Genomic DNA, 273,179 nt, shown 5'->3' with positions numbered 1-273,179 from the left:
TTCACGTTAGTAATTCAATTTTAATTTTTTTAAGTTTAATATTTTTATTTTTTATTTCACTTGAGACCATTCACATTTTTGATTTAGTACATCTTTCAGGTACACGAGTATAGGTACATGTTACACATATTACATTTAGTAAACCTTTATACACATACTTATGTATATAACAAAACAAATGTTAGATATTATTTAGGCTTATGTGTGTATAAAATATATGTATGTATAAAATATATTATCACTAAACATATTAAAAGTATAATATGGTATGAATAAAAATATGCATATCAAAACAGAAATAGGATTAAAATATTTTATATTAAGAAATTTTAGGAGCATTTAAAAAATCTTCATTTTGAAGATAAATTTTCACTGCTGGCAACAATTGTTATTACACATGATATATCAGAGCTAGTTTATGTTTCTGTTAGAGCTTTGAATAATTTTACATTTTACATATTAGTGGCAACACTACAGCTGCCTATTGTCATCGGTAAAATTAGAAATGGTTTTAATTTAGCTGCGAGTTTGCTGGCGTGAAGTTATCCGATCTGTGGAGGAATGTCATTGATGTAGTATAGGAATCCCTCCACAAGTTCTTGGAAGGCTCATCAGCTTGAAGCATGTTTCAGGAGGAGTGATCACAGCAAAATAGAGATAGAAATAGACAGAGAACTCTCTTTTTTTAGAATATTTTATACCATCTTCATCGACTAATTCATCCCCTGTTGGCTAATTAAATTTTCTACAAATCTGGGGAGTACGGTGGATGCTGTCAAAGTTCGTAGCTTGATACGACGAATTTGGCTGTGGCGATTGTGTCCTTCTCCAGGTGATCGAGGTAGATTACACCTTGTAAGCCCTCGAAAACAACTACAGGCTTCAGAGCAAGTTCGCCAAATGAAGTTCACTGTTTCGACTGATCGTTGATCTTTGACGTGTGCTAGTGGATTCATATTCCTTTCACGGTTATAAAACGATGCAAAAACTCTTTCGTGATGCGCTTAAACGGCGTAAAAGAGTGCTGTGAAGTTGGGCTCGTTGTGAGCGAACGCGGCACACATTGCCCCGGCAGCTTTTCATACCCAATATACCATGCTGGATATGGCCCACGCAGATTTTTGAGAGGTCTACTGTCTCAACTATCTAGCGAACTGTGACACGTTAAAACTCATTTAACCAACTTCATCATAGAAGGTGCAGAGTTACCGTATACAAGAATATTAGTAAATATCTTTTGCGATAGTGGCGCCATCGAATGTAAAATATTGCCTCAAAACTGTAGGAACAATCACACGTATAATATTTAGTAAAGACGTAAACTAAACATATGACCGTTAAAGCCACCACAGAGTAAAATTTAGGTCTCCAAGCTTTTGAATCCGGCAGTAATTATATGCCAATTTAATCACGAAGCAAAAAATCTGAAAAAACCCCAAACTTTTATGGTCCACAGCGAAATTGGCACTCAAAAATACTTCCATAAATGCAAGGAACACCCAATAATGAAGCTGTAACGCTAATAATACTAATTCATCATTTTTTAAAAGCAACGCCAAACACCTAGCCGGCATTTTTTACGCTTGAGTTATTGAACAAAGTGCAGAAAACGATAAAGAAACACTAAAATAAAAAAGTAAAAATTAAATAAAACAACCACGTGCGCGCACGCGGGAAATTCCCAAAACAAACTAAGCCAAATGCTTTTGTGAGATTTTTCAACTTAACTGTCTCCTTTTTGAGGCATTTCTTCTTTTTTCTGCTTTATATGTCTAGTAAAATATTGTTATATGAAAATTAATTAAAGCAGGTATTTTAGGCAAATTTGCATTTTGATTTTGTGTATTTGTTTTTGTGTTTTTTTTTTGCCTCGCCACAAAAGATACAGAATCAAAAAAACCCAGTGGAATAAAGCAATAAAAAATAAAAATAGATTGCGATCACATAACCTTTAAACCGCAAGCAAATGCGCCGAAAATCTACAAGTCTTGGTTTTTTCGTATTTCGCTTGGACGAAAAGAGGATCGGCGCCCAAGCCACACCGCAACTATTAATCAAACAACGTGAAGTGTCACATTTGTGCGCTAATTGTATGCTAAAACCGCTAAGTAAACAAATTGACTATGCAACGAGTGGGCTAAGTGAGTTAGAGAAAGAGAGCGTGAATGTGAGAGAGACAAAAAAAATAGCGTGAAAGGTGCGAAGTGTTTAATAGGTATGTTTGCGGAATACCTACGAGGAGAAATATTGGTTAAATAGAAAAATAAAAACAAAAAACGGTTTTAATATTATTTATTTTTACATTTAAAAAACTTTTTTTTAACTTTTAATTTAAATTTTCACTTGTTATAATAATTTCATTTGTTTGGTTTTTATTAATTTGTAATTTTTTATTTCTTATTATAATAATAATATTTTGTATTTCATATCTATCTATATCTATATGTAGCTATTGTTTAACTATTTATTGCCTTACTAATTTCGTAAAATTTCCCATTTTTTAATAGAGTTGATAGTGCAAAAATGGCGGACTACGTGATCAGCGTTCAAGTCCGTTTAAGAATTGAACAATTATTAACAGATAAGTGCAGTAAAAGGTCAGGGCAGCGGTCAAATGTGCCATTTATGTTCAATGAACTGTCTTCACTTAATTCTCTTAACGATTAAATTGCATTGTATTTGTTTAAATTTTTAAACTTATACACAAAGTCGTTAAAAAGTTATAGAACACAAACCAAAGAAGGATTTTATCCGCTACAAAACGTCGGTCAAAACCTTTTAAAAAAATCTTCAAATCGCTAAATATTTAAAAATATATGCCGATCAAAGAAACAACTGGCATAAATTACATAAACTGGTATAATTCATATAATATTGTATTAGCGAGTTAAATAAACCTATGGTGCAAATTACATAAACTGGTATAATAAAGTAAAAAATAAAAACTATATGCAAATCGAACAAACAACGGGCATAAATTACTTAAACTGGTATAACTCATATAAACTGGTATATAGGAAAAGATTGAACAGGAACTGGCCTAGTTTGATTTTCAGCGTCATTTTATTATTTCTGAAACTTTTGTAGAAAGCCGATTGGATCATTCAATTTTCTATTCGAATATCAATTGCATACTTCAAGTAAGGTTATACTTGAAGATTTTGTAGATTCTTACGAGAAAAAAATACACAACAATATTACTTTTGGGGAGTTTACAAGAAAATTCACGGCAAAATTTTGAAGAGAAGAAAAGTTTTTTTAAATCACTGATCCTGTAAGCGGTTCTATACGGTTCCTCCTTTGGTATCTCTAGTAAATGTAGGTAATAATTTTTGGATTATAGAGGACGGTTTATCGTAGTTGCAGAGTTAACCTTAAAATATAATACTTGAGGAAATTTTTTTAATAACGTTAGATTTCTTATATGCCACGCATAGATAGATGTTAAGATTATTCCAATTAAAAAATGAGGTTAAGCCAAATAATTTCCACCCAACGACCTATTCCAAGTTCTCTTTATAGATAAATTCTGGTAACTCGAATACCACACGTGCAAAGAACAACAAGCAAACGATTTTTTTATTATTTTACATTTTTTTTGTATAAATATTAACCACTTTTTATTAAATTAAATTTTTTTTCATTATCAAGTCAAAACAATGCCATCCATCATTTCCAAATATGCAAAATACCGAAAACTTTTAATTTTCATTTGATTTAAGAGTTGTTTTGCCTGATACCGCCAGTTTTGTGGAATGTCAATAGGTTTCGGGTTATAATCTGCAACACAATTAATTATTAAACAAGAAAACACTCCAAACGGCTACTGTATTTCGCAAAATTCATAAAGCTGATTTGTTATTATTTTTGTTTTTTATCAGATTCATTATATACCGTACATAAATCAGTATACATATGTATATGCAACGGTTTTTTTTTTAATACGAAATTTGATATATTGGATTAGTTTACGAGGTTTTCAGCTTCAAATTTTTTAAAGTTTTTTGTACCCTGAATAGGGTATATTAGGTTTGCCACGATGCTTGTAACAACTAAAAGGAAACTTCGGAGACCCTATCAAGTATACCGTATATTTAAACGATCAGCATGATGAGCTGAGTCGATTTAGCCATGTCCGTCCGTGCGTCTGAATATACGCGAAATTTTTCACACGTCTTTTCCTCAAAAAGAAGCTGCTCACTGCGCTGCTGTTGGAACCACCGACATCGGACTATAGCATATAGCTGCCATTCAAACTGAACGATCGGAATCAAGTCCATGTATAAAAACTCTTTTATTTGTCAAGGTATCTTGATGTAGTTTGAACAGGTCCAAGGCTACCATTTCCGAACATATTGTTCAGATCGGACCACTATAGCTTATAGCTACAGTCCAAATTGACCTATCAAAATCAGAATAAATATTTTTTTTATACCCTTATGCTATAAAAAATGCGCCTATTAAGGGTATTATAGTTTCGGTGAAGCCGAAGTTAAGGTCTTTCTTGTTTTTAGAATTTTTCAAACTGAAACAAAGGAGATATTATAAAAAAAACATTTTTGATGAAATCTTAATTTTTTAACGTGATTCCATATAAAATTAATTGACCTTAGCAGTTACTACACTTGAGGTGGATGTCTCTTCATGGCTTATAAAGCTTTTGGGGTAAGGTTTTGGAATGACCAATCTTCAGTGAATTCTTTCACAATAACATAGTTAGGATGATCCTATTTAGGTCAAATATGTCAGTTTTGTTCGATAACTTGTTGCCATTTTGAAGGTGATTTCATTATCCCTTCCATACAAACCTTCGTCTATATCGGAAAAAAATTGTGAGGTGCGATTTTCAAAAGCTTCTTTGGAGGAGAATTTTTCACCAGCAAAATCATTCGTCATAGGCAGGAACAGGTCCGGACTATAAGGATGAAATTCCATTCTAAAGGAAGTTTAAAAAATTATTGAACCGGACCCTCTCTAGGTAAGGTGAAATTGTTTTTTCATAGTACTAAATGTTGTTTCAGACTTTCTTAAATAATAGACTGTTCTGTTATTTTGATAATATCAAGACTTACACATTAAAAACGATAATAAAATCTTATATATAATAATTGAAAAGTGATAATGAGAAGATATGTCATAAATATTTCTTTATAAAATATTGAGCGATCTTGAGCTATATTCAATACATTTGCGTTTTGAAGGCAAAGTTTGAGAAATATTGGAATGAGCTTCGAAAAATATGAAAAATCAAAGGAAACAAGTAAGGAAGGTCTAAGTTCGGATGTAACCGAAAATTGTAATGGGAAGTAGGTGTGGTTGTCAACCATTTCCACAATGTGCAATTGTAATAATAGGATAACATCATACACCCAATTTGGTTGATATTGGTTCAGTAGTTCCTGAGGTATAGGATTCCCACTAAAAGTGGCTGCTGCCACGCCCATTGTCTATTTTTTACACCGCCTTGGATTTCTCCTTGGTGATTACTCTTGAACAGCCATGAGTGAAAACCAATTGTATTTGGCGAAACATTTTTAGCTCATCGAACAAATTATCGAGTTAAGCTACTCTTTTTACATATTTTGTGCTTTTAAAACTGATTAATATCGTGGTGACAAGACATTTGGGTCCTTAGAAAGGACCATGACTGAAGCAACGACATGTTCACGTATTTGAAAGAATCTATCAGTTGTTCGGTAGAAAAGTTTTAGAAACGCTGACTAAATGATAAAATAAGACACATGAAATATTTGGATCTTATGAAGAGGTGATTTGAGTTTGAGAGAACTTTTTGTTGAACGAGTTAAAAATTGTTTAAGAAGCCCTGCACTAAATGTAATTAACTGACAAATTAAACTCTTATTGATACCATTAAGATATTCGGGCTCATTGGAAAGATAAATACTGAAAGAAATTTATATTTTGAATAACTTGACGAACTTGTAAAAATTTTAGAAACACTGAATTTAGTAGCCTTAAAACAAAAACAAAAATATTGTATTTTTGAACACACTGACTTATCGAACTGCTCTCGTATTTTAAACCACAACAACACTGTAGTGTTAACAGCAAAGTAAATTAAAAAATATCTTAATAATAATGAAATTAAAAAGAAGTTTCTTAAATGCAACAGTAAAAATTACAACAACAAAAATGCTTCGAATTCTTGTAATTTTGTAGCTTGCATCTTTTATGATTGCAAGACTCCCCATCCAGTAACCGCTCGTCTTCAATTCCTCTACAATTGTATTATTTGCTGCACAAATCTGAAATTTTCACACATCTATATATATTATATTTATATAGATTTTTGTTTTTTAGGTTCCCCATGTGTTGCTTAGCGGTAAGGCGACACAACGGCGTCTGATTTAATTCGCACTGCCAATTTGCGGCTGCTGCCAATCTTGACTGCTCCGTGATTTGCTACCAATTCAATTGTGCAATTGTCAAGATTTGGTAGCAACGTGGAGGTGCTAAAAATAGGTTAAAAGCATTTATGTCATGCCATGCTGAACTGTCGGGCATTCGCCGCGCACGAAGCTAGTTTGGAGTGCTGTGTTTTCGCCGGGAGTATCTGATTATAACTTGTTTTAAGGGCATGGAAACTAAACAAAACTCCTTTTTGTGAAGATTCCATGACGAATATACAAGTGTGTATAGAAGTACATATGTAGTTGTTGGTTTTTGCCTCAGCTTTACGAAAATATTTTTGCCTTTGCATGAATACAAGTATGCTGTGCATAAATTACTTGTCCTACTTAAGTGTGTTAATTTGTATTGTTTTATGTTTTAATGTTTGGTTTTTTCTGTTTTGAATTTTATTCAATTAATTTGTTTACTTATGTGTTTTTGCATATCGAACTGGGTTTTATGGAGTTAAGCACTGACAACTGTTGAGAAGTGGTTATTGTAATTTGATACTTATAAATTGAAGCAATAACCTTTTCGATGGAAATTTACAAAAACTATATTTTTTAGGTGGTTCTCATATGCTCTCATTGGTCCTGCCTGGTTCTCTCTGGTTCTCAGTGGTTCCCCCTGATTCTCATTGGCACTCTCTGGTTCTTACTGGCTCTAAGTAGCTCAGAGATGTCAAATTTAACCTAAAGCTTCTTAAACCCTTAATAATAACATTATTAAAAGTTATTCGTAAACACAAAATCTCAAACTTGAGTTTATAGAGAGTAAGAAGTCAGTATTTATAAAAAAATTGTTAATTTATCAGTTATACCACGAAAAGTTTTTATTGAAGAAATAGAGAAGCCTCATTTTTAGATGCCAAAAAATAACAAGAAAACATGAAACTAAGCACTTCGTTTACGAAAGTGTTGACAATGGTACAAATTGTGAGAAATTTAATGATAAAACCTCTATGCTTAGAAACAAGCACACATGTTTGCCATAAAATATCCATACCATAAAAAATAGAATTTTCTGATTCATGCCAAAACAATATATGAATAAATTATGGCAATTCTACGTATTTTAATAGGCAAAAATATATGCCCTGTAGCAATTTCTTTAATTGTAAACGTACTATGTACAGGTACTTCAATTACTTCGCTGAAATTCCTCGTGGAACTTCGAAATTTTTACTTATTATATTTTAATTAAAAAAATCGTTTTTGGCTTTTGTCCATTAGCCAAGAATTTTTGCCCAAACAGCATTTAAAATTATTAAACAAGGTTTTTCAAAATAAATACTCCAATTCTTCATAAAATATGCCTTAGATTCTGCGTTGTCGCATAAATTAACTGAAAATATTTGCATTTCATTTGCAGAAGAAGCTCTAATTTCTATTCTTTTCATGAAGATACTTAACAGTGAGTTTAGTTTTGGAACACAATCTCTTTATAAACATTTTTTATTTATTTTTTGAACAAAGTGCTAAAGATCTCACAAAAAGATTTCAAAAATTCAATTGATTTGCCGTTATAAATAAAAATATTTATGTTATTTGCAATGTAAATATTACCAGGGTCTAGAAATAGTGGCGAAAATTCCCGTCAACAATTCTATTTACCTCTTAAAATTTCTATATTTATATTTTATATTAAACTAGAATACTCCGGCCACGCTTTGCTGTGGCTAAGGTATAATTAAACTATATTGAGTAAGCAGTTTAATTTAGTAAAATGTTATTATCAAAACTAATTTCAGCATTTTTTTCTGTCTATATAGCTCGATTACCGAGCCAGTTATGATTTAAATAATTATTTTGTGCGACTGGGAAAATACGGGCAATTAATTAATTTTGTCCGTGTACAATAGTGCTGAAATTGGTGTAAGTTTAGGGCATTTCGTATTTGGTTACAGTTAGTATATGAAATCTAAGTTCTATTCTGCAATCTGACTCATAGTATACATATTTTATTATTATTAAATACTTACATTAAAATGAAATAATCACTGGTATTATTAATATTACCGTCAAAGTCGGTACATTTAATAGTGGCGAGTAATTTTCAAAAATTAGTAAATTAGTGCTATAGAATTTAATTAAGTAACCACATTTCTGAACAAACGAAGCTCTTTCAATATAGTCTATGGCTGTGAATGACGATGCAATCGTTACACGCGTTTTTTAAAATATGCTAAATTAAATGTATTTTTTCAATCTTTCTAAGACATTTCCTTAACCTACTACAGAGTATTAGAAAAATATAAAAAAAAAAACTGCCAAATCGGTCTAGCCGTTCTCAAGTTATGGCGTGACAACGCGAAACGGGTTTCATTTTTATATATATAGATATATTTCTCTCATCGGTAGATTCATAAATTCATACGTATCTGATAATATCAGTTCGAAGATAAACCACAGTAATATTATGAGATTAAAGGGGTCGACTTTTGAATGCGAAGGGTTATAAGTTATATGATGATAGGTATAAGTGTTAAAAAGTCAGCAGGATTTTGACAACTGAAGATGGATATATTTTCTGTCTTGAAATATAAATTGGCGAAGCATTTATCTTCTCTTTTTGTTCCGTATAGGGTTATAAAGTCTTTTCATTCAGAGAACTTCTTGTTATGGGCTTCATCGACTCATAGCTTGTACTTCGGTATAGATATTTAATTTTCTGGAATATAATAAAAAAAATTTCCAAAAAGGTTCCTTAAGAATATTTTTGGATTTTTTTGATAAAACGTACCAAACGCAAAGCCTGTAGATGCTCAAAACCACGTCAAACTGGGGTAACATTCTTTCAATTAAACCAGATTTATACCATTAAAAAACATCCATTATTTTGGCACAAAATTTGTTTAATTTATATAACAAATAGTTTTTGCTGTTTTCTTTTTCTCTTCTAATTAATTCACTTAAACTTCCTGGTGATGAATGTACATACATATGTAACAGTTATTGGTGAATAGAGAAGCTAAAACAAAGAATTCTAGTAATACATTTGCGTTTGCGTTTCTTGTTCCTCTACTTCTCCTTCTTTCAATTAAATTTATGCAGAAATGTATGTATATTTTGTATGGCATGAGTCAAAAATCCCTAAGACACATAAATCGCTACATTTAGTTTCTAAATTACTGCTACCTTTTAACACACAAACTGTTGGATTTTGACACACAGACATATACATATTTTTTTGTTTTGCAAAAAAATATTAAATTTTTTCATAGAATTTTTTTTACAAAAATGTTGGTGTCCCAACATGTCACATTAAAGCTTTGGTTTAAGCATTATAACAGTTAGTGATGAGTTTATATAGCTTGTTAAGATAGTTAAATTAAAATGTGTGAATTTTATTGCAATGAGTTCTGTGCAATGAGTTACAATTAATTTATTTCTATGCATGCTTATAAACATAAACATGGTAAAATATGTATACACTCTGTAACAAGCTAAATGTTCAACTGTTGAGGTTTTGTAAAACTCTGATAAGAATAGTGGTACCAATATGGCAACGAATAGAATAATTTACCATTAAAATAATTTCCAATTACTGAAAAGCTCACCAAACAGTTTTTTTACTTACAATTGTAGAATTTTTCGAAGCCTTTTAGATATATATCGATATCTTACTTTTACTACAGGAGAAATTTCAAAATGGTAACCCTTTGAAATTTTTTCCAATCGTAATCTTTCTACTCATTTATAATTTCTTTATTTTCAACTTGTCGTTTACTCATTATTTAAAATATTTTTCTCACACAGCTGACAACCCGTCTACAAAACTATTTCCGCTGTAAGCATTCTCAAACCTTTTCAGTGCATATTTTTTCTATACCTTATAAATTTTTTCTTCTTGTTTTACCCTAACGGCACTTAATTTGGACTTTTTTTCATATCGACAAAACGCAGGGAAATATGTTACACTAAACACCCGGCAAAAATCAATTTTTTCGAATATTTTATTGACATGTTTTACACTGCTCAGCCGCACAAGGCACCAATTCGTATAGCTCGAAAATCTTAAATTTGCTTCGAGATTAATGGTCTTTATGAAAGATCCGTCAAATCCCAGTTTCTAAAATTCCTAAGAAATTTAAATCTTCAGAAAATAATTTAACACAGAAGAAAAAGCAACAATACACGTTTACAGTGTAGAAATCATTCCTCTTTTCACTGGAGAAATTTTGTATTATTTTCCTAAAGTAAGGTTATGATAAAGATAAGAGGGTTTTAACTCCTTAGTAGATTCCAAAAGCTGAACTTCCTTAAAATTATTACTTTAACATTATAAAGATAGCTTTTAAATATTGAAAGACAATAAAATATATAGATATCTTTTTACATAACCTTAATTGAGGAACATATATAGTATTATATAACGCAGTTTAATTTTGAAACGTCAGTATAAAGCAGATGATGTTCCTAAGTAACATAATCAATAAATTTAAATATTTAAATTTTTTTCTTTGCAAAAAATTATTTGAACTGTATTTACTAAAACTAAATATTTATTATGTAAACAAAGAATTTAAATACAAAAGCAAAAATGTCACAATCGCGTCTGGCGCACCGAATTAATGTTTAATTGGCGCCAAAATGCTATTGACTACTGATTAGTTTTTTGTAATCTTGATATTGGTGATGACCGCAAAGCTTAAATAGCGCATTAAATTTGAAAATTGATCAGCGGAAAGATTACAAAAAACAAATTTCAAATAACTCGAAAGAAGGTGTTAAGGGGCTTATGAGAAAAGTGGAAAAAAATACAAATACAAAAATTTAGAATGTGTTCTGTATAGAAGTATATATGTATGTTTATATAAATATTGAGATTGGCAAATATATTGTGTATATAAAGGGTAACTTTTAGAGCTATAAAACTTTATTTCGAGCTAAATAAATAAATTTTCGAATATTTAAACATTTTTAGTTTGCAAATTTTATGGATACATCAAAATGTTTGACCAGAGCATGTTTCGAGTATATAATTATCGCGAAAATCTTGTTCTGCTCCACTAGAGAGTCTCCTCTGGCATGCTTGCCACCCAATTAAAACATTTTAATTAAAAATATACTAAATCGTAGAAAAAGATTTCACAGAACGCAAGTTTTGAAAAAAAATGTTCATGATTCTTGCAGATTGTTACTGTGTAAGCTTTTATTTTTTATATACCTGTCAAACGGCAAACAGAACAAAAATGGCAAAAATTATATAGTATTTTGACAATTGGTTTGACTGCTGACAGCTTACCCTCTAGGAAATTCTCTGCACCTAAAATAACACCCTATACATTTTAATTTAAAAATTAAAATTAATTTTAAAATGTACGAACATGCGACTTTGACTTATATATTGTAATATAAATACATGTATATGCGCGTGTGTGCTAAAGTCAATATATTCTTTATTTTTCGCATTCCTGTCATTCATGAGAGTATTGGTTTAACAGATTTTTATTTATTTATCGATGTTTATCTCATAAGTCAACGAACTGCACGTGGTAGCATTAAATTTTCATCAATTAATTCTTAACTCGCAAATATGCGTGAATAATTGATTTTACACTCTCCCTTTCAGTCGTTTGACATATTCACGATACTAAGTACTATACACTTATTTTTTTATAAATACTTTATACTTATTTATAGATATATACCTACACTTCACTTGTTCACATCGGCATATGATAATACAAATGACATTGAGTCATCGTTTATTTCAACGAAACGTGAAGAATTTTAAAAATGTGTAGTGATTATTGACCGATTAATGCATGATTTGGATTTTGTGCATATATAATTTATATTTACCGATAGCTGGCGGAGATTAGCTAGTAGGTGCTGAGAAACAGAACTTCTGAAAATTGTCCATCGCTCTCTTTCTCTGTGAGCGGCCAATCAGGCCATAAGGAAGTGCGGTAAATAAAAAGGAGACCAATATATTAGTTTCAACAGTTGAGGCAAAATAATCCGAAAGAACTGGGATTTATATTCAAATCTAAATGAACAACCTGCTTTGTTGCTATAGCAACAACAATTTCAAGAAAAATGCTCATATGAGAGGTCAGGCATAATAATTTCAAGATATACTGCTACAATCAGTATACATTTAACAAAATATATGTATCTAACGATATTCATCTTTGAAAACATTGCAATACTGTGCAGTTAAAATATATATATACGCTGCAATTCACTGCACACCTATTCTATTTGCTAACTACTGAACAACACTATTATCTCACGTCATAAAGATTTACACCATTGATTGTATTATTCAATTAAAGCCAACTGCATTGCAAATTAAATGCGTATTAATCGCTCTAATGTCGGCGATTAACAAACTGACTTGATTATAATGGACAAATGCGACCCCGTGTTTGAGTGGGTCGCTCCGACACCGCCATTTATAGGCAGCTTAACGAAGCCGAGGCGCATTTTGCGCGTGTTAATGCGCTCATGTGGAGCGCTGTCGGTAGTGAGTGCCTTGTACGCGCATACACGCCTACACAAGGCGGATGGATGCAACAAACGCCAAAATGCTGTGTAATCGCCTTGTTAAGTTAATTTCTACAAAGATTTCAATTTCAGTGGTTTCTACGCGATATGACGCTTCGTGTTTTGCCAACAACAGTGAACTTATTGGGAATGACCTAAAACCATGATTTGACTCGTTGTATATAATTAAATAGAGATTTCTAACAAAAATAAAATTTTTTCCTTACAAAAAAATTATTTTTGAATATAACCATAAAAAAATCTTTGGCTGCCATATATATAATTACCCGAACTTTTTTTTTTGAAAAGCTGCCTAGGCATAGCCGTATTTATTATGTGGTGAATGCAAATTATATTGTAGAAAGGATTTTGAAGAATCAAGACACTCACTTCTTTTTCTCATATATTTTAGTTTGTCTCATTTTTGCTTTCTATATCTCAATTTAACTTAACGTTATAGAGTCTATCTTGAGAAAAATCATCTCTCAAAGCTCGATTAGAGCCTCATTGAATTCAATTCTAAAGAGGATATTTTACTACTCATAACATGTCGCCACGATATACTTCGATCACTCGAATTTCTGTTCAGAAAATAATATAAAGTTCAATTCACACCTGATCGAATTTAATTACTTCGTCGAAGGCAGTTCATTTAAAATTTAACTTTTTGCAAGCTTTTTATGCTCTTACATTTCGTTCTCTATCATTTTTCGTTTAAAAAAATATATTTTTTCTCTCTTCAACTCTCTATAACACTCTCTGAAATCGAATTTTGCTTTTCGTCACTGCCTACAAGCTCTTCGTGCTGAAACAATTCATTATCTCCCATTGTTTGAAAATATATCTCTCTCCTCCTTAACTTTCTATAACGCTCGATAAGTGCCATTTGAGCTTTTTAACTTGGTTTCTATCATTTTTGCCTGGATATGGATCTTTATCTCTTTTAACTCTCCATAAACGCTCTATGGAAGCTCGTTTATTAGCTGATCGGGTTTGATAATATTTTTGGCTTCAAATTATACAAAGTGGACAATGCAAACCACTGCTCACAGGTATTTGAATTATGGCACAATACTCTCAGAAAGTAAGAGAGGGGGGACATAATTGATTTATAGACCTTTTAATGTTCAATTTACCTTGATCCTGAGTGATGAAAAAGGCTGCTTCTACATTTCTCTTTGCCTTTTCTTCATTTCTTTAATAATTTTTTGTTGTATTTAGTACTTTTTTTTGTTGATCTTCGGCGCTGCTGGAATTTTGTTTACCCAGCTCATCAACAAGATAACGTCACGAATTGTACTAATTAGTTTTTTTACTCACATACTTTTACCCTTCTTTCTTCCATTTTTCCGACTTCTCGTCTACTCCACACTCGCTTAGTCGCTCGAGTGTCTTAACGTGCTCGCTTAGTGCCGTTTCACACAGGGACTCAAAAGAGTCTCATACCAGTTTATTGCGGGCGAGGGGACGACGAGGAAAGACGAAGGGACCGTGCCACTCGTGTTCGGGTGGCACGCTTTGTGTTCTTGTTCGCAACAGCTCGCTGCTACCCTTTTCAGCATTCCTTTTCACTTTCAAATTCTTTGAATGGTTGCAAGAGCGCTCGGTTTCAAATGAATTCGATCGCAAATTTGAGTTCTGTTATCTATTTTTGTATGTAATATGCAAATACGTATGCATAGAATAATAGAAATATTATGACAAATTGTAAATAAGGAGAAAATTAAGATATAGATTATGGAGTAAAGAAATTATGAATTTTTAATACGGAGTAAAGAAATTATGAGTTTTTAATACTTAAAGATTAGGAAATTCCTATTATAAATTTGGCCTTGAAAATATTAGTAGCGGATATTCAATACATTCTTGTGGATTAGGGAATTCCTGTCTTTAGTATTTCTTTGAAACTATTTAGCGGGTAGGTACTTGTATTATGCATATTGTTCTACCATATTCATGGTAATTCATTGCAAGCAAAATGTGTGACCATCATCTCAACATACAAATGAAATACGCAGCACGCAGTGTTGCGCAGTCGAACCGCACAAATATTTACGAAAATTTTGTGAAAAGGAATGCAGAAAAACTAGACTCGAGTTGCTGGACTCTTTTTGGCCGTGTGAATGCCCAGAGCGACACCAAAAGAAAATTTGAAAAACATCAGACTCTTTTGAATCCCAATGTGAAACGTGCAAAATGCGAGTATGTTTATGGGGCTCGCTTTGCCGGCGCGTTATTAAACAAAATGAAATGCTAAAGAACAATAATAACCACAACAACTGAGTAAACGCAATAATCAATAGCAGAGAGTATCAGCATTTGGTTTAAATATGAGCGTCAGGTCGGTATGAAGTTCAGTCGAAAACTCGATCTCAACGTGAACAGATCAACAAGTTGAATTATAAAGTCAAAGTTAGTAGAAAGCTAAAGCAAATTTACACAGCTTATAAAAGTAAATAAAATTGTGTGTTAAAAATAAAAAAAAAACTGTCGAAAAAAATTCTTTGAATTGCAAGAAAATAATAAAAATATTCAGAATTGAGTGCAAAAAAGCATTTACTAGGAAAAAAAATATTTTTACAAAAAACACTGTCAATTATATTCAACAACAAAAAATGTGCTCACTAAAAGTGTGTTTAATCTTCGTCGTGGGTATTATTGCTGTGAGCTGCATAAGCAGTACAAATGCTGCCGTGTTCACACAACCCGCTGCCTTCCATCCTGGTGAGTAACTAAGTTTTATTTCAAACAAAAAATATATATACTATATGTGTGTGTAATAAACATAACAAATTATCATTTTTTTTGCAAAAAAAAAGAAATGAAAATGGACTTAACCACTTTTTTTGATAAGCACTGAAATAAATTTAAAATATTTATAAAATGTAAAGCAAAGTAACATATGTGTTTGCACATATGTAGTTTCTTAAACATTGTTGTGAATTAAGGATATTTACAAAAACTTTTCACTTTTTGAGATTAAGCACTGAATTATAGAAAACATTTCGTGAAAACAAAGCAAAGTGAGCTTAATAGCCTTTGTAAAGAAATTTGTTAACTTTTTGGAAAAGATAATTGTACTGAATTATCCCCTTTTTGAGATAAAGCAACAAAATTAGTTAGATAATGTTATAAAAATTAGCATATAAATCCTATGTATGTGTGTTTAATGCTTTATTGACAAATTTGTAAAAAAATCTTCTTTTACATAAGTGACGCGTAGGCAAGTATATTGCGCGTTAGATAGTAATTCAAAAAGTACAAATAAATATATATAAATATATATAAAAATATTTAAAAACATAAAAAAGTATTTAAAGAAAATATTTAAAAAATAATAATTTAAAAACATAAAAAAAGTATTTAAAGAAAATGTTTAGCTACAAAGGTTAAAATGAAAAAACGTTACAACAATTTTTTTAAAATTAAATATTAAAGTAGTTTTAACTTTTTTAGTTATATTGGCTTTATTAATTTACTATATACATATAAAACAGATCAAGTCAACTGAAAACTAGCATAAGTATACACAAATTGTCATATTCTTTGGCATTCACTACCTTTTTTCCACATCCTAAGCCGTTTTCCTTGACATACTCAACAATTTTATGTACAATTGTTCACATAAAACCAATTTTTTAATTATTCTAAACGCATGCACAAATTTTGCCGGCACAATAAGCTGTACGCGCATCCTTGACTTTCATTTTTTCCATCAATATTTTTACTTCGTTCTTCCAAGCAACATTGTTAACGCATCAGTATAATATTTTTATTTTATTATTATTCGATTTTAAGTTTTGAATACTCAAAAAATTTACCGGTATTTGCTGTTGACTAATCAGCGAAATAAAATTCAATAAAACACAAAATTAAATTATCAACGTGACTGCGACTGCAAATATTCTAAAACTCCTTGCTTGAAATGCAGTTAGAAAAACCCCAAAGCACGACCACATTTCAAATGGAACGGAACTGAAATCGTAAAATTCCCGCCTCAAAGCTGTTTTGTGCACTGATTCATGGCTCTAAGCAATATATGTTTGTATGTTTATGTAAATACTTTTTAGGTAAACCGAAAAATTTGCATTAGACAACAGTGGACGCGTCAGAAATAAAAATAAAATTCATAAGAATAAATAAAAAATAGAAAAACCAGAATAAAATAAAAACAGTTTGAATTTTGCTTTTTTGTTTTGGCAAAAAAAACGCACACACTTGCACACATATCTGCAAATATAATATATCTGCATTATTGCTATAGTAATTGGCGGAGCTGACGTCAAAGCGCTCGGCATACAAGTGATAAACGATAACCGCGTAAACAAGAACCGGTAAAACTACACCGGCGAGCAAAAAACAATACGCAATAACACCAAAAAAGCGGTGCAGAAGAATTCCACTGCCATACATGTAGAATGCGGCTCAGTTTTTACGCGCTTACATATGCAAAATACACACCATTTTTTATTAACTAATTTTCTAAATATTTCGCTTTTTGTTTCTTATTTATTAGTGTTATCGATCTTTTAAGTCGCAGTAGCACCGCTCGCTGTCTGTTTAGAATAAAACAACAAAAGTATGTAACGTTATTTTATTGTTATTGTTGGATTTTTAGCGTCACTGTGTATTTTGTTAATTATATTTTTTTTTTGTTTTTTTGCTAATTTATGCTGCTATTCGGCTGAAATCAAGCATGCCAACTAGTTACAATAAACTAAATAAATAATTTTATGGCGACAGCGCGACGCCTAGAAGCTGAAGGTCGTTTGACAAGGTCTTATTTTTTTTTCTTGTTGCTGGTTTTGTATTTTTTTTGTGCTGGGTTTTACAAATGCCATAACATATTTGGTTTGCTGCTTTTATGGTACAAGAATTGTGGTTGAATTTTTTTTGCGATTTTGAACTAATTTTGTTTTAATTATTAACATTTTTGTTAAAAAGTTTGGTAAAAAAACTTTGTTCGACATTCAAAAATATAATTATTCAGCATTAAAAATAATATTTCAAAAATAATTGTTTATTTGTATAACTTAAAACCATTTTGTATGAGAAAAAAATTATTTTTACAGAAAAGCAAGGACTTCATAAAAATAATTTTTATAAAAAAATTTATAAAAAAAAAATTTATATTAAAAAAATTAATATTTTGATATAATATTTGTTTTTATTTCAATTAGAAACATTTTCCCAAAAACATATAAATGCAAATTGTAAACAGTAAAGTTTTCCAAATTAATACAAAAAAAAAATATTCTCTTTTATTAAACTTTTTATTTATTATTTTTAATTTCAAATATAAATTATTTTTCAAATTTACCTTTTTTGATTATTCAGTAACATTTTTTGGTGCAAATTCAATAATTTTTTGAATGTTTTGTTGTAATAATTTTTTTTTAGTTTTTTCTGTTTACTTTTCTAAAATTAAGTTCTTACAAGTTTTTAATGAATTTGTGATAATTATGCACATGCGTTTCTTCCTATATATTTACATGTATACTTACAAATGATTATGACTGAATTCAAATTTTAACATTTTGCGCATGCGCAAATTATAAAAATAGCACTGAACTCACACGCCATATGTGGCAGACGTCTACAGCGGACGGCTTGTCACGGTTTTTGCATTTCTTGATTTTTTTTCTATTTATTTTATTGATTGTTTTCAATAGCGCTGTCAATATTACTGACGTAGCAATCTATTTCGATACTTCTGCTTAATGAATTCTGTTTCGATATTAATGAAATTGTTGCTTATAATGAGTAATCAGTAGTTTGCTGGTACATATATATACTATTTATGCACATATGATTGAAACATATGTATGTACAATATATAAATTATATATATTTATTTGCTTGTTTGCTTATTCATAGCCTATTTAAGTGGGAGTGCTATACTATTTGATGAATTAAATTCGGAATTAGGGAAAGATATCCTAAAAAATCATTAAAAAAATGTTTGAGATAACACTGTTAAACGATAATTTCGAAACAAGTTTAATTAGTTTTTGTGTTCATTCTATTTTGTCTTTATAGGTTTAAAATTTTTTTTTTAAGTTTTTATGTTTTTAGATATCAAAAAAAAATATTACAACAAATTTTACACCCTAAATAAAATTTTATTTGAAATATATCCATTGAAATAAAATTACAGTTGATCTAATGCAAAACCCTGTTTTTACTATAAAAAAGTTCGTGTCTTAAGTCTTTTTTAATAACAAAACAACATTAATTTGCAAAAGTTCGTGCCTTAAGTCTTCTGTTATATAAAACAAAAAATTACAGATATGATTAATTGAAGAGTATAAATTCAATTTAGTGGTAAATAAAAACGATTTTATCATTTTAACAAAAAACTAGGTAGTTTAGTAAACAAAACACTAAATATCAGGTTGCTGAAGTCATAAATAAAACTATTAAAATTGAAGCAAAAACTACTAAAGAATATTCAGACTATTAAACGCATTTCAATCAAATAAAATGTATGGCTACTGTGCTTTTTTAATGAAAGAATTGGTATATTTTTGACTATTAAGAAATATATCACTACTTTATCACAAAAGTGCGGATATTAAGAAAAAATAATAAAATTTTCACTCCAGCAAGCTGTATAATTCACACTTAACGAAAATTTATTAAAAAAAAACATATGTACATATATTCAACCTTTAAGTGGCAAGCTCGTTGCTTAAGTCTTTTATTTTGTATTACAAATGCGCGCACAAACATGCGCAACCGCAAAGAAGCACTTCCTGCTGCGAACACAAACATGCAAACACAACTGCATAAAATTTTGCATATAAACACACACACAGAAATATTTCAAAGGCACCCAATGCCATAAAGTGCAACAACAACACCTGCTGCTTGGCATGTAAAATTTGCACACAAAAACATTAAGCGTTACACTCGTTTTCAGCTTTTAATTGTTGTTATTGTTGTCATTATTTTTTCATAATACATATAATTACTTCCTCATCTTTGAGCTGCGCCGGCAGCAACAGCAACAAATTTCATTGAGCGAGCATAATAAATCGACATGCAATCAATATGCGTACAAGCACACACTATATATATAATATATTTACATACATTTATATAGCCGATATGCATATTTATCGCATGAGTAATAAAACAATTTATTAACTTCCGCTTTCTCGCTCTCTCTCTGCTCTTTTCAGCGCATCGTGGCAAGTGCTTCGATAAGATCACCCGCCGTGCTATGCTGCCGAACAAGGAGTACAAGCCGAAAGGCATTTGCGCCGTCATGACATGCGACATACACAGGCAGACGATCAATATTGAGACCTGCCCGTACGTGGAGATGCCCGGCTGTGAAGAGTTGCCCAGCGATCCCAATTGGGCATTCCCTAAGTGCTGTGCACAATTTAAGTGTACGGACTTCAAGACCGGCAAGGAGTTCATTGTGTCGGCGTAGAGGCCATTAAGCTGCGCTGAGCGGAATCATAAATAAAATAAAATAATAATGATAAGAATACTCAAGTGCCGCATGCCACGCGTTGAAGGCCGGGAAGGAAGTGTTGGGTGCAGTATGGCTGAACGGAGGGCGGGTGTGAAAAAGATGGCGAGTGTGTGCGTGTGTGGCACGAAAACGTGATTTTATGCTTTTACTTACCATTACTACCTTTAACTACGATTAAAACTACAAAGTACTATTTTTAAATGTGTGAATCGTCTACGAAGTGTGCGTGCCTGCAGCGTGTAATCTCGGTTGAGAAGCTACTACTTTTGCTTTAACTATGTTATTCTATATTTTTTTTGTTATTTAATAATTGTCTCACTCATTACAAAACTTCATTAGTGTGTAAAATTATTTATTGAAAAAAAATTGTAAATACTCGTTTTTCGCCTTTTATTAAAAAAAAATTCGTTAATTTTTGTAATTAATAATTTGAATTTTTGTATATTTTTTTTTTTTAATTTTTGCAATTGTTTTTATTGATTTCTGTAATTAATTTTTTTATTTTTGTAATATATTTTTTCTTAAACTTTGTAATATTTATTTACTTTCTTAATTTTTTTCATAATTTTTTTTAATTACTTTTTTTACTTAATTATTTTAATTAAATATGTTTAAAAAGTTTTAAATAGTATTTTTTATTTAAGAATATTTGGTTTTTTATTTTTCTTATATTTGTATGTATGTTCGCATGTTTGTTAATAATTTTAAGTTAATTATTTAAATTTTGTAAAATAAAACTCTCAACTCATTAATTGTGGGTTAGCGTATGAATTGTAGTATTTATAATATAAGATTTGGAAATTAATTGAAATTAAAAACAAAATATAAAATTTAAATAAAATACAAAACATAATTATCAAATTTTTTTATTTAACGTCAGACTATACAGTTATAAATTGCAGAGCAAAAATGCAACAAAGAATTTCGCCTGATAAAATTTTCAGCGATTTTTTTAAATATTAATGTCCAAAAACAATTTTTTTCGAATTTTGAACTTATAGGTTGCAATAACCCATTCTGATAGCAAATAAAGAAATAAATTGATCTACAATATTATTTGACATTAAATTGTACTAAAAATTCTCAAAGTTGATAAATCTAAAAGCAACTGATTGGCGACTATTCGAAAACATCTTTGGATTTTTTATTAATGAAAAATAACCTTAATATAAGTGAGTGAAAATAAAGGCCCTAGAGTAACCTGTCAGGTAAATGTACATTTTATGTTGGGTCAGTTAACATTAATAACTAACCACTTAAGTATTAAAGCGAAGTCATGCTACATAAAAAAGGTTATGTGAAATAAAAAGTATTAATAAAATCATTAAAAGAATCAACAGTTTTTGAAACCCTTAAAGGTTCATGCAAAACCCTACTGTCTAATTACAAATAATTTCTATGAATTAACGATTTCTTGATAACTTGGCCTTCGTTTGAATAAATCTTGATAATATATTGGATATGAATTATTTGATATAACTGGCAAATAAAAGTGAAATGTTTAACCTTTTTCATCATCTCCTGATATTTACTCTGTAATTCATATGACGTGGCACCTATTCTGAAAACTTCAAAAAAAGCTTTTGTTGCCGAAAACATGTCATTAAGTCTAAGGAAGCCTGCCCGTTCAGTCAGTTTTCACAACTTTATGTTTTGCTCTGATATCTCATAAATAAAAAAATTAATTTATTAAATTAAGCAAGATGCCAGTTCTTTGTAAGACTTCCTCTAAAATTAGAATTCTCATCGATTTTAAAAAGTTCTGGTAGTGGTAGGACTCTCTATCTCTTCCGAAAGCTTCAACCTCTTAATTCTAATTTTGACTTCCAAGTTATAGATCCTTTAACGCAACTTTTCATATTCTATGTCCTATTTGACACTAATGAATATGTATCATAAAAATCATTTTCTTATTGTATAAATATTGTTGTTTTTTATTTCTTCCTAATAAATTTATATAAATTTCTACATTCAACTGACTCTTTGCACAATAGCTTGCCATAAAATTAAAGCAAGTCATCATGATTCCAGATTATTTCATTGCCTAAGGCAAAGTTGATTTCCACGCAAAAATTGCAAATATTCACTTATTCACACAACAACAACAGTTATTAGTAATTCAACTTCATACTCTTTTGGTACAAAGTTCGGTTTGAAGCAATAAATATTCTTTAAAACCAATGACTCCGCGAAAACGCGTATATTTTTGATTGTTTGCTCAAAGGTTATAATTTCAAATGAGTTAAAAGTAAATTGCAGATGAGTCAGCAATATTAATAGAAAGTACTGCTGTGCATGAATCAAGATGATTTCTATATTTTTTGATTAAGTACTTTTTTCTTTTCATTCTTTGAAAATATAATGTAAATTATAGTTATCTAGAATAAAAAATATGAAAAATATGAAATAAGAGATATAATTATATAATAAAAAATCCGTTTTAAAAAAATTAACTTGAGCATTCTAAAACAAAAAATTAAAAATCAATATTTTATGTAAAAAAAAAAATATTTTAGGTAAGTAATTAATATTCTTCTGATAATTTAAAATAAGTAATACTTAAGATAATAAATATTTTTTAAGAATTAAAATATAAATTATTGAATAAATTATCATAAAAAATTACCTGAAACATAACCATAAGAATTGTTTTACTAAAAAAAATTTTTTTTTATAATAAGATTAATTTTAAATTTTAGGAAATATATTTTTATTTTTCGCTATCGCACAAGTATAGCATATAGCTGCCAGAGAAGTTGGCCGATCAGACTTCAGATGGGACAACCATCACATATAGTTATCATATAAACTGATCGTTCAAATTCAAGTCCATGTATCGAAAATTTATTAATTTGACAAGAAATTTGGCACAGATTATTATCTAAATCATCACTACAATCTCCAAACATATTGATAAGAATTTTTTATACCCAATTATGGGTAAAAATAATTTACGGGCGATCTGAGGTCGGGAATATAATAAGTTTAATGTGCATATCTCCTGTACCACTGAAGCTATAATAACAAAAAGTCAGAGAACAAATGATTTTAGCATCTCTATCAACGGTGTGAAAATGGGTGAAATCGGGTGACAACCCCGCCCACTCCCCATATAACGGGACTGTTAAAACCTAATAAAAGCGCGATAAATCAAGCACTAAACACGCCAGAGACATTAAATTTTATCTCTGAGATGGTATAAATTGGCTTTATAGGAACCGCGTTCAAAATTAGTCAGTGGGCGTGGCACAGCCCACTTTTAGGTGAAAACCCATATCTTGGGATCTGCTTAACCGATTTCAACCAAATTCGGTACATAATATTCTTCTTATATTTCTATGTTATAGTACGAAAATGGACGAAATCGGATTACAACCACGCCTATTTCCCATGTAACATCATTTTAAATGTTATCTGATTTTTTCACTTTCCAGTATGCAAATCAAGCAACAGGTACTGAATATGTGGACCCCAGTGATTATAGTTGACTTTTTACCGAAAATATCGGTCAACATAGAACAAGACACATAGAAAACCCATATCTTGGGATCTGCTTAACCGATTTCAACCAAATTCGGTACATAATATTCTTCTTATATTTCTATGTTATAGTACGAAAATGGACGAAATCGGATTACAACCACGCCTATTTCCCATGTAACATCATTTTAAATGTTATCTGATTTTTTCACTTTCCAGTATGCCAATCAAGCAACAGGTACTGAATATGTGGACCCCAGTGATTATAGTTGACTTTTTACCGAAAATATCGGTCAACATAGAACAAGCCGGCAAGATCCACAAAAAAATCTAAAACGAGTATACCGTTTGACATTGCGATAGTATAAAATGTTTGGTTACGTCCGAACTTAGCCCTTCCTTACTTGTTTCAATATTATTTGTTTTATTAATTCTTTCACAAGCAAAATTAAATTACATTTCAGACATTTGCCAAATACTATTGTAATATATTTTTAGGTTATATAGATTCAAATGCCAAAAATTTCAAATGTTAATTTGTTTAAATTCAAAACAAAAAATGTAATGTAATTAAAAATTAATAATTGAAAAAAAATTAATATAATTAAATAAATTTAAAAAAGTTTAAAAATAAATTGAATAGTAGTAAAAAAGGAAAAAAGAAAGTAAACTAGCCTGCTTTACAAAGAAATAATTATTTTATTCTGCAAAACATTTGCCTTTTTCCAACCATTTCTTTTGAACCAAGTTTGCAACTTAAGTCTTCAGTTTTGTTGTTATTAAACACATTTTTGTTTAATATGTGTGCTGCTCAATATACATATACTTGTATACCTCTAAATAATGTATTCATATTTATTATGTATGAATACATCTTCTATATCAAAATTGCATAAATAAATATTTTTTTATACGCTAAAATAATTTTAATGATAACCTTTCGTTAAAAAGATGTTAAAAGCACGCTATATAAAGCATAGAACGCAATTTATCAAGCTATAGCTGGCTTATGCTAATTGCCGCAAATTTTCGCTATGCATTGTCTCATTAGTCTTTCTCTTAACTGTCGAATTAAAGCTGGGCGTGTTTACTTACAGGTTTTTTGCGAAGTGAAAGGTCGTTCATTAGAGAGCTCAGCTAAACTGCTTTACAAATAATTAGTAAAATAAAACAAAAAGTAATTAGGATGATCTTGCTATCTATGGAGACTAAAAATGTATTAATTTTTTTTCGATGAAAACATAAATTTTATAATATATGATTTTATGGTGGTTTTCGGTGGCTAAATTTAATTGGAAAAGTCACTACTTATGTATTGTATATACATATATGTAAATGGTCTCAATAAGTAATTTTTCTAAATACTTTTTAATATTTTAGGAGCCGTTTTAATTGTATTTCCAAATCTGAAAGAGATGAGTTGTTGCATAGTAGGTGTTTCAGTCAGTCATTGAGTCAAAGTTCAAGTTTACATTTTCGATTAGCCGAATATACATAAATGGATAAAATTGTTAATTTCTTGTTTCCTAGACATGAAATAAGAGCCGAGGAAACGACGCAGCCGTCTTTACCATCGAAAAGCTGCAACAGGTGGAAAGGAAACTGAAATCAAACAAATCACTTGGATAAGACGACATACCAGCGGAGGTACTAAAGAGAATAGCCGAAAACCGCCCAAAACTAACACAGCTGGTAAGCTTCTCGAAAGATTGCTGAAACAAGGATAGTATAAGCAATCACAAGGGCAGAGGGCTTATCATCCAGACAATACGGTTTCATACCTGGCAAATCAACACAGGGGGCAATTGAGGAGTGAATAAGAAGCGAACAGAGGATGGAACAAACTCAGACGAATTGTTTTACTCGCTATCCTGGACGTACGGAACGCCTTCAACGGTGATCAATGGAAAAACATGGTTGAAGTATTAGAGGAAAACATTAAAATACCGACACATCTCAGACTAATGGTGAGGAGCTTTATGAAAGCTGATGGCAGGTGATGATCAGAGCACAAATGTGACTTGATGGGCGAGGTCTTAAACTTGCCACCGAAAAAATCGAACTGGTATTGCTAGACAGAGGACAGACTCTAATTACAAAAAAAGTTTTATCAACTACCTGGGTGTAAGATTAAACTCCAGGCTTACCTACTGAGCACAAATCCAAAACGGTGCGGAAAAGGCGTTAAAATAACTTTCCAACTTAGACAGCTGCTTTAAGGGTAGTATCGGCATACTGTACATTTTCAGGTTAAGCTGTATATGTAGTAAGCGAAAGCACACCAATATATCATTTGATCCAAAGAAAATGTGGACGTTGAAGAAACAAGGAACAAATGTCATCACCACAAAAGAGGAAATAAGAACGATATCTTGGAAGGCAAACTCATTGGAAGCACGGCGTCATGGTAGATGGACGGTCAGGCTAATAAGAATCTAAAATGAGTGGTCCAACAAGAAACATGGTGAGATGGATTTTGATACTACACAGATATTATTCGAGCAAGGATGTTTAGGAAATACCTATGTTTATAAAATGGGAAAAGAGCCGTCTCGTATATACAACGATGAAAGCGGACAACATCATAACTGTCATGCTTCAAAACGAGGCAAACTGGAAGAACATTAAAAATTACATTGATATATGGAACGCCAACCAGAAGTTCGACGATTCGATGATTATTATACGGTATTTACAGCAAACTTAATGTAGGCATAAATGTGTTTTATGTCCTCAAAAATCCAAGTCTTCAAAAATTATGGGATAACCTTTTTATGGATAAAATTGGGAATTAAAGTTAAAAATAAAAACTTTATTATTTCAAACATGCCCAATATTTTTATTTTTTAATTTTTAATATTTTTAAAATTTTTTCTAATTGTGTCAATTCTATTTTTAAACATCCAGTATTTTTTATTTAATAAATGAATTTTTCAATTAGTATAATTTTGTTTATTTGATTAATAATAATAATTTTTTTTAATTGTATTTTACATTCTCTTAATTTCTTTAAATTTATAGTTTTTTATTTGTTTGTTTTGTTGTTATTATTTTTCTTTTGTTTTGTAAGCTTCAAAGCTCGCCATATTCCCCGTGTCACACTTTTGAGCGACTATATTGATGAAATGGTATTCCCCACTTTCTAAACACAAACCATACAATGGAAAACCGAACAGAAATTGATATTTTTTCAAGGTGTGGTGTATCAGCAAGATTTCAAAGCAACAACATAACCAAATTGGTATGATTATACAAATCAAAACAAAAATATTTAAAAATTGGACATGCATTAATTGTGAAAAAGCACGCAAGCAAATCCGTCTCTATCGAAGTGTGCTGCAGAAATCAAAACAAAACATGTTGATGAAATCAACACAAAATAAAAGATTGAAATTAAAAAAAAGTTGCAATTTATTTCTGAGTCTTTAACTCAAAACAAAAAATACAGCAATAACAACAACAATCACATAACCACCATAACTAATTTAATTAATAACTAATTTGTCTGAATTAAGCATCGCGCCAACCTGGAGCCGCCAATGCTTGGGAAAAAGGTCACCAGCAGCGAGCGAGTCGAATGCAAAATAAACGAAAGAAATGAAAAGAGGCAAAAAAGCGGTGGCAAAATCCAAATGAACCGGCGCCGCAAATGCAAATTTTGTACAAGACCAAATTGGAAATTACCAGCGACAGCGCCAAAGTTGGATATCGCACAACAAAAACAATAATAATAATAGCATCACAAACAGTCCTCCGTGCAATCAGATGAACAAAACTATAACAATGCCAACAACAACAAAAACATCAATAGCAATAAACTGAAGCAACAGTAACAACAACAATAACAATGCCAACAACAATAGCTACCGACTAACAATAAACTGAAGCAACAAAAGCAAATACAATAACATACTACTAATAAACAGCTAAGGCAACGCTTGCTGAAGCGTTAGAAATATCCTAATTTGGGCACATTCATCTCTTTTTTATGTTTTTGTTTTTTGGTGTGCATTTTGTTTTTTACTTTTCTTTATGTGTTTGACAATTTGACAAGAAATTGTCTGCCTGCTGACGCACTTAAAATGACCAAATTGAGACATATTCATTTCATTTTATTTGGTATTTGAGAAATGTTTTTGTTTATGTACTATATACATACATATGTATGTATCTTTTTTAATATATGTTTTCATTACCTTTTTGTGTTTGTGATCACAGTTTAATTTTTTATATGTTTATACAATTATTATTTGAATAAATTTTTTTTGTTTATTATTATAATTTTGTTATACTTATTATTAAATTGATTTAATTAATTTTTAACTTTATGTTTTAAATTATTATATTGTATGAATCATATAAAATTTTAATTTTGTTAGATTGTATTTTTTATTTAATTTTTTGCATCATTTTATTAACATTTTCTAATTTTTATATTCTTTGTTCTGAAAATAAAAAAATGTAAGTCTTTATTTTATTTTTTATTAACTTTTTATTTCTAGCGAGTTTTTCGCGGTTTTATATATTTTTTTCTGATTTTTTTTATATATTTTATAAATTTTTATTTTGGTCTTAAACAAATTTTATTTTGTTTATTTTTAGTTTTGTATAAAATTATTATAATTTCTTCATTTGTTCATTCATTTTAATTTCTCATATTTTACAGAATTTCGCAGAAATTTTTTTATCCAATTTTTTTTTTTTTTTGTTTTCCAAATGTTTTTCTTTTTTGTTTGTTCCTTATAAAATATTATTATTTTCTAAATATTTTCTATTTCAATATAATTTTTAAGTTTTTGGTTAATGTTTTATTTTATTAACTTTATAAATTTTTATATAATTTTGTTCTAAAAATTCCAGAATATTTTTTACTGTGTGTTAATTTGTTTAATTCCTTAGTTTTTCTATTTGCTTTTTTTATTTTTTTTTTTTATTTTTTTGTTTTGTTGCGAATTTTTCGATTTACTTGCTTACTATTTTTTCTGATTTTTTGTTTTGTTTTTTGGGTATTTCTTGAATTTATTTTTTTTACTTTTATTTTATTTTATTGCCATAATTATCATTATTAATTATTTTTTTTTTTTGCATTTGCACTTTCTTATATCTCTTTAATTTTTACTTCTGGAATTTTCAGATATTATAATTTTTGTTATTTATTTTATTAAATTCAAATGAAGTGTTTCATAACTTAAATTTTTTAATAATTTAATGATTTATTACGTCTATGTATTTTGCTTACTAGTTTTTCTATTTATTTATACTGTAATTTATTATTTGTTTTATTTTATTAATGAGTAATAATGATTTATTACGTCTATGTTTTCTGCTTACTAGTTTTTCTATTTATTTATACTGAAATATATTATTTGTTTTAATTTAATTAATTTTTTTTTGGCTTATTTTTCTAATAATTCCTTAATTTTTTTCTTAATATCATTTTTTATTGCCTTTTTTGTCATATTACGTTTACATTTCTTTACCGACGTTCACCAGCCGCATAGCTCTAGTCTATAACCAGCTTTTAATGAGGCTTAAAACATATGCTAATTTTAGCATTCTCTACATTTTTGCTAGTAGCTCCTGTTTTGGGTTTTTATTAAGTAAAAAAGTAGTTTTCCATTTATTATAATTTTTTTTATTAATACTAAATTTTATTTACGCTGCTACTCGCTGCTTTTGGCATTTTGTTTACCCAAAAATTCTTTAAAGTCATTAGCCAACTGTATAATTCTAGCAACAGCTAGTTTGGCTGGTAAAAAAGTTATTTGAGAAAGAAAATACAAATAAATACCATTTAAATTTACGTCATTTAATGATTAAAAATTCAATTCGGAGAAGATTTGGCAAACAAGTTCGTGAAAGTTGCCGCCGTCTGGGTGACGCCAAAAATCCCAACTGGCGGCGATGCGCAGAAAAATACAAAAACAGAAAATATCAAAAATACAAAATAAATAACAAAAACAACAACAATCCAAAACAAAACCAAAAAATTTTCAACAAAAAATTCAAATTTATTGAAATCAAAAATTAAAGACAGCAAAGGAGAAGAAGCGTCACACAGCCACACAAACATACTAACACATATGCTTATAAAAAGTGGGCAAAAACGTTTGTGGATTGATCGTTGGCTAAAATATGTGTACCAAATTAGTTAGTTTGCGGCTATTGGCCTCTTTCGCCGCGTTCAGGGTCGCCGGCAGCGTTGGGGCAAACCCAGTCCATCTAGCACGCCGCGCAGCAGCACAAAACATTTCAAAACAACACTGCGCTAACAACGGTCCGAGAAGTAACGGCTTACCTGGCGTGGCGTAAAAATTTTAACTTTGATAAATAAATTAAAATTTGACAAAAAATAAATTCGAAAAAAAAAATTGTAAATAGGACAAAAAATATTTTGCTTGCATGCAGTTAGTGTCGCAGATTTTTTGATACGAGTAGTGAGTGTATAAAAAAATATTTTTTTTTTCAAAAATAACAATTATTACTTTATTGGCATTTTTTTCAATTTTATTTTCACGAATACAACATATTTTCTTTAAAAAAAAAAATTTTTTAAAGTTTTTAAAAAATTGTATAGAATTTTTTTTTTAAATTTTTTTAATCTTCTTCCATTTTTTTTTATTTCTTTGCTGTGCATTTGCCTTAATTTAAAGCTGACCTTGTTGTCGCTCAGATTCGCTGGAATGTAGTGCTCTAAATCTAACGTTTCGGGTTCTAAGTTCGCGTAGCCTTTTTATGTTGTTTTTGTGCAATTATTCTATTACGCTTTTTGTATTGTTATATTTTCAATCGCACTCCATTAATTTTGGAGGGAAGTGGAAGTTTCTGTTGTTATTTGCGTCGCATTTCTGCAAGTCGACCTTGACCAAGAGTAACTTAATAGCCGTTGCATTGCCACTGGAGATGTCTATTAATTGCGCTATTATGCGAATCAATAATAAATAATAATTTGTGCAATACTTTGATGGGCTTTGCCTATTGAGTGAGTCTAAATTTGGGTTTTGTTAAAAAAAAATTTAATTTAGCAGCGGGAAGCTGCGACTATTTTTGATCCATAAGTAAATTTTATTATAAAAGAGAAGTAGAGTGCTTTCAATACCATTAGAATAAGGATAACGGCCTTTAGGACTTCAAAAAATATATAATTAACACAAGGGACGGTGCAGTAACGTATAATCTGTTCATATTAAACTTGGTATGTATGTAATATAGTATATATGTCTGAACACGCTTAATATTTTCGTTAATAATTTTATTTCAGAGAAGTGGCGAATGGAAAACATGGTGAAAACATTGCAAACTGCTGATAAATATATAAATTGCAATTGAATTGCAATTGAAAAAACCATAGGCCGATTCTTAATTTGACTAATATTAGAGTAACAAAATTGTTGAGGCGGCAAAATTTTCTAAAAATGCACTAGCGTTTGCTGCAGTTTTGCCTAACACTGTATATATCTAGATGTTCATACGTTTGTGTTGATTAAAACCTATAGGTATATTTTCTATTTTTTTTTGTATAATCAAATATATTTTTAGAATACAAATCAAATTAATGATGCTGTCACCAACAATTTAAAAATTATTATTATATTTTTACTCATACCTATATTCTTTGAATGCATATTTATATGTATGTACTTCGTATATAAACGTTTTAAAAATAAATACAATTTTTTCGTATACAAACCTTTTAAAAATAAATACAATTCTTTAGAATATTACTATAAAAGCGAGTTTTTATGATGAAAATACTGAACATGCGGTTTCAAAGGTTAAAGAAATTGTCAAAAAATAGTTAATTGTAATCTTATTTATAATTTTTACGACTTGTGACTTCGCTTTTCTGTGAGAACTTTTTTCCATGTCTGCTCAGTACTGTTTCTCTATAGCGTTATTTTTATCTGCAGCTCAATATTGAAATCAGCCTGACAAACTAACTGCTAGTTTGAAGTTGCTCACACTTTTTTGCAACGATCAGGCTCTACACTTAGAATATATATATATATATATATTGTATATGTACATACATAGCTGCCATACAAACATGATTGACCAAAATCAAGTCCTTATATGGAAAACTTTTTTTTACAAGATAATATCAGGATATTTTGCATAGATTAATATCCGAAGCAACGTTACAATTTTCAAACATATTGTTCAGATCAGACTACTATAGCATATGGCTGCCATACAATCTGACCGATAAAATCGAAACATTTTATGTTATTAGCAATGCACCTGTGAGAGGTATTATTATTAAGATTTGACTTGAAATATCTGTATGTTATATTTACATACTCCATTAAATTTAGGAGCATCAAAGAACTTTTTAAGCTTTCATTCATTCAATTAAGTATTTATATGTACGTATGTATGTATGCATTTAAAAAATTGTAGACTTGCGTTATAAAATCCAGACTTATTGGGTAGAATTCTAAACAGCCGCAAAGAGAGCAAAATGTTCAAGTCAAAAACAAAAAAAAAAAACAATTATTTGAGACCAATCAATAAATTTAAAAGCAAAACATGTCTATGCAAAGTATGTTATGTATGTATAAAAGTATACATTTTTTTCTGAATATATGAATTTTTGTGCATAAACCAAACACCAGAGGCATATCCGCTGAACAATAGCTGCGAAACACTTCGATTGATTTATAGTCGTTTTTATGACGACACTTGATCATATGTATGTATATCTTTTACTTTTTTTTGATAACTTAAGAGTAGCAAACAACATTTTTACAATTTCGATTTCTCCTGGTGCTGCTAATTTTTTGTGGCTTCAAAAAATGTAACAATTGAATACTTAATTTAGTAATGTACTTGGCTGCATACAAACAAAAATGCGCATGCGCGGTTTGCAAATCTACAACCGTTCATTAATATCCTAGGTGACCGGCTGTAGGTCCATCTGACTTCTGGCACGTCGTCAGTAATGGTCAATAAAACAATTTATGCAAAAGACATCTTATATCTTGAATTGTTGAGGACTCGAATTTGAATTAGTATACGTTGTGCCACCTGTGAACACATGTATTTGATACTACCCGACCACTTGCAGTATTTCCACTTCCAATGAATTAATAGGGCCTGAGAAAAGCTTACGAACGCAGTATGGTTACTTACGTGCGTCTGGTCGCTAGACTATGTATTTAGAACCAAAGAAAAACACATATTTTTGTATAATTTTGATTTTATTATTGAAAGAATATGAGCATGGTTAGTTATCTATGGTAATTACTAATATGTGATATGTGAAAAAAAAAATTAAAAAAAATAACTTAAAAAAAAAATTATAAAAAAATAATAATAATATAGGATAATTTTATAGATTACAGTAGTATTTGAATTAATTGCAAAACATGTTTAGAATATTAAGCAATACTTTGCATACAAATATTCTAAAAAAAAAATATACATATTCTTGTTTTAACCTAATCTAGTTGTTATTATTGTTGTAGCGGCAGAATTTTGTCGAGTTGACAGTCCTTGGCCGGAAAAAATCCGGGTCCGTTCCGGTTACGTAAACCCGACTGTTATAGAAACGGAACCTAACCTAGTATTGACATATGGCTATAATAGTATATAACTATATTTGTATAGTTATTTGTATTTTGTACTCGACAATTTTTATTAAATTTTAGTGAAGACGCTTATTAATCGACGCCAGAAGGATCAAAGGCGGCCTTTACCTTCTTGACGCTGCGCTCTGCGCTACGTGTCAATAATTGTTTGCCGTAGCATACAACTTCTATATTTCCGATGGTAATGCAAAATACGCTGTCTTGCTTCGGTATCGATCTTAGACGGTCATCTTTGCCTACCATTTTAAATATATTTTTCGTTTCCAACACAACAACACCAATCAATCCCACCAAGGTTTCGCATTTTGATGCCAGTACTTCCATTTTAGCCCCATGCAGATCAGTTTTCATCAACAATTGACAAATGGGATCGTGACCTTTCTCATATACTGTGGGCAGAAAATCACCAGGACGTATACCCAGCGCTTCACGCACGTAACATCTCCAAACACGGTGTATTGTCATTGCTTCTAGATATGTCATCGCGGTTTTGGGTAATGTGTTCAAACCTAGTGTTCGATATTGACGTCGTGGTATCGTAGTAGACCTTCTAACTGGATGTCGCCTACGACCATCTATATTTCTTGAAGCACATCCTCCTTCCAACATTGTAATGTGTTCGGGATTGATGTTTATATCATTACGCTGCGGCACCGCTATCAATTCGTTAATCATATCTTGAATAGTGTGATTGTTGCCCATTTCTTATATTTTCTTTAAGCGTTTCTAAATTAAATACTTTTGTGAAATCTAAGACCACTTCGTAATGAAAATCGAAGTATATCAATGCTGACATTACACATGGCATTGCCATATTATAATCAGCAAAACAGTGTATTGTTAAAATTTTATCACACATTGACGCAGCATATACATTGCTCAAGATATTTTTAGGAAAATGTGGCAAAGTTAATAGAAGTGGAAGTAAAACATAATGTCTGTAGACTACATAAAATGAGATAAATATTTTTATTTCTTGATATTCCTTTTTAAATATTCAAATACTTTATGTATCCGCTTTTCTATCCATGAATGCGTTTTTCGAATTGGCCGTTGCAATAAATATTAAAACAACAGTCAGGTTGTCAGGTGGCAAGGATGATGAGTGACACATTTGGTCATCGTAAAGGGGTTATACCATGGTTTCGGATCATATTATCCATGACACGTGCTGATGTTTAGGAGTGCCAAATTTTGTAAATGTTTTTGCTGCTTCTTAAATAGCCTTTTAATAACAGTTCACAATAAGTTTGTTGTGAAATAATAATTTCAAATCGGCTTGCGTAAAATTGTTAAATTTCATTAATTGTGAAGTGAGGATTTCATTTATTGTCCAAATATTTTGGTTTTTTAATTCTTTTCGCTTACAAAATGGATAAATTGTCCCATATAATATTTCATTATTATGCAGTGCTCAAAAAGTTGTAGCAATAATTGTACTTTCTTTTAAAGTGTAGCATAAATTATATATAAAATATATATATTTTTTTATTAATAATTTTTTATATAATTTTAATTTTAATTTTTTATAATTAAAGGAATATGGTACTATTTTGTTGAATCAGCCTTTTTCTTATTCGCATTTGTTTACGTTGCATCATCAAAACAAAAAGTGCGTTGACAGGTGAACAGCTGATAAAAGCACGCCCTGCCTAAACGAATCAAAACAGTTTTTAAGCAATGATAATTTCGGTAAATATGTTTGAAATAATTTGCTTTGCTTATATTTGTTAATAATTAAAAATCTTTCAGCAAATATAACTTATTACAAAAGGAGTAATAGAAATGTTTGTGCTCGCTGAATTGAAGGATACTATACGAATAGCGCCGGATCAATTTCATTTGAAATTGGTTGAAGCGATACGCGACGAAATTAACCGGAAGTTAGCCAACAAGGTGAGCAATGTGCAATATCCAGCTATATTTTACAATACAATTAAACAATCACTCATTCTAACTCTTTAGGTACTGTTAAATCTTGGTCTTTGCATTGCGCTCAAAGATATAGTTTCTTTGAAAGACTCCATTATATTGCCCGGCGATGGCGCTTCACACACCGAAGTGCTGTTTCGCTACATTGTCTTCCGTCCCACCATTGGTAGCATACTCACAGGTAAAATACGTAGCTGCAGTCGAGAAGGTGTACACGTAACATTGGGTTTCTTTGACGACATATTGATACCACCGTCAGCGTTACAACACCCCTCCCGCTTTGAAGAAGCTGAACAAGCTTGGGTGTGGGAATATCCGCTGGAAGATGGTGCAAAACATGACTTGTTTATGGATATCGGTGAACCTATCAAATTTCGTGTGTCACGTGAAATTTTTGAAGAGAGCTCACCCATTGGACCGCCTAAAACAGATGTACAGCAAGCAAGCACCTCAGCATCGGCATCAGCGGCGGTGGCAGCCGCGTCATCGCAACAAAAAGAAGTTAAAACACCTTATAAAATAGTGGTACGTTGCATTGTACGACAAGTATTTGTTGAAATTTCTTTTTAATTATATTATTTAAAGGCTGCCATTAATGAATCTGGTTTAGGCGTGTTGTCGTGGTGGGATCAACAAAATCAGGGCGCGGAAGAGGGTGACGAAAATGAAGATGAGGATAATGCGGAATATGAAAACGACGAAGATGGCGAAGGTGCCTATGAGGAATGAAATAAATTTTTTATATACAAAAAACAAAATGTATTTTCTATATTTGAGCTGTGTTAAGTGAATAAGTGACTTGTGGTTCAGTGTTGTATTATGGTAAGATATTGCTAAAATATTTTTGAAAACGGGGTTTGTTGTATTAAAAAGTGATATCTTATTAAATTGTTCAGATCGGACAACTATAGCATAAAGCTGTCATTCAAACTGATTAACACTTTTCAAGATACAGATTTTTTATGCCATTTTGTGAAGGGTATTATAGCTTCACCGCAGTCGATGTTAACATTTTTACTTGTTTATGCTGCAGTATCCAAATCCGTTCCTACAAATAAAAAACAATATTTCACTACGGTGATTTTTCATTTTGAAATATTTTATTTTCAAATTCGCATTTCATTTGTGGTCTTTGCATGCTTTTACTTAATTTGAAACAATATTTATCATAGCTGCTTACTAAGATTATTTTTTGTTTATTTTTTTATCACTTAATTCAAAAACAGAGTATCTTTTCAATGTTTTGTATACGTATCCAATTTTATTTGCTTTTTTCTTTTAAGTATAAAGCAAAATATATAAATTTTTTTTTGTTGAAGAGCGTTCTAATTTCATATTTTTTCGTCTTTCAACACTTGTACACTGTATACGTCTTAATATCTTCATAATTTAAAATTATTTGAAAAGTTTTTAAATTTGTAATTCACTTAATATTTACTTGCATTTTTTACACAACTAATTTTTTTACGCTACATTGACAATCATGCTGTCTGCACACACTAAAATGTAATCCATAACACATTCATAAATATTTTATAAATAAATTAATTAAAAGTATGATTTCGTTATTAAATTATATTTAGCTTAAAGAGGTTTGCACTATAATGTGTATTGCACAATTTTAGAAAATCAGTAATAACGCCCCATACTTAGTTTTATTTAATAGAGTTTTTTTTCGTAATATTTTATAAATTTTTCCTTTGTTTTTAATAATGTGTGCTCATTCTAGATTTTTAATTTATTATTTATATTACAATTTATTTTTGTTTATGCTAAAAGTTATTTTGTTTAATATCAATTGCCAAATTTAATGTATTTTTATTTTTTAAACTACATACATTATTCATGATTCAGAGAAAATTTTGTCTTTGTTATTAGATTAATGCTTTATTTTTTTATTTTTTCTTTGTTTCGCTTCTTATGACATTTATTTCAAGCTCCACCATATATTCTTAAAAAGCTTGTTATTTTCATTTCTTTTCACGCTTTTTGTTAGTTATTTATTTTTTATCATCTATTACTTTGGTTCGTCTCAAAAACTAGCTTCTTTAGAGTTTTTCTGATTTTTTTTCTTATCTCCTTTTTTGCTCTTGCTCTCTCCTTTTATATATTTATTTAAGAGTTTTTCCTATATTTTTTATATTTTAATCCCATTTTCTTTATTTATAAACATATATATATTTTTTTCAAATTATTTTATTCACTGTATTTGTATGCGCGCCTCCTTTTTCAATTCTGTCCAATTTCTCATCACTTTGGTAGATTTTTATATTTCTTTAGTTTTTGTTGTTGTTGTAGCAGCATAAAAATTCCTGAAATAGTTTTAAGTAATGCTACTGGGTTGTTGTTGCTTGGTCGGATAAATACTTGGTTCCGGTTACATAGATTTTTTAATGGGAACGCACCTTACTTGGGTAGCTTACTTTGTTTTGATATATATTTTAATTAATTTATTTTTTTACTCCTTTTTTATTTACATGCTGCGGTTTGCAATCTCCAGTTTCAATTGTTTCCACTTTTTTGTATGGATATATTTTTTCAATACCCTTTCAATTTTTGTATTTTCATTATCTTCCATATATTCATACGTACTTTTATATATTTTTTTCACTTTATTCTTAAAATTTCCTTTTTTTCTTTTTTCAGCTGTCTCTCTCACTTTGTCCTTTTTCACTTTCTACCTATTTCTTGTTGTCTTAATTTGTATTACATTCTTTGGTATGAGCTTTTCGACCTGTTTCATTTTAATATATCATATTTCCTCATTTCCTTTACATTTTTCCATAATATTTTGGTGCTCTATTTTGATCTGTTTTTTCATAAGTTTTCCATTTTCTAACTAAGAGTTTGATATATTTTATATATTCAACTCCTTTGGTATGTTTTCTTCTACAAGTAACTACGCTTTGTTTGTTGGTAATCTACGGCAAAGTTTTAAAGCTTTTCCATGCATATAAAAATGTAGCTTTTTTCGCTCTTATTTTTAATACAGTTATTTATGCTCGCTCCTTTTATAATTTTTATATATTTATTTTATTTATTTGTTGCATGTTAAACATTTATATTTTAGTTAAACATTTATTTCATATTTTTATCGCTTAAGCTTTCACTTCTCTCGTATTTCGAAGCTTTCAATACCCTGCATTAACATTTCGCTCTGTTCAAGACATTTTACAAGTTTTCTTGGCATCAAATTTATCAAAATGAAGAATTTTGATTTGGCATGCTTCACTACAATGAAATTCGAATGTTTTTAAAAATATATTAATTCAGTTTTTCAAAATTTGTTTTTAATAGAGTGTATTTCGAGCTTTACTTGTTCTGTTTTTTTGTTAAAGAATTTATGCCATTAGAAAATATTTTATTTTCATAGCTAGTACCTACTCATAAAATTTATTTTGTAGTTTTTGCGTTCTTTATTTATATCTATATTTTTTAATTTTAAATTTGCAATTCGTCTGTAGTTGAGTATTTTACAAGTTTTACTTATTGTTTTTGGTAAAGTTTTAAAAGAACAGCGTTAAAGAGTTAAAGCTAAATTGCAAGTGCTTTTTCAAAGCTTTTTTAATGCGTCAAAATTTAAGTCGTTCCTCATTTACACTATTGTTTTAATGGATAAAGAAGTTATAACATCAAAACATCTAAATAAATTATTAAAAAAACGGAATTATATATTTTTTTAATTAAAATATATTTAAAAAAGTAGAACGATAAACAATTTCTTATATATCTGAAAACACATAGTTTGTTTTTTAATAATTGGAAAGCTCTAATAAAAGTGAAAGTTCTTTATCTGCTTTTTCTCATTTCTTTTCAATAAAATATTTTTTTGTTAGCGGTTAAGCAAGCTTTTGTGTAATACTTAGACAATTACCAAATTAAAATATACGGTAATAATATTGTTATAATATTTCGAAGTGAAATAATTAATTTGATTTTATGTTCGAAAGCTCTTTTGAAGGTGAAAGCTCTATAACTGTCTTTCTTTCCCAGTTAATAAAGCTTTCGGGTACTATTTCAATGCGAATTTTTGTTTCAGTACTCGAAAGTTCTTATGCAGAAGGAAGCTCCTTAGCTGTATTTTCCTATTCTTTTTTAAACAAAATATTTTCTAGCTAAGAAAGCTTTCGCATAATATTTCTAAGTGAAATAATATTTTTGATTTAGTGTTTCAAAGCTCTAATGAAGGTGAATACTCTTTAATTGGGTTTTCTTAATTCTTTTCAATAGAATCTTTCCCGGCTAAAAAGGCTTTCGCATAACATTTTAAAGAGAAATAAATGTGTTTTATTTAGCGTTCGTAAGCTCTAACGAAAGTGAATTTTTGTTTTAGTGTTTGAAAGCTTTGCGAATATGGAAGCTTAATGAGTGTTTTTATTTCACTTGAATAAAAGCATATTCGTAATATTTTAAAATTGAAAGCTTCTAGCTATAATTTTCAGTTTGAACATTTCAGTAAAGGTTTTGGCAATTACATATACCTATTAAAAAATGTAGCTGTTATATTTTTTTTGCGTAGAACTTTATGCATTATATTATATTACATACATATGTATGTATGTATTTTTATGAATATCAATTAAGTGGGCGGATTTATTACTTATTGTGGAACTTAAATCATCGCTGAACATAAAATTAACTAACTTAATGTAATGAAAGCTGAAGCTTACATAATAAAACGAAATAAATATTTTATGTACAATAAATTCCATATTATTTCATTAATCATCGCAGTATTCTATTTGTTGTTGGCATTATGTCACTTTAGTATCCCTTTTTAACTGTAACCTGTAAAGTAAATCAGTTTTCTGTTGAACTCCTCGCTCGAGTTATTCCTAACTACTAGGAAATGTGGAGCTCCATAAAATATAAAGCCACTGCGGCTAGTTTTGGCTCATCCACCTTGATCGCTGTCCATTTTCCTATCAATTAAACAACTAAAAACCTATGATGTTGACTTTGAAGATTTCTTTCTTTCATCATTTGATTATTTAACGGTCTTAAATTTAAACCTTTGTGAATTATGCAGTGTCAAGATGTTCTAGGTTAATTTCAGACCGGTAAGACATTTATGTATATGTTCTATAAAACCGTCTGAATAAAAATGTATGAATTCTAACCTAAAACATTAAATCACAGTCCCAAGTGTTTTAAAAAAAATATGTCTTTGAAATATGTAAAATATTTCGAGGCCTTTGCTTTTAACCATGGCTGACAGAATTATAATAAGGAAAAAAAAATGATATGAGGTAGCAGATAGCAAAGCTAATCAATTTATCTAATAATAGTATGTTTTCATCAATATAGAATTAATTTTTAAATTAGTTCTTAATAAAGTTGCGTGATTTGAAGCGATAATTAGTTTTTGTTCAAGACGTAAACTTAATATTAAAAAAAATGATAGCTTTTAACATTTTTGAAAGGTCCACTAGAGCTCATTCGAAAATTTTTTATTTTACTAATGACCTTACAAAATCACTTGAGCTGTAGAAAGTAGATTTAAGTTTAAATTTTTGCTAATTAAACATATAACCTGAAATGTTACAAACACATATGTAACCTCAAAAAAAAAATATATATACATATGTACATATACAAAATACAATTAATAAACAACTACATGTAAAAATTGATATTTTTTGAAATTTCTTTTCGACAGATTTTAACATTTTCGAAGATGTTAAGTGATAAAACAAAGACAAAAAATAATAAGTAAAAATTCAAAATCTTGCCACGAGTTATTAAAAAAAGAATAATGAAATATGAAATTTTCATTAAATTTTTTGTATAACCGGTTAATAATTGCATACTCATATATACTACTTAACATTTTTATAATAAATTATGGCAACAGTGTTCTAAGTTGTTTAAAATTTTTGCTCTAGAAACCTTCATGGCTTTGGTTTAAAGAAATTTTAAATATAATATTATTCTTAAAATTGTTTTTTTTTTTTTAGTTTGAGGAACATTTGCATTGTTTATCAATAATATAAATATACTAGATTAGATTATTTTAAATTGCTCAGTTTACCATATTTCAACTATATTGTTTTTGTAATTTTTGTATGAAAGTTGTAAACTAAGTTTTAGGAAAATTACGCAAGAACAATTGTGTACCCATATATTTACTGTCATTAAAGGTTTGAAGAATATGTTTGCATAGTTGTCTTTATTTTTTTTTTGTTTTAGTAAATTTTTATTTTTAGAAAAAAAAATTTGGAACTTTAGTAAAAATTCAAAAATATAAATAAATAACTAAAAAAACTTTACAAACATATTTTTCAAACAAAAAATAACCATTTCCGTGTACACTTTTGGTGATATTTTTTCAACATTTATCTATCAACAGTGTGTATAGTAAGTATGTATACACTTGTTTCACACATTTTTCAGTTCAGTTTTTTATCAACACAAAATTTATATTAACACGAATTCTAACTTCAGAATCACCTCCCGGTTGCCGCTCCGCTCCGAGCCATAGCCACATGCATTATTAGCTGTGAAAGAGTTGCATCTGTATGTCCAACTGCTCCCAATAAATTGCTCCACGCCTGCGGCTTCTTGCACATGGCAAATGCAATTAACGCTGCAGTTATGTAAACGTATTATTCAATGATTAAGCAACGTGGCAAATGCTCTTTCAAATAATCGAACAGCTCATGTGAGGCTCCCGGACAATTGGTCAACTCGAGTTCTTGCAAATGACGTAGTTGTATTAGACTGGATAGGCCGGAGGAGGTGAGCAGTGGACAGCCGGCTAGCGAGAGTACTTGTAGATTACGCATGGAGCATAAGTGTTGTAGTCCGAAGTCACGCACTTGTGAACACCAGCGTAGAAAGAGTGCGGTTAGTGAGAGCATGGTCGAGATGTAACCGACACCGATGTCGGTAATGTGTACGCATCTGAAACGATGGAAAGAGACAAAAAAAAGCGATTTTTCATAAGTTGTACAATATAGCAAATCATAATTATTAGATTATGTTTAAGATGGAAATGTATAGAGACTAGTTTTATAAGTTTAAGGTGACTTTCTCATGTATCTGGTGTATACGGCGGGTCATATACGAATTAGGCCGCCTCTAAACTACTTCTGGATTCCTAGATAAGTTTTAAAAACGACTAAGCACTTCAAGAATATTCAAAGATGCCCTTGAACAAAGATTTGTATGTTTTTATTAAATAATCAGAGCTCCATAATCATACCGAAGAGACCGAGAAGAGAATAAAAAGCTCAAATTTTTCTTAGAATATCTTAGCATGTTCAGATCTAATGTACGATGAGAAATGCTGAATGATACTGTAGCTTCGGTACAGCCGAAGTTAATGTCTTTTCTTGTATTTTTTTTCATCAGATTTCTAATCTAGCATGGGCATATGTTAAAGTCTGACTCTAGGGGCATCGATAAAATAATATCATTCGATAATATACTAAAATAGACTGCACCTTGTTATGTAGGTTTTAGAGACCAAACCTCGAACAGTATTTGATCCAATTTTAAAAAAATGTAGGTTGATCGAGAAACTCTAAAGATATTATGCGATATTACATAGTATATACCATCGCTATATCTGTAATCCTATTAACCGTATTTTCCGGATTCTCCCTAATCGGGTCCATTTCTTTAAATTGCTGATATAATTTTTGATATTTTACGTATAACGTTTTTAGTTTTTTTTCAAACTTACCTATCCAACGTCAGCTCCTCCAGCTGATTCAGATCACAGGCAATATACTCCAGCGATGCGTCCGTTATGCGCGGACACCAAGACAAATCGAGGGCACGTAACTTCTGCAGATTCTCGGCAATCAATTCGACGCCGTCATCGGTGAGTTTACTGCAACCGGATAAACTTAATACCGTTAAGTGGGGCAAAGAGTGCACTGCAACGAGAGAAGAATGGAAGAGTAAAAAATTACAAGCCGACACTTTTTGAATAGTGGAGAAAATAATAAAATAATATATATGAAGATATGTATATGGAAAAAAGAGATTACACACACACCTATGCAGTCATGGAAATTGTATGGAAAATTTCAAAGCACGAGTGATGAGTCATTGGCAGCATGAATGAATGAGAAATTCGTTGCGCAACAACACGCAGCGAAAGGACGAAAAGTTTGTCACACTCAGAACCCAAAACTGGGTTGCATGGAAGGAAAATTGTGTATGTATATATGTATTTATGTGTATATATGACTGTATTTACATCAGTGCACTCATATTTTATTTCACACAGCAGCAGTTTGTTGCGCTGCGACAGCTGAACCACACCAAAGTAATGTTGCAGCAGTCACGTCAACGCGTTGCAATAGTAACAACAACAAAATGCATTGCAGCTATTTTCGCAGAATAGTGTTGTGAAACGAAAAATACTATATATTATATTTGTATGAATGAATGCAAAATATGCAGATGACATACTTTGTCGTGGCCGCACTGACGAAACAGCCAATGGGCGGCAGCGGCAACAGTAGTAACGGTTGTACTTAGTAGTCAGTGTGATTATTTCGTACATACATACAAACACACGCACATACGTTCAAGCAGTTGAAGGATTGTCTAAAAGACAAACAGTAAGATAATGTCGCATTGCAGTGTTGTTGTTGTGTGGAGGGACTGCCAGCGTGGCAGACGGCTGACCACTCGTGGAGACAAAGCTGATTTGTCTAGCTATATGAAACCGCATGAACGCGCTCGTCTCATATTGCTGTTACCCCAGTAATTTATTCATGGCGCACTCAATTTCTTCTTCAGCTTGATGGCGATACTACTACTATATTATTATATATTAGGAGAATTTATACGAAGGTATAATATTATATGTTATTTTTATTTGGGGCATTTTACCCTTACAGCAGTCCGGCGGTGCGTTTTCTGCAATTTTTTTTGGATTGACATTGGAGATTATCTGTGAAAAGAGTCACTTTATTCACAATTGGCCTTCTAAAGGCCTAGGTGCGTCGTTAGACATCTGTCCTAAATACCTACCTAGCCGAATTAAACTCGGAGTTTTAATTCTCTGAACTGTTTTAAAGTTATACGGCTTGCAGATATGTACTTTCAACTAACTTAAAGAAAGAAATTACTTTTCTAATAGCGGTCATCCCATGACATGCCATGAGAAACCTCAAAGCTTATCTCTGTTATAAAAAAGTTCCTTTTAAAACCCATTCTTCGTTTCGAGATGGTCCAAGCTTTAGAAGAGAATAGAATAGTGATTAAAGTTACACTGCGATCTATGGCGTAACATAGAGTCAGCACCCTTGTATAATACATTCAAGGATCCTGCTAGGCGCTAGTGAAGGGTTATGCTACCTTCTCGGATATGTGAATTCTAGGGCATTATTGGTAAATCTACATATTGGTTGGAGTTGGTTACTTACTTTCGTATGTCTGTTTTCACATGTACTTACGGTGTAAATTGAATTTAGGGTTTTTATCACAAATTTTCTTGAAGATCTACATATACTTCTATCTGTTTCTGATTTAAGAATGGTCTAACATTGTGTTAAAGTGGTTTTGTCTTGTTTTCTTAGAAGGGTGAAGTTTCAAAAATGAAATTAATTAATTATTATCCAAATAACGGCATTACTTAACAATAGTATATAATACAATGTTGTATACTTCTTAAAGGATACAAGAAAGCTACATATATTATGATATATTTTAATGCAGATTTATTTATTGTCATCCTTTGTACTTTTTAACTTTTGTATTTTCACTTGTTTTTTGCCTCATTCTTCTAATTTTTCGTGTCATGATGCAAGACAATGTGTTGTTGAAAAATTATGCACCTGCTACATCAATGGAGTTAAGCTGTGCTGACTCAGTTCAATCAGCTCCAACAGGTTTATTTTAACGCATTTTTTTCAAAATTACACTTTTTAAATTTGCCTGAGGGATATCTCGGTTCCCTATACAGTTGTTATTTAATCTGATCCAACATAGAATTTTGGCAACCCAAAAACTACCAACATTTTTGGTAAAATAAAATTTTTTTACCGCCCGCCATTTTGTCAATTTTAATTTGTTTCGTGGGTCATTTTATGGACAATACCTTCTTGTTGAGAATTTTTAAGCGCCGTCGGAGATCACGTGTAACTCGCGGAGTATGTGTAAATGTAGTCTTAGTTTTGTTTAAATTCCCAAAAATCGCAGTTTTTTAGGCTTTCACTCTAGAAGGGCCACCTAACGGTTTAGAGAGGTCGTTAAAAATTAGGGTATTGAATAAAGTGCTTCTAACACGATCAAAGGTTTGTTATAATCAGCCACAAAGGGAAATGAACTTGAATCTTGGCAAATATATTAAATATTAGAGTTTTCGCTAGATCACAGCAAGTGATATAAAACTAGAGATATCAAAAGTAAAATATACGATATACCTTAAAATGTATTCTATATTTATATTTTTATTATTCGAAAAATTAATTATAATACTTTTAAAATAAGTACGATATGTAATATTTCCTGAGGTAGTTATCAATACTATTATTATATAATATACATACGTATATGCCTTATGTTTTGAGCAGACTGGTGAGTGCTTACACTCACAGCTTTTTTTTTAATAAAATAAACAAAATAATAATAGTACTCAGTTCGTGTACCCCGGTACTCGGTTGCTAAAAGACGTCGGTAAAGTTGGTTACTAACATAAGGGTTATATAGAAAATCTGTAATACTGTTTGGTAAGCCATGGTAGTTGGCAACTCTAGGTTATGAGACTAAATGGTAACTCTGGTGAGTAAAATTTGTTCGTAACTAACGGGTATGTTTGTTTTTAAAGAGAAAGCTTTTATTTGGATACGGACATCGTTATTACCCTCGTCAGATTATTTATTAAAGAATTTCTCTAATATTAAGCATTTATCAAAATATTACGGTTACTGATGGTGTTTTCTATACAAAGTATTGAATATAAGGACCTCATTATCCTTTTTGTTGCTGCCCTTTCATTTTTTTTTATATACCAAAAAAACTTCATTTATTTCCCATTATGGCAATAAAATAATTTGTATTTATATGTTTGTTCTTTTGTTATCCTTGTCAAATGTCCTTATCAAACACACTGTCTACCAATGATTGTTGGCATATTAATATAACGGTATTTGCGTTTGATTTATTTCCCAGAAACTTGTTTGCTTTCGACTTTCGGTGTGCTCTTTATAATTTTCGTGTTCGTTTGTGTGTGTCCCAAATTTATTTTATTTGCAAACTAACATCAAATGATTGAAACTTTGATTGTTTTGGTTTGTTTGGCCATCCATAATGTCATACAAACAGCTATGATGATATTAAGCTGACCAAAAGCATGTTAATTTGTGTAGAATCAAATAAACCCATAAGAGATCTTTATCTCTTGGGTTGAATTTATTTTCGTTTGCTTTATTAAAGTTTTTTTTGATAAGGGTCGGTGTTTCCTAAATTTTTCTTCATTGTATATAATATTATATACATTATTTATACTAGGGTGGCTAAAAAAAAAACAAATATATTTTTTTTAATAAATATATTTTTTTTTTCGCCTGGTACACAGAAAAATAGTAATATTATAATTTAAAAAAAATGTATGTATATAAATATATATAATATGCATTCATGTTTGACGATGAATATCTCTTAACTTAATCGAAGAATTATACGAAAAAATTTTGTAGAGTATTAAATTTCCTACAAAATTATGAGTTTTTTGATTTGTAATGATTTTTTTCATTGAGTTATAAAATTCCTTTGAAAAAAAATTAAATCTTATAAACTTGTAAACGATTAGGTGAACGAAAAAAATTTAAGAGACCTTTATTATAGAGTATTCAATTTCCTACAAAATCTATGAAACGAGATATTTTATTATTTTTATATATTTAGTTAGAAGAGACTTGAATTTCTATCTGGTAATTTAAAACAAAATAGAAGACTACAAGTATAAGGCGGACAGGAAGGTCATATTACATTTAAGAGCTCATACTTGGAGAGACCTTCTTAGAGGAGTCTACGAACCTTTTTTCAGGGTATCAAGCGAATTTTTTTTTTGACCCATCCTGATGTATACTATAATTTTGCGCGATGTTGTACAAAATGCAGGAAAAATCATTATTGGCATACTTTTAAAATCTTCAGGGTTGCATGTATGCATATAGTAGATAAGCTGTAATCCGATTTTGACGGAAACCGCTTAAATGCAAATACAAAATGGACGTGCTTGCTAACAAGATAATACTCACATATACATATAACATTTGTTATGCATATATTAGCAAATATGTATGTGCTTCAAAGTGTGGCTTGTGTTCCTGTACTCTTGTCAACAGCAGACACCAGCGTCCATTGCCGTAAGTTGTCATTGCAAAATATTAATATGTCTATTGCATGCAGAATCGTCCATATTTACTTGATATTATCGCAGTAGCGTAGCTATAATGACATTAATATAATACATGGGTTAGTGTTTATATTTCTGGACTAACAAGAGAATTGTTGGGATTAGTGGTTGAAACCACTTTTATTGGTCGTCCAAATATTCTTTAACAAATGAATGTTCGAAAATCTTTGTCCGGCCGTTTAAAATAATTTTAAATATCTGTACTATCATAAAGAGGAACAATTTGATTGTTTCTGTGAATTGAATATGCTCCGAAATACTAGACGCATTAGAAAATTCGAAAATTTCTAATATAATAAGTTCGATGTTCACATCTCATCGTCTATATGAGTTCCTCTTTCCCCAAGTTGAATGGCAAGTGGAGTGACCTGCTAGTAATATCTAATTTGCTATCGTAAATCATTTATTACTTGGTCTAAAAGTATAGTCATAGGAGCCAAATTTGGGCTCTAACAGGTTTGAAATATTTTTTATCAGAGGTATTTTGAAAAGTTTAGTTATCTTAAGGAAGAATAAGATAATTTTTTTGTTCTTTGAAAATTCGCTTAACATTTGTTTGAATAGTATTCATCACCACAAATAACTTTTATCTAAGGCTAAATAACTTTTCTTTCTAGGTTATAACTAGTGCCCCTAGTGATATATCCGTTTCATTGAATTACTCAATCATATTCTATATTTTTAAATTTTTTTCAAACGTTGAACATATCTTTAAGAAAAACATGTACAGTAGTATAATTCAAAGTATTGCCCATCTGAAGCTTAAACACTCTTCCCAGCTTTCTAGCAATTGATGGGTTCCAACAACATGTACAGTAGTATAATTCAAAGTATTGCCCATCTGAAGCTTAAACACTCTTCCCAGCTTTATAGCAATTGATGGGTTCCATTTCAAAATAACTGCGCCGACTAAGAGGCCAAGAATGAATCAAACCAGATTTTGATACCTTGTTCCGATGTGAACCGTATTCCAGTCAGGGCGTTCTGCATCGACCAGAAAAAATGGTATTCAGAAGGGCCGAAGTTTGAACTATAAGGCGGTTGAGACAAAACTTCAAAGCCGCTGTTTTTCAAATAGTTTTTAAGCGGTCGAGTGTCATGCCCGGTCGGGCTGTCTTGAGTAGCGTTCCTCATTAATGGTTTCACCTGGTTTTAGAAGCTCATAATACATCACTCCCTTCTGATTCCTGCAAATACAGACAATACATTACCTTGGCGTCATGGATCCATTTTTCATCACCATTTATAATCGTATGCAAAAACAACTTCTTCTTGTAGCGTTAAAGCGACATTTCTGACACGCAAAACCGACACATTTGAGTGAAAAAAAATTATTTATTGGTGCTTTCGCTTCAAATGAATGACTGAACAAGACGCATAGGGCTTTTTAACGGATGTATAGAATATCGGAACAATGGAATAATAATCAAGCTACGCCATCTCTTGACAAACCGCACGAGTGTAGTTTAATACCCAATCCTTAGTGCCCAACTCCGAAAATACACGTATCAACCCAAGTATGTGTACTCCGATATTCAGTTTGCATATTACAGTTATTATTAAATTTTTCCGAGGTAGTATGTAACCGCAAAGCGTAATTATATTGCAAATCAAATAATATGTGGTCAATCCGAATTGCCTCTGGCATATACACATTGTATATACCTACATATTCTATACATATATATGTATATTTTATTTGTAGATGTTTTTACAGCGAATCGCCCTCACCCTGACAAAATATAAGTACATTTGAGAGTCGTTTGTCTAAAGAGAATTTTTAAAAGAGGTTATTTCGAAAAAAATTTGCACATTAATATGTAGTTATGTATATAGAAAAAAGTACTGAGGCTAAGTCAGGCAGGACATGAGCTTACCATATAATATATAGAAGAAATGTCAGTAAATTTCCGAAGGTAGTAGAAGTACATATAACAAAATGCGGTTACGGTAGATTTCAGGCTTAGTCTAAGGTTCATACGATAAGGGTATATTTTACAGCGAAGGCAATATTAGGCCTACGCCATCACTCTTCAAAATGTGTAGATTATAGCGTGGAATATATATAGAAGAAGCTTATTTCATGTCTTTCCAATTCTGTCAATTCTGAGTCTACTATATATTTTTTTAGAAATAACCTTTTTTTTTAAATACTATACTTATGATAAACGCTCCGTCGATTACGGCTCATAGCTTGATCGACTTCAAGTGTGTTCCCGCTTTAGAATTTATTACCTTAAGCCAAAACTCATACCTTAAACCGATTTTTTTCAGTTATTATTCAGACTTATATCCCGATTAAGGTGCTCAGCTATTGCATTGACATTTATTCTGCTGTTGTCAAGAAAAAATATAGATGTATGTAAGTCGAATATATCAGATCGGGATTGTTTATCCACTTGCAAGTAAAAATAAAAATAATGTAAATTTACAGAATTTAATATACTTTAAACTGTAGCCGATCACCTGGAGGACCTGCGACCTCAAATTAATATCAAAAATCTTATTTCTTGGATAATTATTTGACAAATATATCTGAAATCATTTGTCGGTGTAATTTATAATTTTCTGTTAATATTTTCAAATATATGTATGTACAGTCGATATCTCTGCAAAAAATCGATTTCTAGAAATTCACAGGCGGATATAACCCCTCAATTTCATTGCAACAGCACTATGACTAGAGTATATTCACGCAAATATTTAATTTAGCAGTTTAATTACTAAATTATCTCAATTTATCATAACATTTAGCAGTTAACTAATTGCCCAATTAGTATGTAATTAGCATTAAAATATGTAAAAATTTTTGGCAACCATGTGAGGTGAATGTAGACGAAGAAAAAAGTCATACCAAAAGAAAAAACATGTCATGTTGTAATTTAAACTCGATTGCAGGGACTAGACCTTCGTTTGGATTCTCATTGAAATTATTTTTAGTACCAAATATGAAATTTTTTGATTCTCCTCTCAGTGTAACTCCACCCTCATAAGTATGCATTGTAATTGCATCAGTTGCGAAATAGTAAACAACCAATACCACAATTGCAGTGACTGCACACACTTTAGTGGGGGGTGGCGCTATAAATATTTGCAATTGTTGGCGATGTCAGCGATAGAGGTAGAGCTGTAGAATCGTGTCTTGCTTGTCAATCTCGCAATCAATTTGTCGCATGGAAATAAGCAATTATAGACTTACATATATGTGCATTCAAGCCAACATTTCGACTGGCAATCAAATCAGCAGCTAGCAGAGAAGTCTATGTATATATATATATATATGTATATACAATTGGAAGAAACAGAAATGCAAAATGCACTATGGAGGTTCTACGTTTTTAATTTCTCGCTAGTGTATATTTTCTGTGAATATACATGCTATTTATATCGAAAGAGTTGCAAAGTTTATGCGATATACTTTATTGTGTTTATTGACAGTAAAAATAAGGTTGCCGACAGGTCTAAAATTCGTTTTATTATATATTATTATAATTAAGTTTTTCCGAGTTATGTTTTGGATGATTTCAGGAAATTTGGCCGCTTGAAAAATATAACTTTTATTAAATATAACTTTTGTTTAATTCAGTTCAGTTTGTATTGCAGCTATATGTTATAGTGATCCGTTTTGAACCATTTCGAATACAAGCGAATCAATCTGGTGGTGAACGAGGACAAGACAAAATATCTTCTGTTATCAAACAAACAGTCAGCGCATTAGCGTTTTGGCTCCTACTTCACTGTTGACAGTCATAACTTTGAAGTTGTAGATAAGTTCGTTTATCTTGAAACCAGCATCAACAATGTCAGCTATGAAATTCAATGCAGAATCACTTTTGCCAACAGGTGCTACTTTGGACTGAGTGCGCGGTACTCTTTATATAATTATTATCACTTCTGGTATAGTCTTTATTTATGATTTAACTTTTTAATAAAGAAAAAATAAAAAGTACAATTTTTCATTCCTGTGACGCAAAGGATCATCTCTTCTAATCTTCTGTTTTACTAATATTTATTAAAAGCTTCTGTTAATTATTCCAAATCTACTTATTTCAAAACATAACTTTATTCCGATATATTTCCAAACAACAGTTAAGAAATTCTCCCACATTTGGCAACCTTACTTCCAAATCAAATATCAATCTAGCATAAGCGAGTAAAGCGAGCGAAAATTTTCAATATATTCCCATATATATTAGTTATATGCAACACAGTTCTACAACATATTTGCACAAAAAATGCATCGCTGAAAGTCGTTATGTAGAGGAAAAGCAAATAAAATCTTATTGCTGAGCACACAATACGAACACTCACCTTTCTTCTATTGCCATTTCCGTGCTATTGCTAAGTTTTCGCTAATTTTATATGAAATCATAAACTCAAAGTTAACGCTTTATTTCCGCTAATGACTTTCATTCAATTACTTAGTCTTTCAGTGCTCATTAAAGTTTTGTAAGCCCTTTCGTAGGTGTTCTTTTGCATTGCATTCGAGCGCTTTAATTTTAATTTGCGCCTACTTGCAAACATATTTTCTAAGCATTAGATGTTTAAAATTCCAGTGGCTTAAGTCGCCATTGTAGGCGGCAGTGAAATACTTAATAATACTCATTTGGCTAGCGCCTAAAAATAGATTGAATTACCAGTTGTATACAACATGGCGTACAGTTAAGCAGCTTATTGAATAATGTATCAAAGTTTATTACATATGTACATACAATTTACAAATATAGAGTGTAAATAAATGAGTTAGAAGCACATTGTACTCTCGAGATTCTACCACAAAGTACTAAAGCATATTTATGTTCGCAGTAACGGACGTTTTGTTTACCCAGCGACAGTAGTTGTTTGCACATAAGGAGAAGCTTGTGTTTTTGCAGTACTGATTATATGTTTGGTTGAGAATTTATATGTGTGTAGGTACTTGTCTGTCGACCAGTGGTTTATTTAGCTATTTTAGCCGTTGCATGTCTTCCCTACATATATGTATGTGTTTGTAATGTTAGATGTGTTCGTAAAACAAAGCCATAAAAATTACATATTACAAGTATGTTGTGGTGGGAAAGAGTGATGACAATATATATTTTTTAGAGATTAATGAATAAAGAGCAGGATATATTATATATATCTTAAGGTTTGATATGCTCTGTTAATAGCAAACAAACCAAGATTCGAGGCGACAACGCATCAAGCAGGTACCTGTTTACTATACTCGATCACCAATCGTCATCCCTTGGTGAGCACATCAATTACACCGAAAAAGCCTATTAATAGTTTTACCCGGTTTTAGAAGCGCATAATATAGCACTCCTTTCTGATTGCTCCAAATACAGAGATTTGGCCGGTTGACCAGGTTTCACATTTGATATTTTAAGTAAAGGGTTGTCGTAAAGGATCCCTTTTTCATTCATTTGACCCCAATTTACTTGTCTTGTATCCGGCTGCTTTTAAACGTTCTGAAATGATTGCTGCCAACAATCTACATCGAGTAACACTTACAGTTCCTTATTTTCAAACTTTTTTGGTCGCCCAGAACGTTCTTCCAAAATCACCACTTTTTAGTGCAAACCGCTTTTAGCATATTTGCTTAGCTACAGTATGTTCACCATAAACTTCCATCAAAATACGATGAATTTCGGCTGAGGTTTACCTCATATTATAGTAAGGAAAGAGACCTTCCCATAAAAACTGTTTTTTAGGCAGGTTGTTTACGCTTGAAATGAATGACATATACTGAAAAAGACGCACAAGGACTGCAGCTTTCCAACACATATTCGTACATTGGAACAATCAAGTCTCGCCATCTCTTGGCGAACCGCACGAATATAGCATATTATAATATAGCAATATCTTTAGACACAAGAAACTTTTTTGTTCACCAAGATCGAGTAACCATATTTTCTTTATTTTCTTGGTGATAATAGATAAATACACTGACATTGGAAATAGGCTGCATTGAATTCGGTAGGGAGTTGCCGGTAAACTCTCAGAGATTTTTAGTTGGTTAAGGACATTGGAACAATGACCTCATTAATGCATGACATATATGAGGGGTTTTTATAATCGATTCGAATTGAAGACAGTGCCTCTATCAAAAAGTCACATTAAATTTCGCGGGTAATCCATTGAAAATATTGGACTTTGAGAGTAATAACACGCTCAAATTTTGTGCGATAGAGGATGATACTATTGACAAATACTTAATGTCTTCTTAGGAGAGATATCGAAGGAAATTAGGTGTATGTTATCATATTAGAAAAAGAATAGGTATCGAAATTATATATTTATATATATATATTTTTTAGAGATATTTAATAACCTAAATATTCTATTTATTTTTATCTGATATTCAATCAAATATTTATTATTCTTCTAAAATGACTAAACGATGTCTTATTGAGGTATAAACGTAATTTTTGCTAAGGAAACGCATATAAAGAGAAAGGTATGACCCAAAAGTAAAGTTCAGTCTCTCTCATCATAAGTCAGAAATATACATTATATATACATGTATATATTATATATTAGTAGTACTTGTGTAATGCGGTTCTGCATGTGGTTGCTTTAGCTCTGCTGTCCTACTTTAAATTTTACAGAAAAATCATTCAACCAACCAAACGACGAACCGTGTAATTAAGAAAGAAAAAAATTAGTAAAAGTAGCAAATGGTACATATCCTATGGCAAATACCGCAGTAATTTTATTCTAAAGTAATGCAGTTGCAATCGTACATTACGCACTAGGTGAGCATAGAAATGTACTGCTGCAGGTAAAACTCAAGTAAGTGCGCATTATTTGTGTGTGAGTGTGGGTGCTGTCGGAATTATCAGCATTGGGCCATAAGCAGTTAGCTTGTGAGGCTTCCATAAGCCACAAGTTGCACAAACGCCTTAAATTACAAAAGGCTTAAAGGTAAGTAGTAAAGTAGGTAAGGTTGTGGTGAGCGAGAAATACGCCGCTATTTATATACATTTATACCTATTTAAATAACTTATATAGCTATCTGGATTTTGTATGCTAATATTTTTAGAATGTTTTTCTAATAAAATAAATATTTTTTAACAAAATTGATTTAATATACATATATAAATTAAATCAGTAATTTTTTATTAGACTTAAATAATTAAACATTGTCACAAATCTGGTTCTATTCAATAAATCTATTGGAATTAATATTTTCTGAAGTAAAGTGAAGTTAAAGCAGCTTCTCTATTCCTCAAATACCATTCTGATTAATTTTTCCTTTGCGGAAATGTTTTTTATACCCTGAACAGGGACAGTTCGTATGTTAGCGAGTGATCTTTTCTAGAGACCAAAAGTATAAATGAATTATTATTTAATTGTTTCTTTCATCTACTAAAACCAATGAAAGTAAAAAACAAAATCAGGAGTTAGAAAGGGCACAATCTGTCTACTCTCAACTGACCTATATTCATATATACATTTTTTTAGTTGATGATTGCTCGAGATTATTTAGATAATTTGTCGTGAACCATCACTTTTCTTTGATCGGTTTAGGGATTCCACTTATAATTATTAGACTTGTTTTTACCCAGCTTTTTTTTTGATTAATAATTTCATGAGATAAAAATATTATTTTTGAAAGCTTTTACAAATATTGCAATTGTATTGATTAGCTGTAGTAATTGATATAATCATGTAATGTAGACATACATATAATGTATACTCATCTGCTACTAAAATCCAAAATGTTTATGTGTTTGAGCTATAGCTGAAAGCTTCCGTTTTCTTTAAAATTATTTGTTATCAGGCCTGTGATAAGTGGCACAACGGTTTCGTTAAGGTTAGGTTATATATAATGAGGTTATATACAACAATTACCTTCGACAAAGTAAGCTGAAGAGTAGATGCGATGCAAATGTTAAGTAATAGACCTGTGTGAATTCTGAACTGCGAACTGTTATTTAACATTTCTAACTTTTTTACTCTGAAAATTTGTGGCTTCGGCTCTAGTTCAATTTACAGATTTTTAACATTCTGTTAAACGATGCTACTTACTGAGCTCATGCATTATGAGCGTGTGACCTGATTTCATAATAAATTCTTTATTTCTATATATTTATTAATTTTAGCATCGCTTTTGTCTATATTTGCCTATCAATCACTTAGTCGTTTCTAATATTTTTCATAGCATTTCATAACGTTGCGATTTGCCTCCGATTATCGGTTGCACTTACTTTATTATACCCACAGATGCTGAAAGCTTGTGATTCATAATTCATAACAACCGCAGCCTTCAGAGGTGGGAGTAATGGGAGCAACCACAAGCAGCAGCAGAAAGAAAAAACAATAAAAACAACAACGTATTTCGTATTTACTATAACAGTGAATAGAATATGACACTCATGCGATTGAGATCACATTAGCGGCATTTGAGAAATAGACATAGACATAGACATAGACATAAGAAATAGAAAAAAAAATTATTAAGACAAAAATTTAACTTATTTGCGCTTATTAATCTGTTGGCTAATTGGCAGCGCAATCATTTTGTTATCAGTCGCGGCAAGGGCTGGACCTTAAACAGCGCTGAGCACTTATGGGAAGGCGAGAATCAAATTGTAAATTTTCATGGATTGCTTATTAGTTGGAATGAGTTTGACTACAAATGTTTTGTGGAAAATATCAATAAGTGAATGTGATCGTTGCTATTTAAGATTAAAATGAATTTCGAAATTTTTTTGTAATATAAGAAAGTTTTCGAAGTGATTAATTTGAGTAAAACAAAGTATAAAAAAGTTATATTTCATAAAATACAATTCAAATTAACAATAAACTTTTGGTGATTATTTCAAGTTAGATTTTTTTCCTATAAAAAAATGTTTTATATGAGTTATGGAAATGGTTTTAAAATTTCAGACTATAATAAAAGTAGTCTGCAAAAAAACTGTGATTTTGGAAATAATTGAAAGTGATTGTTACCTTTTTGTTGCTAAAATATTAAATTTTTTTTGGTTTTGAAATAGGGGTTTTTTGTTTCTTGAAGTGACTTCATTTGATATTTTTTTATATTAATATTGAATGTAATTGCTTTTAATTCTTTATTTTTATTATAGTTTTCCCAAAATCATTGAAATTTAAACTAAAAAATTTAATTTATTCGAAAATTTTAAATATTTTTTTCTTAATAAAAAAACAGTTGACCAAAATTCTGCTTTGCCGTCAACATATTCTGTTACAGTTTCATTTTGTGACCGACACTAACGGGTAAAAGTTGTACAAAGAGGTGATTCCCGGTTTTACTTCAATTTCAAGCGAAGCAATACAAAGAAGTTGTTCAATAACAACAAACAAACAAGCTGCTAACGGCAATTTAACCTCTTTCGTTAAACTTTTCTTATCTGCAATTTACTCGTTTTTGCGATCACAAATCATGGAATTGTGATGATATCAACAGTGACGGCAGCAGCCAGCAGTGAAAAATACACACACAAACAATTTACGCGAGTGGCAACAGCGTAAAATTCTTTAACGCACGCTAATCCGGCGTAAAAATGTAAATACCGAGCGAATTTATTTGCGTTGCAAATTCAACCCAACGGTAAAACAAGTGTAAATTTGATGAGGAAAATCGTTAAACTGAAAGAGAGCTTCAAAGCCCAGCGAAGGCATGTTGTGCTCATAGCAAGAAGCGCCAGTATGTATATACACATACATATATACAATTGTATGGATGTGTGTGTTTTAGTGCGAAATTGTTGAGAAGCACTTGTTTCTTGTGCATTGAAGTGTTAAATTTAATTGAAATTCTCGATGCTTTTGTTTTTGTTGGTGTGCGCTTTGTTTTGCGCACATTTATTGACAATTCGTTTTATATGCGTATTCTAATGCCAGTCTAATTCGTACATGATTCTAAACAATGCTCAGAATTGTGCTCAATTCAAAAAAGTTTGCATTGTCTATATTTGTATGTGTGTAAGTAAATAGGCGCAGTTATGCGGAAAGTGTGTCGATGACGAAAGTTTGCTAGGAATTCAAATTCATTACATTTTATTTGTTATACATATATACATACGTATCGTATATACAAATAGTATTAGTCTACTTTTGCTAATTTTTGGTTTCCTTTGCGCTTGTAACAAATAATTCTTTTTAAAAAGTGGTATTTGTGTCATAAAAATTTTTTTTTTGCTGTTATATTATATATGAAAATTTATATTTGGTAATGTATGTATAGGCATACCTATAGCAAACAACAAAAATGCATCGAAATATTAGTGCAAATAATTAGAGTATGCAATACGAGTAATTGCTGTTAGAATTTGAGTAAATTCGTTGAACAGGCCAAATTTGACGATGGACTAAAAGAAAACTGCAAATGATGACGAAGCAGGGGTTTTGCTGGATTTCACCTTTTCGGGTTTGTGCTAGAAAATATTTTAGTGAGGTTTATTATTTATTTCTAACAAGAATTTTTGTTTTACATTTAATAAGCTGACAAGATATCAATTTCAAATTGAACAACTTCATGTAGAAATTATGAACTTTCCAATCTTTATTTATTATAACTATAAAGAAATGATCCTTGATGATAGTTTTCCAAATCCATTCACTGCTGCTTTGCTGTTAAGCTTTATCATTATGTATATTTTCTATTCTGTATATAATATATAAACCCTGTTAGATTCGCCACTGCTATGCTTTCTAAGTTTAAGCACTCCTCTCTTGTCAATTAATGCATAAGGGAAAGCACCATCACACTTTTTATACTCTCGCAACTTGTTGCTACAGAGTATAATATTTTTTTTCACCTAACGGTTTGTATCACCTAAAACTAATCGAGTTAGATATAGAGTTATATATATATAAGATGAAGAGACGAGTTGAAATATGGGTGACTGTCTGTCCATCCGTGCAAGCTGTAACTTGAGTAAAAAATACACATGTTTCTTGGTACCGTAAGACGGTTGGTATTGCAGATGGGCGTAGATAGGGTCCGCTGCCACGCCCACAAAATGCCATTAATCAAAAACAAATAAATTGCCATAACTAAGCTCCGCAATAAGATACAATACTGGTATTTGGTACACAAGATCACATCAAGGAGGGACATCTGTAGTTCAATTTTTTTTTAAAGAACCTCTACCTACAGTGTGAAAATGGGTGAAATCAGGTGACAAAACTATATTCGAATTAGTCCCTAAGTTTTTGAGATATCGATATAAGAATCTGCTCATTCGGTCGGATCCAAGTCCTTGTATGGAAAAGTGTTTTATTTGAGAAGGCTTCTTAGCGAGATTTGACACAGATTATTAGGCGAAGCAACGCTATAAATCAACAGAGAAATTATTTAGATCGGGTAACTATAATATATAGTCCATCTGGTATCGATAATGACAGAAACTGGTATATGCGTGGCATATTAACCTACCAGACTAACCTAACATAGCCTTTGGCATAAACGATATATGTAGGTTTGCATTATTCACATTCGTTTTGAGTTCAACTCTGATTGGAAGCTTTTTTTTTGTATTTTGTCCCTAGTACTTAATGTTAGAAATTTACAACATATTCATATGGCAGGCATCACATTCCATAGCTTAGAAGCTATCAGTAGGGTATCAAGCGGCTTTTAAAACCAATCCGGTCTAATATGCTTAAGGACTAGACGGCAACAGCGTTCATATAAAACTTGTATACGAATAGATTTATATAAACAGATTTAGATTAGAGGTACATATATATATATATATACATAAGCTTTTAACATATTTCAGCGTCTACGGGTTTTCGCAAATCCGTTTGCTACACATTTAGCCGTAAAGTTAAGAGGATATATAATATACATGTATACTTGTACGTTTTTAGATAACACTGCTAACAGCACTGCAGGGATCTTCTGCAGCCGTTAGACATTGCATATACTCATATAAGTAAGTATGAATGTATGTATTATGTACGCCATTTAATTTTATTTCTTCTTATTGCATAAGCACATGGAGCCCAAGTCTTATTTGCTTATTCATTTAGCAAATATATATTATATTTAAGGATGAGTCGTGTGTCCCTGGTATTTCATGTATTTATACTTTACTTATCCGTCTACTCGTAATTTCTAGGCTTTTGACGCTGACGATGGGTATTATAGGCGCCAATAACCTCGCTTCCTTGGCTGATGTTGTATTTTACTGCTCCTGCTCGCGTTGCTGTGGCTGCTTAACACGTTAGCATTGACGTTGACATTGACAGTTGAATGGAAATTTGTGCGCTTTTATTTGCTATCGACATTGGCAGAATTCATTCATTCATATATACATATCCATATATGTATGCAAGTTAGTGAGTACGTATGTATCCATTCATTTCTCTTGACATGCTGGCGAATCGCCTTGGTGCGCCGTTGATGTCAGCCAGTGACGTCGCTGTGCTTGCTGCTCCTCGAGTTCTGCTAGTGCAAACTCGCATAAAACTTCGCACGTTTATTTGTCTAAGCATCGATGAAGTCGTTTGGTATTCGTTACTTGACTTTATGTCTGCTAGTTTGCTATAAGTTCCCTATAGAGAGTATAAAAATCGAAGGATAGCTACAAAGTAAACTAGTTTTTAGTTCAGGCTGGATGTGCTTGCGACAAACTTTAGCTCTTTTACTTTCATATAAGTCTGTTAAAATTTCGACATAAGAAATCTTGGACAGTCGATCTTTATAAGTTTTTCTTGAGGCGATTTTTTCACCAAAGCTGTTAGGCAGAAACACATAGAAAAACCTTTCAAACTTAAAGTCCTGGCTTGATCATCGTTTGCGCTGGCTTTTATAGGCGAAAAAGTTATATCTCGTCCTCTTCGCGCATTTTGCTGTAGGAACTTGGTGAAACGAACCACGAGTCCACTGAGAATATTTAATTCAATATATAAACGCGTATGATTAATGAACATCAGCTGTTATTATCGTTTCTGTTGCATCTCTCTTTTGTCTATTTATATTTATGTTTACTTTTATTATTATTGTACTCATGTTATCATCTTTGAAACACTAGGCTTTGTTGATTTTTCTCATGTCGCAATTTCACTTAATACAAATGAAATGATCGCTGATGTCAAGAGTATGAGCACGAGTATTCGTAATCAAAATATGCGATGCCGTGGGATAGAAAAACAAAGAGGTCCTTCAGATTGTGCTGATACGACAGTTAGACCCCTAATATTAATATATATTGATTTCCCCTTTATTGGATTTATTAAAATTTACGTTACCCTCAATATGCAATATGACAAAAATGTGCTGAATCATATGATTTCATCTATTATCAGCTGATGGTAGTGTATAAAATATTTTGGAAGTTGGCGAGTTTGTGGTTATTTTTTGTGGAAAAGTAAATAAAACAAAATTTCATAAAGCGTTTACAGAGCAACAATTTTTTTAAAGATGAATTTTGGTAATTACTGAGTTAGAAACTTTCGTAAATAAAAGAAAAATAAAGTACCCAGATTTTCTTTAAATCAAAAATTAAAATCAAAATCAATTCAAACTCTAAAGATCGCAAACAAATACAGACAACTGCTCTTGAGCTCCTGATTTTGATTGTTCTACCTACTATAATACGAGTTGATAGTATTCCATAATAAACACAATTCTCTGTGGTAGGTAGACGATATTCTCTCGTAAGGTACAATTTGGTATGATATTATATTATCAAAGCAGCTGTAATCACGTCAAAATAGATTCGTAATAACGGTGTTAATATTAAGTAATCCGTTTACCAGCGACAGAATTAGTTCAGGTTTTTTGATCGTTAAAAAATTACGCTTAAATAGGGAACTAAGTTGCAGTATCAGTGATGGAAGGTGATTTAAATAGCCGGAGAATAAATATTTTGGGAGCTGTTTGATAAATCGAACACCAATCGAAGCTTTTTTTATTTTCGATTCATAATGAGTAAACGCCAACCATAATATTTCGACAAAATAGTATACAGCACAGTGTCCGATATAAAATATGGTGAAAAGTCAAAGAGAAATGGTTATTCTTGGCTTGGCATTGGCATAGCAGTATATTTGTACATATATTATTTCATATTTTGGATATACATACATAAATATATTACATGTTATTTAATATTTAATTTTTTGAATCGAAATATTGCCGTGGCAAAAATACATTTGTAGATAATAAAAATGTGTGCAATTAAAAATGTTCCTAAATATTTAAAATATAAATTAAATACTGCAAGCGAATATATACTTATATATTTATATATCAAAATTTTTTATTTATTATAATAATAATTCGTAACTGTAAAATATACCGCAATTAATTTATTATTTAATAACAATATCGTTTTATTTCCGAAGGAATTTAATGCTTTGCATTGTTGTACATACATACATACATATGTATTTACTCGATTAGTCTGTTATATATTATATGTGAGCTCAATCGTACTCAAAGCAATATATTTCTCAGAACAAGAGAAATCTACTCTGTGTTAGTATAATATGTATTTATCATCAATAATTGTACAAATAAAACAAAGTAATTCTTTGTTATCGAAATCCTTGTGTAATGAGCTGACTAATGCATATGTAAAGTACATATTTGGAATAATATACGTATTTACCTATGTTCAATAAGTAGAAATTTTAAATTTCTATTTTATAATATGAGAAGACCGATATTGTTAAATATTTTAAATTTTGATTTTTAATTTACACGCGTTTTGTTATTTATTATTTCACGAATGAAATTCAGAAACAAAAGTAGGAGTTGCAAAAGAGCTTTATTGTTGATTATGTTACTTTAAAAACTTGCAGAATTGCTGTTTAGAATAAATAGTCGATATACTAATAATAATTATTATTAAATGTAATATATATGTGCGAAAGATTTGTGGTAGTGTCATAGGGGTCTATGGAAAACTAAAATTATATTCTTCACTATGATTTATACCTTAACCGATTTTCAAAGAAGTTATGCGTAGTTCAGAGTTACCAAATAACTTTGATTCCAGGACCAAAAACATAGGTATATTATCTATATACATAGGTATGTGTCTCACTTGAGGGTATGCGTCAAATAAAAATATAAGCCTTAAGCTTTCAAGATTATTTTTACTTTTTAAAAAAATAAATTTCATAAATATGTTATATGCCCTTGAAGTGGAGAAGAAAAATAGCCGCTACGTCGTCGTCACGGTTTCTAATCTTTATTTAATTGCATGTGCATCCTTGTGTATTTAAAGTATATAGAAAAGATAAATAAATCGACATTGGGCGTCACAAGGGATTTTTAAATCTTTCCTTCTCCGTATGAAACCATGCAGAAGCGCGTTCATAAATTTATCCTTGTAATAAAAATTGTAATACTGCAAAGCATTTCGCAGTGTTTGTTGTTGTCATTAACTTTGGCTTGGTTGGTGAAACAAATTAATAAATACAGTTATACGATCACGTTGCACAGCTACTGAAAGTCAAAGTGAAAGCTCTTCGTAATTCGTAAGAAAGCCTCACCACAGCGTCACTCAGCTGTGTGGCGTTGCATTTCAGCGCTCGAGGCTAAATATGCATTAAGATAAATTAAAATTATGATGCTGAATGCCTTGCTGATAAACCTATGGAGAATCAAATTAATTACGCATTAAAGTGAATGGCAAATAGTTTGGTTTGAAAGATAATTAAAGTGCAATTCGCCGTCATGCAGCAGCGAATCAGGTAAAGAATGCAGTTAAGATCACGAAGTACATATTTTTCTGGCAACGATATGTGCTTCCAATAATTTAATGTTAAAAGGGCTAACTAACGAAAGAACTCAAAACTAATTACCAGAAGTATATACAATAAATGATCGATCGTTAAGAGTCGTAGTAACTCCAAAGTTAGACTTAATAGAAATAGAACAAGCCCATATATCTGGGGTTTCCTTAATAAAAATTCTCCACAATATAGAAAAGAATTGAGTAAAGATATATACCAATCTTATATTTTGTAGGGTCTCCGACATTTTCTTCTTCGTGTTACTCATACCGTGGCAAAATTAAAATACCTATGTTCAGAGTCTAAAAATAAAATTATTCTGCAAGGAGGAGGAGAGAATTATAATGTTTATTCTTACTATAAGCTTACGCTTGGAGGCGCTGTGGTGAAAATTTGATGTTTTTTATGATATAGTATAAATGATTTATATGAAGATAATTGTTTTTGTCATCTTTTAAAACAAAGTGATTAATTTTTTTATTAGTGATTCATATCAAACTGTTCTACTAGAATATTGTTGAGAACATTTAATTACTTAAAGAAAAACCAATTATAACTCAGTGTACTGCTGAACAAGCTGCTTAAAAGCTTGCCAAAAAAGCTCTTTTAACGTTCTAAAGAACTCACTTCCATTTTGCTGACGAATTTGTTGTTGTTATTAATTTCACAATTTCCAAACTGAACATTTTATTGTTGAATAAAAATTAAATATGGAAACATAAAAATCCATAAAAATTAATAAGTATAAATAATAATACAAGAGTTTTTTAAAATATGTGCTCACGCGTGGGCTATAAAAAAGTTGTATGTCGTTATACGCGCGCCGGAGATGTGAAAGCTTATCAAAATGGCTCCTATAAAAGTAAGTGCTCCACATTTCTGCACATTTTTCTGCATTGCGAAATATTTTTTACAGGAATTCTCAAACTTACATGGCTTTTGTTGTTAAAAAGCTTTTTACTTTATTTTCAAGTATTAAGATAGGTATACATACATATATATATGTTATGTTATAGTTGTATACACTTCGCTAAGACAAAAATCTTTCACGGCTTTATTTTAGGGATTACATAAGCTGTAAATATGTTTAAAGGTTCCAAAAAATAAATAATTATAGAAGCTTGAAGATAGATATAAACTAGTACGATGTTGTCTGTGTTCACAGTTCTGGAAAGTGGAGGAGAAGAATAACGGTGCGTGGCTCTCTGCTGGAGCTCACTTAGAAGTACTTAATGCTACAAAGGTTGTAAGTAGGAGCAATGATATTTATGGCCAAGCAGTTTTATAAATTCATATGTTCACTGCAATTATTTAAGGATGAAGTGTAAACAGAGTTGCCACGCTTTGAAATTTTTGTAGCACTGGTGGAATTTAAGAATTAATATTTTGAACAGCTTTTTCGCGTAAAAATCAAAATCCGTTGATATTGCATTAGGAATTTATGTTGAAAGTGCGAAATCCACAATGATACTTCAGCCTATACTTTGCTAGAATAGATATTCCAGTGTCCATTGTTTCCTACAACATTAATAATGTACATATGTATGTGTGTGTTATTTATTCCATCAAGTCCTACCATATTGTCTGCTTTATACAATATATTCTTCATAATAATAACTTAACTGTCCATCATGTACACTTTTCGGAACAAAGGCTGAAAATACAAAACTAAAAAAAAATGGTAATAGCTTACAATTTCTATGAAGCATGCAACATAAGTGCACATGCACCACTGCCAAAACTTTACGTCTAAAGAAGTCCTTACAATGTGTAGCCTTAGCATTTTTTACTCGATTGTCAGTAAACACAATCGACTCTCAACAGCTGTTGCCGCACAGTATATTTTATATGAATGGTATAAATGAGGGTGGTTCGATATGTACATAGTATTACCGACAGATGGTCCCACTATTGCACGAAAAAATTCATTATCTTAGACGATAAGTCAGTATACAGACTCTTTCGGACTCGTAGTCTTGTTTTATCGATGTAGGCGTGTCCGCAAATTTTAGACCGACTTAGATGACTATGGTATTGCCAAATCTTCAGCCTCAGAGTACTGTATACGCTGAATCTTCTACTTCGATGGCGACTGTCAGAAATTGGTTTAACGAGTTCCAATGTGGTCGTGCGTCAGTTTTTGACGAGTCACGCCCATGGGCCCCGAAAACGATCTTGTATTGGCCGATCACCGATGGAAGGTGTGCGAATTAACTGAGACAGTACGCATTTAAAAAGATCGATCTAGGTAACAATTAGACAAAAAGGACAACCGTGAGATCACTTCACAGCAGTTTTCGGCGGGTTTACGTGGAATTCGAAGACATTTTTGCAACGACTGTGATTGGCACGTAACACCATTGATAGACACTAGAGAGCAAGGAACAGTCAAAAAATGGACTTCACCCGATGAACCAGCTTCAAAGAAGGCGAAGATCGTACTATCGGCAGGGAAGTTGATTGCCACAGTTTTCTAAGATTTACGTCGACCATTCGGAGAAGAAAAAAACGGTCTTAAGGTACTAATGCCAAAATATGGGCTCAATTCAACAGCAAAACAGCAAAAACATCCGCATTTAGTGAGGAAAGAAAAAAAATGGTATTATCTCGAAGATAACGCCCCGGTTCATACCTACCATCGCCACAGTCAAATCCAGCGAATTAAGCTACGAACCTTCCACCCAATTTTTTTTGTCTCAACACATTAAAAAGTCACTCTCCAGTCCGAAATTTGTGAGCCGAATAAGAAGGTTATCACCGTTTACTTTGAAAGCCGCTGGATTAAGACTATCGTTATATAAGGAGACTATGTTGATAAATAACCATTCTTTAAAAATTTTCGTTTTTCGTTTCCAAGCAAAGTAGTTATCGCACCGTCCTCGTATTGTCGTATTGTAAGGTTTTATATGTCAGTTTCGCACTCTCCTTTGCACTCCAATGCATTATGCAAAGTTGCCTTGCAAACTTTAATCCAATGCAAACAGCTGCTTGGCTGCTTCGGCATGCCTTAGTTGCGCTCGTTCTTTAAGCACGCTGATATATATGGTACTCGCATGATTTTTTACTACCTTTACTACACTTTCATATTTTCTCGGAAATAAAATTCCATATACGAGCAGTTTTAAGATATCCAATGTGCAAACATACACATAAACACATATCGCGTGGTATGTTGGGCATGTAGTTCAGCTGAGACATGATAAAAAACGTAACGATTTCGCCCATAATTTATTGAAGTGACGTGAGTTTACTGCATTGCATTTGAAATAGTATTAATTCTTACAACGTTACCAGCCATTGATTGAAAAGAAACGAGTACGTAATATGTTTTCTTAAATTGTTGTAATAAAAGATGTAAAGTATTTGCTGATGGGTAGAATTTGTGTTCGCAGGAAGCTTGAAAATGACGCCATTTGCAGGTAATTAATTGATTATTATGCGACTGACATTATTTTAATATAATTAGAGAGAATTTAGCTGAGAAATTCCTCGAACTTTGAAAATTCATTGTCTTCCCATGACAGAAATATATCTAACCCCGAAAGATATCTAACCCTAAAGGTTCAATATTTTATAAACTTTCATATGAAAGATGTTTGCTTCTTGGTCGGCGATTACCAAATTATGAATTCTTTCTTTAGCGATTGATAGACGTAGCACAACACATACTGTGGTATTTCGTAGTCTATAAAGCTATGTCGTCATTTGTTCTCCTAATGCAGACCTTATAGATGTATATCACACCACTCGGAGCCCTGATTTTTGTCCAATCGGAACTGCCAATAGTCGAGTCCAACAATTTTGAAACCACTCTTTCGATCGTCCAAGAGCTAAACATTACAGAGAAAACCGTTTGAGACCATTTAAAATTGCTATTTCGTAACAAATTAGATTCATTTCTGAAGTGGATGGTCACTTGTTATAAAAAGTGTGTTACTTACGACAACGTCAAGTGGAAATAGTCGTGGTCGAATAGCGGTAAGCCGGCGCAGACGGTTCGCAAGCCTCGATTAATGGTGGGAAGCGTTTTGCTATGTGTTTGATGGAATTGGCAACAGTTACAGCGTCTGAAGGAAGAAATCGCTCATATAATCGAATCATTATAACTATGTTAAATAAAACTTCAATTAAATGCAAAAATAATGGATTTTTACTAGCCCTATTATTCTAAAAGTGTTTAAAATTACTTGATTATAAGGGCGACTTACTCCCCCAAACTTGTAGAGTTTTCATTAAATAGATAAAGTAAGAGTTTATAAATAAATTATTCAGTCTTAATGAAAGTTATTATTTCTGCAAGTAACCGAGCAGTTCAGAGGGTTCCTAGGGTTAAGCTGAAAGAAGCTCTCGTGCTCAGTTCTCTTCTTACGGACGATTTTGTTCGTGGAAATAATAGTTTAATCTTGAATCATATACTATCGTTCTTTCTTGCGCTGAGAGTAATGAAAGCAGCTATATAATTATAGAAGATTTAGAACAGCTTGCGTAGCCGATTTTGGAACTTTTATGAAATGAAACCTAAACTTACTTTGCAAACAGTAGTATATACAAAAAGCGGGAGTGCTTCATTTCACTACTAAACAAATTTAATGATAGTTTCAGGATATTCTTGCGAAAAGTATTGCCAAGCGCTTTCGTAAATAATTTCCATTCAATTCTCCGATGTGCTATATAACTAATGGCCTTTTCTCAACTCATCTTAAGTGTTAGCAAATTTACAGTTATTATTACAGGACATTCATTGCACTTGTCTAAACAACTTTGAATTTGAATAAAGGTGTCTAAAACTCTTTTTTAGTATATACGAAATCGTTAAATAATAAGCAGCAATTCCCTTAATGCTTTCAATGTTACATACCTCCACACCTACCTCGCGCCATTTCATATTTAGTGTCATATCAATTTCCAGCAAATATGAAGTCATTCGAGGTGAATTCTCTCTAAACTTACCGCCCCCTCCCAAAGTAACAAATAGGGCTTTGTGACTTTCAATACTTTTATCTATACTTAAATAGGAGACATGCTATGTTTTGAGCATTCAATGGCAGCTGATGGATCATGAGTAATGCCATTGTTGCGGAGGGGTGTCTGCTTCGGTTCAAGTGAGTTAGATCTATTAACTCATTATGTTAATGAGTCTTAACGAGTTCCACGTTTAATCCATAAAAGTGAAGTAAAATGTGCAATGTGGTTGGTGGTTTGCATATTTTTATATATATGTATAATGGGTGACTGTGTTTTTGTAAGTACTTCTACATATATTCATATATATTGTACATACATCTGTACATATATGAGCGGCGTGTTGGGTAATCAAAAATATTTGTGTGCCTAGAAGTTTGTTTGTAAAGGATTTCCTACGTTTCAAATAAGTTTGCTCTATATATGCTGAACAAAGGACAGAGGTTTTTCTTTATTATATATATACATATGTATATATAATATAAAACATATATTTAACAAAAATTCCACCAACTTTTATGTTAGTAAGTCAGATTCATTTTTTCTATGTATGAAAATTTTTTTTTTCGACAGCGACAAACGCTTCGAACCCATAAATTGTTGTTATAAAACTTGCGAGCTGCACAGTTAACCGAAAAAGGAAATTACTAACGATTTATGTGTTCAGAGATAGTATATGCCTGTCTATTGCCATATTTATTCGGTCATTAATATTATCGAACGGCCATTTATGTATTTGACACTTATACTATACAAATTTATATATATATGAGAATATAATTTTGTAAAGGGACATCTTGATAAGTTAGTGACTTTTTAAAACCACTTACTAACTATCACTCTATTAGTTTAGGTCCAAATGTGGGACGAGCAAGTTCAAAAATTATAGAAACTATACTCCTGGTACCCTTTTTATAAGTGAAATAGTTCTCCAAATAAACCCCTGGAAAAGTAGTCTCACAGTTTTCACTTATTAACACTTTTGAACAACGTAAGATCCTCCTTCTATTGCAGTCGTTAGTTCATAATGGTTAGCACCACCTAGCAGAACAATATTCTGTTAATGTAGTTTCATTTTTCATCTCAATATATATTTCAAGTATAAGCCCATTCTGACAGTAAATACAATTTTTCGAAACAATTCGACAGCAGCTCTATCTGGTCTGGCTTAACAGTTGCACCCTCTGGACTTTCATTAATCAAACTTTAGTATTTATCAAAATTGACCCTCTGGACTTTCATTAATCAAACTTTAGTATTTATCAAAATTGATTTAGTGTTTTCGGAGTATTAAGGAATTATTAGTTGGTAGTGTATTTTGCACTTTGTATTAAGTCAGAATCAATATAATTTTTTCTAATTTAATATGACTTTAAATAAAATATCCATTAAAATATGTACATCACATTTAGGAGGTCTAAAAAATGTTCAGTTTATATTATATATATATATTATAATTTTATATTTATTATTATCAATTATTTTAATATATGAGAGTGTCAAACAGAAGAAATGTAAAAAGATTTGCAGATGAAAATATTTTTCAGCCGGGTTGCCGTTCCGTTTGAAATTGGTGTCAAAATTGGCTTCAAATGAAATATTACTTATTTGATGGACTTAAAATATACAAAATTATCAATGGGATCCATATTTATCAACCACGTTTCACAAACGCAATATAGTTTGAACATTGATGAGCAATGAGAAGGATAAGAAAAGATGTGATGGCTGCGGGCGTAAATGTGGGTGTTCATAAAATAAAAAAATTGGTAAAAACAAAGCTTTGTGAAATATCTGACCGAATTTTAGATTATCAAGAAACTTATAGTAGCCCAAGCAAATGTGCTAAATACTAGGAGATATTTAGAAGGATTTCACTTTTATCTTGATTAGAATTTATAATATTTTGTGAAGAAAGTTCTATTTATCGGAGAGATTTCATTAAAATACAATACTATTTGAAGTTTAAGGAAATGTAATTATTTCGAAAAAAATATATCAATACATGGGATTTTGTACTCGGTCTAATAGTCTTCAATTAATAATTTTTAGACAGAAAGAACAAATAAGTTTTTTATTTGAACACAAAATGATGGATTTATCCAACGATTCAATTTATATAGTTATGAGCATATGTATTTATTATAATAGTATGTTAGAATTGTGAAAATAGCTTTGTGCGTAAAGTCATATAGCACGCACATGCTCTTTATTGACAAAACTGCCATATAGCATATAATTTATATGCGGCTAGACTCAGTATGGTCGCTAAATGGTTTATCCCAAAAATGGTGAAAAAATTGAGATTTACAGTTGTTTCACTAACTGATTTGAAGCACACTAGCAATGGGTGGAGATTTCCAGTTACTGAACAATTACATCCATATATATAGGATTATGAAAGCACTTTTTCAAAGTTTCTAAAGGGTTACAATATTTTTAGTTTTGTTGAAAGTTATGTTTTGTAGTAGTTGTAGTTCCATGTGACTCCATTGCTATAATATATCCTTAATATAGGAACTAAAATTTATTACATAGCTTAAGTTTAAGTTAACATCATAATGACACACATTTACTAAATAAATAATAAAAATCGAAAGGAAAATGAACGTACCAAAAATGTCACAAAAACAACAATTACAATAAATAGCATGCAGCTTTCAAAGAGCAGCTGCTGCGTGTACTTTATGTAAGCCGTTAAATTTCAATTAAAATTCAATGAATTTTAAATGTACTAAAGCGAAAAGGAAATACTAAAAGGCACACAAGGCGAGCAACACAACAACAGCCAACTTAAATATATGCACAAGGAAGTGTAATTACACACATATATGTGTATATGTATGTATGCTTGTATATTGTATATAAAGTTTGCTTTTCTAAATAGTTTTTGCGGTAAAAAAAATGCTCAGGCAAACGAAAAACTTAACAACCTTAAGGGATTTCCTTTAACGTTGGTTTTTGAACTTGTAATTTATATAAGCTCTTCCCTTTATTGTGCACTCTCACTGTTTTTTGATTATTTCATTTTTATAGAGACAACTATATACTACTTATAAGTTGGCAAGACAGCTGCTGATTGGCGAGAAAATTAAAAAATTTTATTTAGCATTTCTGTTATTTTAGTGCATAGTGCGGAAAAAAGTGAAATGAAATTGTTTTCACAGGAAACTTTTCGGTTTGAAATTTGAACTAATGGCCATTTCGACAGTTTTATTGTAGCAAGAATTTCATTTGGCTTTGAAGTTTTTCAAACATAATTTTACTATTTTAATTAATCTTACGTCGATTATGTAATGGTTTGACATATTTATATATATGTTCATGTGCATGCAGGCGTCCGTTATTTCCCCAAGTTGATATTTTTTGCAAACCTCTGAAGTTTCATCTGTTGTCTTAAAAAAGGATTAAATGTCTAAAATGATCTTTGTTTTCAATTTAAACCGTGCCTAAATCATTTTACTTTTGTCATATATTTCATATGGGATTTCTTTATCTTCAATAAACTTCTTATCTCCAAAGCAAATAAATCTGAAACTATGAAAAAGTTGTATTCTAATTCAAAACTCCGCTCTACAAAAAAAGTATTAATGACTTTTTGCATGAAAAACATTCTTTTAAAAGTTATATGCAGTTAAAGTTAAGCAACAAATCTACTGAGCTTACATACAATATACCAAAATTTATATCTTCTGTGTTACGCATACGACATGGTGTACTATGTGAATGATGAAAATTATTTCTTTGTATGGAAAACTTTTTTATTTGGGTATGGCTTTTTATTCACGACAATCGTACGATCTCCGAACAAATCTTTCAGATCGGATCACCATAGCATATAGCTGCCATACAAACTGAAAAACAAACAAATTAAGTCATTGTATGAAAAACTGTTTTATTTGAGGAGATATTTTCACGAACATTGGCATTTATCATATATTATTGTTCAAGACTCTAGCCAAGGTGCAACAGAAGTTAACGTTTCTTATTTTAATATTGTTAAATTGAAAACTGATAGTGAAAATTAGTCAGGTAAAAAACATTTTTTGAACTCTATTCTTAATATTGATTTAAGACCAGTTGCTGGGCACTTTTTCATCTAAAATGTTATTTTTTTTGTTGTAAATTATCACCCAAATCTATGATAATTATATTTTCTATTGCTTCGAATTTCGAAATTTTGTATTACTTTTATAAAAGTATTAATTTATGTCGTACAATGTGTAAATTTCGAATAATTCCTCTTGTGCGCATTATATTTAGCAATTTGCATATTGTTTACATGCCTGCCTCTGTGTGTGTGCACATGAAAGCCTTTACATTTTCGTATTTATGTCCAATTTTATATTTTCCTCTTACTTTAGTGTGACAGATATAGATGTCATGTTTCAAAAATTGCTGTCAAATATATTTGTACTTTTTCTATTATATATTTTTTGGCTTTATATGATCATATCTACAATGTAAATGGCAGGGTGATGTACATACCGCATGATTCAAAATGTGCAGATTTCGGTAAAAATAAATCACAAACTCTGACAGCGAATTTTGCATGGGTTAACATGAATGACTTAGCATAAAAGCAACGTCTATATGTTTTTGAAAGTGTCTGATTGAAATTTGTCATGTAATCTTCAGTGGGAAGCTGGATATATAACAATTTATATGATAACTTTTGACATTAAATGTTTAATAAGACATTAAACATTAAAAGTTAGCTGAAACAAATACTATTTTATTTTGTACGCCATTTCTTGAAAATTGGAAAATATCGAAAAATGACGCTACTTATTTGTTGGATTCGCCCATATCGGATCACTATAGCATATAGCTTCCATCCAAATCGAGTTTTGTGAATGGAAGGCTCTTTTATTTGAGAAGATCCCGGTTCCTGTTAATATACATAATCTTCGAATAACATTTTTCTATAACTGTGATTCATTATTCAATTCATAAAGTAAGAGTTTAATTATATTAACTGATTTTCAAATAGTTTCATAGAATGCAATTGTCTTCAACTATTGAAACTCTATCCATGCGTTCATGCTATAATTCTCGTTAGCTCACTCGATGCTCTGCCATTCATTTTAGTCATTCATTCATTTGCTCCTTCAGTCAATCTGTCAGCCAATTGCCGACTAAGTAGTTAGCGCAATTTACACCGGAAACGGATGCAAATTTTACAAAACTCTCGTCTGGCATACGCGGAAGTGTTTACACATGTACACACATGTCACTTTGTTACACATATAGCGCCTAAAAGCGAGCTAACTAACTAGAACTAAATGCGTGGCTGGGAATGTCGCGCTGGCAGTCGAGTACGTGAAGTGCATAACAACCGGAATCGCAGTTACAGTTTCTGATGAATGGGCATACAACACGGTGAGCATAATAAAGAACTTATTTGTTTGTTTGTGGATGCGGGAATGAATATGTGTGCGCAAATATACATGAAACACCAGCATACAAAATAACTGTTGGCAATAATATGTGAGCTAAGGTACTAAAAGAAAAGCATCGTAAAGCCGTTGTTTAATAATGAATCCCAGGTACCATTTTCTCTAGAGTCCGAGGAATTCCAAACAATCTTCAGAAATTTCTACGCTGTATACATCTATGTATATCTAAATCTCAGACAGTTAAAAATTCCTTTGACATAGAGTTGGCAGTATTGAAAAAAGGAAATCCTGTTGTATAGTTGAAGTAAGGGCCAGTATGTACTGCAAATTATTGAAAAAAGCGAACCGATAAAAAATTATTGAAAAATTGGGAAAGTATAGTGCCAGATGTTCGGTTTGTCTATGAAGTGAAAATATTTTTCTGAAGATTTAAATTTTAAGTCTTTCAGAAACCCAGGGCCTATTATTTATACTAAAGACAAATAATAGAAAACTTAAAAAAATGAGAAAAAAACCAAATTAAATCAAACAAATACTATAAATAAATGAAATAATATAATAATAAATAAATTAAAAAATCGGTTAATAAGTTATTGATGGAAGTGAGTTCTAAATTTGAGCTGGCTCATACTAGTATAAGGACTTCGCGCTACTAAATTTTTCAGTTTATTTTTTTAGAATGCTCTAGAATGTACTAGACTTAAACTAATTCCGAACTGAAAATTTACTCTGAAGTGTAAGTATACTTATAAGTAAATGTGTGTTCAAACTGATCAATTAGCTGACACAATTAAGTTGTACATTGACTTACGTTGTTTGGCCTTTAAATATATTAAATTTAGTAAAAGAATTCGTTTTTGATATTGTAAATTTTGAAATTTCTCTTCTAATTTGAAACTTTTCTGATGGTTTAAGAATAATACATATTTTTAAGTTCTCCAAGTTGCACATTGGTAAGCTTTTGATCGGATTATTTCTATATATCTATCTAAATAAATAAATTAGGCTCAAGTTTCCAAAAATTAGATTGAACCTTCACTTGACATTTATTTCACAAATAAGCTTTTCATATTTTCAATATTTATCTAATTATTTGTTCTTATATATTTAAGAAAATTAACCGTCGGGTTGTTGTTAAAAGTTAAAAGTTTTTGCTTGGCAAGCCACAATACAATATCGTAGTTTGATTTGGCCACTGATGATGATATTATCTTTTCAACAAGCTTTCAACTTTGTAAATAATTAGGAATATTTTTCTTCAATTCAGCTGAGTGTAGAACGTTTCCTTATATATTAGGTTAATTAAAAAGTTCGTTCGGTTTTTTATTGATTTTTCAAAAGATGATAACTGAGTCAATCAATCGAAAAACTGGCAAAGATAAACTTTTCGTAACACTAGTACTATGGACAATAACGTCATCTCTTAGATAAAAACCGAACGAACTTTTTACTTTACCTAATATAAAATATTTACTCAAAGGTTTGCCTTTTCAACGTTTTTTTTTTTAATCGAGCTAGGTAGTACTTTGGTTTTAGCAGCAAACTTCAAAAAAGGATAAATTAATTCCCAATAAACAAAGAAAAAGTAATTTTGCCTTATAGTGTTCTCATATATACACTAATAAATGCACCCTATAAATTACTGGTAGCCGCCTTTATGTCGTCACTATTCTATTTTGTGTCATTTATACGCATATTAAGCTTCGTATAGTCATCCACGTCATAATTATCATTTTAGGTGAATCTTCCGTTCCTTTGTGCGCTTTCTGTCCACTTTCAGACAGCACAGCCATGTGTTTCAAGTGCCATCTTTGTTAAGTGCTTATGCACTTGACACTAATCTTAATTATGGTTAATCAAACTATTATGTCAAGGATAGAAAGCGCTAAGTTGCATGCTTTTGTGCATCTTAAATCACTTCGTATGTGTAGCAGAATTTTAACTTTGATGTGCGAAACTAGGTTATGTTGCGGTAAATTTCTGTGTTGTGCAACATAACCTAATTCTTCGTTCTTAAAGATGCACCATAAAAATTAATTGTGTTAAAAAAATTATTTTGAAACCTAATTTATATATTTATTTTTTATAGTGGAGAAATGAAATATATATATTTAAAAGTAAAATATTTGAAAGTACAGTCTTTGACAGTCCTTCAATTTCCTTGAGTACAGCATTTTCTTTAACAGCGGTAAGGCCATAGGGCTTAAGTTTTTCTTGAATAGTCATAAACATGGTAAATAGAAATCTATTTTTACACAAATTACATTATAATTTCTCCCAGGTACCAACAATTTTTTCAATCGCTTTAACATGTACTCCTTAGTAATTCTTGTATTGTAGTTATGTCCTGCTGCCAAATATAATACTTTTAAGAGAGTTTCATAGAAAGTTGGAGTTTATAATCTTAAGGAATGCCGCTTGGCGAAATGGTTTTTTGACTAAATTGTAGAAGTCTAAAGTATATAGAAATGATTGTAAATTTAAAGAAAGGGTAGAAAATATGACAGCAATAGTGAAACAATATTATACGATTTTGACAAATAGAAAAAATACTTTTATTTAAATAAGCCAGATGGCATTATATAAAATAGTATTATATTCCCTTATGCTTTTTCTATAGAAATGGTTCTTATTATGTTCAATGCATCAAACTTTGAAATAATGACTAATCACCTATTCCAAATCTGAATTAAAGATATGCGTCATAGTAATCTAAATTTTCCAAGAGAGTATCCATCGGCATATGACCGTAAACATACTACATTATTATATAAACTTGTAATTGAATTTATATGTTCAAATAATTGCACCATACATATCACACATATTCATCCCTTCCACATTTTTATTGCGCTTTCACAGCTTCAATGCATATAATTTTGATAATATTATATTCTATGTTATTTATAAAACGCTAGTACGACTGTGCCATTATACTCTAGTATATGTAGCGCAACAGCTCAGCACTTAACACAGTCACTATGGCAGTGCTGTAATTACACTGTAGCTCAAATGTTTGTGCCAACTTTAGCAAAAAGCAAAAATAATACACCAAAGTCAACATCATCAACACCAAAATCAACAACAGTAGCACAAATACAAACACACACGCACATTAAATATGCCTGACACACCTAAGCATATGTTTATTTTTGTAAATATGTCAACAAGTGAGAGTCTATGTAAAGAAACTTGTGTAGGTATATATTCATATGTCCAGTGCAAGGACGCTTAGTGATAGTAGAGTTGTGTGGATTTCACTTTGACTGAAAATACATTTATCCCGAAAGTGCGCTAGAATAATGCAGACACTGGCTGAAAGTTATCAGAGAATTGCTTGTACTCATGTGATGCATTATGGATATGCATTTAATCGTTTTAATATAGAGAATTTGTTGTTTTTAAATTTTGTAGAAAATTTTGAATGAAATTTAATTATACACATTTAAATAGTTTATATAAAGCTTGAAACTTTGTAAATTTATTGTATAGGTATATCTATACTGGGTATTTTTCTGTGACTTCTTTTTGTGCTTCATTATTGTATATAAATATTTTATTTTAAAATTTTTTTAGTACAATTTTTTTTTTGTGTGGCTTGTTTTAATATTTGTAAACCATATTCGAAAGGTTTTTTAACCTAGTGGGCAGCCATCTTTTAAGATATATAATATATCTTCAGGTTAGAAATTGCCTGAGGAGAACATGACAAAATTAACACAATTTCATTTGGCATAAGTAAAAGGCAGGGCAAACAGTGTGAATTTATTATTACCGAAACGCAGTAGTGAAATATACCGTCAGAAATTTTTGAAACCCTAGGCTCCCCCTTAGTTCTTAGAAGTTTGAAAAAGTGTTGGCACAACCAGACTTTGAGACATCAAATATTTTATTTGCAACCTTAGTGTAATTGAACCTATTTTGAAAACATAACCTAGCTTGCATAGTTTATTTTACATCCTATCACATTATACTGTTCCTGATTATGATATATCTAATATGAGTTTCATCTATCAACTGAGACATTTGTTCTCAACATACAATAATTGATTCAGGCTAAAAAAACCAACACATAATTTTTTTTTTTAATTTACTCTATTGTAACACTTCTTGAAACACTCTAGTATTTTACTATATTAATAGCTGATTTATTTAATAAACTGAATATTAATTGTTTTTTAAGATGTTCGGCAAAAAATATTTTTTGGTAACTTTTTCTTATGAGTTTTCGCCTAAACTGTCAGTTTTTTGCTTATATTTCGCTGGTAGCAACTTCGGGAAAAATTATGCTTAAATTTGCTTGTTTAGTTTAGTTGGAAACCCATATGGCAATATTTAATTTATTTCTATTTTGAATATTTTTTGTAAATGTTTTTTTTTTCAACAGCCCTTGGTTGATATTAAAGAGATTAATTTTCGTTATTCGTTCATCCTATAAATTTTACTGAATTATTATTTGAAAACAGTTGGCAACCCTTCCAAGTGCACTGCAATTTCCAAGTGCGTGAAGCAATTTGTTACCCTCGATGGATTTCACAATATATTTTTATAATAATAACTTTTACTTACAAAAAAGAAAAAAGAAATTATGGTCACCCTGTATGCAAAATACACAGGACCGTATATGCACCGCACATTCATCAATTTCTGTTTCACCACTTGCATTTATAGGTTAAACGCAGTGTTGCACTTTCGCACACTCATTCACACACACTTTCATTATAAACAGCCTGGTTGCATTCAGTTTTTTGTTTTTTTTCTCATTTTTTTGTGTCAAATAAATCTCTAGCTCGTGGCAAGACCTATATTTTATGCGAAAACTTTCACACCTACGACGACTAACAGTTTAAGCGTCTAATTTATGGTGTGGTGTGCACGAATAAGGTTGAGCGTGTGTGTGAGCATGGCCTTTGGGCACATGTGTGTTAGGCTTTTAGTCAAAACGTGTCGCAACCAACGAAGGCTTGTTCTATATTTAAAATTCTTAGTAAAAGCATATAGTGAAGTTAAGGCAAAGCACGAGTCGCTATATTATATTTGTAAGCGTGTTATATATTATGTATGTAGGAGACTTGTGTTTACGCTTAGTTGTATTGTGTTGCCATAGTTTTCAAAGAATACAATTTTTTTTGTGTTTGTGTGTGTATTTTCTTTTATAACTGTATTTTTAACGAAAAAAATTCTCGTTGCCAAGTAGTGGATATATTTAAGTAGCCAGGAGCTCTGTATTTATTAATAAAATTAACCCTTAGCTACGTGTTAGTGGTCATAACAACGCTACTCAAATATTAAAGTTATAGTTTCAAAAACATGGTAGGTCCTTTTGTACAGAACTATAACAGAACAACCAGAAAATATATAATAGTGATCGAATCATTTGTCTCCGAGTAATCACTTAGGCAAATTATAAAAATTTACTTCGGGGAGAAAGGCGTTTGACCTGATGGCTGATTGAATTGAGCGGCTACTATTTTGAAAGCTGTAAGCGAAAAACCTTTTGATATATCGATTTAAGATTTTGGTATGTTATTTTTAAAGGTATATACTATCAAAATATATAAACACAAATTTTTTTTTTCAAAATTGCGGACTATCTGAGCTTCTTAAAAGTTGAAGTTGCCATGCAATTAAATTAATCGCATTTATTTTTAGATTAAGATGTATCATCTTTCTATATATGTATATATGATAGTGACGGATAAAGAAAATAGTAGTAATAGTAGAATAGTAGACAGTAATACCTTATCCTATTTATACTCCTTCTCTATCCAGGGCACTAATGCAAGATGACAAAGATAGTATGACAATTGGTGTTTTTGTGTCTATATATATGATACATATCATTATAAATATTATCATTCATGAACAGCTGCTTCCATTCAAAGTGACTTTAACTGTCTGCACAGTTGCGCATATTGCCTTCTTGGTTGGCTACGCAAAATCGCATACTTGTTGCAAAATGTACATACCTATGTAAATACAGTTAGAAATGTGTCAATGTGTAGATGCAAGTATGTTTCGTTGGTTATTGTAAACCTGTAATTTTCTACGTCAGTGATGTCATACAATGGCGACAACTACAATTTTTATGAATCAGCGATGCTTCTGTGTATTGTGTAATCTATTTTTTATGCCACGTTTTTCGCAATTTTTTATTTATTTTTGTCTTGCTTCTTGCCAAGCGACACATGTCTAGTTATCGACTGCGTTATTTCCCTTGCCTTTTTTCACTTTTGCTACTTCGTGCGTCTTTTATATTCGCCTTCGCTTGTTTCTTCTTCTTCTTTAATGATGATTTTCGGTTTCCTTTGCTTGTGCATCCTTTATTCTGCAAACGGATGCGCAATCAGTTGTGTGCTCAACTACTTTCGCAGGTGTGTGTGTGTGGTAAATTAACTCGGTAAAGTCCCCACGACTTTCCGCAACGGTATTTTTTACCTTTCCGGCACGCAATCAAAAAATCTCCAAATCCCCACTGCTGAGTGCAAGTGTGTGCATTTTTCATTTTTTTTTTCTCACTGCTCGTAGTTACCGTAGTTTGCGTAGGATATGTTTCTATTATTATTATACGAAAAGAAGAGAAATGGCTTACTGTCTTCTATTTTTGTGTGTGCTTCACTTTTTTGGTATTTTTTGTTGCTGTCGTGTGTTTATTTGCTGAGATACCTGATGTCTTCGAAAGTTTACTGCACATCAATCATTTTGTGTCAAATTTTTATTTGCACACATACACACAAAGGAAAAAAGTTCTTTTACAACTAATAATAGTGGCGAGTTTTGCCATTTATTTTGCTAATTTTTCTAAATACATAAATAGTCCATAAATATTTATCACTTCGGCAGTAATTTGTTTACACAAGCTCCATATATTTTTGGAACTCAATAAAATATGGGATAATCAATCAGTGTTGTCAATTTTGATAACACAAAGGCAAATGTCAGTTTTTGACAATTAGTTTTGACCACATATTTCCTGTCGACCATCTTTATATATGGAGTTTTTATTAGAAGTATATAAATTTATGGAGAGTAAACTATCAAGCAGCTGTCAAAGTAAACATATGACTTTAATATTTATGTTTAGCATAGGTATTTAGGTAAATTGCGAATCAGAGTTCAGAGTTGAGTTTTGAGTTTCGAGTTTAGGAACTTATAAAAAATGAAGAGTTTTGAAAAATGAAGAGTTTTGAAAAATAAAGCACCATATGGCAAGAATAAAGAAGCATAACGATAAATTCATAAAGTAGAAAACTATTTTACAGAAGAATTCACAGCTTGAGCTTACCACATTTCGTGGAACATCGACTGCACATATAAATCTGTAAGACTTCGAATACGTTTCTAATAGTTAAGTATAATCAATATTCAAAATTATAAGTAATTAATTTAAAAAATGAACTATATATTATAGTGTTAAAATTATTTATATATCAAAAAAATTATTAGTTGGTTAGAATTTCATCTAATTTTAATTCATTAAAAAAAATTATATCATAGACCATAACGGTACACTTGAGTGGAAAGCAAGCAAGCGTGCTACACTCTCATCACTCAAAACCACTCAAATTGTTGCAATGTCACTCTTAAACAGCTGTTAAATTGTATGTTCACAAATAATGTTTATATATACATAGTTTCGTGTTTTGTTTTAATTTTTTTTTTTGCTTTGTTGTTGACATTTTTCAATTAAGCAGAGATAAATTTTTCAACAACAACAGCAACGAGTGACAGCTACTCAATAGGACACTGCACTGATTTAATGGCATGGTAGCATAGAATAAGGTTGCCAACTGGCAAACAAATCGTAGTTGTTGATATTTACCGTTTAGAAAACTTCTCTTTATAGCTACGTTGTTTTATTAAAATAATAATGCAGTCATAGACTATTTAATTTGAAAAATATTGATGCGGTAATATTGTACATACATAAATAATGTTAGATGTTTCGCTGAGGTTCCTTAACAATTTGTGGTTTCAGTTTGAAATGTTCCCAGATTCTAGAAATTTGGGATAGAAACCTAAACCTGCTACTTTCCTTAAGGAAGGCTTAGTAAAGAGTTGATTTTTATATATTAACTTATAAACTTTAGAATTAAAAAAAAACTTAATTTAGCACTTAACTTAATTTAAATTGAAAATTGACTTCAACTGAACTTAAAACTTAACTTAACTAAACTTAACTTAAACCTTAAATTAAAACTGAACTTAATTTAATGTAACATAATTTACCTTCAAACTTAACTTAACAATTCGAAACAGCTAAATTTAATTGAAGAATTTTAATTTTATGAATTTTTTTATTTTTACCCTTAAGTCTTTTGCGAGACATTGAAAGTGTTCTATATTTATGAAATTATTATTGTATATATTTAGTAACGCCATGGCAACTTTTTCAACAATATAAATTAAGACTGTGTCTGTCACTTCTAGCTGTGCAATCACTGATGATCTGCTTGAGAGATTGCGCTTCCTCACTTTTCATTGCGCGACATTTCCTTTTGTTTTAAATAGTATATAGCAAGTACATATGTATAACATATACTACTATGCCTTTGTTCTCACGACTGGCAACAAGCTCATTGTTTCAAGGTGTACGACATGTTTGTGTCATTAGCACGTCATTTACCCTTGAACTTACAAGCAGACACAGTTGAGTCGGTTGCTAAAGAGACATTATTATGGTTAGCTGAGTGACAGCAAACCCAATGATTTACTTTATTGACTGCTGAATGATTGAGTTGGGGTTTTGAGAACGAAATATTCGCAAGATGAGCCAGTTAAAGGCTAGATGCTTTTGATTTATTAAGACAATTAGTAAAGAAAGAGCGAGGAAAAAGGAAAGAGTATTCTCTTTAATCACTAGCCTATTTGCTGCAGAAAAATCTGAGATAAGAAAGAAAGTTTGTCTATCTTTGGTTTTGTTTGTGTTTTTATAAATGTACTACAAAAGCACCTACTTCATCCATTGTTACAAAACTTACGATAATGCTAATGATTATTAAGAAAGTAGTATAAATGATTACACAAAAATTCTTAACCTCCTGCATAGCTGTGAAAGCTTATTTGAATAATCTTAATTAGCAATTAGCTTACTTTTCCACCGTTCTACTAATCATTACACATTGTTTTACTCATTTTGGTGATTGCTTTTCACTGTGCGGTAATTTTTTCCCCAGTCTATTTGGCGCTGTCGATTAGCTGAATCGCAAAGGAAACAAAAACTGCCAAAGTAGGACACACGTCTGCGAACATTCTTTTGTTCTCTAACTTTCAATGCACTCGGATAACCCTAATTAAGCCTGAAACAAAGCTGTTGTACAATAGAATGCATGACTACAAAAAAAGTTCATGTCAGGTAAAGTAGTTCAAAGTAATGATTCTATAAAATAGATAGTTTGTTCTTAAAAGGCAACAACAAGAAATTATTTAGGATTGTGGAAAAAGATAGAGGAGTAGAGAAGAGAAAGCGCCAGCATCAGGGGTCATGTGGGGGAAGTAATATATAGCAGATAAATTGCACTGAGTGGGTCCTTTCAACAACTTCGGAGTTCTGTATTTTAAAAATGATTGCTAAAAAATAGTGAATGGCTATAATATTGGTGACCTCGATGTGTTTAAAGGTATTTTTTAGAAAAAAATAAAGACGAAAAATAGGATATAGTCTGAGATTATAATAATGTGAGAACTTTAGAGAAGAAAAACCAGTAATATGAGCTAAGCTAATAGAAATATAATATAAGCTTTATCATTAAAGGATATCGATAGGTATTACCTTTAAAAATACCATACTAAAATTTTAAATCGATATCACAAATGGGTTTTCATTTACAGTATTTTAAAGTGTAGCCGTTCAGTGTTATCAGGTCCAACCGTTTATCTTTGAATGCATTTATCTCGAAACAGCAGTTTTCAAATTTGCTCGAGTGATTACTCGGAGACAAATGATCCGATCACTATCATATGTTTTCTGCATGTTCTGTATATAGTTCTCCACACACTGAACTACCTTTTTGATCTGATTCAAAACTGAATTTTGGCAGGCTAAACTCGACAAAATAATGTAAAATCAAATAAAATTGTTTTAAACGCCCACTATTTTGTAAATTTGTAATTTTTTTGACCGTTGGCCATTCCATAGATAATATCTTCTAAGCTGTTTTAGACTTCATCCACGAAGAAGGCCAGATCACTGCAGCAGTGATGGACCTTTTTATAGTACCGCCGGAGATCGCGTGTAACTCGAAAATATGTAATTTTTTGCTTCAAAAGTTTTACTGTATGTTATAAAAACATGTGTAAATCTTGTGTGTTTTTTTTTTTGCGCGTTAAGCTTACAGGTAAAATATTTACCTTTAAACAAATCTGGCAAAACTATTTCATTAAATAACTTTGTGTACATAGAAAATTAGTTCCAAAATTTTTGGAGTCCAACTGCCTGTTTGGACTTACGATGTAGAGTTAAAAGATATGGACCCGATTCCAGACAGTGAAATCTAATATAAGGTGGACAATACGTTCAATTTAAGAATAATCAATATGCGTTTTGAATAATGGGTAGAGTTACAAATTTTGGAATTATGAAGTTTTTCAAGGACCAATCAAGCAGCAAAAATCTAAATTTTGGGATATTAAAATATAGAATCAGCTTCTTTTGGAGAAAGGGATGTCTGCAAAATTTCCGATCAATATTTCAAAACCTGAAGGAGCAGTTCGCTTATACATACATTAGAAATCTTGTCATGCAGTTTATCTATGTATATACTTTATGGGGTAAAGTAATAGAGAAATATTGCTAATTTACTTCTCCGTATTAAACCATTTTCAGCAACTACTAAATATGCATCTAAAAATTATATTAAGTTTTGCAATAGATCAGGTTACTTATCCTAGTTTAATTGCTGTTCATTTCCAAAGCACACAAATTTTGACTTTCTAATCCCTTAATCATTTTTAAATTTTGCCTCGCACAATGAGCGATTTATTTCTCTTAATTATTGTTGTAATTTTTTTCACCTTAAAAATTCGTATATCATTTTTCGCAGACATTCATTGATTTTCCTCCAGCAATTGTGCTAGACAAACAAATGAAATGCTGACGCTTGTGTGGGTGGAATACTCGTAAGTTCATTGCTATGAGCATTGTTATGCAATTGCTCATCATCTACACCCCCGATCTCCTCACCCTCTCTGCACTCATATTTAAGCTGCTGTGGCTGTTGCTATGATTTGTTTAATTAAAAGCTTTACCAAGGTTGCCACAAACGAATAATTCCCATGCATCCCGTTCCACAGTTGAAGCATATTTTCTATTAATTTATTTCGTTGTGAGTGTTAGTGTGAACTACATCATGCATACAAAGCTCTTGTTAGATAAATATATTAGTAAGCGTTTCTGGCATCTACTCACACACAACCGCTCTCTTGCCCTATCTTTCTCTCTGCCCGTTGCCACGTTTTTTGCCGCACTTCCTTGATGTGTCATGATTAACATTAATTAATTTTGGCATTTCATTTCTGTGTTGTCGTTTTGTTGTTGCTTTGCGTCCAACTTTTATTTATTTTATTTGAGTAGGCATTCCTTTTGTTTGTCTTCCTTCCTTAATGATGATTTTAATTAATGGGGATTTATGCGTGAAAGCCTTAGCGCTTATTTACTCAAATACTTTAAACGAAAAAAGTTGTATTTTTGGATTTTCTCACCGCATATTCATTACAAAGTATGCACAATTGCTTTATTAATTGGATTTTCATTTTAAAACTTTTTAAAAAAATACTTTAAGAGGGTTTAAGACTAAATAAGAGCAAAATGGAGGTTAAAGTCCTCATATCTGATGAACTCAAAAGTAAAATACGGTCTATACCTCCCATAACAAAGCAGTGAAAGCTTATGGAAATTAGCTAAGTTTATTTTGCTACTTTTCTTTACAAATATTTACAAAGTCGGGATGACTAAACGTCACTGAAGAATGCAGTTAAATTTGATAAATTGTATGAAGTATTATGGAAAATTGTGTATAATATTTAAAGTGTCTTAAGCTGAAATACTACTTTCAAATTTGCTTTCAAATAAAGCTACCGCTAGATAGCATTGTCTTATAATTTTGGTCATTATACCCTGAACAGGGTATATTAAGTTTGCCAAGAAGTTTGTAACACACAGAAGGAAACGTCGGAGACCCTATAAAATATATTCATAAATGATCAGCATGATGAGCTGAGTTGATTTAGCCATGTCCGTCTGTCTGTCCGTCTATATATAATAGTCCCTCAGTTTTTACACTATCGACCTAAAATTTTGCACCTATTCTTTCCTCACTAATAAGCTGCTCATTTGTCGAAACGGTATCGGACCACTATATTTTTGCATTTGACGGGGTATCTTCATGAAATTAGGCATGAGTTATTACCTAAGCCTGATATACAAACTGAATGATTGGAATTAAGTTGTTGTAAGGAACCTTTATATTTGCGTGTGTTGTATTATAGCTTCGGTGCAACCGAAGTTAACGTTTTTTTTTGTTTCGGTGAATGGGTCCAAAACGAGATGGTCTCCGAACCCTTTTTTCACAAGAAAATTTTGTTCAGCGTTGAACCTCACTTTCTAAACTTTTTCTGACATCATTTGATATCTGCGTTGGTTTACAACTAAGTAATAGTTATTTTTTTTTTACTAAAAGTAATCGTGTCTCCTATTTCGTCTTCAATGTCGAGGTCATTTCTCAAATCTTCATGAAAGAATTATACCGTTTTTTACATGCCACACTCAAAGAGGGAAAAAGGCCTTGTACGCCATTATCAAGGGAAACGGATACCTATTCTAATTGCTATTATTATTCTAGCTTTAATGAGTCTCTTACTAAGTGAATAAAAAAGTTTAAGGGAATCATTTTCTTATATATTAATAAAGTTTTTTTATATTCATATGAGACTAAAGTCATCGTGAGTTGGCAATAGAGACATTATGTCTACCGGGATTCGATTTGGCTTTAACAATACCAGTCACTTTAATAAATTGTACTTAAATAATTGGTAGCTAGAAATAAGAAATAATTATCATTATTGTACAAGAGAGTATATTCCATCGCAGAAAATTTTTGTTTTAATGTATAATATTATTTTTGTTTTTGAACCAGATATTTTAAATGCAGTCACAAAGAAAAATATGATCCAATATTGATTTTGACTGAACAATATTGAAAAATATTCCATGCAGATGAATTTAGTAAATTGCCAAAAAAGCGTAGCGCTACTTAAAAAATTTGGAAAAAAATGGCAGGATCTATGAAGCTTTTACAAGCTGCAAACGACCAGTTAGAAGAGACAACTTGCTAACTACGATTATACGGGAGGATGCCAGCTTAAAGGGCGGCACTAGTTTTTGGCGCTGTCATCTGCCAATTTGCCATGATTCGATTTTTTTTTTTATTGTTGTATGTTGTCTTTATTGCGCTCGGATATTTTGCCTTTGCGGCTATGTAGTATTCTATTTACGAAAGTATCGAGCATCAGATTTTTGATAGTTGATTAGTGAATGCCAACGCACTCGTGGGTCGGCTGCCAAACGTGACAAATCTCATTGCGGGAACATCTCGCACAAAGTGACAAAAATTGTGCATTTGAGTGTTTTGGCAGGCGGCCAGTTGACATGACAGCGCATATATGTAGTATATATAATATATGTATATATGTATAGTATATGTAGTATGTGTATAAAGTTCATCCGTAGTTATAAAGCATTAGTTGTTTTAATGAAAGTAAAATATTTGTTAAAGTTCTAAGGCATAATTGAAATTGGCTGCCTTGTACGCTCTGATATATTTCTGTGTGCTGGCATAGAGCATGTGCAGATATCTATTTCAATATGAATGAATGAATGTGGAAAGCAAATACAAAGAATATGAAATATTTTCAAGCTTTGTTTGGCGCTCTCAATAAATAATTAAAATATTACTTGCTTTGTGTGGCACGTTCGTGAAAATAGCAAACAGAACCTATTTTATGGTTATGTATTTTTGTATTCACAAATTATAAGAATGAGCAGAAATGAAAATTTAATAAAATATTACAAAATAAGTGAAAACTATTAGGCCTTTAAGAAATAAATTCGAAAATATTAGAGTACACTTCAAAAGCGTCTAATAAAGTTTAACTAAAAGTATTCGGGGAGGCTTTACTTAAAATAAATCTTGCAAAAAGGTTTCCAGGACACATTTAAAAGAGGACAAACAAAAAAGAATAATAGAAACTGTTTTAAAAAGAATTCAAAGTGACATTTGATAATTTGGTCAAATAAATTTGAAAGAGAATTGCCATTGGTTAAAGAAGAGAAAATCTAAAAGAGATAGATATCATAAAATATAAGACAAACTATATTAATACGAGAAATTTCCAGAAAAGCTGCGATAGGGAGTAAACATTTTTTTTTATTATATTGAACGCTGGTTCAAAATCACATGCAAAAAATATTTAAAATTAAGAATTGAAATAAAATAAATTCTACCTTATGTAATATTTATATGAAATAAAAATAAATTTTAATTTGATTTTTAAAAGTTGGGGAAATGTACCAATTTTTTTCCCTTTCCAAATATTGAAAATTTATTTATTTTTTGCAAAAATGGCTTTTTTGCATATTTCGAATTGAATTTTTTGAAAAGAAAAAACCGAAATTTAAATATAAAAGCTAATTAAAGTTAAGGGGCATACCTAGAGTCAAATTTTTAAAAAGTTTAAAAATAACATATTAAAATTTCAAATCGATATCTCAAATAGTTTTCCAGTTAAAAAATTTTCGCAGGCCAAAGCGACTAAAATTAGGGATCAAATTCCAATTTTTTTAAAAACGTTGCTATTTTGTCAATTTTTGATTTTTTTTTTTTGATTCGAAGATCATTTTAGGGAGAATATCTTCTAGTTTAACGATGACTTTTTTATTTTTAGGTTTCATCCAGAGAGAAGGCCGGAATCACTGCAGCAGTAGCTCCTTCATTTTTTTTAGCGCCGTCGGAGATCCCGTACAACTCAAAACATAATAATTTTCTTTGTTTTTTTTTTCAAAAATTTCACTGTGTATTCTTGAAATATGTAAGAATCGGTAGAGTAAGGCTAGGTGTAACCCTTAAATATATACATATATTATTGTTGTTTTTTTTTAGAAATTGATCAAATGCTTAGGAATAAAATATATATGTAAACAGGGTGGCAAAGGCATCAAAACGACAAATGAATTAAAATTTAAATTAATTTTTAACCCCAAATAACGAATTGAAAAGTAAAAATAAATTAAGATTCAAAAATGAAATTTCAATCCTAAATATTTAATTAAAAATTGAAAAAATTTAAGTAATTGTGTTTTAACTTTTCCAAGAAATGTTACCGAATTAGAGCCATAACTACTGGCTTATGGAAAGTATTGGATAAATTTTATCTTATTTTACTACTAGCCTACAAAATTAGAAAAAAGTCGTTGATTACGCTGAAAAATTAAGCGCATAACTGCAGAAATGATAATAACAAAGCAACATAGTTTGAATAAAAATTAATGAGTGAATACATTTTTATGTATTTGTCATTAATTACTTCAAATACCTTATGCCCTTATGTCTTATTGTGCAATGCATTTTGGCATGTTTATTTTATCCACACTCTTCATTTGTCCCGAAATATTTATGCGAGTTAATTATCATGCCAAGGAGTCCATCATATGTAAAGTATATAAATATGTACATATATACATGCATATTTTTATATAAAGCTAAGTGCAGGCAAGCATATATAATTTGCAACTGTAAGAATACAATTTTTTCCAAAAATGATTTTACGCAGTAGAAAAAAAATCGGGGACTCATTCTACTACCACATATGTTACTCATACGCTCCGCGAGCCAAGAACAAAATTTACGCTTTCAAATTGCATTCAACCCCTTTCGTTGTACTAAATTACAAATATATAACAGCATATACACTATATGTGTGAATAATTTGGGAATTTTAAATTCACTTTTGCACGCCTTATTAATTCATGTGACTACTCAATTAATTTTCATATGCGCGGTTAATATTAAATCTGTGGCTTTCACTAAGCTATTGTTTGCTGCCTTCAATATGCGATAAAATGCAATTAGTGCGCCATATTTACGCATGCTGCACGCAGATGATTACATAAAGTATGGACTGTAATATTTTTGCATAAAATTACAGTTCATCTTAAGCACTTGAATACACACATACATACGTTCATATTTGCCTGTATACCTGCAGATAAGCTTTAAAAAAAATTAATTAATTATTTCAGGCACACTCTTTCATTTATTGCTGCCTGTGCACATTGCAGGCATTAATATGCATTTAATCATTTATTCACTTGCGTAATGTAAACATGTGCAATAAAAGCTTACACATACATACACTAGCAGGTTCATTGCAACCATTAAATCTCGTTTTCTCCTTTGACTATGTAATTAATTTAATTGCAAAAGGTTGTAATCTCCATGTTTATAGTTACACATTTGCACATTTTTTTAATGATCACTGAATCGAAATGCTGCGTTTAAAATTTGTCTGTGTATTAATTTGTATTAAACAATTTACGTAAATTACAATGATTTTGAATTTTCATAAGTACAGGAGCAGTTATTAATTAAAAGTCAGCGAAAATAAGGTGTTTTATAATCATATAGAAAACTTTTTTATCTATATATTTTTTTAATTCACAAAGTGGTCCCACCTCGAGATCTTTTGAAAAGAAATATATACTAGTATATATTTCAGGAAATTGGTCAGAACATAGATTTTGTCATGTACAACACTCGAGTGCATTAATCAGAAACTATAAAAAATTACCAAAAAAAGAGTTTCCAAAAAGCTCACTCTCTTTCTTAGATTACTTAGAATGTACACTATTTTATTATAGTATACAGGTGGAAACCATAAATTTTTACAGTTATAGTGTTCCTTTATTTGATCTTTTATGTGCTTAACTTCAAAATTTTAAATCAGTGGCAACTCTACTCAAAGTAACTCTAACAAGAATTTTTCTTAGACCTATATAGTTTCTATACCCTTGCAACATGTTGCTGTAGAGTAGCATAAACCAAACGGCTGTTAGTATCACCGAAAGCTAATTGAGATTGATTTAGGGTTAGATATATAGAATATAGGTTAGATATAGATAAATGATGACGAGACGAGTTAAGTCCGAGTGACTCTCTGTCCGTACAAGCGAAACTCGGTACATATGTTTCTTGGCGCCCAAGAAGGGTTGGTATTGCAGATGGGCGGAATCGGCCATTGCCACGTCCACAAAATGTCTTTAATAGAAAACTAAAACAAATTTTAAAAATTTTTTTCTAATTAGTACACTTTAATGAACCATATAAAATCTGTTGAATAAATTTGTGGCAACTCTTTCCAAAATATTCTGTATCATGAGCGTTATTCAATCTCTACTATAAAATTAACATAATGTTACATTTTTGGACGGACTTTCTTTCTTTCTCTATCCAAAACATTTCAATCAGTCATGTGTTCAGTAATGTGTTCGTACATAGTCTAAGAAATAGAGACGGCAATAAACCATCTTTAAACTCTCCTACTTGGGAAAAAAAATGTATCAAAAACGCAACAAACACCATAAAAGCTCTTTTTCACTTCAACTCTACTCACCTGTCAAGTCTTACGTAACAAAAAGATACAATTATTTATGCCTACTTACACAACTGTAGAGGCAACGCTGTCAACGAACTCTTGTTTTTAATTAACCTAAAAATCTACATTCGCATTTGCGTGAAATGTGAACGCACTCCCACAGCAACAACATATTGATAAACCCATACACACACGTGCACACAAAGCCACAAAGGCCAAGCGCGCTCAAGGCAAGCGTAACAGATAGGCTTTAGGAGTGATTTGAGTTTGAAGCAGATGCCAAGAAAACTTATGTGAGTGTTATATGTTCAAAAAGTGGTTAACAGAGGAGATATCTTTCGGTATGTGTTTATATTTGTACGTGAGTTTGAACATATGTAGATGTGTATATATGTATATATATCTTTACGTATATGTATATATGTAAGCAGCGTTGTAGTGTAAATTTTATGGCTAGTGTACTGCAGGTTGTGTATACGCAGTGTCGTCTCTAAAAGTGAGTGAGTCGTCTCTAAAAGTGAGTGCGTTGACTTGACAGAAAAACCAAATTCATGCAAATTTTTATAAAGATTTTTGTTCTTGTTGTTTTCACGCTGGTGCCACATTTTACTTTAATTTAGCCCCGTTTACATAATGAAACTATGAATGCATATATGGTTCGAGACATAAGCTAAGCCAAAAATAACAAAAAACTATAATAAAAGACAAGTCTTATAAGAGAAGTCAATCTGCGTGACGCCGGCACGTGAGTTTCGCATGACACGCCTGCTCAACGCTGAAAGTCCTTCCGTCTCACTGACTGCCTGACTGACTGGCTGAGTGCCTACTTGCGCTGTCGCATTGGGTTAACGGTGTAGTCACGTATACCGCGGGCGTTAACATTCGCACAAAGTAGCTGCTTGATAATTTCTCGTGAATTTTAAGCCAAATAAAGATTTATCAAAAGTGTTATGATTTTTTGTTTGTTTTTATAATTTTATTTTTCTTCCGTTACACACGTGTGATAAAAAATGATATTTTTTTTGTTTGACAAAACGTTAACAAAGTTATATCTTTGAAGAGACATGAAGTTAAGGTAGATAGGACATCATAAAATTACAATAGCACCATTATTAATTCATATTAATATAAATGTATCTCCAAATTTTCGTGGTAACATTTGGATAAGCGCAATCTTTTCCACAGAAGTTTAATTTGATCCAGCTCTAAAAATTTGAGTGACTTTAAGTAGTTATTCTAGTCCCGAAATTAAAAAACAAAAACCCTAAAATATTTTTCGTGAAGATATCTCGTAAGATAAAAAAGTTTTCCATGTAAAAAATTTTTTGGCTTTTTAGTAAGGATCCCTAATTTCTTCGAAAATATAATATAGGATATTTTCACCGGAGGAAGTTCTTGTTCCCAACGGTGAAGTAACTTAGTTTCAGAGCCTATTCAATTCAAACATACAAACAACTTCAGCAAACAAAACACCAAAAAAATAAATGGACTTTTTTCAAAATTTTAATATAATAATAATTCAAGAATTTCATGCTAAAATATCATTAAATGGCAACACTCAATTTTCTTAAAATTAATATTTATTTCTATGTTGCAACTCCACAGATAGAATTCATATGTGTCCTTAATTTAAAACTATACCAGCTTCTTCCAATAAGCTGCACTTAGCTGTAAAAAGTAATATGTTGAAGAACCAAAATTCGTAAAAATCCAATAAACTTGTGTGTGTACATTATCCTTGAACTGGATTTTCTTGTGCAACCAAATTACTTTTGCAGGTCTATTTAAACCGCTCCACACAACGGTAAACTATTCCAATCAATTGTTCTACAAATACTTAAGCCAGTGTGCGCACAGCCGGCAATTGCAAATGAAAATGAAAACGTTTGAAATTTACAAACACAAAAGTGGGCCAACACAATTTTACTATAATTAATCGCTTTGTCCTGCACTTTAAGCAAGCGGTGAGACGTTACGTGACGTGTATGCAGTGACCTTTCCAATTGCACAGATATGTGCGTGTGCGTTTCTTGTGCAGACATCTGGGTAAATGGAATTATACAAATTGATAATTGAATGAAGATGGTGAACAATAAAGCAAATTTTTAGGCAGAAAGTAGCAATAACATGAAATGATATAAGTTGACATAAAATCGTTCGATTCTTCGCTTTCAACTAAAAATTTGATAGTGTATCCTTAAGAAGTTTAGGGACATATTATATTACTGATTCGTCCTATTTTGCAAATCTTTCATGTAAGCAGTAAAGCGTAGAACTAACTGAGTTATCATTCATTACAAAAGCTCTTGTTGGATTTATTCAAAAAATAAGAAAAACAGTTTACTTCGGTTGCACCTAAGCTATAATACGTTTCACAAATACAAAAGATTCCTTACAAGAATATTGATCGGTCAGTTTGTATGGCAGCTATAAGATATAGTGACTCGAACTGAACCATTTCTTCGGAAATTGCATTACTGCATGGTATATATTTTATAAATAAATCATGGATTTCGAAGTGATAATATTCACTACAGCAATGTATATATTTTTTTAACCATCAGAAAGTAGATCTTTCAGCAAACATAAAGCCTACTGACTTTAAAAAATAGCCGTTATTTGACGTTTGAAAATTTGGGTTTTTTGTTATTTTCTTTTAAATAAATTGAAGAAGTGTGTTTGGGACATACGAAAATAAGTTTATACCACATTTCGTGAAAGAAGTTGTTTTGTAAATTTTAAAACGTGCGGCTGATTTTACTCCATATATACCATACATATTTATATATTTATAAAACTGCTTGAGAGTAAGTTCTAAATATATAATATTATATTTAGCCTCTTCGGTTAAGTTTATAGCACATACATGTCATTTGAAGATGTATAATTTTCGTTGACGAGAAGTAAAATTCAAGTCTATGATAAAATATCAAATTGATTGTACTTAATTCGTTCACGATTTTGTCGAAAATGAAGTTGAACCCTTTCGCTACATTTTATAATACAAAATTTTGCTAACATAAGGGTATTTGGCCGGTTTTGATCCTTGTAAGTTGCAAGAGTATAAAATATAAATTAGCCCCTGCTTACTTGTTTTTTTTCATTTATTTTTTGTACTCATGAAATATAAATGAACATTAGAAAAAAATGAAAAACCGATTAAATCCAGGCCTCTAGACTGAATGACTTTACACTATTCTAAATATAACCCCCTTTGTGGGCATGTCACTTGATTGATTGTACGTACTTTAAATTCTAATTTATTTAAAGTGTGAAGCATATTTTATAAAATTATTATATATTCATATCGATATCATTATTTTCAATGCATACCTATATTTAATATTTTTTTCCGAGAAATAAATGTAAAGTTCCGAAATCTTGTACACTTGACCATCAACAAATTAAAGCTAAATCAACCATGTTTTAAATTCCGAGAAATAAAACCATATTCGAAAGTGTCTTCACGAGAGCTATTTATATTCATAAAACCAAATTTCACGGGAAGAGTAATAACGGCATAAATATAACCAACACAAAATGAATACATGCAAATTAAAACGACGGCTTGTGCGAGTATAATTATGCAATCAACTACTCAACTCCCACACAGTTAAATTGGAATTTGCGCATATATAAAATATAAACAAAAGAAATTATTTTCATACAAACACATTGAATGTCGCTGCCCACACCAACAATAGCGGATCAAAGAGCCGCCACCAAAGACCGCACATTCTTGCGCACACAACCATTAACGCACATATTTTCGTGTCTCTGGATTCGATTATTTGCACTCGCTTGGCAATCCTGTTGGCCGTAATGTCGTCATCAGCAGCAACTGTGGTAGCTGTGGCAACAAACAAAATGCATAAAACAATAACAATCGGCTGCATGTTGTACATGGTTAACCTTGCATACTTTTGTGCTGTAAAACAAATTGCAAAAAGTTAGCGAATGGAAAAGTGCAGCAGTGAAAAATGGTAAGCAGGAAATGTGTGCGGTGGCTTGTATGCAGCGTTGAGGGGAGTGTGTGTAGCTGTATGTGTGAGATCTGCTGCTGACGTGTGCTGCATTGCAGCTGTGTGCCTATATGTATTCTACATATGTACCTATGTATATGCAGTTCGTTAGATGCGGCTGTAGCAGCGGGTGGCAAGCATGCGGTTTGTGCACCATTAGAGGGAGCAAACAGCAGCAGCAGCGAAAGTGGCAAGGCGAAACAAAAACAACAAAATTAAGTGGAATTGCTCTTGTGTGCGCGCGGCGTGTTTGTTTATGCCTCTGACAACTTCATGGCGCAAGGTTAGTCATGTACTCGATTCATAAGTTCTAGCAAGTGCTGCTATCATGCCCTGACATGACTGACTCAGTCGGCGGATTCATGCAAATATGGGCCAAAGTGCATGTGTGTGAGTGCAATTACTGCTGCTAAACATTGGCACAACTTGACTACATTTCTTTTGAGAGCTCGCCTTGAGCTTTTAACTTTCGATACATTTTCTTCAATCGCTTCTTCAATGCAGCCAACATAAACGCGGACGCCTAAAAGGTTGCTTGTCCTTTTTTCAATTAAGATAGTGCATCTTTGATTGCATTTTTAAGAATTGAGGTCGTAAAAGTTTATATTCAGACAACAGGGGTGTATCTATTGGGAGATTCTGCTATAAAATATATAAAACAAGAAAACTTCGGTATAATACCCTTTTAAAAAATTCTCTTTAATAACTTGATTTTGAGATTGCACGATTGTTTTGGAAAAAGACGTGAAAAATTTTGTATAGATACCTCGTCAGATGAAAAAGCTTTCCATACAAACACTTGATTGGGATCGTTCAGTCTGAATGGGATTATGTTATAGTGGTCCGATATCGGCAGTTCTGACAACTGCACAGCTCCTTAGGAAGAAAAGAACGTGTGTGAAATTTCAAATCGATATCTCACTCTCATCGACTTAACCCAGCCGACGATGTGATCCGAGAAAATCGAACAGTGACGATCCTAGCTGTATCTAGATCGCATGTTTTTCTTTAAAAAAAAGCATATAAACATATGAAACTTTCCACGACTTTAATCAGCTAAACTTTCTAGATGTATTGTTTTTGAGAATGACGAGTTGGAGGGTGAGAACTTCACTATAACAATGCAAGAAATTGGAGGCGTTACGTATAATCAAGATTAGGCCAAAGGCAGCCACTTTAGCGTATTTGATTCGGTTCTAGTCTAAGTTTTATCGAAACACTATTAATCGACGTATGTTTATATGAACTGAAAACTATTTCTGAATTTTACACATAAATTTAGAACAAGTTTAGTTCTGAGTTTTTAGGTCTAATGAAAAAACTCTCTTAGATTGGAAATCTGCTAATACAAAGGGGTTCAATATGTGATCATATCCACTTCAGGTCCCTCAGATTAATTAAATCATAGTTGGATTTGTCACTGATTTTATTACTTAGTTTTCCCTAATTACAGAAATTAGATTGTGGTCCAATAGCTTACGAAGAAGCTTGCTTTTAAAGATAGAAAAGGTTATAAACTTTGCAGAGAGCTTGAATCCATAAACTATTAATTGTTGGCGAACTCTAAAAAGCAGCAGAAGGCTAGTTTCATCTATTTTATTGGAGAGAGGAAATCTGAGGCAGAAGTTCGCACAATTTTACTCTTACCAAATCTAGAGACAGATCGACGGTGAGTGATACTTGATCGGAGAAGAGGCATCTACATATTATATTTATTTCCTTCATCTCTATTAGATTTTTGTTACACGGCTCTCGAGAAAATATTGTCTGTACAATCTAAGGGCAAAAGAACTGGGAGAAGATTAAACAAATCGGCTACACTATAGAAGGCTGTAACTCAATAAAATTTTAATATGTTATTTGAAAAAAATGATTTTTAAAAAATTGCACACTATATGTTCTTCTTAATATATTTCTTATGAGTTTAGGATGATCTACCAATATATAAAGCTTTGGTTCGTCTTCACTCATCATTAAGGAAAAGGGTTATGTATTCCAAGTGAGTTTTATCGATCGGCTATCAGCCACACAACTCAACCTTATCCACCCCAAGCTAGCTTACTTTAAAAAAATGTGAGTTTTATGAGAAATGCAGCCAGGACTTCCACTGTGATAACATCAGACTTGATCTACAATAGATCGAAATTGAAACTAAGAATCAACATCTTAAGACGTCTTCTAAACTTCTAAACTGTGATAATTACTATTATTATTATAAAAATAATTTCCCTTGCAATTTAGCCCCTTTCCCCTGTAGTGAGTTTCTAGTTCCACCAGTGAAAAGTTGCAGTGCCATTTTTTGTGGCTTCGTTGCGCAATGAGTGAACAATACTCAATCACGCAAATGCAATTACACATGTAACAACAAAAAAACAAGAACATTTTTTGCACTCACAGCATATTAGCGAGCAGCGCTCATACACATCAGCACGCACTTCCTTCCTTTGAGCAAACTTAATTTAAAACGATATTTTTTCTGTTTTGTACCGAACATTACCTCGATAAGGCAGGAATCTCACTTACATGTGCAACATATTTTTTATACCACCATAAAACACCTTTTATCGTACAACACTCATATTTAATCATATACCGTTCCCACTTTTTTTGCAATTACTTTATTTTCCACTTTGCCCAGGTTCACTCCTTTGCCTTCTAAGCACCAATTCTCTCCATCCTTGTGTGTCCAGACTGTTGGAGCTGCTGCTTCTGCCATTTGCTGCAAAGATTTTCCGTTCACATTCGTGACTTTCGTGGCAGCAACACAAAAGCCTGGTGGGTAATCAAATTGATTACGCCTCTTTGAGTGCGAGTTTAATGCACTTTGCATCCGCATTTGCTACCCATCAGTTGGTGCAACGGACAGCAGCCGGTCGACGGTAACGTGGTGGACCCACGGCACGACCGTTACTTGCCGCCTATAGTGTTAAGTGCTCGCTGGTTAGAACGTCAATACTTTTTTGCATGCGCTCTCTTCCTTTCAGTTAAATTTTGTGCTTTGTTTTAGCGACTCTCATCCATTATTTCTCATGCAGCTCAATAGAAAATTGAATTTAACGCTCAACGGCACACGCGTCCGAGTAGGGAGCCTAATGGAACTAAGGTAAATTGTATGGCGGAAATCTGTTTTTATTTGCATTTGCAGGCGGAGAAGCTGAGTGTTTTCTCCGTGATGGAGAGTTGTGGGGAAAATGATTTTGAATTGTTGCGTAAGAAGATATTCTGAGAAATTTTGCAAACATTAATGCGGCAATATTTCGGCGTGTCTGCAGCAGACCATCAGCTGTGCATAACGTCGAATAACGAAAGGGAATGACATGCGTTAAGGTGCTTTCACACGAAGTTAATTTATTTTATAATGCCTTAAAATAATAAATTTTGCATGGTCTACACACTTAGACCAATAACAGTAAAACTGGTTCAATAATAGTTGAAAACAAAACGTTAACTTCGGTTGTGCGATGTTCGATGTTATAAAACTCTTCACAAATATAAAAGATTTCTTACAAGGACTTGATTTCCAAACATTAGATTGTATGGCAGCTATACGCTATAGTGATCCGATCTAAACAATTTCTTGGGAGATTGCCGCTTGAAGATTTCTTGAAGATATCTCCTTAAATGAAAAATTTTTCCATACAAGCACTTGATTCCGATCCAATGTAAGAGAAAATAGTCTAACTAAAAAAACTCGTTATGGTCAAACCCACGATCTCTTAATAGCCAAGTGAGTGACCATATTTGTCAAAAAAATAAATTATACCTTTACGGCTAGTCTCCTCTCTCATGCTATATTAAAATAAACAATAAAAAAATTGTTTCATCGTTTGAACTTTAGTACGAAATAGGATACAGTTCTACAAGACTCAAGAGGACTCAAGTAACTTTTTGCCGAAAATATCTTTCAATCTGTGGGATATATTATTGAAAATGTTTCTTTTATAGGAATATACCCTTGTTTCAAAAATTAGTTGAATCGGATCTATACTTCACTTAGCCCCTATATACCCTAATACAAAAATTGTCGAATTAAAAAGTTGATTTTACAATTTAAATTAATTTCCAAACTAATCTGGAGCTTCAAGGCAGTTCTCTCTTCAACTTTTCCAACATAAAGTTTTCCACACAAATATTGAACGCCAGAATTGCAAAAATCTGCTGTGAAACGCCAACAACTCTGGCGATTTTCAATAATTCCGCTCAAATTAAAGTTTTAGTCCAAAAAAATAGAAATTGAAAATTGAAATGAATGAAACAACCCTACACCAATATTTATTTATCTGCTTGCCAAATGCTCAAAACTACAACTCACTGGTAATAAAGTGCAACCTCAAAAGACGGTGTGCTTGTGCACGTGCCGTTAAGTGCTCCCCAGTTGCTAGTTACCAATTTACTAGTTGGGCCAATAAGTATCTTTCATATGCATTTTCCATCAAGTGTCTGCGGGAAAAAGCGCAATTCTCGTATTTTGACTTATTCATTACCGATTGCTTGTACGCTGAAATTTCGCTGAGTGTAAGAGCGCAAACGAGTAAACGGGAAATGGGAGGTAAGTGCTGTTTGTGACCACTGAGGCATAGCGTTTGAGAATGTAGTTGCAGTAACTTTTATAAATGTATAATACCTATGCATTTGTATGTAAATGTGTGTGTATGTGTTTGAGTTTTTAGGTGTAGTCGAATGCTTCTATTTCAGGTTATCACCACATCATCAACTCCAGCTTCATGTAATCCCCAAAATACTTTCATATATTTTTTGAATGCTGCAAGTGCTACAGTGAAGCTGCTGCAATGCTTGCAAAACTTTTGAAAAATGTGTTGTTATATTGAGAGTTTATGTTTACGTAAATGTGTGTGTGTATTATTTTAGTTGCTGTTCTTCATTTTGCAAGTCAACTGTTAGGTATTTCAGTGCACTTACTTACTTCAACACAAGAAAGTTGCACATTCCGCTTATATTATATACACAGTTATTAATACCCAGAAATGGACAAATTTCAATAAATCGCATGTTGTTTTTCGAGATTATGTAGCTCACTTACTCTCTCTGAGTGTAATTATTTCTTTCCGAAAATGTTCATTAAATTTTATTTATATTTGCGTATTTCAGTAAATCCTGATTGAAAATATTTCTCTAGTTGGCAAGGGTATCTAAACTTGTACAAAAGTATTACGCTGGGTTTCGCCAAGGTTAAGTTAAAACAAAAAATTGTGAAAACAAATTCATTATATTTTCAATAGATGACTTTAGTTATCCCTATCTCGCGTTGTATAAGTGCGATCGCGTTACGCTGTAAAGCGTTAAAAAGATAAGATTTCATACTAAAACAACTTCTCAGACAGTTTTGCCATTGCTTAGCTCAGTCATGGTTGAGTACGTGTCGAAGAAGGACACCAGCAAAGAGAAAATACGCCATATTTTACAGTTTTTTTCGTTAAAGACGAAAACGCAAGCCAGGCGACTGAAAATGTGGATGTTTATGGTCAAATAATTGAAATCTCGAGTCCGGTCATGTACGCACTGTTTCGATATCCCAGAAGTTACACATGAAAATCGACTGCCCCTTTTTTTTGCCAATAGCGACGAGGCTATCTTTGAGACAAATGACAACATGTTATCTAAAACGTTGCATATTTGACCTAAATCGGATTATCTTTGCGAGAAAAACCTTCAGTGGAAAGCAAAAATAGCCAAATCAAGCTCATATTCGTCAAATACATTGCAAGAAAGAAGAAAACTGAACGTATACTTACAAAAATATTCTCCGAAACATGGCGCCAGAATCAAATAATAGCTCAAAATCGTACTTATAGTTCGATTTTTTTATATCAGAGCTATCAAAGCTTCTAAAAGCATTAAATTTATCTGTTACGAAAACGGAAACCCCTAATTGTTTATTATTTTTGAAAATTAATCGCTAAAATAGTACTCACGGTAGATAGAGTAAACGAACAACAAAATTTTCGATTTTGTGAAACGGGCGAATATAAATACGATTAAGTATTTGTATGAGTGATATACAGTAAAGCGAATATGATTTTTAACTCCTTTCGTAAACAAATCCGTTTTGAAATCACCCACTTTATAATCACACATAAAATATACATAAATACACATATATATATGAAATTCATATAAAATACCATTTAGCTCTGACTCACCAATATTAACGATGCCATGATTGGTTAATTCCCAACATGATTGTAGGCGTAGTATGCTCAGGCTATGACTTTGTTTCGGCGAGAAATAGCCCAAAGCTGCGTCGGTGACATGATAAGCCTGTTTAATACGAAAAAAATTATAAGAAACAAATTATGAAATTCATAACTAAAGCCAAAACACTAAATCTAGATTTGGTTTTTTGGACATTGATGTCTTCTCATACGATTAACCCTATTTTTAAAAAAATTGGGACCCACCTGTAGTGAAAATTCATATAGCGAGGGTAATAGCTGCGCCACCGCACCCACCGCTTCGTCAGCGATGTTAATACAATCCGCTAGTGAGAGTGAGACAATACGCGGGGTTAGACAGGCCCACAGACCAGCCTCGGTAACTTCATTACAACCGGCGAGCTCGAGTTCGAAAAGACTCTGTAAATATATAAATTAAAATTAATTATATATTTATATTATATAATATAATAAATGTTTAACTAAATAAAAAGTAGTCAGACGAGCAGACTAATGTCACCCTAGACATGGACATGTGCAGATCGATACCTTAAAAAACTAAGGGACTTGTTCACAGTTATATAGACAGATCAGTGTTGGCTAAATCGACTCAGCTCACTACACTAATCTTGTATATATAGGATTTCCGACGTTTCTGGGTTTTAATAACTTCGTGGCAAACCTAATAAAAAATTATACGTTCAGGGTATATCATTAACACTTGGTGCAGTAGTATTGGTAGTTTTTATTATAACAATAATTTGCAACTGTAAATTTTCCACGCGACTCAAAAGGCACGTCAACAAAGGTTTTGACGCTCTCACTATATTAATCTAATTGTCTGTATGTATTTCCGGCTGCTCGTTAGTACAACTGTCACCCCATTCGTATCAAAGTACCAAACAGCGTAAGCGCACAAATGTGTGAGTATCTGTCATGGCGTATACGTGATATAAAATATTTAACCAATTATTACTTAAGCGCATGGCAAGTTGAGCAACCAGGCATTAAAGCTGCTTAGCGGCGCTGACGCAGCGACCGCAATTAATAATCCCTAAAATAGTGGTGGGGTTTTGTAATAATTATATGGAGCCCACCTTAGTTTTGATCCTTTTCAAATTTTAAGTCGCCTCTGAAACACTTTTTACTAAGCTTTTTTTAACAAAAATTCATAACATTGCCTGCCAAAAGGCAACGACTTTTAGTAAAAGCTTTTTTTATTGAAATTGGTGGGAAAAAACTAATCACTTCATCTAGCACTATAACTAAAACTCCTCAACAATAAAGCCTCTACAGTTCCCTTCCAGAAGGAACTTACATGATCAGAGATTTGAAGAATAAGCAATGTAAAGATAGCTGGATTCTAAGCAATGGATCCTATAAGGACAGGAATATTTTTCGAAAAGCTCTCTCTAGCTCCTTTATTTTTTTCTCTCTCTCTTTAAATCTTTTTTATCTCTCTCTCTTAATGATCTTCCACTGCAATATGAATTTATTTAATCGGACAGTTGAAGATATATTTCAATCCTAAGCTAAACTCTCTTTTACTTCTTTACCATATCTCTCTCTCTTTCTCTCTCTTCTTATCCTCTCCTCAAAGCTTTTCCTTTGTAGTAAGAATTATCTATGATGAGGTAGGTGTCTGAACAGAATGAGTTCGAAATTGTACTCGCATTATATAACCAGATGAAAATAAATAAGATTTAATTCGAGAAAAAATAAAACTGAGATAAAATGCAACCTAACGCTATTAATTTACAAAATATATAAATGCAGCCTAAATATGGATATAAAAAGAAAAGAACTTTGAAAAAAGACTAAAAAGTAAAATGTGGAGGCCACAGCCACTGCTGCACCACCAAACAGCATCTGGCACAATACTTCAAAAAGTTTTTAAAACTATAGTGTTTGCTCAAAACAATCGAAACAAAATCTTCATAATATCTTCAGAGAGTTTATCGCTGGCTTAACCATAAAAGATATGCCCTAAAAAGACCCGTGAGATAGTATATATAAATAAGAATTCTGGTAGATCTTTTATATAGTCTGCACTACCAATGACCAAAATATGAAGTACTTAAGGATAGACAGGAAAAAAATTAAATATTTTCGGCATTAAACTATAGTATATCCAATATTATAAGTTCAGTTAATTTTCTTAAGATATCTTACATATTGACTGATATATATGGCATACGGCCAACCGGAAGTTTGAAAATCTTATATGAGAGATAGGGGTAGTATTGACCCGATTTTCTCTATTTTTGACAATACAACATACTATTAACATAATCTCACATACCATCACGAATATGTATTCATGCAATAAAGTCAGTCAGATTTTTAAAAATTAACTAAATAACGGCCATTTATCGTATTGTGGAGCTTAGTTATGGCAATTTATTTGTTTTCGACTTATGGCGTTTTGTGGGCGTGGCATTTTTTTTTTTGCCAAGGAACACGTGTACAAAGTTTCATTATGATATCTCAATTTTTACTTAAGTTACAGTTTACATCCTTAACAAAAAATAGAATTTTTATAGAAAATCAAAAATTATATATATTTTTATATGTACACTTGTTACCTAAATTGAAGGTCGAGTAAACTTTTCAACTGCCCATTGCATTATCAGCTGATGTTGCTGCTGCTGTTGCTTTCAACAAAAGTTTTCTCAGCTGTCATTTAAGCGGATTACCTGTGATGTTTTCCCATTAATTTATCTACCACAAACACACCCATATATACTTATAAATATATACATATGCATACATAAATACCTCCACGAGAAGTGCTTAATGGATTTATGATTGTGTGTAAATAAAATGTACATAGGTACTTATATAGTTGAATTTCGGCATCAACGCCAGAATTAAATAAGTTTTTGAATACTAACCACTTTAACTTTGGTGTGTTTCTACAAGGGTAGTTGGATGAAGATCTAAAAAAATTTTGTTGAAACCAACAGCAATTTTAGACAACAGGTTAGGAATAATATTTTACCCGTTTTCAATCACATTTTGAAAAGTCCATCTAGAGGCTAAGAAATTCTAAACTAAAGTTAAGGAACTTTCTATGTTCAGCGCGATGATGTATGCTTTTATTACATTGAAGTTATCACCTACTCGATTAAATGATACCGTTACTTGTTTTATTCGGTTCCGTTAGCCAATCTCATCCCTTTTAATACCCTGAACAGAGTATATTAAGTTTGCCACGGAGTTTGTAACACCCAGAGGGAAACTTCAAAACCTCTATAAAATATTTACATAAATGATCAACGTCTGCCTATTTGTATATACGCGAACTAGTTCCTTAGTTTTTGAGATATCGATTTGAAATTTTGCACACATCCGTTTCTCCCCAAGAAGCTGCTCATTTGTCGGAACCGCCGATATCGAATCCCTATAAGATAGCTACCATACAACCTGATCGATAAAAATCAAGTTCTTGTGTGGAAACTTGTTTAATTTGTGAAGGGTATTATAGCTTCGGTGAAGCCGAAGTTAACGGGTTTTCTCGTTTGACTTAAGATATATATTTCACCGAGAAAATATTTTTTAAGAGGAAAATTTTAGAGAAAGACATTATACTATAGTCCTTCAACCCATGTATTCTCTAAATTAAGCGTGCTAAGAAAGCTTTCTTTTTCAAAAGTTTAATATTTGGAACGTTGAAAAAATGTTGGTCGAAAAAGTGCTCACCACTAATAAAAATGCTACTCTTACAGTTTAATGTCATTGTTCAGAAAGCAAAAAATTATATTAAATATTGTACAAAAATTTCACTAACATCACAATCTATCCCTGTATTGCCTTATCATTAATCGACCTTACCTTTACTTTATTTCCCTTATGTTTTTGCCAACACACTTTACCTCAAACTGTTTCTCCGTCAATGCGAATTGTGACGTTCATATATAATATATCGTTGATTTCTGGTCAATTTCGGTTGCGGATTAAAATAAATGCAAATGTGCACTTCATGACCTTAACGATAAGCCGTAAATTTCATTCTTAAAATGTTTGTGTATGATGCTAAGACAGACGGGAGCTATAAATTACCTAATTTCAAATGATACTTAGATTGAGAGAGAATGAGAGCTATAAATAATACAATTTTAAGCGTTGCTAAGAGAGAGAGAGAGCTATAAATTACCCATCTCAAACAATTCTAATAGAGAGAGAGAGAGCTATAGATTATAACTTTTAAAAGAGAGCTAGACAGATTTTAAGTTATCCAAATAATTTTTAAGATATAACCACGCCTATAGATCAATTTTTGAATTTATCCATGTAAAAGTCCATTCTTAATACTTGTCAATAACTTTAACATATCTGATTGCTACTATTCGTTTCGTATGTTTACCGGTTTACTCTGCATTCCACCCTGTAGTATAGAATACTGAAATAGATAAAATTGAGAGCATGTCAAGTCTGAATGAGATAAAATTAGAAATTTTGGTGGATTGGACTGCAGATTCCCAATGAAATGTATAGATTGACTATGATTAGGATGAAGTTTCCAAGTTTAAAGGTTCTAGCATCAGAACATTTCAAATAAATTAAAACAGAGTCCCAATGGACTTAAACTTCTGAAGTTTCGAAACATTATTTTTACGTTAGCTCCGAAACCCTTTTCATTTTTGTAGCTATCTTCTACAAGTAACACATATACATATACATATTTCAATAGTTATCTTACCTCAAAATCTATATTGCATCTTTTACATAAATGCCTTCTCTTTCTTAGTATTGCATGTATGCAGTCTGCGGTCATCACGAAGTTCAATGTATTGTTTGCATAATGATTTAATGAGCTTATTATCTGTTTACTAATATTTACCCATGCTGCTGTTTTTAATAATAACCTCATGTTAATGGTTTCCAAATTGCAGAAACTTGTAACTTTAATTTGAGCGGAAGAAGAGAGATACTTGTACAAGTATATGTTAAGACTACCGCTACATAATTGCAAAGTAAGCTCTTGGTTTACTGGAAACTGTAGTAAGTTTAGTCAACATTATTGTACAAGATGTTGATTAAGTTTAAATAATATATGAAAATGTAACTCTCTTTAGATTATATTGTAGTATATTGAAAGATTAGAGAATAATATTTGGCTGTGACAAGGTCTAAATATGGCATAAGTATTAGGATGCTAGGTGATCCGAGATTCTTCAATATAATTATAATATATTTTTGTTTTAATTCTTGATTCAATTGACTCAGATTCGTTAAGCAATAGTTTGTGAATCGTCTCAATATTTGATTCAATTGCTAAAATGAGTTCGTGCCCATATTGTCTTATATCTAAGTTAATCTCATAGTTCGAAAGTTATCGGAGCTTAAGTATTTCTATGTACTTTATATGCACCGAGACTAGCTCTGTGGTTTTATCTTGAGCTAACATTTCTAGACATTTTGAATAAACATCGTAAACATTGAAGGCCGTACGGAAAGTAAGTTAATCATCTGCCAACGCCTTCATTTTATTCTTCTTTAATATCTTCTCCTAAATTACGAATATTTCAAAGATCTCGTGCTGATATATCTTCGACTTCTAACAAAAAATATAACGGAACCTTAATATATCCAAATGCAAAGTAGACTCAGTTACATTTCTTGTCATTGATCCTAATGAGCCGATGATTACAATAGTATTCGATCAGCTTGGTGAAATACTTATCCTAGATAGAGGGAAAACATATAGTTGTTCTCTTTACTCTCAAGCTTTCTCTCTCTTTCCCTTTTAAATAATATTAATTTTCGAATATTTAAATGTCTTTTTTCTTTACTTTAAAATATTGTACATAAGTTTCGTATTTTTTTCTACATTCGACCTTGCGCTTCGAGAATACCTGCAATACTTTTTAGAAAAGTAAAAATAAATCGTTTTCAAATTACACAATTCTATAAGTAAGAACGTTCGATATACATATGTATGTACCCATTTCTTTAATTTTATGTGTTTATCTACGATGTATATTTTTGGCACACTTTTGACTTTTTAAAGATCATTAACATTTAATTTTACCACAATTCTAAAGTAATCGGCAGGGAAATACATAAACACTCACCGTCCCGCCACTTGGCCGCTCGTCAGTGTGATTTGGCACTTTATCTGTGCGTTCGCCAATAGAGTCTATATAGAGTGTGTCTATGGCATAGACGCACGCCTCATTAACGGAATAAAATGGATGGCACACAAAGACACATGAAAGTGCTCTGCGGAATTCTACTGTAAATAGACTTGATAATTTTGTGGTTGGTAATGTGTTTTAAATTGATTCGTATAATTTTTTTCAAATTTTTTGTATTTTCACGAAGATATTAAATTTTAATTTTCACAGACACAAGATTCAGAAATCATGTCTGATGACAAATGTTTTGGAAAATAGTAATCCAGTTGTATGTAAGAATTTTAAAAAAGCAGATTTGCCAACAAGGTTATTTTTCAGAATAAATTTAATTTTTTAGAACTTTTATTTAAAACTTTAGTTTTAGTTTGTTAAAATAATAGAGTTGCCACCATAAATTTGTTTTCTTGTTTTTAATTATTGAAAAAATATTTGTTATCAATTTTTTGGTAACACGACTATTCAAAATTATTAAATAAAAAAACACATTTTCAATTCTTCTTTTAAATTACTAAACATATCTTTTAATGATTTTTTTTTTTTTTTTTGATAAAAAGATGTATAATTTAAAATATATCATATAATACATATCAATTCCATATATTAAAACATTTCCTTGGACAACCGTTTTTTACTACTTTTATTAATTTTACTTAAATACAAATTGTTTAAACAGATATAATATTATATTTGCCTGCTCTCAATAATCGTTTTTCTATTTTTTAAATGTGACAGCATTTTTACCAGTTTTTTTGCGACGTCTCCCACTATGCCAATGTGCATCATTCATATTAACCGCAATTCATTTGTGTAGAACAATTTTGCCAAATTATGCGTTAAGCAGGGCAATGCGCTTCACTTTAATTGGTGAAAAAGTGAAACGAGAAATTTTTTTACAAACTCACACACACATATTATGTCTTTTTATTTAGATAGTTATTTGGTGCAAAACGAATTGATCCAAAAAAGTGACCTTCTTGGTACATTATGCATTGGCCAAGCTTACATGGTTTCTTAGTAGTTTTTTATTAGTGCAAAAATTTACGAAAAAAAATTTACATCCGAAATTAGCATAACAATTTCTTGACACATATTCCTTCTTTAGTGAGAGTGGCTTCCTACTAAAAATGTTTACACCTAAATTTGGTCGATTGTAAAATTTCCATCCGAAATTGAATTACTTCTACTAAACTCAGTAGCATAACACACTTACACAAACCCCTGCCAGCGCAACAAAATAAATGCCCAAACCTAATAAAAGTTCACTCACCCTATACAAGTGGGTATCTTATCTTAATATTCAGCAAATTACTCTTGATTTATCAGTGGTATAGAAAAATTTTTAGGCAATAAAGCGTAGCTAATTTTTACCAGCCTGTGTGTTGCACGTGGCGTATACGTTACTTTTAGCACATTCACACACTTTTCGTTGGAAAATCGATTTCTGTCAAGGTTAGCTACAAGTGTTGACGGAAAATAAAGAGAGTGACTATTTAATTTTAGTAATATAATTAGAAAGCCAATGTGATTAACTAATTATCACGCTTATCAAGATTTATAAGTAAAATAATTGATAACTTAATACTGGAAAGTAGAGATAAATTGTTCAGTTTGTATGGCCCCTATAGTGATCCGGTACCGGCCGTTCCGACAAATGAGCAGCTACAAAGTGGGGAAAGGACAAGTGCAAAACTTCAGATAGATTGCTTAAAAACTGAAGGACTAGCTCGCGTATATACAGACAGACAGACGGACATGGCTAAATCAACTCGCTCATCATGCTGACTTTAAGCATTTATACATATATTTTATAGGGTTACCGACGTTTCCTTCTGGGTGTTACAAACTTTGTGGCAAACTTAATATATCCTGTTCAGGGTATAAAAACACAGAGTCTACAACCAGTTTTTATTGCTATAGCGATAAACCAAATTTTATTTGAAAGCAGTGGAAGTCCACTCCAAACTTTGTCCAAATTTTTCTGATTGACATTTGTACAGTTTCTTCTAAAATACTGAAATTCTGTTGTAAACAGACAAATATACGGCACTTTATACCAGATTCTTTTTCATTATACCTAATTAGCTCTCAATAGGTAGTAGGAAATAGTTTTATTATGCCAATCAAACACACTCAACTCGCGCCTCAAAATAAAAACAACAAAAACACGCAAATAATAGGAAAATCCAAAAATAAGTAATAAGACAACATTTCATCGGACAGCGGCTAAGCATGAGGAAGCTGTTGACAGCGCATAGCGTGCTCGTGCAATTCGCTAATTTACACACGGTCTCTTCATTTATTATTTTGTGCCACTGTGTGTACGAACACAAGACTCGGTGGTGAGGGGAAAGCAACGCGCGACATCGAAATTCCATTTCGAAATTGTTATTATATTATTTTCCTCTAGATATGTGTATGTATATATGTGTGTGTGCGTTGCTTTCGCCTTCAATAAAATTGTATTTTTAAACCACTTTTTATGCCACAAATATATTTTTTATGACGACAAATAAATTGCGGCGGCAGGCGAACGAAGACTACAAAGCGCCGAGCGTGAAACAAAAGCGCAGTGAAAAAGTGCCAACCACAAAATACAATGCAGTTTTCAAATGCAATTTCGCTAACAAAATTACAACACACACAAACATACATACATACATATAAGGGTTGGAGGCTTGCACAATTAAATGAAGAACCAAAGTGCGCATTCATGTTGACACATTTCTGCTTGACTCAACACAGATTTTAAATAATTATATATTATAAATTGTTATTGTTATTGTTGTGTGCTGTCAGGTAAATAATTTCATTTCATTTCATTTTCGTTAGAAATTTGCTTATCAGATATGTTTTGTTTTCTATTTTATTTTCATTTATTTTTGTGCTATTTTTAATATAAAGTTTTTTTTTTTCAATGGAAAAATTTTGTTTATGTGCTAATTTTACCACGGCGTAAATATTTTGGTATGCGTTAGTATAATTAAGAAGCATAAATTAAATTAATATAGCTTTAATATATATATATATATGTTTACATAATTTTTAAACTCCAGTAGTAAAGCTCATCTTTGACATTTATTTCTATATGTTAGTGCTGATTTGAAATTTGAGGATTTTGAAAAATGTACCATGCAGATATACATATTTACTTTTCATTATTTTCTATATCAAAATTGAATTTGAATTAACTAGCAAGCAAAAACTAAACTTTTTTATTTGTAATTAAAAATTATGGAATTTTTTTTGAAATATAATTTTTCTTAACGCGTAGCAAACCTAAGAGCTTAAAAATATATTTATATTAATATCAGCGTATTTTCTTTTTCTAGAAAATCGTGAGAAGAGTTTAAGTGCCAGACAGATTAAAAAATATCAAAAAATTTATTTTATTCCGTTTTGTGTTTATTTTGTTGAAATTGTTTGAATTTTTTAAAACTGAGTAATTTTTACAAGGTTGTATGCATATATGCAAAGATGGGAAAATAAATTAGAATAGAGATATAACAGAGATGCTATTAATATTTATTCATAAAGGTAATTTTTAGATGTACTATATTGAAATCTTTTTAGGAAATACTGCTGTCAAATTCACTGTCAAAGTAAATACGTGTGTTCGACATTTATGTCTAATTTAAAGATGGATTGAAAGTAACCTTCAATAATAAACGCTCCATGCAAATGATTTGGGTTCCTGACATCAATGTTAATCATCTAACTTCATCCAATAAGATGGTGCGACAAGATTAATAATGCTTGAAACCATAACTACTTATAGTGAACTTTTGGTGAGAAAATCATCAGGAAAAGTTCATGTCAATTAAACACATATGTCATGTGATTTGAAAATGTTTCGATTTGTCATAAATTCTATGGCAGTACCAACTCAACAATTGGCAACCAACCTTTGGCACGCTATATCAAAATATAGTTAAATTATATAGAACCTTAGTTCAATCAAATTCCATTTGGCTCATATCGAAATATCTCTTTGTAAATTATACTTGTATACAGTGGACACCCAGCATTTTCAGGAGATACTCCATTGGCAATTAAAATATTTATTGATAATATGTAGTTTTTGGTCAGTCCGTGTTAACATTTTTTCTAGTGAACAAGGATCACGATCAAACTTTTATCTTATTAACTTATATTATAGGTCACAATATCAAAAGTCAAGCCAATTTATTTTGACAACTGTATTAAGTACTTGGACAATTTTATTATTAGATTAGACATTCTTTAAAAATTTATTATGAAGAAGAGCTGTAAGTATAATTTAGGCAACCAGAAGATTAGAGAAAAATCTATTATTCTTTATCTGTCTCGTTTTAAATAATATAACAAATTAGACTTTATAAAACAATCTAAAATACGTAGCGCTCAGTTCGTCACACACCAGGAACTTCATAAAATTAGGTAAGTGGCTTAAATTGTCGACTTAAATAAGCTTAGCAAAGTTTCGCGCACATTTCGACTTAATCACGCTCATCTACTATATAAATAAGAATTTAACAAACAGATATGAAGCGCTGACATTGCTCTACGAGCGGTGTAAATACGCTTCTGTCGAGAATAGACAGCGCATACATACATATACATATATATGTACGTTCCTCGCCGTATATGTAGGTATGGTTAGTTATATTGCCCTTGTAGGCGCCGCGGTTCAAAGATCAATAAATGGAACGCGTTACTTGTCATGTAAACACACTCACAACTAAACTGATATATGCGTGTGTTTGAGCTTTTGTCATAGCGCGCTGTCATATTTATGCTGCAGGCAAAGCGCGCAATCAAGCAATTTGTCACACAACTAGTCGGCGTGCTAAATTACACGAACTCACACATGTACGAGTGTATCCTAACACATTGACAGATATGCGCTTAAATGAAGGCCATCTATCTATACACATGTGCATTATAACTTTTGTGCTCGAAAAGCACAAAAGAAACAAAAACAACCGCTATTCTAGCATTTGTTTACAGTGCTTCAAATTTCAAATGCACACATACTCACACATTACAAATACAAGTGTATGTGTCGGAGATGCATGTCAAATATCCCGTCACTCAGATCATTATTCACACAGTTAGTTGATTATTCTATTGTTTGTTGACGCCGGAAGGTTGAAAAGATAACGGCAAGCGAAATGAAAAGCAATGAATTTATAATTCCAGATTTCCGCGTGCATTAATGCTCACAATGATATGAAACTCACAGATTTCGGAAAATTTTGACACAGCTATTACTTACTGATATATAATAATAAAATTACTTAGAAACGTAAATAAATCGCTTTCTAATTGCTCGGAAGACGAAAGGATGTGACATTTGACAATATTTAATTTTACCAACCAAATTTTTCAAATACCAATTAAAATTTAAATGTTATTTCAAACGGATAACTAATAGTAAAAAAACCTAATGTAGAACATCTTCAAACCTCAAGAGATGTGTTGGGATTATTTCGGATCATATAACTATATAAAGGAAATATAATATTCTTGTAGCTTAACATTTGTATTGACAACGCTCTTATTCCTACAGATTCCTCAGTTTAGGAGGTTATATCCAATTGTGAATTTCAAAATATCGAGTTAATTTTTATTTTGAATGCACATACAAGTATATTTAAAAATATTCTCCGAAAATTTGAAGGTGATCTGGCAAATAGTTTCGAAGGCAAGAGCATAATTGTAAATTTTTTTAGTGTAATCGTCTTTCAAAACTTTAAATGCGTTTTTCTCGAAACTCTGTTTTCAGAGTCGGTCGACCGGTCGACAACAAATTTTCACACGATCTTCTTTTTTTTAATAAATAATAAAAAAAATTGTTTTGAACTGAAATATGATAAATAATAATGTAAAACTTAGAATAAAAAAGTAAGCTTAATGAACAACATGAACGCAGATTAACAAAAGGCTACTAACTGGTAATGGGGATTGGAAAAAATAACAATACATGGAGTTGTAAAAAAATACATGTTTATATACATGTAAGGCAATTACTTCCAACTAATTCGGAAGGTACGAGAATCTAAACTAATGCTTGTATCAACCGCTTTCTATACGGGAGGCTATATACCATATAGTTCACCTTAGAAAAACATCCAATCCATCCAGAGTTTTAAAAAAACGGACTTCAAATTTCATATTTAAAAATTTACGATAGCAAAGACAACTTCGAAAATTTCTGATATTTTTAAAACAAAGTTTTGAAATATTAAATTAATAGCTGTATCGTCTACCCACTCAATTATAACGTATTATTTTCAACGCATGTTTCTATGCATATAACTTTCATAATTATGAACTTTGAAAACCATGCCTGACCAAGGTTTATAACTAAACCGCCACAATTAGCTGTACGTGAAAAAAACATCGCGAAAATAATTTGCGTGAAACCATTGCGACACAGTATAACTGCAAAAACAAAAAAAATCAACACTATACAAGTTACGTAACTCTATTTTGCACGCTCCTGGAAATCATGAAACAGCAACAACAAAACTATGCCAACGAACTACTAAACAACTTTCGCAGAACAACTTTTGACGGCGACCGGAAATGCTGGCCTTCGCATGTACAAAAACGAGTATACACAAATATTGCTGCTAAACTCTGTTATTCCCCTGGCGTTTTCTAAGACTGTTTCCGCCACTTTTGTGGTTACACAGCAACATTTTTTTTGGGCTTCTTGGTTACTGTTATTATTATTGCAGTGATTGTGGATAAGAGCCAATACCGGTTTCCGGTCTATGTGAGTTTAAAATTTTGTTTGAATTCTAATGCGTATTATTGTAAAGTGCGGCAATAGCTAAGTGAGTGTAAGGGCAAATATACGAGTACATAAAGCCCAAAAGCATATATTGATCGATCAAAATCACGAAAAAGATCATTTTGTGCGATCAGAAATGTACCTGTGAACGGTGTTATAGCTTCAGTGCAGCCGAAGTTACCGTTTTTTCTTGTTTTTCTCTGTTTATACTCGTAGATTCGTTTCACAACTAAGCTATGTTGTGATAGGTTTTTAACTGACCCTAATGTATGTATATATGGTATATATATGTATAGTCATATGTATATAGACAAAGTGCTTGTTACTCAAATATTTACAAATAGGCTGGTTTCGGACATTCGTCCTTGTTGGCCGTCACACACACACTTAAAATACATATATACATATGTATCTCTATATCTACACCGTGTTTGTAAATGATGTTTTCGTCAACCGCAAGACCTCGCGGCCAAAGCAGCGCATGAACCACCAAGCATATTGACCCATTAAATCATACGCCAACAGGCTATAAAACACATTTCTATACACATACACATCTAAATATATAAGTACACATACATAGGCAGTTATATAATTGGAAAGTACTTTACTATATAGATATATGGATATATAGCCTGCATCCGCACCTATTGGTATACAAGCACTCATTACCGCTCATATGTATGTGCATATACTTATATGTGTGAGTGAGCTTGTTTGCCTTTGGTGAAATATTTCAAGTTGATGTCACATACTTCAACAGACGGCTGTGGCCATACAGGCAAACAATAAGGGAGTAATTATGTACTTAAATGTACTTATGTATGTATGTTTGTAGGCAACTGAGCGCTTATATTGGTAGTTATACTTGTATGTGTTTGTGTAACATAGCTTCGCGTTTGTACACCTTAAGGTCGTAGCACGGCATAAGCGGCTGCTTTCAGGTGAAAATTCACGGAATATCGTGATATTATCCATTCGACTTCTGACGAACTCAGTTTAATTTGCAAATAAATGTAAAATAAACTCAACCACTATTAGGAATATGACGTTTAGACCAGTCGGAAATCACTATACAAGGTATATTGGGGGCAGAGAAAGGTCTGAGCTTTTTGCATTAACCTTTGACATTGCTCATGTATGCTCGAAAACATATTTTCAAGCAATTTGCAAATAAATAAGCAGTGACCACATAGTATTCAGTATAAGGTTTGTTATAATAACGAACCATTATATCGTCACATAAAATAAAAAAAATCCCTATGTTACAAAAAATTCAAAATCGACTTTTTAATTGATTATCATGTACCTTATCATAATACATGTTCCTTTAAAACTTTTAATTCAACAGCTAATAATAACGTTGCTTGAAAATTCAAAACGCCCTTAGTGCAAGCGTAACAAATTTGCGAACCAAGACAGTAACTTACGCCTTCAGAGAAATAATAAACATTATGACATGCCTTGACATAAAACATGCTTTGTTTTGGTTTAAAAGGAATAAGGGAGAAGGAAATTAATAATTTTTCATCGACTGTCCAGTTTTCGCTATAGTGAGCTTGAAATTTTTCAGATGTCTTACTTCCTATCAACCTGGAGAATAGCTTGTCATCGAAATTATCCGCCTCAACAGATTTTTGATATGCTCAAAATTCGTTTACACATATGTACGTGTCTCTTGCTTCATACCTAGGAGTTTTCAGCATCACAAAATATCTGTATTTTAACTGTTCAAGTGGGATTTAACCTGAAACCTAACCTAACCCAATCATTTTGTCTACAATTTGTATCGGATTATATCGAATTCATTTTAATAAAACGAACACTCTCTTATGATTATCCGATTTTCGATAAAAAACATCGATATTCTATGATATTTTTTGTATTTAATTCTGTATATTATTTTAAATCGTTTTTCTACCACTCACCTGCAGATGATCTAGCAACGCCTCCAGCCCACGATCGCTAATCGATGAACAGCGTAAACTCAACGAATGTATATGTTTGGATGCCAACGGGAATGAGTGTACCACATCAAGCGCATCCTCATCCGAAGCTCCGACCAACGCGAGCGCATGAAAGCCACGACGTATTAACGAATTATACAGCTTCACACGATCACAGCTAGGTATTTGACGCAATTCGCGACACTGCAATGTCGGCAAAAGACCCGACCAATAACGCGGACTGCGATAGAGTATGTCGCGCCATTTCATGCACACCTGCGCCAACGTGCGACGTTCGTACGAGGAAAAGTAAAGTAAAAAACGATTTAAAAAACGATCGTCAAGCAACAAAGCCTCAATGCTAGTAATCGGAGGCGGGTATTTGTGTAATATCAACGCAGACTGTGTCACGGCGGCAGCCAGTTGTGAAACGTTTGAAGCGCCGCCCGCCGCACCCGACGGCAAGACACCCGCAACACCCCCACCGACACCACCACTCGCATACGGATGATGTAGATGTGGATTGGGTAGTTGCTTGCGCAACTGCAACGGTGTACCGCCGCTCACCGATTGATTGGCTACCGATTTTTGTGCTGCCACCAAACCCATAGTGTTAAATTGCGGCTGACCGGGTATAGTGATATTCATTTGCTTGGCAATCGAGTTGACTGTGGGCGCAGGCGGTGCACCCAGAGGATGACTCAGCACCGGCGGTGTGCCGCCCAATACATTGGAATTGGAATTCACCAGCGTCGAGCTGGCAATCTGTGACTGTAATGGATGTTGCGACGGTGTTGGCGGTGTTGGCGCTGGCGGCTGTGAATGTTGATGCGGATGTGACGGCTGTTGTTGAGCTTGTGGCGCCGTCTGCTGTTGTTGCTGGAGTAACTGCATATTATTGCCAGAACCGATAAGAATGCTATGTGGTAGCGTGGGACTAGCGGGGGTCGACAAACCGCCTGTGGGTGTATGTGTACCACTATTGCTGCCACTGCCACCTCGTGTTGGTTTGTCGGGTGTGACAGCTGGATTGCTGTTTGTACTGTTATTCGAACTGCTGTTGTTGATATTGTTACTGTTGTTGTTGCTATTACCACCGCCACATAGTGCATTTGTGACGCGTTCCATTACTGAGGTCTTGCCGCTACTGCCACCCGACGAAGTAGCGGATTGTGTTGAGGAGGACGAAGACGAATTGGAGCCGCTGCCATGATGATGCTTCGAACGCAGCCCGAGGCCGTTAATGCGCTTTGAGAGTTCAGCGGACGCACGTTCGACCACTCCCTGCGCCGATATCGAGGACATGGTATTCTGAAATAAATGCACTTTGAGGCGCGCGCTTAACCGACCACGAGGGGAGAAATGTACAATCGAATGGCGGGTCTTAGTACGCAAGTTAAAGTGCACAGTTTTTTGGGGCGAAATGTGCACTTATTTACCTTCACAGAAGAGAACCCTGTTATACTTTAAGCTTTAATCCCACTTGGTCTCCTGGTAATATTTGTTTTCAAGTATCTTCGTCTAGCAGTGCGTTTACGCTTGACCGTTCGTATATATGTACAATAGTTTTAATAGCTTCCAAATGCTTAACCGTAATCCAAATTCATATTCTAGCACATCGCATGCGTGTTCATTGCCGTCGCTCTAATCTTAACAGATTGCATGCAACACGCTTCTTTTGAGCTCTCTTTTCCCACACACTTATTGTGTTATTTTCATGCTTTACACGTTCACTGCACTTTTCTAGCAATTTGTTAAAGTTTCGCTCCACTTTTGTTCGTTGGTTACCGTAACTTTTTGCCGAATTCGTAAAACCCGTTATACAAGTGGCAGGATGTCGCTTCTATTGTGCTTCCACGTGCAGCGTTTTCGCATCCAATTTGCAGTGTCCTTGAAATAAACAAAAAAAAAAAGAAAAGATGAACAAAAAAGTCCATGAAATTTTCTTGCAAACTCTATAGAAAGCACATAAGTTGGAAATAAGGGTGTTAGTATTATATAAAGCTAGAGCAAGTTACTCTATTATGTTTCGAAATAAAAAGTACAGTCGCAGCTTGAAAGTCATTTAAGTGAAAATAGCAAACTGTAGAGAAAGTATATTTTTATTAAGGAAAAAACTTAATATTTATGTTTATCAATAAACATAAATTGAAGGATTAAACATCAACCACGCCAGGAAACGATACTGTCTCGAATCCCACTGATTGTACTCTCACAACTATTAGGTTGCAAGACTAAATTCAAAGACAAAAGTAATTCGGAGTAGATTATGTATATATATATATGCATACCTAGTTGGAATTTAGATCTACCTTAGCTTATCCTTTTGATTCTAATATATTCTGTCTAAATCTGTTATGTCTCAATCTGTCCTACAACGAAGGAAGGTAAAGATATTATGTTCAAATATTTAGCTCACATATTCTCGTCGATTCGAACGGCATTGTTCCGGAACGTTTCTCACTAAATCTCATCCTAAACTCAAGCCCATTGACTTAGAACTCCCAGGACGAGGGTCAGATTCATATATTTGCGCATCAAAAAATATTAACACTACTGACTTGCCCCATAACAACAAAATCAGACTAAAGATGTCAAATATCGATCGAATGTAGAAGTATTAATCGAAGACCTGGAAGAGTTCGAATAGTACGGAAAATCTTACTTCTGCGTTTATGGAACATATACAAGATCTAAGTACTTTTATTCTAACACGAAACTAAGCAAGTATTTATATGTGTTTATGAGCTGCTCTAAATGTATACAGTGGCACTTAAAAAACTGTATTTCAAGACACGTTGTCTTTACAAATTTTTATTAGATTAATAAAATGAAATCTCAACGTGTAGCTAAATATATATGAACCTCAACTTTCCAGTCATTCGCCCCATACAAGCGTGTTGTTATGAGTTGAAAATTAGAAACACAACAACATGAAATAATATTCCTAGCAGGAAAGGCAGATTATTTGAGGAAGGGAAAACCTTGGTGAGATGCAAAGTATAAATTCATATTAATAAATATAGGTAATGAAAGAGAGTCACAGGGAAGAGAAGCAATTTTATTGTGCTGCACCGAAAATAACAGTAACAGCTCAAAAAGTGATTGCGAATTATAAAAACTGTAACACAAAGAAATCAGAAAACTAAATAGAAAGGAGAGAGAAGTGAACAGTAAGTTGTTAGAGGTGAGCGAAAAAATATGTTTATAGCGCAACTTTTATTAAGGCAGCTTACAGTAAAAGCAAATAATATATGTACAAGAAAAATTATTTCAATTGTTCATATTTTCTCCTAGCAAATCTGATTACTTCAACATTTGTGGACAATGACATAGCAAGGCTGCCGCGCTCATAGGTGCAATTGGTTAGTGCTTCCGTTCCATTTATTTTTTACTTTACTTGCCGTGGTTTTTCTTTTTTTTCATTTCCTTGACTTTTATTATTATTTTTTCTTTTCTCTACACACTTACTAAACAGTGCGGCTTACGCCTTTCTTAATTATGCCTCACATTTCTATGCTTATGACTGATAATTAGCGCAACGTTGGCAATTGCTGCTGCAACCAAAGAATGGAAGTAATAAACTTTAACGGAAATTACAGAAAGTGGCAATTACTGATTGTGCCCTGGCTATTTGTTGCCTAAGTTGTAAGCGTAAAGCAGAAAAATCTCCTTCTCTCATAAAAGAGAAAAAAGTGCCCACAAGAATAATTCCGTAAAATTCTGGTGAATAACTGATTGTGGCAGCAATTAGTTTCAGTAAGTAGCAAAGCATTCACATTTTTTTGTAATTACTTACTACGTTTGATAAGATTTGGCTAAATTTTGACCAAGTGCTTAAGTTTCGTAAGAAAAAGAAATTAAATGAGCAAGTGAAATATGCGAATAGTTGTGGTGGGCCATTTCACTAATTGTGCAACCGAGTGCATTGATGAGAATTTATTATTAATAGCAAGAACAATTTACTAGAGGAATTAAGCTCGTAAGAAAGAGAAACTAAAACAATCCTTCAGAACTTTTTTTAAACCGAAGTATGTTTAAAGGTAACAATGAATACCCAAGATTGTAGAAAAGATTTTGAAGACTACTTTAAACAAGAAAGCAACGTTAACATTGGCACCGAAGCTATGACAGCCCTAGGTATACAAAGGTCGGGTTTGGATGATACCTAATGCTATAGTGATCCAACCAATATGTTAGGAGATTGTAGTGTTGACTAGACCGAAATTCGTGAAGATCATAAAATGAAAAAGTTTTCCATACAAGGACTTAATTTTGACCGATCAATCTTTATAGCAGCTGTATGCTGTAATGGTCCGAAATCGGCGGTTCTGGCAAACAGAGTCTCCGGTATTTCTTTTTGGGTGCAATAAACTTTATGAAAAACCTAGTCATTATATAAAAATTTTCTAAAGAAAGACGATCCTTGTGCAACAGACTTAAATTATGCCAAACAGACAATAGCTGTCGGGCTTTGCCAATATTTTTATTCCATAAGGATTTCAGAAAATGATATTCATCTAATCAGGTAGAAATTCAGGTTTTATTGTTGTTGTTATTTAAAAAACAATGCTCAAGAATGCCACTTGGATTTTTTACGCATTTTAGTTGTTTTTGTTAAAAAAATTACAATCCGTGTAGTCCCCGTTTCTCTTAGGAATAAAATCAGTTTGGTCCATATAGGTATTTTGTCAATCCAAGAAATATAATCAATTTAATAAGTGAGACAGACTTTTATAAATTTCAGTCTATACCGATGTGCCAAATTAGATTGAAAAAGTTTTTAAGAAACATACTGCTTAGGTTTTTTTTTAAATTGAGAATACGAAAATGATAATGCTTAGTGAAACTGTTTGGTGATAGCATATGGTGTGCAAAGAAAACGTGGAAGTCATCCGGACAATCAGCTCCAAAGAAGGGGATATCTGCATGGAAAGGTTATGAGCACCATCGTGGTTGCCATATGACTGGACTTCTGTTCAAAAACTAATAAACTTCTATCTTAAAATAGAACTCTCTATACATTTATTTTAGTAATTACGCCTAGTAAAAATTATAAAGCTAAAATTTGAAACAAACGTTCTATTTTATATATATTTTTTTGTTTGGTAGTTATGCTTTGAAAATAATTATATATATAAAGCCTAAATATTAGAGGTTTTACTTTTTCTATGCTTTCTTTGAAATAAAAGTTATATAATTAAAAATAACACCCTTTATATACATATTTGGTGATTGAACTAACAATACTTAACAAAGACAAAATACTGAAGATTTCATTATTATTTCTATTCTATGTAGCAAAAATTAAGCCGAAATGCTGGATATTTCATTAATATATATTTTCGTGTCTAATTAGATATAAAAGTGCTATATATTTTTAAATTTCCCCTCTTATATTATTTATTCTTTTACTATCCCTACCATATCGCTATTTTCTTAACATAGTAAAACGCCTATTTGTCAAACAAAAAAGTCTCGAGTGCATGACGAAACCACTTCATTTAGGCTTCAACACAAATAACAGACATTCATCATTTTAATTGCCCTGGCAAAGCACAAACACTACATCCTCTCTACTGACCAGCCGCAATATTGGCTGACGCATAGCAGTGAAATTTTAAGAGCTACAAAACTAAAAGCAGAAAAAACAACAGCCGACATATTTATAAAAACCAACAGCTGCGCTGAAAAGCCATTTTACTCTACGAAATTACATAGATTGCCATATAAATGTGGCGTTTCCTTTTGACTGCTTTTCATCGACGCCAAGTTAAAAACCGAAAGTCACATACACATTACTATTCACAAGCGCAAATAAACAACCAAATGCGGAAAACTAAATAAATAATAGTGTTTCATAAAGTCGTTACTCCGTGCCATAAGTACAACGTGTGGTATGAGCAACCTCAAAAGCAAAAGCGATGCGCCAACGCAAAACTGTGGTGTATGCGAGTCTGCTGCATAGAGCCACTTAACCAAACTGGTACATTATCATCAGTCAACAATCTCGAGTAAATACGAAACGACAGACGAACAAAACGCTGAAGATAACTGTAGCAAATACTTGTGAGCGGACGCGTTTGCTGTGATGACAAGGGCGGTGGAAAGGTAATTAGGTGGCTGCAAAGGTATGTGACGGCATAAGCATTGAGTTATTAAGTATTTTATTAAGCGATGTAAGAGGAAATGTGTGATAAACCAGATAAAAGATTAAAAAAAGTAAATTAGCAAAAGTTTGAGGAAATTCTATGAGATAATAACTAATAATAATTCTGGAGGTAAACGCTGCTTTTTGGCAATAGCCAAGGTGGCAGATTTACATGCATGCACCATACACACATATATATGCAAAGATGTAATAATTATGTTTGCATAATGGTGTGCTTTAGTTCACACATAATTGAGCTCTGTTGTCCAGGTGAGACCATCGATAGCGATCAACATAAAAGGCGTCAAATATTACGTATTCGACTATCCATTGAAAAACTTATTTCTGGCGCGATGTAAAGACGGCAGAAAGATCAGTTTGAGATCAGTACCGGTGAATTTGGGGCCAGAGAGAGTGTTACATAGAGAGATTATATTAGTCAAGGTATTAGCTGAGCCGGGCGATAATCGGACTTTTCTTCATAAATTGTATTACAAAATAGACTGTTAAAGTTCTTTGAACATTGGTCAGATTTTCCCGTTTTGATAGGTATATTCTCGCTTATAGTTTTTCTGTTTAAATGAGCTGGCCATTGTCACCTCTAAATATTCTGATATATACCGATATGTCAAATACCGTTATATTAAACTGCATTTTATGTGCGCTTTGCCACATTTTCGTAAAATTTTCGAAAACTAATCGCCACTTAACTGTCCTCATCAAATGATAAGCCACAGCAAAGTTTGTGCAACCATCTCTACCGACTCGCCTGCATACCGGCCCGCCTACACTCATATTCAGCACGAGTATTGTGTACTAAATCCTTCTTTCAGCTTGTTTGTTTAACTGCTAAAGTTAATCCATACTGTTACCTTAACTATCGGCTTTCAATGCTGAATTGGCTGAACAAATGGTTGGATTGTGCGAACTGTATTGACAAGTCTCTATGGGATTACGAAGAGCATGAATATTTTTTCTGCATCCAACACTAAAGCACAGCGACAATTGTAACAGAATTTCTTTGTTATTTCACAATTTCTGCTTTATCGTCATCTACATCAACAACTAATTGGGAATGCAACCGAAATCAATAGATGTGTCAGTCGGATTGTGATATTCGGGTGCGTGGAATGTTATAAGATAGTTATCAATAGCTGTTATTGTCGATTAAGACAGCTATTTTTCTAACGAATTGATGTATGGAGATATTTATTATGTTACATATTTTAGAATGCGTTGGTTATTTTGTAAATTAATTCCTAATTATGAAATCTTTACTTCAGAGGAATACCCTTAGTTTTGTACCACAATAGTGAGACCACCCTTCTACTCTGAAAAGTCTCTGGGGAGTTCATGAGACAAAAGTTTTTCCATCACGTCCGTTAGAGAAACATCAAAATAAGCTGATATTTTGTAATGACAAAAAACAAGCTTATTTCCAAAACATTTGCTAATATGACGTCAGCCAGTTAGCTGTTCTTAACACTTTTTTTAAAGAGAAGCGATTATAACTACCATAATTTTCTCTATATGCCACATAATACATAATTTCAATACAATAAAAACTGTGTGTAACTCTTCCACAACTTTCAGAGTTGCATAGCACACAAAATAACGCATTTTTGTCATTAGAAGATTAACTAAATGCAATAATAAGTAACTCTGCTGGCAATCTAAGTAAATTTGATTTTACTTACACTGAGTCAGTATTTAATTTACTCATACCTATGTGGTGTCCCAACAGGTTCGAGGAAAAAAGTTAAACAACTTCTGCAATTCTCTGACAATTGTCCTTCTAATAGAGCAGTGAACAAATGTCTCAAATGCATAAAATACATGGGTATGGAAATATATAAAAAGTTCTTGTATATACCCGCTTTGTGGACCCCTCAGGAGAAAACAATATATGGACACTACAGATTTTTGTCTTGAAAATAAACTAAAACGTATGGAAATTAAAGTAAATGTCATATAAGTAGGTATATATACTCTTCTATGTATTTAATGTATTTATATAACAGACTGTGCACAAAAAAACTCGTCAATCAACTGCCAGGAATGTCTTCATTTTACCATAAGTGGCTACCAGTGATGTTTCAAGTGGATTGTACGCTAAAGGACAAGCAAAGAATACGGTAGACTGCAGGATTTTCTAGTTGTGCGTATAAAAGCGGATTTACTGGTACAGACATACCGCAAGGTACAATACATAGAAAATTCAGAATTTTTCAAGTACTAATGTAAGTAAGGTTTTTGGTACAAGACCGTCCCAGTCACAGTGTTTGATTATATATAAAGTGCGCTATTTCATCGTAGAATCATGTAAAAACTTTGAGATATTTTCTCTTCAAGAATACAACATATTTAGATTGAGAAACTCGTCCAAACAGCTATCATAAGAGGAAGCTTTATGTATATATTTATACCGTTGTGGAAACTGTCCCTTTAAAAATGGTGGTTCCAAAGTTGCCGAACCTTAGTCTAAACTTTATCTTCCATTCATGTTCAAATAATCGCCACTTAACTGTCCTCATCAAATGATAAGCCACAGCAAAGTTTGTGCAACCATCTCTACCGACTCGCCTGCATACCGGCCCGCCTACACTCATATTCAGCACGAGTATTGTGTACTAAATCCTTCTTTCAGCTTGTTTGTTTAACTGCTAAAGTTAATCCATACTGTTACCTTAACTATCGGCTTTCAATGCTGAATTGGCTGAACAAATGGTTGGATTGTGCGAACTGTATTGACAAGTCTCTATGGGATTACGAAGAGCATGAATATTTTTTCTGCATCCAACACTAAAGCACAGCGACAATTGTAACAGAATTTCTTTGTTATTTCACAATTTCTGCTTTATCGTCATCTACATCAACAACTAATTGGGAATGCAACCGAAATCAATAGATGTGTCAGTCGGATTGTGATATTCGGGTGCGTGGAATGTTATAAGATAGTTATCAATAGCTGTTATTGTCGATTAAGACAGCTATTTTTCTAACGAATTGATGTATGGAGATATTTATTATGTTACATATTTTAGAATGCGTTGGTTATTTTGTAAATTAATTCCTAATTATGAAATCTTTACTTCAGAGGAATACCCTTAGTTTTGTACCACAATAGTGAGACCACCCTTCTACTCTGAAAAGTCTCTGGGGAGTTCATGAGACAAAAGTTTTTCCATCACGTCCGTTAGAGAAACATCAAAATAAGCTGATATTTTGTAATGACAAAAAACAAGCTTATTTCCAAAACATTTGCTAATATGACGTCAGCCAGTTAGCTGTTCTTAACACTTTTTTTAAAGAGAAGCGATTATAACTACCATAATTTTCTCTATATGCCACATAATACATAATTTCAATACAATAAAAACTGTGTGTAACTCTTCCACAACTTTCAGAGTTGCATAGCACACAAAATAACGCATTTTTGTCATTAGAAGATTAACTAAATGCAATAATAAGTAACTCTGCTGGCAATCTAAGTAAATTTGATTTTACTTACACTGAGTCAGTATTTAATTTACTCATACCTATGTGGTGTCCCAACAGGTTCGAGGAAAAAAGTTAAACAACTTCTGCAATTCTCTGACAATTGTCCTTCTAATAGAGCAGTGAACAAATGTCTCAAATGCATAAAATACATGGGTATGGAAATATATAAAAAGTTCTTGTATATACCCGCTTTGTGGACCCCTCAGGAGAAAACAATATATGGACACTACAGATTTTTGTCTTGAAAATAAACTAAAACGTATGGAAATTAAAGTAAATGTCATATAAGTAGGTATATATACTCTTCTATGTATTTAATGTATTTATATAACAGACTGTGCACAAAAAAACTCGTCAATCAACTGCCAGGAATGTCTTCATTTTACCATAAGTGGCTACCAGTGATGTTTCAAGTGGATTGTACGCTAAAGGACAAGCAAAGAATACGGTAGACTGCAGGATTTTCTAGTTGTGCGTATAAAAGCGGATTTACTGGTACAGACATACCGCAAGGTACAATACATAGAAAATTCAGAATTTTTCAAGTACTAATGTAAGTAAGGTTTTTGGTACAAGACCGTCCCAGTCACAGTGTTTGATTATATATAAAGTGCGCTATTTCATCGTAGAATCATGTAAAAACTTTGAGATATTTTCTCTTCAAGAATACAACATATTTAGATTGAGAAACTCGTCCAAACAGCTATCATAAGAGGAAGCTTTATGTATATATTTATACCGTTGTGGAAACTGTCCCTTTAAAAATGGTGGTTCCAAAGTTGCCGAACCTTAGTCTAAACTTTATCTTCCATTCATGTTCAAATACTGACAATTTATGTATTCTCCGAATCTTTGTCTATGGGAGAATGGTCTAAGCAGTAAAAGATTTTAGGTTAGTGAGTTTCTCAGGTGATACTGATCATCTGCAAATGACGATATCCTAACTTCCCCACATAAAATAATGAGAATTTGTTAATGAAATCTTTGTGAATGGCGTCAAGTGCCTATAAAATTGTATGCATACTGTATCTTTTCTTACGATGAGTTTCGTATAACGATAGTGTCATGTCTTCTCGGAAAACTTGGTGAAGAGAGCTTCAATCAATTGTCAAGCAATATCGCATTAGCGTTCCATGGGGCGTAAATGGCGTTATTTGAGAGATATACACATAAAATGAAACAGCATTCGGACACTGTCCTTAGCTCTTCTGGTAAATGCGCGGCATCTTCACCTAGGTTCTAAGGGATCATAACAATGTGACCTTTGCTTTCGAAGGAAAAAGTAAGACTCCTTAATCACCATCATTAGGTTGGCACTACAACCGGCCGTCGCGGCTCTGCATTCCGCACGATGTCACCAGTTAGAGATTTCAAGTCAAGTTCTGAGTTTGGAAGTACTTTTTCTTCGTCGGTAACCGAATTGTACATTTTGCAAGCTGAAGTGTTTTCTTCCATTCGGGCAATATGGCCAATCCAGTGCAGGCCATACAGCAAGACGGGTATTTTGAGTGACTTATAGAGCGTTAGTTTGGCTTTCCGAAAGAGCGCCATACTTTTCATTAGCATGGGAACACATGACAGAACCTGTTAACAAGAATAATTCCCCGGCTGATTTCGTGGGTGACGTCGTCGTTAGTATTCATGCTGGATCCTTGATAAACGTAGACTTTCAAGACTCAAGCATTATATTAAAGAAATCAGGAAATCGTATTTCGAAGGAGTTGATGAATGCACAATGCCACCTCCTCGCTACCGTGTTTGAATAGATCGACCGATAGAAATTGGTTAATCCACGATATCGCTTACCACAGACGCCTAAAATTAATTTTATGAAAACTCCATCCTCTGAGCTTTGAATTTCATCAGTTTTAGGTAATTACGAGGATCTTTATTACATTTTTATTCAAGCCATTGCGGTTAATCCGACAAAGGTCTCTCATAAAGTTATTAAGAATTCAGTTATATTAAATTAGTTATAACCTTTAACTAATGATTTGTCGCATGAAAACTCAGAAAATAACGTTATGTTATGTCAAGACTAAACATGTATACATATTTTAATTTAAAATCTGTCTATCACCTCTTGCCTTCGTTTAGGTATCTACCATCTACTTTCGAACACGTCATTCACCATTATTCTAGCCACGTTTTTAAGCAAACAATAAAATCTATTACGAAATAAAGCCTTTTATAGCTTGCTTAACCCATTGCCTACGTACGTCAGTCAGCTACAAACATATATGGTATATATTATTTTGGCAAAGTAAAAGCGATACGCTATAATAAAATTAAGATAAGGAAAGAAAAAGAAAGCAGAAAAGTAAATGAGATTTTATAGCCCCCATATTAACTGCCGGCCAAAGGATATGCACGAGTGTGCGAACAAATACGAAATTTCAAGCCAACTCGCAAAAATCGTGAAGCAGACAAAGATGAAATGTGTGCTAAAGCAGAGTCGAAGATTATAAATTGAAATGAACAGTAACGTCGAAGCAACTAAGAAGCACAAGCGAAAATCGAAAGCCGAAGATTTATGCCATAGTCAACATTTTATTTGTTGTTTTTGTTCGACAAAGCTTACGCACCACATCAAAGGCATAAAGGAATGGATAGAATTCGATTTATAACAGTATATCCAAGTACACATGTACTTCTATTTACGCACACACATATCCAAACAAACACATATGGCATATAACTGACAGGCATTCGTGTGTGCCGTTATGTATATATTTACACATATATATTTGCTAAATGCTGGCGTATTGGTGGCTTGGTTAGTTGTAGCCTTAGGAAAATCGATATTTCAAACAATGAGGCAGAATACCACGACACACAGCGCTTTGGAGCGACTGTTAAAACAATAAAAGCAACGGTATTGATATACATATGTATATAGAATAGTGGCACTGTATGGGCTGCCGTTACTGTGTATTTTCGCGACCAAAGGAAAACAATATCACCTTCTAAAAATAATAAAAAAAATTCAATGTTTGTAATGAATTAGTTATGAGTGAATATATAATTAATATTCTAAATCCAATATTAGATACAATTTTTTTATGTTCACTAATGATAAAGATTTTTGCATTTAAAATATTTTTATTCTGAAAAAAATTTACCAACGCTGAATAAATAAAAGGGCGATGTTCACAAGCTTTACTGATTGCTTTCTTCATTAAAGTAGACGGCGTTTACGTTTTAACGCCGAGTGTCTTCTCCGTATATATCGTGTGTGGTTCGAGTAATTAGACAAATGGTGGTACCTATAATTTTATGTTGCTGGAGAAAAGCTTAACAATTTATTCCGCGAAAAAGGAAAAAGAACATAAAGGATCTATTTAATACGTTTTGCAAGTATTTGAGTACTGAACGCAGGACATGACAAAAAAAAAATTGTTCAAATCGTTTTTGTTCGGTTCAAAAATATAAGAATATACTTGAAGCTTGTATGCCATAGTAAGAATAATTATAATACAATGTTTTATAGCCATTCATATACATAGTATATAAGTACTAAAAAGTATATACAATACACCTAAATACTTATATAGATGCGACTTCAAATAAAATACACGCGTTTCCGATTTTCCCAAAAAAGGACATTTTCGAGTTGTAGAGAGAGTAGACAACACGCGTCTTTGGAATCGCTTTATTACTTTTGTGCTCACATCAAGCAAATGTTTAGAAAACAAACGAGCTATTGTCTACATAAAAAGCAATTTAAGGGCATATTCAGCTACAGAAAGTTGTACGTGTAGTATGCTTGTATGTACATATACAAAATATTAAATTTATATTTGGCTGCTTGTGGAAACCTTAAAATCCACATCCTTCTCTGAATCTGATGCCTTTTTCAACTTTTTTTGCGGGGCAACAACGTATTAATATTATTACTGCGCGATATGATTTGGAAAAGGTAGCAAATGTTTTTAGTTATCGGTACCATAAAACAACTTTGTCAAGTAAGATGCTAGAGTATAAAGTCATACAAGGTTAATAAAAAATTCAAAATAAGAGTCTAAACTTATTATAAAACACTGTCTATGTTAAAGAAATTAGGTTGCACCGAAACTATAATATCCTTCACAAATATAAAAGGTTCCATACAAAAGCTTTTTTTGAAGTTATCTCGTAAACTAAAAAAGTTTTCAAACAATGATATGATTTTAATAGTACAGTATGTATGATAGCTATATGCTATGGTGATCCGGTATGGGCGGGTCTAAAAAATTAGCAGCTTCTTGGGGAAAAAATGATGGGTGCAAAATTTTAGATCGAAATCTCAAAAACTGAGGGACTAGTTCGCGTATACATATAGTAGACGAACAGACAGGTGGACATGTGTAAATCAACTAATTTATATTTATGTATATATTTTATAGGGTCTGCGACACTTCTCTCTTCATGTACAAACTTCATATACCATGTTCAGAATATAAATACAGTCTACTAATACAGCAAGTAGTTAACTTTGTTGGTTTGAGAGTTACTATGTGCCATATGTGGTATATGACGTATGGACTTCACGTTCATACAATGGTTTTGAAAGCTAAAGTTGCTCTAAGTTTTGTTAAACATGCTAAAACTCAATTTTGGGGTTAGTCCTATAAGGCAATATAGCTTTGTGGTATGGAACCCAATTAGCAAATCCGTACTGTCAAGTTAGAATCCGTTCAAAAACAATTTTGGTGTTTTGCCTTAATGCCCTTCCGATAGAATTCTAGGTCAAGTCTTCCTCCATACACTAGTGATTTAAAACATCTAAATCGACCTAAACTCTCTAGTCATAAGAAAATGCTTAGAATAATATTCTTAGTGAAACTCTAGAATGGATCAGTTTGTCGTTTTCAACCGTAACCGGCATAGATCCAGATATATATGAGTATGCATAAGGCTACGTAATATTTCCCAAAATATTTTTATATTGAAGTTGATTAAGTATGGTTGACCACAAACCTTTCAATCAGAACTCGTCGTTTAATTATTTGTTTTTGTTAATAATCTTTGATACATATTTATTTAATGCGAGCGAAGCCACGGAAAAAGTTAGTAGTATATATTTCTGAAAACAGATATTCTTATATTTGTAGAAACTTTCTCATGTTATATTAAGTGGCTTCCTTCTCTGTGTTGTTTACGTATTGTTAATTGATCATTTTAGACGAGACAAATAATTCAAAAGACCCAGTAAAATGATGGTATAACATTGTGACTATTCAATGTTGATCTTTTTCACTTTAAACGTGATATGCCCACATTCTTGTCAATGATTTCCGACTCTAATGAACTGACAATAAGGTCTTACATTTAATTTGAATCCTTATGAAAACTTCCTAATACAAAGCTTATATGAAGTTCGAAGAATGTTTTTTACATCAAATAAGAAGAAATTCACTCATTTCACTGCAGTCTACCACAGGTGAAGTTTTGCACGAAGAACTCGACACTTACTAAGAAATTTAGGTTTCTTCTACGTGTGTACTATTAACGTAAATTTAATTTAGAACCTTAAAACTCAGCTAAACCATTTTAGTACAGGTATTTCCAAAATATTAAATAAAAAAGAAAACAAATAAAACTCGGCCAACGTACGATTTAACTATTTTCCACAAAGTTCAAAATTCTTCCACTCCACTTCGTTTCTCTCATTCGCAAATGACATCACGACCTCTGTAAGTGTGCTTTTACATTGGGATTCAAAAGAGTCTGATGTTTTTCAAATTTTCTTTTGGTGTCGCTCTGGGCATTCACACGGTCAAAAAGAGTCCAGCAACTCGAGTCTAGTTTTTCTGCATTCCTTTTCACAAAATTTTCGTAAATATTTGTGCGGTTCGATTGCGCAACACTGCGTGCTGCGTATTTCATTTGTATGTTGAGATGATGGTCACACATTTTGCTTGCAATGAATTACCATGAATATGGTAGAACAATATGCATAATACAAGTACCTACCCGCTAAATAGTTTCAAAGAAATACTAAAGACAGGAATTCCCTAATCCACAAAAATGTATTGAATATCCACTACTAATATTTTCAAGGCCAAATTTATGATAGGAATTTACTAATCTTTAAGTATTAAAAACTCATAATTTCTTTACTCCATAATCTATTTCTTAATTTTTTCCTTATTTACAATTTGTCATAATATTTCTATTATTCTATGCATACTTATTTGCATATTACATACAAAAATAGATAACAGGACTCAAATTTGCGATCGAATTCATTTGAAACCGAGCGCAACCATTCAAAGAATTTGAAAGTGAAAAGGAATGCTGAAAAGGGTAGCAGCGAGCTGTTACGAACAAGAACACAAAGCGTGCCACCCGAACACGAGTGGCACGGTCCCTTCGTCTTTCCTCGTCGTCCCCTCGCCCACAATAAACTGGTATGAGACTCTTTTGAGTCCCAATGTGAAACGGCACTAAACAAGCGCGGAAAAGAAAAGACACAGGCACATGCAGATGAATGTGTGTGTGAATAAATACACATGTGTGTACTACCATGGGGTTGTTTGGCGAAAATAAAATAAAATGTAAATAAGTATATAAATGATGCCACACGTTGACAGCCATTTCTGTCACTGTTCTCGCTGCGGCGATAAAACAAAATAAGCGAATGTAAATCACGTGATGTGCTTTTTTGTCTTTGCTTACTGTTGTTATTGTGCCTTTGGTTAATTTTTTTATAAGCAAAAAATTTTAAAAATTAATAACGAGCAGCGAAAAATGTTTTATTTGATGTACCTGATTTATATCAGCAAAATAATGATGAGTGGGAGGGTCCAGCTGGCAAAACATCTTCATGAAATTCAGCATGGATGATTATCCAAGGCAACGATGTTATATCCGAGAAAACTGTTCAGATCGGACGAGTATAATATATAGTTGCCTTACAAACTGACGGATCAAAATAAAGATAGAAATATTTTACACCCTTTCAATTTTTTATACCCTTTCAATTTTTCCTTTATACTCATCAACTTTGAATATGCAAAAACCATTTTTTTTTAATTGTTGAGAATAATTTACCTTTTCGTTAAAAAAAACCTGCAAAGTCTTGTTGCATCATGCAAATTTTAGTTCTTTTTTAATTTCTAGAAAATATTTCTAGTAAGTTGGATGTTTTCAAACAAAATAATAAAAAAAATTATTTTACTAACAAAACACTTAGAAAATGTGTTGCAGGGTCAAAATGTTGTTAACGCATAATAAGTAAAAATTAGTTGGCTTTTTAATTCATTAAACTTCAAAATGAAATTTTATATTAAAATTTCGAGAGGATTAGAAAACTAATTCTAATACGAATAGGGATGACCTGATTTTGACAGCTCGTGGCGGTCATGTTTGTTTACGGATTTATGCCAAATTTTGTCAGTGTGTTCAGTAAGATTTGCCATTCTATCATGTCACGTTTCAGTTTGAAAATTGTTCAAGATTATTAAGCAAATTCACATTTTCCATAATGGCTTCATCAAGAAACAAAATTGGCGCCATTGGGAAAAGTCAAATCCTCGTGTGGTTCAGGAAATGCAATTGCATCCCCAAAAGTTGACCATTTGGTGCGAATTGTGGTATGGCGAGTGATCGAAAATTGACGTAAACGGTAGATCATAAATTGTATAAAATTATCTGCATAAAAAAACATAACCCATTTTGACCAAATTTGAGTGTTTTATTTCATTTTAACATTACGTCGTTCTTGTCTGTAAACTCTGTACATAAGTATGTATATTTATTAGTAAGTTTAAAGTGTTAATCATTTTATTAGAAAGATCTTCCAATATGCCACAAAATGTACATATATAAAAATTCCCCATCTCATAAAAAATTAATATTCCTTGTATGTGTCTCTTTAGCGGAAACTAAAAAAAGACGAAAATTAAAAAATAAATATGGACAAAATTTATATACTTATTGAAAATAAAAATAAATTTAAAAAATTTCAATCCAAAAATTTCAACGAATTCATCCCATTCAAAAAAAAAAAATTCTTAAAAAAAAAATTTTTTTAATTAAAGGACAGTATTTTTTTATTATTTTATATATATTTTATGTATGTGCTTAGTCCTTAAAGAAACTTTTTGTCTGTTATTATTGTTTACTATGTGTGTTTTCAACTTTTTTTAATTTCCGCCAAAAAGACACTCTTTGTAAATTTAGAAGTAAATCAGGTGACCTAATCGAAAGTATAACCAAATAAAATAAATCGTTGTTTTTTCGCTGATTCTTTAAATTTTTCTAAAAAAAAAAAATAAACGTGAAATAACAATAAATTTTTAAATGTAACCTTGTGGTTATGAATCTCTAGTTTAAATATTATAATATTTTTATTTACTATGAACATTTATGTATATGCTTCGAAAACGCTTAAATTTTTCACTAATAGCAAATTGTATATAATTTGTATACAACTTAATCATCTTAACAATCTCACAAAAACAACTAAAATTCCGTGATTTACATTAATTCACTGAATTTAAATTAAAGGAAGTCTAAGATATAAATAATATATTTGTCTATGACTTTAAAAGGGCAGTTTTTTCAACATACATACTTGTTTGTAGCGCGTCGTCGTCACACACGTTGCCACTTTTGCTGCTCGCAGACGTAGCCACACGCTAGTAACACAATAGAAATATTTCCGAAAATTTCTTTTCATACACACGCCGACACAATAATTAATATTAATATACGCCTGCTATTTACTGTTATTCACACCGGTCTGAATAAAGCAAAATACATGCAATAAAAATCAATTCTTTAAACAACTGGCAGACGTTGCTGCTGCTAATGCTGACGCTGCTTTGCACAACGTCACACTTCACATTTTCCCCAACCGACTGGCCTTTTCACCCCAAAACACCTTTGCGCTGGGCTTTGTAGCTGACCCACACCACCACTTTCCACCACAATAAACTTGCAACAAATTCGAAATTATTTACGGACGTCCACTTTTTCTAAAGCAAAATGTTGTATTGTAGTTATTTTTAAGCGCTTGCTTTTATGGCAGTTCCAACTGGAAAGCCTGTATACAATTTGACAGCAGCTTTGCCAGCTACGCTAATAATTTCCGTTTTCCGCTTTGTGCCACAACAACAACAATGCAGTTAACAATATGTTATTTGTGACCTGTCAATTATTTGCACATACTGTTCACTGCTTTCACTTTGTGTGTGCCAAAACAATTGCTTATTTACTTATTTATTGGCCACTTTCAGATATTAGCGAATTGACAGTGAATTAACTCCGAATGTCTTGGCGCACGACTTGAAACTGCATTCAAAGTGTTCTTTGTTGGCATGAAAGGCAGATTTTCGAAATACTAATAATCGAGGCAAGTCCAATGGTTGTTCGAAAGAGCAGCAAGGCAAATAGTAGAGGCTACAAACAAATACGCTTGATATGGCACATGCGCAGTGTATATGTTGTTATTTTCAAATTTAACGCGTATGCGTATAAGTGTGCCTCCCGCCCTCTAATTGAGGCACAGGTGTATTTGATTAGGTTGTATACGAGAGCGCAACCCCACGGTTGTTGCGTGTGTGATCGGATGTGTAGAGAAGCTTTGCTTGTGTGTACTTCGAATAAGAGACTCTCTATTCAGAATCTGCGCAGACTTTATGTACGAAAATATTGCAAAAAGGTGAAATGGGTTTATTCGAACACCATTAAATTTGACTGGTATTCGTTGTTCGTACCTTGTATAACTGTCAAATTTCTACATAAAACTTCGTTTGTTAAACCAATAAATTGAAAATATATAAAAAATTAATAAAATTTTTTTTAAACATTTCAAAAGCAAGAATTACTTAATATAAGAAATAAAAAAAAAATAAAATAAAAAATAAAAACAAAAAAAAAATAAAAAAAAATAAAAAAAAATAAAAAAAAAATAAAAATAAAATAAAAATTAAAATAAAAGATTAAATAAAAATAAAATTAAAATAAATACCAAAAAAAAAAACAGAAACAAAAAAAAAAGAAAACACAAATATTAAAAAAAAAAAAAAGTTAAAAAAAAAAAAAATTGTATATAAATATAAAGTACAAACTTTTTGGAATTCAATGAAACACATTCTTTAAAAAGTTTTTTTATTAATTTCATGTAAATATAATTGAAAAAAATATTTTTAAAAATATTTAAAAAAAAATATTAAAATAAATATTAAAAAAAATATTTTAAGCAAAATATAAATATATAAATATAGATAGATTGAAAAAAATATTTAAACAAAAATATTTTAAGCAAAATATAAATATTTAAATATGTAAAAAAGTGGAAACTTTTTGAAATTCAATAAAACACATTCTTTAAAAAGTTTTTTTTTTTATTAATTTTCCATATTTACATATTTCACAATCTGAAGCGAGTACACATTTCTAGTATATGTTTACCTACAACTTGTGCTTCCTAAACTATCTGTAAATAATAAAAAAAATATGCATATAGAAAAGTTTTCGAAGTTAGCAACAACTCTCCCTTAAATAAGTCTGATGCCATAACGAAGGCATTGCCAAATGTATTCAACGCATTGAAATTCTTTACTCACCCACTTCGTAAGCAAAAACTTCGTATATAAGATTATACGAATATATGTACGTATACAAAGTAATGATAGCATCTGACTTCAACGCCCACCGCTTGTCTACTCAACGTCATTCCAAAAGAAAACTGTTTTTGTATATCCTTTTCCCTTCTACTGCGCGCATTTATAAAGCAGCCCAGACTCAATGACGCCTTCGTCTGGCCCATTTATTATTCACTCAAGCGGGCATAAGAGTGCAAACGCACAGACACTTTTACAGCAGCAGTCTGTAAATGCAGAGAGCTATATATCATATAGGTATAAGATACAATTCCATAGATGCATATATGTTTTTAAGTATTTGAATCACGCAAATTTCCATTCGAATATTTCGCCTTGAAATATGCAACAGACAAATGTACCTACGTAATTTTAAGAAATAACGTTGGTCTAGCTGTGTTTTAATTCCTTGTATCACTCCATTGACATCTATTTATTTTACACAATTTGACTTTAGTTGATGCCGCCGCCACTACTAAATTAAACTAACTCTTTCGATTTGATTCTTCTGACTTATTATTTACTTTACCAGTTAGTTATTTGTGTTTAAATGTTTTTGTTTCAATAGGCGTAACATAAAATAGACCGTAAAAATTAATATTTTTTGTTGTTGTAGCTTCATAAAACAACTCTCAAATAGTTTTTGCAATAGAGCTTCCGGCCTTAGGGTGGATATACATCAGGTACTTCCCGTTTTCGTAAAGTCAAATGGCGACCGTTTTGATGAAGATAATCTGTAGGACAACCAAATTTCTTGTTTATAACAAGATGCTTAGTTCGATGAAGCAAATTCTACGCCGCAACATGTTTTTACTGCAAATATAGAAAGATAGATAAGTATTAGCGTATATATATATTCACAATATTAATATATTTCACACAAAACAGTAGCATTTATAAATCACGATTCATTCATAATTCATTAAGTAATTTCGTCATTTTCCGAAGCAAATTATTATTATTTCTACTATAGTTAACCAAAATAAATTTGTATAACAAGCAATAAAAATTATTAAAATTTTAATAACATCGCTCACCACTTCCAATGTAAAATGTCAAAATTCCGAACGGTTGGCACTTGTGTTCGCAAATTGCTTTCCAGTACACCATGAACACTGCCAACTGTCATATGCCCTAGCCGTAGCAGAAATGGTAGTGCATTCGATTTGACAGCACCATGCCTTTGCAACACTCTGTTATCGGTGACGGCATATTCGCGTTTCGTGTGCGGATTTCTATTAAAAATTCACTGCTTTTAATACACCGATTCAAACAAATTTATCACCAACTAAAGCATAATGCATTGTACTATAAGGATTTTATGAAATTTAGTCAGGCAAAGAGAAAAAAAAACGTGAAATTTTGAAGGCGAAAATTCACTCCTAACTAATGCGAACATCGACGAGCGAGGTAAGTTTCACAAATTTTCTTTGTTTTCACCCGAATGCGCGCGTCACAGAACTGAATTTTTATTCGGATTCCACCTCCCTGTTATGTTGCTGAGCGGTGAAAATACACAGCGCTGTTGTTGTATTAGAAAATGTTGCAGCGACATGTGCCTATACAGGGTGAATTTCGTTGCGCAGACGCGGTAAAACATGTTGAAAATTACAGTGCAGTATATAAGTAGGCTCAAAAGGGTAAAAGAACCCCCAAAATTTTTTTTCATTACGTTTTTAGGTAAACAATCGACGCAGTAAAGTACGCCCCTCCTAAAGCATGGCCAATACCAAAGAAATTAAATATGTTACCGAAGTGCCGAGTAGTTTGAAACAATTGGCTCGTCTTGTTGTACGCGGTTTCTATTCTATTGAGGATGCACTCATTATTGATATGCTGGTGCGTAATCCGTGCATGAAGGAAGATGATATTGCGGAGCTGCTACGGTTCGAAAAGAAACAAATGCGTGCACGCATATCGACGCTGCGCAATGACAAATTCATACAGATACGTTTGAAAATGGAGACCGGACCCGATGGCAAGGCACAAAAGGTCAACTACTACTTTATTAATTATAAGACTTTTGTGAATGTTGTTAAATACAAATTGGATTTGATGCGTAAACGTATGGAGACAGAGGAACGTGATGCCACAAGTCGTGCCAGCTTTAAATGTACAAACTGCGATAAGACCTTTACCGATCTTGAAGCCGATCAATTGTTTGATTTCAACACTGGAGAATTCCGTTGCACTTATTGCGGTAGTCCTGTCGAAGAAGACAGCTCGGCGATGCCAAAGAAAGATTCGCGCTTAATGCTGGCACGTTTTAACGAACAATTGCAACCACTTTACGATTTGTTACGTGAAGTCGAAGGCATTAAGCTAGCGCCAGAAATACTCGAACCTGAACCTGTGGATATCGACACAATACGCGGGTATGTTAAGTTACTGCTAAATACAATGTTAAAATATTTTTAACTTATAAAAGTCTGTATTTTTTTGTAGCATTACGAAACCGCAGAATCAACGGCCCGACGGTCAGCAATGGTCTGGAGAGGCAACGCGCAATCAAGGTTTTGCCGTGGAAGAGACGCGTGTCGACGTTAGTATTGGCGGTGAGATACAAGAGGCGGTTACCGAGCGTAAGGCGCGCCCTGTATGGATGACCGAGAGCACGGTTATAACGGAGGAGAATCATGATGCCACCGAGGCCATACTTAACGAAGCGGCACAATCATCTACACAACATATGATAAATGTGGGCGGTGCAACCAGTAATCGCAGTAAAAAAGAGAATGAAGATATTATGTCGGTGCTATTGCAACACGAAAAGCAATCAAATCAAAAGGATGTGCTAACAAAGAGCCTTAAATATGGTTCTTCGAATGCGGACTCCAGTGATTCTAGTGACGACGACAAAGATATCGATAATACTAAGATACGTGAGTATAAAAACTTTTCGAAGTTGCTTTTGTTCTACAATTGTTATAAAAAAACAACACTATCATTTTACTTTAGCAAAAGTTGATTACAACAACTATATCAATTCTGAATCAGAAGATGACGACGATGATGTTCCTACGGTGCTTGTAGCCGGACGACCACATCCTATAGATCAAATCAATGACGAATTCATAGCTCAAATGACTCAGCAAGAGAAGGAAAACTATATACACGTTTATCAGCAGCATTACAGCCATATTTACGACTAAAGCCAATTGTCTATAGGGGCAAGCATGGACTGTAAAGTTGGAATTATGTATATTTTTTACTAGTTAAATCTTATTTCAATTATACTGCAATTTTATTTCATTTGGTGTTGAAGTTCACAACATCGTTTCATATTAGTAAAAGCACACCACTATCTATTAAATAATAATAATAACGAAATGCAATTTTTTTTTAATCATGTCAACTTCAAAGTAAATGTGCAACATAAATGAATATGTTGAATGATAATATAAGCATTAATTTAATCGATAAATTAAAAATTAAGTGAGAATTGACTTAAACATAAACGAAAACTTAGCAATAAATGAGGAAAACTACTTGCAAATATTTTTTGACGCCTTCACTGGGTACTTGAGTTGAATATTCGTAGCAACATGTTGCGAGATGCTCTCGTGTATGTTTATTACACAACTCGCTCTGTAACAACATCGAGCATCTGTCTCGTTGACACTTCAATCATTTCTGACATTTCAGCATTTTTTATGGCTCATTTTCGTTATTGCATTTCATGAAAATACAAATGTAATAATTCCCGGACAAGTGTCAATTACACATTTTATTTAAAAAATGTTAAATTTGTGAGATAAATGCAACGCAGTGTAAGTAAAACGCAAGCGACGTTTCTGCATGCAAGCCACATGTTGGACACTTGTGTAGGCAAGTTAACGTGCTAATCTAAGAACTCTAATAAGAAAGTGTGTGTGGAAATGCGGCGGATGCCATGTGAGAAAATTGTGAAATTCATACAAGTGTGTGTGATTATATGAAATGCAAAGCCTGTCAATTATAGTGTGCAATATCGCTTTTAATTACAGTAGAATGTCACAAGTCAAATTACTTACATTTGTAGTAACACAGATACTACGATAAATTTACCTACACATAACAGTTACTTTATTTAAGTTAATCAGCTGTTAGTGACTAAATAAAACATTAAAAAGATTGGAAATTAATTAACATACTAGATACGGCACGATTTCTTTGGGGCCACGATCTGATAGTATGGACGTATAGAGGAGGTCCTCAGGATTAAAAAATTCATACATATATACTCGCCTCAGACTTATAGTTTTGTTGTATTTAAAACTCAAAAGTTGTAAAAGTAATGGAGCTATTTTACTATGTTTAACACATTTGGTTTTTTTATGCATTAAAAAACGCATAATAATCCTATATCTTGGATATATTTCAATGGGTTAAATTTATGCATTAAAAAACGCATAATAATCCCATATCTTGGATATATTTCAATGGGTTGAATTCAAAAATCATTTTAAATGCGTGAAAGTGCGCATCTCAGCAAATAAACACCACTTCAGTACATTAACTCCTATCGCCCGCATGTATTATTTAGATTTTAAGTAAACATTATTAATTATTGTATACGCAGCAATATTACAATGATAACTGCTTACAGGCATTATACGCTCAATTTGGAAATTTAGTAGTCGGAGCATTGACATTAACTAGGCAACTAACTGAGAACACGTCAAACAACAGGTTAAAAAGACTAAACCTACTAATAGTTATCACTTATATTTTTGTATATTAGAGTGTATTGCGTTATCAACGGTAAGTGAAAAGTAAAATGATGATAATATGTAACAGAAAGATGCAAGTACCACGTAAAAAGATTAATAAAATACTTTAGTGGCACAGATAGTCGGGCAAGATAATTTCAAACACGTCAAGGAAGCTTGCTCACCCAATAAACATTAGTAACAATTAACCATTGGAATTGTACACATTGGAGCGCCAGAACGCAGACGAGCAGCGATGACACCGAAAATTGACAAGGAGCTGCTGCCGATGAAGGCGCATTATTTCTTCTTCAATGCAGGTGAGAATTTTATTTAACTATAGAACTGTAGGAATTTCATTGTTCGATAATCATACAGGCTATAAAGTAACATCTTTACTCACTTTTTTGTACGAATGTATAATATATAACCACTTCAAGTTATAAAGTGTCATATAAAACAATCTACTATTTAATGCCAAATTCTGCACAAATATACATATAGGCATATCTATATAAGCTTTTTATAAGTTAAACTATATTAAGTTTTGAAACATTTTCACTGTGATTACAATTTAAATTCAATTTAATTTAGTTCATTTGGTTGGTTAATACGCACTTCGCTATACTATTTATATTCTATTTTGATACATATTCACATGTTCAGCTGTACATACTCAGAAATCAATTGGGGATTTTAAATTGTCATCGGCATCGTCATAACACACTTATTACACTTTATTTATTGTTGTTGTTTTTTCTTTATGCAGGAACAGCGCCGGTAATGCCATTTATGCCCACACTGGCGCGTCAATTAGGCTTCTCCACAGTGGTCATTGGTACTATGTATACGATTTTGCCTATTGTTGGCATGCTGGCCAAGCCGCTTTTTGGATTCGTCGCAGATCGGTATGTATTATATAACAATTGATTTTGAATATTTTATTGACGGGAAAGGCATGTGTTGTTGTTGTAGTAATTGTTATTTTATAATGTTTATGATGGAACTCGCTACAATGTTACAGTAAAACTACAAATTTCTTGAAGATATATTGTCAAAGAAAAAAATTTTCTATACAAGAGCTTGATTTTGATGTTGTTGTAAAGGCAAAATATTGCCGAGTTGACAGTCCATTCCGGTTACATAGATCCGACTATCGTGGCAACGGTTTGATTTTAATAAGTCAGTTTGCTTGACTTGTTCCGATATCGGGGGTTCCGACAAATGAGCAACTTCTTGGAGAGAAAAAAAACATGTGCAAAATTTTAGAATATTTCAAAAACTGAAGCGCTAGTTAGCGTAAATACGTACAAACTGACGGACATAGCTAAATGTTGTTGTGATTGTTGTTGTAGCGCCAGAAACTATTCCCAAATTAATTTCGAGGAATGGTGCCGAGTTAACAGTCCCTGGCCGGATAAAAATCCGAATCAGTTCCGGTTGCTTAGACCCGACTGTCATGGGAACTGGACATGGCTAAATCGACTCAGCTCGTTACGCTGATCATACATCAAAATAATTTGGAAATTTCTAACCGTATGACAAGAACAACAACGCTATTTGATGACTTGATTCTACAACACAATAATTATTTATAATGCTATTATTTTTCAATGTCTATGGGTTGCAAAACATATTTTTCAGCTACCAACGCCATCGCACACTTTTCCTCATCGGCGAAGTCCTTACCGCTATAGCATTTTTCCTCATACAGTTCACACCAACCATTCCAGAAGCACTGCCCACAATGGAATTCAACTGTCACGGCGGCGCATCTACACTCAAATACTATTCCGAATTTGATAAGTGCATAGAAAACAATCTAGAAAACTATTACGGCGATCGTGTTTTAACCTGCCAGCTACGTTGTCAAGCAGTTCCGGAGAAATTAGATTTCGTTTGTAATAACTGGTTACATAACAACAGTTCAACTAATAGCAACAACAAAAACGTTACATGTCCTGATCGCAACAATCCCCAACTGAATTTCACCACTTTCCTAGACATGAGTAAAATGGAGATGCCAGGTGATCATTTATTCTTTGTCATACCACACGATAGAGGTCAAATGAATGGTGAAAATATAACACTAAATTGTCCATATGATAAACCGTTATTCAATACAAGCTGTCAAGTAGAGTGCAATGATAAATATTTCCATAGTCAATTGACACAAAACACAGCGATCAATAATGCTGATGTGTGGGGTATGCATCAATTTTGGTATTTCTTCATTATGCTCATCGTAAGTTGGATCGGCATGGCGGTGGTGGTAAGCATTGGTGATGCGATTTGCTTTTCAATATTGGGCGATCGTCATCATTTGTATGGCAATCAACGTTTATGCGGTTCCATTGGTTTTGGTGTGTTCTCCATTATTGCCGGTGTGCTGGTGGATCAAATGTCGCACGGTAGCGTAAATAAAGACTATACAATCGTGTTTTGGATGACATTGGTTATAATAGGTTTCGATATGATCGCGTCTACGAAGTTAAAGGTAAGCGTTTCAGTTTATTGCTCAGTGTGGTGAGTATAATTTTGGCATGTTATTTATATTATATTTTGCAAAAAATGTATTGAACTTGAACAAAGTTTATTGAATATATATACTTGTATATATGTTTACATATGATAATAGTGTGACAAGCTGAGTCGATTTAGCCATGTCCGTCTGTCCGTCAATATCGGACTTCTATAGTAAATAACTGTCATACAAACTGAACGATCAAAATCACATTCTTGTATGGAAAACTTTTTTATTTGACGAGATACATTCACGAAATTTGCCATGGATTATTGTACAACGGTTTAATCTCCTTAAATATAGTTCAGATCGGACCACTATATCATATAGCTGCCATACAAACTGATCGATCAAAATCCAGTTTAGGTATGGAAATTTTTTATTTGTGAATGGTATTAAAGCTTCGGTGCAACCGAAGTCAGTGTTTTTTCTTGTGTTATTATATATTAGTTCACTTACACCTTTCAAATACTCTTACAGCACACACAAACACACCTCTCCCCCAACATACTCAAGGATGTCGGCAAAATGTTTCTCTCCATTCGTTGTGTGATCTTCTTCATCTGGTGTATCTCGATTGGCTTGTGCACGGCGCTCGTTTGGAACTTTCTATTCATGTACTTGGATGAGTTGGGGGAAAAACTGGAGGGTTGTCAAAATTCCATGAAAACACTCGAGGGCATAGCCATGGGCATACAATGTTTTGGTGGCGAATTACCCTTCTTTTTTCTCTCCGGTTGGATTTTGCGTAAGATCGGTCATATAAATGCTATGAGTTTAGTACTCTTTGCTTTCGGTGTTCGTTTCATACTCTATTCGGTGTTGGTGAATCCATGGTGGGTATTACCCATTGAAATGTTAAACGGTGTCACATTCGGTATTTTCTACTCCACCATGGCTTCGTATGCGAGTATTGTTGCGCCGCGCGGCACTGAAGCGACTATACAGGTGAGACATGTTACACATGTGTAACAACAAATGAATTAATAAATTAATTTTTCTCTCTCACAGGGCTTAGTCGGCGCCATTTTCGAGGGTGTGGGCGTATCTATGGGCAGCTTTATCGCAGGCTATCTCTTTGAATCTGTCAACGGCAGTGGAACTTTCCTGATTTTTGGAATTTTCGCCTTTATTGCATTTATTGTGCATGTGTTGGTGCAGTGTTATTTGCAGCGAAATGCACAAGGGGCTGCCGATGCTAATGGTAAGGAAACGGTTGTAGTAGACAATGTTACACAAGAAGTGAAACAGTTACCTGAAGAAAATGATAAAATTTGGACTGTAGATGTAACGAACCCAAAGGCTGTTGGCACTAAAATCACAGAGGTTGATTTAAGCTGAATTTAGGAAGAGTTTTAAATGCGGGTATTGAGGGAATTTGGTACTTGAAAAGAAATTGTAGTGTAAAGAAAGTGTAAATAATAATTAAATAGTGGTGAACTTCCTATTTACGCGTTTTTGTTCACCTTAACCGTTTTTGAACCCTTCTGTACACTAAAGTGAGTTATAGCTACATAAAGTGTAGCCTTACGTGAATTTGAGTATTTGTTATAATTCGAAAACAAGGTCAACTGTTTAGCACTAACAAAGTGAAAAACCAGTTGTGTTAAATAATTAGTTTTCAAATAACTGTCATAATAGTTGCATTCCATTAAAAAAATCATCGAATTTCAAAATGCGTTATTTAAAAATTAGTAATCAGACTTTTTTTTTTAAGTTTTTGGTAATTTTATACAAAAAATTTGAATTTTTAATAAATATAGTTTTATGCAAAATATTTTATCTGAATTAAAACTGTAAGCTTTACTAAAAGTAGAAAACGCATAAAAAATTATCGTGCCCCATCGCAATTTCGAAACGCTTTGTTGAATTTGTGGACCACACAAGTAATTCAAAAAACAAAAAAAAATATGTTCCTTACTACTTTGTAGTTTGTAGTTAATTCTTTGAAAGTATGTGTACTCATGGAAGTAGATTGTTTTAAGATATGTGATTTCGAAAGTAATTTGTAGCATAGTCGAAACTATTTTTGTCTGAGGCATGTTAGCTTTTGTTTTGCGAGTTTTTTGATTAAATATTGTGTAACGTTATGTGTGTTGTTGAATATTGTACCATATAATAGACTACATTTTCGAGAACATATTTTTGTTTGCGAAAATCGAAAAAAGTGCGTGTATGTTCGATAAACTATCAACACAGCTGTTTTACAAAACCGTATCGATGATTTATGCCTTACTACAACAAAATAATATAATTTTGTCGATACAATAACACCGAGTCTCGATTTAGAGGCTTATCAATAATATTAAATGACATTTTCAACATTTCCATTGTTTTTAACGATATTATGACAGAATTATGATTAGAAAAAGAAAAGTTTAGAATTTATGGCTTATTTTTCAAATATTAAAATAATAGTTGCGACATTTCCGGTGTTTTTAACGATATTATGACAACAGAAATAATATAACTTTGTCGATACAATAACACCAAGTTTCGATTTAGAGGCCTACTAATCAATATTTGATAATTATATTCTCAACATTGGCGATCTTTTTTTACGAATATCTGTTTAGAAAAATTAGAATAAATTTAAATATTTTAATTGCATTTTCAAAGAACAATATTAGAGGAAAAATGTTAGATCTTACTCTCTAGTGACATTTTAATATTTCCTCTATCACTTTAACCCAATTTCGGAATTGATAATTGCCTACTTTACTGGTACTTACACGCTCTTATCTCCGTTACATTGTTATGCCTTTTTTTCCATGTGTGCGCTACAAATTCAATTTTAGTTAATCGGTTGCTATTGTCAGAACTTAAATTTATATATTTGTGTGATATTATTATCTAAATGTCTTTGTAATGCTATTACACTTTGTTGTGTAAATATTACAATTATTTGTCAACGCCTATCAACTTGTACATACATACTTTCGTATATACTGGAAAATAACGCGACGCATATCTGTGGTAAATGTGTTGCATGCAAATGAGTTGTAATGAAATGTAACAACTACTGACGATGTATGTAAATACACCTTCTTTCGCGTACGTTCTATATAATTTACATTTTATATTTTATATTTAACTTACCTAATTTTCTTATATATATTTTTTATTTATTTACTTTTGTTTTATTTAACGCTCATTTGGACACACTTTCAGGCGCTGTTAAATATTTGACGCCCAACGATGCAATGCATATGCTCAACGATCAAGAATACATTATTGTTGCATAAATAAGTGATTCGATTACATTAGAGATGATAAGCAAACAACTGTTGCAACAGTTTTAGACGCACCTCCTGTGCAAAAGAACGGTTATGCAGTCTAAGGGCATTTTATATGGCCGCGGAATGTGTTGTAACTGCCTGCTCTTGCTTATAAGTTTTATTTTTACCCTGAGCTGTGAACATTTTCAACTTGTTGCGTACTTATTAAGAGTGGCAATGACACGCTGCTAAAGTGAAAGCTGTGTACTAACTCAGTTAATACAACATAGTATTTATATTTTATAAAATAGTATGTAGAATGCTTGGTGCTTTTTTACTATTATTCTATTTTTTTTTTTTTTTTAGCAAAGTATTTCTGTGTTTTAAAGATCAATTGTAGAGGCATTACTTTTTTCTATACTTAGTGTTTACAAATTTTGTTATCATAAAAACTTATAAAATATTGGTTATATTGTATTATCTAAGCAATTAATTCTATGTATATCACAAATGCTGTAAATGCACAAAGCTTTAGATTAGTTTTAACTAGTATTTTTCATGAGTGTTTTATTGAATGTACTGTCAGTTGAAATAGTTTTTGCTATTTACAAAAAAAACTTTGTTTTCAATATATGCATCTGGCTTGAAGCCGCTAAATACATATATATGTTTGTAATATTTAATACTTTCTACCATTAAGTCTCTAAACATAATTATTAATTTCAATTGCTAAATAATTTTGTTCGATACTCTTACTACAACCATTTGTTGCTGCAACACCAAAGCATTTGAGTATTGTGCACAAATTTTTTCACTGGTCACAAAAACTTAAAAAAAGAGAAAATAAAATTATTTTATTTTTTTCAATTTTTTTTAGCATAGTATATAAACATGCATTCTTTATACTTTAAGCATAAATTGTATACGATAAGGCATGGCGCTCAAGAGCATTATTTACTTTTAATTATTTGTATTCATATATATTTAATATAAAATATGTAAATTTTTACCTTTTTAACTAAAATAATATGCAAGTCTTTGTAATATGTATATATTTTTCTAACACAAGGTTACATACAAAAATTCCCAGAAGGTTTTCGTTGACTTCTGTTGTTCGCGGCCTCACTCCGATTTCGTCGCAGCTTGTGTTTGTTGCTGTTTGGCAATTAAGGCCTCTTCTTGTTGTTGTTTCTGCACTTTGCGTTGAAGTTCTTTCTGTTTGCAGGCCTGTACGTTGAGTGCGCGTTTCTGGTTAATAAGAGGAAATTTATTGTCAATTCTTATGCAACATTCTTACTTTTTCTTAGATAAACACTTATCGCAGCACAATTAGAAGTTATAAATTTATAAAACATAATTGTGATTATTAATTACAATGCTGTTACAGTTACCTTCAGTATTTTAGTGCGCTGATAAATTCTTTGCATTTGCTTTTTAATCTTAACCAACTTTTCTCGATAAGTTTTCACATTGTTCATCTGTAATAAAACAAAAGCAGTCAATACTGAGCCGAGACTATTATACCCTTCGTGGTTGCATTTCTTATAGCATAGAATGGAATAAAAAATTCTATATCTTAATTTCGGTGAGTTTATATAGCTGATATATGCTACATTAGTCCGTTCTGAACAATTTCTGCGAAGATTGTACCGTTGCCTTGGGAAATAAATTATGCCAAATTTTGTGAAGATATCTTGTCAAATAAAAAAGTTGTCCATATAAGAACTTGATTTTGATCGTACATTTTAAAAGCAGTTATATGCAATAGTTGTCCGACACCGGCGGTTCCAACAAATTAGCAGCTTCTTAGCGAGAAAAGTACGTGTATGGTCGAAATCTCAAAAACTGAGGGACTAGTTAGCGTATATACGGACTAGGCTATGTGGATTCAGCTTTGGGACGTTTCCTTCTGGGTGTTAAAAATTTCGTGGTAAACTTAACATACCCTGTTCAGGGTATAACAAAAGTGATATGTCCATTTAAACAACATTGAAAGTACAATTTATTGTTTATTTTAATTGCAGCTATTTAATGCTTGACGAAATGCTCTATGATAAGCAACTGTCATAAAAGTTCTATTGTTTTCGCCTACGAATAAATTCCCGCCGATTTGTGTAGATATAAGAGAATAAATTTTCACAAATATTTGTGTGTTCAAAAAGACTGATGAAAAGCAAAATTGTATTTAATAAATTAAATAAACCTCGAACACGAAAAAAAACCATTATGCTCGAATGAAAAATAAAGTGTAAACAGTAGGTCCACAAATAAAAATCAGACTTCAATTCAAATATACTCACCATTTCGTGCAGCTTTGCCGTCTCAGCGTTATCCAATTTGAATTTCTCCGCCGATAAATCTATGTAGATTTTATTCTGTTTACCACTTTAGGAATACATTCATTAAAAATTTACGTTTAAATAATTCAAAACCACAAGTCATGCACCACTTACATGAGTTCCTTTAATTGGCCGCGCGCTTTTGCTAGCGGTGGCTCAAATATTTGCAACAGACCTATGGCCAACTGCTTGGTAGTCAACGAGTCGGGCGGTTCTTCGGTTGTATTTGTTGTTCGCGTGGCATTGTAGTCTTCGTTGTTATTGAGTTTGCCATTGCCATTAGTTGACGACGTGTTGGTGTCACTATTCACTTGCGTTATTGTCACATCTGCAGTGAAGCTGTTGTTTTGCAGCGTTGCGGGCACTTGTTGCAAATCACCTGCGTTGCTCGGTTGCTGTCCTCCCGCCTCCACGACATTTCTAATACTAAATCGAAAATACAGTATTTGCTTGGTAAATAAAAAACACAAGTTGATTGCGTTAATTTATCACTAGGCAGTCGTTACCAAGCAGTCAAAACGTTTTATGACCTAAATATATTTATAACACTTTGTTGTTATTGTCGTGTCACTTGTAACTGCCGACCCGCTTGGAAGCGATTGCAATACCCCTTGATTAGTAATCTTATTTTAAAAACGCTTACCTTTCTAAATTACTACTTTTTAGCATTTTGTGCAGCATTTATACTTATATTATGATGATATTCAGATCTTTTTTATACTAACTAGGCAAAGAAAATTCATCAACAAATAAAAAAATTTAAGAAAAATGATGTGAATAGGAAGCACAAAAACAATAGTGGCCAATTGCCAGACAATAGAAAAATTAAATATGGGTTTTTTGGTTTTCTTTTGAAACGTTTCGGTAAGAAGCACACAATTCATTCACGGAAACGGATATGCGATAATCTGTGAAAATTAATTTAATTCCAACTGTTAATATTAAGGAAGTGATATAAATATTTAATATCGATTACATAACATTAATTTACAGCAATTAAGAGAATTTAAGGAGGACGAAACAAACAGTCCAAGTTTGTAAAGAGAAAAATAATAAGTGCTGTCAGACTAAAACCACATTAAATAGGGGTTCTCTGATTTTCTTTTGAATCGCTTTGGTAGGAAGAGTTCAATTATTCACGGAAATGGATTTGAAAACTTTTATCAAATGTTTAGTAGCAATCATTTTATACAAATCGTTCATAATTATGTTTATAAAATGGTGAAATTGCGAAAAATTAATATATGTACATAAATACAGATTGGTACATTAGGCATTAAATTTACTATTATTATTTTAATGCAAATGGCGGCTAATTGTACACACACATAGAAATAACTTATAACGAATTAATAATTGGCAATATAAAAACTAGTAATTTATTAAAATTCGTTCTGTGGCAGTCGCGTTTATAAGGAGCTGTGTTGATAAGAAATATTATAGCCCAGAAATATATTAATAAATGTATTGTATTAGCAGAGCTCATAAATTATTATACCAATTGTTAGAAAGTGAAAAGAGTCATAGACCAGTTCAATATTCTTTCAGGTGGCGAATTGAATGGTGTAAATTGAGGTTAGGGGTTCCATAAAGGAGAGTCAATATTTTAAATATAAAATGTCGATCGCAAGTAAAAACCAAGAAAAAACCTTAACTTCGGTTGCACCATAACTATAATACTCTTCACAAATACAAAAAATTCCATACAAAAACTTGATTTCAATCGGTCCGTTTGTATGCTATAGGCGTTAGTGGTCTGATCTGTGCAATTTATTCAGAGGTTGTACCGTTGCCTCGCTGAATTTCGGGAAGGTACCTTGTCAAACAAAAACGTTTTCCAAACAAGGACATGATTTTTTTGATCGTTCAGTACGCCTTCTTTCAGTGAACTGCGTTTTTGATTGCAATGTACCCACATAATTATCAATGTGCTACTAAATGATCTACAAGGCAGTTGTAGATAAAATTGTGCTACATCCAATGTTTGAATCTTATTCCTGAAGCAGTCTCATATAGATGCAGGTAATAAAAAATCATATTTTTTTAAATTCATATTTGTTTATTTGGTATGTCATATATATTTTAGCGATGTATGTATGTATGTAAAAAACTAAGCATTAAATAAATGAAGCTAACTAAATACAAATGCTAAAGCGTATAATTTAATGTACATACATGTGCAGTTATATAAATTAAAATAAAACTACAAACATGAAATAACTAAAATAAAACCATTAAGTAAAGAATAATTGTAAATAAAAACATTTACAAAAGGATTTATATGCCAATAATTATATTATAATTTAACTTCGATTTTAAAGACTATCGGTAATTGTTGATTTTGTTTTTTGTCAATTTAAGCAAATAACAAACACTTGCGCTCAATTATAAGTATAACACTCCTTTAAACTAACTAAATCTAAAGCTGTACTTAGGTAAACCCGTTGCTTTAGTGCGTATATTTCAAACATTTGCTACGCTTATCCTTTCTTAAAATCCAATATATCCTCTATTGTGGCTGCACGCGCTCCATCGTTGCCGTCCTTTTCCAATTCTGCACGCACACAGCGGCCACAACACGCCTCAGATGGTTTGTTATCACACTCGCCCACAGCTGGTGGTTTGAAATTCGGTGTCCACGGACCAAGGCTGCCAGTCGCATAGAAGTCCATTGGATACGCATTGTTTTTCGGCGCTGCATTATGTGGTGTAAACTCGACATCACCTAATACAACCGACAGTTCATAGGGATTCAGTAAGGGTTTGGCAAAAGCGGTGCCCCAATCAATGGATAAGCGTGGACATGCAATTTGCACGAATGCATCAATGCTGGCGAAGAGTGCCAACTTTTGTGGAAATATCTCAGATAACAAAATAGTTGTTGTTGCGTAACCTTTAGCAAACAAACGCTTTTCGAGAAATCTATGCACACGACTACTGCCTTGTCTGCCCAATGTGCCAACAATAATGCCAATCTTTTTGGCCGATCGTGCACGTTCAATTTCGCGATAACGTATTGACTGCATAGCACGATGGTCATACTCCTCAGTCGTGAATTTCTTATCGTAAGGGTCATATTTATATGCTTTCAAAGTAGGATTCGCTATCATACACGACTCCAAATGAAATCGACCATCGCCGAGATAGATCAGCATCTTAGCGGTGGCAGGCAATTCAGGCGATGTGCAACCCAATATTTCGCCGGGACTTAACGGTTTCGCTTGTGGCACAATCACATCATAGCCAGCTGCTTTAAGTTCAGTGGAAGCCGCTTGTAGCGTTGTCACAAATTGTATTGTACTCACGAGCGCAATTTGGCCATCAGTCGGTTTGAAATTCAATTTTACGGAATCGATGAAATGTAATGGATCAATTTTAATATCCACAAAGACATATAGCACTTTAATGTCAGTAGTCTGATCGACCGGTATGAGGCAGCTGTGCCCATAATGCACCAATAAATCGGCACCCAGAGCTTTGGCGGTGTAATCGTCCACACAACAAGCGCCATAAGTGACGTCACCCATGATGACGGTGTCGGCATCGGTGAAACGTTCAATTATATCGGCTATAATCATTGAATACATAAGCAGTCCCTCGGGCAGTTGCAATGCCACACGCTTTGCTTTCATATCACGTATGCGCCAGATGGTTTTGTGCAGCTCAAAGTTGTAATTAGATGGCAGACGATCGATGGCCTTCTGTAGCACTGGATCATCGAGCAGTGACTGTGGAATGCGATTGATGCGAGCTTTGGGCTTGAAAACTTTCTTCGGCTTGGCTCGCACCACAACAACTTCATTGTTGGTCGTGGCGTTAGTGGCAGATTCTTTGAGTGTTAAGTCCATGCTGATAGGCTGGATGACATCCAACATTGTGCTGGAATGAAAAAAAAAAAAATTATTTCTGCTTTTTTACATTTTAATTTATTTACATTTAGTAATTTATTTATGTCTAAGCATGCCTAAATAAATAGCCAGGGGTATAATAATTATATATAATATAACAAATCTGCATATATTGATGTTAGTATGTGTATATATTGCTAATTATATGTGAATGCTTAATTCAAGAAAGGCGTTACTACTACGATTATATGCGTACACATTCAATCTATTTCACAAGGTTTTTAATTATGATTTCGAAGTTGTTAAGTTGTTGCGATTCATTTTTGAAAGTTCTTTCGCGCAGACATTCATTATGTGTAAATGCATTTAAACTCGTTTTATTATTACGTGAATTATAAAAGTACGACCATTTAAAGCAATAAGCTGGTGATTCATAACTCGATTAACCCAATTTTAGTACTTTAGTATAGAGTTTAATACAAATCAGAGGGAAACACCGTATTTTTGTAAAAACTAAAGTTTTGTTGCAGTAAGATGTGGGTTGTTGAATTTTAAAATGAAAGTAGTTTCGAAATTTAACAACTAAATCGTTATTATAGCATATTAATCGATATAAGTTTTGCTAAAAATACTAATATTTTTAAAGTAAACAAAGAAATAATTTAAATGCGGAAATCTGAACTACTTGCATACAAATGCGCTCTGTAATTAGTTACAAATAACTAATTACTAAACACATTTCCATCAAAAACAAAAAAAAAATTATTTTTATAAAATTTTTTATATTTTTAGCTAATTAAGAAAATGCAAATCTAACACCCGAATAAGTAGATAGGTATTTAGATATGTAAGCACATATGAACATACCACAAAAAGACAAAAAGCGATGGCCTACGTGAGCAATGGGCACTATGCAACTGCTGCAACAGAAACATCCCAGAATTCCAGACAAGATATAGATAAACATAGAGGACCACAAAAATATTTGTACATGTAGGGCTCATAAGTAAAAGGCGTTGCATTCGGTCCTTCTGATACACAGAAAGCTTTAAGATTACAGGGTGGTACACCGGCAAGTGGTAGCGTGGTAATTTCAAAAAGGTGGGCTCGCCCTAAAGTATTCACATATTTACTAATATATTAAAATACAGTAATAATCGCTTTTTTTATTATTAACGGCACATTTTTTTGCAGTCACATAATAGTACATCTTTTTTCAAGACGGAAGTTTATTAATGAATTTGACTTTTTCACTAACGGTTACTGAATTGAAATGTATACATAACTATTATGCAAACAAATATATACTTATATGAATATATGCATATATATGGCTATTTTTAGTGCGATTGATGTCAAGTAACTTTTCGCACGGCTTACCTTGGTGTTTGGCTTTTGTTGCTGCTTTAGATTAATGTTGTTCCTTTGGCTTGTAGAAAATCCAAGCTTAGTTCTTTTTTGTTTTATTTAATAAGCACACTTTATGTCATTAAACTTTACACTATCTCTTTCGAACTTTTTGCGGCTTTTAATTGCAATACTAGTAAACAATTATTAGAATTTGTATTAATCAAGTAGAGCGCTCAAAATCTCCTATAATAAATATTTGAATATTTATTATTGCAAATCTTTTGCTGATTGCTGCATTTCACAACCGAACCAACTATTCATAAATTATGTTTTATTATTTTATAATTATTGTAACGTCATTTTTAATTCACTCTTTTAAAACTTTCACTCAAAATATATGTCTGGTTTGTTCTGCACCGTCGCAGCAATTGATTTGTGTTCGCTGTTAATTTTTCTTTGCTTGGGCTTGGTATTGCACTTTTGTTGTTTACCTTCACTGTTTCTTTTGTTGTTAGTCTTATTTCGCACGTGTTGTTGTTACTATTGTTGGCTTTTGAAGTTTGTCCACCATTGGCACATGTTCATGAGTCACGTAGGCACCTGAAAGCAGAGCAACTAGTGAAATCAGCTGTTCGCCTTTTATGACGGTCGCGCTAATGAAAAAGTTCACACACGTTAACACTATAGTAAATGCTGTTCAACTCAACAATTGCACAGTTTTTGCGGACTAATTAAGATTAACACGTTTTTTCACTTAATTATCGCGATATTTTGTTAGAATTTACGAACTCACCAAAATTTACAGGAAACACATGAAAAATATCAAACGTCAATGACAAATTGAGCTGTCACATTTATGATAAGAGCGCAGTGTTGGAAAGTTATGTAGAAACAGGACAATAACTAAGCACAGGGTTACACATTGTTTGAGAAATTAATTAATGAAGTATAAATGCTTGAAATAAAAAATTTATATACCGTTAATCAAATTCGATTGAATTATTGCACGCGATATTACCGATTTCGCACAGCAGTTTTTACATACAATGCAATATTTGGTTAAAAACAGGAAATCAAAATATGTGTTTCATGATTTTTTTATTTTTATTTTCGTGCAATTACTTGTATATACAACAACAAAAGCGTAACATCAATTGAACTATAGTCATATATTTTTATATGTGCTACTTTCATTCAAGTTCTGGCGCTGTCAATGTCAGACGGCTCAGCTTCATCCCCTTCTTCTGTAAAATGTTAGAAAAAAGTTAACTCCTCACTTTTCTACATAATTTTAAGAAAAAATAATAATAAATCACCTACGCTTGTTGCCAGGTATACGTCTTAAACGTTCCTGCTCTACAGCAACGAAATACTCCGCCGCTGCCTGTTCACAAGCATCTTTAAATGGCGCAACATTGATGCGTCCGTTGAGCATAGTTAGATCACCTTGGTCCTGTCCTTGATTCGTTTTGACTTTCAGCTTGATTTCACGCGATTTGGCTTCCAAAATTTTCTCTCTGCGATTTTCACGTTCAAACATCTGTAAAGAAATATCTATAGTTACTAAATAATAATCGATAAGTAAAATAACAAGCAATATAAATGTTTTATACGTTACAAAAGTGTAAATCTTAGAAAAGTACAAAAAAAATTACTCATACCCACCGCCGTCAGCAACGGTTTATCATTTTTCGCCGACATCACCATGTTATCGGAAACTTCGATAAGAAAAGTTGCGCCTAGCTTGCTGCCACAGCTGACATATTTACCGTTTTCATTCGTGCGCACGCAATGCAGTGGCTCATCGCACACTTTTACCGTTAAAACTGGTTGATTTTGTTGGTGTAATAAATCCCATGTGTCCAGCACGCCATCCATGCGCGTGATGAAGAATTGAGAAACCCTGAAAAATAATAAGATTTTTAAAATAATTTATTTGTATATTAATCTTTGAAGAGAATTTACTTCGTGTAACTCCAAGCACCATCGGTCAGCATAGCGTCACTATTTTTAGTCCATATTATCGAGCTCTCACGGCAATCTTCGGACCAAATGCGAGCGCACCAATCGCCAACGGTTAGGAAATTCTTTACAAAAGCCGGATTGCGCGTTATGGCATACACCGGGCCCAAGTGGCACATCATCTAAGGAGAAAAAGTGCACTGACAACACTAAACAGAAAAATTATTTTAGTTATAACTCACCCTTATCTGTATCTTCTCCATGGGTGTCTTGCCTTTCCGATTGCACGAGAATAACATACCCATTTCGGTGCCAGCCATAAAACGTGTAGGTATGGTAGTTTCATACTCCAGCACCGAAACGCCAAACGAACGTGCCAGATCTTGCTCGTCGCTACGTATTGGATCCATCAACAGTTTATCCAATGGTTCACTCAATTTGCGCGTATCCCACCACAGTACTTGTCCATCTGAACCGCCGGAGAAGAATTCCGTGCCACTCTTAGAATTATTCCACAACACGGAGTTGACCGGATCACGATGACATATCTCACGTTCGCTTATCATCACCGGATATTTGCCATGTCGCGTATCCCAAGCGGCCACCTGCCCATTATACATGCCACTAACCAAACTTGTCGGATCTTTTTGATTGTATTCCAAACATACACAGGCCACTTTGGGCTCAAGCGTTAGAAACGGTTCATTTGGATTCTCAATTTCCCAAATGTACGAATTACAACGTTGACCCGTTTTATCACCCTGAAATTTCATATCACAATGACTAACCGCCATTTTTATGGCACCATCCGGTGACCAAGATAAATGTGTAACGGGCACTTTTATGGGATTGGGATCACGATAAACGTTCACGGTGCGTGAGCGACACGGTTCGGGCAATGGCGCCGGATCGAGATCCTCAAAATAATTTTCATAAATATTCACTGCATTATTTTGGTGTATATAATGTTCCATCGGGTTGGTAAGATTCATCACTTGCGTTATGTAATTTTCATCTTTCTCAATTTTCCTTTTATAACGCACCGTTTGCTCCGGATCGGACATATTAATGTCTTTGGGCCAACCGCCTTCGTTATGCGTGATACCGACATGCTTGTATGTAGCACGCTCGGTGTTCGCGTCACTCAAGGCCATTTGTCTAGTGAATAGCGTTGCGCGATCCACTGGATTTTTAAGTATGTAGCCCTTAGCGAGCTCTTGCGAGGAGTTTTCCGAAAAGATGACCTCATCTTTATCGCTGAAGCTTACGCTAGAACCGAATGTGCGGCGCTCCTTCTTAAAAGCGTACTCCATTTTATTATTTTTTAGTTATTATTACAAAATAAATAATTTCGACACATCTTCAGCGCAACTGAAGGTATGCAACTAATAAATCTATATTAAAACAATAAAGTGCTGTTGCATGGCAACCACATTATATAGCGCTGTTATTTATTTTGTTCAATGGCAGCACTGTTACTTAACTAATGGCCAAATGCCAGTTGTTCATTTTCCGCAACCGTTATTTTTAGCGCAGTTTATTTGTTCAAATATTTTTCGAGTGAATTTGAAAAATGGCAGATGTTACGCCCAAAAAAATAGCTGAGCTTAAAGCAGAGCTGAAAAACGCGTTAATTACTGGCATTATACTTACAAAAACAACACCCAACACTTTTCTCGTGCGCGATTCGCCTGAATTTCGTGGCGTTATGAGCTTCACTCTGCGCGACTCTAAAAGACACATCATCAATTGTAAAGTTTGGGGCACCAAGGAGATGGTCACTGAATATAACCGTAAATTCAAGATTTATGACATTATCGATGTCATCACACCGAGCGTCGTGCCCACGATGGTGTATGATAAATCCACTTTGTCAGATAATGCGCGTTTTCAACCGCTGCCAACGGTGCCGTTCGCACTAGTGTTAAATGAAGGTCAAGGGCGTTTGGACACGAACAACTACCGCGATATGAATGCCTTTCGAGAGCTGCACAATTTGCGCCGCGTACCACATAAGCCACTCTGCAGCGCGCTCAAATTGCAAGATGTGTGCTGTGGCGTGAAGGAAAGCAGCACAAAGGACCAGTTTGTCGATTTACTGGTTTTGGTAGCGGCACAACGCCCGGTCAAAGAGGTGCGCAGCAAACGCAATGGTGAAATGCTGAACTGTCTTGAGTTGATTGTGATCGACAACAGCTACAGAAACGGCGTTATATTGAGCATTTGGCAGGCGGATTGGATACAACGCGCGGAACAGTATTGGGAGGGTATGGGCACGGCGTTACACTTGATAGAGGTGAAGCTTGCATACTCAGAATTCTACAAAAGCACCACGCTAACTTTCAGTGGACGCACTTTGGCCTATGAGAATCCCATTGGCTCGGAGGTGGATGCCTTAATGAAATTTGCTAGCACTCTAACAACTAAGCCTTGGGATTCGTTGGCGTACACAATGAATAATCAAGTGGATGGTAAGCAGTTGCTTTGCAAGGTTCATAACTTAATAGTTTTAACAATATTTTAGCCGCTGAAATAAAAACTCAGATGACAGTTAAACAGCTGTATGCGCGCGCTGAAGGTGAACTCAAAGATGACAAAGAGCAATTCACCGTCGTTCTCTATGCCATGTTGACACATTTCGATTTTGATGGCATTGGTCAAGTCATCAGTCGCAGATGGTAAGCGGAAATGTTTATAAAAGTCATATCATACCTTCAAATTACACTCATTTCAAGCAGTAAGTCCTGCCATACTTTGCTTACGAGAAATCAAACTGAATGCGATGCACCTAAATGCCAGCTAGAATTATCGCTTAACCACGATGGTGCGCAGTACGAATGCTTCTTCAACATAAATGTGCAGTTTAGCGATCACACTGGTACATTGTTGGAGGCGCGTCTTTCAGGCGCTGTAGCCGAACGCGTGCTTGCTCTAACGCCACAGGAGTATCAAACGCTAAGCGGTCAAGAGAAAGGACAATGCAAATGGAAATTTCTGATGGATTATTTTGAGGTGAAGATGTTGGTGCGTAAAGCGAACGCTGTGCGCCGACAAATGAGCATTATCGTGGTGGATATGAGAGCTATACAGATACCAGAGTTAGCGGAAAAAATATGCGTTTTTTAATAACAAACCAAATGTAGTTTGACATCCATAAATATATGAGATTTTTTTTTATAAAAAATATATTTATTTGCCAATTATTTATCCTTGTCCGCCATACGCTTTAGCACTTTTATGCGCTTATCACCGATTGCTGCTTCCTTTTCATCCGCGCCGGCTGCGCCTGCTGCGCCCTTAATACCGGCGCCCTTAACGCCAGCGCCTGCCACTCCCGCGGCCGCAGTACTGGCCGCATCACCTAAAACACCTACAGTATTCATGTTCTCGGTACCTTGTAGTGCTGCTATCTCTTCGGCAGTAAGTCCCTCTAAGTCCGATTCGCCTTCGACTTTCTCGAAATCGGTGCGCTCCATAACGAATTGACGTTCTTGCCGTTTTTTGTCAATATTGAAAGTACTGTCCTTGAATATTTTCAACATATCCTTGAATTCGGTGTCATTTTCGATAATCTGCAAGAATTGGTCTGGGTCATCGGGATCAAGTTCAGCGATCAAATCTAATTCGGCTTCGCGTTGTTTTGTCTCAGCTTCGAGAAGCGAGGTCTTGCGTTTGAGTTTTACTTCCTCGACACGTCCTTCCAGCAATTTCGACCGGAAAAGTTCGCGCTCGAAGAGCTGGAAGGAAATTTTTTTTATAACATTCCGTTCTAAAAATGGCTTGAGTTGCCATTTTTCAATCATACTCACCGCCATTAGCAATGCTTTGTCCTTAGCAGCACTCTGTCTCAAGGCCGGATCTAGCTCAAACAGTTGAACATCACCATTTTCTAGCGCCACCGCCAAGTATTTACCATCCGGACGAAATTTGACATATTTAATTGGTTGCTTCAATTTCAGCGTAAATATGGGTTTTCTTTGATGCAGTAGTATGTCCCAAAAGTCGACTTCGCCGCGCGCATCACCAGTGACGAAGAGCGAACAGCGCGCGGGACTCCAGGTGCCGCACAACATTTCATTCTTCTTCTTCATTAGTAGTGTCGTGGGTGCACCTTTACACTCCTCCGCCCAGATTTTCACACACCAATCGGCGGCAATCAGAAAATTCTTCACAAAAAACGGATTGCGTTCGATCGTACGTATCGGACCCGAGAAGAGGCGATAGTTGGAGATTAACACCTCCGTCGGCAACATACCTTTACGATTGCCGATAAATATGTAACCCTGATCGCTGGCGATAATATAACGCACCGGTATGGTGTACTCGAATTCCAATACTGTCACGCCATGTGCGCGTTCGTTCTTCTGATCGTCGGTTGGTTCGGGATCGAGTAGAATTTCTTGTATGGGTGTTTCCAAATCGCGACCATCCCAATATTTTACAGAGCCGTCATATGAACCGCTGTAGAACTCAGAATTCGACTTCGAATGCACCCAACACAAGGCGGCGGCCTCCTCACGATGTGCAGCCTCGAGCGGTGAAATCTTTAAAGGCTTACCGCCATTGCGCGCATCCCACAGCGCCACCATGCCAGATTGCAGTCCTGCGGCTATAAAATTATCATCACGTGGACAAAAATGCGCACGTCGCACAGGCTCCGTGGATTCGAGCACCACTTCTGGATTCAAAGCGTTGCCTTGATCCCAGACATAGAACGAGTTAGGATTGCCATCAGTACGCATTGTCTCCGACATAGTTTGTACATTTTCATCTTCGTCTGCTATATCTGCTATCGGCTTCGTAGTGATAACTGCCGTGCGTGACGGTGCCACCCTATTGAAGTTGGTCGGTTGCGATAGGAATTTGCGCCGCTCGCTTGGCATCCAATCAAGCACGGTGATAGGTCGCACGGGTTTTAACGGATCATGAAAGATATTGCATTGCCGCGCCTCAAATGGCATGCGTATGTCCTTGCCCAGCTCTGGTGGCAAGTCGACGAAGAATTCTTGATAAATATTTACTGCGCTATTTTGTGCCGTCACATCCATCGATGTATGTATCAAATGCATCACCTGCACACCCCAGTTGTCCTCTCGCTCGATCTTCTTGCGGTATCGCATTGTCGACTCTTCGTCGTTGATGTTGACTTCGCGCGGCCAGCCGCCCTCGTAATGATACATGCCATGCTCGGCGTAGGTCACATTATCAGTCTCCACCCAACTGTAGGCCATTTGATCGCTCAGCTGTGTGCTGCTATTCATCGGATTGCGTAAGATATATGAGTTACGCATTCGTTGACTCGGCTGTATGCTCAGCATTAGCTGTGTGCGATCGCTTAGCAAGGGTTGACGTCCAAAGCGGCGACGCTCCCGCGCATAAATGTACTGATTGTGATACATTGCTATAGAAGTTCCCTACGATTTCTGGCAACTTCACTTGGTGAAATATAATATATGCAAAAATATATATTTGTGTCAAATAACGGTAGTTTAAAAAATTTGAAATTAGTATTCCAATCAAATTTTTTTAAACAATTTCGTTGAAAAAACTATAACTGATATTTTTCTTTTTGACATTTAATAGAAGATGTGTAGATGTGTCTAAATATGTGTAAATCGCGTGTTAGGAAGAGTTTTAAAATATTTTTAATCAGAAAATAACTATATGTTATCGGAACATTTTCAAACCACTTCACTTTTTCGCGTCATGAATTATATATAAAATTTTCTAAAAAAAATGTTGTTGTCTATTAGTTCATCACTGTACATTTCTAATCTTTTATATCGTCGCTAAAGTGACGTTACAAAAACTCTTTTTAATTCCTTTAATTTTCCCTGTTTTTATATCGTAGGGTATCTCGATCGCATCGTTTACATTTTGTTGTATGAATTTTTAGCTAAAAGTGGCCTCTTCAAATCTATCAACCGTTCTGAAGAGTCATCTCAAAGTTTAATGAAGTAATATATTCTACAGTATCCGACAAAATTATGAATACCTCACCACACTTTTTACTATTCTTTGACTATTTCTTCCAAGAGTTCGACAATTAAAAGGTTGCAGATACTCTTAGTACATACTGTATGCAGGCAAAGAGTAACGGTATAATTTTTACAGCTAGCTTTTGTTTCGCTTGCATAATGAAGAATTTTTGATTCCCACTTAAGTAATTGTCTGGCAATATTTGTGTTTCTGTGTGTAAATAATTTTTATAAATATCAGTAAAAAAAATTGGGAAAGGTAAAAATTCATAATCATAAAAAATCTGCAAAAATCTCGCTGCACAAAAATTGGGCTTACAAGTACAAGATAACTTTATATGCCAGCAATGAGCCCAAACATATACATAAGCCGGGTTGTGAAAGAATATTTCGATTAAAAATCCCTAGAGCCCCTACCATGGCCTACCCAAAGCCCTTAACTAAACCCTATTGAGCATTTACGGCAATATTTGGATGGTAACTCGACCGACTTCTTGTCGTTCCAATAAACGAGAGATTTTTAATAGATTGAATAACTGCTGAGAAAACATACTGCAATCGCTTCTTCAGAACTATACAGCATGCCTCGATGTTTTTTGGCTGTAAATAACGCTAATGGCAATAACACTTAAAATTGATGCTCTCCTTAGAAGGTAACCTTATAATATATAGGTGTACATACTTATGTCGTTGCTGAATATTTCTCTTTTTCAGATGATCGCGTGTTTTGCAACTAATAGTTCGAATAATGCAATACGTTCATAAGCAAAATAGAAAAACAAAGCAATAAATTTCACTTCTCAAAATATATGTATTTTTGGTCTTTAGATTCATAACGTTTACATAGTTTCGTCGGATACTGTATAAGGTCCAGTAAGATTTATTATTGCAGTGAATTGAAGATTATATTCAGCCGATTTAGGTCAAATGTGCACCTTTTCGTTCAATAAAACTCTCCCTGACAGTTAATCCTGCCAAGCCAATTTGCTTCGGATTCGACCACGACCGTTTTCGTTTGACGTTGTCGTGAGAGTGGAAAAAAGATGTATCTTCCTCAGCGGCCCCTGTTTTGGCATAAACTTTCCACTTATTCAAAAAAAATGAGACATATATACATCACAATTAAGGAAAGAAACTCGAACATACAATAAAGAAGAGACTGACTTTCTGGCATTTTAAAACATTTGACCAACTTTCAAGGCCTTTTGGCAGTAAACGATTCGATAGAAAATTGGGTTCAAGGATATCAGTCTACGAGGCAAAGAGAATTAATACGAAAAAATATTTGGGTATCCTTAGTACTTTAAAAAATATCATCAGAGAGGCTAAGTTTTTCCACAAAAACAAAGTTTGTTAACATTTATATATATATTTACTCTTCACTTAAGTTTTTGCTTTATCATATATGCTATATATGTACATATGTATAATAGTATTTTCTGAGTAATGAAATGCCATCAAAATGAAGCGAATTATCGCGAATATATAAAAATGCGTATAAATAAATAATCATAAGGATATTTTTCTTTTAATACAATATTTTGTATGTCTAAAAATAATTTTAAAAAATTATTATTTGCACATCTCTGCTTCAAGTTTAAAAACTTTCTTTTTAGCTCTTTAAAATATCGTGCTTAAATACTATTTAACTAATTGTTTGTTTTCTTATCAACATTTTTTAACATTATTTTTCGGAATAATTTTATTTTTATTTGCGCATTTTTAAAGTGGGCAATAGTTTGTTTTCCATTTTTTTTTTTATAAATATCGATTAGTTTTTCGTACTACAGTTTTTTATATTCAAGCTTAAATTACACAGGTCAATAATAATTTTTTTTCGCATGGGTTTTACTTAATATATTCCGATTATATAAGCAAATATATATGAGAAAGGACGATTACAAATCGAAAATATTTTCTTTTTAATCAATTATAGAGATTTGACCATTTTTAATTTTCGCGCCCATATAATGTCGGTCTTCGCGCGCTGTTCTCGAAAAATCTAGAATCTGAACCAAAAATACCATGTCTGAAGATTTTCGTAATACAAGTCTGAAGATTTTCATAATAAAATAAGAAACTTAAATCTATTAAAAAATAAAGCAGAGTCATTGGCATCCCGATTAAAACATAGAATTTACTGAATTCTGATGTTCGAATATCCCGCCCTTAAAACGACATGATAGATGGACTCTGTTTTTGTCATGAGGTGAGAAAAATTATGGATTATGATGTTTTCCAGAAGTTACTTAGTAGTGAGGAGAAAAAAGCCTGTAACAGTTTGAAGGAATTCCTTGGAAACCATAGCGCATTTCCTTGGAAACCATAGTCCTCAAAATTATTGTGAGTCCTCCACGATCGAATGTAACATAAAATGGCTTTTAAGATGCACATGTTACGTTCTCATTAAGGATAATATGGGAGTTTATTTGGAGTTTATACTAAAAGCATGATGATTTATGTTAGTTCAACTTTATCTAAATCACATTTTTGAGAGCTTTGAAACTAACTTAAAATGTGCAGAAAGTGAAAATTATTATATTATATAATATGTACCTAAAATTCTTGAAATCGCACAATATTTTTTAAACATTTTAAACAAAATATATTTAAAATACTAACATAGCTTTACAATGAAAATGAGAAAATACAAAGACAGTTCTAAGTAAAAGTGAAGATACCTGTCATTTTGTTGTCATATGCTGTGTTGTGTTGGACGAAATTGGCAGTTGTAAGATAGGCGTTTGACACTTGCTCTTTTCTTAAAATCACTTATTTTTCAAGAGATATTTTATTGAAAATTCATAAAAGGCAGAAAGCTGAAAATAACTTTAGAATCAAATGTCAATCACTGTCCTAAATCCTCACTTGATTAAGGAAGACAGTTAGTGTGCATTTAAAAAGTCGTATTATTTCATATATCGATAGAGATAACATAATAAAATTTTTAATCGATATCTCAAATTGTTTTTGAGTTACAGCCTTCTAAAGTGTAGCCACGCTGTTCAATCAGCTTAACCAGTTTATCTTTAAATATGTTTTTCGTAAAAGCATGCCGGATTCACTGCAGCAGTGGAGGATCTGTGTTTCTTCAAAAATTTTATTGGGTCTTCTTAAAATGTGCATTAATGTATATAATATATAAATATATTCTTAAAACTTGCTGACATTTGATAAAGTAGTTATCGCTTTTTTTGATTCTGTCACACTAGATGTGCCCCTTAATCTTTGAGGTATAGGCAGCTAAATTACGTCATAACATAAATATAGCGTTCTTACTTTTAAATGGTAATTGAAAAAATAGTTATAATTGAATTAAAGAAGTTACACCAAAGCATATCATTTCGATTGCAACCCTGGCAACTTAAAAACATATTCGAAGAACAGAAAAAAATGAATTTAAATGTTGTTGTAGGGTAAGAAATAAAAAACATATTAAAGTAAAAATCATCTTTTATTTTGTTACACTTTTTTAATTTAATTTATATTCTTATATTTTATATATTTATATATAAATAATAAATATAATTTTATTTTGTTATTAATTTAGCTGGATTTGATTTAATTTTTTTTTTGTTTAAATTTGAAAAAAAAAACACGACCGTTTTATTTCGATTGCAACAAAAGTATGAAAAAAATGTATGTAGGCTCATTTTTTTATAGTTTTATTCATCATTTTTTTCATATAGTTTTATTTTTTTTTTATATCTTATTTCATATAGTCTTATTTAGTTAATTTAACTTCAGTTTATTCCACTTAAGTTTTTTATTAAATAATTTTATAAATTAGTTAACATTTAGCCTGTTTTTTGTTGTAATGTTTTTAAGCATTTTGTAGTTTTATACCCTGAAAAGGGTATATTAAGTTTGCTACGATGTTTGTAACACCAAAAAGAAAACGTCAGAAATCTGAATTTGGGCAGGTCAGAATATATTATATATAAATGACCATCGTGACGATTTAAGTAGATTGAGCCATGTCCGTCTATCCGTCCGTCTGTATATATACAAACTAGTCGCTCAATTTTTGAGATATTGATATCGGGCCACTATACCATATAGCTTCCATACAAACTGAACGATCGAAAGCAAGTACTTATATGAAAAACTTTCTTCACGAAATTTGGTATGAGTTATTGCTGAAGGCAATGGTGCAATCTCCGTTCATATCGAGTCACTGTAGCATATAGCGGCCATACAAACTAACCGATCAAAGTTTTTGTAATTAATCTTTTGAATTTGCGAAGGGTATTGTAGCTTCTTTGCAACCGAAGTAAACGTTTTTTGTTGTTTCTTAATAATTTTAATTCAATTAATTCTTGTTTAATTTAATTTTTGTTTATTCTATTTTATTATAAATTTTTTAAATTTATTTTTCTTTAACTAATTTAAATTTGTCTTATTCCACTATTTTTTTCTGAATATTTAATTTTTTAGTTTATTTAAATTTTGTCTAATTTAATTTTTTTTTCTTTTTTTTCATTTAAATTAATTTCGTATTTTTTCATTTTTAATTATTTTCTTTAATTGTTTTTTTTACTCTTTATTTAATTCTGATTTACTTTATTTCTTCAAGTTATTTTAATTTATGTTTTATTTATATACATTTCCTGTGTTTTTAAATAAAACGTTTTAAAGTAAAGGAACACAAAATTATTTTCTTTAATTGTTTTTTTTACTCTTTATTTAATTCTGATTTACTTTATTTCTTCAAGTTATTTTAATTTATGTTTTATTTATATACATTTCCTGTGTTTTTAAATAAAACGTTTTAAAGTGAAGGAACACAAAATTTATGTTTAAAATGCATATATTTGTTTTATTCATGTATGTATTAAGTATATATGTAATGAGTACTTTTCCAATAAAAATAAGGAAATTCCTTAAAAACCATCAAACTCAACAGACCTCTCTAAGTAGCAGAATCATTACAATAATATAGTACATATGTAGGTATATCTATAATAATTTCAAGTTATCACTGTACTTTGTTGAAAGTTTCCTTGCCTAATAGCTTTTTTGCATTTAATTTTTAGTTCTGAGGCTAAGCAGTTTTGTCATCAATAAATATATATACACATATATATATATATATATCTATATATATCTATTTCACCCTCCATTACGCATAGTGCACCAGATTTCCAAGCTGCCTCTAAAATCGCTTTATATATACCATCACTTGCGCAACATAACCACATTTTTAACAAGTCATAATTAGTTCAATTTTGCTTTCTTCAGTTAAGGTATTATCTTACAATGCTACATATTTACAATGAGAAATATTTCAGAAATTGTGCTGGTGGTACTGGCTGTGCTACAACCAATTGCCCACCACCAGCTGCATCCTCCAAGCGTTGCTTATAGTCAGGCATTTGATCGGCTATACATGGATGGCCCTCCGATGGCCAGAATAAACACGAACAAATACGACATAGTTTCAACACTTCGGCAAATTGATAGTCGTCATTGACACCGTAAGTGCGTCGCAATTGGTGATAGATCTTTTTCCAGTCCTTAACCTCGTTCATTAGTTTAAAATTATTAAGATCGAGTATTAAATTGATTTGTTGCTGTTTGAAATGAAAGCGACAGAGTTCCCGCCAAATGCGTTGCTCTGAGACCAATGTTGCCATGGTGGGCCAGGCGTTTGCGGAGGCCTAGTTAAAAACCCGAAAGAGTTTAAATTTTTTTCCAATGTTTGATTGACCAACATTGTCTTAAAGGTGCATACTCACTTCGAGATCTTTGTGATCAGCTATGCGCAAGATAATCTCACGTATGCACTCCTCAGGAAGGTCGTGCAGTTTTGGACGTATTTCAGGACCAGGCTGAAATTAATAGAAACAATCTTTAACTGAATTTTCTGTTATAATTAGAAACAATTTCATAAACTTTATACAAATTGAAACAAATACATGTCAACTTAAAGTGTAAATGGTACTATTGCTAAGTTACTAAAGAGATAAAGTATTGATAAAGAGTCTAAGTAGGTGTTAAAACTGTATATGACGTACACTGTGAGGTCTTTATAGAATACTTTTTGTGTAGGCAACTCTGGGTAGGCTCAGTAATTAGTTCAAACCTCTATGATCTCGAAGATTACTAAAATAACATTTTAAGGATTGATCTTCCCTCTACAGATGAGACTCCCAGTTGCGAGCCTGAACGCGGCGCTCTGGCGTGGTGGACTCTTTTTGTACTTAGTATAAAAATGTCTAATCTCAATTTATAAAATTGGTGGACCTATTCTCTGCGTTAACTGAATACCACGCCATAAGTTCAAGCATAAGATATTATTTTTGCGGCCGTCAATGTAAAACGTCAAAGGTAACTTGTTGGTCATTCCATTTTCCAGATACTAAAAAGACACACCCTCAAATAAAATTTTTATTTTACATTTGACATTTCGGGCAGAAATTATATATATTTAACCGCTCTACCGGGTTATAAAGCATATGTCTTAGTAATTTCTATTCTATTTCTTCGTAAAATCATATACAAACTGTTTCCAGATTGGAAATCTAACTTAAAATTATACGGTTCAGAAACTGCTACTTAAACTCTTATGCGATAAAAATTTCGATTTTCTATCTCGCAATTCTTAGAATAAAATGACAACATCGACATTACTAACTATGTATACTCGTGGAAAAGATCTTGAATTACTGATTTTCTACTTTTGAAAAAACCAGGAAGGTTCTGGTACTGTTGTATGATAGTTCAAAAAACCCTGACCTTTAACCATTCCACTTCACAAAGATGGTTCTGTTATCATTTTTCATACCTTTTTTCCTTGCCTAAGTTGTTGAAACCTTTTCCAATCTCTTTAATAGTCATATATTTTATATATATGTATATATAATATATACATAAGTTAGTATATGCAAGTACTCACCTCTTTAATTTCAAGTTGACTAGCGACATTTTGTATGCGTTTTATAGTCTCGATATGCTCCTGCCACAGATTGGTGCTGCCCAGGGGTTTTCCCCAACATTTCTGGCTCTCCTGAAACACGATCTCTTGCAGTTGTATGACCAAACCGCGGAGCACATTCAAATGCTGTTGGCTGTCATTGACTGATAAATCAAGCGTCACAAATAGAGACGTCGCATAAATGGTTCGTTTGTTGTTGCGGAGCATTTACCGGGTTTTATGTTTTTTTATGGATTAAAACGTGGTTGATCCATCACAAATTTAGTGGAAATGGGTTATTTCAATAAATGTCATAACTCTAACGGTATTAAAAGACCTGACAACTAGTTGGCAACAATGGCAGCAGCAACTGTTGAAGTTGCAAAAATTTATTTGGCAAACGGAAATATGCACTTTGCAACTACAATTGCTGCCACTACATCTTACTAGTCATTCAACTCACCATGTGTGGCCACATCTTCAACAATTTGCATCAGCACCCGCTGTGCGCTGCCAGACAAGTTGACGATACCCTTGTGAGATACCAACAATCGCAGCAGCGCACAAATATAATGGAAGCGTTTGTGATTACGTAATGATGTGCGAAAGTCTAGACGTCGCACAACTTCGCCAAGTCCGTTGAAACCGGCTATTTCGCGTGTACAACGTACCGTTATGTGGCAGTGTGGCGGCACGATAACCTCATCGGAATCATCGTCAAAGCCATCGTCCGAATTGGATGAAAGTCTGGAAGGAAAGCAAGTGTAATAAGACATTTAAATTTTGTAGAGAATTTGCATAAAGCTCCAAAATAAAGTTTGGACAAAAATTCCGGATTAGTAGCCACGAGAAAACTCGACAAATACTACATATCGGGGGTACCACGCCATATATTATATTTAAACGGCTATTTTATTGCATATTCTTTTATTTTGCCAGAGCTACAGGCACAAAGATGTTTTTCGTGCAAGGGAGATCGTTTCATAAGGCGACCATTTTCTTTTCGTAAAAAAGGCTTGATTCCACAATTATAAATCCAGTATCAAGGATTATAAATATAATTTATATTATATATAATATTTTCGGAATGCAGTGTACCCATACAACATATAGAGATAGATATATAAATATAATATATATTCCTCCTCTAAAGATTCATAGAATTATAAATTCACCCGCCCTGTGACTTGTTTTCCAAACTTATGAAGTCATTCGATTATCGATTTAAGCAAGGAACGTGCCGTAGATGATTAATCTCCTCATCTTTCTTTTCATTGTCTTTCGAGGGGTATTTACTATTAGACCGTGAAATATGTCCTATGCTAAAGGCTTAACCTCTAATTCCATGAAGGAAATAGAAAAATGCAACTTGAAAAAATTTGATTCGAAAAACTTTTTGTTTCCCATGCGTATGGCATAATAGTATATCGCCAGAGTTTATAGAATATGAATAAATAACATTTTCAAACATAGGACAGAATGAAATTCTTCATAAGTGGACCACTCTGTTTCTTGTTTCTCTTCTATATATATTATATTTAACATTCATTCCAAAGCTATTTGTTCTCCAGAAAATCGTATGGCTTGAGAACCTCTTTCAGATTTGATTATTCTAAATTTATATTTTGATTTGTTGATATTACGAACCTACAAGTATGACTCTCCAACTGGCAGTCTCTTTTCTTATCCACTTTCTGTTTTGGTATAAATATTTAAATGACTCAATTTGCTGATATACACATATATATAAATATATATATAATATAATATATAATATATATTTAACATTCATTCCATATACATTCAATATATACATATATATCCATATTATATGTATAATATATACATATTTGCCCTTGCCTAGGTAGCTCTATGGCACAGGCCTGTTTATATCAATCTACTTATGGTATTTATAGCTACACATAGGTAAGTACTAGTATTGCAATGAGTGTTGCAGCACAAACGCACAACGTTCTCATCCGAACGGCAGATTGAAGACTACTAGCTCCATTACAGAGGTATTTCGAAAGACAAACACATTGAACTAAAAATAAAATGAAGTACTAAAAAAACAAAGACTTATGGGAAATGAGAAAGTAAATTAACGCTTTTTGCCACTTCGGTTGAATGATTTATGTGCAACATTTGTTTCACTGCAATTTGTTGCTACTCGCTTGTCGGCGGTGACAGATACTCGCACTTGTAGTGTGGCAGTAAGACACCTTTAGTATTGCATATTGAGCGATTTTGGTTTAGATAATCAACAATTTATTGGTGTGAGTGTAGAATTTTCCAGCGTATTGTAAGAGATGCATTTAATCTTACATACGAAATACGTGCTCGTGTTAAAAAAAAAAGAAATTTGAGTATTTTTAGATTTAAAAGCCTCCTGATGACCTTCTTTCAAAAGATACTTCGAATATTTGACTATATTTTGGATATTTTAATAGTCCGCGCTATTCTGACTGCAAATTACTTCTTTTTTCAGCACTGTAAAAAATTACACTGTACAACATAGTGAGAGCCATTGTCTAACAGACGACAATTAATTGGCTTTTAATGTCATTTCAATCATATTGTATTCTTGCAACATATTGCTACAGAGTATAATAGTTTTTTTCACCTAACGGTTGTTTGTATCACCTAAAAATAATCGTGATAGATATGGAGTTATATATATATAAATGATTATGATGACGAGACGAGATCCGAGTGACTGTCTGTCTGTCCGTCTGTGCAAGCGATAACTTGGATAAAAATTGAGAAATCTTAATATAACTTGATACACGTGCCACGCTCACAAGATGCCATTAATCGAAAACCTATAAAATGCCATAACTACGCACTTAGTTAAGATATAAACCTGTAATTTGGTACAGGGAATTGCAATAACAAGGAGCACCTGTGGTAAAAAACTTTTGAAAAAATTGGTGTGGCCCCGCCCTCTAATTGATTTAATGTACATATCTCCTAAGCCATTTAAGGTACCCTTACCGAAGCTGTTAAAATGGATGAAATCGGATGATAATCCGCCCTCTGCCCTTATAACGGTTATGCTAAAGACTACTAAAAGCACAATAAATCATTGACTAAATGTGCCAGGGACATTCAATTTTACACCGAGGATGATACACGATGGCTTTATAGAATCCGGAGTCAAAATTGAACAATGGGCATGGCATGCCCACATATCTGTGAAATCACATATCTCCGGACCTACTTGACCAACCGCACCTAACATACTACCCATATAGCACAATTTTAAATTTCATACTATTCTTTCACTTTCCAGTACACAAGTCAAGCACCAATGAATATATTCAGATGAAACTTTGCACAAATAGTGCCTTTGAGGTATACAATCTCGAGTCTAAAAATTGTAAAAATCGGCCTATATTTGTTCAAGCCCCCACATACCGAAGACCCCTGTGCATATGGCTAACTTTTTGCCGAAAATATCGGTCAAACTGTGAGATATAGGTATTATTGAAATTCGGGGAAAATGTTCCTTGTGTCAAAAATGGGTTGAATCGGGTCAATACTTTCCTTAGCCCCCATATACCTAATATAAAGATTTTCAAACTTTCCGTCGACTTTTTACCATATACCATATATCGGCCAATGTGGAAGTCATTTTAATTTAATTGAGAGAGCGTCTTATTCTAATATCAGTGTAGTCCCCATATAACTGATATTCACGATTTTGAAACATCCGGCTAACTTTACTCCATATATGTATATGTTTATATTTACATATTTATAAAATTTCTTGAAAATAAGTTCTCAGATATATTCGAACAATCTCACAAATTAATGCAATCAGCCACTACATTTCTCTGACCTTAATAAATCCTATATAATCATTTCTGACTTTCCCCCTAACTCTAAACCGTTTAGGTTGGTCAAAATATGTGATATTTTACTAAAATTAAGTGCTGATTTTCTTTAAGTTACAAAATTATATTATACCTAATACAAGTATATTGAAATCCAGACCTTTGGTTGACGTTTTTCACATCAACTCAAAGTATTAAATTTAATCTCTATGGTTGAGTTTATATCAAATATTATATATCAAATATATCTCATTTGAGGATCATATTAAAATAATATAGTAATATATAGTAATAAAACTAGGTGGGTCTATGACTTACGTCTTCGATGGACAATGAAGTTGAAACTCTTCGCTACATATTTAAATACAAAGTTTTGCCAACACCTCACGGTATTTAGCCAGCATTGATCCTTGCAAGTTGCAAGAGTATAGAATGTTCAGTTAAGCCCGAACTTAGCCCCTCCTTACTTGTTTTAATTGCAGTGGTGCTTCTAGCATAATTATGAGTATATACAGTGTACATACACAAGTATATATATTTCAGCATACGGTACATATGCATACACATACGTGACAAATTAGCTAACAACTAGGCGCCGAAGCAGTTCAATTCAAACGTGAGCCTAGTTGTAAAATCAGCAAATACCAACAACTACCATTAACTATAACAGTTTAAAGGACATTAGCCAACAATACAACGAATATGAGGAGGAACAGCAGCAGCTATATACATATCTACATACTTGTCTATATATGTGTGTTCAGCAATTTATAGTACTAGAAAAATCTGTATCACTACATGAACTAGTTTTGTGAGAATGTAGTGAAGCGGAATTGCGAAGGAAAGTTCAATAGGTAGTAAAACGCAGAAAAGTAGGTCAAATGATAAGGCAAAGTGGGTCGTATGAGGAACCTACAAAATTCACTATTAATACACACACATCCGAGTGCATATTTGACTGCGATACGAGTATTGGCTGAAGGGCAAAGAAATATTTTTGGTTAAGCAATAAATACACACGTTTATACATAAAAGTAGTAACTTCATACATATAAGTATGTTATGTACATTAAAAGTATATATATTGGGTCTGTAAAAAAAACTGCGCCAAGAATGAAGCAAGCCAATTTTTAATATCTATTTCTGATGTGAACCGTATTACAGTGAGGGCATTCTGCATCGACCGGAACAAATGATAGTCAGTAGGGGCAGATTTAGGCTATAAGGCGGATGAGGCAAAACTTCCCAGCCGCTGTTTTCCAAAAAATTTTAACCGAACTTGCAACATGAGGGCGAGGTAGGCGTTATCATGAAGGAAAATTATTGCCTCCGGTCTAGAAGCGAATTCCTGGCGTTTTGTAGCAATTCCTCGCTTCAATTTGCAGAGTTGTTATCGGTAGCGGTCCCCATTAATGATTTCACTTGGTTTTAGAATCTAATAATACAGCCCGCCCTTGTTATCCTACCAAATACAGAGCATTATCTTCATGGATATCCGGCTTTGCTGTTAATTTGGCTGGTTGGCCAGGTTTCACATATGATTTTTTGCATATAGGCTTGTCGCAATGGATTCATTTTCATCACCAGTCCCAATTCCATGCAAAAGCGACGTCTCTTTATGACGTTCAAGCAACATTTCTAACATGCAAAATCCATCACCAAATGACGACACTACGTCTACCAGTAGGGATGACGTGATTTTGACTGCTCGTGGCGGCCATGTTTATTTACAGATTTGTGTCAAATTTGGTCCGAATGTTTAGTAAGAGTTTAATTGTCCAAGATTATTACGCATATTTACGTTCTGGAAAAAAGTTTCAACTTATATTCTCAGATGAGGCCCATTCCTGGCTTAATGGCTTCGTTAACAAACAAAATTGTCGCTATTGGGGTAAGGCAAATCCCAAAAACTGTGCGTTTCGTGGAATGTGCGAATTTGATGAAAATGACGCAGACGATTTCTATCTCCAACAAGACCGTGCGCCGCCTCATGTTTCACGCATAAACATGGACACATTGCGTTAATTTCGAGAAATGGCCGCCAAAATCATCCGATTTAACGCCTCTAGATTATTTTCTCTGTGGCTATGTTAAATCAAAAGTTTACGCCAACCAACCAGCAACGCTCGAGGAGCTCAAAAACAATATTCAGCACTCTATAGCTGAAATTCCAGCCGAAATGCTGCGCCGGGTCATCGAAAATTGGCGTACACGGGTAGAGCTATGCAAACGGAGCTAATTTCACCGGGATTCTACTTTGTATTAAATCATTTGAAGAGAGAAGTGAACGAAAAGTTATTCTATTAATCTAAGGTTTACTCTATACAATGATGGATAAAAAATTAAGTCCTTTCTAGTTACATAGACATGAATTTTGCGGGAACACTCTGTTTTTTGTTTTTTTGTTTTACAATACAGCAGCCTTTCTGAATGGCTTAAACTATCCTAAGTCGTTTACACTATTTATCTAGCCAACATTTAACACCTAATATGGATATGGTTGTAGCAGAAATATAGAATTTTGTAAGATTCTAAGTTGAAAAAAGACAAATTCTCATTTCGTTATCCGTTCAAGAACTATATTTGCATCAATTTCACGACCAATTATTACCTAAGACTGCAGCAGCCTAGTTAACTTCAGACAAATTGTATTTAGTCGTGTTAGATTTATTTATGTAAATAAGTTCGAATTAATTTATTTAAAAATAATTTTGTTGTAAAGCTTTCGCTATTTTTCCACTCCTTCTGAACTGGTTCAAGTACATGGAAAAATATGTCAGTCATTTTGATAATTGAAAGTGACCTACTTACTCATATACTTATATATATATACATATATGATTTGTACATAATGCACATTTATGGCTCCATATTTAATGTTTTCAAATCTCAAAATTTTCCAATGTACTCATTTAGAAATCGATAATAAATTAGAATTCAAAGCGAACGACGCATTTTCAGTCAATCGAATTCTATTTTCAGCTGCATTTTTACAACAATTGTGTGCTAATGGACGCAATAATACAAAATTACATAGTTATAGCTGTAATAAATATGCAATGTGTTTTTGTAAATAAATAGGCATGTAATGTACATATGTATGTGCTTGTGTCTTCAAGAAGCAACTGAAGTTTTGTCTCGCTTTAATGCTACTTAAAATGTGTTCACCAAACTGTATGTGGCAGCTTGGTATTTTGTTTCAACTCACTGAGTTAAATGAATACAAATTTTCAGATTAAAATATGTTCCATAATTAGACAAACGCTTTAAGGAAACTTTTTTTACTCAAAGAAAAGTAAAAGTAACACAGAAATGATTGAAAATTTGAAAGAAAAATATTTATTTGAAATAAAAAATGTTTAATGGTTTAAAAAATTATATCATTAATTTTTTTTACGCTAGCGAAAATATAATACCTCCATTAGTTTTTTCGTTGGGGGCATAAATAAATAACTATTTTGGTACACCTTATATATGGCTTGATTGCCTTACGCAATATATAATATAATTTATAATATTTATTTAGTAAAAAGGTGATAACTTTGTAGTTTTTATACTCTTGCTTCTTTTAGTATTTCGGGACTAAGAGAATTATATTACCTAATAGAAAAATAATAGAAATAACGGTCAATATGTGAGTTATCTTAATAAAATTGAAGGCGCATGATTTTCTGCATAAAATGGATAAAATCGGGTGAAAGCTTGCCCCAGGCACCATATAACTAATACCAAGGATTTAAAACATCCGGTTGACTTTATCCCGTATAATTTTGATGGCACAATAGCTAAGATCTACTGCCGTAGTGCAGACCTCATTTATTATCTATTATCCTGCATATATTGGTGATGGTACGAAGGTACCTCAATTATCATCATATATCATATTTTTCTGTTAATAATATGTGGTAATGGCAAAAATAGATAAAAGCGGTTCAATACTTGCCCTGAAGCACAAAAATCTTCCTCACCGCCAGACACATTTTTCAGAGGTCCTCATGGAGATCAACTACGGGATCAATGGAATCCAAAATTTTTCAAAATTAATTGCCGATTATTAAAGTACATTAAATTCTGTAAATGTACATATGTTATTTATTTATTTATTAAATGAAATGCATCTGGATTAAAACACGTTTGGAGGTGGATATAAATAACCCCTTAGGAAAGATCTACTCGAGACTATACCAACAAAATTTAAACAGAGGTGCTTTGAGAATTGGGAAAAGTTTTTATCTAAGTTTATTATATTTTAAAGAAATTAAATTATATTATTTTTTAAGTGAACAAAAACAAAAAAACAATAAAAATTATAAACCAATTTAAGTGTTTAGCACACTTTCTGTATGAAAGATTACCTACATTTAGGATTATGTCAATTAAGCGTGATGGTTGAGTAGAAATTACTGTTGTTGTTCAAATAACAAAAATCGAATTAAAAATCAAAAATTTTTGTGAAGTACTTAATTAAGGTAATCTAAATATTTGATAAACTCTACTTTTGCTATAAATTCAAATTTAAGCAAACCGAAATGAACTTGAAAGTTTGTAACTACAACAACAAAAATTTAAAAACGAAAGTTGCAATTGCAATCACACTCGCATTTAAAGGTCATACGGCGCTGAGGAGGCTCGATTTTGCGCAACTCACATATATACAAACACATACACATAAATACATACATATTATATGTATATACAGACACTTACAAAGTGAGAGTGTGCACGAGCACACGAATGACTGACTTTACTCGTTTATTGTTTGTGTTGTTTGCAATGTCCTTTACGAGCCAGCAGCCACTGCGGCTGTAATGCACCCACCCAGAGTTGCCACCCGATAAATTGTTGCATTGTCGCTCTAGTAAATCTGTTCGTCTGTGCGTATGCAAGCATAGTAGCACTCTGCCTTTGCGGATGCTGTGGCTGCTACTGCTGCCATTGTTTTTGTTGTTGTGTGTTGTGCCTCAGTTGGCAATGGGTATGTTTGTACTGTTGCACGAAGGAAAAAGTAGCGATGGCAAATGGGCAGCAACTAACGATTGGCTTTAACCATCAAACATACATGAAGGAAATATATGTGTATGTATGTATTTGTAATATATATGTATATGATGGTATATATTTACAGCTGTGTATCTAAATAACCATTTTGTGGCTTTCGTTCGCATTTCGATTTTATTTCTGTTGCTGTTGTTGCTCCCAGGACGATCACGCAAGAATTCGGTCAAGTTTATCAAACAGTGTCATCGAGTGAGTAAGTCCACGTCATTTTGTAATTACAATAACATAGTTATATGTAGGTGCATATCTACAGCCCTCATTTCTCAATGTCACTGTTGAAGCTGAAGCTCATTCTTCTCTTTTCGCTTGATTAAGTAACTAATCCATAAAGTAAAGTATGTTTTAGGTACTTATAAATGTGATTACTATTTTATAACACATGGCTCAGCTTACATTGTAATTATTGTGTTATTAAACTTCCATTGCCCTTGGTAACGAATGTAGAGCTTTAATTGAGTTGAAGTGACTTATAAAGTTTGGAGGAACTATACGAGTATATTATAAAGAGTATTATACAAAAAACAAGAAAAAACGTTAACTTCGGCTGCTCCGAAATATCGGATAATTCACAGCTTCATTTCTAATAGCTTTAAAGGATATAAAAAGATATAGTATGAAACAGAGTGCGCATTTCGTTTAGCATACCTCCACACTCTTGCTATTCAGCGTTACTGTGAAAATTGCTACTGTACTTAACATTAACTGCGAATATTCTAAATCATGATTTTATATATTCGAATTTTTTTAATCAATTTAGTCAGCCAATGTGAAACTTGGAGTACAGTCATTAAAAAGTGATAGTTTCAGTGCGTACTTCCTTTAGCCGAAAAGTTGATAATTATACAATATTTAAAACGAAAATAACAAGGTTAGTTAAAATTTTTTCAAAATAAAAATGAAAACTTATATTGTGTGAAATTATGGCCATCAATTCATTTATGAAATTTTTGTCCTCGTTAGAGTCATGCCAAAAGGAACCTACTTATCAAATAAAGAAAAGGCCCTTATAACTGCGCATAAAGAAATCGACTTAAGTAATGTGCAGATTGCTTTAAAACTTAAAAGATCTGAGAAAGATCTTGAAAATGAATAATGATCCACAAGAACCCACAACAATATATGGGACCACGATTGACGCGGTATTTTCCAGATATTTAGACGATATGAAGTCTCAAACTTATGTTTCTTATTTCAGTTACCATAAACCTATAGTTTCAATGATAAAAATTTCTGAATAACCTACATGTATTGTAAAATAATACAAATATTTTAAATAATATTAACTTTTCATTTAATCAATAAAAGACAAACATTTGTTTTCTTATCGATCACCCCGCTCAAAAGGTGTAACTTTATTTAATATCAAAGAAAAAAAAACTGCATAAAAAGTAAATAAATAATTATAATTGCATAAGTAGATAAAAAAATGCTATGCAATAGCTTACCGCGGCAGTCCCCGGGTACTACACGTACTTTCTTTAATTTATGATAAAAAGTATCCTGTGTTCGTCCCCCTAAATAGTGTAACTAACTTGATCTCTTTTATATATTGTATATACGGGCTTAGCAACATGGAAGCAGGGTTGCATATAATGTATTAAAAAAATAATTGAATTAACATTTAAATTGATTGAAAAATAAAAAATAAAAATTTTAATCACAAGCATATAATTAATAATAAAAAAATATGTTTTAGCGTTTGTTTTTCTGCATTTGCGTAATTAGATTTATAATTTTTAATCCCAACATCGGGATTAAAAAATTAAAATTTAATTTTTAATTCAAAATTTTTGAATTATAACATTTGCAACGCGAAGTGAAAAATTGTGATTTAGTGCACAAAAAAAATAAGAAGTCCACAATGAAATAAGAAAGTCATAACTGCAAGTAAAATTGTAACTATATGAGAATGGGAAACTAGCATTGGAGGTTAGCCATTCATCGTGCAACTTTTGCGCCACCTTCTTCCACCGCGAAATGATTGCCAACAACCATAAAAGAGAGTGAATCGTTTGAGAAGGGAAAGATTTATTGACTTTATGCAAAATTATATGAAAATATACAGAAGTGTGGTTGTGTGTGTGTTTGTTTGATGGTAACAAATTAAACCACTATCGCTTGAAGGCTGGGCAAACACTCATATTGGATTATTTCGCATGCCTCAATATCTGTCTGTCTGTGGCGGGGGCTTAGCGTTTGCATATGAACCGCACAAAAACAAAAAATAAACTGTAAGACTTTACCACAATTTCCAGCAATGACGGTTGCCATTGCATGTGCATAATACATTGTAACTGTCTTCCGGGCTACGCACAGCTGACGGCGCTACAATCAGCACGAACCTGCTGGTGCAGCTAGTGGCGGTGAGTATTTGTTCAGCTGGCAGGGAATGATTTGTGTTTTATTGTCTTTTTTTTATTTTTTTTACACTTTTTTGTTTTGCAGCACAATCTCTTTGTTGTACAATGCCTGCGCTGTCATTGCTGCAATGCCAGTTTATTTGACGGGGGAGATTTGCACTTAAAACGTTTTATGCAATCAAGTCACTGGTTTTGCATCGCATTGTTGTAGATTTGTGTTTTTCTTCCGCCATGTGCTTTTAGGGGAATCGTAAAATTGCTTTTATGTGTTTTTTAATGATTTGTGATCTAGAGCTTTTGTACTTTCCGGTCTGGGCTAGAATTCTGCTAACTATATTAACGCATCCTAAATCTATTACTATCTAAGCCATATTCGGAAAAATCAGTGCATTTCGCCACACTGTGCTACGATATGAAAGGACAGAATATTGCCACAAATGTAAAATGAAGTGGTGGTTAGTTCAAGTATTGGACTATATTGTATCACGCCTACTTTTCCCAGCACGACATTTTTAATTCAATCAGCTTGTTTTACTTTGCGATAGATAAATTAGTCATTAATGAAAATATCTCAAACATTGATATGTATTAGTATTCTTCAAAAATTAGTCGAACAGGTCCATACTTTTTCCGCTTCGCATACTGAACCTACCATCCAGCTGACTTTATACGTTGGTTAATATGTGAGCTAACTATTTCGTATTAAGTGGCACTTTTTTTGAGTTATTTGGCACCAAAAATTAATAAGATAGGTCCAGATCTTTCCCTAGCCCTTTCTCTAACATAATCCCAATATAATGATTTCCGCCCTTTCGGTTGATTGTAGATATTAGCCAGAGAATGAGATCTTTGAAAATGTCCGGTTAGCAAGTAGTACTAGTTAAGCCTCAGGTTTATGCCCGAAGCTACCTGAAAACGTTTTTCAGTTTTTTATTGAAAGGTGATAGGATCATATTTTCATAAGCTAAAGGTAGCATTTATTGACATAAAAAAGGTTTCATACTTGCTCCCCAGTGTCACAGGTGCTGGGAAAATATAAACGGGATATTCTGTCCTTAACCCTTTATTTTCCATTATTTACCGCAATATGTAATATTTGGTTTTATAGGCAGCTTTTTATGTAGGTATGAATTTTCTGTTAGGATAGAACCCAACCTAGCAAAGACTTTCAGAGCGTTGAAATAGCGTGGAAATTTATTCCAAAAACTCGCGATCTCTGCATAAGACCAACTTCTAAATGTTTACCGTTAAATCAACTTAACAACTTTTCTGACTTAATAGATATATAAAAGGGTAAAAATTCTAAAGAAACTCTCTAGGCTCTCTTTATCTTTAGGCTGTGTACCAGTGTATGTTTTGCATACCGAAAACATTATTGGTCCATAATTTGTTAAGGCTGAAGATTAAACTACACTACATTCAATTTCGAGCGCTACAAATAAATTATTCTAGACTTTTCGAATCTCAAAGGCAATATAAATTTTCAAAGTGCTAATTTGTCTCCACCCGATTAACCATTCCCTGTGACTAGAATCAATGCTTTATGCTGATAAGTCTGCTATAACTTCACCAGTTGGAAACCAATATTCGAAATATACATATTAGGCTATGTCAGAAAAAGTGGTACAAAATCAGAGGGAGTCTGCGTCTTAGTCCCTGTTGCCATAGTTCCGAAAATTTGTTTAAAAACAAAATGTCAAATCATTTCCCAGTCAGTAATGCCGAGGTATCGGTCACTTCAATCATTTTCTGTATTTTATTTAAAATACAATCAAGTACCTCTGAACTAAACACCCATTATTTAAGGCTAAGGAAGAATTATACAATTATATAGCACAAACAATGTATTTTTAGAATGACCATAAAGCAAAAACCATATTATTTCAATATTATTATAGTTCTTAATCCCTTTTTAAAAACTGTTCCCAATATTATTTGCTTTCATGGAGAAAAGTTTCATAACTTCTCTTAAAATCGATTCGCGAATTCCGCATATTTTCATTCACATACTGATAAAAGAAAATAATTAAATGCCAGACAAGTGAACAAAAACGGCTATATATAATGCTGACAGGTGTTAACGGTATAATGTCGACAATTCGAAAACAAAGTGCAACACCAATGCTGGCGTCAAAGCACGTGCGAGTTTAAATAGTAAAATTTAAGTTATTGCTGCTGTTGTTGATTAAATTGTGCAACAAGCGTGACTGGAGTAGTTTTGAAAGTTGCGGATTGTAATGAAAATTGATATCAGCTTTATTTTAAGCTCTGACGAAGTGATGATAGTGAAAGCGTAAAATTTGCAAATTAGCGATTTCAAGCAAAAAGTAAAAGTTTGAAGAGTCTGATATGTTGTTGGTTTAATCCTCGTTATTTACGGAAAACGAGCTAAGCTCACTACTCTAACAACTCGGGAATGGTTTCAGGCAATATCATGTGTAAGGCCAAACCAACGATAATGTTCCGTAGCCCTTTTAAAACAAAATTTGCTTCCGTATCGCAGAATTTTGTGTGTAAAACAAAATTAAGTGTGCGAACGTATTCCGAATGTTGACTGTGGCATACGGCGAAGCTACCTTGGACAAAAGAAACGTTTAACACTGATACAAAATGTTCTCAGAGGGTCGAGTAGATGTAAACGACTAAGAGCGTGCCGGACGCCCGAGTACGTCAATTGCTGAAAAATATGAGTCGGGTAGCCGCGAAGCTTGTGCCAAAATTGCTCAATTACGTCCAAAAACAGCGTTACGTTGACGTTGCTCTGGAGATGTAAAAATGTTTAAAATGGCCGACGTTGTCAGCATAAGTAAGGGATATGAGTACCAAAATAATACAACAAAATAATCGAAAATCGAATACACGTAGCCCGCGAAAATTCAAAAATGTGCATTGGTAGAAAAGAAAGTTTTTTGAGTAAAAGTCGTGTAAATTTATATATGATATATATTTTTCCTATAATTCCCAATGTGGTTCTACTGTCAAGATATTTATGTCGTTCTGTGAAGATGTGATCTTGACTTTCAAGGAGATTTTTAGCAACAAAGGGAAAGTTAGAATAATTAAATTAAAACTAGTATTAAAAAAACAGGTTATTTAAAAATACTCTTTAGGCTGAAATTAAGCATTTAAAATTTGATAGATTTAAGATGAACATAACCTGACCACTCCAAGTTGTAATTATATACATATCTCATAAGCACCGTGAACCAGTTTATATGGGCTTTAGGGTTCATACATTCGCTCTGCATCAATAGACGCCTATCTTAATATGTTTAGTTTATAATAGTAAATTTTACATTCTTAATGTACTTTCATATTTTTTTCAACAAAAGCATCAACAAGCCCTATTAATATTTCCTCAAGTGCGAAAAATGGTGCGCAATTAAGTTGTCATAAAAAAGTATTTTACTCTTGGCGATTTTGATAAGTTTGGATTTTGTTTTTTGCGCAGCTATCAATCAAGGTAAACAAAAAAGATACGAAAAAACAGCTAACAGGAAAGCAGCCGTTGTTATCAAGGTGAAAGGTGTGACTATGACTCATGTGAACTGAGTGTACAAAATAATAAACCATTATTATTTTTACAAAAGCAAAGTTAAAGTGGCTACAATTGAAAAAAGAGTACTCGTACATATTGTATATACCGATGTCTATCAAGAATAATTGTAACAATACTTTTCTGTCACCAATCAACTTGTAAATCATATCAAATATATACATATGCATGTAATTATATTTACGTCACACAAACAAATGCAAACTAATAAGGAAGAGCTAAATCCGGGTGTAACCGAACATTTAAAACTCTTGCAATTTGCAAGTATCAAAATCAGGGAAATACCTTTAGTGCTGGCAAAACTTTATATCAAACAAGTAAGGAAGGGCTAAGTTTGGGTGTTTATACTCTTGAAACTTGCAAGGAGGAAAGCTGGGGACTTACTTTCAGGCGTTGGCAAAACTTTATATCAACACTAAGGGAAGTATTGATCGATTCTACCCATATTTGACATATGGGCATAGTATTATCAGTAAAGATTTTTCCAAATTTCCGATTGACCGATATTTTCGATAAAATGTTCACTGTAGGAACTGGGGTTCACATATTCCGTATCTGGGGGCTTGAACAGTTGTAATCCGATTTTGACAAGTTTTGGTCATAAGATGGCCTACTTTAAGCGCACTATTCGGTCGAAGGTTTATCCCGATAAATTGAATGTCGCTGGCGTATTTATTGATTAATCGCACTTTTAGTAGTTTTTAATAAAACCTTTATATGGAGAGTGGGAGAGGTTCTCATCCGATTTCATCCATTTTTACAATGTTTCTGTTGTATCTTGCTACTCCGATCCCTTGTGCAAATTACAGGAGTACAGTAATTTAGTGCTTAGCTATGGCAATTTATAGGCTTAAGTTTAATGGCGTTTTGTAGGCGTGGCAGCGGTCTGATTACGCCCATTCCAATCCGACCAATGAACACGTATACAAAGTTTCATGACGATATCTCAGATTTTACTCAAATTACAGCTTGCACTGACAGACGTACGGACGGACAGACAGACATCCGGATTTCAATTTGTTCGTCATCCTGATCATTTAGTATATATATATATAAACCTATATCTATCTCGATTAATTCTAAGTGATATAAACAACCGTTAGGTGAAAATAAACTTTTCGTCCCACATTTCGGATACAAAAATTGAATTCCAAGTTTATAATTAAAAATTAAAACAAAAAAAAATTTTTAAATTATATTTTTTCGCTCTTGCACGAGTCTTCAATAATCTAGAGGTCGGAAAACTTACACATTCAAACGATTTATATATTATAAATTGTATACCCTGAACAGGGTATATTAAGTTTACCACGATTTTTTTAACACACATAGGGAAAGGTCGGAGAATCTATAATATATATATATTTATAAATGATCAGCATGGTGAGCTGAGTCGATTTAACCATGCCGCGAGTTATTCTCTCAGTTTGGAAATATCAATCCCATGAAGCTGCACGTTTGTCGTAACCGCCGATATCGGACTATTGTAGCATATAGCTGCGATACATCCGAAGAAATTGTGTAGATCGGATCACTATAGAAAATAGCTCCCATACATTGGAAGGAACCGTGTGTATTTTTAAAGGGTATTATAGCGTCGCTGGGAATAAAAATTTAATTTTTCAATAATTGGAATTTTTGGAAAACTGAAAATCTAGTTTTTAGTTTGAAAAATTACTGTTCCACAAAACAGCTGTTGTAATTGTTGCAAAGAATGGTCCAGCTCAGTTTGACAATTAGTAGAGCACATAAATTTTGTTGGAGCTTTAGAAGACACATTTTTCACCATTCTTGCTCACACAGGTGACGTTTTGTCTGCAATTTACAGCTGTACGTGCTTTATCAACGTTGCCATTAAGCTTTTATTTGATTGCATTGTATTTGTTGTTGTTGTGTGTTGGCACTTCCGTTACACGCAAAATATCTACTATGCTAATGGCACTTCATGCGTTACGTAGCAAAAGTTTATAATTGTCATTGTATAATCTACAATTATACAATGATAATTATCTTCCACACTCTGGCGAAGTTGCTGAAGAGCGGTGAAAAGTCGTGATATACTTTACCGTTATTCTTTGTTTTTTTGTGGACCAGGAGAACAAGAAACTCTGGCGATAAAGTACAATAAAAGGAAAGTAAGGATAAAAGTTAATGATTTGTAATTTATAGAGATTTTTCTGTAATTATTGTATTAATCAAATACAATATTTGTAACACCTACTTGTAGAAGCAAACTTCGGAGACCGTTTAAACTATATATATATGGATAGGCATATGTACATACATATATAAATGATCAGCGCGACTAGTTGAGTCTATTTCTTCATGTCCGCCTGTCTGTCTATCTGATGATCTTTTGTCGAAACCGCCGATATCGGACCTCTAAAGGATATAGCTGTCATACATCTTTTTTATTTGATATCTTCACGATATTTGGCATTATTCAGTATAACCTCTGAAAAAAATACTAAAGCAAATACTTGTATCTGTTATTCAAACTGACAGATCAAAATCAAATTTTCGTTAAGAAACCTTATTTATTTGTGAAGGGTATTATAGCTTCGGTGCAATCGAAGCTAAGTTCTTAGTTAACAATCAAACGCTGAAATTTAACAGGGCTTGCTTCTAAAAAGTCTAACTTCGGTGGATACTAAATTCGTATGCCGATCGCTGTGAAATACTTAAAAATGAGAAAACTTTATTTCTAAGGGAAAATACGCTTTTTTAACTTTGATATGATTTGATGACTGAAGACACAGAACTATCAACTAAGTTTACCAAAGACCTGGGGATGGTTACTGGCTTTATCTCATAAATAGTTTGCCCGATATTTATCTTAAGGCACTTCATTGCTTGCATAAGAAGATTCCCTTAAGAAACATCTCAAAAAAATTGAATGGCACCAAATCGGGTCTCCGTGCTGAAACTAAATTTGTATGATTATAAGTATGTTTAAATCCATTCCTTTGATTTGATATTCATAAAAGGATTAGGAAATAATACCGCCTCTGCCAAACCCCAACCAAACTAACTACTTGAGGATGCATAAAATCGTCAAAAGAACAGATCTTAGGGCTAGAATGATGACCATTCAGTGAGAATTCGAAAATAGACAACAGTTTTGGGTTCAAATGGTTTGGAATGAAAGAATCAGCCATACTGGCAGCTGGATCAGAGCCAATCAATATCAGAACGACCTTAGTTACGAAAGTTCTGACTGATGCAACATCATAAAAAATCTAAGGACGGAAAATCGTTGCTCCGAGTTGACCAATGGGGACAGTATGCCCTAGGGTCATAACCAGGAGATGATAACGAAACGTAGCTTCAATTGTTAAGCTATTTTCCAAAATTGTTGCAGTGGAAAGTACGTCATTTCGTTTAATTATATACATGCATATGCATGTACATATGCTTTGTTGATATCCAGAGAGACCCAGATGACGAAAATAGATCAATAATTATGTTTGGAAATATTTAGTTCGCTGTGAAAACTATAGACATAAGCTAAATAAGTAGACTAAAAATATAGTCCATAAAATAACCTACGGTCAAGAAGAATTTCAAATATTGACATAATTACTGCGGTTTTAGAAAGAGTTGAACACTACCCAAAATTTTGACCTGCCAAAATTCGATCTTTGCTCTTCATAAAAAAACAAGTACGTTGATGTATAGAGAACTCTGTATACATAAAACATGCAGAAAATATATGATAGTGATCGGATTATTTGTCTTTTGCAAATTTGAAAAATGTGGTTTTGAGAAAAACGCGTTTAAAGATAAACTTATTTAACTTAAAAGGCTGTAGCGCAAAAACTTCTTAAGATATCGATTAACAATTTTAATATGGTGTGTTCAAATGTATAACCTATTAAAATACGAAAAAATCGAGTTTTTTAAATTTCTTTCTAAGTGTGCCCCTTAAACAGCTGTCCTTAACCCAATCAAATATCACAAAGTATACTAACACAAAACTGATTTTAAAACATTTCGAATTCTTAATACTGAGACATACATACATTTAAAATAGGAAATAATTAACCATTAAATCTGAAGTACTTAAATAGATTTGGCTTTTGAATTATGGTTTTCCTAAGTCATTAACTTATGTTAACCAAATTTTACCAAAATCGACACGGAATTATAAGTTTGCAGCAAACTATGAAATCGACAGATATATCGAAGAATATATTCTATATATATTTTTACCCGAACCCGTGTACAGCACATTCAATTACCTCGATAAGTTAAGAACCAAAGTACTCACCTCTTTCGCTTGCCGCATTCGAGCACCTTTTTGCACACCCAACCTTCATCGGTTTTGACCCAAGCCTCACCGGGGGAACGCCAGTCGCGTGAATAGAACGGCATTTCTCTGAATATGGTTTTTGCAGCTGCTTTAATTTACCGTTAGTTTGTGTGTATGTGGTGTTGCTGCTATACTCAGTGCAAGCACTTGCTAACCGTTGCAACTGCTGCCGTTGTTATTGTACCAATTCCGCGTTGACCTTTCAATTAACGCACTTAATTGCTTAGTAACTTTTTTAAATCCGTAAGAAAACCACAATTTAATTTCAAGTTTTATGATTGCGCTTATTAATAATGTTCAAATAAAAAATTGTATTGTTTTTGCTTTGTTGTTCTATACGTATTAAAGTTCGTTCGGACGGTTTTACAGTTCCAGACGTACGTTTTCTATATTATTTTGATAATTATTCTGCTTCTTTATGTATGAATGAAAGCAGGAAAATTTTTAATTGCAATCATTGTGCTATTCTCAACTTAAAAATGTATGTTTATGTATCGAAAAGAACTGCATTCGTGTATGGGTATGTATATATGTAGGTACATATGTATATGCACATTCGTCTATTTGTTGTTGCGATATTGCCCAGCCATTAATTGTCCCTCGTTGTCCCTCCTCCTGCCCGCATTCACCTACTTTTACTTACCCACTCACCCATCATTATCATATTAATCATCGTTTACGTAGGCAAATAATTTTAATGCAATTCAATGATTCCCCGGTAATTGCCTTTGATTGCTGGTGGGATGAAGAGGGGTTTTTTTCAACGTGAGCAAAGAAGAACATTACAATTTGTGATTGTTTTTTGCCTAAAAATTTATTTTCACCATGAATTGATATTAGGAATAATGTAATATGGGTACATTTCCGTGGTACATGAAAAATATTTCGACGGATATACGATGGCTAAAAGATTAATCAAAATTTGACTTAAATGATGAAAACGTGGACTAGTAATATCAAAGATCGAAATTTTTAGCTACCAATTAGAACTTCAACAAGGTTTAGGACTGGCTTAAAGCTATTTGGTAAAACCCAAACTGAAAATTCTGTCTCAATATCTGAATTTGTTAGAAGAAGTCTTTCTCAACAATATAATAGTTTCAAGTGGTTCCAAGACATGAATGAGTTCCTAAAAGATTAGTTGTTAATTGAAACTTTGAAATTTTCATGAGACTATCATCGATGTAACGAAGCTCGAAATCGCTAAAGAAAAATCTGAACCGTATGTACTTACATAGAGCTTCGACATTATTCCCAATAGACAGATGGTGATGCCATATTTCATATTTTGAATTTAGCGTTAATTTGTGCTCAACAAGTGATATATTCAAAGTTTCTAAGGGTTTCCTATTACATCTACATAAATTTAAGCCAGCTAAACCAATCTAACTCTTAACACACTTGTATAGTCCGTATGTACATACATATGTATGTATATATATATCCAAAAAATAATTAATAATAGCATTAATAACCGCTATGAAAACAAAGAACGTTTTTGCTTCAACAACTCTCTCAAATAGGCCGTTGCACAGTCTTGCACACGGTTTACATCCTTACAAACATATGTACATGTTACATATTAAATCCATTCACATACGCATAAACATCTGCGCTCGTACGCTGTGGAGCACGAAGTTTATAACACTGTTGGAGAAGGGGAGCAGTGGTGGGTGTATGCATGAGACTGGTGATTATTTACTGACACTTGACTTGCTGTTATTCTGTTTTGTTGTTATTGGCAATTTCGAAATTGTGTGGTAGACAGCTGATTTCTGCTCTTATGCTTTCTGTATGTTTTCTATTTTGTATGCAATTTAATTTATTGTTGCTGTACACCTTTGTGATAGACATTTCATGTTTTTACACATTTTCTGCTTTGCTTTGCACTTTCGCAGCAACAGAGCTAGAGTATGTGATTTGGAGGACCAGGCAGAAAAAATAAATAGACAAATATGCGCAAAAACAGATTTTTATACATACAGACATACACCTGTATAATTACCGAAAAATCAGTAAAAAGTAATAACATTTATATATTATTGTTTTTAATTTCGTTTATTTGTTTTTGGCAGTTACGATTTTCCCTCTTTACAAACTCACTCAAAGAAAATCATACACACACACAAACATTCATTTGTAAATTCTGCGTTTACTACTATTTTGCGCACTTTGCCTTTAGAAAGCTTCTGCCATATGCCTTAAGCAATTGTGTATCGTTCAAAAGGTATAATTATATGGATTAATCACAGAAACGCACAATATTGGATTCATTGTATTATTTAAAAAATATTTGTTCACCGTTTTGAAATTTTGTGTTTTGTTTATAACTTTGTTTTTGGCAGTACAGCAGAGGGCAAGAACAATTGCGCATCAGCAGCAACAAATGCTTTTTTCACTTTTCTACTACACTTTGATACGGTTGAAAGCAATGTACCATAATTTAGTTATTTTATAGAAATTTCGTTTTTCTTGGTCAGCAGTTGAAAATTATATTCTTCACGCGCCGAGTCACAAAAGTGAACTGAGCGCAACGAACAGGAAAAGCCAATGCAGCCATTGCCAGCTCCATTGCGTTCGAATTGTGCGCGGAAGGGGGAGAAATTTGGTATTTGGAAAATTGTACAACAACAACAAGGAAGTGCATTTTTGCGTTGCCAGAAAATACTGAGTTAAAATGTAGTATGGAATATAATGGTTTATAAATTATTCCCAAAAGCGTGCTTATATATTATTAAAAAATGAAAAAAAAGTATTTCAAGAAAACGACAAAAAGTATTAGATATTAAAAATAATTAATATTTAAAGTTTATTAAATAGTTAATTTGTATCACCCTTTTGCTGGAGCTAACCACACTTTTCCACATGAATGTGCCAAAAGCAGCCGTTCAGCCAAAAAAAGAAAATGCGATAAACTTGAGGAAATATTTTTCAACTACTTGGAAGTAATTTCACAAATAATTTATACCAAAACTAAGAACGTAAACATATTCGTAACGCACAGAATACAAATAATATGTCAGACGCTCCTGATGGTAAATTGCCCAATATCAAATTCGATGGTAATGCACCGAAGTTGGATAAAGCGCAATTAGAGTTTATGAAAATCATCGAACAACAGAATTTGGTGCGTGTGGAAAAGTTGCAGCGCATACGTAGAAACAACCTGATTACAGCCGGCATCTTGGGTGCATCCGTGTTGGGTATTTATGCCTACTCAATGCTTTCAGTGCAACAAGAAGACTTCCTGGATGATTTTGAAGAACCGAAAAAAATTTCAAAGCAATAAGAACTAGTTACATAAAGTATATTTAGTTTTAAGACAACACGAGAGAAAGAAAACAGTTTGTATTTTTGGGTAATTTAGCATTAGCTTTGGAGTTCTAAATTTTTGTTGTATACAAGGTGAGCTGATTATTTCTCTAATATACACTTTTCATATAGTTTTATTAATTTTTTTAGTTAAATTTAACCAAAAACATGCCACAAGCAGCAGCACGCGTACTCACTAGCGGCGTACGCCTACCGCCCATGCCAACTATACGCGATCTCGTGAAACTTTACAAATTGCAAGCTATTAAATATATGAGTCAAAATTTCATTATGGATGAACGTTTAACGGATAAAATTGTAAAGGCTGCTGGTCGTATAGATCCACAAGACACGGTGTTAGAAGTCGGTCCGGGTCCGGGTGGCATAACACGTTCGATTTTGCGGCGCACGCCCGGCCGATTGGTGCTTGTGGAGAAGGATGTACGTTTTATGCCAACATTAGAGTTGTTAAAGGAATGTGCACGCCCACTACAAACACAAGTGGACATCTATGAAGGTGACATTTTACGTTTTGACATGGACAAATATATACCAATGTCCGAACATCGCTTACATCTAATTGGCAATTTACCTTTTGCTATTTCTACGCGTCTACTTATAAATTGGCTGCAGGATCTGTCGCTGCGACGTGGTGGTTTTCGTAGTCCGGACACAGCTATGACACTCACCTTTCAGAAAGAAGTGGCTGTGCGTATTTGTGCGCCACTAGGTAATAAACAGCGTTGTCGCTTATCGATTATGTCGCAAATATGGACTACGCCGTATATGAAATTTGTAATACCTGGCAAAGCCTTTGTGCCGAAACCAGACGTCGATGTGGGTGTTGTAAAGTTAATACCATTGAAGCAGCCAAAAACGACGCTGCCATTCGAACTGGTCGAACGTGTGGTACGTCACATATTCAATATGCGGCAGAAGTATTGCCGACGCGGTTATAGTAACCTTTTTCCACCCAAAGATCGTGAAGGTGTCACGGATACACTTTTCGAGTTGGCCGATGTAGATCCAACCGTCAGACCATTCGAATTGTCTGTGGAGGAATGTTTGCGTTTGGCAACAGTGTATTCGGATTTCAAAAACAAACATCCCGAAGTGGCTAGCTATGATTACCGGGCAAGAAAAGTACCCATTAAAGATTATTCGGATTAATGTTATGAAAATGTAGATTATATGAATTACCATTATTTTTTTGTTAGAACATGAAATTTCTGTACTTTCGCTTGTTTTATCAATATACATTTATTAAAAATTGTCTTTTAAATTACTTGGTCATATTTGTATAAATAAAATTAATATTCGGGCTTATGAATAATTGATAATAATTTGTAAACATGTAGTGGACGGCTTCACGAGTTACATAAATTTACCACATGTAAACGAGTAAAATGTAAAATTTGCACTTGAACGGAATATGTTCCAAATATTACTTTTGTCGTTCCTATTAATAATACAATTACTGTCGAACAAAATATAACGACGTTGAATTACATAAGCAATCAAATATTTTCGCATTTAAATGCTTGCATATGTATGTCGTAGGTACTATTTTTTAAAATTGTGTTTATTATCAAAGGCACTTTAGGTGTAAAAATTTGCTTAATTTTGAGATGGTTCAAATCTGCTTTCTTGCTAAAAACAAGACTATGCTGAGTGAACCCAATAGAAACGTTGTGTTAATGGCAGTCGCTTTAGCACCGTTACAACGATGATCCAGGAAGCAGAAGCAGAATGTGACATCATTGAAATAATCGCGTTTCACGTCATGTTCTTTTATCGTGTGGTTAACGTAGTGTGCCAGACGTATGTCCTTTGCGGCTGGCCTACAACCTTCATATTTATCAGCAGGAATATCGGTACGGAAGCTCAATGCACTCAAGCAGTCACGCGTTATTGTCTCTTGTGCTAAAAGACAAAAACAAAATAAAGTATGATTTATTGTTGGCTAAATACATACCTCCACGTTTCTCAATTATTTTAACACATATATCATTGCTTTCAGGACATTGCTCCCCTAGAAACCCTATACCACGCCAGTTAAATTTTTCTCCACATCCGGGAGTGGCCGATGTGCAGCGGTAACACCATATTGCTGAAGCTATTGTAGGAGCAAAACATGTTTACAATTTTTGGAGATCTTGTGTTAAATTATATACAAATTAATTTTGGTAAATGTATACATAGTTTTGGTCCCCCAACTAAGAAGGCCTCAAAAAGGAAATTTTTTTTTTAAATCGTCTTATTATGAGGCGAATTTTATAAATCCGTGAGCGGAAAGTGTATTTTTTTATTATAATAATTTAAAAAAACAAAAAAAACTTTTTTTAAATTCTTTTATATGCATAAAAAAAAATTGTGATACATTAAAATTAATTATTTTATTTGTGTTGGACCGACCAGGGTAATTTTTTTGAAGCGCGGCCGTAGGCCGCCAATACAGAGGAGTTTGACGCGATTGAATTATGAACATTCCGGTGTTGGACCGACCAGGGTTACTTTTTGGAAGCGCGGCTGCCAGTGCGTCTCAAAGGAAATTGTGACTGTTACATTTCTTCTGTATTTTTTTCACAAGAAAATGTTAAACTCGCTGAACTGGTAATTACAGCTAAGTGATCTGAATTCTGAAGAATTTTGCCGCTACAACAAGAATAACTAAGTGACTTGAAAAATATGTGCAAAGGGCGTTAAATATATTTGTAAATATATACCTAAATTATTGAAAAATTCACTTTCCGCTCACGGATTTATAATACTCGCGTCAAAATAAAACGATTAAAAAAATGTTTCAGGCCTCCTTAGTTGGGGGACCTAAACTATACATTTCCTAAATTAAGGCTACATTTTTTATGTACTTTTTGTTTTTGAGAGATGCGTTTTTCTATTATATTAAATGCGCTATGATTAATCTAGCTATTCTTAAAGAACAACTTATATGAGTACGTTTCTGTTTTTCTTTCCTCACTCACCTTCATGTATAGTTAATATTGCTACGACAGCTGAAATTACTATTGCTTTTTTATGCATTTTTCTTAGAACTATAAAATTATGAATTAAACTGTAAAATCCTTCAAAAGTTTTGGTAAACAAATATGTTAAACAATTCGGAAATGATTTGACAACGCCCAGCAGTCACTTGACAACCAAAAGCATGGTATACGGGAGTAGCGAAAGTCTCATTCACAATAGTTTCGCCACCTCTGAGGTGTACGTTCACAATAAAACCAACATGGTGCCATGGTGAGTTAGGGTGGCAAGGGGCTAAAACGGGTTGCGCATAGTAGAAAACGCCTAAATAATTATTTATAAATATTTAAAATTTTGGTTATTAATTGATGTTTAATGCTAACAATATATAATATCATACCATCTTGATATAGGTAAATATGCGGCATATTTCTAAGCATTTTAAATAACTTATTATTGGGCAAACTGAAAATTCAATTTAACTATGAGTGGACGGGAAGAAATAACTATTGTAACAAAATTTGATACTATAAGTAATAATAATTTATAAAATCAAAAAAGCAAAACTTATCATTGCCATACAAGTGATAATAAATTATTTAAACAATAAACCAAAATTTATCATTGTACTTATATGAAGAAATTTTACTAGTGCTCTAATTTAAGTATAGATTTATTCAATCACAAATTTTATTTACGTTTTATATATCAGCAATTGATGGTGGATATATGTACAATAGTTTATTACAACTTTTGACGTACAAAATTACCATATTATTATATAGTTCTAAATTTAGTTTTCAAATATATAGACTCCTAAAATAAATTATTTGTTGAAGTTGCAATATCGGTATAGTATAAAACATTTTATAAGGGTATAAAATACGGTAGATGTATTTCCTTTTTAAAAAGTAATATAAAATTAGCTTCCGCAACACTGTTACGCAATGCTCAATAGCAATACTGGCATTTGAATTTATTAACAACTTTTAGTCAAACGCATTAATACACACCTGCTTATTGATAAAAATTCTTGTGTGAGCAGTTTTATCAGGAGCAATATTAAATATTCATTATTTTACGAAGATTGTATTGCAAATTTATAAACATTGCCCTCAGTTTCGTTGAATAAGCATTTACCGCATCCCGTTATTTGACATGGTTGCTTAATTGCACCTTACATATTTCTGTGGTGAATATTTATTAAGTTACCACAGTTAAAAAAAGGCATAAATATATATCGTAATTATTCTGAAATTTGCCAATAATAGCCGCTTTTTTTAAAAACATATATTAAAATAAATTTATTTTATTTTGAAAACATATTAAAGTTTTACATATAATCAATATTTTTTGGACAACTTTTTCATAAATTAAGAGAAAATAGCCAGATGCAACCATTTTCCGGTTAAAAGTCGGCCATCTTGGCTATCAATAGAAACTCAACCCCTAGGCGGACTTGACGTTTCTCAATGGACCCCTCTCAGCTGTAGCATTGCTTACATCCATCAGCTGATTCTTTCTCTACTCCCCCTTTACGATGCACGTGTGGATTTCGTAGTTAATTTAGTTATCTGGAAAATAGTGTTAATAATTTTTATATGTATATATTAACAAAGAGTGAATTATAGTTGGGCGATGACCGACATGGACTCGCATCAGTTTAGTGACGCTGATGAGGAGGAGGAAATACCATATAAGGTGCTTATGGCGGAAATGTTGCAAACTAATCAATTGGAAACGGAATTAATAATAAAAATTGTTTTAATCAAAATTACACTTCTCTTGTAGAATAACTTGGTAAATAACTTCAAAAATTTGACAGTCAAACATGTCATGTTCAAGGACATCGAAGAGGATAAAATTGAAAATGACGAGTTCAATACTATAATAGATGACGCAAGTCCAGACGAACAAGATGGCAATGAAGATGAGGACTATGATTACAATGAAGATAGTGAGGACGCATATGACTATGAGGAGTCTTACACAGGTTATCAAAAGCACAATGGGCAAACGGCGCAAATTTCATTAAACCACTCAGGCAATACAAATGGTGGCTCTGGTGCACAGTCCAATCGTCTAAACAGCTATCAGCCCAATGAAAAACTCTTACGTCGTTACTCGGCGCGCATTAATGTTGAAAAATATGATCCCAATGCAAATATGAGCGCCCAAGCCGCTAATCGACTGGTCACATTCGATCGGCGTCAAGAGGCGGAACGGGTGCGAGTACGTGATAAGCACGATCGTGCCACAGCCGAGCAAGTAATGGATCCACGCACACGTATGATACTGTTCAAATTATTAAATCGTGGTTTCATACAAGAGATCAATGGCTGCATTTCCACGGGCAAAGAAGCGAATGTTTATCATGGTGTTTCGAAGGACGACGATGAGTATGCCATTAAAATCTATAAAACATCAATTTTGATATTTAAAGATCGTGACAAGTATGTATCAGGTGAATTTCGATTCCGTCACGGTTACTGTCGTCATAATCCACGCAAAATGGTGCGCACCTGGGCAGAAAAAGAGATGCGCAACTATTTGCGTATGCATAATGCCGGTGTGCCTGTGCCGGAGCCATTACTCTTGCGTTCACATGTGCTGGTGATGAGATTCTGTGGCAAAAACGGTTGGCCTTCACCAAAATTGAAAGATGTAGAACTGACTACCTCCAAAGCGCGTGAGCTATATCGTGAATGTGTGGTGCTTATGTGGCGCATCTATAACAAGTGCAAATTGGTGCATGCAGATTTGTCAGAATTCAATATTTTATTACAAGATGGCCAGCTGATAATTATCGATGTCAGTCAGTCGGTAGAACACGATCATCCGCATGCATTTGACTTTTTGCGTAAAGATTGTGCCAACATATCCGATTTCTTCCGCAAGCGTTCAGTCGCGACAATGACTGTAAAAGAGTTGTTTGACTTTATAACAGATCAGTCGATAACAGAAGAAAATATGGAGGTATGTCTGGAGCTTATATCTGAAAAAATTAAAGATCGCGATTTTGAGGCGATCACTGCGCAAGAGAAAATCGATGAAGCAGTTTGGCAGAACACTTACATACCTAAACGCTTAGATGAGGTAAACAAATTTGTTATATTCAAAAAATATATGTATTACACCTTAACTTTCCTAGGTGCGTCACTTTGAGCGCGATGTCGATAAAGCCAAGAAAGGTGTAAAGCAAGATCTTATTTATGGCAAAATTACGGGCTTAAACTCGGAGTTAAATGTACAAGAGAAACCAAATACCCTGCATAAGGTCGAAACTGGGAAAGGCAAATCGCTGAAAAACTCACATGATAACAAAGAAAATACAATAAATGCTACAAAAAACACCGAGGACGCGGCTGACTTAGGCGAAGATGGAGAGAGTGAAGAAGAAGAGTCCGATGCTGAGGGTGAGACTAGCTTTGTCAATTCATCGCGTCCACGCGGCGAATCCCCTGATAGCAAAAAGGCTCGTAAAAAGGCCGTTAAAGAGGCAAAGGCGGAAAAACGTAAAGTGAAGGTTAAAAAGCATGTAAAAAAACGAAAAGAGAAGGTAGCGAACACACGCAAGTAATGTACATTTACATATACATATATATGGTTTAAAACCGCACATTTATATTTAAAGTTAGTAAATTTTTTTTTTTATAAATAAAAAAATATAAAGAGAAATGAAAAAGAAATATTTTGTAGACTTGCATGTAATACCATCATTTATTATAATGAAGGCGGCACAATACTTTAATTTTTTTATAAAGAAACGTTTACTATATTGTAAAAAAAATTGTTAATACAATCTTTTTAAGAAACGTTTACCATAATTTTTTTTATTAAATTTGTTTATAAATACTATTAAAAGAAACTATATACTATAAAAAAAACCATGTAAACGTTTAGTATAAAAAAAAATTTTTTGTTTATATTGCTTTCCTTAGACGTTTAGAATAAAATTTAATTTTGTTCCTTAAAAAAGTTTGGTATGAAAAATACAAGGACATTTTGTATATAATTATTTTTCCTCAAACGCTTGGTATAAAATAATTAAAAAACACATTTTTATACTCTTGCAACATGTTGCTACAGAGTATAATAGTTGTGTTCGCCTAACGGTTGTTTGTATCAGTTTACACCTGACTTTAAGTCGTTCAGGTTGGTAAAAATGTACGATAATTTAATAAAATTAAATGGACATGTTTTCTTAAAAATTATGCTGCTTACCACTGAATATGAATGGAATTGGTCTATACCTTGGTCTAAACCTCATATCCCTAATATAAAGAATTTCGATCTTCTAGTTGACGTTTTCCGCATCAACTCAATATATTACATTTTGGCTCTTCGGTTGAGTTAATATCACATATTACTCATTTAAGGATGATTTTTGTAAAATTTTCGCAGACGGAAAGTAAAATAAGTTATAAAACTAATTGAGTCTATGACATATAATATAAGTAATAAAATATCAAATTTGATTGTAATTCATTCACGATTGCGTCGAATAATGAATGTTGAACTCTTTCGCAACATTTTTTAATACAAAGTTTTGCCAACACCGATAGGTATTTCGCTGGCTTTGAGCCTTGCAAGTTGCAAGAGTATGAAATGTTCGGTTACACCCAAACTTAGCCCTTCCTTACTTATTGTTTATAATTTTTTCCTTAAACATTTGGTATAGTAAAAATATAAAAAACCACATTATTTTTGATTTCTTTAAACGTATAAAACTTAAAAAAAAAATAATTTTCCCTTAAAATTTTGGTGTGAAAAATTATAAAATTTTTTTTTTTTTTAATAAACGTTTGTTATAATAATAAATAAAAAAATCGTTTTTTTCCTTAAACATTTGGTATAAAAAACTAAAATATAAACACTTTTTCAAAATTATTTTGTTTTGCATAAAATATATATATATTTTTATTGAAAAAATATTTTCTGTATATACAAATGGAATATGTTTAAGTATTTTATAACAATAAATATGTTTTTTGTTCGTAAAAAACATTAAATTTTACAGTTTACTCAAATAACCACATAGTAAACATTTTAATAACATATTTAGTTTCAATTTTCTCCTTACAAAAACTATCTTAAATTTACTAAATATTTATCACAGAATAAAATTGCGTACTAGTAATTTTATATACACTAACGTACCGTTTTTTCAAGCAGCAACTTACATACATTGACTTAAAATCCAAACCACAAATTTTCAACTAACCCTAACATTACCGCCTAACACTAGAAATACAAGTATGTATAGGTACACTTAAAAATTAGAGATAATACCATCACTTATGTGCCACAACGTCTGCGCAAACTCAAATACATAAGTACTCTATAGAAGAGCATAAGCATTGTGAGTAGAGAGAAGAGATACCACATCGATAGTTGTTCAATGTCTAAAAACTTCAGTAATACCCTGGGGTCACCAAAATGGCAATACATTTCGTCGCACTCCAATTCTGGACGTTCAAAGCCGAAAACGGTGAGTATTAGCGCCACCACGGCAACGCGTATGTAACTAAATTTCATGAGTAGATTCATAGCGTACGGAATCTGTGCAGCGAAATCGAAACCATACACAGCCAAACCCATCAGCGGAGCAATTGTTAAGGGACCAACAGCACTGCCGTTCTGTAAAAATAAAATCAGGTTAGGTTAGAGTATACAAATTTTTAATAGTTTTGTTGAAAGTAATGTCGGTGTCAGATATTTATACTATCGCAACATGTTGTATATGGTACAAATGTTTTTGTTGTTCATAACAACTAAAATAACTGATGACTGATATAAGCTGTTTAGAAAATTTTCACTATTGTTGTTGTAGCGGCAGAAAATATCCCTAAAGTAATTTGGAGGAATACTACTGAATTGACAGTCCTTGGTCGGATACAAATCCCGGTCCGTTCCGGTTACGTACACCCGATTGTCTTGGGAACGCAAGCATTTCCCTCTATCAATTCATCATACATTGTAAAAATAGATAAACTCAGAAAATAAACACGCACACCTTCATACAAAGGTCTTATTAAAAGTCCGTTATCTGTCTGTTACGCAAAACGTCAGAGGCATTAAATTTAACCGTAAGACATTACACAAATATTCAATTAATTTTGGGTTGTTTTATTGATTTAGTTTATTTCGAAATACTCAAAACTCAGAAACTTTCGTTGTACAACAACTTTGCTAAAGATCATCACATGATCAAATGAATAGTTTATGATTCTATAAAGGACACACGGACAAACATTTATTTATATATATATATGGACAATAGGTGGCAGCACCCATACGGAGGCGAAATCAGCCATCTCTGCATCGACAATATTCTTTACATTACATTGTCTTGACATCTTTATGTTACACTTTTGAAACGCTCGAAATAGGACTACAACCACACCTACATATTTCCCAATTAACCACATTTTAAATTCCATCTGATTTTCCAGAGGGAAACATCGGAGACCCTATAAAGCATATAGAAATATAAATGATCAACGTAACAAGCTGAGTCGGTTTAGTCATGTTCATCTGTCTACCTGTATATACACAAACTGGCCGATCAAGATGAAGCCCTTTCTATACTCTTTTATGTTATAAGAAATGTGAAACTGAAGTGCTTCGATGCATCCGAATTAAATATTTCTTTCCTCTTTTTACTTACCGTTATACTAAATGTCATGCCAATTGCCAAGCCCATGCCTTCTGCAATCAATGAAGTCATCAAACCAATACTGGCAAATAGACCAAAACGCCACAATTGTGTTGGCAAACCACTCATCCAATAAATAATCGTTAGCATTATCATATTCAAAATGATCTAAGCAGTAGAGAAAAAGAAATATTTTTAATTCGAGCAAGGAATATTATTAATAGTTTACCTGTAGCGGCAAGCGTGAGAAGTTCAAAGCCATATAATAAGGTGTTAATTTATACCAACGATTGAAGGTTTCCTTTCGAACAATTTTTATTTCCATCGGATCTATGGTTAATTGGAAAGAAGATATTGATTAATAATTGGATGTTATTAGGAAAAAAAATATATTTGAAATCAATTCTAAATAATAAAATATTTTTACAACTAATTTTTTTTCATAACTAAATAAAAAATTATAAATATAAAAATTTTGGATTAGAAATAAATTTTTTAATTGGAAAATCGGAATTTAATATTTAAATTTTTATCCCAAAATCAGAACTATAAATTGATAAAATTAAATCGTTTGAACATGTTAGTCGACTTTTGCTCTATAATTGAAGATGAAGGATCTGTGCGAGTTCTAATTCAAAATGGTAGATTTTTTAATTGTAATTGGAATTAGAAATTTGAAAATTATTTTTAGTTACGTCTTTCGGTATTTCAAACCCAAAAAAACTGTATCTATGTGTTAACCCAATTATTTATTAAAGCCTTAATTGCCGCCCTCAATATATAATTTAAAACGATTTTCTAAGTCTGGAAATTTCTTTTTGCCAATATATTTTTTTCTTAACTCTAATGATTTAATTTAACGCGTATACATTATACTTTAACATAATCCTCATACTCACAGCTCAGTATCGGCACCATTACTTGTGTATATGCAATAATTATAATTATACCAATGCAGAATTTCAAATGATCAAACATGCGTGAACCCTGATTGCCGAGATTCAGAAAAATCAGTCCTAAATATATACAAAACAAATCAAATTAGCGCTTTCTTTTGCAACAAAACCCCTCAAGCAGCTCGCCACTCACCGAAGCATAGCGCTGTCAGCACGTGATGCAAAAACTGTATGAGTAAGGCGACACGTGCGCGCATTATTCGCACCAGCATCATTTTGAAGAGCACACAAAACTGATGGAGGCTCGAAGTGTCCTCCTGTTCGGTGTCCAGCAACTTCGTAAAGGTCTTCAAATGCTCGTAAAATGCCGTTACACCGCCAATAAGCGTGCCATCTGTGGAGAAATTCGTGCCTGCCGAGAGAAAGTGTTGCCAGCGACTACGCTTCGGTTCTTCAACGAAGAAAGTGCGCACCGATTGCTGGAAATCTTTCGAATGCTGTTGAAAAACTGTCAATGTTGTTGTATTACTTAAACCATTGAGTTGTTGTGGCGCATATATCAGCTTGCCATTGTCGGTTAGCTCGCTGAGTACAGGTATGAGTTTGCCCTCATCCGCATCGCACAACTCAATAACTGCAATATAAAGAAAAAGAAATGAGGAAAATATAACCACATAATTTCGAAAACCAAACTCACTGTAATCCGATGGACTGTAATATTTGGGGCATTCAATATGCACGTGGCGTAAAAACGGTATCACCGCACCCGGCTGACCCTGATAGACGCATTGCCCGCTCGCCAGCACAAAAATACTATCGAAATAATTGAAAATCGTCGCCGATGGCTGGTGTATTGTACAGACGATGGTGCGTCCCTCTTTCGCCAATTGACTTAGTAGACGTATGCATTGTGCCGCTGTCACCTCATCCAGACCGCTGGTCGGTTCATCGAGAAAGAATATGTTTGGGTTCGCCACCAATTCGAGCGCGATTGAGAGCCGTTTGCGTTCGCCGCCGCTCAGTTTTTCCGCGTAGACATTACGCCGATGGTTCAGGTGGAGATTTTCAAGTATCTCTGTAATTATTTCTGCTTTGCGGTTGCAATGCGGCAATTTGAGATTGCAGCTGAGTGTCATTAGCTCTTCGACGGTGAGTAGTGTTTGATGATTGTCCTCTTGTGTAATGTAGCAGGAGCCTTTGCGCTCGATTTTTATGTGGCCCTTGACGTCTGATGTTCTACAGGTAAAATGTGAAAAGAGAAATGACAATTAAAAGGAAATTGGAGTTTTAATGTCATTAGTAATATTTATCACTCTTGCAATAGTAATCAAAACATTGCGATGAATGAAAAATTCTTTCAAAAAAAACACGGTTTTCTCTAAACCTTATGAATCTACTACGATATAACTCGTTTTGACATAGTAGCGGTTTTCGGATTATTACTCTAACTTTTTCCACATGAAGTACTATAAAGCATTAACCTTCAGGATAAAATATACGAAAGCGGTCCGAGTACTTAGCCGTCGATACGATGGATGTCTCGTTTGCCAACTCTGGATAATGGATAATAGGGGAAACCGTAAGACCACATTAAAGCATTGTTTAATCGTAAACTGAAGTAGTCTCTGCGCCGTTTTATGACCGTCGACTAAACATGTATCCTGGTATACTGGTACACACCAGATATCAAGGAACTGTCGAAACAGCAGATTTCACTCAGGAAACATTTTCCAAAAAAGCCGAAAAGATCGTTCTGGAATTCCCAAGGTGCATTCCACATCGACTATATAGAGAAGCTCAAGACGGTCACAGGGTCTATTATACGAAATTTTAGGCCCTTTTGGCGAAGAAAAAAGTACTTTTCCACCACGATAACTCAAAAACTTGCACTTCCACCGACACCAGTGCCAATCGATCGAATTAAGCTACATATGTCCATCTACCATGTTCTTTAAATTTGAAACGCATTTAGAGCCACATTTTTGTAAGTGTACATTGTATTTGGCCTTTGTCATTCTTTCGTTATATTTCCTTTTTATATTCAACTGTATACGTATCCTAACTTGCAAACTACCTGACGTCAATTTACCGTTTAGTTAATCAATAAGTGTCACTAATGTAACCATCTAGAGATGTTCCGGCTTATTTAACAATTTATTTGCTGATTTCAATTTGCGAAATTTGAGACCGAGACTCACATAAACTCATTTTTTTAATGAAGAAAACAAAAAATATGTGTCTAGAACCAGTTGTATTAACAAATCTTTGGTAATTAATAAAAAAAAATTATGCTTGCCTATATAAAAACATACATGAGTATGGATTTCTTTGTATATTGTCCCGCATATGCCATATATAAATATTTATACAGCAACGAGATACGAGTTCGAAAGCCAATCTGTAGCCATCAATCAAATGTAAATTCTAATATCCGCCAAACTAAAAAAATAAAAAATTTATAAATTCAACAAAATTTTGAAGCTTTAGGCAAAAACTTCGATTTCGTTTGATGCTGCTCTGTTTCTCATTAGACATGACTTCGCACATTTTTTTTTGCGCTCCACACTCAATACTTTAAATTGATTTGAGTTTTAAGAAAATGTTTCCATTGTTGCTGCTTTCATCTTCTTTCTTGTTGTTAGTGGTTTGAAATTTTGTTCCTCTTCACAACTATTGATAATCAAACTGTCACATGCAGTTTCCTTCTTGCAATTTTGAAATTCTATGTATGTAAATACATAATAATGTATGTATACGTATAGGCACTTACCGCAGACCAGATAAAGCATTGAGTAAACTACTCTTGCCCGCACCGGAAGGACCCATAATTGCCGACAATTGACCATTGCGGAAGCTGCCGCTGACACCGCGCAATATTTGACGAGTTCCAGTGACTTTAACTAAAAAAACATATTAAATTAATTTGATGTACATACAGTATATTATATATATGCATGCTGTATGTTCGTTATGATAATACGTATACACATAATAAATGTAAATGCTCAATAGGGTTCTTTTTCAATAACAAATACAAATACTCTTATATACCAATCAAATTTGACCCGGACTGACGAAAAATTATATTTTCACGTATTTTAATACAAATCTTTATGCCAATATGACTTGTTATAAGTCTCCCTTGAGATCGCTAGTTTTGAAAACTGTTCAACAATATAGCGAATGGAGTCATATTCATAAACTCACGTCTTGTCAGCAGTAATGTTGCGTTAATTACGTTGTCAAGCATCTCTTTTGCGACCTCAACTTGACGTCGGTTTTGCAAAAGATTCGTATCGTTTGAACGAGTCTAGCATTGGCATGTTTCATACGCAAAACATTAACCAAAATGGTTGAGTCGATCCATAAGAGATATTGAATGCTTTGTGACATTCAATTACTTGTATTCGTGATAAAGTAGACTCCCCAAAACACCTCTGCAACATTTTCAATGATTCCGTAGTCGTAATTCCAATGGAAACACTTAAATTTAAGCAAACTCATTGTTCAATTTATTTTTGGCGGTAAAAATCACCACATAAACTTTTCGCGTCGTAAACTCAACTCGCCAACTCGCCAAAATATGAATATTAAAACCGGAATAACCTTATTGAATGCGAAGATTAACGGAAACTTGATTCATCTGTTAAATAGCGGAACTTCTCTCTTATTTCACATATATAAAGATACATTTAAAAAAAAATATTGCAGTTTTGGCTTTGGTTTGAGGGCTAAAAATATTTATTCAATTTTCGACATGGAAATGGCTTCAATTGTCCGAGTTTCGGTAACTTTTGTGGGTCGTTTTTTATTTCCATATGTCTTTTAAGAACTCCTAACATTAACAGTAGAGGTGTTTGTAACAAAGCATAGAACTTTATAAAAAATAGTCCCAAAGAACATTTGAGGTGTTCTCTTCTTTGAGGTTTCCGTAGCATATTTTTAACGCTATGCAATGGGAAAGCAATGAGCTTATCTAGGTTACAGGCGCCAGGTTTTGGATAAATAAAGTTTGTTGGGTTTTAGAGATATTTAAATGTTTATGTTTGTTAGGAATCTTCGCACGATTTGATGATATCCATTCAACGCGTTTTGTTAAAAAATGTCATATATCGAAAAATCCTGCAAAAAAGAGACCCTATAAAGTATATAGGTATATGAATGATCAGCGTAACGATTTGGGTCGAGTTAGCAGTCTGTTTGTATATATGCCAAAAAAAACAGCCGATATCGAACCACTATAGTATACAGCTACCAAACAAACTGACCAATTAAAATTAAGTCTTTGTTTGGAAAAATTTTTAAGCTGACAAGATATCTTCTCGTGATTTGGCATGGGTAATTGTCCAAGGCAAAGTTACAATCTGCCAAATTATTCAGATCGGACCACTATAGCATATAGCTTCCTTTTTATACCCTTTTATGTTATAAGGTACACTATTACGACTTGGATTAAGCAATAATTCTGATTTTAAAATTATTTTATATAAAATATATAATACGTTACGAGTGGATTAAAAACCACTAGTACACTCCATTATAGTACAAAATCATACCTTACAAACAGTGCATATTGGTAGAACACATGTTCATTCAAATTTGTTATTATTATGAAGATGGAGTGAGCTATGTCTGTGTTTTGTTGTGATTAGAGGCGCTATTTATTTACTTCTAAGAACCATATCAATATCAGATATATTCTTTCAATAGTTGCCGCCCCTCAAAATAAAAGATACTATGAAAAAATAGTCTATAAAAATCTGCCGGTGTTCAAACTTAGTCAGCTTTACTATAGTGTTTACATTTTTTATCTCCATAATATTTGATATTATATACATATACCTATACATATTTTCATGAATTCACATGATTTGGCATTGACATTGCACTTGCACAAGCGCATACTTATACGCCCAAAACACATGCGCATGCTTACTCACATACAAATGCTATCTAAGCTCGATGAGTGATTGAGCAGAACTCTGCGACTTATTAGCTCGTTTGACGGAAGAGCAGCCATTATGTACGAGCACAAGCTAACACATTGTGTCAGTGCATACATAAGTACTTATAAATTTGTATCTATGTACATACTAGTAAAATATGCAGATGTAGTACTTGCATGCAGTTGCTTGTGTTTCCGTTTTTGATGCGACAAGACATACATATACACATATGCATGTATAATGCAGAACAATGCTAGCAAAGCGCTTATCACAAAATTAGCTTTTAATGTAATTAATCATCGGTATAATAGTTGTAAGTCTAAAGTGCCGTATTTTTGTAAAACAATAAATATGTAGTAAAATACATGCATTCCTACATGTAGGAAAATTATTTAACATTAAAAAACGTGTTGCAAAATAATTGACACGGATCACTTTATGGGACTCCCTATATATGTACATATTATATATATAAATATATCATAGGCATGCTTCTGTATTATGCATTCAAAATATAATTGAGATGATATGATTTTAATTTCTTACTACTACTATTATGATTATATTTGTTGTCAGCACAAATCGCATTAAATACTTTTACCTACAAAAGAGAAATAAAGGCAAAAAATCAGTTTCCGTAAATAACCGCAAATACAAGATCAATACCAAACTGACAATTAAATGTAAACAAAATTTTGAAATGAATTATGTTGATAACAGCAATGCAAATATTCGTAAATATGTACGTAAATTTATGCACACCCGCCAAGTAATGTAAATGTAAACAAATTAATAGACTTCTGGTTTGATATTCACTTATGGTGTCTTGTGGTAAATGGTAGATTTGTATTAAAGAATGTAAAAAATCAAAGAGCACAAGAGAGACAATGGATTATAATATTCTTATACTATACGTAACATTTGGTTAAATTTACGGCAATATTTGTTTACAAGAGGCATAAATATAACCTACAAGAAATGCGACACGACCACAATAAAAATGATCAAAGTCATTGTTTTCTTAAACACAATTCTTTGTAACACCTCTACAAGTAGAGCTGAAACGTCAGAGAGCAAAAATAACTCCACTGTCCCTGCTGCTGCTTTCGCAAAAGCCGTGAGCACATTTAATTGCCAATGTGAGCACATAGGGCATAAAAATATTACACCTGCAATCTGCAAATATCCACAACAAATAAATTACTCACCTAAAATTAGAGCTGTAAGACATCACACACATACATACAAACATAAATGGCGCGTGGGTGCCAACAAAACTCACATATCATGCGTTCAATGAACTTCTCAACGCCCTTTTTATTCTTTTTTTTTATCGACAAATGCATTTGCTATGGCTGCGGCAATTTTAGCAAGGAAATAAAAAAAGACATGCAGAAGTAACAGCAGCACCTCCAAAAAGGCGTCAACTGTTGACTCACTGTTGATTGTTGTGACTGCTGCTTATATTACAGATCTATGTATGTGAATGTGTTTATGAACGTGTCAATTGTGTTGCTGTTATCTACACTCACGCCTCTGTTCTGTTCGTACTATTTGAGGTGCATATGACATTTGCACGCACACGAATCGTGTGTGTTTGCACAACAACGTGACTTTTTATTTAATGGTCGCTAAACAACAAACAGAAAAAAAAATTATGCATAAAAAATTTTAGAGAAAGAATACGCTTCGAGCAATTTGAGCCGACAGCCCTCGTTCGTTCACTATAAATTAATTTTTATGTTCAAATCACTTTATTTAATATACAAAGCATACATATGTATGTACATTTGTACATATATCAAAAATTATAAACGAATTGCATTTATGCTTAGGCTTAAGAAATTGAAACATGAAGTGTCCAACGGCGTTAATAATTCTGAGAAAACAGAAGACGTGACAAAAATGTAGTAGGAAGTACCTAAAAGCATACATGCACGTGCTTGTTTGCAGTACAAAGAAGGAATTGGAGCTCATTTAATGAGCAAATTGAACTTAGTTCTGAAATTGAAATTTGAAATTATTATGAGTAAATTGTGTAATGAAAGTAAATTTAAAAACATCAAACGACAGTATTCATCTCGGTCTAGTAATAAATCTGCATTTGTACGAATTTATTATACATATATATGTATATGCATATGTTAGCCCACTATCGGTTAATTCACCAGTTAATTACCCAACAGCGTTACAAGAGATTTCTGTTAAATTGTCTATGAGTTTCTTAAGGCACAATTGACAAATCTAACCGAAACTTTTGTGTACATGTGATCGTTCATCATTTTCTTGAGTTCTATTAGAGTTTCGATAGTCGTGACAAGCTGTGTACGTCATCTAATGCTGTTGGTTGGATTGCACCTCATCCAGCTCATCATCCTACTATGTTCGCTTTTAATTTTTCAATTTTGAAAAATACACCAGAATAATGAAAAATAAATACGAATAATTGAGCACAATTATACATTAAATACCGGTTGTAAGGTATTTTCCATTTCAAAATTGTGGTTTGCTAAAAATTTCCATTGCAAGTTAAATGATATAAATTATCGGTTTCAATATTAAAAAAATATAAAATATAAATAAAAACTCGAATGTGATTATTAACAATGACCCTTTCAATTTGTCATCGAAACAAATTATAGTGTCAACTTTAGAGCCATTGACCACAATTATTAATTTACAATTGGGTCGTTCACTAAGTAATTTCGTTTGATGACAACAACTTTTTATTGAAAATGTTGGTCAATCTGTGAAATACATTATTGAAATCCGGAAAATGTATTTTCCTGATAATATTATGCTTGTATGTCAAAAATGGATTGAGCTGGATCGATACTTCTTTTAGCCCCCATATACTTGATACAGTTTAGGCTTAGTATAAATGAAGTTTTACACGATAAAATAACGTGCCTTCATTATTAAATAATATTTCAAATATAATAAAAGAATTGGATACTGATTTTTCGAGCAAAATCATCCTAAGCGTTGAAGCACATTTTCTCCCTGATGGGTTGGTTAATAGCCAAAATTGCTGCTTTTGGGGCTCTGATCTTATCACATGTGATTGTCGAAAAACAAATGCATCCACAACATGTCACAGTTTGGTGTGGATTTTGGGCTGGAGGCATAATTGAGCCATACTTTTTTGAAAATGAGGCTGGTCAATCAGTTATCATTATTTAACACCATAAGATTTCTTTTTATGAGGTTATTTAAAATCACAGGTGTGTGCTTTAAAGGAGGAGATTCAAGGTTGCATAAATGAAATTCAGCCACATTTATGCAGAATACTCATGGAAAATTCAAACGAACGAGTGCGTATGTATATGGAAAGCCGCCGAGCCCATTCGTCCGACGTGTTATTCCATAAATAACTCTATCCTATTTACTTTATGATTCTAAAACTGTGTTTTCTGCTTAATTCCAATCTTGCGTTAATTTTGGGACACCCTTTATTATGGTGATGGTAAGTGAGGTATCTTAATAAAACTCAGAAATAATCTTCTTCTGTTAATAATATGTCGTAAAGCCAAAAATAGATAAAACCATATCAATACTACCCTTACAACCCATATACATCTGAAAAAGATAAAACCAGATCAATACTACCCTTACAACCCATATACGTAATACGTAACGCAAGTTGCAAGAGTACGAAATGATCGGTTACACCCGAACTTTAGCCCTTCCTTACTTGTTTTTAAATATTCCATCTAAAAGTAATTCTCACATTGCTTATTTGTTGCACATACAACATATATACACATGTAGGTACACTCAATTACATTATCTTAGCAAACCAATTGGGAAATTCATAGAAATTCACTACGTTATTGCATATCAAAGTACCGGGAATTATCCAAAGCAACGACATTTTCATGATCAATTCTTAAAAAAGATTCCTCTCTTTATCGCACATGTACGAAAAATTAAAAATTGATATATTATATGAATTTTAGAATAACAAATGCAAATCAAATTGAAATTAATACTACTAAATTGCAGTTGAATAGTTAAAAAAAAATGAACATGATGCAATCAAGGTCATGTGCTTAATTAGACATTTAATTGATTTCTGACGTTGTCAGGAGTTGATTTGCAATTATTATTATCCATTTAGTTAACACCTTTAATTAAATACTAAAATGTTTTCTAAGCAAACTACAATTTGTTAGCTATTAAGACACCCATAAATAATAAGAAAATTGGTTCCTTATTTATAGCAGTCGGTAAGAATAAGAAAAGAAAAAGCGTTTAAATTAATACAAATCTATTAATAACTAAATTCTGTTTGAACTGAGATTACTGACACGAGCGGACAATTTCATTTTCATATAATATGTTAAAGCGTAGTTTCTTTTTCAATAAAATTGCCATTGATTATTGGCTCCGAATATAATTGTTTCAACACCCGACTCATGCAATCGTAATTTTCTTATTCGCTGTCATGCAGTCTTTTACATAATACAATTATAAAATAGAGTATATAAATACATATGTACATGTATAATTATACCACTTGCTACGGAGTCGATGAAATACCCACTTTGAGTGACCGATTTAAACAAATATGGTTTAAGACACTTACAGTTCTTCTTATTACTCAACACTTTCTCTTGGTATAATTCGTCAAAATCTGAGTACACCAAGCAATCACAAATATTGATCCAACAACTCTAGTCGAAATATTATATAATAGAAAATGTATCAAATGGATTTTCGATTTGTTGAAGGATCAGTCCGGGGTTTGAAGACCTGAAAATGTTAGGCATGGTGACCTGAAAATATGAAATGTAAAATACAAAGCAGACAAAGAAATGAATTTCACTCTCCCGATATTGATGAGAGGTTGGGAAGAACATCCTTGAACGAGGTCGGTTGAAAAAATAATGGTTTGAGCAGAACAGTTAACAAAGAATGCATGAGACCCCGGGTTGCGTATTTTTTATTTCAAAAGTGTTGGATTAAAAAGAAGATTGGGGTAACAAATAAAAAAATTTTGTCAAATTAAAATAATAAATTTAAATAATACAAATTAAACTATGTTAAAATTTATTGAAAATAAGCTTCCTTTTAAAAATAACCAAAATGGTAGAAAACGAAGTACGCTAACGCAAAAACATGTAAATTCTAAAAAAATTTATTTCTAAAATTTTAAATTATAAAGTTGGGATTAATAGTTTTTTAATCCAGTATTTGGGATTAGAAAAGTGAAAATAATTTTTATTTAAGGTTTTTGAAATAACAATATAGAAAAAATTTGATTTTAATGTTAATATAATTGTTTTTTCCAAGTACTATTTGAAACCCTAATGAGAACAATAATGAATGTGGGAGAATAATTCATAATCAATTCAAATTCATAGCGTTGGGCGGTGCTACAGTCTATAGTATGGTAATACCTAATTCTAAAATGCAATAGAGGCGTTGCATTAAATTGGATCGAGAATAAGTACTAACTCCTAATGAGATAGTTTTGAACTATCACGGTGAACGACAAAATTAATTGATGTTCGTGAAAGAAATTGCTGATTCGAAATATCTTACTTATATGATCAAAGTCGAGTTTTACCAGAAGCTCAATATAATATCCTCATACTTAATTAGGAATATTTGGTAGGTAATACATAATATGTGACTTGTATCTACTCAAAAATACTGCATAACAAAATTTTGAAAAAGTATAGTAGGACCAAACTTTCAATGCATTTCTCGGGTACTTTTTACATAGAATTTAGTATAGTGTTAAGCAAATGAGTTAGAATATTGCATTCTGCCCACAATAAAATAAATGATGCACTTACATACAGATGTAGATTTATTTACAAAGTAAGTGTTAAAAAATAGTAGACACTTGCCACTACTGTAATTTATTAATTATTGTAATTTATACGCCATAAAACATTGCCGTTTAGATTATTTTATCACATTATACTAAATAGTTTATATGCATATTCATAATGTTCTCCACGCCTATACCTAAAGCTATTCTGTGGTGGGATGAAAGATGAGTATATATGTATATGGCTATGTATTTATATAAATACGCATGGACTGTACATATATGTACATAGGAAATTGCAATATTTATGCAAGCATTCGTTTTCTTGCAAGTTCTAAGCGGTTAATCACACGAATTATGGATTATAATTATAATTTGGACGGCTGTCAAATGAGAAACAGGAAAAAATTCAATCGTAATAATGACAAATATATTAAATAATTTGCAAAGTTTTTACTTCGAACTACAATGAGCAAAATACTTTGTCGACAGCATGTGTAAGCGTTGAGTGGCTAACGTTTAATTGAATTAGACAGTTTAAGATAAAGAGAATTATAAGCTTACACTAATGTTGTCATGCACGTGCATTTCTCTTAGAAGTAGTTTATATTTAGCATATGTTTAAATCATTTCATAACGTGTGTTCCTTATAATTAATTCCATAATAATTAGTTGCACTAATATCACGACACAACTCTGAGCTGCAAATTTTTTACTTTAGTACGTTAATCTTGTATGTGATATGTATAAGCTAAGTGTGGTCAAATACTAACACATTTAGTGCTAATAATACATTTATGTATATAGAAACTATATCTGCTATATATAACTCCGCATTACATTAACAATCCCTCGGATTTTGAGATAGCGATATGAAATTTTGCGCACAGCCTTTTCTCCTTGCTGCTCTTTTGTCGAAACTGACGATATCGGAATTGTTCAGATCGGACCACTATAACATATAAATGCCCTTCAAGCTGACCGACCAAAATCAAGATAAAGATTTTTTTTATATATTTTTTCAAATAGCACGAGTTGCTAGAACCACCGTCGCCTATAGAGAACTTCTGGTAAAAGGTGATTGTAAAGATTTTTTTATCAAAAGTGTCAATATAAAATTTTGTGATACACTAACACATGTTTCATAAAGTTTTAACAGAACAGTTCGTTTTCTTTTTCCTAACTCCCTGAGCAAATTGTCAAAGTTCGGTTTTTTTTTGAGAGCTCTAAACTAAATTTGTTAAATTGGTTTTGTTATTTTAATATTATTTATATAAAACTTAACAAAAACAATTTATAAACGGTTGTTGTATATATGTATGTATGTAATTGTGTAAGGATGAACACACAGCTAACCCATTTTATATCACTTCTCCACCCACACCTCCTTCGTGCCACAACTGCCAGAAATCATGCGATTGCAGAAAAACACGCCTTTCCTTAACTTAACTAAACATTTTCATTTCTTTCATTAAATAATTTTTTGAGTTTTCCTTTTCATTAATATTGCCTCATTTCACGCTAGACTAAAAGAGTGAAAGCAAATATCAACAAACTGCCAAAACAAGAAAACTGGATTTTCGATGAACTAAAAATAATGGTTACAGTGGGATGTGTTTGTCAGTAATTTTGTTATATGTTAGGATATGAAGAATGATAGAGAAAAATTGGACTGTGAGAACACGAACTGACAACCTTTTATAGTAATTGTAAATAAAGCCTTAAACAAGATGCTCAGCTCGTTATGCAACTACTCAGCAGAGTTGGAGAAATTGATAAAACTTATAGTTGCTGAAGAAAAGATTTCGCCAACTCAAAACTAGTTTTAATTGGAAAAATTTTGGAGTGTGAAGATTTCTATAGGGTTCAAGTTGTATCTGAAAGGCTCTGAGAGTTCTTTTTCATGCTAAAAATATCCATATTCTTTAACGATTCTTACGAAGCGCAGTGTTTCGCTTAAAAATATTATGAAGTAGATTAAAGAATTACTAACTGAGATTATCCACAGATTTGAACTCCGAATTATATTATACAAAACATATTTTTGGCCAAAAAATTTTCGAAATAACTATTTGTATTAGGAAATAATATAATACGTAGTAATTGTTGTCCCGTAAAAGTCCGAATTTACAGATTTCATAAAAATATACCAGATTTTATTAAACGGGACCTCACATTCGAAAAACTGGTAAAAAATAATAAAATTTGAAAGAATAGCATAATCACTCTCTCTCTTTCTCTATCAGAACTTACAAATTCATGCCAAATTTCGTGAAGATATCTTGTCAAATAAAAAAGTTCTTCATACAAGGTCTTGATTTTGATTGATCAGCTTGTATGGTAACTATATGCTATAGTGTTCCGATATCGGTGGTTACAACAAATGAGCTACTTCTTGGGGTGAAAATGATGAGTACAAAATTTCAGATCTATATCTCAAACAATGAGGGACTAGTTCGTGTATATACAGACAAACAGATGGACGTGACTAAATCGACTCAGCTTGTCATGCTCATTATTTACGACGGTAACGGACGGGTCTCCGATATTTCCTTCCAGGTATTACAAACTTCATGCTTTGTGACCCGTAGTTTTAATTCTCAACACAAAAAAAAAATGTATGCTAATAAGGCCACACACAGCGAAACGTGCCTTAACTGATAAATGACTGCTTGAATTACAGCCTAATAAAATGTCGTCTAATTAATTTCATACGTGATTGACATTAGAAAAAAAAATTATAATCCCAAAATAATGTCAAACGAATTATATGTTTTCCCATAGAGCTTAAATGAAGCATAGAGCCTCAAAAATGTATTTTATAACTGACCAATAGTTCTAAGAAAAAAGTATATGTTAACAGAAATTATTATGTGTAATTGTCTTCAGCAAAAATTCTTGTGCAATACTCGTACCACAGTGCAGCACATGATATGCTCGCCATTACCTTACCACCAACATTTTACCATAATTTATTTATTTTTCCTACTTCAATACACAGCTTAAGTAAATAAAAATACTCACTGTAGTGCTTGCGCTCCTTAACGGTGTAGTAAACATCTTGAAATTCGACATCTTTCGATGGCTTCAGACAGGCGGTGTGCTCCATCTTTGCGGCTACGATGTCTCGTCTACACTTAATTTATGTATTTTGCGCAATAACGTTGTTATTGTGGTTGTTGAAATATGATTGGAATGTTATTTTTCTAACGCCGCATTTAATTTTTTTCGCTTTACTCAATTTTCTGTTATCGCTCAATTTACCTTTTCGGTGGAACGTGTTGCGCTTTCCAAATGTTGCATTAAAGTATAAATGTTTTAAGAAGTGTGAAGCATGAGCTGCAAGTAAGTAAAAAAATGCAAAAAACAGTAATTTAAGAGCATTATTATAATTTATCGTCAATGTTAATATGAAGGGTTTTATTGCTGGCGAATACAGAATTGTTTGAATAAATATTGAATGTAAATATTAAGTTATACAAAAGAATTTACAAAAGTACAAAAATATATGTATATGTACATATGTGTAGTATATTATATATATGATATATTACTAATATACAGTCATGGTCCAAAAAACGTTTAGCAGCAGATTGTGCAATACAAATGATTCCAACTGAATGCACTTACCATACTTATAAATATGAGTTTTAATTACATCATTTCGAAACTTTCCAAGCAAATCGGTTATTTAAAACAATTATATGGACTATTACAGAGTCATGCGCAAGCGTATGTTAATTAATATTGGTTCGGAATCAGTACGAATGTCAATACCATTCTCTGTTAGCATTGCATAATAAAGCAGCGTTAAAGGAAAAAACAAAAACTTGTGTATTCTAATTACATATATTATAAGTTTTGAGGTTTTTTTTTCTTTTTACTTTAAAATATATATAATTAAATTTAAAACCCGCTTGTTAAGTCGTTGTTCTAATTAAAAAGTAAATATGTGTATCTATTGGATTAGTTAGTATAGAAATTGTTGCTCAGTAATAAAACACTTTTAATTTTATCCCGAAGAGGGTATACAAAGGTTGCCACCAAATTTTTGTTACTAACATACAACCTGTCTCTCCCAAATGTCAACTCTCCCCATTCATGTGGTACCCCATGTTTAATACGCACGATGCTCTGACATCCGAGTAAAGGCGTTATAACCTTATCACCAACTCGGGGGAAACTCCTTAGCTTTGCAAGCCAGGAGACCGGGAACCCCGGATCCAGGCTCGGATGCAAAAGGCTAATCCCGTATTCACTGTAAACTGACTTCTGCACTTCAATATTGTTTTTAAGATGTTAGAAAAGTTAAAAAGAAGTTAAGGTTCTACTTGTAAGACTTAAAAAAACCAAACCTGTTTTTGTGTGATTTTTTTGTCCATAAAATTTTGGTTTTTTAATATTTATTTCGAAATTTATTTTTATTTCGAAGTATAATAAAAAACAAAACTCTTTCAGCAGGTTTTACCAGTTATTAAATTATAAAATTATTTATTTTTTGGTACTTCAGTTTAAAAATAAAAAATAAATTACGCTAAACGTTTTTTGGAATTAATTTACATGTCATATTCAAGTGATATAACCGACGGTTTCTTGAAGTGGTTACTATCTAAACTATCTCACATACCTTCGATCGATGATCTGCCAGTTCGGTATCATGAACTTGCTTTAAGTTATTCCCTTCCTTACAGCATAGATAAATGCAAAATACAGACACCCTAAATATAATATATGGTAGCTTCAAAGTCAATGTTTCTAACTCGATTTTTTGCACTTAAATAATAGACCCGGGGAAAAGAGCTCAAAAGATATGTTAAATTCAGCGGTAAATAGTAAGTATTTCGCTCACTATTCCATTTCCTACTCTTTTCCCTTTTAGAAACCAATTCCAAAATTAAAACAACTTATAACTACTTAGTAACCATACGTATACTAATGAAAATACTTGCTAAGAAATTTATTATAATAACTCTAAACTAGTACAATTAGCATACAAGTACTAACTGTTTATGTTAAGCAAACCAATTTTTTTTAATATGACATAACATACTGTTTGTGCTACAAGCATCTAGAGACTACATATCATATTTGATTGTATATACATAAATATGTACACAAGTAGAAACAAATTAAAATCTCTGTAGCTTAATGCAGACAAACTTATTACAAATAAATAAATATAAATTAACATATTTACAGCGCATGAATACATGTAGCGTGCGACTTAATAGCCAAACAATCACTTGCTTTCTATCTGCCGACAGCTATCTATATAACATGGTATTACAAATATACATGCAGACTTGTACATATGTCTACATTTGTATATATTTTATTATTATTCTTTGCCTTTCGTAAATAAATCATAATTCTTTATCTGCACAAGTAGTGAAGTCAAGCCGAGTAGCGCCGAAGCAACGTGTGATTCATGTCTAGCTGTCATTACTGACACCTCATTAAATATGCGCATACATAAGTATAAAGTATGTTTATATTTTTCTAGCCGGTTGCTAAAACGGATGCCTGCTTTTTAATTTGCGATATCAACAGTGATCAGCATAGAGAAAGAGAGTCTTAGGTCAGTAATGCCAAACATTTTTGACTTCTTGTTTTTTCGAATATTTTTTGGTATTTTTCCACTCGTTTTTTTTCGGTTTAACGTAAGTTCCTCGACTGCTTTCCGATTAAACAAGTTTTAGTTAAGCCTTTTCGAATAACCAGTCAACATTTTATGGATGAATAATCAATACAACTCAAGTTAGACTTATAATCAGTTTATTAGGAATGCTTTGACATTTTACGGACATGACTTTTATGATTGATGTGCGAATTTAATATTATATATAAATTATATGTAAACATGCTTCCCACAATGATTATGCAGAATATTCGAGTGGTTTGAAGTAAAACATTTAGAATTCCTCGTTCGATTACGCATTTCCATAAATAAAAGCTTTGCTTTTCCACTTTTTCTGCTTCTCATAAAATTTATGGACAATTTCTGTTGTCAATTCTGTCTTTTAATTACCTGTTTTGAACTCACTTATATCCATAATGTTTTTTCTTATATTTTAGTGCCACATTAAGGCCTAGACACTTTATATCAATTAACTTCGTCTCTTTTACTTTCCAATTTTTAATCACCGATTCCTTTTTACCTTTAAAAATTTTAATATATAAACGTTTACTGAAAATATCTTTTAACCATTTCTCAGAAATGTACTTTTAAGCCGCGCCATGCCCTATCAAGCCATGCTATCTTCAGCTGTCCTGTGATTTTACCTACACACATTGTTTTTCAATCTTTTTACGGCGCTTTTTACGGCACTTGTATATCCATTAGCTGCGGTTATTCATAGAACAAAGCACATAGTCACATATACATTATACAAACATACAAATAAATATATGTTCTTATATACATATGTATATACATGAAAATATACGTAAGTAGAACATTTCTGATTGCTCGTTCAGTTCTTTCGCAATTACTTTCGGGACAAACATAAGCCGTTTCCAATTCGTCAAGCCTTGGAGAGTAGATATGAATGACATGAAATTGCATAATCAAATAGCGTGAAATAGGACGAATAACTGGTTTAAATCTTGTAGCCTGGACCAATCGAGTAGAAATTAACTATAAAAACAACTCCTATCAAACAAATAACTGGTATACATCACTTAGACTGGCATAATGAAGTATAATTGAATATTTTAATAATTGCAATACTTTATTTTACTTTTTTGAACAAAATTTTGAGAGAAACTAACCGAGTAAAAACACCAACTAGGTATATTTTTCTATAACAATATTTTAAAACAATTCTCTCGGTTTCGTTACGCGAAAAATCCGAAAATACTTAGGTTTATAAATATATACAACTTATTATATTAAGTGTTGCCACTTTGTTAAATTTTACACTGGTAAGGCTTAAAAAAATGTAAAATACTACAAAAACAAGAAAAACAACTTTTTGTCTTTTATTTTATTTTGTGTTTTTTTTTTATGTTTCTTTACGTATTTTATTCTTTTTATTGTAGTTTGTTTTTCATTTTTATTTTTGTATGTTCAATTTTTGTATTATTTTATTTTATTTTTGTACTTTTATTGTTTTTTGTTTTGTTTCTTTGTTGTTATTTTGCCATTCTGTTTTTTTTTTCTTAACCCATCAATTAAGTACGTATTACACCAAAATTCGCTCAAACCTGTTTTGTGATTGTGACGCTAAAAGAAATATTTCTCTTTCTGCCCAAAATATAAGATGTCATAAACATAAACAATCCAAACAAAAATTAAAAAAAAGTAAAATATTAAAAACAAAGGGAAGTGAATAATTTAGGAAAATCTGAAAGCTGGATTGAAAAAAAATTTATTTTGCTAAAAAAAACTCTAAAGTTGAATCAACATAATCAAAGTTCAAATGTATTTTCTTCTCCGCCAAATGATTCTAGAAGTTTCTTAAATTATTTCGTGAAGTAATTATTTATTGAAATAATTGCGGAAAGACAAAGTTCGCTGAGTATAGTTATATAAATTTTTTTTAGAAAACAGAGGCATATTACATATATTTAACAGTTTATTGGAAGAATTGGATGTAACCAGACTGTGAGTATGTGTAAAAACTAATTAGAAGTTACATACATACATATGTTTCACAGGGTTGGGATTTTTTTAATTTAAAAACTATTGGATTAAAAATTAAATTTTCATTTTTTAATCCGATTAGATTTTAAATTTTTATTCCAGGCGTTTGGGATTATAAATTGAAATTTTAAAATTTTATTTTTTAATATGAATGAAGCACGTAAACGCAAAAAAATGTTAATTTTAAAACCATTTCTTTTTTTATTCATGATTATATGTTGGGTTAGTTTAAGATTGTTAATCCGGTTTGGGGAATTAAAAAATGTTGTTTTTGGATCCGGTATGTGGTATTAAAATTTTATTTTTGTTTTTTAATCCCGTATTTGGGATTAGAAATTAAAATTAAAAATTTAATTCAAATGTTAATTCAATTATTTCTAATGCATTATTTGCAACCCTGTGTATATACTAGTTTATCGTTATACACTTAATATATTTTATTTTATGAGATTATTTTATGTGGGAAAGTACTACTTAGAATTTTAAATTGTTTTCTTACTAGTCAAGTATGTATTGCCGATGAGTTCAAACATGCAAATTAGTAATTATTTATAATTTAAATACCGAAGTAGATACGAGTACTCGATAGTGCAACTACCGTTAAATTTAATTGACACGCGGGAAATTGAGCATAACAGAGTTAACAACTAGCTTTGACTTTAGTTGTAAACAAAAATGTATGTGTGTCGATACATAATTACGTAACATCAGCTACTAATTGCACATTGTTTACTATATACGTATGTATATACATGTATATGTAGGTGTAAGTCATTTAACACCGCTTAAAATCTGACATTACTGTTTACACAGCTGTAATGAAGTTAGAATAATTATTGGGAATTATTGCATCCGCAATTAAAAGCTGTGTAATCAGAATATCTGAGCTTAGAAATTAAAACGTACATGATACAATAAAATGTCTACCGCACACAATGTTTAAAAATCGTGAGTATTGAAAATTGTGTGTAATTTATTAAATATATGACGCTACTTTTTGATGTTCTCCTATATACAATAAGTATATCAATTTTAATATAGGTGTCTAAATGCAGAAATCGTTTATGATGATGTATGCTTTGGCCATACTTTAGTTTAGAACGCCAATCTGTTAACGAGACCTATAATATTATATATGTATATAATATATGTATATATTATATATGTATTTATATAATTTTATATATATATTTATGTATATAATATATATAGTTTTTTGATAAGGTCAAAGAAAACTCTCAGTAAAACCAAAATTAATGTATATATGTTTATGTATATTTATAAATTTTTTTTTTAATTTGAGTTTCTAATAAATGTACTTATATATTTTTTAATTAATTTTAATACTTTTCTGAAGACACTTACTTTCTCAATCAAAACTCCTTTTAATATTCCCGTTTCATTTTCAGGTTTAAAATGTAATTTTTTGCAGCTTCCCACACAATTTCATAGCCGGTTTGAGCTTCAATAATTGTTGTTTAGCACATTATACATATATATATAAGCACAAATTTGTATGCTTTTTATATATTTATTTGTAATTCGAAAAACTGTTTCGTGAGATTTTACCGGGGCATTGCACACCAAAACAAATTTTAATTGTTATTTCTCCAGCAACAAAAATAAATTATACGAATTTTATGCATCAAAGGCTTTGAACTCTAAATCGTTAAAAGCAATTTTTTCGCTAATGCAGATTTAAATTTACGCGCAACTTGTTTTTGAGCAAATTTCTAATGCAAAATTTTATTATAAATCGAATGTCAAGCGAATGAAATTCAAATCTGTTTTCTTTGCATTTTTAACATCAGTCATGTACATACATGTTGTCAATAATTAACTTTTTAAAATTTTTTTTTTATTTTTGTCAATAAATATTTATTTATAAAATATATACATTTATTTTATATTAACAATGAGCACTGCACAAAAACAAGAAACCTTCTTCAGTATACACTTTGCTTTCAATAAATCGGTAATTTAATTCGTTTAAATTATAATTATTTAAACAAATTTACAATTTGAAAAAAAAAACTAACAGCAAAATACCGAATATTAATTTTTTAATTAACTGCTTCTTAATTATTTACAATTTTTTTTATTCACTGTTTTTATTCTTTCCTTTGTGGCAGTAACAAAAACAAAATAAAAGGGTTCGTTTATTACAACTCACTGTATTGTTGTTTTATTTCGTCGCTTGCGCGCCTTCGTCCACTCCGCTCAGAAGCACAAATGTGAATGAATTCGTTGGAGTTCGCCGCCAAAAGTCAGTGCGCCAGACCACAACAGCCAGCAAAAACATGCGGTTGCGTCGCGATGAGCATTGCCGCTGCCGTTGCTGCTTCTTTCTGTTTTTGCCTCTGTTATTGTTTGTAGTTGTTCCGCACAGAAAAGAGTGGTCATTTGCTGTGAGTTTGGGGTTGGCGGCAGCAAAAACACTTGCTATATAAACAGCAGCAACAGTTATTCTGTTTTTGTTTGTTATTATTTAAATCAGCTTTATTTTTGTTGTCAACAGCGAACGCGTATATGCAAAACAAAATAAATACGCGAAAATAATAATTCGCGGACACAATGTCCGAAAATGAAATCGTAAAAATATACACACAAACCAACAACCTGCGAAAATTTCCGTAATTATCGGCAAATTTAAAGTAATATATTTTTATTTAGTTTGTTTTTGTTTTTTATATTCTTATTTTACTTTCAAAGAAACCTAATGAAACCTTTTCCTCTTTCAGTTATTAATTATTTATTTTTAACAAAGTTTATGTTCAAACACATTTAAACAATCTATATCGTTTAGAGATATATGTATATTTTCAGCTTAGTTTCTTGACATGAAGGCGTGGCGGTTTTATTAATGAAATACAAAACAATCTTCGGCAGCATTTTAATAACTCTCACAGTTTAATTTCTTACTGCATAAAAGGGTATAAAAAGATTTGTATCTAGTGTAGATTTTGATCAGTTACCATAATAATCTAAGCTAATATATTCCAAATTTCCTAAAGATAATTTTTCAAATAAAAACATTTGTCATACAAGGACTTCATTTTGATCGGTCAGTTTGTATGGCAGTATAGTGGTCCGATATCGGCGGTTTTGACAGATGAGCAGCTTCTTGAGAGGAAAAGGACATGTGCGTTCTACCTATTTAAATCGTACCGAACCCAATTAGCGCTAATATTAAACATGGCATGGCTTTAAGCCATGGAACCCTAGTAAAAGTCAGCGCTGGTGACGGAGGGCTTAAATAAACAACAAAACACAAAGGAGGTTATCACAAATGCTAGTACAAATATTTTCTATTCCTTTTGCCTTGTTATTGTTACGGCAACTACATATTGTAAAGGCCACATACATATGTATGCATGTGAAAGTTATCCTCTTTGATGTATGTAAATATACTAATATTAAATTTGTATTATTCGCTTTGGGTGTTAACAACTGTTCTCACTATATTGTTATTGAATATGCATACCTGTGTACTTTAGACGAATAAAAGCCATTAAAAACCTCTTTACTTTTGTTTTTAATTACGTATACGACTAGGTGCCTTTTGACATATACACCCGACCACCAAACTCACTCGATGTCACCGTACTCTTTTTTCACAGTTGTTGTTGTACATGCGCTACATTCTTGTTTTCTGTGCTGATTTTTTTTAGGATTAATTTATTAATTACTTAATAGTAAAAATTACTATGCACCATCGAAATAGAAATTTTAAAACGCGGGCTTCAGGAAATTATAAAGAAACGGGAGGAAATGAAATACAAAGCACAGTACACAACTAATACAGTGGTAAATAAACTGTTTTCATAAGAAATATAACAAATAATTGAATAATATTGTGACGAACACGGATGATAGAACAAAATCGAATCGACGATAAATTGCCAGAAGCAACTAGACAGCGAATTCGTAGTTGCCAGAATGCTCTAGTAGTAAAGTAGTTAGCGAATTCGTAGTGGCCAGAATGTTCTAGAAGCAATGTTTTGTTACAGATTTACTATATAAGGGCTGCCGGATTGTGCAGCAAACACAGTTCTAGTTAAAGTGTTGTCGTGATAAGAGCAATTAAGCTATAAGTAAGAAGTTGTAAGCTCGAATAACGAGCAATAAGTGTTAAGTTGTTGGAATTAGAAATAAAGATAAGTGTGTAGCCATTAAATTGGGACTTTTATTTAACAATCCAGTGATCGAACTCAAGAGTGAGTTACAGGTAGACGATTTATCGAGAAATCCGTTACAATATTATATTATATTATATATATAGATTCCAATACTTTTTATGATAAATGTGTAATATTTTTAATTAGACTATTATATGAATATTCACGTTATATATAAACCCATAACACACTTAACATCATATTAATTTTTTCGGAAACACTCTGCGCTTACGTGTTATGTTTATATCGCTATTCAACTATGTTATTCATTCACGTGGAGTGGAGTTCTTTGACATTCAAACACATGTTATTTGTTTTGATTTTACCGGGTAATGTTTTCTTTAAAAAACTTTAAATAAGTGTGATAAAAGTGAAAAAATAATGACGTCCAACAAGCTGGAATATGATTCTTCTTTGGGTGGGTCTGTGAGTTTGCCCACACATGTACAAACATTTCGTTATGCCGCTAATGTTGTGCGAGAAATGCGGCAACTTATTGATGAAGTTCGTAATCCTGTCAGTCGCAAATTGGTCTTCCAAACTTTACCCAAACATATGCGCCGACGCGCCATGTCCCATCATCCAAAGCGTTTACCACGCAAGTATCGCGCAGCACACCGTTCTCAAATGGCTAAAGCTGGCAAACCCCAGCAGACAAAGCGACCTTCGCGTAAATTTCGTCGTCGTCCCGGTAATCTCTTACGCGATTACTTGCGACGTCAACGAAAAAATATTTGGCTAGAAACTCATATTTGGCATGCTAAACGTTTTCACATGGTTGAACGTTGGGGCTACAAGTTGCCGCAGTCAAGCTGTGATAAAACATACCGAGCATGTTATCGAGCTTCATCGGAACACTGTTTACTGCAGGATATGTCGTTTCATGCATGCATAGAATTGAAAGGAAATTTAGCAGATTTACGTATGGGTTTTGCGAGATTAAGTAGCACACGTTGTGGATTTAGTATCACTGCTAAGACATACCTTACTGGACGAAGAGAAGGCAGTATCGACTTGTTTAGAGATGGTAAATATCCGGAATATGCACTGGGACGTATTTCTTTTATGTGGCAACCAGAAAATAAGAATGAGACTAAAGATGAGGAGCAAATTTCACGTACGTTGTGGCTTTGGGTGCATCCAAGTGCTTATCCAGCGGTATTGGAAGAACTGATAAAAGTTTTCGAAGTAACTTCCTTAAATAGCATTAAAGTGCCTATAGAAACAGATGAAACAGCAAAGGATTCTAGTAGTGGAGTGCCAGAAGATAAATGTAATGTATATATAAAATATATATAATAATATAATGTATGTTTTTTATTCTTAACAGAATTATCTTATATTTACAGCATCCAAACAATTCAAACCTAAAGAGTTGCTACATTTAAAATTTATGACGAAAACATTAGCTTTTGAGCATATCAAAAAATATGGTAATGCGAAAACCGGTGTAAAAATTAACGAATTAAAAGATACCATGAATCGCTTCCGACTCACTGGTCATCTGGCACAAAGTGTACTGCTACACACATTCAAACCCAAGAACTTGAAAGATGACACCCCCACCACTTGGTTACATACGTTATTTGCACAAAATCCAGATTTTAAAAGCATACACGAAAACCAATTCGAATTTTGGCAGAACTGCAGTGATATCGGTTCACCGGGCGAATTAGTTTCTAACATGATATTAGCGCTTAATATTGAAGATCCACGTTTGAATCGACCAAAGAAACGTACGAAGGCGCAACCCCAACAGCCTTTAAGCCTCAGCAATTCAGACTTTCTCTTCAATATGCCTGATAACTTAGCGCAAAGTACTCTATGGAATACAAAAATACGCGATGGATTATGCAAGAGCATGATAACACCCAGTGAATATAGCAAACTACGAGCCAAGCATGCTGTGGTGCCAGGTGTACGTTGTCAATTCGAAGAGGAGATGCAAGCAGTACCCATTATAATTATACAACGTCCAGGTTCACAACGTCCACAATATAAACGTTTGGGATACGGCTGTGGTTGGGACGTGATAGCACCCGCTGGCTATGGCATGCCAATTTGGTTGTCACTTATTATGTGGGGCGCAAAACCCGGCGGTCTGCGAGAATTCGCATCAATCGCACGAGAGATGGGCACAGAGGAGTATTTGCCCGACACTATTGCTGGTATTTGCAACTTTTGTATTATTTTTACTCATATATTAATTGAATATGTTCATTAAATATAGGTCGCGTGCTGGCGAACACATGTCATCAAGAATTACGCGCAAAATATTTCCGCAAACCGCCAAATAGACGTCAAAATTATCAAAAATTGGCAATAGTTAGTCCCTTCCGCGCGCCATTTTCCGAACTACTACGCGATTGGAACAGCAGTCATGCTGCACAAGATAACGCATTAACTCAAAACTTTCACATACTGCGTGATCGCGCGCTATTACAAAAAATACTGCTACATATACAAGGAAAGTGCAAGACATTTCCCCCTGAAATACCCAGCAATTCTCTAATACAATTACAATTTTGCATGAAATCGCGCGGTAATTTAGAGGACTACTCGCTGATTTGTTTGCCGACACGTGACGATTTTAAACGTAATCTCAAACAAATTAAGAAATCAAATCATGAGCCCGTCTTCACCGAACCACTGTTGCCGGATTTGGCTGAACGCGAACGCAAACAGCTGCGCCAAACGCATAAAAAGCTATTAAAACGTTTACGCGCGCGACGTGTGCGCGAAAAACGTAAACTACAGGTGTGCTTATTTTTATATTCATTTGTAATTTGTAATCATTTATTTGCAAACAGGAGACAAGCACCACTCGCGTATATATCAGAGCCGCTAACACAGCGACGCTTGTAGCAGCGCAATTACAGCGCATGTGCAAACTGTGGCTGCCGGAGGATGTCGCTACGCTCTACACTGTTCGCAAGCAATGCCAGCGTGAAGTATTCGGCTATGCAACAACAGCGCATTTCAGTTACACCGAGGCGAAAGTCTGCGCCGTGGGCTATGTAACGCCGGCCGGCTTGCAACAATTGCTCACATTATGTCGGCAGTGTAATGTGCGCCAGCCAATGTGTCTCATGCGCAGTCCCAAAAGTCGTCACTATCGTTTCGCTTGCTTTAAACTGCAGTTGGATGTATAAATTGATAGAATTTAGTCTGTATTTCGGTATTTTATATATTGCATTTCTGTACTTTATTAATTTATATGCTCCAGTTTCATTATTCTTAATTTTCATAGTTTTTTTTTTTTTTGTAACCTCTTTTTCGCTTCACAATTAGCTACTTCTAATAGTAATTATATAATATATATTGTAATAATATAGTTCAGTCACGCTACGTTATACGTTAAAGGTATAAGTTTCAGTTTAACAACTAGTAACAGCAGAAATTACCGTCTACACTTGACTATCCCTAAAAAGTAATTAAATAAAATGTATTGCGCCAAATGTAAAAACATGCAAAAATTAGTAAATATTTTTTTTAAGTTTTATACAATGCGTGCCATAAAAATACACGCCGCATTTGTTTTGAAAGTTATTAATTCATTCATTGTTTGGAATAAACTACTTGCGAAAAATGTATTTTTGAGTTGTTTGAGTTGCTGCTTTGTTGTAGTATACTTTAAATTCAAGTTTTCACTTGTTTAGTTACTAGTTTCATGTTCATAAGTTATGAGTTGCATTTTTGTTGCAATAATAAAAAGGTGTTTTTGTTTGTGCCTCATACACATCATCATCATCAACATCATCATAACATAAATCATCAGAGAAAATCACATATTTGCTACTATGATATTAGACAGCATTGAGCTGTGGCATTTCCGCTAACATCCAGCGTTGAAGTATTACTTTTCCTACTGTCACCACTCTGCAAATACACATGAAGATACAAGTGATGTACTCAAAATGAACAACAAACAAAACTAATGAGTCAACATTATGTAGGACTATGAATAAAAAGTTTATATAAAATGAAAATGAACGTCGAGGCGCTCAAAAATAGCTTCGGACTACAAAAATAAATTGCTTTTATGAAACCTGTAAATATATGTCAAATTTTTTACGCGTTTGAATTTATATATACATTTATACAACAGTAATTTATTTTCAAGATGTAACGACTATTTATGTCCGAGTAGTCAATAAAGTTGCTTTGTTATTTTTACTGGAGATCAATATTATATAATATATTTAGCTATCTAATTTGCTTATTATTTTCTTAAATAGGTTGCAAATAAAATATATTCAAAAAAAAAGTTTTTACATTGGTAGGTGTAACGAATAAAATAAAATCAAGCATTAGCATACTCATTGAATTAAAAACCCTTCGAATTTTAGCTTTTTAATTCTTTATTTTAACGCTTTTTGATCGAAAAAAATAAAATAGTGTAATTTCCATAAACATTATCAAAACATTTTAAAAAATAACGACATGGTCGTGAATTCAAATAATAAAGTGGCTTTAATAACTATTTCAGGATATTCTATGTCCATATATTCAAACAATAAATAGGTACATAATAATGTTACGCTAAGGGAACTGGGGAATGTATGAAACTAAAATGTTATAATTTTTCACCATCATATTTTAATTCGAAAACCATTTAAACGTTTTGGCTGCGAGAAATCTGTAATTAATTTTTTTTTTTTTGTTTAATTTTAACAAGGTTTCTTAACTAGGGAGGCTATAAAGTCGAATTTGAGGAGCAATAAGACTTTCAAAAAAATTTGATTCAACAGTTTGAAGAGGAAATTTATCAGTGAAAAAAACTGTTGCGAACCAGACCGTCGCCAACTACCAACAATCAACTTTTGAGGTTATATAAGATAATTAATTTAATTTATTCCTAAAACTCTATAACTACTCAATTCAGCATCAAATTATTAAACGGTAAATAAACTTAACCAAAAATACCTCACAATATTTTTTAAATAACAATCATAGCAAAAACAGAATTTTTGTGTTTTTATTTTATCTTTTTTGCATTTTAATTGCTCAATCAATCAATTTATATTTCGTTTTAGTTGGTAAAATCTTTATTGACAAACAAAACGAATAATATATTAATGTTCAATTTGTAATTTTGTTTACAATCAAAAATGGAACTTAATACATTTTACTTTTTAAACAATTTATTAATATATTGTAATTGCGTTCATTAAATAGTGTACTTTCGTTGTAATTAACGTAACTTAAATATTGCAATTAAATCAAAATTATAAGTACTCAACAGTTTATTGCGAAAAGAACTTGATTTTTTTGCTTTAGGTAAACTTATTTTTTTTGGAATTTTTTCTTTAAATTTTGAGAAAAGTGTCACATATGGTATACTTTTTCTGTTAAACTGGCTTCTAAGCAACGTTATATGTATTATTTTATATTTATTTATGAACTTTTTATGTTGGCAAATTATTATTGTTTTCTTCATATTTAGGTTTTAGCGCTAAAAATATAGATTTTTAAGTTTATGAGTAATACGTACGCGCTTAACTATGCACACTAATTATATGTTCATTTTGTTTACTAGTGTATTGTATTTTTATTGTTTTTCAATTTAATTTACCCAAGAGGACAGTACATCCTAAAAGTAGAAGAGAATATGATATTTAGAAAATGATTTTGTTTATTAAAAATATATAATTTTATGCGTATAAAATTTGTATTACCCGCACATCATCCATTTCGTCATCCGATGAGGAATGTGATAGCCCATTGTATGTTTTAAATGTAACTTTTTTCATAAAAGTCTTTAATAAACTAGCGCTTAATTGGCCAAACTTGTATGGTACAACAGGATCGAAGTCACCATGTGCCTGAAATACCTATAAAACATATGTATGTAAGTTAAAATTTAAATAAATTCACTTTTACTACTCACTGGTATTTCATCTGAGTTGGTTTTTATGCCTGGAAATTGCTTGTGCAATGGCAACCAACAGGATAACGCTACAACACCAGCCAGCGGTTGATTGTATGTTAGCGCTGTGTACAATGCTAATGCGCCACCCTGTGAGAAACCACCGAGCACAATACGATTCGATGCTATACCTTTGGTGACCTCATCATCAATCATACTTTTGATATTTTGAGAAGCACTTTTGATGCCCTCCTCATCTTCGGGGCCAGATATATCGAGCGTACGTAAATCAAACCAAGATGGCATACGAAAGCCGGCATTCAATGACACCGGCATTGTGGGTGCTGTTGGACAGATTACTTTCATGCTGGGCGGACGTATCGTCGCCAACGCTGAACTCCATCCATGGCTGCAGGAAAATGATTGCAATAACAAAAATTAAATAATTATTAATAAAAATAGAAAATTCTATTAACTTGGCGTTATATATATATATACAATTAAAATTAGAAATATAACTCATATTTACAAATAGATATACATATATATATAATATGGCTTGTTCTGCGAACTCAAAACTAATTTAGCGGAGCATTCTTGATACGAATTTGTAACCGAATTTAAAAACAAAAAACTACAAAATATACTGTAACATGAAATTTCCTATTGCTAATTGCATATTAATACAATTATTAATGCCACGTGCTGGGCTTTGCTATTGCTAATTGCTAATTGCATATTAATACAATTATTAATGCCACGTGCTGGGCTTTGCTTTAAATTAATAATAAACCAGACAGCGCAGGAACTTTGTTTCAATAAAATCGCGCTGATAAGATCATCAAGTACGGAATTTACAATCAATTTTTGTTTTGTTTTATGCTCACATGAAAATATGCAGTGACTATGCGATTTACCGTGCAAGAAAAGTATAAGTAGCTTTTGTAGGCATACAGGGTCAATATATTCCAACATTTACTAACTCATAATTCTAAAGAAAAATAAAAAAGAACCTGTCACTCTACGTAACAACTATAAAAAAGTGTATTCAATCCATCTTTAAATAATCCACTGATACATACACACAAAAGCGAAATGTAGAAGTAAAATTTTGTTGCATTGTTATTTACATACCCAGTATCACCTAAGCCGTGCATGAAGATGAGCTGTAAAGTCCGAGACGTTTAGACACATTGTAGAAATGTTAGATAATTCCACACATATAAAAATACATATACATATAAGAATATTCATAACTAGGCAATTGACTTACGGTTGACGTATGTTTGGCGGTTGCCTCAATTATCACTGGCGCAATCGACATACTGTTGCTCTCGCTTAACCACAACAATAGCCAACTAACAGTTGTTACAAGTAAAAGTGTAGTTAGCAAGTATCCTGACACTAACAAAAACAATTGCTTTCCTTCCACACGTCGTCGAATGTACACCTCAATGTTGCGTCCTACACGTCTTTTGCGTTGTCTTTTTTACTTCAAATCAATTGTTTAAAGTTGATAATGATTGTTGTAGCTACATACACATACAAATAGCTTGACGTTAAGAGTTATGTATACGAATTGTATATGTTTGTATGGACATGCAGTCAGGTACAATTCAATTCAATTAACACCAATGCACAGCAATTGTGCAAAACAATACCAAGCTCAGCATATAAGGTGACGGGATGATTTCGGAGCGACGTGTCTGCAACTTTAATACATTATATGTATTCAATTTATAAATTGTTATTGCATATGGCTACCTGACCTACCGCTGAATTTGTTTAAACAAAATTTTGATGTTAGAATTTCCAATGTTTATTGTTGTTATTGTGGACACGTACAAACTGCAATGAATAAAAATTTTAATATGCATATAATTAAAGTGTTATGCCACAGTAGCATAAACAGTGCATAAATGTACAGGTTATTGATTTTACTTTGGAGCGTCAGAAAGCGCAGTAATTTGACCACTAACAATTGCACGTAAACTAACTCTCAGTGGTCGATAAAAACTTTAATATTTTTTATGTTTATTAATTCACCTTCGATTTTATATTTTTCTAGTGCAATGAGCGTAATATAATTTTACTAATCCTTCCCAAGTCTTTTCCTGCTACATCACCAAAATAATTTCTCTTACGACAACAGCAGTGGTTTGAAAACTTACCAACATGGTATAAGGGAGTAGCGAAAGTCTCATTCACAATAGTTTCGCCACCTCTGAGGTGTACGTTCACAATAAAACCAACATGGTGGCCATGGTGAATTAGGGTGGCGAGGGGCTAAAATGGGTTGCGCATAGCAGAAAACGCCTAAATAATTATTTATAAATATTTTAAATTTTGGTTATTAATTGATGTTTAATGCTAACAATATATAATATCATACCATGTTGATATAGGTAAATATGCGGCATATGTTTAAGCATTTTAAATAACTTATTAATGGGCAAACTGAAAATTCAATTTAACTATGAGTGGACGGGAAGAAATAACTATTGTAACAAAATTTGATACTATAAGTAATAATAATTTATATAATCAAAAAAGCAAAACTTATCATTGTCATACAAGTGATAATAATTCATTTAAACAATAAAGCAAAATTTATCATTGTAATTATATCAAGAAATTTTACTAGTGCTCTAATTTAAGTATAGATTTATTTAATCACAAATTTTATTTACGTTTTATATATCAGCAATTAATAGTGGATATATGTACAATAGTTTATTACAACTTTTGACATACAAAATTACCATATTATTATATAGTTCTTAGTTTAGTTTTTAAATATATAGACTTCTAAAATAATATAATTTTTGAAGTTGCAATATCTTTATAGTATAAAATACGGTAGGCATATCAGGTAGTTGTATTTCAGCATGTAGCCATTATAATATGTACAATATTTTACATATAACTCTTTACATAAATCAATTACCATATTGTTATATAGTTCTAAATTTAGTTTTCAAATATATAGACTCCTAAAATAAATAATTTGTTGAAGTTGCAATATCTTTATAGTATAAAACATTTTATAAGGGTATAAAATACGGTAGATATATTTCTTTTTTAAGAAGTATTATAAAATTAGCTTGCGCAACACTGTTACGCAATGCTCTATAGCAATACTGGCATTTGAATTTATTAACAACTTTTAGTCAAACGCATTAATACACACCTGCTTATTGATAAAAATTCTTGTGTGAGCAGTTTTATCAGGAGCAATATGAAATATTCTTTATTTTACGAAGATTGTATTGCAAATTTATAAACATTGCCCTCAATTTCGTTGAATAAGCATTTCCGCATGCCGTTATTTGACATGGTTGCTTAATTGCATCTTAAATTTTTCTGTGGTGAATATTTATTAAGTTACCACAGTAAAAAAAAGGCATAAATATATATCGTAATTATTCTGAAATTTGAAAATAATAGCCGCTTTTTTAAAAACATATATTAAAATAAACTTATTTTATTTTGAAAACATATTAAAGTTTTACATATAATCAATATTTTTTGGACAACTTTTTCATAAATTAAGAGAAAATAGCAAAATGCTACCATTTTCCGATTAAAAGTCGGCCATCTTGGCTATCAATAGAAACTCAACCCCTAGGCGGACTTGACGTTTCTCCATGGACCCCTCTCAGCTGTAGCATTGCTTACATCCATCAGCTGATTCTTTCTCTACTCCCCCTTTACGATGCTTACCAATAACAGCGCAGACACAACCGCAATGTTTTTGTACACGGATACCGAAAGCAGATTATTGCGTGCTGGGTGCTCGGAGATCGTGCTACCTGTGAAGGGAATTCGAGGCTATACACTATGAGAAACTTAAACTCTATATATATTATATACATTTTTTTCATTATAACGTAAACAGAGTATATTAAGATTGCCACGATGTTTGTAATACCCAAAAGGAAACGTCGCAGACCCTTTAAAAAATATACAGTTTATATGGTTTCGATCTTAAATTTTGTACACATGCTTTTCTCTCCAAGAAGCTGCACATTTATCGAAACCGCCGATATCGGACCACTATAGCATATAGCTGTCATACAAACTGACCGATAAAAATCAAGTTGTTGTATGGAATCCTTTGTAATTGTGAAGGGAAATACAGCTTCGGTGTAACCGAAATAAACGTTTTACCTAATCTAGCATTAAAGAAATGTATTTCATTATAGCTTTTTTATTGTAATTACTTTTATTTAGTGAATAAATGCATTATCGGCATTAGTAACTTCAATTTAATAAAACCTTAGACTCAAAAAGTCGTTTCATATGTATTAGTTTCCCGTAGTATGCTTTTAGAAAACCACATCCGCTGGAAACTCTCTTGACAGGAAATGGAAAAGAACATACGTTTACGTAACAAAACGAATAAATAAATAAATACTTATAATAAAGGTAATAAGAACTAAATCTAACATTTAAGCATTATTTGTTTAGTGTAATTTAGTATTTGTGTAAATATATGAAAAAGGGTACAGAAACAAAAACAATTAAAATCTTCCAAAAAAGTGGGGCTTTGCACTAGCAATGAAAATAAAATTTGAAATTGAAAAGCTAGCGATTATTGAGTGAAGTTCATCAGCAGCAAAAAGCTCCGCAAAACACATTTAGACTTTGCTTTAAGTTGTTTTGCAACTTTTTGTAAGGAAATAGTCGAGAAAAGAGCGCCGTTCGGACGTTTCCTAGCAAACCAAACGAATTTGCTATTTTTAAGTAAAAAATCAAAAGCAAAATCTCTGAAAATGCCAATACCAACAACAAAGTTAAACAATGACGTTGAAATGCCTATTATTGGATTTGGCACTTGGCGCGTAAGTAATGTCATATATAAATATTGCGTAAATGTATATTTATATTGTTAAAAAACATTTATTGCATTAAAATCATTTCACAATAGAGCGCATGCAAATGAGCATATGTTTATATGTATGCAAGTATGAAACTGCTTTGGAGCTTTTGCATGTGACATTGAATTGCAATAGCCAGATGCATTTGCAAGGAAAAAGCTTCAAGGCAATTTTCAATGTCACTGCTTTTGCTTTACTTTTTAAGTTTTCGTTTATGGCCACAATTATATATTTAGATGCCAGCAAATGATGTGACGCGTTTGGTAAAGGAAGCCATCGATGTCGGCTACCGGCACATTGATTGCGCCGACGTTTATGGCAATCAAAAAGAGGTTGGCCTGGCAATTGAGGAGAAAATCAAAGAGGGTGTAGTGGTACGGTAAGTTTGAATAAATACCATTATAATATTTCAGTTTTTTGACTATTGTAATATTGTTTTTATCATTAGTAAGGATCTGTTTATCACCGGCAAGTTGTGGAACACAAAACACGATCCCAAATGGGTGTCTGCGACATGCCAGAACGCTTTGAATTTATTAAAAATCACTTACTTCGATAATTATCTCATACATTGGCCCACCGGATTTGCGGATAGCGACGAAAACTATCCAAAAGACAAAGATGGTAACACTATATATTCCGACATTGATTATGTGGATACTTGGTGCGCCATGGAAGCTTTAGTAGACCAAGGCCTTTGCAAATCGATTGGGGTGTCCAATTTCAATATTGAACAATTAAAACGTGTACTGGATGTGGCGCGTATCAAACCCACCAATTTGCAAGTGGAATGTCACCCATATCTAAATCAAAGCAAATTGATGGATTTTTGCAGTAAATACAATATTGTAATAACGGCTTATAGTCCCTTAGGCTCACCACACTCGCCCTACGACAAGCCAGGTACACATAAACTTTTGCAACATCCGTTAATTGTGGAGTTAGCGCAAAAGTGTCAGCGAGCACCAGCACTCGTATTGCTCCGTTATCAGGTACAGCGTGGCAATGCCGCAATAACAATGTCCACAAAGCGTGAACATATGGCCGATAATCTCGATGTGTGCAACTTCGAACTAACTGATGCAGAAATGTTCAAAATTAACGGTCTGAATTTTAATGGACGCTACAATCTAATGCAAAAGTAAGTTCAATAAGCTAGTTACAAACTTATTTACATGCGAATTTTTCTTTCAATTATTATTTTTTTACAGTGCCAAAGGACATCCGCACCATCCATTTGAGAATGAGAAGAACTAGTCCAACTAATAATGCAGACAAAACTTTATAATGTACATACATACATATGTGACTCTGGATTATTTGGAATGCTTCTATAAATTCATTGAGATTATTAAATAATAATTAAATAAAATTATAATAACGGTATTTAGAATTTACCATGTTCTATTACGTTTTCGAAAAACAAATCGAAAACAATAAACAATTCGATACTACAAGTATACCCCTATTACGGTGTTCAACTCCACTCGGTTGAATCAGTGAACTTGTAACAATGAGAAGGTATGTTCAAATTTCTAGGAGACATTACTAGGAGTAGTAGATTGTATCAACTCTTTATGTTCGAACCACTTCCCACGGTCCCTTAATTTTATTGTAATGCTCCACGAGCTCAACAAATTTTTCACCTTTCTATTTGTTTGAATATATAGTTAATATAATTCGAAATTATAAATAAAAAAATTATTTTTACCCATTTTCCATTTTCTATTAATATTTTTAGCAGTTGACATTTTTTGATGCTCTAGTCAACCCCACTGGCACAGAGTTTTTTGTTTGTATAATATTCAGTTTTTCTTCGAATTCGATTTTCTGAAATTCAAAATTATATTTTTCTTATATCAGAAGTAAGTGTGGATGCAATTTAAAACAAGAAAACACGTTAACGTTGTAGCGTAACCATGAACAGGAATCTATGCCAAATTTCATGAAGATAGTTTGTCAAATAAAAAAGCTTTCCATACAAGAACTTTTGACCGATCTGTTTGTATGACAGCTATATGTATAGTGGTCTTATATCGGCGATTCCAACAAATGACCAGCTTCTTGGAGAGAAAAGGACGTGTGATCAAATCAATATCTCAAAAACTTAAAAACTAGTTTACGTATATACAGACAGACAGATGGACATGGCTAAATCGTATCAGCTCGCCACGTTGATCATAATAAGTTGTTATAGTAACATATATGTATATGTATATATATATATTATATGTATGTATATACATATGTATATTCCATATTATAGAGTCTTAGACGTTTCCTTCTGGGTGTTAGAAACTTCATGACAAACTTAATACTCGTACATGGTATAAAAAGTGTTTTTGAGAAAACTTACATAATGTCAGAACTTTTGAAATATGAAATATGAAAAAAAACATCAAAATTTTGTTCACACAAAATTCTCTTCTTCAAAAGCAAAGGCAAGCAGATAAACTAGCGCTTTACGGCATCTGAATTGGGCATCAATATCTCCACGCAGTCACAGTTCTCTCAGAACTCTACTACTAGGTTCCAGGTGAAATGTATGCTCCCTGTGCAAAAGCGTGTCTGCTGGATGATCGCGATGTTAAAACAAAGCTTGCCCGTACGGTGAAATTCTACAATGGTGTTAAAGTACCCATCGTAGGACTAGGCACTGCAAATGTAAGTGTAAATACAATAACAAATGGGATTAGTTAGATTTGAAAAAAATAGTTGCAATTTGACTTCATCTATAAATGTATGTATAATTATGGCATCTCTTCGCTAGTTAGAAGCGCACATTACAACGCGTTGTATAAAGGACGCTATCGATGCTGGCATACGGCATATAGACTGTGCGCCAATCTTTTGCAATCAAGAAGAGGTTGGACAAGCAATAAAGGAGAAAATCGCTGAGGGTCTCATAAAAAGGTAGTGGCGTGTTTATATATTTGAGTATATATACTATACTCTAATATATATGCCAATTTTTTAACAATTATTTTTTAGAGAACAGCTTTACATATCCAGCAAGCTTTGGGATTCACGGCACGGTCCAAAATGGGTGCGCCGCTCATTAGAGGAAACCCTAAAGCAATTGCAAGTAGATTATCTCGATAATTATGTCATGCACACACCCATGGGTTTCAAAGATGGTTTTGAAAATTACCCACGCAATAATAGAGGTGAAATCTTGTTCTCGGATGTCGATTATGTAGACACATGGCGTGTAATGGAGACTTTGGTGGACGATGGGCTTGTACGTTCAATTGGTCTGGCCAATTTTAATGAAGAGCAAATCGTACGCCTACTGGGAGTGGCACGTATACCGCCGGCAAACCTACAGGTGGAATGTCATCCGTATTTGACACAAACGAAATTAATGGATTTATGCTGTAACCATAATATCATTTTTATGGCTTGCAATCCAACCGGACCGAGTAAGAGGCATAGCAATATTGTACCACTTAAGAGTAATCCGAAAATCTTATGTTTGGTAAAGAAATACGGTAAAAACACTGCTGAGATATTAATCCGGTACCAAGTGCAACGCGGCAACGTTGTATTGCCGCGAACAACTCAAAAAGACCATATGATACAAAATGTAATGATTGAAAGTTTTAAACTATGCCCGAAGGATTTTGAAATGCTTGAATTGATGAATTGCAACTTCCGAAATAATACGCTTGCTTAGTAAGTACAATAACGCTAATGTTTTTTTTTTTTTGAAAGAGATGAATAAATTGGGTATTTACCTCTAGTTATAAAAATTATTTTTCCAGCGCCTCTGGACATACACATCATCCTTTCGAAAATGATTGCCTTTGAACTTTCACTTTGACTACGAAAATATTTGGAAAATTCCAACCTTCGTTTATACACAAACATAATTGAACTATTTTCAAAAACTGAATAGTATACAAATTTAAGAAAAAGAAGACAAAGAACTCAAAAGTCAATCAAAAACTTAAAAATTTTTAGTTTTTCAAAATTTAATTTTTCGTATTTACCAAAATTGAAACTATACCAACTTAAAAAATAAAATGTTAATATTTATAATAAATTGACTAACAAATAATTTGTGGCATATTTTCTAAATTAAGAATGAAAAAAATTAACAATAATTCATTAAAAATAATAAGTAAAATTCCTTTTCGGCAATATTCTGGTGAATACCGCATATTTCATTTTACAGGATTTGGGTGAGTGTTGTACGCCTGTCAAACAGCTGATTTAAAAATTCTACAAATTTTGTTAAATAATTTTAGAAACACACCAAAGAATGATAGATGCGGGGAAATTAGGAAATTACTAATTCCTAAAACACTTGGAGAAGCAAGTAAAATAAGAGATACGCTAACATCTAAGGACAATGTGCCAAAAAATGCAATAAAATCTGCGACATCTTTGAAAAATTTAACAAACACCGCTTTGCTGAAAAGCTCTTCCATTACAACAATAACTTCGAAAACACCAAATGAATGTGCTGAAAAAAAACTTGAGAAGAAATCTGACAAACTCAAATGTTTAAGGCCAGTTTCACGTATAAAGTTGGTTGACGAACCACCAGACGACTGCAATGTTAGAAAGGCCGAAATGCCAACCGTTAAATTGCGTGATGGTTATGTAATGCCCATGTTTGGACTTGGTACTTGGGGTGTAAGTTATGATTGGTTAAACAAGAAAATGCCAAGAAATACAATCTTATATAATAACCAGTGATCAATTACTTTTATTTAAAATAATTTGTGTATTCAAGGCACCAATTATTAAAGCTGAAAAAGCAGTTAAGCATGCTTTGAAAGTGGGTTACCGCATGATTGACTGTGCGCATGTTTACGAAAATGAAGAGGCTGTTGGTAAGGCAATAAATAAATCGATTGAAAAGTGCATTGTTAAACGGTAATTTTTTAACAAACAGTTATATGTATGTATATACTTTGCCACAATTTTATAACAAAAAAACTTTACTTACAGCGAGGAGCTATTTATAATAAGTAAATTGTGGAATACCTTTCATGAGCCCCATTTAGTGTTGAGTGGCTGCCAGCAATCTTTGTGTGATTTAAAATTATCGTATCTTAACCTATACATCATACACTGGCCTATGGGTTATAGAGCTGGAGATGATCTGATACCCTATGATGCATGTGGTCGCGTGATTGGCTCCCGTGTAGATTATACTGAGACATGGAAAGCAATGGAGGAGTTAGTTGAACGGCGCTTAACACGGTCCATAGGCCTTTCTAATTTCAATAAGAATCAAATTGAGCGTATTTGGAAAATTGCTAAAATAAAACCAGTTGTCAATCAGGTTGAATGTCATCCATATTTAAACCAAAAACGTCTGAAAGCTTATTTAAAGAAAAAGGGAATTGTCCTTGTTGCGTACAGTCCATTGGGAGCGCCAGCTAGACCCTGGGTGAGGAAGGATGAGCCAAAGGTGTTGGATGATAATCTGGTAAGATTACTTGCAGAAATATATCAATATTTTTACTTTATGTGAATTTTCAATTAAACATTACTTTGATAGATTAAGACAATAGCTTTTAATACTGGACGCACACCGGCGCAAGTTTGCATTCGTTATCAAATACAGCGCGGTAATCCGGTCATACCGAAATCAGTGACACCAAGTCGTATAGAGAGCAATTTTGATGTGGCAAGTTTTGAATTGTCTGATCAAGAGATGAAAATATTAGATAAGTTAGATAGAAAACTGCGTTTCGTGCCTTTATCACAGTAAAACTCATCATATGGTGAAAAATTCTTTAAACTAATTTATTATTATCTATTACAGATTATCAAATCATCCACACTATCCATTTCATGACGCCTTTTAATATACCTTTCACTAACAAATACTTATTTCAAAATTACTAAATATTACAAGGAATATTGATGAAATTCTTACTTCAATAGGTACAACATTTTATTTCAATCGCATAAAGTACTCTTCGGGGTGAAAAAAATTTATTAAGTAGTATGAAGCAATAATAAAGGTACAATTTCGAAAAAATAAGCATTCACTGTCCAACAAACGCGAGGGGGATGGTAGGATTTTCAGTTCATTGTAAAATTGAAATTTTGCTGATTCTTTAATTTTACTGAAGACATTCAAATTCAATTTCATTCATTTTTATTTTCGCGCATTTGCGGTAGGAATTCTATATGAAAACCAAATGTGGTTTACCAGGCGCACAGAAAAAATAGCGCGGCGCAGAGTTATGAACGAACGCACTTTGCTTTGAAGCAGCGCACGTTCCTTATGAATGAATTTGTTGTCGTTGTAATATAAAATACTTAGAAAGTATGCCGCGAGTTCGCTTGAATATTATTGGCCGATGATGGTGCGTCTACGTTTTTTTTGTCACTTGCGCGAGTGTTTGATTTTTTGCGAAAGACATATTGATGGACATACATATGTACATATGTGTACATATATGCAAATATATTTGGACATGCGAATGAAGGAAGGCAATTTCAAGAATATTCACATATAGACATATGAACATTGAAGCAAGTAAACAACAATAGCTGTTTGAGTTCACAGATTAGACAAAGCAGCATGAATATTGTCTGTGGTGCTGCTTGTATAGCTCACTTCCTTATTGCAATGAAATGTTTTGCCTAAGTTCAAATCCTATCATATTTTTATATATTATACTCTTTTTTATTTCTATAACTCTTTTTTATTAAATGATATTTGAATTCTATTTTAGTATTATTTCCCTCATTATTTATATTTTCTTGTCGGAGGTCAATTACTTTCGTTTTTATTATTTCAATTTTTGTTTATGCGCATACCAATGAACATCTGTGCATATGTATGTATATACATTTTGCTTATAGAGTGGTGTAGTTCGTTGCGTACCCTCATAGGTGTGGTGACATTTTATTTTCGAACTTGCGCGTTTTCGATGTTCCTCCATCGTAATTAACATTTTAGAACAGCTAACATTTGCTCCTTCTCTATTCATCAACATTCTCTGGCAAAATGTATATACATATATGTATGTATATGCACAGATGTTCTTTGGTATGCGCATAAACAAAAATTTAAATAATAAAAACGAAAGAAATTTACTTCTGACAAGAAAATATAAGTAATGAGGGAAATAATATGAAAATAGAATTAAAATATCATTTAATAAAAAAGAGTTATAAAAATAAAAAAAGAGTATATAAAAATATATGATAGGATATGAACTTAGGCAAAATATTTTACATTGCCATAAAGAAGTGTGCTATACAAGCAGCACTACAGACGATATTCAAGCTGCATTGTCTAATCTGTGAACTCAAACAGCTATTGTTGTTTACTTGCTTCAATGTTCATATGTCTATATGTGAATATTCTTGAAATTGCCTTCCTTCATTCGCATGTCCAAATATATTTGCATATATGTACACATATAATATGTACATATACATATGTATGTACCTCAATATGTCTTTCGCAAAAAATCAAACATTCCTGGAAGTGACAAAAAAACATAGACGCACCATCATCGACCAATAATATTCAAGCGAACTCGCGGCTTATTTTCTAAGCATTTCATATTACAACGACAACAAATTAATTCATAAGGAACGTGCGTCTGCTTCAAAGCAAAGTGCGTTCATTCATAACTCTGCGCCGCGCTATTTTTTCTGTGCGCCTGGTAAACCACATTTGGTTTTCATAACGCAACGATGCTAAAAATCAGAAATTGAAGAATTTTTCTGATGTTCCTTTCAGAAAGGAGAAATGGCAACTTATTTAGCATATTTTACTTTCAGAGATAATTAAAATATTTCAGGAAAATATGTTCATATGTTTAGGTTTATTGAATATTTCCTTATTATGCGTATTTACAAAAATGTGATAATCACACATACATTCTTAAATACACGTACGCTGAAGCTTGCTTCTTCTTGCTCCGCACAAGCAATAACTTTTGTCAACACTTTGCTTTTGCGAGTTGAACGATCGCTGGCAAGGAGGGATTAGGGCGCACTGCCTCATAATTATTTCAGATATATATTTTATGTATCGAATTTAGTTTAAAAACGATTATAGGTATGAATATATGTGTATTTATATATATATATAATATATATTATATTACGAAAATAATTCATAAATGCATCAGTATTTTTCAATACAAAATAAGCAACATAATAATATACTAAGAGTCTTCAGTTAGAACGCCTCTGTGTATAGCGGCAAGCCAACGAAATAACGGCGAGTTCGCGCAGACATTGTGTTGTTGAAAGTAACCAAATGACGATTTTGTCGACAAACATACATATATACATATGAGCTCGCATACATATTGACGCCGAATTTTGCGCATCGTGGCGGAGTTGACAAAATTTGTTTCAATCAACAATTTTACGACAATGTCGATCGGCTATGTTGTCTCGTTTGTCCTTTTTGCAGTGCTTTGCTGTTGAAAATTGACTTATGCTCTTTTGAAATATTGCGATTACCAATTGGGCTGCATTTTCATAGCGTCGTATTTGGATAAAATGGGCTAAATCGACAAATTATGAAATAATGATAATAAATAAACATATAAAAGTACTATATGGACTGTGCTTAGAATATATAGAAGTAGTTAATGATTTCATATTAATGACAATTTTATATAAATTTTATAATTTAATGCCATATATAGTACATAATATGAAAAAAATTAAAATATTATTTTAACACGCTAATAGGTCATGTTGCCAATTCTCCTTTTTGAAGTGAACATCAGACAAATTCTTCAATTTCTGATTTTTAGCAAATGTTGTGAGGAAGAAGCTTGTGGGCAACATACAAACGCGAGGGGGATGGTAGGATTTTCAGTGATACAAATTGTAAAATTGAAATTTTGCTGATTCTTCAATTTTACTGAAGACATTCAAATTCAATTTCATTCATTTTTATTTTCGCGCACTTGCGGTAGGAATTCTATATGAAAACCAAATGTGGTTTACCAGGCGCACAATTCTCCTTTTTGAAGTGAACATCAGACAAATTCTTCAATTTCTGATTTTTAGCAAATGTTGTGAGGAAAAAGCTTGTGGGCAACATACAAACGCGAGGGGGATGGTAGGATTTTCAGTGATACAAATTGTAAAATTGAAATTTTGCTGATTCTTCAATTTTACTGAAGACATTCAAATTCAATTTCATTCATTTTTATTTTCGCGCACTTGCGGTAGGAATTCTATATGAAAACCAAATGTGGTTTACCAGGCGCACAGAAAAAATAGCGCGGCGCAGAGTTATGAACGAACGCACTTTGCTTTGAAGCAGCGCACGTTCCTTATGAATGAATTTGTTGTCGTTGTAATATAAAATACTTAGAAAGTATGCCGCGAGTTCGCTTGAATATTATTGGCCGATGATGGTGCGTCTACGTTTTTTTTGTCACTTGCGCGAGTGTTTGATTTTTTGCGAAAGACATATTGAGGTACATACATATGTATATGTACATATTATATGTGTACATATATGCAAATATATTTGGACATGCGAATGAAGGAAGGCAATTTCAAGAATATTCACATATAGACATATGAACATTGAAGCAAGTAAACAACAATAGCTGTTTGAGTTCACAGATTAGACAAAGCAGCATGAATATTGTCTGTGGTGCTGCTTGTATAGCTCACTTCCTTATTGCAATGAAATGTTTTGCCTAAGTTCAAATCCTATCATATTTTTATATATTATACTATTTTTTATTTCTATAACTCTTTTTTATTAAATGATATTTGAATTCTATTTTAGTATTATTTCCCTCATTATTTATATTTTCTTGTCGGAGGTCAATTACTTTCGTTTTTATTATTTCAATTTTTGTTTATGCGCATACCAATGAACATCTGTGCATATGTATGTATATACATTTTGCTTATAGAGTGGTGTAGTTCGTTGCGTACCCTCATAGGTGTGGTGACATTTTATTTTCGAACTTGCGCGTTTTCGATGTTCCTCCATCGTAATTAACATTTTAGAACAGCTAACATTTGCTCCTTCTCTATTCATCAACATTCTCTGGCAAAATGTATATACATATATGTATGTATATGCACAGATGTTCTTTGGTATGCGCATAAACAAAAATTTAAATAATAAAAACGAAAGAAATTTACTTCTGACAAGAAAATATAAGTAATGAGGGAAATAATATGAAAATAGAATTAAAATATCATTTAATAAAAAAGAGTTATAAAAATAAAAAAAGAGTATATAAAAATATATGATAGGATATGAACTTAGGCAAAATATTTTACATTGCCATAAAGAAGTGTGCTATACAAGCAGCACTACAGACGATATTCAAGCTGCATTGTCTAATCTGTGAACTCAAACAGCTATTGTTGTTTACTTGCTTCAATGTTCATATGTCTATATGTGAATATTCTTGAAATTGCCTTCCTTCATTCGCATGTCCAAATATATTTGCATATATGTACACATATAATATGTACATATACATATGTATGTACCTCAATATGTCTTTCGCAAAAAATCAAACATTCCTGGAAGTGACAAAAAAACATAGACGCACCATCATCGACCAATAATATTCAAGCGAACTCGCGGCTTATTTTCTAAGCATTTCATATTACAACGACAACAAATTAATTCATAAGGAACGTGCGTCTGCTTCAAAGCAAAGTGCGTTCATTCATAACTCTGCGCCGCGCTATTTTTTCTGTGCGCCTGGTAAACCACATTTGGTTTTCATAACGCAACGATGCTAAAAATCAGAAATTGAAGAATTTTTCTGATGTTCCTTTCAGAAAGGAGAAATGGCAACTTATTTAGCATATTTTACTTTCAGAGATAATTAAAATATTTCAGGAAAATATGTTCATATGTTTAGGTTTATTGAATATTTCCTTATTATGCGTATTTACAAAAATGTGATAATCACACATACATTCTTAAATACACGTACGCTGAAGCTTGCTTCTTCTTGCTCCGCACAAGCAATAACTTTTGTCAACACTTTGCTTTTGCGAGTTGAACGATCGCTGGCAAGGAGGGATTGGGGCGCACTGCCTCATAATTATTTCAGATATATATTTTATGTATCGAATTTAGTTTAAAAACGATTATAGGTATGAATATATGTGTATTTATATATATATATAATATATATTATATTACGAAAATAATTCATAAATGCATCAGTATTTTTCAATACAAAATAAGCAACATAATAATATACTAAGAGTCTTCAGTTAGAACGCCTCTGTGTATAGCGGCAAGCCAACGAAATAACGGCGAGTTCGCGCAGACATTGTGTTGTTGAAAGTAACCAAATGACGATTTTGTCGACAAACATACATATATACATATGAGCTCGCATACATATTGACGCCGAATTTTGCGCATCGTGGCGGAGTTGACAAAATTTGTTTCAATCAACAATTTTACGACAATGTCGATCGGCTATATTGTCTCGTTTGTCCTTTTTGCAGGGCTTTGCTGTTGAAAATTGACTTATGCTCTTTTGAAATATTGCGATTACCAATTGGGCTGCATTTTCATAGCGTCGTATTTGGATAAAATGGGCTAAATCGACAAATTATGAAATAATGATAATAAGTAAACATATAAAAGTACTATATGGACTGTGCTTAGAATATATAGAAGTAGTTAATGATTTCATATTAATGACAATTTTATATAAATTTTATAATTTACTGCCATATATAGTACATAATATGAAAAAAATTAAAATATTATTTTAACACGCTAATAGGTCATGTTGCCAATTCTCCTTTTTGAAGTGAACATCAGACAAATTCTTCAATTTCTGATTTTTAGCAAATGTTGTGAGGAAAAAGCTTGTGGGCAACATACAAACGCGAGGGGGATGGTAGGATTTTCAGTGATACAAATTGTAAAATTGAAATTTTGCTGATTCTTCAATTTTACTGAAGACATTCAAATTCAATTTCATTCATTTTTATTTTCGCGCACTTGCGGTAGGAATTCTATATGAAAACCAAATGTGGTTTACCAGGCGCACAATTCTCCTTTTTGAAGTGAACATCAGACAAATTCTTCAATTTCTGATTTTTAGCAAATGTTGTGAGGAAAAAGCTTGTGGGCAACATACAAACGCGAGGGGGATGGTAGGATTTTCAGTGATACAAATTGTAAAATTGAAATTTTGCTGATTCTTCAATTTTACTGAAGACATTCAAATTCAATTTCATTCATTTTTATTTTCGCGCACTTGCGGTAGGAATTCTATATGAAAACCAAATGTGGTTTACCAGGCGCACAGAAAAAATAGCGCGGCGCAGAGTTATGAACGAACGCACTTTGCTTTGAAGCAGCGCACGTTCCTTATGAATGAATTTGTTGTCGTTGTAATATAAAATACTTAGAAAGTATGCCACGAGTTCGCTTGAATATTATTGGCCGATGATGGTGCGTCTACGTTTTTTTTGTCACTTGCGCGAGTGTTTGATTTTTTGCGAAAGACATATTGATGGACATACATATGTACATATGTGTACATATATGCAAATATATTTGGACATGCGAATGAAGGAAGGCAATTTCAAGAATATTCACATATAGACATATGAACATTGAAGCAAGTAAACAACAATAGCTGTTTGAGTTCACAGATTAGACAAAGCAGCACGAATATTGTCTGTGGTGCTGCTTGTGTAGCTCACTTCCTTATTGCAATGAAATGTTTTTCGTTGTAGTTCGTTGCGTACCCTCATAGTTGTGGTGAAATTTTATTTTCGAACTTGCGCGTTTGCGATGTTCCTTCACGTAATTAACATTTTAGTACAGCTAACATTTGCTCCTTCTCTATTCATTAACATTCTCTGCTGATACCATATAAACAAATTTTTAGTAATATTGCCATCTCTGTTATAATTGCATTTTTTAATTATACTGGTTACCCAGTGTTAATCATTGCTTCACACCATCTGGTTGCTGTACGTGGGTGGTGGCTGTAAGCAAGGATATATGCTTTTCAATTGCTATATATAGACTGTAAGTAAATCCAATAGAATCACGTTCTCTGGTAGAGTAGATAGAAGTTGCGCACGCCGATCAGAAATACTAGGTTCAAATCTCGTTCGAGGCACTTGATTGTTAGATATTATAATTAATTCGTTATTATTGAATTAGGAATATATATATGTGTAAATAGGGCAAAGAAAAATAATAAGCGGTAGGACAGGAAAGGGTAGTAGGCAGAATGAAATTGAAGTAAAAAAAATCTAAAAAGCGACGTAAATAAATGAAAGAAATCGAATAAAAATACCATTTGCACATTAGGAGGGTGGGGGTATGGGAAAGAAATACTCCGAATTTAGAAGAAAGAGCGGAGTTTGCGCCTTACGAAGTAAGGCGTAAACGAAGCGCCCTTAAAAGGGACACGTTATAGTAGTGGTAGGCGGGTGATTGATGATGCAAATGGAAGCCCTGAGTGTCCTCTAAACGATGCAATTTGTTTGACCCACCTAGCTTATATACTCCGGCCGCTAGAGGTCGCAGAAAGGTGGAAAAACACCTGTGTGCAGGGCAAAATGACTCATGGTGCATTCTATAGGATTCCCACGCTCCTGGTGGTGGTAGGCGGGTGGTTGATGGTGATAATGGAAGCCCAGAGTGTCCTCTAGGTGATCCACTTGGTTTCAACCCCCCCTCTCATATACCCCCTTAACTGGAAACACAAAAAAGGTAAAAAGTAGAAATTTTGAAATTTTCACTTTTTTGTTGATTGCCACTCACCTGTTCAACCTATATCTGAGATTGATGTCTCTAATTAACGTGCACCTGTGCGGCTACATGAATCAAATAGTTTGCGCCATCTTAGATCACCCTGTTTAGGCGCTAATGGCCGCAAAAGGGTGACACGTTAAATTCCAAAGTGTTTTTTGGTGAATTGCCACGCCCCTATTGGTGGTAGGCGGGTGATTGATGATGCAAATGGAAGCCCTGAGTGTCCTCTAAACGATGCAATTTGTTTGACCCACCTAGCTTATATACTCCGGCCGCTAGAGGTCGCAGAAAGGTGGAAAAACACCTGTGTGCAGGGCAAAATGACTCATGGTGCATTCTATAGGATTCCCACGCTCCTGGTGGTGGTAGGCGGGTGGTTGATGGTGATAATGGAAGCCCAGAGTGTCCTCTAGGTGATCCACTTGGTTTCAACCCCCCCTCTCATATACCCCCTTAACTGGAAACACAAAAAAGGTAAAAAGTAGAAATTTTGAAATTTTCACTTTTTTGTTGATTGCCACTCACCTGTTCAACCTATATCTGAGATTGATGTCTCTAATTAACGTGCACCTGTGCGGCTACATGAATCAAATAGTTTGCGCCATCTTAGATCACCCTGTTTAGGCGCTAATGGCCGCAAAAGGGTGACACGTTAAATTCCAAAGTGTTTTTTGGTGAATTGCCACGCCCCTATTGGTGGTAGGCGGGTGATTGATGATGCAAATGGAAGCCCTGAGTGTCCTCTAAACGATGCAATTTGTTTGACCCACCTAGCTTATATACTCCGGCCGCTAGAGGTCGCAGAAAGGTGGAAAAACACCTGTGTGCAGGGCAAAATGACTCATGGTGCATTCTATAGGATTCCCACGCTCCTGGTGGTGGTAGGCGGGTGGTTGATGGTGATAATGGAAGCCCAGAGTGTCCTCTAGGTGATCCACTTGGTTTCAACCCCCCCTCTCATATACCCCCTTAACTGGAAACACAAAAAAGGTAAAAAGTAGAAATTTTGAAATTTTCACTTTTTTGTTGATTGCCACTCACCTGTTCAACCTATATCTGAGATTGATGTCTCTAATTAACGTGCACCTGTGCGGCTACATGAATCAAATAGTTTGCGCCATCTTAGATCACCCTGTTTAGGCGCTAATGGCCGCAAAAGGGTGACACGTTAAATTCCAAAGTGTTTTTTGGTGAATTGCCACGCCCCTATTGGTGGTAGGCGGGTGATTGATGATGCAAATGGAAGCCCTGAGTGTCCTCTAAACGATGCAATTTGTTTGACCCACCTAGCTTATATACTCCGGCCGCTAGAGGTCGCAGAAAGGTGGAAAAACACCTGTGTGCAGGGCAAAATGACTCATGGTGCATTCTATAGGATTCCCACGCTCCTGGTGGTGGTAGGCGGGTGGTTGATGGTGATAATGGAAGCCCAGAGTGTCCTCTAGGTGATCCACTTGGTTTCAACCCCCCCTCTCATATACCCCCTTAACTGGAAACACAAAAAAGGTAAAAAGTAGAAATTTTGAAATTTTCACTTTTTTGTTGATTGCCACTCACCTGTTCAACCTATATCTGAGATTGATGTCTCTAATTAACGTGCACCTGTGCGGCTACATGAATCAAATAGTTTGCGCCATCTTAGATCACCCTGTTTAGGCGCTAATGGCCGCAAAAGGGTGACACGTTAAATTCCAAAGTGTTTTTTGGTGAATTGCCACGCCCCTATTGGTGGTAGGCGGGTGATTGATGATGCAAATGGAAGCCCTGAGTGTCCTCTAAACGATGCAATTTGTTTGACCCACCTAGCTTATATACTCCGGCCGCTAGAGGTCGCAGAAAGGTGGAAAAACACCTGTGTGCAGGGCAAAATGACTCATGGTGCATTCTATAGGATTCCCACGCTCCTGGTGGTGGTAGGCGGGTGGTTGATGGTGATAATGGAAGCCCAGAGTGTCCTCTAGGTGATCCACTTGGTTTCAACCCCCCCTCTCATATACCCCCTTAACTGGAAACACAAAAAAGGTAAAAAGTAGAAATTTTGAAATTTTCACTTTTTTGTTGATTGCCACTCACCTGTTCAACCTATATCTGAGATTGATGTCTCTAATTAACGTGCACCTGTGCGGCTACATGAATCAAATAGTTTGCGCCATCTTAGATCACCCTGTTTAGGCGCTAATGGCCGCAAAAGGGTGACACGTTAAATTCCAAAGTGTTTTTTGGTGAATTGCCACGCCCCTATTGGTGGTAGGCGGGTGATTGATGATGCAAATGGAAGCCCTGAGTGTCCTCTAAACGATGCAATTTGTTTGACCCACCTAGCTTATATACTCCGGCCGCTAGAGGTCGCAGAAAGGTGGAAAAACACCTGTGTGCAGGGCAAAATGACTCATGGTGCATTCTATAGGATTCCCACGCTCCTGGTGGTGGTAGGCGGGTGGTTGATGGTGATAATGGAAGCCCAGAGTGTCCTCTAGGTGATCCACTTGGTTTCAACCCCCCCTCTCATATACCCCCTTAACTGGAAACACAAAAAAGGTAAAAAGTAGAAATTTTGAAATTTTCACTTTTTTGTTGATTGCCACTCACCTGTTCAACCTATATCTGAGATTGATGTCTCTAATTAACGTGCACCTGTGCGGCTACATGAATCAAATAGTTTGCGCCATCTTAGATCACCCTGTTTAGGCGCTAATGGCCGCAAAAGGGTGACACGTTAAATTCCAAAGTGTTTTTTGGTGAATTGCCACGCCCCTATTGGTGGTAGGCGGGTGATTGATGATGCAAATGGAAGCCCTGAGTGTCCTCTAAACGATGCAATTTGTTTGACCCACCTAGCTTATATACTCCGGCCGCTAGAGGTCGCAGAAAGGTGGAAAAACACCTGTGTGCAGGGCAAAATGACTCATGGTGCATTCTATAGGATTCCCACGCTCCTGGTGGTGGTAGGCGGGTGGTTGATGGTGATAATGGAAGCCCAGAGTGTCCTCTAGGTGATCCACTTGGTTTCAACCCCCCCTCTCATATACCCCCTTAACTGGAAACACAAAAAAGGTAAAAAGTAGAAATTTTGAAATTTTCACTTTTTTGTTGATTGCCACTCACCTGTTCAACCTATATCTGAGATTGATGTCTCTAATTAACGTGCACCTGTGCGGCTACATGAATCAAATAGTTTGCGCCATCTTAGATCACCCTGTTTAGGCGCTAATGGCCGCAAAAGGGTGACACGTTAAATTCCAAAGTGTTTTTTGGTGAATTGCCACGCCCCTATTGGTGGTAGGCGGGTGATTGATGATGCAAATGGAAGCCCTGAGTGTCCTCTAAACGATGCAATTTGTTTGACCCACCTAGCTTATATACTCCGGCCGCTAGAGGTCGCAGAAAGGTGGAAAAACACCTGTGTGCAGGGCAAAATGACTCATGGTGCATTCTATAGGATTCCCACGCTCCTGGTGGTGGTAGGCGGGTGGTTGATGGTGATAATGGAAGCCCAGAGTGTCCTCTAGGTGATCCACTTGGTTTCAACCCCCCCTCTCATATACCCCCTTAACTGGAAACACAAAAAAGGTAAAAAGTAGAAATTTTGAAATTTTCACTTTTTTGTTGATTGCCACTCACCTGTTCAACCTATATCTGAGATTGATGTCTCTAATTAACGTGCACCTGTGCGGCTACATGAATCAAATAGTTTGCGCCATCTTAGATCACCCTGTTTAGGCGCTAATGGCCGCAAAAGGGTGACACGTTAAATTCCAAAGTGTTTTTTGGTGAATTGCCACGCCCCTATTGGTGGTAGGCGGGTGATTGATGATGCAAATGGAAGCCCTGAGTGTCCTCTAAACGATGCAATTTGTTTGACCCACCTAGCTTATATACTCCGGCCGCTAGAGGTCGCAGAAAGGTGGAAAAACACCTGTGTGCAGGGCAAAATGACTCATGGTGCATTCTATAGGATTCCCACGCTCCTGGTGGTGGTAGGCGGGTGGTTGATGGTGATAATGGAAGCCCAGAGTGTCCTCTAGGTGATCCACTTGGTTTCAACCCCCCCTCTCATATACCCCCTTAACTGGAAACACAAAAAAGGTAAAAAGTAGAAATTTTGAAATTTTCACTTTTTTGTTGATTGCCACTCACCTGTTCAACCTATATCTGAGATTGATGTCTCTAATTAACGTGCACCTGTGCGGCTACATGAATCAAATAGTTTGCGCCATCTTAGATCACCCTGTTTAGGCGCTAATGGCCGCAAAAGGGTGACACGTTAAATTCCAAAGTGTTTTTTGGTGAATTGCCACGCCCCTATTGGTGGTAGGCGGGTGATTGATGATGCAAATGGAAGCCCTGAGTGTCCTCTAAACGATGCAATTTGTTTGACCCACCTAGCTTATATACTCCGGCCGCTAGAGGTCGCAGAAAGGTGGAAAAACACCTGTGTGCAGGGCAAAATGACTCATGGTGCATTCTATAGGATTCCCACGCTCCTGGTGGTGGTAGGCGGGTGGTTGATGGTGATAATGGAAGCCCAGAGTGTCCTCTAGGTGATCCACTTGGTTTCAACCCCCCCTCTCATATACCCCCTTAACTGGAAACACAAAAAAGGTAAAAAGTAGAAATTTTGAAATTTTCACTTTTTTGTTGATTGCCACTCACCTGTTCAACCTATATCTGAGATTGATGTCTCTAATTAACGTGCACCTGTGCGGCTACATGAATCAAATAGTTTGCGCCATCTTAGATCACCCTGTTTAGGCGCTAATGGCCGCAAAAGGGTGACACGTTAAATTCCAAAGTGTTTTTTGGTGAATTGCCACGCCCCTATTGGTGGTAGGCGGGTGATTGATGATGCAAATGGAAGCCCTGAGTGTCCTCTAAACGATGCAATTTGTTTGACCCACCTAGCTTATATACTCCGGCCGCTAGAGGTCGCAGAAAGGTGGAAAAACACCTGTGTGCAGGGCAAAATGACTCATGGTGCATTCTATAGGATTCCCACGCTCCTGGTGGTGGTAGGCGGGTGGTTGATGGTGATAATGGAAGCCCAGAGTGTCCTCTAGGTGATCCACTTGGTTTCAACCCCCCCTCTCATATACCCCCTTAACTGGAAACACAAAAAAGGTAAAAAGTAGAAATTTTGAAATTTTCACTTTTTTGTTGATTGCCACTCACCTGTTCAACCTATATCTGAGATTGATGTCTCTAATTAACGTGCACCTGTGCGGCTACATGAATCAAATAGTTTGCGCCATCTTAGATCACCCTGTTTAGGCGCTAATGGCCGCAAAAGGGTGACACGTTAAATTCCAAAGTGTTTTTTGGTGAATTGCCACGCCCCTATTGGTGGTAGGCGGGTGATTGATGATGCAAATGGAAGCCCTGAGTGTCCTCTAAACGATGCAATTTGTTTGACCCACCTAGCTTATATACTCCGGCCGCTAGAGGTCGCAGAAAGGTGGAAAAACACCTGTGTGCAGGGCAAAATGACTCATGGTGCATTCTATAGGATTCCCACGCTCCTGGTGGTGGTAGGCGGGTGGTTGATGGTGATAATGGAAGCCCAGAGTGTCCTCTAGGTGATCCACTTGGTTTCAACCCCCCCTCTCATATACCCCCTTAACTGGAAACACAAAAAAGGTAAAAAGTAGAAATTTTGAAATTTTCACTTTTTTGTTGATTGCCACTCACCTGTTCAACCTATATCTGAGATTGATGTCTCTAATTAACGTGCACCTGTGCGGCTACATGAATCAAATAGTTTGCGCCATCTTAGATCACCCTGTTTAGGCGCTAATGGCCGCAAAAGGGTGACACGTTAAATTCCAAAGTGTTTTTTGGTGAATTGCCACGCCCCTATTGGTGGTAGGCGGGTGATTGATGATGCAAATGGAAGCCCTGAGTGTCCTCTAAACGATGCAATTTGTTTGACCCACCTAGCTTATATACTCCGGCCGCTAGAGGTCGCAGAAAGGTGGAAAAACACCTGTGTGCAGGGCAAAATGACTCATGGTGCATTCTATAGGATTCCCACGCTCCTGGTGGTGGTAGGCGGGTGGTTGATGGTGATAATGGAAGCCCAGAGTGTCCTCTAGGTGATCCACTTGGTTTCAACCCCCCCTCTCATATACCCCCTTAACTGGAAACACAAAAAAGGTAAAAAGTAGAAATTTTGAAATTTTCACTTTTTTGTTGATTGCCACTCACCTGTTCAACCTATATCTGAGATTGATGTCTCTAATTAACGTGCACCTGTGCGGCTACATGAATCAAATAGTTTGCGCCATCTTAGATCACCCTGTTTAGGCGCTAATGGCCGCAAAAGGGTGACACGTTAAATTCCAAAGTGTTTTTTGGTGAATTGCCACGCCCCTATTGGTGGTAGGCGGGTGATTGATGATGCAAATGGAAGCCCTGAGTGTCCTCTAAACGATGCAATTTGTTTGACCCACCTAGCTTATATACTCCGGCCGCTAGAGGTCGCAGAAAGGTGGAAAAACACCTGTGTGCAGGGCAAAATGACTCATGGTGCATTCTATAGGATTCCCACGCTCCTGGTGGTGGTAGGCGGGTGGTTGATGGTGATAATGGAAGCCCAGAGTGTCCTCTAGGTGATCCACTTGGTTTCAACCCCCCCTCTCATATACCCCCTTAACTGGAAACACAAAAAAGGTAAAAAGTAGAAATTTTGAAATTTTCACTTTTTTGTTGATTGCCACTCACCTGTTCAACCTATATCTGAGATTGATGTCTCTAATTAACGTGCACCTGTGCGGCTACATGAATCAAATAGTTTGCGCCATCTTAGATCACCCTGTTTAGGCGCTAATGGCCGCAAAAGGGTGACACGTTAAATTCCAAAGTGTTTTTTGGTGAATTGCCACGCCCCTATTGGTGGTAGGCGGGTGATTGATGATGCAAATGGAAGCCCTGAGTGTCCTCTAAACGATGCAATTTGTTTGACCCACCTAGCTTATATACTCCGGCCGCTAGAGGTCGCAGAAAGGTGGAAAAACACCTGTGTGCAGGGCAAAATGACTCATGGTGCATTCTATAGGATTCCCACGCTCCTGGTGGTGGTAGGCGGGTGGTTGATGGTGATAATGGAAGCCCAGAGTGTCCTCTAGGTGATCCACTTGGTTTCAACCCCCCCTCTCATATACCCCCTTAACTGGAAACACAAAAAAGGTAAAAAGTAGAAATTTTGAAATTTTCACTTTTTTGTTGATTGCCACTCACCTGTTCAACCTATATCTGAGATTGATGTCTCTAATTAACGTGCACCTGTGCGGCTACATGAATCAAATAGTTTGCGCCATCTTAGATCACCCTGTTTAGGCGCTAATGGCCGCAAAAGGGTGACACGTTAAATTCCAAAGTGTTTTTTGGTGAATTGCCACGCCCCTATTGGTGGTAGGCGGGTGATTGATGATGCAAATGGAAGCCCTGAGTGTCCTCTAAACGATGCAATTTGTTTGACCCACCTAGCTTATATACTCCGGCCGCTAGAGGTCGCAGAAAGGTGGAAAAACACCTGTGTGCAGGGCAAAATGACTCATGGTGCATTCTATAGGATTCCCACGCTCCTGGTGGTGGTAGGCGGGTGGTTGATGGTGATAATGGAAGCCCAGAGTGTCCTCTAGGTGATCCACTTGGTTTCAACCCCCCCTCTCATATACCCCCTTAACTGGAAACACAAAAAAGGTAAAAAGTAGAAATTTTGAAATTTTCACTTTTTTGTTGATTGCCACTCACCTGTTCAACCTATATCTGAGATTGATGTCTCTAATTAACGTGCACCTGTGCGGCTACATGAATCAAATAGTTTGCGCCATCTTAGATCACCCTGTTTAGGCGCTAATGGCCGCAAAAGGGTGACACGTTAAATTCCAAAGTGTTTTTTGGTGAATTGCCACGCCCCTATTGGTGGTAGGCGGGTGATTGATGATGCAAATGGAAGCCCTGAGTGTCCTCTAAACGATGCAATTTGTTTGACCCACCTAGCTTATATACTCCGGCCGCTAGAGGTCGCAGAAAGGTGGAAAAACACCTGTGTGCAGGGCAAAATGACTCATGGTGCATTCTATAGGATTCCCACGCTCCTGGTGGTGGTAGGCGGGTGGTTGATGGTGATAATGGAAGCCCAGAGTGTCCTCTAGGTGATCCACTTGGTTTCAACCCCCCCTCTCATATACCCCCTTAACTGGAAACACAAAAAAGGTAAAAAGTAGAAATTTTGAAATTTTCACTTTTTTGTTGATTGCCACTCACCTGTTCAACCTATATCTGAGATTGATGTCTCTAATTAACGTGCACCTGTGCGGCTACATGAATCAAATAGTTTGCGCCATCTTAGATCACCCTGTTTAGGCGCTAATGGCCGCAAAAGGGTGACACGTTAAATTCCAAAGTGTTTTTTGGTGAATTGCCACGCCCCTATTGGTGGTAGGCGGGTGATTGATGATGCAAATGGAAGCCCTGAGTGTCCTCTAAACGATGCAATTTGTTTGACCCACCTAGCTTATATACTCCGGCCGCTAGAGGTCGCAGAAAGGTGGAAAAACACCTGTGTGCAGGGCAAAATGACTCATGGTGCATTCTATAGGATTCCCACGCTCCTGGTGGTGGTAGGCGGGTGGTTGATGGTGATAATGGAAGCCCAGAGTGTCCTCTAGGTGATCCACTTGGTTTCAACCCCCCCTCTCATATACCCCCTTAACTGGAAACACAAAAAAGGTAAAAAGTAGAAATTTTGAAATTTTCACTTTTTTGTTGATTGCCACTCACCTGTTCAACCTATATCTGAGATTGATGTCTCTAATTAACGTGCACCTGTGCGGCTACATGAATCAAATAGTTTGCGCCATCTTAGATCACCCTGTTTAGGCGCTAATGGCCGCAAAAGGGTGACACGTTAAATTCCAAAGTGTTTTTTGGTGAATTGCCACGCCCCTATTGGTGGTAGGCGGGTGATTGATGATGCAAATGGAAGCCCTGAGTGTCCTCTAAACGATGCAATTTGTTTGACCCACCTAGCTTATATACTCCGGCCGCTAGAGGTCGCAGAAAGGTGGAAAAACACCTGTGTGCAGGGCAAAATGACTCATGGTGCATTCTATAGGATTCCCACGCTCCTGGTGGTGGTAGGCGGGTGGTTGATGGTGATAATGGAAGCCCAGAGTGTCCTCTAGGTGATCCACTTGGTTTCAACCCCCCCTCTCATATACCCCCTTAACTGGAAACACAAAAAAGGTAAAAAGTAGAAATTTTGAAATTTTCACTTTTTTGTTGATTGCCACTCACCTGTTCAACCTATATCTGAGATTGATGTCTCTAATTAACGTGCACCTGTGCGGCTACATGAATCAAATAGTTTGCGCCATCTTAGATCACCCTGTTTAGGCGCTAATGGCCGCAAAAGGGTGACACGTTAAATTCCAAAGTGTTTTTTGGTGAATTGCCACGCCCCTATTGGTGGTAGGCGGGTGATTGATGATGCAAATGGAAGCCCTGAGTGTCCTCTAAACGATGCAATTTGTTTGACCCACCTAGCTTATATACTCCGGCCGCTAGAGGTCGCAGAAAGGTGGAAAAACACCTGTGTGCAGGGCAAAATGACTCATGGTGCATTCTATAGGATTCCCACGCTCCTGGTGGTGGTAGGCGGGTGGTTGATGGTGATAATGGAAGCCCAGAGTGTCCTCTAGGTGATCCACTTGGTTTCAACCCCCCCTCTCATATACCCCCTTAACTGGAAACACAAAAAAGGTAAAAAGTAGAAATTTTGAAATTTTCACTTTTTTGTTGATTGCCACTCACCTGTTCAACCTATATCTGAGATTGATGTCTCTAATTAACGTGCACCTGTGCGGCTACATGAATCAAATAGTTTGCGCCATCTTAGATCACCCTGTTTAGGCGCTAATGGCCGCAAAAGGGTGACACGTTAAATTCCAAAGTGTTTTTTGGTGAATTGCCACGCCCCTATTGGTGGTAGGCGGGTGATTGATGATGCAAATGGAAGCCCTGAGTGTCCTCTAAACGATGCAATTTGTTTGACCCACCTAGCTTATATACTCCGGCCGCTAGAGGTCGCAGAAAGGTGGAAAAACACCTGTGTGCAGGGCAAAATGACTCATGGTGCATTCTATAGGATTCCCACGCTCCTGGTGGTGGTAGGCGGGTGGTTGATGGTGATAATGGAAGCCCAGAGTGTCCTCTAGGTGATCCACTTGGTTTCAACCCCCCCTCTCATATACCCCCTTAACTGGAAACACAAAAAAGGTAAAAAGTAGAAATTTTGAAATTTTCACTTTTTTGTTGATTGCCACTCACCTGTTCAACCTATATCTGAGATTGATGTCTCTAATTAACGTGCACCTGTGCGGCTACATGAATCAAATAGTTTGCGCCATCTTAGATCACCCTGTTTAGGCGCTAATGGCCGCAAAAGGGTGACACGTTAAATTCCAAAGTGTTTTTTGGTGAATTGCCACGCCCCTATTGGTGGTAGGCGGGTGATTGATGATGCAAATGGAAGCCCTGAGTGTCCTCTAAACGATGCAATTTGTTTGACCCACCTAGCTTATATACTCCGGCCGCTAGAGGTCGCAGAAAGGTGGAAAAACACCTGTGTGCAGGGCAAAATGACTCATGGTGCATTCTATAGGATTCCCACGCTCCTGGTGGTGGTAGGCGGGTGGTTGATGGTGATAATGGAAGCCCAGAGTGTCCTCTAGGTGATCCACTTGGTTTCAACCCCCCCTCTCATATACCCCCTTAACTGGAAACACAAAAAAGGTAAAAAGTAGAAATTTTGAAATTTTCACTTTTTTGTTGATTGCCACTCACCTGTTCAACCTATATCTGAGATTGATGTCTCTAATTAACGTGCACCTGTGCGGCTACATGAATCAAATAGTTTGCGCCATCTTAGATCACCCTGTTTAGGCGCTAATGGCCGCAAAAGGGTGACACGTTAAATTCCAAAGTGTTTTTTGGTGAATTGCCACGCCCCTATTGGTGGTAGGCGGGTGATTGATGATGCAAATGGAAGCCCTGAGTGTCCTCTAAACGATGCAATTTGTTTGACCCACCTAGCTTATATACTCCGGCCGCTAGAGGTCGCAGAAAGGTGGAAAAACACCTGTGTGCAGGGCAAAATGACTCATGGTGCATTCTATAGGATTCCCACGCTCCTGGTGGTGGTAGGCGGGTGGTTGATGGTGATAATGGAAGCCCAGAGTGTCCTCTAGGTGATCCACTTGGTTTCAACCCCCCCTCTCATATACCCCCTTAACTGGAAACACAAAAAAGGTAAAAAGTAGAAATTTTGAAATTTTCACTTTTTTGTTGATTGCCACTCACCTGTTCAACCTATATCTGAGATTGATGTCTCTAATTAACGTGCACCTGTGCGGCTACATGAATCAAATAGTTTGCGCCATCTTAGATCACCCTGTTTAGGCGCTAATGGCCGCAAAAGGGTGACACGTTAAATTCCAAAGTGTTTTTTGGTGAATTGCCACGCCCCTATTGGTGGTAGGCGGGTGATTGATGATGCAAATGGAAGCCCTGAGTGTCCTCTAAACGATGCAATTTGTTTGACCCACCTAGCTTATATACTCCGGCCGCTAGAGGTCGCAGAAAGGTGGAAAAACACCTGTGTGCAGGGCAAAATGACTCATGGTGCATTCTATAGGATTCCCACGCTCCTGGTGGTGGTAGGCGGGTGGTTGATGGTGATAATGGAAGCCCAGAGTGTCCTCTAGGTGATCCACTTGGTTTCAACCCCCCCTCTCATATACCCCCTTAACTGGAAACACAAAAAAGGTAAAAAGTAGAAATTTTGAAATTTTCACTTTTTTGTTGATTGCCACTCACCTGTTCAACCTATATCTGAGATTGATGTCTCTAATTAACGTGCACCTGTGCGGCTACATGAATCAAATAGTTTGCGCCATCTTAGATCACCCTGTTTAGGCGCTAATGGCCGCAAAAGGGTGACACGTTAAATTCCAAAGTGTTTTTTGGTGAATTGCCACGCCCCTATTGGTGGTAGGCGGGTGATTGATGATGCAAATGGAAGCCCTGAGTGTCCTCTAAACGATGCAATTTGTTTGACCCACCTAGCTTATATACTCCGGCCGCTAGAGGTCGCAGAAAGGTGGAAAAACACCTGTGTGCAGGGCAAAATGACTCATGGTGCATTCTATAGGATTCCCACGCTCCTGGTGGTGGTAGGCGGGTGGTTGATGGTGATAATGGAAGCCCAGAGTGTCCTCTAGGTGATCCACTTGGTTTCAACCCCCCCTCTCATATACCCCCTTAACTGGAAACACAAAAAAGGTAAAAAGTAGAAATTTTGAAATTTTCACTTTTTTGTTGATTGCCACTCACCTGTTCAACCTATATCTGAGATTGATGTCTCTAATTAACGTGCACCTGTGCGGCTACATGAATCAAATAGTTTGCGCCATCTTAGATCACCCTGTTTAGGCGCTAATGGCCGCAAAAGGGTGACACGTTAAATTCCAAAGTGTTTTTTGGTGAATTGCCACGCCCCTATTGGTGGTAGGCGGGTGATTGATGATGCAAATGGAAGCCCTGAGTGTCCTCTAAACGATGCAATTTGTTTGACCCACCTAGCTTATATACTCCGGCCGCTAGAGGTCGCAGAAAGGTGGAAAAACACCTGTGTGCAGGGCAAAATGACTCATGGTGCATTCTATAGGATTCCCACGCTCCTGGTGGTGGTAGGCGGGTGGTTGATGGTGATAATGGAAGCCCAGAGTGTCCTCTAGGTGATCCACTTGGTTTCAACCCCCCCTCTCATATACCCCCTTAACTGGAAACACAAAAAAGGTAAAAAGTAGAAATTTTGAAATTTTCACTTTTTTGTTGATTGCCACTCACCTGTTCAACCTATATCTGAGATTGATGTCTCTAATTAACGTGCACCTGTGCGGCTACATGAATCAAATAGTTTGCGCCATCTTAGATCACCCTGTTTAGGCGCTAATGGCCGCAAAAGGGTGACACGTTAAATTCCAAAGTGTTTTTTGGTGAATTGCCACGCCCCTATTGGTGGTAGGCGGGTGATTGATGATGCAAATGGAAGCCCTGAGTGTCCTCTAAACGATGCAATTTGTTTGACCCACCTAGCTTATATACTCCGGCCGCTAGAGGTCGCAGAAAGGTGGAAAAACACCTGTGTGCAGGGCAAAATGACTCATGGTGCATTCTATAGGATTCCCACGCTCCTGGTGGTGGTAGGCGGGTGGTTGATGGTGATAATGGAAGCCCAGAGTGTCCTCTAGGTGATCCACTTGGTTTCAACCCCCCCTCTCATATACCCCCTTAACTGGAAACACAAAAAAGGTAAAAAGTAGAAATTTTGAAATTTTCACTTTTTTGTTGATTGCCACTCACCTGTTCAACCTATATCTGAGATTGATGTCTCTAATTAACGTGCACCTGTGCGGCTACATGAATCAAATAGTTTGCGCCATCTTAGATCACCCTGTTTAGGCGCTAATGGCCGCAAAAGGGTGACACGTTAAATTCCAAAGTGTTTTTTGGTGAATTGCCACGCCCCTATTGGTGGTAGGCGGGTGATTGATGATGCAAATGGAAGCCCTGAGTGTCCTCTAAACGATGCAATTTGTTTGACCCACCTAGCTTATATACTCCGGCCGCTAGAGGTCGCAGAAAGGTGGAAAAACACCTGTGTGCAGGGCAAAATGACTCATGGTGCATTCTATAGGATTCCCACGCTCCTGGTGGTGGTAGGCGGGTGGTTGATGGTGATAATGGAAGCCCAGAGTGTCCTCTAGGTGATCCACTTGGTTTCAACCCCCCCTCTCATATACCCCCTTAACTGGAAACACAAAAAAGGTAAAAAGTAGAAATTTTGAAATTTTCACTTTTTTGTTGATTGCCACTCACCTGTTCAACCTATATCTGAGATTGATGTCTCTAATTAACGTGCACCTGTGCGGCTACATGAATCAAATAGTTTGCGCCATCTTAGATCACCCTGTTTAGGCGCTAATGGCCGCAAAAGGGTGACACGTTAAATTCCAAAGTGTTTTTTGGTGAATTGCCACGCCCCTATTGGTGGTAGGCGGGTGATTGATGATGCAAATGGAAGCCCTGAGTGTCCTCTAAACGATGCAATTTGTTTGACCCACCTAGCTTATATACTCCGGCCGCTAGAGGTCGCAGAAAGGTGGAAAAACACCTGTGTGCAGGGCAAAATGACTCATGGTGCATTCTATAGGATTCCCACGCTCCTGGTGGTGGTAGGCGGGTGGTTGATGGTGATAATGGAAGCCCAGAGTGTCCTCTAGGTGATCCACTTGGTTTCAACCCCCCCTCTCATATACCCCCTTAACTGGAAACACAAAAAAGGTAAAAAGTAGAAATTTTGAAATTTTCACTTTTTTGTTGATTGCCACTCACCTGTTCAACCTATATCTGAGATTGATGTCTCTAATTAACGTGCACCTGTGCGGCTACATGAATCAAATAGTTTGCGCCATCTTAGATCACCCTGTTTAGGCGCTAATGGCCGCAAAAGGGTGACACGTTAAATTCCAAAGTGTTTTTTGGTGAATTGCCACGCCCCTATTGGTGGTAGGCGGGTGATTGATGATGCAAATGGAAGCCCTGAGTGTCCTCTAAACGATGCAATTTGTTTGACCCACCTAGCTTATATACTCCGGCCGCTAGAGGTCGCAGAAAGGTGGAAAAACACCTGTGTGCAGGGCAAAATGACTCATGGTGCATTCTATAGGATTCCCACGCTCCTGGTGGTGGTAGGCGGGTGGTTGATGGTGATAATGGAAGCCCAGAGTGTCCTCTAGGTGATCCACTTGGTTTCAACCCCCCCTCTCATATACCCCCTTAACTGGAAACACAAAAAAGGTAAAAAGTAGAAATTTTGAAATTTTCACTTTTTTGTTGATTGCCACTCACCTGTTCAACCTATATCTGAGATTGATGTCTCTAATTAACGTGCACCTGTGCGGCTACATGAATCAAATAGTTTGCGCCATCTTAGATCACCCTGTTTAGGCGCTAATGGCCGCAAAAGGGTGACACGTTAAATTCCAAAGTGTTTTTTGGTGAATTGCCACGCCCCTATTGGTGGTAGGCGGGTGATTGATGATGCAAATGGAAGCCCTGAGTGTCCTCTAAACGATGCAATTTGTTTGACCCACCTAGCTTATATACTCCGGCCGCTAGAGGTCGCAGAAAGGTGGAAAAACACCTGTGTGCAGGGCAAAATGACTCATGGTGCATTCTATAGGATTCCCACGCTCCTGGTGGTGGTAGGCGGGTGGTTGATGGTGATAATGGAAGCCCAGAGTGTCCTCTAGGTGATCCACTTGGTTTCAACCCCCCCTCTCATATACCCCCTTAACTGGAAACACAAAAAAGGTAAAAAGTAGAAATTTTGAAATTTTCACTTTTTTGTTGATTGCCACTCACCTGTTCAACCTATATCTGAGATTGATGTCTCTAATTAACGTGCACCTGTGCGGCTACATGAATCAAATAGTTTGCGCCATCTTAGATCACCCTGTTTAGGCGCTAATGGCCGCAAAAGGGTGACACGTTAAATTCCAAAGTGTTTTTTGGTGAATTGCCACGCCCCTATTGGTGGTAGGCGGGTGATTGATGATGCAAATGGAAGCCCTGAGTGTCCTCTAAACGATGCAATTTGTTTGACCCACCTAGCTTATATACTCCGGCCGCTAGAGGTCGCAGAAAGGTGGAAAAACACCTGTGTGCAGGGCAAAATGACTCATGGTGCATTCTATAGGATTCCCACGCTCCTGGTGGTGGTAGGCGGGTGGTTGATGGTGATAATGGAAGCCCAGAGTGTCCTCTAGGTGATCCACTTGGTTTCAACCCCCCCTCTCATATACCCCCTTAACTGGAAACACAAAAAAGGTAAAAAGTAGAAATTTTGAAATTTTCACTTTTTTGTTGATTGCCACTCACCTGTTCAACCTATATCTGAGATTGATGTCTCTAATTAACGTGCACCTGTGCGGCTACATGAATCAAATAGTTTGCGCCATCTTAGATCACCCTGTTTAGGCGCTAATGGCCGCAAAAGGGTGACACGTTAAATTCCAAAGTGTTTTTTGGTGAATTGCCACGCCCCTATTGGTGGTAGGCGGGTGATTGATGATGCAAATGGAAGCCCTGAGTGTCCTCTAAACGATGCAATTTGTTTGACCCACCTAGCTTATATACTCCGGCCGCTAGAGGTCGCAGAAAGGTGGAAAAACACCTGTGTGCAGGGCAAAATGACTCATGGTGCATTCTATAGGATTCCCACGCTCCTGGTGGTGGTAGGCGGGTGGTTGATGGTGATAATGGAAGCCCAGAGTGTCCTCTAGGTGATCCACTTGGTTTCAACCCCCCCTCTCATATACCCCCTTAACTGGAAACACAAAAAAGGTAAAAAGTAGAAATTTTGAAATTTTCACTTTTTTGTTGATTGCCACTCACCTGTTCAACCTATATCTGAGATTGATGTCTCTAATTAACGTGCACCTGTGCGGCTACATGAATCAAATAGTTTGCGCCATCTTAGATCACCCTGTTTAGGCGCTAATGGCCGCAAAAGGGTGACACGTTAAATTCCAAAGTGTTTTTTGGTGAATTGCCACGCCCCTATTGGTGGTAGGCGGGTGATTGATGATGCAAATGGAAGCCCTGAGTGTCCTCTAAACGATGCAATTTGTTTGACCCACCTAGCTTATATACTCCGGCCGCTAGAGGTCGCAGAAAGGTGGAAAAACACCTGTGTGCAGGGCAAAATGACTCATGGTGCATTCTATAGGATTCCCACGCTCCTGGTGGTGGTAGGCGGGTGGTTGATGGTGATAATGGAAGCCCAGAGTGTCCTCTAGGTGATCCACTTGGTTTCAACCCCCCCTCTCATATACCCCCTTAACTGGAAACACAAAAAAGGTAAAAAGTAGAAATTTTGAAATTTTCACTTTTTTGTTGATTGCCACTCACCTGTTCAACCTATATCTGAGATTGATGTCTCTAATTAACGTGCACCTGTGCGGCTACATGAATCAAATAGTTTGCGCCATCTTAGATCACCCTGTTTAGGCGCTAATGGCCGCAAAAGGGTGACACGTTAAATTCCAAAGTGTTTTTTGGTGAATTGCCACGCCCCTATTGGTGGTAGGCGGGTGATTGATGATGCAAATGGAAGCCCTGAGTGTCCTCTAAACGATGCAATTTGTTTGACCCACCTAGCTTATATACTCCGGCCGCTAGAGGTCGCAGAAAGGTGGAAAAACACCTGTGTGCAGGGCAAAATGACTCATGGTGCATTCTATAGGATTCCCACGCTCCTGGTGGTGGTAGGCGGGTGGTTGATGGTGATAATGGAAGCCCAGAGTGTCCTCTAGGTGATCCACTTGGTTTCAACCCCCCCTCTCATATACCCCCTTAACTGGAAACACAAAAAAGGTAAAAAGTAGAAATTTTGAAATTTTCACTTTTTTGTTGATTGCCACTCACCTGTTCAACCTATATCTGAGATTGATGTCTCTAATTAACGTGCACCTGTGCGGCTACATGAATCAAATAGTTTGCGCCATCTTAGATCACCCTGTTTAGGCGCTAATGGCCGCAAAAGGGTGACACGTTAAATTCCAAAGTGTTTTTTGGTGAATTGCCACGCCCCTATTGGTGGTAGGCGGGTGATTGATGATGCAAATGGAAGCCCTGAGTGTCCTCTAAACGATGCAATTTGTTTGACCCACCTAGCTTATATACTCCGGCCGCTAGAGGTCGCAGAAAGGTGGAAAAACACCTGTGTGCAGGGCAAAATGACTCATGGTGCATTCTATAGGATTCCCACGCTCCTGGTGGTGGTAGGCGGGTGGTTGATGGTGATAATGGAAGCCCAGAGTGTCCTCTAGGTGATCCACTTGGTTTCAACCCCCCCTCTCATATACCCCCTTAACTGGAAACACAAAAAAGGTAAAAAGTAGAAATTTTGAAATTTTCACTTTTTTGTTGATTGCCACTCACCTGTTCAACCTATATCTGAGATTGATGTCTCTAATTAACGTGCACCTGTGCGGCTACATGAATCAAATAGTTTGCGCCATCTTAGATCACCCTGTTTAGGCGCTAATGGCCGCAAAAGGGTGACACGTTAAATTCCAAAGTGTTTTTTGGTGAATTGCCACGCCCCTATTGGTGGTAGGCGGGTGATTGATGATGCAAATGGAAGCCCTGAGTGTCCTCTAAACGATGCAATTTGTTTGACCCACCTAGCTTATATACTCCGGCCGCTAGAGGTCGCAGAAAGGTGGAAAAACACCTGTGTGCAGGGCAAAATGACTCATGGTGCATTCTATAGGATTCCCACGCTCCTGGTGGTGGTAGGCGGGTGGTTGATGGTGATAATGGAAGCCCAGAGTGTCCTCTAGGTGATCCACTTGGTTTCAACCCCCCCTCTCATATACCCCCTTAACTGGAAACACAAAAAAGGTAAAAAGTAGAAATTTTGAAATTTTCACTTTTTTGTTGATTGCCACTCACCTGTTCAACCTATATCTGAGATTGATGTCTCTAATTAACGTGCACCTGTGCGGCTACATGAATCAAATAGTTTGCGCCATCTTAGATCACCCTGTTTAGGCGCTAATGGCCGCAAAAGGGTGACACGTTAAATTCCAAAGTGTTTTTTGGTGAATTGCCACGCCCCTATTGGTGGTAGGCGGGTGATTGATGATGCAAATGGAAGCCCTGAGTGTCCTCTAAACGATGCAATTTGTTTGACCCACCTAGCTTATATACTCCGGCCGCTAGAGGTCGCAGAAAGGTGGAAAAACACCTGTGTGCAGGGCAAAATGACTCATGGTGCATTCTATAGGATTCCCACGCTCCTGGTGGTGGTAGGCGGGTGGTTGATGGTGATAATGGAAGCCCAGAGTGTCCTCTAGGTGATCCACTTGGTTTCAACCCCCCCTCTCATATACCCCCTTAACTGGAAACACAAAAAAGGTAAAAAGTAGAAATTTTGAAATTTTCACTTTTTTGTTGATTGCCACTCACCTGTTCAACCTATATCTGAGATTGATGTCTCTAATTAACGTGCACCTGTGCGGCTACATGAATCAAATAGTTTGCGCCATCTTAGATCACCCTGTTTAGGCGCTAATGGCCGCAAAAGGGTGACACGTTAAATTCCAAAGTGTTTTTTGGTGAATTGCCACGCCCCTATTGGTGGTAGGCGGGTGATTGATGATGCAAATGGAAGCCCTGAGTGTCCTCTAAACGATGCAATTTGTTTGACCCACCTAGCTTATATACTCCGGCCGCTAGAGGTCGCAGAAAGGTGGAAAAACACCTGTGTGCAGGGCAAAATGACTCATGGTGCATTCTATAGGATTCCCACGCTCCTGGTGGTGGTAGGCGGGTGGTTGATGGTGATAATGGAAGCCCAGAGTGTCCTCTAGGTGATCCACTTGGTTTCAACCCCCCCTCTCATATACCCCCTTAACTGGAAACACAAAAAAGGTAAAAAGTAGAAATTTTGAAATTTTCACTTTTTTGTTGATTGCCACTCACACTGTTCAACCTATATCTGAGATTGATGTCTCTAATTAACGTGCACCTGTGCGGCTACATGAATCAAATAGTTTGCGCCATCTTAGATCACCCTGTTTAGGCGCTAATGGCCGCAAAAGGGTGACACGTTAAATTCCAAAGTGTTTTTTGGTGAATTGCCACGCCCCTATTGGTGGTAGGCGGGTGATTGATGATGCAAATGGAAGCCCTGAGTGTCCTCTAAACGATGCAATTTGTTTGACCCACCTAGCTTATATACTCCGGCCGCTAGAGGTCGCAGAAAGGTGGAAAAACACCTGTGTGCAGGGCAAAATGACTCATGGTGCATTCTATAGGATTCCCACGCTCCTGGTGGTGGTAGGCGGGTGGTTGATGGTGATAATGGAAGCCCAGAGTGTCCTCTAGGTGATCCACTTGGTTTCAACCCCCCCTCTCATATACCCCCTTAACTGGAAACACAAAAAAGGTAAAAAGTAGAAATTTTGAAATTTTCACTTTTTTGTTGATTGCCACTCACCTGTTCAACCTATATCTGAGATTGATGTCTCTAATTAACGTGCACCTGTGCGGCTACATGAATCAAATAGTTTGCGCCATCTTAGATCACCCTGTTTAGGCGCTAATGGCCGCAAAAGGGTGACACGTTAAATTCCAAAGTGTTTTTTGGTGAATTGCCACGCCCCTATTGGTGGTAGGCGGGTGATTGATGATGCAAATGGAAGCCCTGAGTGTCCTCTAAACGATGCAATTTGTTTGACCCACCTAGCTTATATACTCCGGCCGCTAGAGGTCGCAGAAAGGTGGAAAAACACCTGTGTGCAGGGCAAAATGACTCATGGTGCATTCTATAGGATTCCCACGCTCCTGGTGGTGGTAGGCGGGTGGTTGATGGTGATAATGGAAGCCCAGAGTGTCCTCTAGGTGATCCACTTGGTTTCAACCCCCCCTCTCATATACCCCCTTAACTGGAAACACAAAAAAGGTAAAAAGTAGAAATTTTGAAATTTTCACTTTTTTGTTGATTGCCACTCACCTGTTCAACCTATATCTGAGATTGATGTCTCTAATTAACGTGCACCTGTGCGGCTACATGAATCAAATAGTTTGCGCCATCTTAGATCACCCTGTTTAGGCGCTAATGGCCGCAAAAGGGTGACACGTTAAATTCCAAAGTGTTTTTTGGTGAATTGCCACGCCCCTATTGGTGGTAGGCGGGTGATTGATGATGCAAATGGAAGCCCTGAGTGTCCTCTAAACGATGCAATTTGTTTGACCCACCTAGCTTATATACTCCGGCCGCTAGAGGTCGCAGAAAGGTGGAAAAACACCTGTGTGCAGGGCAAAATGACTCATGGTGCATTCTATAGGATTCCCACGCTCCTGGTGGTGGTAGGCGGGTGGTTGATGGTGATAATGGAAGCCCAGAGTGTCCTCTAGGTGATCCACTTGGTTTCAACCCCCCCTCTCATATACCCCCTTAACTGGAAACACAAAAAAGGTAAAAAGTAGAAATTTTGAAATTTTCACTTTTTTGTTGATTGCCACTCACCTGTTCAACCTATATCTGAGATTGATGTCTCTAATTAACGTGCACCTGTGCGGCTACATGAATCAAATAGTTTGCGCCATCTTAGATCACCCTGTTTAGGCGCTAATGGCCGCAAAAGGGTGACACGTTAAATTCCAAAGTGTTTTTTGGTGAATTGCCACGCCCCTATTGGTGGTAGGCGGGTGATTGATGATGCAAATGGAAGCCCTGAGTGTCCTCTAAACGATGCAATTTGTTTGACCCACCTAGCTTATATACTCCGGCCGCTAGAGGTCGCAGAAAGGTGGAAAAACACCTGTGTGCAGGGCAAAATGACTCATGGTGCATTCTATAGGATTCCCACGCTCCTGGTGGTGGTAGGCGGGTGGTTGATGGTGATAATGGAAGCCCAGAGTGTCCTCTAGGTGATCCACTTGGTTTCAACCCCCCCTCTCATATACCCCCTTAACTGGAAACACAAAAAAGGTAAAAAGTAGAAATTTTGAAATTTTCACTTTTTTGTTGATTGCCACTCACCTGTTCAACCTATATCTGAGATTGATGTCTCTAATTAACGTGCACCTGTGCGGCTACATGAATCAAATAGTTTGCGCCATCTTAGATCACCCTGTTTAGGCGCTAATGGCCGCAAAAGGGTGACACGTTAAATTCCAAAGTGTTTTTTGGTGAATTGCCACGCCCCTATTGGTGGTAGGCGGGTGATTGATGATGCAAATGGAAGCCCTGAGTGTCCTCTAAACGATGCAATTTGTTTGACCCACCTAGCTTATATACTCCGGCCGCTAGAGGTCGCAGAAAGGTGGAAAAACACCTGTGTGCAGGGCAAAATGACTCATGGTGCATTCTATAGGATTCCCACGCTCCTGGTGGTGGTAGGCGGGTGGTTGATGGTGATAATGGAAGCCCAGAGTGTCCTCTAGGTGATCCACTTGGTTTCAACCCCCCCTCTCATATACCCCCTTAACTGGAAACACAAAAAAGGTAAAAAGTAGAAATTTTGAAATTTTCACTTTTTTGTTGATTGCCACTCACCTGTTCAACCTATATCTGAGATTGATGTCTCTAATTAACGTGCACCTGTGCGGCTACATGAATCAAATAGTTTGCGCCATCTTAGATCACCCTGTTTAGGCGCTAATGGCCGCAAAAGGGTGACACGTTAAATTCCAAAGTGTTTTTTGGTGAATTGCCACGCCCCTATTGGTGGTAGGCGGGTGATTGATGATGCAAATGGAAGCCCTGAGTGTCCTCTAAACGATGCAATTTGTTTGACCCACCTAGCTTATATACTCCGGCCGCTAGAGGTCGCAGAAAGGTGGAAAAACACCTGTGTGCAGGGCAAAATGACTCATGGTGCATTCTATAGGATTCCCACGCTCCTGGTGGTGGTAGGCGGGTGGTTGATGGTGATAATGGAAGCCCAGAGTGTCCTCTAGGTGATCCACTTGGTTTCAACCCCCCCTCTCATATACCCCCTTAACTGGAAACACAAAAAAGGTAAAAAGTAGAAATTTTGAAATTTTCACTTTTTTGTTGATTGCCACTCACCTGTTCAACCTATATCTGAGATTGATGTCTCTAATTAACGTGCACCTGTGCGGCTACATGAATCAAATAGTTTGCGCCATCTTAGATCACCCTGTTTAGGCGCTAATGGCCGCAAAAGGGTGACACGTTAAATTCCAAAGTGTTTTTTGGTGAATTGCCACGCCCCTATTGGTGGTAGGCGGGTGATTGATGATGCAAATGGAAGCCCTGAGTGTCCTCTAAACGATGCAATTTGTTTGACCCACCTAGCTTATATACTCCGGCCGCTAGAGGTCGCAGAAAGGTGGAAAAACACCTGTGTGCAGGGCAAAATGACTCATGGTGCATTCTATAGGATTCCCACGCTCCTGGTGGTGGTAGGCGGGTGGTTGATGGTGATAATGGAAGCCCAGAGTGTCCTCTAGGTGATCCACTTGGTTTCAACCCCCCCTCTCATATACCCCCTTAACTGGAAACACAAAAAAGGTAAAAAGTAGAAATTTTGAAATTTTCACTTTTTTGTTGATTGCCACTCACCTGTTCAACCTATATCTGAGATTGATGTCTCTAATTAACGTGCACCTGTGCGGCTACATGAATCAAATAGTTTGCGCCATCTTAGATCACCCTGTTTAGGCGCTAATGGCCGCAAAAGGGTGACACGTTAAATTCCAAAGTGTTTTTTGGTGAATTGCCACGCCCCTATTGGTGGTAGGCGGGTGATTGATGATGCAAATGGAAGCCCTGAGTGTCCTCTAAACGATGCAATTTGTTTGACCCACCTAGCTTATATACTCCGGCCGCTAGAGGTCGCAGAAAGGTGGAAAAACACCTGTGTGCAGGGCAAAATGACTCATGGTGCATTCTA

The 273,179-nt window shown here is 33.7% G+C and overlaps 22 protein-coding genes and 1 long non-coding RNA gene across 58 annotated transcripts; 13 read left to right on the top strand and 10 right to left on the bottom strand.

Annotated features, from left to right (window-relative positions):
* The first annotated feature begins 15,256 nt into the window (after nt 1–15,256).
* Nucleotides 15,257–21,244, top strand: LOC106619690 (uncharacterized). The gene is made up of 2 exons (XM_014237906.3): nt 15,257–15,629; nt 20,090–21,244. Exons 1-2 carry the CDS (start codon nt 15,521–15,523, stop codon nt 20,344–20,346), a joined length of 366 nt encoding a protein of 121 aa, XP_014093381.1. The 5' UTR covers nt 15,257–15,520; the 3' UTR covers nt 20,347–21,244.
* An 11,806-nt stretch (nt 21,245–33,050) lies between these two features.
* Pop4 (ribonuclease P/MRP subunit POP4) lies at nt 33,051–34,276 on the bottom strand. The gene has a single exon (XM_014237907.3). It carries the CDS (start codon nt 34,161–34,163, stop codon nt 33,534–33,536), a length of 630 nt encoding a protein of 209 aa, XP_014093382.1. The 5' UTR covers nt 34,164–34,276; the 3' UTR covers nt 33,051–33,533.
* A 731-nt stretch (nt 34,277–35,007) lies between these two features.
* Polr3H (RNA polymerase III subunit H) lies at nt 35,008–36,151 on the top strand. The gene is made up of 4 exons (XM_070111897.1): nt 35,008–35,153; nt 35,214–35,357; nt 35,427–35,918; nt 35,979–36,151. Exons 2-4 carry the CDS (start codon nt 35,247–35,249, stop codon nt 36,120–36,122), a joined length of 747 nt encoding a protein of 248 aa, XP_069967998.1. The 5' UTR covers nt 35,008–35,153; nt 35,214–35,246; the 3' UTR covers nt 36,123–36,151.
* Nucleotides 36,152–36,460: 309 nt separating this feature from the next.
* Nucleotides 36,461–142,238, bottom strand: LOC106619692 (F-box/LRR-repeat protein 16). 6 transcript variants are annotated; one of them, XM_036358428.2, is made up of 6 exons: nt 142,155–142,238; nt 116,526–118,433; nt 101,926–102,099; nt 101,668–101,785; nt 43,081–43,276; nt 36,461–42,296 (listed from the first exon to the last, which is right to left on the bottom strand). In XM_036358428.2, exons 2-6 carry the CDS (start codon nt 117,846–117,848, stop codon nt 41,999–42,001), a joined length of 2,109 nt encoding a protein of 702 aa, XP_036214321.1. In that variant the 5' UTR covers nt 117,849–118,433; nt 142,155–142,238; the 3' UTR covers nt 36,461–41,998. The 6 variants fall into 6 exon arrangements, with proteins under 6 accessions (XP_036214321.1, XP_036214322.1, XP_036214318.1 ...); XM_036358429.2 differs by lacking the exon at nt 142,155–142,238 and adding an exon at nt 134,752–135,486; XM_036358425.2 differs by lacking the exon at nt 142,155–142,238 and adding an exon at nt 134,756–135,486.
* Pldn (biogenesis of lysosomal organelles complex 1 subunit pallidin) lies at nt 137,280–150,341 on the bottom strand. Of its 2 annotated transcripts, XR_011397102.1 has the most exons (7): nt 150,203–150,341; nt 149,674–149,985; nt 149,521–149,605; nt 148,612–148,698; nt 148,299–148,468; nt 142,155–148,047; nt 137,280–137,600 (listed from the first exon to the last, which is right to left on the bottom strand). XR_011397102.1 is itself a non-coding variant. In XM_070111898.1 (5 exons), the coding sequence occupies exons 1-5, from the start codon at nt 150,238–150,240 to the stop codon at nt 148,343–148,345; spliced, it is 648 nt and encodes a 215-aa protein (XP_069967999.1). In that variant the 5' UTR covers nt 150,241–150,341; the 3' UTR covers nt 148,256–148,342. The 2 variants fall into 2 exon arrangements, 1 of the variants encoding a protein (XP_069967999.1); XM_070111898.1 differs by lacking the exons at nt 137,280–137,600; nt 142,155–148,047 and having other exon boundaries at nt 148,256–148,468.
* Nucleotides 137,833–140,283, top strand: TfIIEalpha (transcription factor IIEalpha). The gene is made up of 4 exons (XM_014237925.3): nt 137,833–138,197; nt 138,468–139,162; nt 139,233–139,669; nt 139,746–140,283. The coding sequence occupies exons 2-4, from the start codon at nt 138,507–138,509 to the stop codon at nt 139,937–139,939; spliced, it is 1,287 nt and encodes a 428-aa protein (XP_014093400.1). The 5' UTR covers nt 137,833–138,197; nt 138,468–138,506; the 3' UTR covers nt 139,940–140,283.
* Sugb (Sugar baby) lies at nt 140,399–150,328 on the top strand. 6 transcript variants are annotated; one of them, XR_004975617.2, is made up of 8 exons: nt 140,399–140,557; nt 141,376–141,530; nt 141,610–141,798; nt 142,248–142,386; nt 143,123–143,975; nt 144,483–144,950; nt 145,014–147,032; nt 147,174–150,328. XR_004975617.2 is itself a non-coding variant. In XM_014237924.3 (8 exons), exons 3-8 carry the CDS (start codon nt 141,735–141,737, stop codon nt 147,245–147,247), a joined length of 1,791 nt encoding a protein of 596 aa, XP_014093399.2. In that variant the 5' UTR covers nt 140,399–140,557; nt 141,376–141,530; nt 141,610–141,734; the 3' UTR covers nt 147,248–150,328. The 6 variants fall into 6 exon arrangements, 5 of the variants coding, with proteins under 5 accessions (XP_014093399.2, XP_069967996.1, XP_069967997.1 ...); XM_014237924.3 differs by having other exon boundaries at nt 145,014–145,206; XM_070111895.1 differs by lacking the exon at nt 147,174–150,328 and having other exon boundaries at nt 141,618–141,798; nt 145,014–145,449.
* A 1,481-nt stretch (nt 150,342–151,822) lies between the features above and the next one.
* Dph1 (diphthamide biosynthesis 1) lies at nt 151,823–155,579 on the bottom strand. Its single transcript, XM_036358462.2, has 3 exons — nt 155,551–155,579; nt 154,788–155,357; nt 151,823–153,438 (listed from the first exon to the last, which is right to left on the bottom strand). The coding sequence occupies exon 3, from the start codon at nt 153,432–153,434 to the stop codon at nt 152,040–152,042; it is 1,395 nt and encodes a 464-aa protein (XP_036214355.1). The 5' UTR covers nt 153,435–153,438; nt 154,788–155,357; nt 155,551–155,579; the 3' UTR covers nt 151,823–152,039.
* A 244-nt stretch (nt 155,580–155,823) lies between these two features.
* On the bottom strand, nt 155,824–158,157 carry Dnai2 (dynein, axonemal, intermediate chain 2). Of its 3 annotated transcripts, none has more exons than XM_014237910.3 (5): nt 156,962–158,157; nt 156,723–156,901; nt 156,423–156,660; nt 156,078–156,297; nt 155,824–156,001 (listed from the first exon to the last, which is right to left on the bottom strand). In XM_014237910.3, the coding sequence occupies exons 1-5, from the start codon at nt 158,030–158,032 to the stop codon at nt 155,952–155,954; spliced, it is 1,758 nt and encodes a 585-aa protein (XP_014093385.2). In that variant the 5' UTR covers nt 158,033–158,157; the 3' UTR covers nt 155,824–155,951. The 3 variants fall into 3 exon arrangements, with proteins under 3 accessions (XP_014093385.2, XP_036214340.2, XP_036214341.2); XM_036358447.2 differs by having other exon boundaries at nt 155,832–156,001; nt 156,074–156,297; XM_036358448.2 differs by lacking the exon at nt 155,824–156,001 and having other exon boundaries at nt 156,189–156,297; nt 156,419–156,660.
* A 48-nt stretch (nt 158,158–158,205) lies between these two features.
* hdm (meiosis specific with OB domains hold'em) lies at nt 158,206–159,905 on the top strand. 2 transcript variants are annotated; one of them, XM_014237899.3, is made up of 3 exons: nt 158,206–159,190; nt 159,244–159,397; nt 159,458–159,905. In XM_014237899.3, exons 1-3 carry the CDS (start codon nt 158,293–158,295, stop codon nt 159,843–159,845), a joined length of 1,440 nt encoding a protein of 479 aa, XP_014093374.3. In that variant the 5' UTR covers nt 158,206–158,292; the 3' UTR covers nt 159,846–159,905. The 2 variants fall into 2 exon arrangements, with proteins under 2 accessions (XP_014093374.3, XP_014093373.3); XM_014237898.3 differs by having other exon boundaries at nt 159,455–159,905.
* LOC106619683 (dynein intermediate chain 3, ciliary) lies at nt 159,819–162,291 on the bottom strand. The gene is made up of 2 exons (XM_014237897.3): nt 160,529–162,291; nt 159,819–160,456 (listed from the first exon to the last, which is right to left on the bottom strand). Exons 1-2 carry the CDS (start codon nt 162,116–162,118, stop codon nt 159,920–159,922), a joined length of 2,127 nt encoding a protein of 708 aa, XP_014093372.2. The 5' UTR covers nt 162,119–162,291; the 3' UTR covers nt 159,819–159,919.
* A 5,198-nt stretch (nt 162,292–167,489) lies between these two features.
* Nucleotides 167,490–191,278, bottom strand: LOC106619707 (F-box only protein 32). 4 transcript variants are annotated; one of them, XM_036358490.2, is made up of 6 exons: nt 191,037–191,278; nt 188,694–189,149; nt 170,077–170,360; nt 169,596–169,777; nt 168,436–168,528; nt 167,490–168,357 (listed from the first exon to the last, which is right to left on the bottom strand). In XM_036358490.2, exons 2-6 carry the CDS (start codon nt 188,795–188,797, stop codon nt 167,968–167,970), a joined length of 1,053 nt encoding a protein of 350 aa, XP_036214383.1. In that variant the 5' UTR covers nt 188,798–189,149; nt 191,037–191,278; the 3' UTR covers nt 167,490–167,967. The 4 variants fall into 4 exon arrangements, with proteins under 4 accessions (XP_036214383.1, XP_014093411.1, XP_036214390.1 ...); XM_014237936.3 differs by having other exon boundaries at nt 188,694–189,121; XM_036358497.2 differs by having other exon boundaries at nt 191,173–191,276.
* Nucleotides 191,279–191,583: 305 nt separating this feature from the next.
* Ccdc56 (Coiled-coil domain containing 56) lies at nt 191,584–192,027 on the top strand. Its single transcript, XM_070111894.1, has one exon. It carries the CDS (start codon nt 191,752–191,754, stop codon nt 192,022–192,024), a length of 273 nt encoding a protein of 90 aa, XP_069967995.1. The 5' UTR covers nt 191,584–191,751; the 3' UTR covers nt 192,025–192,027.
* Nucleotides 192,028–192,215: 188 nt separating this feature from the next.
* Nucleotides 192,216–193,329, top strand: mtTFB1 (mitochondrial transcription factor B1). The gene has a single exon (XM_070111893.1). The coding sequence runs from the start codon at nt 192,216–192,218 to the stop codon at nt 193,215–193,217; it is 1,002 nt and encodes a 333-aa protein (XP_069967994.1). The 3' UTR covers nt 193,218–193,329.
* crim (QVR superfamily protein crim) lies at nt 193,274–195,208 on the bottom strand. The gene is made up of 3 exons (XM_014237894.3): nt 195,032–195,208; nt 194,023–194,163; nt 193,274–193,970 (listed from the first exon to the last, which is right to left on the bottom strand). Exons 1-3 carry the CDS (start codon nt 195,087–195,089, stop codon nt 193,681–193,683), a joined length of 489 nt encoding a protein of 162 aa, XP_014093369.2. The 5' UTR covers nt 195,090–195,208; the 3' UTR covers nt 193,274–193,680.
* Nucleotides 195,209–196,539: 1,331 nt separating this feature from the next.
* Nucleotides 196,540–199,660, top strand: RIOK1 (RIO kinase 1). The gene is made up of 3 exons (XM_014237895.3): nt 196,540–196,730; nt 196,821–198,125; nt 198,181–199,660. Exons 1-3 carry the CDS (start codon nt 196,668–196,670, stop codon nt 198,607–198,609), a joined length of 1,797 nt encoding a protein of 598 aa, XP_014093370.1. The 5' UTR covers nt 196,540–196,667; the 3' UTR covers nt 198,610–199,660.
* Nucleotides 199,661–199,970: 310 nt separating this feature from the next.
* On the bottom strand, nt 199,971–223,261 carry LOC106619695 (ATP-binding cassette subfamily G member 4). 6 transcript variants are annotated; one of them, XM_014237913.3, is made up of 10 exons: nt 223,130–223,188; nt 222,322–222,617; nt 216,336–216,650; nt 205,354–205,483; nt 203,281–203,819; nt 202,777–203,217; nt 202,587–202,703; nt 201,917–202,017; nt 201,700–201,855; nt 199,972–200,669 (listed from the first exon to the last, which is right to left on the bottom strand). In XM_014237913.3, the coding sequence occupies exons 3-10, from the start codon at nt 216,418–216,420 to the stop codon at nt 200,328–200,330; spliced, it is 1,911 nt and encodes a 636-aa protein (XP_014093388.1). In that variant the 5' UTR covers nt 216,421–216,650; nt 222,322–222,617; nt 223,130–223,188; the 3' UTR covers nt 199,972–200,327. The 6 variants fall into 6 exon arrangements, with proteins under 6 accessions (XP_014093389.2, XP_014093388.1, XP_036214436.1 ...); XM_036358543.2 differs by lacking the exon at nt 222,322–222,617 and having other exon boundaries at nt 223,130–223,261; XM_036358545.2 differs by lacking the exons at nt 222,322–222,617; nt 223,130–223,188 and adding an exon at nt 220,083–220,185.
* Nucleotides 221,315–224,478, top strand: LOC118680136 (uncharacterized). 2 transcript variants are annotated; one of them, XR_011397100.1, is made up of 2 exons: nt 221,315–221,904; nt 223,783–224,478. It is a non-coding gene; the product is annotated as an uncharacterized lncRNA (long non-coding RNA). The 2 variants fall into 2 exon arrangements; XR_011397099.1 differs by lacking the exon at nt 221,315–221,904 and adding an exon at nt 223,511–223,610.
* Nucleotides 224,479–224,905: 427 nt separating this feature from the next.
* On the top strand, nt 224,906–228,727 carry Pop1 (POP1 ribonuclease P/MRP subunit). Its single transcript, XM_014237912.3, has 4 exons — nt 224,906–226,407; nt 226,484–227,302; nt 227,365–227,891; nt 227,945–228,727. The coding sequence occupies exons 1-4, from the start codon at nt 225,516–225,518 to the stop codon at nt 228,284–228,286; spliced, it is 2,580 nt and encodes an 859-aa protein (XP_014093387.2). The 5' UTR covers nt 224,906–225,515; the 3' UTR covers nt 228,287–228,727.
* On the bottom strand, nt 228,308–233,197 carry Apt1 (Acyl-protein thioesterase 1). 12 transcript variants are annotated; one of them, XR_004975645.2, is made up of 8 exons: nt 233,050–233,190; nt 232,768–232,851; nt 232,277–232,709; nt 232,138–232,169; nt 231,025–231,412; nt 230,813–230,968; nt 230,629–230,727; nt 228,308–229,013 (listed from the first exon to the last, which is right to left on the bottom strand). XR_004975645.2 is itself a non-coding variant. In XM_070111890.1 (8 exons), the coding sequence occupies exons 3-8, from the start codon at nt 232,325–232,327 to the stop codon at nt 228,933–228,935; spliced, it is 726 nt and encodes a 241-aa protein (XP_069967991.1). In that variant the 5' UTR covers nt 232,328–232,715; nt 232,768–232,851; nt 233,175–233,197; the 3' UTR covers nt 228,308–228,932. The 12 variants fall into 12 exon arrangements, 11 of the variants coding, with proteins under 11 accessions (XP_069967991.1, XP_036214444.2, XP_014093395.2 ...); XM_070111890.1 differs by having other exon boundaries at nt 230,710–230,727; nt 232,277–232,715; nt 233,175–233,197; XM_036358551.2 differs by having other exon boundaries at nt 230,710–230,727; nt 233,175–233,193.
* Nucleotides 233,198–235,590: 2,393 nt separating this feature from the next.
* LOC106619686 (aldo-keto reductase family 1 member B1) lies at nt 235,591–237,269 on the top strand. The gene is made up of 4 exons (XM_014237901.3): nt 235,591–235,847; nt 236,120–236,262; nt 236,332–237,024; nt 237,095–237,269. Exons 1-4 carry the CDS (start codon nt 235,779–235,781, stop codon nt 237,138–237,140), a joined length of 951 nt encoding a protein of 316 aa, XP_014093376.2. The 5' UTR covers nt 235,591–235,778; the 3' UTR covers nt 237,141–237,269.
* A 388-nt stretch (nt 237,270–237,657) lies between these two features.
* On the top strand, nt 237,658–239,943 carry LOC106619689 (1,5-anhydro-D-fructose reductase). Of its 2 annotated transcripts, XM_070111331.1 has the most exons (5): nt 237,658–237,748; nt 238,320–238,547; nt 238,654–238,796; nt 238,875–239,558; nt 239,627–239,943. In XM_070111331.1, exons 2-5 carry the CDS (start codon nt 238,425–238,427, stop codon nt 239,691–239,693), a joined length of 1,017 nt encoding a protein of 338 aa, XP_069967432.1. In that variant the 5' UTR covers nt 237,658–237,748; nt 238,320–238,424; the 3' UTR covers nt 239,694–239,943. The 2 variants fall into 2 exon arrangements, with proteins under 2 accessions (XP_069967432.1, XP_069967433.1); XM_070111332.1 differs by lacking the exon at nt 237,658–237,748 and having other exon boundaries at nt 238,238–238,547; nt 239,648–239,943.
* Nucleotides 239,944–239,950: 7 nt separating this feature from the next.
* Nucleotides 239,951–241,784, top strand: LOC106619687 (aldo-keto reductase family 1 member B1-like). Its single transcript, XM_014237902.3, has 6 exons — nt 239,951–240,067; nt 240,134–240,524; nt 240,625–240,767; nt 240,843–241,326; nt 241,399–241,607; nt 241,666–241,784. The coding sequence occupies exons 1-6, from the start codon at nt 239,970–239,972 to the stop codon at nt 241,706–241,708; spliced, it is 1,368 nt and encodes a 455-aa protein (XP_014093377.2). The 5' UTR covers nt 239,951–239,969; the 3' UTR covers nt 241,709–241,784.
* Nucleotides 241,785–273,179: the final 31,395 nt, after the last annotated feature.

The sequence above is a fragment of the Bactrocera oleae genome, chromosome 6, assembly GCF_042242935.1.
Source record: "Bactrocera oleae isolate idBacOlea1 chromosome 6, idBacOlea1, whole genome shotgun sequence".
Taxonomy (NCBI): domain Eukaryota; kingdom Metazoa; phylum Arthropoda; class Insecta; order Diptera; family Tephritidae; genus Bactrocera; species Bactrocera oleae.
The sequence above is the reverse complement of the archived record's forward strand: the minus strand, read 5'-3'. Positions and strand labels throughout refer to the sequence as shown.

What these genes read in the sequence shown, in the direction of transcription:
- LOC106619690 (XM_014237906.3), top strand. Translation starts at nt 15,521, where the DNA reads ATGTGCTCACTAAAAGTGTGTTTAATCTTCGTCGTGGGTATTATTGCT. An exon ending in ACCCGCTGCCTTCCATCCTG is followed by an intron (nt 15,630 to 20,089) that starts GTGAGTAACTAA and finishes TGCTCTTTTCAG; the next exon opens with CGCATCGTGGCAAGTGCTTC.
- Pop4 (XM_014237907.3), bottom strand. Translation starts at nt 34,163, where the DNA reads ATGGGCAACAATCACACTATTCAAGATATGATTAACGAATTGATAGCG.
- Polr3H (XM_070111897.1), top strand. Translation starts at nt 35,247, where the DNA reads ATGTTTGTGCTCGCTGAATTGAAGGATACTATACGAATAGCGCCGGAT. An exon ending in ACCGGAAGTTAGCCAACAAG is followed by an intron (nt 35,358 to 35,426) that starts GTGAGCAATGTG and finishes CTAACTCTTTAG; the next exon opens with GTACTGTTAAATCTTGGTCT. An exon ending in AAACACCTTATAAAATAGTG is followed by an intron (nt 35,919 to 35,978) that starts GTACGTTGCATT and finishes TATTATTTAAAG; the next exon opens with GCTGCCATTAATGAATCTGG.
- LOC106619692 (XM_036358428.2), bottom strand. Translation starts at nt 117,848, where the DNA reads ATGTCCTCGATATCGGCGCAGGGAGTGGTCGAACGTGCGTCCGCTGAA. An exon ending in TATATGAATTTTCACTACAG is followed by an intron (nt 101,786 to 101,925) that starts GTGGGTCCCAAT and finishes CGTATTAAACAG; the next exon opens with GCTTATCATGTCACCGACGC. An exon ending in TCATGGCATCGTTAATATTG is followed by an intron (nt 43,277 to 101,667) that starts GTGAGTCAGAGC and finishes CTCTCGTTGCAG; the next exon opens with TGCACTCTTTGCCCCACTTA.
- TfIIEalpha (XM_014237925.3), top strand. Translation starts at nt 138,507, where the DNA reads ATGGCCAATACCAAAGAAATTAAATATGTTACCGAAGTGCCGAGTAGT. An exon ending in GATATCGACACAATACGCGG is followed by an intron (nt 139,163 to 139,232) that starts GTATGTTAAGTT and finishes ATTTTTTTGTAG; the next exon opens with CATTACGAAACCGCAGAATC. An exon ending in TATCGATAATACTAAGATAC is followed by an intron (nt 139,670 to 139,745) that starts GTGAGTATAAAA and finishes ATTTTACTTTAG; the next exon opens with CAAAAGTTGATTACAACAAC.
- Sugb (XM_070111895.1), top strand. Translation starts at nt 141,735, where the DNA reads ATGACACCGAAAATTGACAAGGAGCTGCTGCCGATGAAGGCGCATTAT. An exon ending in TTATTTCTTCTTCAATGCAG is followed by an intron (nt 141,799 to 142,247) that starts GTGAGAATTTTA and finishes TTCTTTATGCAG; the next exon opens with GAACAGCGCCGGTAATGCCA. An exon ending in TTTGGATTCGTCGCAGATCG is followed by an intron (nt 142,387 to 143,122) that starts GTATGTATTATA and finishes CATATTTTTCAG; the next exon opens with CTACCAACGCCATCGCACAC.
- Pldn (XM_070111898.1), bottom strand. Translation starts at nt 150,240, where the DNA reads ATGCTGCACAAAATGCTAAAAAGTAGTAATTTAGAAAG. An exon ending in AAAAGTAGTAATTTAGAAAG is followed by an intron (nt 149,986 to 150,202) that starts GTAAGCGTTTTT and finishes TTTTCGATTTAG; the next exon opens with TATTAGAAATGTCGTGGAGG. An exon ending in CGGCAAAGCTGCACGAAATG is followed by an intron (nt 148,699 to 149,520) that starts GTGAGTATATTT and finishes GTTTTATTACAG; the next exon opens with ATGAACAATGTGAAAACTTA.
- Dph1 (XM_036358462.2), bottom strand. Translation starts at nt 153,434, where the DNA reads ATGTTGGATGTCATCCAGCCTATCAGCATGGACTTAACACTCAAAGAA.
- Dnai2 (XM_014237910.3), bottom strand. Translation starts at nt 158,032, where the DNA reads ATGGAGTACGCTTTTAAGAAGGAGCGCCGCACATTCGGTTCTAGCGTA. An exon ending in GGTGCTTGGAGTTACACGAA is followed by an intron (nt 156,661 to 156,722) that starts GTAAATTCTCTT and finishes ATTATTTTTCAG; the next exon opens with GGTTTCTCAATTCTTCATCA. An exon ending in ACGTATACCTGGCAACAAGC is followed by an intron (nt 156,002 to 156,077) that starts GTAGGTGATTTA and finishes AACATTTTACAG; the next exon opens with AAGAAGGGGATGAAGCTGAG.
- hdm (XM_014237898.3), top strand. Translation starts at nt 158,293, where the DNA reads ATGGCAGATGTTACGCCCAAAAAAATAGCTGAGCTTAAAGCAGAGCTG. An exon ending in AATGAATAATCAAGTGGATG is followed by an intron (nt 159,191 to 159,243) that starts GTAAGCAGTTGC and finishes ACAATATTTTAG; the next exon opens with CCGCTGAAATAAAAACTCAG. An exon ending in CAAGTCATCAGTCGCAGATG is followed by an intron (nt 159,398 to 159,454) that starts GTAAGCGGAAAT and finishes ACTCATTTCAAG; the next exon opens with CAGTAAGTCCTGCCATACTT.
- LOC106619683 (XM_014237897.3), bottom strand. Translation starts at nt 162,118, where the DNA reads ATGTATCACAATCAGTACATTTATGCGCGGGAGCGTCGCCGCTTTGGA. An exon ending in ACAAAGCATTGCTAATGGCG is followed by an intron (nt 160,457 to 160,528) that starts GTGAGTATGATT and finishes ATTTCCTTCCAG; the next exon opens with CTCTTCGAGCGCGAACTTTT.
- LOC106619707 (XM_036358490.2), bottom strand. Translation starts at nt 188,797, where the DNA reads ATGCCGTTCTATTCACGCGACTGGCGTTCCCCCGGTGAGGCTTGGGTC. An exon ending in GAATGCGGCAAGCGAAAGAG is followed by an intron (nt 170,361 to 188,693) that starts GTGAGTACTTTG and finishes CTTTCCTTCCAG; the next exon opens with ACTTTCATCCAATTCGGACG. An exon ending in TGAAGATGTGGCCACACATG is followed by an intron (nt 169,778 to 170,076) that starts GTGAGTTGAATG and finishes TTGATTTATCAG; the next exon opens with TCAATGACAGCCAACAGCAT.
- Ccdc56 (XM_070111894.1), top strand. Translation starts at nt 191,752, where the DNA reads ATGTCAGACGCTCCTGATGGTAAATTGCCCAATATCAAATTCGATGGT.
- mtTFB1 (XM_070111893.1), top strand. Translation starts at nt 192,216, where the DNA reads ATGCCACAAGCAGCAGCACGCGTACTCACTAGCGGCGTACGCCTACCG.
- crim (XM_014237894.3), bottom strand. Translation starts at nt 195,089, where the DNA reads ATGCATAAAAAAGCAATAGTAATTTCAGCTGTCGTAGCAATATTAACT. An exon ending in AATATTAACTATACATGAAG is followed by an intron (nt 194,164 to 195,031) that starts GTGAGTGAGGAA and finishes CTCCTACAATAG; the next exon opens with CTTCAGCAATATGGTGTTAC. An exon ending in AATAATTGAGAAACGTGGAG is followed by an intron (nt 193,971 to 194,022) that starts GTATGTATTTAG and finishes TTTGTCTTTTAG; the next exon opens with CACAAGAGACAATAACGCGT.
- RIOK1 (XM_014237895.3), top strand. Translation starts at nt 196,668, where the DNA reads ATGACCGACATGGACTCGCATCAGTTTAGTGACGCTGATGAGGAGGAG. An exon ending in AGGAGGAAATACCATATAAG is followed by an intron (nt 196,731 to 196,820) that starts GTGCTTATGGCG and finishes CTTCTCTTGTAG; the next exon opens with AATAACTTGGTAAATAACTT. An exon ending in TACCTAAACGCTTAGATGAG is followed by an intron (nt 198,126 to 198,180) that starts GTAAACAAATTT and finishes TAACTTTCCTAG; the next exon opens with GTGCGTCACTTTGAGCGCGA.
- LOC106619695 (XM_036358543.2), bottom strand. Translation starts at nt 216,420, where the DNA reads ATGGAGCACACCGCCTGTCTGAAGCCATCGAAAGATGTCGAATTTCAA. An exon ending in AATGGTGCCGATACTGAGCT is followed by an intron (nt 202,018 to 202,586) that starts GTGAGTATGAGG and finishes AATTAACCATAG; the next exon opens with ATCCGATGGAAATAAAAATT. An exon ending in GCATGACATTTAGTATAACG is followed by an intron (nt 200,670 to 201,699) that starts GTAAGTAAAAAG and finishes TTATTTTTACAG; the next exon opens with AACGGCAGTGCTGTTGGTCC.
- Pop1 (XM_014237912.3), top strand. Translation starts at nt 225,516, where the DNA reads ATGACGTCCAACAAGCTGGAATATGATTCTTCTTTGGGTGGGTCTGTG. An exon ending in TGGAGTGCCAGAAGATAAAT is followed by an intron (nt 226,408 to 226,483) that starts GTAATGTATATA and finishes TTATATTTACAG; the next exon opens with CATCCAAACAATTCAAACCT. An exon ending in GCGAAAAACGTAAACTACAG is followed by an intron (nt 227,892 to 227,944) that starts GTGTGCTTATTT and finishes ATTTGCAAACAG; the next exon opens with GAGACAAGCACCACTCGCGT.
- Apt1 (XM_070111890.1), bottom strand. Translation starts at nt 232,327, where the DNA reads ATGTCGATTGCGCCAGTGATAATTGAGGCAACCGCCAAACATACGTCA. An exon ending in CACGGCTTAGGTGATACTGG is followed by an intron (nt 231,413 to 232,137) that starts GTATGTAAATAA and finishes ATTTTCCTGCAG; the next exon opens with CCATGGATGGAGTTCAGCGT. An exon ending in CCAACTCAGATGAAATACCA is followed by an intron (nt 230,969 to 231,024) that starts GTGAGTAGTAAA and finishes TATGTTTTATAG; the next exon opens with GTATTTCAGGCACATGGTGA.
- LOC106619686 (XM_014237901.3), top strand. Translation starts at nt 235,779, where the DNA reads ATGCCAATACCAACAACAAAGTTAAACAATGACGTTGAAATGCCTATT. An exon ending in AAAGAGGGTGTAGTGGTACG is followed by an intron (nt 236,263 to 236,331) that starts GTAAGTTTGAAT and finishes TTTTATCATTAG; the next exon opens with TAAGGATCTGTTTATCACCG. An exon ending in CGCTACAATCTAATGCAAAA is followed by an intron (nt 237,025 to 237,094) that starts GTAAGTTCAATA and finishes ATTTTTTTACAG; the next exon opens with TGCCAAAGGACATCCGCACC.
- LOC106619689 (XM_070111331.1), top strand. Translation starts at nt 238,425, where the DNA reads ATGTATGCTCCCTGTGCAAAAGCGTGTCTGCTGGATGATCGCGATGTT. An exon ending in TAGGACTAGGCACTGCAAAT is followed by an intron (nt 238,548 to 238,653) that starts GTAAGTGTAAAT and finishes TCTCTTCGCTAG; the next exon opens with TTAGAAGCGCACATTACAAC. An exon ending in GCTGAGGGTCTCATAAAAAG is followed by an intron (nt 238,797 to 238,874) that starts GTAGTGGCGTGT and finishes ATTATTTTTTAG; the next exon opens with AGAACAGCTTTACATATCCA.
- LOC106619687 (XM_014237902.3), top strand. Translation starts at nt 239,970, where the DNA reads ATGAAAAAAATTAACAATAATTCATTAAAAATAATAAGTAAAATTCCT. An exon ending in TTGGACTTGGTACTTGGGGT is followed by an intron (nt 240,525 to 240,624) that starts GTAAGTTATGAT and finishes TGTGTATTCAAG; the next exon opens with GCACCAATTATTAAAGCTGA. An exon ending in AGGTGTTGGATGATAATCTG is followed by an intron (nt 241,327 to 241,398) that starts GTAAGATTACTT and finishes TTACTTTGATAG; the next exon opens with ATTAAGACAATAGCTTTTAA.